This window comes from Cryptomeria japonica, chromosome 3, assembly GCF_030272615.1.
Source record: "Cryptomeria japonica chromosome 3, Sugi_1.0, whole genome shotgun sequence".
Lineage (NCBI taxonomy): Eukaryota > Viridiplantae > Streptophyta > Pinopsida > Cupressales > Cupressaceae > Cryptomeria > Cryptomeria japonica.
In genome coordinates this window covers 656,034,539-656,322,896 of record NC_081407.1, presented here as the reverse complement: position 1 = coordinate 656,322,896, position 288,358 = coordinate 656,034,539, and the positions used below count along the sequence as shown (strand labels likewise).

The window sequence follows — 288,358 nt, the reverse complement described above, 5'->3', positions numbered from 1 at the left end:
TACAGTGCAAATGTGGTGTGTGCTTTTGATTGATACTGTACAATTTATCAAAATTGGTTGAACAATCTGGTGCAATTGGTTTAATTGCCCTGGTCGAGTCAAAGCATGATAGTTGATGTCAGTTGTTTGCTCGAACAAGATAAAGTCTGAGTAAGTGAATCAAAGTGACCTGTTGGTGACTTAGACAATTGATGTAATTGCTTGATGAAGTCAAGGTATAGGAAGCAAAATACTCGTTGAGACTTAGACAATTGATGTAATTGTCCATTGTGATTGTGTTGGATTGATTGAGCAATTGATAGTGTGTGCGTGGGATGGATGGTTGTGGTGAATCATAGCAACCCCATTGAGACTAGGTCATTATGAGAAATGCATGTTATAGTCTAGGTTTGCCATAATCGATTACCTGTTGAGACCCGAAGATACTTGATCAGAGTATCTGTTGATAGTCTAGGTGTGCGTGAGTCGATGTGCCTGTGTAGACAGAGTAACTAGCTTGATTGGGTTGATGGGAATCAATGAAGGGATTATGATGATGACCTAGATGGGGAGGGTGAGGGGGGGATTCAATGTTTAGATAGAAGGTATGGAGGACCTAGGACTCATTCCAATGGAAGAAGATCGAAAAAAGAGAGTATGCATTTTCATTACTATGTATGAATGATATGCAGCTATTATGAATGTATGGATGGATGGAATGCAACGAAATGTAATATATACAGATGAGATGAAATGACGATCCATAGTGCTTTATTTTTATCATCGAGAAATGGTAGTATTAATCTTGGACGAGGCAATAGGAATCAAGTTTGGAGCATTGTACCTGTAATCAAACATCATAGATAAAGAATATGGACCCTCCATAATGGTTCATGCTCATATGGTCGAGGTATACACTGTAGTCAGCAAGCCATAGTGATCCATGACTGTATTTCGCATAAGATCACATAGCTTAGTGAACTTCCCACGTAGACACCATCAGAACTTCATTGGAATAATTCGCAAAAGCTAAACAAACAATGTTTAGGAACCATCCCGACTACTCTAATCACTTGTGGATATCCCTGAGTAGCATAGGAACCTGATATAAATGAATAAATAGCTAACAAACCGACCAAGTACTTGATAGCTTAAACAGAATTTTCTTGTCAAAGAAAAAATGTTATCTTGTCTTTGTTTTGGTAAGGAAGGATGCATCCTTGTTAAGATAGTTGTGTGTTTATGTTGATTGTTTGGTTGATTTGAAAAGTAATCGTTGTTGGAGTATCTCAAAATGTTTGTTTAATGTTGGTGTTGATGTGTATGTACATAGGATTTGTACGTGTTGTCATGTGTTTGGTTGATTGTTGATGTTTTATCATGTTTTTGGATTTTGTGAGTGTTTTTTAATGTTTTTGGTATTTTGTGAGACATTTTTGAATGAAGAACTCAATGAATCACCAGTAATATAGAATCCACTTCCATCAATAGGTTAAGGGTATTGCCCCCAGTTTAGACATGACTATAAAAAGGCAGGATACAAGACGCATGAAGTACTATCCTTGATTACAGATCAATAACAAGCCATGGTTTGACTGATGGATGAGTGGATGTAAAGAATGTGATCACAATAAGTCTGAAAGACAATGGAGCCATAGCCTTTATGAGTGGCGTTTGTTTGCCAGGTTTTCACCATCGTACTTACCCAAGGTGCCACCAGAGTGGTTGTTCACCATTTGGATGTATGATTTTTCTTTACTATTTTGATTTTTTTGTATTTTCTTGAGGACATTTATCTGAATGTTTTTGGTGTTTTTCTAGTATGCATTGGAGCCTGATGCTCTGTATAGATTATATATGAAACCGTTTGAGGTGCATGTTTTTTATTGGATCTGCTAGAGGTTCTCCTTTTGAAGTAGCCAACTAATATGCCCCGGACCCAAATACAACAGTGATAATATATGGACCCAGCCAATTTGATTCGAACTTGCCTTGGTGTTCTCTGTTTGGTTGGTTACAAGGATTCAAGATCACCTACCTCAAATGCATGAGGTCTAACCCAATGATTATAGCTTCTGCTCATTCGCTGTTGATATGCCTTGAGGTGGTTGTATGCAGCTTGTCACTTTTCATCAAGTAGCTCCAAGTCTTGAAGATGGGAGACTCGGTATGCTTCATCATCTATTAGATTATGTAAGGAAACCCGTAGAGATGGTATCTCAACCTCAATAGGAAGGATGGCTTCTGCACCATAGACCAGTGAGTAGGGAGTTGCGCCTGTAGGGGTTCGAATACTAGTTAGATATGCCCATAGTGCTAGATTCAATTGAACATGCCAATTATGGTCGACAATATTGATTGTCTTCTTAAGGATTCTCAATATGTTCTTGTTTGATGCTTCGGCCTGACCATTGCCTTGTGAGTAATAGGGAGTGAAAAAGCAGTGTTGGATGTGAAACTTCTCACAAAGTTCGCGGACATCCTGATTTTTGAAAGAAAGTCTATTATTAGTGATGATGGACATGGGTACACCATACCGACAGATGATGTAATTAAGGATGAATGAGGTGATCTTCTTGCCAGTGACTTGGGTAAGTGGAACAACTTCAATCCACTTTGTGAAGTATTCGGTGGCAGTAATAATGAATTTGTGGTCGTTGGATGAAAATGGATGGATTTTACCCACGAGGTCAACTCCCCATTGACAAAAGGGCCATGGTGTTGTGATTGGTTGCAATTCCTGTGCTGGTGCATGTATCAGGTCTCCATGAACTTGGCATTTCTTGCATTTTCGGACAAAATAGTAAGAGTCTTTTTCCATGGGCGGCCAATAGTTCAGCACGCATGATTTTCTTGGCTAGTGAAGGACCACTTGAGTGAGTCCCACAAATTCCTTCATGGACCTCTTCCAAGGCCTGTATTGTCTCATCTTGTTCCAGGCATCGAAGGAGAGTACCATCAAGACTGCGTCGGTATAGGGTTTCGGTAATGATGGTGTATCGAGCGGTTCGGAGAATGAAGGTTTTGCATTGGTTATTCGATTGGTTAGGAGGAAGTGTGTGATCGCGAAGGTAGGTGTAGAACTCACCGTACCATGGGGATTCAGAACCGACAAGGCAACATATCATCTCGGATTCAAGGATATCATAAGCGGGAATCCAAAGTTGTTCAACCAAGAACTCATAGCGTGTTGAATTCTGTGGAAGATCTAGGAGAGATGCAATGGTAGCCATAGCATCAGCAGCTCGATTCTGATCTCGGGGTATCTTCTCAAAGGTGAGAGTCGTAAATGATGCTTTTAAATTGTCCACCATTTGCTTGTACGACATGAGTTTATCATCCTTGGTCTGATATTCATATGTGACTTGTCGGATGACTAATTGGGAGTCGCCATATACTTGTAGCTCTTTTAACTTCCATTATATGGCTAGTCGGAGTCCTGTGATCAAGGCCTCATACTCAGTTATGTTGTTTATGCATGAAAAAGTTAACCTGTAAGACTTTGGGATGCTATCACCTTGAGGTGTGATAAACAGAATGCATGTCCCTGAGCCATGCCTATTATACGAACCATCGAAGTAGAGCTTCCACGGTTGTGCTACTCTGATCATGAATATCTCTTCATTTGGAAAATTGGAAACAAGAGGATGATCGCCTATGAGGGGTGCATCGGCCAACTGATCTGCAATAGCTTGGCCCTTGATAGCCTTACGGTCCACATACTCGATGTCAAACTCACTCAGAATCATCACCCATTTGGCCAAACGGCCTGTCAATGCTGCTTTGTTGAGTAAGTACTTTAGTGGATCAATCTTAGCAATGAGGTGTACTTTATGTGTTAATAGGTAGTGCCTTAGTTTAGTGGATGCCAAGATGACTGTTAGGCAAGCTCACTTAATAGGTGTGTAATTAAGTTCATAGCCGACCAGCGTGTGAGAAATGTAGTATACAACACACTCTTTCCCTTCTGCATTATGTTGTGCCAGTAGTACTCCTAATGTCGTATTTGTTGCTGAAACATAGAGCAATTAAGGTCTACTTGGATTTGGTGGGCTCAACAATGGTGTATTCATGAGATAATCTTTAAGCATCTAGAATGCTTCCTAGCATCTGGAATCCCATTGAAAGTGGATGTTTTTGTGTAACAAGTGTGTAAAGGGGTGACACTTGTCTGCTAGTTGTGCAATGAATCTTCGGATGAATTATAGTCGCCCTTGTAATGTATTTAGTTGACAGATGTTCTTTGGAGGTGGCATGTCTATGATTGCTTTGACCTTTGTTGGGTCGACCTCAATACCTTTGCTTGAGACAATGTATCCTAGAAGCTTTCCTGAGGTTACTCCAAAGACACATTTCTTTGGGTTGAGTCGAACATGATATTGTTCCAGCCTATCAAAGATTTTATCTAATATTTCCAGATGACCTTCTCTTGTCAATAATTTTGCCAATAAGTCATCGACATAATCTTCCATCATGGTATGCATCATATCATGAAAGATAGTGGCCATTGCTCTTTGATAAGTCGCCCTTGCATTCTTTAGACCAAAAGGCATTACATTCCAACAGTATGTTCCCCATGGACATGTGAAGGTCATCTTATGTTGATCCTTTGGTGCGATCTTTATCTGATTGTACCCTAAAAAGCCATCCATGAGAGAAAGCATGGAATGTCCTATTGTTAGATCTACGATCATGTCAATGTTTGGTAGGGGGAAGTCATCCTTAGGACATGCTTTGTTGAGATATCTGAAGTTAGTACAAATACAGATGCCCCCATTTGGTTTGCCAATAGGTACAATATTGGATATCCAATCTGCATAATCAATTGGTCTAATAAAACCAACATCCAAGAGTTTCTTAAATCCTTCTTTGACGAGTACCGCAATCTAAGGATGCATTTTGCGAAGTTTTTGTTTGACAGGCTTAGCTCCTTCTGCTACGATGAGGTGATGCATGACTAAATATGGATCGAGACTAGGCATGTCTGCATATGACCATGCAAAGTTGATCTGACGCTTCTGGAAGAATTCAACAAACTTAGGTTATTCCTCTGGAGTTAAAAGAGATGCCAGATGTATGTGGTGAGGAGTTTCAGGAGTCCCCACGTTGAATTCTTTTGTTTCCTCAATAAGGATTGTTGATCATTCCTGATTTGCACTAGAAGGGAGGATGTCAAACCTTTCATCCTCAGGTGCCTCAGAGAGGTTTTCACCATTGGATACGCTCTTTCTTTTTACTTTTTTGGGATCAAATAGTGCCACCATGTGGTCTTCACTGGAAGATCCATGTTTTATTGTTATATTTTTGCAACTGAAAGGTTTGGCATCTACCCCAAAGTATGTTGCACTATTAAGTTCAATGGTGAATCCAGCTTTGTGATCCCCACTCAGTATGTTATCTCGTAGTTTCAAAAAGTCAATGATCGCTTCATCATTTTGGAATTGGTCAAGGCATGGGGGATTTGGTTGGTTCCATTCGATGAGTTCAGGATGGATAATGAGCATTACCTCATCGATCAGATTAAGTTCATAAGATGTGTCAGTGAGGGTTAAGACGTTGTGGTGAAGGTAGTTGATGGTACTCTCCCTATCAGAATTGGGTGTAGGATGTGAAGTAGGGTTTGTGGAAGGTGTTTCCAGTTCAGGAACCCAAGAGGTTTTGATCTATGCTTCTCCGTAAACAGGGATTTCTTTGCGGGGTGGAGGTAGGGATGCGTCTTCCTCATCTAAAGTATTAAGCTGGACGGAATCAAACTCCCACTCATGTGAGTTAGTCTCTGAGTCTCTTTCCAATATCTGATTACCATACCAAACCGGGATGTCTTTTGAGTTGAACCATGTAGTTGTAATAGGCTTATGTTCTTCTGGAGATGGAATGGGTGGTGCAACAAGGAGGATTATTGGGATCAGTGAATCGGATACTGAAAGTATCGACAATGTTGAATCTGCTTCTTCTGGTGGAATTGTTAGTGTTGTTGATACTGCGGGGGGTTCAGATACTGCCAATGGTGTTGTGAATACGGTTGTTGTTGTTGATGGAGTTGTTGGTTTGATTGGTGGGATGATTGGTGTTGTGGATGGTATTGTTGGGAGTCTCTGCCTCATTGGGGCAGTTGGTATGGTGCTTGGTGTTGCTGATATAATCAAGGGTGACCTCTTTAGAGTATTAGGCCGATATAGAGGTTTGTTGGGTTTCCCTTTGAATCGGAGCTTAGGAAGAGTCTCCTTTTGAAAGCCTAATCCAGTGTTATCTTTAGGCTTTAATTCAGGCTATAGAGGCTCATGTTGTCCTTGCTTGCAAGGTCCCAAAGCACTCTGACCATCATAACCCATTCTTTGCATGATGGTAAGGCCTTTGCCATATTGATTTGTGGGAAGTTTAGCTTGTGGGATTTCCGTGGTGATAGGGTCTTTATAGATCCATTCTACTAAGTCTTCATCTCTGGTCTCTTATTTCTGACTCTTTCCAAGGATAAAAGGTGCCAAAGTCCATGTTGGCTTGACTAGTGGTGCTTGAAGTAGTCTTTGAGGCTTACCATGAGTTATAGGGGAAGTGGGTAGTTGCCCAACACAAAAGAGTTGGCTTAGATTGTACTCCCCAAGACCTTCCTCTGCCATTTTCATTTTTAGCTTCTCTTGCTTTGGTATAGTGGTGTTTGAACTGGAAAGAGAGTCTGGACTAACATAGGATGTAGATGGGATATCTTCTCTGTTGTTGAGAACGGTAATCTCTGGCTAATGGTTGATATTGTTACAATATGCAAATGGATTTGCATCACCCAGGATTGTAATTTCTACACCGTTATGTGGGAGCTTGATACACTGGTGATAGGTCGATGGAATAGCTTGCATAGCGTGTATCCAAGGTCTTCCTAACAACAAATTATATGATAGAGGAAGGTCCAGAACCTGACATATGATGTGCTTCACCACTGGGACTACGTGAATTGGTAACACAACCGATCCTTTTGAAGAATGCTCTGCATCATCATAGGCTTTTATTGTTATCTTTTTGTGAGGGTCAACTGATTCAACTGCATATCCCAGTGTTGTGACCAATTATAATGTACAGATATTTAGGCCTGATCCATTGTCGATCAAGACTCGCTTGATCCTATGCTAGTTGATAAATCCCTCAATATGGAGTGAGGCATTATGAGGTTGTTGGAAGGATGTATTGTCACTTTCCAAGAAAGTGAGACATGGGGATGACCTCTGATTACCAACCATAGTTTGAAATTGATCTGTATTTAGATTGGCAGGGACTGACGCCTCTTAGAGAGCTTGATCCAAGATTGTTTTATGAGATGGGGATAGATGTAGAAGCTCTAAGATGGATATATATAAGTGCGGGTGTTTTATCTAATTGTTCCACAAGGTTATACTGCTTTGGGATGGAGGTTGTACCTTGTGGAGCTGCCTTGATAGTGATCTTGCTATGACACGTAACAACATTGCAGGTAGGGCTTGGATTTTTTATGGTAATGGTTGCAATTTGTTCGTTGGTAACATATAGGTGATTCACGGTGTAATTATAGGCGGCTCGCGTATAGTCATTGGTATATGTGTTTCGTCCTGAAGTGGAAGGGCCCCTTTGATCTTGTGATGGAAGTGGATTTTTAAACATAAGATGATCATTATTCATGGTTTTTGGGTCATGTCTTTCAATTTCAATCTCCCCTCGGTCAATAAGATCCTGAACAAGATCTTTCAATCTATGACAATTACTTGTTTTATGCCCTTTCCCTTGATGGAATTCGCAATGTTCATTATGCCTCCACCATGGAGGTTTGACCTAAGGTTCGTAATTAGATGAATTGGGTAAGGTCACCAGATTTGACGAGACCAATTAACATAATATTGTTTCAAGAGGTTCCCCTAAGGGAGTGTATGTATGCTTTGGTTTATAATTTTGTTGTCTTTGCCTTGGTTCCTCTTGCGGTACATTGCATCCTTGATTTGGTTGGGGAGCAACCGTGTTGTTCTTAGGAGGGGGGTTTTGCCTCGCAAATCAAACCACAGGTTGTGTACTCTTGATAGTCCTTGCATCTACAACCCCATCATTGACGATGTTTTTGTTTTTATTCCAAAAGTTAGGTTTATCACTGTTGAAGCACGGGCGAGGGGCATCTTTTGGTTCATTGTATATTTTGATAAGCCCCTTTTTGATGAGGGCACATTCGCATTTTAAACCTTGTGTGATCATGTCATTAAAAGACTCTGTGCCTTTCATGTCTAAGTGGAATTCCATTTCTTCGTTCAAGTTGGAAATAATATTTCCACTAGCTCTCTTTCAAGTAGCTGAAGGGAACGTCTGCTAGACATTTTTCGCCATCGTTGCAGGAAAGTTGCAAATAGCTCCCCTGGTTTTTGCTTGGTGTTACACAGGTCTGCCATGGTGATATCGCACTCTATGTTACGGGAATAATGCACAATGAATTTTTGGACCAGTTCTTTGAACGTCCTAATGTCACCTGATAATCGAGAAAACCATTGTGTGGTTGTCCTTCCCAAACTCTGAGGAAAAAGGTGCATTAGATATGTGTCTTCATATGCCACTTCTAGACAAGCAGAGTGAAATTCACGAACATGATCTCAAGTGTCTCCTTTTCCCCTATACTTTTTGAACTTAGGTGTTTCAAACCCTCGTGGAAAAGGTGGCATATGTAGATTCCTATCAAAGGGATAGGGACAAATATCATTAAGTGAAAACTAGTTTGTTTTCACACCATTGTGGAGTTGTTGGGCGAGATTCTCAACTTGTTGCCTTAACATGTCAATGTCATTAGGAGGAGGACAAGGATTTCATTGATGAAAGTTATATCCGAAGTTATCATGACCTCTTCCACCCTCTTTACGACTTTGGTGTTCTGATGCTTGCCATAATTGTGCAGTGTCAAAATCAAAGGGTAATTTGGCTCCCTCTTGGGCAAGTCTTAAAAAGTGAGCATCAGCATTGTTCTTGAGGATCTCATCAAAAATTCAATTCAAGAGGGGGTTGTGTTGTGCCCTTTTGATTGCTTCAGGAGTGGGAGTACTAGAATTTTCATCATTTGCGTTTCCTCCAAGGGCTTCTTGGAACTCATTGAGATTTTCCTCTTCTTCCTCTTTGATTTCTTGTTGTCTAGTCCTCGATCTGGTTTGAGCCATTTTGTTTGAAAGTTTTTGTTGAAGTTTGATGAAAATGATATGAGTTGATGATGAAATGAGAGATAAATGTTTGGTGAAGTGTTTATCATATGGATCTCTAGCACTAAAGGTTTGATGTTACCAAAAGTCCTTCTAAGAATTGCTTGTTGTGTTTGTTGACAATGTTTTGAGATGATAAGGTATAGCGAGGTCTAAGATGTGTTACAAACCAAGCTACCTAGTTAATGAGAGGATGCACTCGTATACTAGTTTTAACCTGCATAGAAATGTCGCTTAAGATGAGTTTATCCTAGATGTAGAGACACTCTAAAAAATGATGTATTTTGTGTTTGATTCAAGAAATATCGGAAAATAACTTTTTAGGACAAGACCTTTTATGTTTTGAGAGTTGGAATGGATTGATTATGTATGAATGTGAGAATGGATGGAATGTTTAAACTTCAATAAAAACTCTGTGTTACATATGGAACAAATTCTTCCTCTTCTCTTTCGGGGTTGGTGGTTCTTCCCGAGCTATGTTATATGTGATGCAAATGTCTAGAAAGGAGGCAGGATTAATTTTGCCTCCCTTGTTTTTATGATAGCTCAAAGCTCTATATTGAGTAAAAGCTTTGTGGTTTAAAGACTCTTGATCAAACTCGTTAGATTTTCCTTGAAGATATAGACGCATGTGACGTAAGAAGACTCTATGTGAGACAAAGATTTGTCTATTGAGATAGAAAAATCTCCTTCTTTTGAAGAAATCCTTGGAGCTCAATGGTCTTTTCTTCAAATTGATGTGTTGATGAAGATTCTTCCTTCTCAAAATGTGAAGGATGGTCATATAGTTTGATACTTTGTTTTGATTTTTTCCAAATGTTTGGTTTTGAAATTTTTGTGTTGGATGAATACTTGTTTTTGAATTGGATTTTATTTTCTTTGACAAGAAAACAGAGCAAGCACACAAACACAATAATGTTGCCTCAAAAGGCACAAATAAGTGTGGGTCTAAATCAACCCAATCTTTGAACTTTTTGACCTTTCACAAAATGTTTTTGAGTATGTTTTTTCCAAAAAGCATGAAGTCGGCTCAATTTATCACTGGTCTTGACACAAAATGAAGACACTTCAAACACTCTTTATCCCTAAGGTCAAATGGCCAATTGCAATAATTTCAGCCCACATCTTGATATTTCTTCAACTTTGGTATTGCATACCTTATGAATCTCGTCGTGGCAAGTAAGGATGTGATATACTAAGTATTGCACGAGCATAACAAATAGATGATCCCTATGATGGGGGAGTCACCACTTTTATCAAGCCACAAGTAGCCTTTCAAAAAGCTCTATTTCTACTCAAGGAAATATGTATGGTGAGTATCTTGGGAGCAAAACCATCTATGCTCTTGCACTGAATTTATCACAAATATCCTTAATCAATAGAACGGGTGGGTTTTTACATAAAAAGGTGTTTAGTAATTTTTGGTGTTTTTGGACATAAGTTCATTCCGCAATGACTCACTTAAGAGCCTTGTAACTTGTGGTGGGGCCCATTTGTCTTTTCGGCAAGTTACACTGTATGAACAACTATACCCAAGGCTAAAGCTTTCGCTCACACCTGATTTCTATAGGGGCTCGAAGGATTTACCGCGTGAGGTCGTTCCCAAGAGAGATGTGTCTCTTGGTAGGCCTCTCTTAAAAATATAAACTTTGAGTGTTACTAACACTTTTCTCTTGCACCTAGGACCACGAAAGCCAAGGGAGAGGATAGTATGTGTTAGAAGTAGGACCACTCGACAAACTTTTTGCACAAGTGTGTCAATCACTGAAATCACTTGTTCTTTTTAACCAAGTTTATAGCAATGTGATCTAACTATATGGAGATGTTGCTCCAACAATCATGGTGTTATTTTTATCTTCAAAAGCAAAATGTTTGGTAAACTAGGAATTTAAAATCCTAGTCGAAACACGTTTGCTTTGAAGTAAATCGCTTTTGGAAACAAGAAAACTTTTGACAAGTTGAGTGTTCTTTTTACCTTTGCAAAAAAGGAATTGTTGATTGTGGATTTTAACTTTGATGCAAGAAGTAAAAGTTGTTTTGTCTTATTTTAAAACCCAAAATAAAAATGACTCCTAACTTGCAAAGAAAGCAAATTTGTTGGATTTGAATTTGTTGTTCTTTTTATTTTGCACCATGAGGTTCCTTTTAAGCCCAATTTGAAAAAGTGTGATTAATTTTTAGAACCCAAAATGAAGTGTGAAGTTAATGCTTTAAGCCCAAAAGAGAAAGTGAATTTATTTTATGCCAACTTTTAAAGGACAAAAGTTGGTAAAACATAATTTTACTTCCTAACTCTTAACTCCTAAAATCCTGTAATGGGGGTTAGTGAAATCCTGCACATGCACACAAACAGTTAGTGATGAAATGAGAAATTTTGGGGGCTTCCACAAGCCTAGAATTTTTTCTTTTTTGGTTACAATAAAAAAATTACAACTTTCTGTTACAATAGTGCCACTTTGTGTAAACACAGAAGCGCTATTTAACACGAAAACGCTTAATTTACTGACAGATGCGCTAAAATAATTACAAATGCGCTATACTGAGAACAAAAGTGCTAAAAAACTCTGTCGGACAAAATAAAATTCTATCAAACAGAGTGCGCGAATGCGCTAAAATAATAACAACGCCACTGTAACTACAATAGCACTGTTTTGGTGAACAAAAGCGCAAAATCAGGAAATTTTGCAAGCACTAAAACGTGTTCAAAACTGCTAAAGCGCAACCTATGTGGCAATTTAAACAAAAAAGTTAGTAGTTTGTGTAGAAATCTTTGTGTTTGATTCACGTCGAGTTCACCAAATGATGCTTTGCAAAAGAAGGATGTTAGATAAAACCTGTGGTAGGGCAACACACACACACAAGAAGAACAAGAGTTAGTGTTAATCAACCAAAGATTATTATAAATAGACATACCAAGAGAGACACTAAAAACACAATAGAGCATTTGACAATAAAAACAAATACAACAAGGCATCTCCAAATGCCTTCCACCATGCTTGTAACTCCTCCTCCCTTGTTCCTCTCCTCTCCAAGTTTCCAAATGAGTGTAGCTCTCAGCAGCTTTTTGCACTATGGATGTCTTATGGAGTTTCAAGATTAAAATGCTTTAAACTATATTATGCAAGTGTAAAAAAAACTAATTAGACATACTATGAAATGAACTAAGATTTATTTTAGTCCAAAATGACAATATATTAGTGATTTATGCTAAAATGCTCTTCTCTAAAATTGTCTATAAGTTAAATGCATAAAAGTTTACAAGATTTGGATTATGAAGAAATGAGCTCTATTTATAGGTAAAATAGAGCAATGGATGGTTGAGATTGAGTAATCTCAACAAGGGTCGGGATTGAAGGGTTTATGATCCATGTGAGGACTTTCAACCCAATCCCAGGATGAAAAATGTCAACAAGAGATGGGTTGAGAGGAGAGGGAATAAGCATTAAATGCTTGACATGACTTGAGGGTTAACTTGAGAGGTAAGGTTAATGTTGAGTTTGAAATAATAAAGCCATGATCCAATAGATAATGTCTTTATCCAATGGATAAACTCTTGTGCAAGAGTTAGTGAGGATAACCATGGTCAAAGCAATAAATGCTTGAGAAGACACATGGATCAAATGAGGGTTAAGTTAAAGGGAAAGTCTCTAACCATGGGGGCAAGTGGATTTAACCATAAATGGTTATGTAAGAGCCATTAATGGTCATGTAAGAGCCATTAGTGGTTTGGAAGACTTTTGGGGGTTGGCTTGTTCAACACATAAAGCATTAAATATTTTTCAAAGACTTTGGAGTCTTTGAGAAGTGACTTCAAGTTGCTTAGGAATGTGACAATATTTAGGAGATGGATTAGGTTAATTAGGAGTGATTAGAAAGTGGTTAGAAGGATCTAGAAGGAGATTTAGGGTTGCAAGTGGGTTTGGTGGGTGAGGGAAAATAGGATTTAAATTAAAATAAAATTAATTTATTTCCACTTGTGGTTGCAACTTGTATTTGTAGGAGAATGCACGTGGGGGGGATTTAAATGATTTAAATAAATGTTTTATTTATTTATTTAAAAGGCAAAAGGGAGTTAAATTAAATAAATAGGATTTTATTCATTTAACTGATTGTGAATTTGGTTTAATTAATTAATTAAAATAAATTGAATAATTTATTTAATCAATAGGAGACTGTTTGAAGATGAATTAATTAAATGTTAATTTAATTAATTGTTGGCTAGTGGGTTTATTAATCAAATAAATAGTAAATATTCATTTAATTAAATGGACAGTTTTATGTGACTACAAGAATTACTTGGGCTATTTTGGAAGATTTGAATATTGATTTAAGTTTATTATTTTATTTTATTTTGAAAAGGGGAAAAGTAAGTGAGTTCATAATGTGAAATTAGAAGTCATTTTTATACTTAGTCATTTTTATTGTATTTTTGTTTTTCAAAAAAGAGACTACACTTGGATTTTGATTTGCTTGTTGGGAGTGAATGGACAGGAAGAATTTTGTGGGTGATCTAGCTTGTTGGATTGCTCTTGGGGAGACCTTCTTACTGTCCAAAAGATTTATTCAACTATTATGTATCAAATTCTTCTTCACATTTCAAATTTGCTCCATTTAAGGTAGGAAAAATTGGATTTCTTTCCATTTATTTATACCCAATGGATTGATGCTTTTCATCATTTTTTATGTTTAAAAATTGCAAAATGACGCCCTAGATAATGTTATGCTACCAAGATTAGTTTGAATGCATGAAAGTGAAATTTTATTATGGATTTGGGATTTCGTTTATATTTGAACCAATGGATATTGATTAGATTTTGGATTTTTGAACTTTTATTTTTGAATCTTTTTAGAGGCCCTCTAATGGAGGTTATGATTTATGACTGGTTTTTGGGTATGTTTGTGTAAATACAAAAAGTGGAATATGGATGTTTTGACTTGATATTATGATGTGGGATAATGGACAATGTATACAAAATTTCATTATTGGGATCGCATTTGATTTGTATGATGATGTACTGGCCAATTAGGCATATGAGCAATATGGTGAATAGTGACATAATGAGGCTTTGCATTGTGTTAGATGATGAATTATTGGGAAAATGTGCCTTGAGATTAGAAATGGAAATTGATTAAGTTGAGCGGCTTCCTACAGTGGCAATAAAAGTATTGGTAAACAATTTGTTTTTTGAGTAAGTTTGATGATCATCACAAGAGCTAAAGTGGTAACAATGTATGAGATGTTAGGATTCCCAAAGATACTGAAAGGGGGGGGGGGGGTGTAAATTAGTATCTGACTGGTTAATGAATTTTTTGAACTTATTATATGAAAAGCATACCAAAACAATGTACCGGTAAACCAAAATTAATGCAGCAAATAAGAACAATAAGCACAACATGAAAGACACACCATAACACAATTTTTTAACAAGGAAACCGGTGTGGAAAAAGCCTCGGTGGTATTTGTGACCCACAATATTCGCTTATTGGCCAATAAGAGAATATTACTGTTACAATAGGGGCATGCACATGCAAGAAGGCCAAGTGCCTAGAGCTCATTGCTAAGTTACAAAAGAAGTCTCACTGACTTACAAAAATGGATTATACAAATCCAATGTCATGTACTGCTTCAGATCAACATCTACTATGCCAAGTTCAGTACCGGTTTAAGCTCTATAATAATCACAAACCCTTATCCAAAATTTGCCTTACAATTTGCACATTAGGTCTACAATAATCTAACCATCTCCTTTTTTTCTAAATGACCTACAAGAGCTCATACTTATATGAGTCTTATTACAATCCGCCATGTCGGCTTACAAAAAGATTTTATAATTAAATACAAAATATAATTAAGCAAAATTCATGTTGATCATGGTATCGGTAATCAATCTTTTCGGTGTCGGTGAACTGTATGCCGATGTAGAGTCTGCTAGTGTCGATGCCTGTCGATATCATATGATTGTAAGGTTTCCATCAATGACAATACCTTCAATCACCTACAATTTCTCATTGGAGTGTGCATTTGCCAACAATCTCCCCCTTTGGAATTGATGGCAACATTCATGGGAAAAATCCAAAAAAAGAATCTGCCAAAACTTGTCAAAATTGTGTTACCAAAATGTGTGCTCCCCCTGAGTTGATGATGTCTTTCTTTTGATCATTTTTCTCATCTCCACTACTCCCCCTTTGGCATCAATGACAAAGGTTGTCATTCGGTGGAGTGTGGTTCCTGCCTAGATCCTTGTAACCATTGGGTTACAATCTGATAGATGTCAGCCAATGCAAAATTTTGACTATCACTGAACTTCTCACTATCCTTTAATGCCGCTTCTATTCTTTGAATTGTACCAGTGAGTATGTGCATTTTCTCTTCTGGTGTCTTAAGTCCTGGAACCAGTGCCTCAGAAATTTATTTTCTCAAAGAAATGAGGTAATCCAATTTAGGGCCTAGTTTGCATTTTAAATCCTTTGCCTTAAACTTTATCTTTTCTTTATCTTTTTCTAACTTTTCAATTTTCTCCTCAAGAACTGCAATATTCTTTTCAACTTCCAAAAATGAATATGATGTTCCTATCAAGTTGTCAGCAATATTGTTGATTTCTTTTTTAGCTTTGTTGATCTCTGAATCTATGTCCTCTGTCAAAATATCAGTTTTGCAGGTATCTCTGTACAGTTTCTTGAAATCCAAAATTGTTTCTCCTAATGCCAGTAATAAGGTTTCCATTTGTTCCGTATTCTTCTTCACTGTTTCCTCAAAGAATTTTTCTTTTTCCTTATTCATTTTCTCTTTGAATGTATCTTCATTTATCTCGTCCAGTGTTATTAGGTTGCCGGTTATATACTTAGATAATGTGTCTAATTGGCTCAAAGAATCTTTATTATCTATGTTGCACTTTGGAGCTATCATCTTCAAAATTGGTAAAGTGTCATCTATAACCTTATAAGCTTGTGCATTACACTTTGTTATCTTCTTTATTGAATCCAATAGTACCTTTGTTACATTTATTGGCCTAAATTCAGTCATTGATGTGTCGGATGACTATCCAACTATTCTCACAATCTGTAGTCTATCGGTTGTAGTGATAGCTTTGCTTTCCTCTTTCTCTGGAGGATGTGTTTGAGTTTGTGTTTCCACTACCAAAGGCTTGGGCTTTTCAGATGAAGCCAGTGGTACAGTCTGAGTAGGTACCTGAAAAGGAGCCTGTTGCTCTACCTGTTTCTCTATGTTTTCCTCAACAAGAGCCTGTTGCTCTGATGGATTTTTTGTTTGTGCTTCAGATGATTTCACTGAAGTGTCCATTGCCGGTTTTTCTTTATTTACCTCAGTGCTATCTATTGTCAGTGACTCGGTTGGTTTTTCAGTTTCAGTAGTTGTCGGTGGCTCAGTAGATGCATCAGTATGCACACCTCTGGTCTCTGCCTTTTCAGTGTTTGGGGGATCATTTGATCCTTCAGTTTGTTGTTGTTCCCCAATTTTAATGTTTTCAATTCCAACATTTCTTGTCGGTGGCTCTGTTGCCACATCTGTCTTCACAATAGATTCCTTATTAACCACAATATTGACTTCCTGAGTGTCAATGTTCATTGTTTATAACACCTAAGAATCAGGATTCATATCCTCCTGTGGTGTATCCATACTCTCAGTTGTCGGTTGTGTGTCAACAGTTTCTACCGGTGGAGTATCAGAGAGAGGTGGGGGCAAGTTATCAGTTATCTTTAGGCTCGGAGGTTCACCTACCTTACCTTTCCCTTTGTCCATCTCATTTATCAGTTTTTTCTTTAGAGATTTCATTCATTCTGCCTGCCATTGGACTTACATGTCGATGACCACTAGAAAAGACTATCTTGTTTGCTTCACTGATCAGTTCATCAATTTCCTCAACTGATTTCACTGGATGAACAGCTAGCAATTTCTCAATCTTGATTTTCTTGTCTAGTTCCATAATGGCTAACCTTTTAGCATCAAACCACCTATATAGATCACTAGGCAAGTCATCTACAACCTCTATCAAAACTTTCTTATAAATGTCTAGGTGTAAGATGATACTATTTTCTGTGCTTTCTTTCTCCTCATTTGTAAAAGTGTCATACAACTTACTTACATTTGATAAATTTCCATCATCTGTTATTCCATTTTGTATACGGTGAAAATGGATAACAACAATATTGAAAGACTAAATGAATTCAACCACAAAACCCTAGCCTAACAACAACAAAGATCCACCATAACATATGAAGATTACCTAAGACAATGCAAATCAAATGAAATCACAAAGATTATACCATCACATGTCCAATAGGGTTTGAATCTCCATTCTTCCTATCTCCATTGATCTTGCTTGATATATTTGCTCTCAGATTTTATATGTGCACAAGAGCTCAACAAAGAACGGAAATGTGGTTGCAAGTAGGATCGCATATGAAAGATCAAATGCTAGAATGCTTGATTAGAATGTATATGTCCAAGGGTTTGATAATGAAGGAAGCATCTCCTTATATAGGAGACACTATAAGAAATGGAGGGATAAGATTGAGAGGTGTAAGAGATAAATGGTCAGCTATGATTAAAGGGTAGGTAAAAGAAATAATAAAATAATGTGAGGGTAGGTAGTGTAGGAATTAAGAGATGAATGACATGTGTCATAGGTAGAAAAGGCTAATGAATTAATTAAATAAATAAAGATTTATTTAGTTAATAGAAGAAGTGGGATCAATTAAATAAATAAAAGTATTTATTTAATTTAGGAAAAGGATAATTTAAATAAATAAATGTATTTATTTAAATGAGAAATAAGGCTAGAAGAGGAAAAACGAATTAATTAAATAAATAAAGATTTATTTAATTAATAGAAGAATTAGGCTAAAATAATTAAATAAATAAAGATATTAAAACTGGACAATTTTAGGTGTCTACATTTTGCCCCTCTTTGAGACAATGCAGCTTGTTGCGTTGTTTCAAAGAAGATAATATGAACTGATACAAAGTTGCCCCAAGATGGGAATGATATGCCCCCTTGAGGGATTGGATGAAAATGTTTGGAAAGATCGTAGACAGTCTCTCAATAAGAAAGAAAGGCTAGAATGGACTGATTGGATGGAGTGACAGAGTCACGGGATAATGAAGACGAACTCGGGAAACGAGGGCTAGGGCTAGGGCTAGGGTAGTCTATAAGAGAGACAATGAGAGGAATACATCCTCATTGTTATCCACACATCCAAGAGATCAAAGTGTAGAGAGAGAATAGAGCAGCAACAGTTAGCAGTGATGGCATTGGTGCATAGATTTGATCGCGTTTGTCAATTTCAAAGGCCAGCAGATGCAGGAGAGCCGGTAAGTACCGCAAAACCTCCTTGTACTTTGTCGCAATAAATGTTGTCATTAATGCATGTTAGGTGGCACATTTAATGCATTTTAGATTATGTCAAACAAGGTCAAAAAATGTTAAGGCGTGTCTATGTTGGTGCCAGGCGCATCTGGGTTAGCTAGGTGCGTCTGTGTTTGTGTCGGGCGCGTCTGTGAATGAAATAGTGTTTGTGTCAGATGCGAGCGCGTATGTGTATTTCAGGCGCGTCTGTGTAGAGCAGACACTTTTGTGCAATATGTAAGTGTGTTTATGTCAAATGTGAGTATTTGTGTCTTCTAGGCCAAATCGACAATTCTGCGATGAACATACGTTGTCGATTGGATAAGTTGCTGAGAGGATACACTCAAGCAGGTCCTCTAGGGAAGACCATAATAGCATATAGGGCTAGGATTGACAATTCTATGATAGAACATGCGTTGCCAATAAGGAAACTACTCAAGAGGATACACTCAAGCAAAGGCCCTAGGATAGGATAGATCGAGGCACTTTGTGATGAACAGTGAGTACCAAGACATAGTACTTTGTGATAAATAGGGAGTACTAATACAAGCAACACTTTGTGATGAACAGGGAGTACTAATATGAGCAGCACTTTGTGATGAACAAGGAGTGCAAATATGAGCAGCACTTTGTGATGAACAGGAAGTGCAAAACACCTAGTACTTTGTGATGAATAGGGAGTACCACTAGGATAAACAACAACACTTTGTGATGAACAGTGAATGTCACTAGGATAGAGTATCATAAGCACTAGGATAATAAGCAACATTTTGTGATGAACAGTGAATGCCATTTTAATTGACACAGTTGATTTGCTTGACTGCAGGAGTACCTACCTATGCTGGTGTCATGGGAGAGATTCCCATCGACTCATAGTTTACGACCGGAGCTGACATTTAAGGATAGAGCAACTATTGAGGTTATGGGCTTGCGACATATTTTATATGTGCCTGAGTTTTGGGTGAATATGGGATTGTTGACTGCTTTAGTTGAGAGATGGCACTCAGAGACTTGTAGTTTCCATTTGCTGATGGGTGAGATGACAGTCACCTTAGAGGATGTTTACAGGATTTCGAGGATACCGATCGATGGGGAGTTGATTCCCTGTGATTGAGATGGAGATAGGGATGCCTTGAGATGAGTGTTTCAGGATCCGGGATTGGAGATGAGAGTAGGACACATGGCATGGGAAACCATGACATAGACAAGATTGACACCACCATCAGTACTGGCAAGAGTGATCAGTGGGTTCCTATGTCCAAATAGGGTGACACAAGGGTTGGTTGTGGGATGGGGGAGGACTTTGGAGAGGGATACAGCTAGGCTCAGGAGACAGTTGAGGGACACTGAGTGGGAGAGGGATCAGGCTATCCAACGCTAAACAGAGGTTGAGACAGCACTAAGGGCAGGGAGGCAGGCGACAGAGGACACAGGAGCTGGATATGCTTATGTTCTGCAAGTCGAGGAGGAGATAGGCTACTGGAGAGACCTATACTATGGATTTGTGCCACCAGAGCTGCAGGCTAGGAGCTTTCGTAGACCATCGCGGACAACAACGATTACTGGAGGGAGGGACAAGAGACAGGCATCCAGCAGTGGGGTCATGGGTCCTCCACAAGCACCAAACAGAGGGGACAGGAGAGATGATCCTGGGGCGGGTCCTTCCAGGGCTCAGACTCCATCGAGGCCAGGCAGCTCCGAGGGAGGGAGTTCATCATAGCCTTAGAGGGCTCCCTGTGTATCAATTTTCTACCATTTTATATGATGACACCTTTGGGTGATTGTAGCCATATGATTTTGACATCATTGTATCATGACACTTATGATTTTGATATATATATGAGATGATCCTTGTGGCAGCTATATGCATATGTACCTATGTGATGAGATGTTTCATGATGTATGTTTCTATGTGATGCTTATGATATGGATGCAAATATGTACATAATGAAATGCAATATTTTTGTTCTTTTATGTTTTTATATGTTATGCATATGTGAATGTGAATGTATGCAATGGAGATGAATATGATAATGTAAATAACTATTTACATGATGAAAATGTAAATTGTGCTAACATGTGTTGTGTGCAGGATGTGATGCAATTGTGATATCTATATGTATGTATGAAATGCTTATATGTGGTAATGCAGGTGCAACTACATGAAATGCAAATATTTTTGGTGTGTCATTATACTCAGCCTTGTGATAGCAGGCTACATGGACTCAAGAAGGACGATGGAAGTCAATCAAGAAAGGGGGATGGAAGATAGAAGATATGAAAGTGAAAGAGCTTCTTGTGCCTTATTATCATTGAGCTTTATTATGGAAAAATAGGTTATGACAATCGAGGCATATGTTCGACCCAGAAAGTCGTTGTACCCATTTGCATGGAGATAACACAGTCACAAACAAGGAATGCCCCATTTCATAATAGACTCACAGTGTCCTCATATCCTTGGACAAGTCATAGCATTACTAAGAGACAATCTGTAGACAGCAAAGAAAATAGGTGACGATACCCCATCCTCGCCTTTCTAGTCAAAGACATCCTAGAGATAGAATCTCTAGTCAGAGACATCCCAGAAAAGCTAAAAGACATGTCACCAAAAGATAAAATCAAAAGAAAACCAAGACTTGACACCAACATCCACTGTAGTCCTCAAGTTTAGTGTCTCTTGTCACTTGTATAAGTCAATTTGATTGTGGTCACAATGTTCGCTTTCACAAAAGGATAGATAGCATTGAACCATAACGTTGTCTAAATCTGTTGAAAGATTTGACTTGTTGAAGTCCATTGATGTCATTTCGTCTCATCTAAAACTGACTAAATCCATGAAACCGATACTTTATTATGGAGAAGACAAAATTTTATTGTGGATTGACGATGAAAGTGTTTCTTTGTTGCGGATTGTGCACTGATAGACTGAAGAAAAGTGGAAGAAATTGTACTCCTCAAAATGTGTGATGCTCTTAGTTCCACACCCATCACTAGACGTAGGATTTGTCATAGCCATAGATAGGAGCTGATTTATTATGGATGGAGAGGGGTGGAAAGGAAGGTTTATTATGAATAGCGAATCAATCTTGGGTAGATCAATAACAAGCCATGATGGGAATGTGTAAAGTTTGTTATGAATGGATGGGTTGTGAGTGTGTGCAAAGTGAAAGGATGAAATGGAATCCTGAAGGAGGGAGGAGCAATGTCTCTACGCATGGAGCTGGTGACCCATTTTTCACCCTAGTACTTTCCCAGGGCGCCACCAAAGTGGTTTTCACCATTGAATGAAATGTTTTTTATTTTTCAATTTTTTTTTAATTTTTTTTGTGTCACAAGGCGCATGTTTGCTAGGTTTTCACCAAGTAACGATTTTTTATTTTTATGATTTTTTTTTGTATTTTTGAATTAGGATACTCTGAAGAGCTATGTGTAAAACCTACGAAGGTGCATGTTGTTGATAGGATCCTCCAAAGGTTCACCCTCTGTGGTTGAGAGCTGATATGCACCAGATCCATAGGTTGTTGTAATGATGTAAGGACCAAGCCAATTTGGTTCAAATTTGCCCTTCTTGTCTTTGTCTTGCTGATTTTTAGGATGTTCTCTGAGAATTAAGTCACCCACCTCGAATGTGTGAGGCTTTACGTTATGATTGTAGTTGCATTGTTCCTTGACTGAATGATGTGTAGCTCGAGTGATTGTCTTCCTTGATAAAGGAACTAAGGTAGAATTGCTAGCGCGTGGACTACGTAGGCCCATATGTGTGTCAGCTAAAGAAGTTTGGGCATCCCTGATAACAAAGTCCTTTGAGGAAGCTCCATTAAAGGTCCATGATGTATCGCCAAAAGAGGATGGATGTGTGGAACAAGTGGATGAGGAATGAAGGCTTATGATTGCGAAAAGAAGTGAAAGTAGGATAGCATGATGGAGACTTAGGATCAACAAGTATGTTTTTTGACTTAAAATTGTAGAACTTTTGCCCTCAATTATTTTGATATTAGGGGAGATCAACTCTTGTTCTTTTTCTTTCATAGGATTTTTATCCTTGACCTTGATTTTTGCAGAGTCCAATAGCTTTTGATTTTGATTTTGACTGAAGGACTTCTCTTTATTTTTGACTTTTAGATTTTTCTTTTTAAAGCTTGATTTTTGATCCCCAATGAATAAAGGCTTTTGTAATTCTTGTTTATCCAATTCTGGAAGAGTAGTGAAAAAGGAATGAGTGGATGAAATGGTGAGGCTATGTGAGTTCTCAAGAGGGCTGGCAATACGCTCAATAGATTCTTCACTGGAACCACTCTTAGGACCATTGATATCAAAAGATGCTTGCACCACTAGAGGAGATTTGCATTCAGACTTAGTAGCCACAACACTAGGTGCTTCGTACCCAATTCCTTGGCATTGCAAATTGTTTGTAGGTTACTCTTGTTGAGTAAATGTGTTAGGAGACAGTGGGAGTTGATCAACATGAAAGATATACTCACCACATCCCATGTCTTTAAACTTGAACTTTTCTTTGAGCTCTGCTTTCTTTGATGTAGAAGCTTTTAAGGATTTTGGATCAACATATGTTGATGAAGGAACAACTTCTCTATTGACTGGGATTGTTATTTCTTATCCAGGTCGCAGATTGTTGCAATATATGAATGGATTGGGGTCAGCTTTGACGGTCACTTCAACTCCATTGTGTGGGAACTCGATACATCGATGATATGTAGATGGGACTGCGCTCATCTCATGAATCCATGGGCTTCCCAAGAGTATGTTGTATGTGAGATCTATATCAAGGACTTGACAAACCACATCCTTGGTAACCGATCCAACTCTGAGAGTTAAGGTGATTGTGCCTTTGGATGAATGCTCTTCATCATCATATGCCTTGATGGTGATTGCATGTGTAGAATTCACAGCTTTATCAGAATATCCCAATTGTTTAATAGTGTTCAATGTACAAATGTTTAGACCTACTTCTCCATCTATCAAGAATCGTTTTATTCAATGTTTGTGTAGGAAGGCTTCAATGTGTAAAGGTGCATTATGTGGCTAACTTATGGAGGTGTCATCGTCTTCTGTGAATGTAAGGGAGTGTGGAATGGAAAGGTATCCCACCATGGCTTGAAACTAGTCCACATTCAGATCAGTGGGGACAACAGTGTCTCTCAAGATTTTGTCGAGAATAGCTTTATGTGCGGGGGATATACGTAAGAGCTCGAGGATGGAGATAAGCGCGGGTGTCTTCCCGAACTATTCTACAAGGTCATACTTAGGTTTGGTTGATGAGGAAGTAGTGTTTTTAGCTAGAACACCTTGCAAACTAAATTTACCTCGACAAGTTGTAACATTACATTCAGAGGTTGGTTCAGAAGAAGATCCAATTCCTTTCAGGACGATCTTGGATCTTTGGGTAGAATTCTCAAGTGTTTTGTCCTTGATGATAATGGTAGAGACATAATTGTCCATTGAAATGTGATTAACAGTTGAATCATAGTTATAAGATGCTATGTTATAGTTGGTTTGCTCATCTGCGACTTTAGATTTTCCCTTGTCATGTTTTGGGAATGGTTCCTTAAACATCTCATGTTCTTGATTGGATGAGTGTCCTTCAATCTCAATGTCAGCTCTATCAATGAGATCTTGTATGATGTTCTTCAATCGATGACAATTTCTTCTCTTATGACCTTTTCTCTTATGAAATTCACAATACTCATCATCATTCCACCAATTTGGTTTGACCTTTGGCTCATATGGAGGCAAATCTGGAATCATTATTATTTTGTTTGCCACTAGCTTTTCGAAAACTGACTCTAGTGGTTCTCCCAATGGGGTGTACTTCCTTCGTGATTTTGAATTTGTTTGAGTATTCACTTGATTTTTTGTAGAGGTTGATCTAGAAAAAATGGTTTTGGGTCGCACTGTATTGGCATCCACAACACCATCATTGACTATGTTCTTGTTTTTATTCCAAAATCTTGGCTTGTCTTTTCCTTTATAGTCCTCTTTGTTTTCTTTGAATATCTTCATGACTCCTTGTTCAATTAGGACCTTCTCTATTGCTAAGCCTTTTTCAATGAGGTCCTTGAAGGTGGACAAACAAGCTTTTCTTAAGTCATAACCAATGTCTTTGTTAACATTTTGAGTGAACATCTCTACCATTTGTTTTTGTGGAATTTCACAAGGGCATCTGCTGGCTAGATTTCTCCATCTTTGTAAAAATGATGAAAAAGATTCTCCATCCTTTTGTTTGGTGTTGCACAAAGTAGTGACTGATATGTCTATCTCTATGTTGTATGAGAAATGTTGGATAAATGCCTTAGCTAAATCACCCCATGACTTAATTCCAAGTGGTAGTTGGGAGAACCATTCCATAGCTTGATCACCTAAGCTCTGTGGGAATAATCTCATCAAATATGTCTCTTCTGCTGCTACCTCAATGCAAGCCATGAAAAACTATCTTATATGTGCCTTAGGATCCCCTTTTCCTCTGTACTTATCAAACTTAGGTGTCACAAAGTATGTAGGGAATGGAGGCATTGGAATGCTTTTGTCAAATGGATGAGGACATATCTCTCTCATTGTGTAAGTTGGCTTAGGTGTATTTATGTCCTCCATTTTCTTTTGTAAGTCCTTGATTTGTCGTTCCAAATTGTTCTTAGGTGGAGATCGACTTCTTGGGCCATGTCCCATGCCTAAACCACCGAGTGGAGGAGGGGCATGTTGCATATATGGATGATATTGATCATATGGAGGAGGCCTATAATGATGTTGCGTATAAGGACCACTTGGTATAGAGTCATGGTGAGGAATGGAATATCTTCTTTGTCCTTGTATACCATACTCTATAGGAATGTCATGAGTTTGTTCTAGTGTGTTGCCCCCGAATTTGACACGGGGTTTCCTTGTGTCCAAATTTTGAACATGCCTTTGGATATCCAATTGCTTAAATGGTGGTAGGTCTTTAGCATTGGTATGTTCTTGAGTGTATTTTTCTACATAAGACTTCCATAATGGTCTGCGGAGGTGAGTATCATATGCTTGACCATGTGTGTATGGGACCTCTAGTTTTTGAAACAAATATGATGGTGATTCAAGCACAAGATGTGGTCCTCTATTGCCTCCACTAGTAGGCCTCCTTTGATCAATGTTGAGGTGAGGTTGTTGCAAAGGTCAATTTTCCATTATTTGAGACATGTCAAAATCATGAGGGATCTTGGCTCCACTTTGTGCCATCACTTGTAAGAAATATTGTCTATCTCTCCTCATTATTTCCTCAACCAATCTATTGAAACGGGGTTCCATAATGGAGTCTTCCACTTCTACTAGATGTACTGAAATGTTGTCCATATTGTCATTTTGTGTATCATTGTTATTTGTGTTGTCCATGTTCTCAACATTTGGAATGTTTCTATAAGCATCCATGTCAGGTAATGTAGTATGATCAGAATTGAAAAAGATATCATTGTCATACTCATAGGAACTCATGTTTGCTGACTCTTGAGCCTCTTTAGCTTCTCTCCTAGATTTTTGGGAATGAGTTTCAACCATGAACTAGGTATTGACCAAGATGTGTGAGACTAGATGAAAATGGAAAGATATGAAAAACCAAGAGTTGGATGGAATGTAAATGAATCTGAAGTGTACTTGCAATGTCCAAAGTGTAAGACCAAGTATGTATGTAGTAGAGTAGGTGTGGCTTCCAAAGAGATGATAGTTTTTCTTGACGAGGTAAGTTGACCTTGACTCTAAGTAAGACCAAATGAGACCCAAAGGTGATAAACCTTGATGAGGGACCACTTAGCAAAAAGTTGTTGTATGTAATGTGTTGACAAAGCAAGATGAGGACAAGCAAGTGACCTTTTGACTCAAGTTTAGACAAATGTGAATGTAATGTAAGGTGTAAAGCAATGATGAACTTTGTGAGACCCAAAGAAAGGTTGAATTCTAGATGAAAACCTGAAGAGATAGCTTAGATAGCTCAAGAATTCTGAAACTGACTGCTTTTTTGTTGGGCTGTAAATTTTTCCAATTTGTGAAGTTGTTTTGTTGTGACCAAATCTGAAATTTTGACTGTATTTCCGTGACAAGAGGACACAATGTGGATGAAGACTCAATGTTTGCAAGTGTTTGGACTCAAAATGACTCAAAAGAAGTGTGTTGTTTGATGTAAAAAATGTATTGCATACACTTGAAGACACAAAAGACACAATGTTTTGATGTTTGGTCTTAAATGTTTGAATGTTCAAAAGAAGACAAACACAATTCTTATGGTTGGCCAGGACAATAGTTGTTGATCCCACATGAGGCTACGCTATTCAGAGTGGATACTTAGATGCTTGACCCTACTGGCTCCACCCTCGGCACTCACTTCTCGGGGCAACCAAGCATCAGTCCCCATGAAAACTCCCCGTGGCGAACTTTGTATCTCTACTAAGAACCGTATGTGTGTGGGCCGCTCCAGAGGTCCGACCTCTTGCCCCAACAACTAGAAGGATTTTGGCTTCTAAAACAAAAAGGTGCTAGTAAGGGCATCCCCTCGTGTGGCCATACATGCAACACTTTCAGCTCCGTAAATACAAAAGGCTCCTAGCCGGTAGGGGTTACGCCCTACAACTAATCAAATAAATTTGATCAAACGGGTTTATGGGGAGACATAGTGTCGGTATGAACTAATCAACACATGTTATGCATAGTTTTCACCATGAATATAGTTGTTTATAGTGGTTCAAAAGAGGTGGGTTTTCCTTACTACCACTTGGGTCGTTCTCTCCTCACTAGTAGTCCTAATGACCACATGGGGAGATAGGCCCTCTAAAGATGAAACAAAAAGAGCCTATTGCCCAAGACACAAAAGACACTGGTTCAATTTTAGTGCACCAATTGAAGTGTTTGCTAGTCTATGAAAACAAGACACATAATAAAGATAAAAAAACCCTTGCCAAGGTCCTACAACAAAGATCTATTGGTAGTTTGGATTGTTTCAAATGATCACCTTTTCCTACAAGCACACAAGTTAGGTAAATTTTAGATCCAAAAGACTTTGTGAACTAGGGGCCTTCGACAAAACGATTTTGCTTTCAAGACAAGCTGCACCAATTTTGTTAGCTAGATCTGAAGATGTTAGCTCAATATAAACCAGATCTGAAATTCAAATGATGAAAAATCGAATCAAAGAAACCAACATGCAAAAACTTAACACAAACGCTAGATAAATACGCAAACGTGGTTAGATTTGACACAGACACAGTTCCTGAACATAGACGCATTTGGAGGCATCACAGACACGAATAGGGAACACATACGCGTTTCCTAGAATTTGCAAAAAAAAAAATGATGTTGAAGGCGTAGACGCGATTCAAAATGTCACAAACGTGGCAAAAAATAAAAATATGCGATCCGAAGGTACACAGACGTGAAAATGTCAAAATGTTGTCAGAAGTGTCAGATCTGCAACTTCAAAAACGCAAAATCTACAACAAAAGATGTTAAATGCAAAAGGGACAAGAGTCCCACTGGGCGTGCCAAAATGTATACGGTGAAAATGGATAACAACAATATTGAAAGACTAAATGAATTCAACCACAAAACCCTAGCCTAACAACAACAAAGATCCACCATAACATATGAAGATTACCTACGACAATGCAAATCAAATGAAATCACAAATATTATACCATCACATGTCCAATAGGTTTTGAATCTCCATTCTTCCTATCTCCATTGATCTTGCTTGATATATTTGCTCTTAGATTTTATATGTGCGCAAGAGCTCAACAAAGAACAAAAATGTGGTTGCAAGTAGGATCGCATATGAAAGATCGAATGCTAGGATGCTTGATTAGAATGTATATGTCCAGGGGTTTGATAATGAAGGAAGCATCTCCTTATATAGAAGACACTATAAGAAATGGAGGGATAAGATTGAGAGGTGTAAGAGATAAATGGTCGACTATGATTAGAGGGTAGGTAAAAGAAATAATAAAATAATGAGAGGGTAGGTAGTGTAGGAATTAAGAGATGAATGACATGTGTCATGGGTAGAACATGCTAATGAATTAATTAAATAAATAAAGATTTATTTAGTTAATAGAAGAAGTGGGATCAATTAAATAAATAAAAGTATTTATTTAATTTAGGAAAAGGATAATTTAAATAAATAAATGTATTTATTTAAATGAGAAATAAGGCTAGAAGAGGATAAATGAATGAATTAAATAAATAAAGATTTATTTAATTAATAGAAGAATTAGGCTAAAATAATTAAATAAATAAAGATATTTATTTAATTAAACTGGACAATTTTAGGTGTCTACACATTCAATAGATTGTCAAGTGGAGGAATAACCTGTTTTTTCTTTTTCTTTCTAGGTGTCATCTTTTTAGCTGGGGGCCTTACTGCCTATTGTTTTTGTCTTGTCTTTCTAGGTGTAGGTGAGGGTGTCGGTGAGGGTTTTCTTTTCCTTTCTACCCTTTTGAATACAACTGATATCTCACTGTCAGAAGAAGTTGCAAGCGGTGAAAGATGTGCTTCCGGTTGAAGTCCTTCCAATTCACTTTCCTTAATACCAGTTTTCTTCAGTACATCTTTTATTGCTTTTGCCTGTCTCGTTACCTTCCTCACTATCTGTTTAGTTTTCTTAACTCTTTTCTTAGATTGAATGCCACTTTCAATTGTTTCAGCACTGCCAAATACTTTTTTTGTCAGTTCCTTAGGAGCTTCTAAGAGGGCTTTTGCATAAGTTTCAATTATGTTGTCATCAGTCTCATATCCCATCTCGGTAACCCAAATAGTTCTAGGGACAACTGCCTCTATCCAAATTTCATCTTTCTTGATCACAGACCATATCTCTTTTTGATACTTATCAACAATTTCTTGAGATAGCCTTATTCTTGTCTTCATTCTTGCTTTCAAGGTTTGAATATACTCATTTATGTTTTTCTCTCTGTCATCTCCCATGTTGTTTAGTATGTCTAACAGTTGCTTTCCTATCGGTATATCAAAACCAAAGTCTTTCCTACCAATGTCGAGTACTTCCTTGGTAATGTATAGCATTAAGCACACAAGCAAGTTACAAAATCTGAAGGTTCCCTTCTTATATCACCTTTGATTTTCTTCAAGTTGTCTATCAATTCATCTTTAAGCCATTCACATACATCAATTCTTGCATTGTCATTCACCATGTCATATGCACTTTTAATACATAAGTTGGATACTGAGTTTAATCTATTTGCATGTGTAGCCTTATAATCAAGAATCATAGTGACAAATCTAACATTGATGTCCTTCACATCATTGACTCTTAGGGATCTTTTGTCAAATGTTGCGTTGGTTAAGGTCATCACAATGTCATTAGAAACTTTCTTAGTTCTATCGGGCCTGCTACCGGTGGAAGGTAAGCCTGTTACTGCCCTAACTACCTCTTTAGTGATCTTATGGATGGAATCCAACCAAAAGAATTCACCATGGACTCTGCTCAGGACTATTCTTATCACATCTTTCGGAAAATCAGGGATACTAAGAGTGTCCACAAAACCTAGGATTTCCACTACCTTGTGCTCTGGTTTGATATTACCATTTGCATCACAAATTACAGTTCTATACATGTTCTTAATTTCATCATCTCCTAGTTCCTCGATATGATAATGTATATATATATTATAGGATCCTCTACATAAACTACTCCCTTAGGTATTTTTGAAAATGCTCCTAGGGTATCATCTTTCTTCACAATTTCGGGAATCAGTTTGAACACAGGCCTAGGGTAATTGATAAGTTCAATCACAGTAGGGTTTGCAATAAATCCAAGTGCCGATAAAGAAGCCATAGCTATAAATACCTTAATCTGCCTTTAGGATGAGTGCTTGAATGAACTGCTTCACTTTTCTCTAAGGATGCCTTCACTTGGATTTTCGACTCTTTGGAGATTTGAATGCTCAGTGAATGAAAAAGGAGCCAATTCACTTGCTTTATAATGTTATTTCTTTCAACTACCACATTTAATGCCTGTCGATTAAGTCAAAAACTTAACTCATCTGTCAGTAAGGAAGTAATTCAACTTCTCACCATCAACCGAGGGTAAATTAGCATGTTTTCAATTTGTTGCCATACCCCCAAGGAATTTTCTTTAGTTAGATGAAGAATCTCCTATCGGTGGAGAGATACTCTGTTCTGCTGGTGGAGGAGTATTCCCATCAACATTCTGATCTGACTTTCTAATCCATTGCTTTGAGAATTCTTGCTTTACCTCTTCAACTTTTTCTTTACCTTTCAAGCTGGGTCCTTTGTTGTTTGTTGGTGATTTCTTACTTCTACAAAATTTTGCAATATGTCCAATCTTATTGCATGCATAACAAGTCACGTTGTTGTTTTTTAATAACTTTCCCATATCCTATGCCAGTATGTATTTTGCATTGATTAGATAAGTGTCCAAATCTTCCACAAACATAACATCTTACATTCATTCTGTAATTTTCTGAATTATGACCAACTTTGTTGCATTTAGAACATTGACTGGTGGGTGTATTAGTGTTCTGATAATTTCTAGATCTACACTGATTTGCTCTATGACCATACTTGCTACAATTAAATCATTTCCCATTAAATTTGTAAGCATTAGGTTGTCTTACCAGTTTGCTGTGATCATGATTGTTTGCAGTACCGGAGCTTTCACCAACTTCAAAGCCAAGGCCATTAGTATCACCATTAGGTTTCTGATTCTTCAGCATGTCATCAAGTTCTTCATAACTTTTCTTAAATTTCTCTTTGTGTTGATTTGCAGCAGCTAGTTCATTCTCTAAGATTCCTTTCTGTCTCGTGAGTTCATCTATGTCATTTTGTGTATGCATCAAGTCTGTCTTCAACATATCATTTTCATGACTGAGTCTTGTGTTTTCATTTCCAGCATCATTCAATCTTCTAACCAAGTCATCTTTATTCTTCTTTCGATTTTCCGTTTCTTTACAAAATCTCATAACCATATCCTGCATCTCATTCTTCATTGTACTATTTTCTTGTCTCAATTTGTTTACCAGATCATTAAGGGTTTCCTTTTCATCATCATCATTTTGCATCTTTTCACAAAGTTCTCTTCTCTTGTTTCTTGCAATAGTGATATTCTCTTGAAGTCCTTGAATGATGTCCTGCGCAGCCTTCAGATCATCTTCAAGTTTGATATTCTTCACTTTTTCTGCATCATAGTCTGAAAGAGTTGTTTCCAATTGCTTTCTCAAGTTTTCCATCTCTACCGGTGTCAGAATCTTCCTCAAGTTGTTAGGCTTTTGAAAATAGAGGACCAGGCTATGATACCAATTGTTAGGATTCCCAAAGATACTGAGAGGGGGGGTGAATCAGTATCTGACCAGTTAATGAATTTTCTGAACTTATCATATGAAAAGCACACCAAAACAGTGTATCGATAAACCAAAATTAATGCAGCAAATAAGAACAATAAGCACAACATGAAAGACACACCATAACATAATATTTTAACGAGGAAACCCAGTGTGGGAAAAACCTCGGTGGGATTTGTGACCCACAATATTTGCTTACTGGCCAATAAGAGAATATTACTATTACAATAGGGGCCTGCACATGCAGGAAGGCCAAGTGCCTAAAGCTCGCTGCTCAGTTACAAAAGAAGTCTCACTGACTTACAAAAATGGATTATACAAATCCAATGTCATGTACTGCTTTAGATCAGCATCTGCTATGCTAGGTTCAATACCAGTTTAAGCTCTGCAATAATCATAAACCCTTATCCAAAATTTGCCTTACAATTCGCACATTAGGTCTACAATAATCTAACCATCTCCTTTTTCTAAATGATCTGCAAGATCTCATACTTATACGAGTCTTATTACAATTCGCCATGTCGGCTTACAAAAATATTTTACAATTAAATACAAAATATAATTAAGCAAAATTCATGTCGGCCATGGTGCCAGTAATCAATCTTTTCGGTGCCGGTGAACTGTATGCCGGTGTAGAGTCTGTTGGTGCCGATGCCTACCGGTATCATATGATTTTAAGGTTGCCATCAATGACAATACCTTCAATCACCTACAATTTCTCATTGGAGTGTGCATTTGCCAACATGAGAGTGTAACTAATTAAGGAAGTGGAAGAGTTAGTGAGATAGTGGAAGAGTTTGCAGATAGTAAATATTTTCATTCATTTTCCTCTTGGCCATGTCTTTCCATGCCCTTTCACCCTTCATGTGTGGCTATTTATAGGCAAAAAAAATTTATCCACCATTGTAAAAATACTCAAAGAACAGTTTGCATGCTCAAGAAATAGAATTGACGGAGGCATCGTGTTGAGAAAAGACTTGGTGCTTCGATTTTCTATAGTTTTTATGCAATATTCTTGGGAACTCCATTCTAATGTTATCATAGCTAACATCACATTGAGTCCCCGTAACCTGATGTGGTCATTTGTAAAGATTGATATTATTTATTTTATTTTGAGTTTCCTATATTCACAACTATTGCTAATTTTTGTAGAGATGAAGTTTTAACACTATTTCATGGTTTATTATTTTATCTTTTATTTTTATTATTGTTGTAGTTATCATACTGGCATTTTGAATCATGCAAAGTTTTTTAAATATGGAAATCCTCTGAATAGCAAATATTTTTATTAGTTGAAAAAATAGGGAAGCCTAACAACTCCTTCCCCTACTCCAAAGACAGTGGTAGCAAAGGCAATCCAATATTTGACAAGATTTGTGCATGATTTTTTTGGCTTACCATAAGCATCAACCCCTAAAATGGAAGCAATGTCAAACAACAAACCCAACACACCAACAACAACATCAGATAGGTATAAATATTCATAACTGTTGAGAGTATTTGATTTTCTCATTTTTTCTTTTACTCTAATGCATATATAAGCATCAAAATAATGAACCAATTTTGTCATCTCAATACAAGCATCTACAACTTACAAAGTAGGTGATTTTAATTCAAGTCAATAGTAATAAAAGGTATGCATTAACAGGTGAAATTTATGGTTTTATAAATTTTATTTTTTAAATGACCGAGTCTCCTTATTTGTATGAGAGGACTAATTGGTTTGATGTTGTGCCATCCCTTCGGGAACATGTGATGATACTCCCTACACTAGCACTCTAATACTTAGGTCATGGTAGTTTGAGTAGCATCCAAGAGATTTATTGTTGTTTGATCAATTCGGTTGTTTTATTGCATTATTGTGCCTTATGGAAAGTTTGGTGTTGTTCATTGACAATGCCTCCTTGTCTTTAGTGTTGCTATTTGAGGATGCTTCCTTCTAAGTTATGATGATTATTGTTGTTTGGGAACCATTCTTTCTTAATGTTGCTTTATGATTATGATGATGTATTTGTGTTAGCATCTCTCTATTTCACGTTGCATTATGATTCATGTTGCTTTGCATTGTTCATGTTGAGTGTTTACTCCATGTTGGCATTTGTGTATACCTCATCCCTTGTGCTTTCTTGATTGAGTGTTTTGGTAGTGTGACTATATTCGTGAGCATGGTGGGGTGGACCTAAGGGTTCCACATGGTCAGGTGGCATTGCAAAACACCATTAGGGATTGAAGGACTTGGCTTGGAGGATTGGTATTGAGAGTTGATCTTCTCTCCCTCTTCTCCTCATTTTCCTTCTTGTTTTTAATTTATTATAATTGTAAATTATGTAATAGACTCAAAAAAGTGTAATCATGTAATCCTATTATTGTACACTCCCTATGGAGATTGATGTAATTGAATGATATTGCGATTGATTATAGTAGCTTTATGTGTGCCTTTTTTGGTATTGGACACGATTAGATATGCTATCTTCTTTATGCTTATTGTGTTGTCTTGGATTGGTTCATAGGAACACCTTATTTGGTGCTTAAAATGAACCTAGATGGTGTCATGCGATGTGTTGAGGGTGTCTTAGTTCCCTCTCATTGTTGTCTTACAAATTTGAGTGAATCTGGTAAGGTTTTGACAAAGATTTGAGTGTCTTAGAGACTTTTTTGCATACCTTGTCTCCATATCTTGTTGTTTTATCTTGTTCTGAGTGCTTTCTACATATTTGGACATTAGCAACATGTCTAGGGTGTCCAGGGGAACAAATGGCCCAACTAAGAAGCTCTCTAGTCTAGATGAATGTGTGTCTCAAAGGACAACAACGTAGGTTACCAGTCCCAAAGGAAATCAACACAAAAATTGGACACTTGCATGCGAAGAGTACACTTGCATGAGTGGAGGACTAAGGCATGCTACACTAATATCCTCCAAGTGCACTAGTGTACAAATAGATAGTTCAAATATTTTGTTGGTGGTCCTATTAGGCTTACTTGTCTGACATTGTTTCTTGGTGTCTAAAGGGTCAATTTGACCAAGTCATAGGTGTGTTTTGTGGCTTGTAGTATTAGGTAAACCTATGGGGTGTCTTTGGAGTGTTAAGAGAAAGTTCTAGTGGTGTTGGTGGCATTTAGGTGTGAATAATTGTCGGCAACACCTAAGACCTAATAGAAGGTCATGTTGTCAAGTCAAGTCTTGTAACTTCATGGAGGATCTTGTATGGGTACAATCACCTTGTTGACATTGCCTTAGGTGTATGGAGGTCCTTCCCTAGGATTTATTGATGTTGAGTGCTTTAAGTTTTATGCTTGTGCAATGTCATATGTTGACATGATGTTGTGTTTCTTGAGGTTCGAGCTTTGAAACTTGTTTATGATGCACGGGTTACACTTAATTGTTTCAAAAAAAATATTTCCATGCATTCATATGTGTATTTAGCTTTTATCCTCAATGGTTCCTTAGTAGGGCATTACAATAAATACATATGTAAATGTATATATGTATATGTATACACATGCAAATACACATACATACATACATACAAAGAGATATGTGTGTGTGTGTGTGTGTGTGGACATAAATAGGTGTCTACTGTATGTATGTATGTATGTACATACCGTAGACACCTATTTCTGTCCACTCAATTAAATGAATTTTATATTTGTTTAATTATCATTCATCCAACTATAATTAAATTCGCATTTAATTAATCCTTTCTCCTTTTCCAACTATTAAATAAATTAATATTTAATTAATTCATCCTAACCCTCTTCTCCTATTAATAAAATAAATTATTCAATTTATTTAATTTAATTCACTTAATCATATTTTGATAATTAATTAAATAAATAGAGCATATTTGATTAATTAATCCCATCTCTCATATTTAAATCTCATCTCTCACATTTAAATAAATAAATATTTATTTAAATTCCTAAATCTCTCACCCACTTGCATCTTCTAGAAAATGCAAGTTGTAAGTTAACCCTCTTCCTAATCATTTCTAAAACCCCTATCATTAGCCTAATCACCCTTTAGTGGTTTGCACATTCCTAAACCAAAGGTTAACCCAAAACCCATCAACTCAAGCCTTTAATGGCTTCCTTTAAAGCCTTCAAGCCTTTAATGGTTTCCTTCTAGAGTCTTTTTAAGCTTTAATGGCTTCCTTCAAAGTCTTCAAGCCTTTAATGGTTTCATTCTAGAGTCTTATCAAGACTTTAATGGCTTCCTTTAAAGTCTTTAAGCCTTTAATGGTTTCCTTCTAGAGTATTCTTAAGCTTTTAATAGCTTCCTTCAAAGTCCTCTTAAGCCTTTAATGGTTTCCTCCAAGTCTTCAAGCATTTAATGCTTTGTCCACCTTCCTCTCAAGCCTTCACTTGTTGACACTTGTGAACACATGATTGGCTTGATGGAGAGCACATGGATTGAGGATCAACACTTCCTCAACTAATCCTAACTGTTATGCCCCGCATACTTTCCCCCTCCATTTCGTTCCTATAAATGTGGGTCCCCCTTTCTTATCTTATTTTCTTGGTGTTTTCCTTTCCTTTTGGTGTTCATTGTTTTGCCTCTCCGATGTTTTGGGTTTCCTAAACCTCAGAGTCCCTTTTGTTTTTTTCCTTTGTTTGCACTCTAGAACCTCAGGTACTTGAGATCCCGAAGTGCGTCTCGTCCCTTTGTTTCCTTTTGCTTTGGTTTGGCTTTGGGATTTTGAGTTTCCGAAAACCCGAAGTCTCTATTGTTTCTTTTTGCATGCTTCGAGATTCCGGGATCTCAAAATCCTAAAGTATCCCTTTGGTTTTCTTGGATTTCAAAACTTCGGGATTCTTGAGTCCTGAAATCTTATTGTTTGCCCTTGTATTTGCCTCGGGATTTCAGGTTCCCAATACCCTGAGGCTCCCCCTTTTTTTCTCATTGGAAAACCTCAAAATCAAGGGTTTTCAAAATCCTAGGCCTTCCCTTTCGTCTTTCTTTGAAGACCTAGAGCACTGGAATCCCGAGACTTCGGGTTCTCTTTGTTTTGTGGTTTTCCTCTAGATTTTCGAAACTCTAGAGTTTCGAGGTCACTTGTTCAGTGACCCTAGAACTCTGAGATCTTGGAACTACGAAGCATGTCTTGGTTTCCGTGCTAGGTCGGGAATATAAATAGGGCCCCAAGGGGCATTTGAGATCATTTGTGTGCTTCCATCTTTCAATCTCTTCTCTACTCTCGGTGATTCGGTTTCTCCTATGACGTGCTTTCCCTCTTCTCCTTCCTTTTCTCGGGTAAGTTCTCCTCTTCCTAGCCTTGTGTTTGTGTTTTTCTCTTCTTTGGTGTGCTTCATTTTTCATGTTTCCTAGCTTAGGGATTTTTCTCCAATAAGTCGAATCTTGTCATCAACAGTTAGAGTTTTCCAATCTTTTTGTTCTTTTCCTTCTCCCACTCCAGAATCCCAAAACCCTAAGATATCGGAGTCCCTTATTGGTTTATTTTTCCTCCAATCTGAAATCTTAGGTTCTCGAGATCCTAGAGTCTCTTCAAACGTTTCCTTCCCCTAACTTCGAAACCCTGGGTTCTTAGGATCCTTGAGTCCTTTGTCAGTTTGCCTCTCCCTTACTCTGAAAGCCTGAGTTCCCAGGATCCTAGAGTCCCTTCAAAGATTTCCCTCTTTCATTTTGAAACCCTGAGATCCCATAATTCTAGAGGCTATGCCTATCCCATGTTCGCCCAACTTCGAGACCCCGGATTCTCGGGGTCCTGAAGGTTGTTTTCAATTGTCTTGTCCACTTTGGGAATTTGGGATTTCGAGATCTCGAAATCATGCTTAAGGATTTATTTTGAATCTGAAACCCTAGGATCCAGAGATTCCAGAGTTCACTGTTATGAAAAGGATTTATAAGAGTATTAACTAAGTGCTAATTATACATATTCCTTTGTGCAGATTGAAGCAGTCTTATGGAAACATCAGCCACTCCTAGGAAGAAGACCAGAAGTGAAGTCAGTCTTAAGAAGAACCCAATCACAATGAAGTACCAATACCAAGGCTAGATATTGATCTCCAAATTTTAAAAGGAGATACAATGGGTTACCGCTACATAAATAGGGCATGTTGAACTAGATGTAATTACGTAGCAAATGGATCAAATAAACATCAAGGCAGCATACAGGAGGATCAAAAGGTTTGGGCTCGTGGAAGCCACAGTCTTTCCTCAAGCGGTGCAGTCCCCAGAACTAATATTATAAATAGCCCAACACTATGACAAGGATACCCGGAGATGCATGGACACAAAAGAGAATGTAGTGGTCGAGCCCTCACCCGACATGCTTGCCATGACCTTCAGTATTCCAGAATATGAGAAAGTACTTTAGATAATCAAAGAGGAAGCAATACAAATGTTCAATAAGAATATTACAAAAAACAATTGCCATATAAATGAGGTGTGTCTTGAAGAACCAAGGAAATTGGGATTAAAGGCCACATACAACATCCTCAGGGCTAACTTCGAAGATGCACCAATGGACCTAATCATTATGCTTAGCCAATCCTTTTGCAAAGAGGACTGTAGGCACTACTATTTATGGATATTCCACTACATTCACACTATTCTAATAGGGAAAGAATACTTTGATTGAGCACAAATTATATTTGATACTGTCCATGAGAAGATGTGTAATGTGTTGGCGATAAACAAGTTCTTCATGACCTCCTACATAATTTGGGTAGTTGCCAAGAGCGGCATCTACCCTAGGCTGAATACTAGTGGTAGATTTGGAGAAGCACCTAAGGAACAAAGGGCATGGGAATATTATACTCAACTACCTGTCCAATATGCCAAGTTTCATTTCAAAAGGATTGATGATACTTTCATATATGCGATCATATGCAGATTGACAAGCAATTTTGGGTATTAGATCTCTCTTGAGGCCATGAAAATGATATGAGAATGGGGAACATGGATCCTCCAGATTCAACGCTCCACCTTATCTGGTTAAGCGGATTCACAAGAAAACCCCTCCTTCTTCCCCAATACTGCAACAACTGCATCATTATTCTTGAATATGTGAAGCAGGTTGCGGGACTTCAATCCCTTATGAACCTCGGGCATAAGATTGGGGTCACTTTTCCAATTGCTCTGGAGTACTATAAGTGTCGTAACTTCTAGACAACCTAAACAACTATTAACGAGTTGCAGGATCTCAGCCTCAAAGAATTTGATTATGCCCAACAAAGGTATGACCCATTTGGAAAACTTAAGGCTATGATGTTGGTATCTTACGATGGTCATCTACCTGCATTAGAATATTTTTGGGCATGCATGCAAAATAGCTTTCAAGCTAGGAAAAGGGGGTTCTACAGGTTAACAGTTCCCCAAACCAAGGAATTCAAGATGGAAACAAATATTCCTAATGAGCTCAAGAATGATGAGGTGATACTTGACCCAACCTATGATGAAACCATGGTTGACAAAAGACCTCTCTCTCCAATTAGATGGTCAAAATAGGAGAAGGTGGATATCGACATTGTCACTGAAAAGGTATTTGAAAGGACAAGGCAATGGTTGAGTCTCAGGATCTGCCCCAGTGTGTCTAAGGACAAGAAGGAAGGGAAAGCTACAAGTAATCCCCAATAAAAGACCACCAAGGAGTATGTGAGAAGAATGAGATCTGAATCTAGAAAGAATACTCGAGTAGATCCATAGGTTACTATTCTTGCCATGGGCAAAGAAGAATTGATGAAACAATTGGATGCAAAGATGAAGGAGTCTCAACTCCTTAAAATAATAGTTGAGCATGAAATAACAACTGGGCTACTAGCAGTGCCATAAACTTCAATCGCTCTTATTGTACTGACAATCGGTATTGCTCCGGGCGAAGGCACGTCACAAGCACAAGATACCGAACAATGGGCTCCTCTCGCTCAAACACTGACATTGACCTCAGCTCCATCTCACAAGCAAGTGACGGTTTACAATATTGAGCCAAATTTAGATCAAGATGATGAGCCAATCTCTATGTTGGCTAGTAAAAGGAGGGAAAGCCTTATGCAAAGACATCCATCATCCACCTCTCAACATGAACATATTACCCAAACATTGGTTGAGGAACTTAATGACCTAACAACAGGGTTGCCACAAAACATATGAGACTCAAATAGAGACCATGGAAGTGGATGACCAGGACGAGCAAGATGAATGAATGGTTCTCACTCCACAGGACCATGAATTACTCCCCAAGTAGTTAGAAGGAGATGAAAAAAAATTGCAAGATGATGTAAATAAGGAAACCCTAGAACAAGGAGTGGGCGAAAAGCTAGAAGAATTTACGAAGCAACAACAACAACAAATCTATGAACAAGTGTTGCAAGCAAATTTGGCTCAACAAATTTCACAACCTCCACTATAGCGTGAGGAGCTCATACAACAAAACATGAGCACCAACAAGAAGAAGAAAATAAATAGCAAGAGGATGAGAAAGAACAAGAGAAACAATTAAAGATCCATGCAGTTCTTGCTCAAGTCACCACACAGGCCCAATAATTGGACTCTAGTATGCTGCAATGGCTAAATTTTAGTTTCCAGAAGAAGGAAAAGATTTTTCTCCCTAATATCACCTTACAAGAGGCATTTGGTGAGTCACCTAGGAGAACCAAAAGGGTTAAAACTCTTCATCATCTCTCAAGGAGTGACTCCAGAGATATTGTGGCTAACATTACTGTCGCAAAATATCAAATCTCTTAGGTTAACGTTGGTAAACAAACCAAATGGGGGGAGATAGTTTCCCTAGATGCAGCCACTACTTCCATCAAGATAAGGATAGAAAAGGAGTACAAGTCTAAGAAAGAAATCAAGGCTCAGCTGTAATAGTACAAACAGTTGCTCGTTGAAATGTCTAGACCATTGGATTCTAGAACTAGGGACACTCTATCTTCTACCTCGACACTCCCACAAGAAGAAGTCAAGTCATTATATGAAATGAGGATAGTAGCTACTAAGGTTATGATGTTCCTCCAAGACACTATGGATATTTATGAGGACACTCATCTCATTGAAAGGGGTATGATCCTATTTACCACCCAATGAAAGGCCCAATCTACTAATATCACAAAAGAAGTTAAAATGTTGAAGAAGATCAAAGATTTGGGTGAGGAGGTGATTAAGAGAGAGGATATATTAGGGGAGAAGATTTTGGTATTCTACAAGCCTCTATTGATGGTTTGGAATTCAAGTCAAACACTATACACCAATGTAGAGCTAGGGCATTGAAAAGACACCCACCTCTTTTAAGTTTCCTCGATGAATATGAGCAATATGTTGTAAAGGTCTTGGGTAAGCATGGATGAGAAGTTTTGCAAATCAAATCACTTAATCGGGAAGAAGTGCTTAAATAGTGGGATACATATATGTCTAAAAACTTTTCTCCCACTGTAGAGTTCAATATGGATACGATGGAAAGGTATATGTATCTCGTCCTCAAGTCATACCAAGCCACTCAACACAATAGACAACCTAGTCGACGACATGGATGAACTCAGGGAAAATCTAAGGGTTGCCAAATTTTGCATTGAATACTTCCAGGGTCCACCATAGGCTTCAATTGACTTTTACCTAAGCAACTACTAAAGCTACAAAGAAAACAAACAACAAATAGGCAATTGACTCATAGCGCACCCCTATTGCCATAGAGAGGAAAGGCATAGTCGTGGTAATTACTATAGTTTTAAATAAAGATTTCTAGTACACTTGTCATGCATAGTGCCACCACCAGGAAAGCACAACACACATGGAGACCTTGCATATTGTTGCATATGGAAGAAACTATTTGTTCATGGGTGTGTAGTGTTAACTAAGTGGAGTTCAAAAGCAGCAGATTGCATGTCGATTGCGACTCCCACCATTTTGTAACTAAGTTATAGGTATATTTTGTTCCTAGGAAATAGGGGCGTGGTACTATAAATGTAACTAATCAAGCCATTTCAAGGGTATGAAAATTGAAGGTTGGAGGCCCTAGTTTAGGATTTTATTTGCAATACTTTCATTCCAAACATTTTAAGTTTCAAACTCTGTAAAACTTACTAAGTATCAGTTCTCACTGGTACCATTATTATTTCACAAGTAATCAATGCAAGATGCTTTGTGGATTGCCTGTTCCATGACCTATGTTGAATGGAGTTAGTATTTTTGTGATTTAATATCTTCTTTCATCTTAGGTAGCACTATCATTCTGGCTTTTGTGGATTTCACATTTATGGTGTGTGAAGTTTAATCAACTCCTTTGCATGTAAGATCGTAGATCTTACATGTGGATGGAAGTTTCATTCACTATTGTCTAGTTCATCATAGATTATATCTAATTGTTTGAAATATTTATCTTTAATTTAACAAACTTGCATAATTATTTTTGTTTCTTCTTCACCCTTTATATCTTTTGCATTTTATTTCTGAGCGACTCTTGTAAGTGTCTTCTATAACTAGCAATACCACCTTGATTGAACAAGTCACCTTGAGTTACCTTTGCATCATTGTGACCCAACAAACAAGACCTTGGGGAGTAGGGATTTTGTAATCCTAGCTCTTTTTAGGAGAGGCTCTGCTTCGCAAAGCCTGCATGTTAGGTGGATATAAAAGGTGGGTATAAAAGGCCCATGAACACTAACCCTTCCTCAACCAAATCAATCTCAACCCTTCATTTTCCCATTTTCCCTATAAATAGATCTCATTCATTCATTGTTGAGGGTCACACACACAAGATTTATCCATGCATTGTTACTTTGTTTAGAATTTTTAAGGCTTTGTAGGAAGAATTTGTATTATGTTTTAGCTCTTCCATTAGTTGGAATTGTTATTTAACATTAATACTCTATTCACATCTTCAAGCATTCAACACTTCATATAATCAACCATCTCCCATCTTTCATTTGACATCTATTGTGCTAGTGCTCAAGATGAGGGCATACTTCACACAGAAACAAGATCTTGGAGAGGAGGAGGACAAGGAAGAGCCATGGTATAGGGAGCATCATGGGGAAGTAATTTTATTTTATTTATTTCCTAACTAGCTTCTTGTGTTAATCTCCCTTGGTAATGCTTTAGATGGATTTGTCTTCATGTTTTGCTTATGGTTGAAAGCTTGTTACTAACATGATTTTTTATTGGTTTATGCTAACCTCCATTTTCACCTATGTATGTATGTATGTGTTTATGAAATTATGTATGCATGCATGCATGTATGTATGTATGTATGTATGTATGTATGTATGTGTACACACACACATGTATGTATGTATGTATGTATACACACACACATACATACATACTGATAGCCCTGAAAATTGATTGTCTAGGGTTTATCAATTTATCAATTTATCCCAAACTTTGTAAAGAAAAACCCTAACCTTGTCATATCTCGTCATTTCTTTTTCCCACTTAAGGCCAAGGGTTGTTTACCATGGGCGGGACCATTTTATGTCCTAAGAGTTAAGTTGTGTTAGACCGGTTTTAGAAATGATTTTCCTAAGTTGCCGGAAAAATTTCCCTATAGTCGGTCTCATTTTAATATTTGTGCCCGCGCCCGCATTTTTCCTAAATCTAAAATTCCTAAGTATTTCGGTTGGTTGATAAAAGAAGAACAAATCTAATGGTTTGCATGTCCTCAAGGTTGAAAGTGCAGTGAAGATAAAGACCGCGACATCACGAGATGATGTCGCGTGTCTTCAATGGAAAAGGGTGAGATGACAATGTAACTTACCGAAACCTCGTGTTACCGGTTCTCAGGCGGTAAAGACTGGTTTACTGATAGTCCTATCAATTGGCACATGTTCAAAATGAATGGTGATGTTATGTTCTGAGATAAAAGATGCCCAACTTTTAATTGTGAAAAGGTTAACGGGCACTGTGTTGAAGCGGTAAAATGTGAACATATCTGATGGCCCTCGTATCCCCGAGATGGAAGTTGCAAGAAGGTTATGGACCGCGACATCATGAGATGATGTCACATGTCCTGAGCTGATCCGGAAGACCTACGGTGGGGCCGCTAACAACGTCGGGCTAAGAGATGATGTGCCACGATTTTATGGGTCCACAAGTACATATGGAAGGTCAATTGTCATATCGACCATTAGTGATCGTTAGATCTGCTAGGCTGGGTAGGATCTACGATTGTTATAAATTTAAAATCAAAAGGGATCATTAAAGGATATTGGTCGTAGCCCGCACGGGAAAGATAGGATGAACAGGATGCAGACTTGTCGACTCAGAGTGGATAGTGACAAGTTGGAAGATTTAGATACCAACTCATTTCAGAAGGATTATTTTCAAATTTTCTATTGAGTTGAAATTGATTCAATAGGGCAAGGACAATATCTCAGAGATGTGAAAGGATTGGGATAAGCTTAAGGTTTAGATATGATGGATCATGAGTTCTCTGAATAAATTCAAAGATTGCCTGTTGACAGAGATCCTGAAGCAGAAAATGTACACCCATGGAAGAATAAAATCAGGATAAAATTGTTCGCACAAGATGAACCTTGGTAGGAAAATATAGTGGATGTGATAGGCATGATTTCTAGTGTCCATAGCTGGCAGGTTGAATTGAAAGCACCAGAGTGATGATTTTTCATATGAGTAAGCACTACTAGATGAAGTGTTTTGACTATAAATATAGTAGGGTGGTGACTTAATTGGTAGGAGAAAATGAAGCCTTTCTATTTTCTGAGTGCAGTTTTTTCTTCTGCAAAGAAAATGGTGTTTGAGCAAGGTCGTAAATGGAGTTGCTATAAGCTCTGTGATACCGGATGGATGTTTTCTCTCTTGTGTGATTATGTTCATTGTCAGAGGGGTTGTGAAAGTGGGGAGGATTGCCAAAGGGGGCGTGAAAGCCTTTTCTTATGAAAAAAGGCCACGTATGGCACAACCTTTGCTTCTACTCTGTCACTGGATGGCAGGGGGTTTTGAGAGAGAGCCTGTAGAGGAATGAAAGAATAACATGTTTGGGTAGGGAATGGTAGATAATCATCCATGTGGTTGCATGGAAGTTGCGACCTCTCCCCAACATATTATGTTTCACATGTAGCTCCTCCTTCCACTTTATTCGATCCTGGGCATGAAGGCTTGAGGTCCTCTTCTATTTTGGAGGTGACTTTTCTTCTTGCCGGGACCTGGTTTCCTTTCTTAGAAGGGAAATGATCTGCAGGATAAAAGCGTAACATCTCACACTCCATTCGAAGGTGTCAGGGTGATAATGGCATGGCTCAAGCAGTTTTGCTTCTACCAATGTTCTAGTTAAGAATGTTGATTCACAGGTACCAACACATGGATATGAAAATATCTTTGTAACAAAATTGCATATGGCCTTTTAGGCCTAATTGTCGAGAATGAATTTTTTGTTGACATGTGTCTTTTGGCCAGAAGCTTGTTGCTCCCTTTCTTCTATAAAAAAGAAAATCTAGGCTAGAAGAAGGGTTCAGATTTTTGGGGAGTCTCTTGTAGGCTCAACTTTCTTGTTCCTTGGGTTTTTCCTTGTCTGTTTCCAGTAGTGAGTCTAGGTGAAGTGAACAAACTATAAAGTCTTTTACAGAGTGAATAAAGAAATGTTTTAGTGTCAAGCTTTGCACAGGTTCTTGAAGGAGTTATATGTAAATCTCATCCCGTGATAGAAATAGTATGTTTATTCAAATAAAATAGAATTCAGATTCTTTTCTCGCCATTGCATGATTTTATCAATTTTGAATAAAATCAACTAAGGGTTTGTTTTATTCAGTGCATTGTTGTGATGTATGTAGCTTCTTGTTTATGCTTCGGCCCAAGGGGTCAATTAAAATGTTTAAATAGAGTTGCAGAATGATAGGACTTGTGCAGGGATTTTTAGATAAGTAGTTTGGGTTGGGATTGTAAATAAGATATACTGTAAGGCAATATTATCTTAGATCTTATGCTATCAGATGAGATTCTATCACATTTTCAAGTTTACATTTCATATCTTTAGTTGCCTAATGGAGTAAGGCACTAATCACTGCGTGTAATCGGCTTTATTAACCAACCTTGTTTCAGTTTTACTGATGAATTGCTACAATATTTTAAATATCAGAATGTCATTGCTAAAGTCTTCATGTATTTTTTGAGTTGTGCCACCCATCTCATGCTCCACTTTAAGGTCGAGGATCACTGAAGGATTTTCCATCCTTGAGCATTCTCCCTTTTTGTCGAGCCCTCTTATGAGATAATTTGCTTTGTTTTTCAGTGAATTCCCGAGTGTGGTGCAAAGATCAGGAGATTTACTGAAGGGATTACCCTCTCGGGTTTTGCAGAGCCTGAAGTGTAGGAGGATTTTGTGTCCTTGTTGCAATTGATCCAAGCTTGAAGGACATTGATAGTTGGAAGTGGCTTTCCATAGGTATTTGGAGGAATTAGCTTGGTCTACCTTGTGGCAGTGCAAACCCATTTATTTTGGGCACCAACACATACATACATACATACATATGTGTCATTTTCAAATCTTTCTACTATTATGTACTATATATGAAAATATTCAACATGATTTATGTCTAATGGAGGCTTCCAATGTTTATAATGGATCCTACTTTAATGTTCTCAATGGTGGTAACTACTTGTTTGATGTGAAGGTGTGTTTCACATAGTCAAATTATGACCACACACACACACACGTACATGTATATATGTATGTATGTACGTACGCACGTACACACACGCACATCACAAAATAATGATCAAAAGTTTAATGAGTTTAAATAAGATCAATAAATTATAAATTTCAAATTTTATTTTAATGATTTCAAATAAATTAACTTGGCTCTAAAGTCAATTATATGTATATGTATATATGTGTGTATATATATGTATACCTACATACACACACATACATGCGCACACACACATGTGTGTGTGTGTGTATGTGTATGTGCATGTGCATGCGTGTGTGTGTGTGTGTGTGTGTGTGTGTGTGTGTGTGTGTGTGTGTGTGTGTGTGTGTGTGTGTGTGTGTGTGTGTGTGTGTGTGTGTGTGTGTGTGTGTGTGTGTGTGTGTGTGTCTATATATATATGGGAATTTCAGATATCACAAGATAAAAAATCTCCCCAAATTAAATATTATGCAAAAGATTACTTCATTTAAACACCATCACAAAATAACAAAAAAAATATTAATGAATTTTAACAAGATCAATGTAAATTTAAAATTCCATTTCAATGATTTCAAATAAATTAACTTTGCTTTAAAGTCAATTTTATATTAAAAAAATTAATAGATAAGACATAACACATAGAATTTTAGATAAAGCAAGATAAAAACTCTCCCCAAATTAAATATTATTAATACAGATCCCAAGTGCCATTGGAAAGATGCACATACAACATGAATATGAAGGTGGATGACTCTGAAATTCAAATAGAATGATTGTCAACCTCGGTCCCTCCATAATACAACAAAGAAAAACAAGAAATAATTTAAAAAGTCATTTATACTACAATGTTTCCCCTCCTCCCCAAATTAAATATTATTAATACAGATCCCAAGTGCCATTGGAAAGATGCACATACAACATGAATATGAAGGTGGATGACTCTGAAATTCAAATAGAACGATTGTCAACCTCAGTTCCTCCATAATACAACAAAGAAAAACAAGAAATAATTTAAAAAGTCATTTATACTACAATGTTTCCCCTTCCCTGGATGAAGTTGAACTTCAAGGATGTCCATTATATCCATATCCATTTCTCTGACCAGGCCTATCATTTTTGAAGGCACAACACCAATAGCTTGAGCAGGACAACTTTTAATTGCTATATTTTTTTCCTGGGTACCTAAATGATAGCCTAATTTTGTATACATAGAGAAAACACTTCAAAATAATGGGGACAACATACACAAAAGAGAGAGCACTTTGAAATAATTGGAAGCACATAGAGAAAAGAGACTAACAAATAAAAATAATAGGTATCTAAGGCTTACAAAAACATAGTTGAATATGGTTTCATAACAATAATACTTTTAAGCATATAAGGACTGAAGTAATCCTATGAAATAAGATGCTTATGGTACATAGATGCATATGAAAGGAAAAGGTCCATGATGGAGCCATTCTATTCTTCCCATGTATCATTTTTGGTAATTTGAAGAAAGAAAGAAAATTAATACCACACAATTCAATAGACATTTCAATTTTTAAATTTAAAAAACCAAAAATTTCACCTCTTCATGCATACCTTTATTACTACCGTTATGAATTAAAACCACCTACTTTGTAAGTTGCAAATGCTTGTACTGAGATGACAAAATTGGTTCATTTTTTTGATGTTTATATATGCATTACAATTAAAGCAAAAATGAGAGAATCAAATACTCTCCATAGTTATAAAGAATTGTACCAATCTGATGTTGTTGTTGGTGAGTTGGGCATGTGTTGTTTGACATTGCTTCCATTTTAGGGGCTAATGCTTATGGTAAGCCAAGAAAATTTTGCACAAATGTTGTCAAACATTGGATCACCTTTGCTACCACTACCTTTGGAGTAGGGGAAGGAGTTGTTAGGCTTCCCTATTTTTTTAACTAATCAAAATATTTGCTATTTAGAGGATTGCAATATTTAAAAACCTTTGCATGGCTCAAAATGCCTATACTAACTACAACAAAAATAAAAATAAAAATAAAAGTAAAAATAATAAACCATGAAATAGTGTTGAAACTTTAGCTCTGCACAAATCAGCAATAGATGTATATCTAGGAAACTAAAAACAAAAATAAATAATATCAATCTTCACAAATGATCACATGAGGTCACAGGGACTCAATGTGTTGTTAGCTATGAGAACATCAGAATGGAGTGCTGAAGCATCTTGCCTAAAAACTATAGAAAACCGAAGCATGCAGACTGTTCTTTGAGCATGGATATAATGGTGGAGAAAAAATGATTGCCTATGAATAAGCACGCATGAAAGGTAAAAGGGCACGAAGAGGCAGAGCAAAGAGGACAATGAATGGAAATATTTACTATCTTCAAACTCTTCCACTACCTCACTAACTCTTCCACTTCCATAATTTGTTACACTGTCATACATTGCTACCACCTTAGTTTTTGTGACGGTCATCAAATTTACTCAAAAATCAAATTGTTTACAAATACTTTTGCTGCCATTATAAAAAACCTCTTGACTCATTAATAATTGCTATATTATAATCCTAAACTACATAATATTAACAAATTTATTATGGACCACCCAAAAAAAAAATTTTAAAAATCAACAATAAGATACTAAAAATGATTGCTTTCTTGATAATTTAGGAGACTAATAGACTTACCAACCCATTACGGAAATTTAATTTGCCTAAATAATGATATTAATCACTGATGAAATTGACGCAAAATAAAGAAAAAAATGAAAAAAAGGAAAAATAAAAAGGTTTCGACACAAACCCAACCACAGGACCAGATCCCCCAACTTTAATTGCAAATGGTATTTCCTAACCCGTGGTTAATAATGGAATTTTAGAATGGATATAATTCTTACGTTTTTCTTCTGCTTTTCTTTTATCCTGGGCTCTCTGATTCAGCCTTTCTCTATCTAAATTGGACATGACCGGGGTTTCGAACCGCGGTCGATGATGGCAGCTCTCGAACCCAAATTTATGCTCTGCTAAAGTGTCTGGAAAATCAGTTATACGTAAGTGCTTGTAATATCTTTCAGTAATGGTCAATTCAGAGCAGTTTATTTTGAATTATGTTTTTAAAAAAAAATATTTTACAACTTTTGGGGTTATATATCGAAACTGCACAGAAAGATTGTTTTAAGCAGTTAAATGCAGTCTGATAGGTCGTACAGAACCAATTTCGTCAAAATAATGCTAAGAGTCATCTATTTCACATGAGTTGTAAACTATATGCGGGATGCGCCTAATAAATATGGGAAATTTTCGCTTTGGAAATAATTCTCTTGCACTGTCCCGAGCTTCTGAGTGCTCTGTCCGTATATTTTTAGCAATTTCATTGCTTTTTACGTAACTTCTTCAGTGGTGTAGATTTTCCAAAAGAGTTCGTTGTCTTTTTGGCATCAATTTTGGGAAAAAAGAGGATTGCTTGGATAATTTGAAAATTATATCATTCTAATTATACAAAGAAAGCGAAGTGGGGAAGAAGTTTCAAAGTTTCGCTTACATTTGATGCCTGTGAGGTTTATTCGACATTCCAGGCCTTCTATTTCTCTTAAAGAGAACGATTCTTTAAGAAGTTATCATCTATTTTACTCGCTGACAAGTTAGTCCGGTCTCTTGTGGTTCTTTTACAGCACGGACAGCAGGAAACTCGTGTTTAGGGACGGGGTCCTTTTTTCTTACATGTGGCTTACTATCTCCTGTGATTATGTTTACATGTCATATGCTTTTAGCCTTATTTATATTCTTCTATACACTATTTCAAAATGAGGTCCTCGATCATGACCTCATTGCTGTCTTTGTATCACATTTCTTGTAGTCACTATGGTTTTTAAGTAAATTCAATACTTGGCCCACTCCCGAATAGCTATTGAGAATGCATCGTGTAGCTCAGTATTGGTTGAGGGTTTTGGTTCCACCACATTTTGCCTGGGACTCGCACCCAGCCTTATGTTTGCCCCATAGTAAGCTGGCTACATTAACATGGGGAGCATACCTATGGGACCTGAGCTCAGGCCATCATCATAGCATTGGCTAAAATACCCTTAGTTACGCAACATGAGGTGAGGTCAGGAGCTCAAAATTGGAGGGATTCAGGTGCGTGTCCGTGTGCTAAGGAGAGGCTGATAAAACACCCGTGCATCCAAAAAAATGCCTTTGCCTTTTTGGCTGCTAGACGAAGGTCCACTGGACTAATTCAACCTCTTAATGATGGTGTTTGACGTTTTTATTTGATCACGATTGTTACAGCTGAAACTAAATTGCTTTGACTGAAACTTTGCATACAGTCCTATTTCTTTCTCAAATGAATTACAAATAGATTGATATGCCCTGGAATTAGGATGTGTGGAACTCAATTCTGGTTTGATCTGTTCCATTTATATGATGCAATTTTGTTTTCACACTGATTAGTTGGTAAGTTGGGAAGCTTTGATTTTTTGAGGGAAGTTGATAAAGGATCCGTTTCTGTAATGAGGAAAGTTATGTGGTTCAGTTCCCTTCTATGGCTAGAGAAGTTGGATCAAGCATTGAATCAGAATGGCTTTGTTCTAGACTTTTTCTCATATGACCATGACAGCTTAAGAATGCTATATGCCTGTGACCACTCAAAACAATATTTGGCTATTATTTTAATGCTTGTACTTTTTCAACCTATAAAGCCTTGCTTGGTATTCCCTGCTTTTTATTAACAATGTGTTCCTCACTTAATGTATTATGTTTATGACAACAGGTGGTTGAGCTTATTTTATTCTTTCAGTGCATTCAACAGTTGAGAACCATATTTATTTTGCTGCTGGTTAACTGAAGATATTATAGAGAAGACTGCACCCGATATTTTATTCAAGTTTTGTGCTTCAAGATTTGTAGTATCATGGATTTGGGCTTTGTACACAGTGGATGGCTTTTGCTAGTGAATGGTGATCCATGAACTACTGAGTTGCTTGAAATTATGGAAGTTGATGTGGAGGGAATGGAATCTACTTACCAAATTAAATTGAAATTATAGGTAACCAGTTTGATTTCGATGGAGTTTTCTTACCGAATCTTGACCAGTTTCATTTTCAATGTATTCACAGAGGCTTGCAAATTTGGTTTACTTCATGATTTTTTATCATACGATTCTGAGATGACAAAAATAAACTTTGAAAAATTAATTTTTTTGGCCAGGGGAGTGCAGCACCTTGCCAGATGTTAATGTACACTAATTGTTTGCGTGAGAGTCAAGATTGTCAGCAGACAAGGAATTAAAAGCAATGATCAAAATTATGTCCTGCGCAGGGAAAGATTAAGGATTCCATCATGCTGAGCAGATGTAGCTAATCTAGATTGAATTAATTTTATGACAGGTCCCATGACTTTTTTAATCCTGGAGGTTATTTTTCATTGTTCTGTGACTGTGATCAGATACTAGCACAAACAAGTAAGAAAATGGACCAGAAAACTCAGAAAAAATATCCACTCAGGTCAGCTGATTACAAGTTATACGAGGAGGTTGGTCAAGGTGTTAGCGCAACTGTATACCGTGCTCTTTGTATACCATTCAATCAGATTGTTGCTGTTAAAGTTTTAGATTTGGAGAAATGCAATAGCAATTTGGTATGTTATTTGCCAACCTCTTTTTTCATCTGAAGAATGTGGTATTCATATTGAAGCTCCTTAGTTGAAGATTGTGAAATATAAGCAGTTTTCATGTACATGTTGGGCATCTAATGCATGTTTTGGAACTATCTTTTGGAGGGAATGTTTATCTTTTGTTCAGTGATATATTATTTATGAAAACAAAATATGCATAGGACAATGCTAGAAGTACTTTTAATCCAGTTACCATCAAGTTATTGACTGTGGATATAGATGTCATCCATTGACAGTAATAATGAGCTGTTATTTTCAGTCATTGCAAGGTAAAGGTTAATGGTACTTGACGGTCCAATTTCTTTTATTTTGAAATACTTACAATACATTTGTTTAAGCATTTGCAATTCAAACCTTAAGGTTACATGAACTCTTTGGATGAAGGCTGGTTTGTATCTGTTCAATATCTATGAGACATAAGCATATATTTAGACTAATACAAACTAATGGGTTTTATTTTCAATACACTAATATAAATTAATTTGTTTTATCTTCAATAGGCTTATACAAACTGATGCAGAAGCATCCAGGGTGTAAGGGAAATCTTGTATCACATAAAAAAGTGTTTTCTTTTGATTTCTGTTTGGTTTGGCCAATATTCATGATGCTTATTTCCTTTTTAAGTCTTTGAGAACAATTTAGAACTTTCAGTTTTCAAAGACAGCTAAAATTAGAAGGGTTTCTATGTTTAGTAAGTTAGCATATGAGCACATAGGGACTTGAAATTTTCTCCAAAGCTCCAGAATGGTAAATTGCACATTGTGGGTGAGTATTGAGTCGAGATTAGTTCTAGATTTGAAAATATTAAGTATTTAAGTTTCCTAAAATCATGGAGGATTCTTTGATTTGAGTTTTTTAGGATTTTTGAAGTCATATAGCACTACAGTCACTTCAATATCAAAAACAAATGGAGTCAATTGGGTGTCTGGATTAAAAATTATGGTTCCTTGAAGTTGAGCTATTTTGGGAGGAGTAACAAATTTTAAAATTTTGCTTGAAAGTGCCTAAGGGCTATTTATGACCATTGTTTGAGCATTTTTTTTGGTAGTGGTTTGATGATGGGAAATGGTAACGCGTGAGAAAAGAGGGAAGGCAAAAAACAGAAGTAGATTTGAAGATACAGTAATGCAGAAGGCTCCAGAAACCAGAAAAAAAAGCTTTAATGTATTTCAGCCTGTTGAAGATTTTATCCTTGATTTTGTTGTCCATTTCTGCAATGTAATTTGTTTTTGGTTCAATAGAAGAACATTCACATTTTTTTGTTAGCAATCTGTGTTGTTGTGTCTTTTGGGGTTTACCCCTTCATCACAGACTGATGGGCTTTGTCTTTTTATGATATGCAAAATATATTTTTGTGAATTTGGTTAGTACTAAAGTTTGGAGAGATATACCAGTAAATATTGTTGATAAGGTAGCTGATTTGAAACCAATTGGAATATTTCTTCAAGTTGGATAGATTTTTTGATTGGTTGTTTGTTCCTGTTAGTGTGAATACGGTACTTTTTTTCTAACTAGCTCATATAGTTACCCACTTAGGTCCTTTTCACATCTTATTACTTAAGTCTACTTAGGGTCCACATGAGATATTTACCACATTTTGTCTCATTTCATAAAATTAAGACACTTGTCACAATCTTATGATTTTTATCTACTTTATGTCTCATATCATAAGATTAAGACACTTGTCATAATCTTATGATATCTTATCACTTCCCTTGGCCTATATAACCAAAGGGGTCTCCTTTGTATTCTCACTAGTCAAGCTCATTGTTAGCTTGCATTCTCTCGAGTAGAATACAGTTTATTCTTTCTCATTTCTGATTTCTCTATTTGCTTTCCTTCATTCATTTGCATTTTAGGTAGGCTATTATGCCAAATCTCACAGTTCCAAATGAGAGAAGGCTATTGTTCCTTGAGGAAGGTTCATACCTCCAAAGTAGTTGATCATTTTGGGGTCTCAAAGACTATTGCAAACCTGTAGAGGTATGTTTATTGGCCAAACATGCAAAATGATGTCTCTATGTTCATTGAAGGTGCAAATTGTATAGTGTGGGCAAGCTAAATGACTAGAAGTTGGGGTTGTACCACCCACTGTTAGTTCCCTCCTAAGTTGCTGGCCCTGGTACAGGGATGGGTATGACTTTGGGTGTGCTAGTACAAAATTATTTTTTCCTTGGGTATAGGTACAAGCTCATGAATATACACACACACACACATGGCTATATATATTAAAATTATAAAAACAGTAATAATCAAAATTACCTATTAGCAAAATATTAAATACCTCCTTATCTTCTAAAAAGAAATACTAATAAATTCATAATTCAGTGGTTTCTCAAATGTCAATACACATTGAAAATTACAATCAATATTCAATAATCTTCATATTGCTCTTCATCTAGAGCATCAATGTCAACATTTGGTTCAATTTCATTCGAACCAAAATCAACTACAATGGCACTTCCACCAGCCACGTCATATGTAGAAGCTGCCTAATACATAGAGATTTCAGCAAGTTGTGCAACAATAGCGTCGAAGTTGACACACTTAGGAGTTTGATTCCAATTCCTTCTCATCCCTTTGTTGTAATTAGGTTTCTTATGTGACAAGATATACAAGTTGGAGTGCATAAAGACCAAACCCTTAGCTAATTTTGCAACCAATTGACTGCACTTAACTAAGTGGATGGAGGCATATGTGCTCTAATTTCACTTACTTGAAGAAGAACTCACAACCTATAGAAATGTTCAATTTTGGGAAAAATAAGCTATATTTCGTAGGATCTTAGGACGAGGGGATGAGGGATGTGAGGATGGGTTGTAGGGATGGGGTGACCAAGGGTCTAGATTTGGGGATTGCAACTAGTGAGAGTTTGGGAATGATGGCTCTAATGAGGTTGAGGGGTGGTGCCCATCATGGGGGTTTAGGAGCCAAGCCCCTTGTGGTGTTGAGAGGTAGCACCCCTTGTAGGGTCCAAGAGTAGTGCCCTTGGTGTGTTACCTGTTATGATATAGAATAGGATCAAGGGGTAGAGCCTTGCCATCAAGCACAAAAACCATACCAAACATTCATGGTAGATGTCATTCTCACAATTTTATCATTTAAGGGCAAAATTAGGTATTTTGGCTTTTTTTGTTAATACAAATAAAAAAAATGATATTTTTAGCTTTTATTTTGGGCAAACCATGGATCTACTTGGGTTTTCCCTAGGCTTGGCCTTAAACTAGAACCATTAAGGTATGGGGTGTTTCTACTGAACCTTGTAGCATAGTTTCCTTCACATCCATGGAAGCATCTCAATGGGTTTCATGGGAGGATTACCTATGATAGAGAAATGTAATGATTATCTTTTTGTGCTGGTGAACTGGTTTAGTAAGATGTATGTTCTTATTCCTTCCATGAAGACTTTAGCAAATAAGATGCAGCTTAGTTGTTTTGTTCGCATGTATGGGTGCATTAAGCTTTTCCAGAATGTGTCGTTTCAGGTTGTGATTCAAGGTGCTTGGTTAAGTTTGGTGTGCCTTATGGGAAAACATAGGTACTTGATTGAAAAGATCAACCACATTCTATCCTCAAATTGATGGTCAAACTAAAGTAGTAAACCAAACACTTTGTAGCTGTTAAGACAACATAACTATAAATACAGATAATAGAACCTAAGAAAACTTAAGGGAACAAGAAGACAACAAATTATCCTGGGAAAACCCTCCACCTGAGGGTGAAAAACCCAGCCACACCAAAAATAGATTTTATTGAAAGCTCAAAATAAGTACATAACTCTCACACTTCGAAGACAATCATTTTAACAATGATCGACATTGTTCAAAATAGAATATGACTCTCAGAAAACTGCTTACAAAATACTTGGAAGAAGATGCTAATAGAGTGAATCTTCACACATCAATGTTCACTGCTGAACATAAATGACCATCTCAGAAAATAAGAGCAGATACAAAGTCACTGCAAAAGATCCTTCAAAGAATATCGATCATCTACTAAATGACCCACGACAAAGGAATAAATAACATATCTCAAGACCCGATAGAGCCAAGAAGAGGAAGGTGGAAAGTAAATCATAAAGACCGATGTCAGTTACACACCGACACACATTACAAACTGGCGAACTTAAGAGAGGGAAAAGAAACGGTTTTCTAGCTAATACAAAGGCGGTGACAACAACAAGGTCTTCGAAGTGCAATGATAGATGTAGAACAACATCGAAACATTTTCCAGCTTTCACAAACGGTGAAGTGAATCAAATATAGAGCTCAAAAAATCCATAAATACGACAGGCATGATATCTGCTGAAGTTACCATCTTTAACACTCCCTCTTAACAAAGAAGATATCATTAACAGATATTCAAGTCACGGAGTCTCCCAACATGACAAACAACAAAATTTAATCACGGATTCTCTGAACGTGATAGGCATCATGGATTCACTCAACCATGGCTACTCCCATAGGTGAAATAACACAAGCATCACGGAGTCACTCAATGTGATGTTGTCATGGAGTCTCTCAACATGACATCCACTATGGCTACCCCCATAAGTGGAAAGAGCCTCAAGGGCTTTCACCTCAAATTTCTCCATCACAGAGAAAAATGCATTACAAGAGATTTCACCTTGAACTTCTCTCTCACAGAGAAGAACTCATTAATCAACATATATATATATATATATAAAAAATCATTGAAGCTGAGATTCTCTCTCAGCAAGAGCAACATTCTCTAAAATACCAAGGTTATCTTGAAAATAACAAAACTTCACTCTAGGAAGTGGCTTGGTAAGAATGTCTGCTGTTTGCTCTTCTGTGCCAATGTATTTGAGCTCCACTGCTTTCCTTTGAACCATATATCTCAAGTAATGATATTTTATTTCCACATGCTTGGTTCTATCATGAAAAACAGGATTAACCGAAAGCTTCACACAACTTTGGTTATTACAATGAATCACTATAGGTTCCAAAGGCTGTCTAAACAATCCTGCAAGCAATTTACGAAGCCACACCGCTTCTCTAGCTGCTGTAGCAGCTGCAACATATTCAGCTTCTGCTGTACTTTGGGCCACACATGATTGCTTCCTGCTGCACTAGGAAATCATAGCTGGACCGAAGCTAAAACAACAACTGGAAGTGCTCTTCCTGTCAGGTACACATCCCGCCCAGTCTGAATTAGAAAAACCTTGCAATTTCAGACCTCCACAAGAAGTATATTTCAGACCATATCCCATTGTACCATGTACATATCTCAATATATGTTTAGCTGCAACAAAATGAATCTGTCTAGGCTCACTCATAAACTGACTGAGAGTGTTAATAGCATAACATATGTGAGGCCTTGTGTTGACTAAATACATCAAAGATCCAATCAATTGCCTATACATAGAAGGACAATTAAATCTAAACTAGCTGCAACATCATGTAACTTATTTAGATTTGCTTCCATGGGAGTTGTCATAGACTTGCAATCTAACATACCAAATCTTTTCAAAATGTCAATGGCATATTTCCCTTGACTCAAAATGATTTCATTTGGTCTTTGCCACAGTTCTAGACCAAGAAAATAATGCATCAAACCAAGATCTTTCATCTCAAATTCAGAAGATAACTCTAACTTACATCTAGCAATGAGATCATCCTCTCTAGTAAGAAATAAATCATCAACATATAGAACTAAAATTAAAGCTTTACCATCAATTACCTTGAAATAGATATTTGAATTTGCATCGTTTTGAGAAAACCCAAGCTCAACAAATAGCAATCAATTCTTTCATACCATGCATGAGAAGCTTGCTTAAGGCCATACAAGGCCTTTTTCAATCTGCATACATGTGATTCTTTCTTATGAATCACAAATCCATCTGGCTGCTCAATAAAAACTTCTTCTTCAATTACGCCATTCAAGAATGCTGTCTTTACATCCATCTGATGCAATTTCCACTATTTAACAGCTGCAATAGCAATAATGGTTCTGATAGAAGTATAATGTGCTACAGGTGCAAAAGTCTCTTCATAGTCTATGCCTTCCTTTTGTGAAAAACCTCTAGCTACAAATCGAGCCTTATATTTTTCTACACTCCCATCAGTTGCATGTTTAATTTTAAACAACCACTTAGAGGAAACAACATATTTACCTTTGGGCCTAGGAACAATATCCCACACATTGTTTTTGATAATGGATTGATACTCCTCCATCATGGCATCCTTCCACACTTGCTGATTTGAGGCTTCTTCAAAACTAGAAGGCTCGGATGCTAAAAGGTGACTCATCAAAGCTACATATCCCGCAAACTTATGAGCCCTTTTACTCTCTCTGAAGGTGCCACGAGGAGCTGCATATTTTTCAGCCTCTTCCATAGTGTTTCGAGCCCACAAAGGTCTTTTCTTATTAGCTGGAATATTATTGGGACTTGCAGAAGTATCTATAGAGTCAATTGGATCAACAGGATTAGCAAAGTCTTCTAAATTTGTATTCTCCCACTGAATCTTTGAAGGTGAATCCGGATCAGCCATATCTATATCTTGAGGAGGCTCAAAGTCTTCTCTATCAGATTCCATGTAAGGATTTCTTGCAAGCTACATGTTCATCAAAAGACACATCCTTGCTGATTTCAATTTGCTTTTGACCTGGAATGTAGATTCTATATGCTTTTGAAGATTCACTATAACCAACAAAGATGCCTTTCTTTCCTGAAGGTTCTAACTTAGTTCTTTTCTCTTTTGGAACATGAAAATAGACAGGACATCCACAAATCCTGAGGTGACTAATGTCAGGTTTAATACCTGAAAAAGCTTCTTTTGGTGTTATGTTTTCTAGAATTTGATGAGAACTACGGTTCTGAATGTACACTGCTGTCCTACAAGCCTCTGCCCATAAAAATGTTTGAAGATTTTGATCATGGATCATAGCCTTCGCTGCCTCAACAATTGTCCTGTTCTTTCTTTCAGCTACACCATTTTGTTGAGGATTATAAGGGACACAAAACTCCCTCTTAACCCTAGCTTCAACACAAAAGTTATGAAATAAACCAGGAACATATTCTCCCCCATTATTAGATCTTAGAATCTTTATCTTCTTGTTAGACAAATTTTCAACAAGTGCTTTAAACTCTTTAAATCTGGACAACACTTCATCAGATTATTTAGACTTAGGAAAATAAATCCAACACTTACGAGAAAAGTCATCAATGAAGGTAACATAATACCAAAAACCACTAAGGGAAGCAACTGACATAGGGCCACACAAATCAGAGTGAATTAACTCTAGGATATCCTTTGCTCTATTTTCTCTACAATGAAAAGTACTCTTAACATTCTTACCTAGAGCACGTCCCTTGCAGACACCTTCATTGTTTTGATTCAGCTTTGGAAGACCAACAACCATCTCCATTGAAGATAAAGTTCTGAAATTTAGATGACCAAATCTTTTATGCCACAACTCACTTGAGCTTGTAGAATCATGAGCTAAAGCTTGAATAGGACGAGCTGAAAGCTTGTAAAGACTGTCATGACGAACACCAATTTCACGTGCAGATTGAATGCTGGTATTCTTCTTCCATGCAAGAACTTTTCCATCAACAAAAGCAACATGATAGCCCTTGTCTTCTAATGCTGAAATAGAAATCAGATTCCGTTTAATATGAGGAACAAAAAGAATATCGCTCAGAAGAAGAGGAATACTAGAATTCAACTGAAAAGAAGTAGAACCAACACCCTTTACAGAATAACATGCATCATCTCCAATGATAACCTGAAGATGCGAATCTTTTTCCTTCAAGTTGGAGAGGTGTTCACGATAACAAGTGATATGGCGGGAAGCTCCACTATCAATCAGCCATGTATCATTGTCAGTAGGAATATTACTAGAGAGAGTAGAAATAAATAAGAACTCCTCTGAATTTTCACTAGACTCTCTATGAGGAGAAACATTTTCAACATTTGTTGCAGCAGCTTGAGGCTTGGGTCTTGAAGGACATTCTCTTGCAAAATGACCAAATTTGTCACATCTAAAGCATTGAACCCTAGAGAGATCCTTTCTTTTCTTAGATTCGGGAGCTGAATCAAAATTTCTATCTCTGTTCCTTTTGAAGTTTCCTTTCCTTCCTCTTCTTTTAGACGTATGGGCAGCAAGAACATGATCTTCTTCATGATGAGATTTACGTCCAATTCCTCTTGCCTCTAGTCTGCATTCCTCTTGATTGCAATCAACCCTCAAACAATCAAACTTGGGTAATTCATTTCTTCCACTAATACCTTGAATGAAAGATTCCCAAGATTGAGGAAGACCATTCATGGCCAACATAACAAGATCTTTATCCTCAATAGAATCACCAATAACATTGAGCTGATCCTTTAATTCAGTAATCTTCATAAAAAAAGAAACAATAGATTCACCTCTAGCCATTTTGATATGAAGGAGTTGATGTCTCAATGCTAGAGCTCTACTAGTACTGTTGAATTCATACAAGCTTTGAAGACATTCGAACATCTCTTTGGCTGAATTCAACTTGGATATAACAGGTACTAGATGATCCTTAACAAAATCAATTAGTATTTTTCTAGCTATGAGATTATTCTTCCTCCATTGAGCTTTTTCGGTGTCATCTGAAGGTTCATCTACAACAGACTTCACATAGTTAAGAATATCATTCTCTTCTAGCACAATAAGAATCCTGAATTTCCATGAAGTGTAATTGGCTGCACCATCCAGTCTGTCTTCAACTTTCACCATGATGAAAAACTTGAAATAAACAGACTACAACTCCAAACAAAGAGAATTTCAAAACTAAGCAATCTGATTCAGGATCTTATCTTTATACCTGCTCTGATACCATGTTAAAATTAGAACTAGAAAGCTATAAATACAAATAATAGAACCTAAGATAACTTAAGGGAACAAGAAGACAACAAATTATCTTGGGAAAACCCTCCACCTGAGAGTGAAAAACCCAGCCACACCAAAAACAGATTTTATTGAAAGCTCAAAATAAGTACATAACTCTCACACTTAGAAGACAATCATTTTAACAATGATTGATAATGTTCAAAATAGAATATGACTCTCAAAAAACTGCTTACAAAATACTTGGAAGAAGATGCTAATAGAGTGAATCTTCACACATCAATGTTCACTGCTGAACATAAATGACCATCTCAGAAAATCAATGTTCAGTGCTGAACATAAATGACCATCTCAGAAAATAAGAGCAGATACAAAGTCGCTGCAAAAGATCCTTCAAAGAATATCAATCATCTACTAAATGACCCACGGCAAAGGAATAAATAACATATCTCAAGCCCTGATAGAGCCAAGAAAAAGAAGGCGGAAAGTAAATCATAAAGACTGATGTCAGTTACACACCGACACACATTACAAACTGGCGAACTTAACAGAGGGAAAAGAAACGGTTTTCCAGCTAATACAAAGGCAGTGACAGCAACAAGGTCTTCGAAGTGCAGTGACAGATGTAGAACAACATCGAAACATTTTCCAGCTTTCACAAACGGTGAAGTGAATCAAATATAGAGCTTGAAAAATCCATAAATACGGCAGGCATGATATCTGCTGAAGTTACCATCTTTAACAGCTTAGTTGTTTTGTTCGCATGTATGGGTGCATTAAGCTTTTCCAGAATGTATCATTTCAGGTTGTGATTCAAGGTGCTTGGCTAAGATTGGTGTGCTTTATGGGAAAACATAGGTACTTGATTGAAAAGATCAACCACATTACTTGATTGAAAAGATCAACCACATTCTATCCTCAAATTGATGGTCAAACTAAAGTAGTAAACCAAGCACTTTGTAGCTGTTAAGACAACATAACTAGAGGCATCCTTACACTTAGGAAGGATTAGAATTTAGTATATATTCAACATTCTTACAACAAGGTGGTCCATATGTACAATAATTTGACAGCTTCAGACATGTTTTGAGAAATTGACACAAAAATGGAGAAACTGTGGATTTAGATTTCCCTAGGGCTAAGATTTTCATTGACAAGATTCAACAAATCCATCTTTGTGTTTAGGAGATGTTAAAGGATTCTCAAACCAAATTAAAGCAATGGCTAGGTTTGGCTGTGCTTGGGTAAAGAAAGGCTTCAAAGATAAGCAAGAAAACTTAAGCCCTTAAGATATGGCCTATTTTAGATTGTACAACAAGTGGGCATGAATGCTTCTTGTCTTGATTTTCGTCCATAAATGAATATCTACTTAGTGGTGAATGTGGAGTATCTTTGGTCATTTCAGCCCTTAGTGCTTGATGATGAGGAAGAAGTATAGTTGTATTTGGTGGAAGATCTTGTTTCGAACAATAAAGAAGAGTTAGGGGGTGATGAGGTGCTTCATAAAAAGAGAGAACTCAAAGAGAAATGTATTAACTTTGTACTCTTGAGCCAGTGAAAAATACATTGTGAAAGATACCAACTCTGAATACAACTATAATTAAAACTGAAATTGCCTAACTCAGATTCTTTGAAAGATTTAGAAAACAACTACTCAAATATAGGCCATATCTTATGCATTATAGAGTAATACGCAGTTTGCAACTTGATCTCAGATAAGAACAGTATGAATTTCAGATACAAATGAACTTTAGATCAATCTCAAAATGCATAAAATATGCAAACCTTAAAACGAACCTAACTGCTTGTATTTCACTGCTCCAAACTAGTTAGGAAATGCCTTGGAATGACGTCTATAATCCCAGACCAAACTAATTCCTTCTACGCACTGACTAACTGAGTGCAACAGAATAATGCTACTGTCAATACCAATCTCCCGCCAAACTGAAGCACCAAACGATTCCCTTACCTTTTTAATTCTCTCCTTTGCTGTGTCTGTGAGATAATGTGCCTTCATTTCTAGAACAAATCGCTCAATGCACAATGTCTTCTATGCAATGATTGAGCCAGAGATGATAACATAGCAGGGGCTACATCCCAACCAACAGACACTCAAGTTTCCATCTGAATCTCCTTTTTGCATTCATTTAATGCAAAAGCAGTACTAAACCTTCCATGATTCTTCCTTCACCAAACACATTTATATGCTAATCTAACCACAACAACTTAGCAAAGTTGGCCTCTAGGAATAATTGTCAAAAAGAAAGATAAGGTCGGCCCAAAAGATAAGCAGATAAGCAATGGCTAGGTTTGGCCGTGCTTGGGTAAATAGAGGCTCCAAAGATAAGCAAGGAAAATTTATCCCTTAAGATATGGCCCATTTTAGATTGTAGTACAAGTGGTCATGAATGCTTCTTGTCTTGATTTTCCTTCATAAATTAATATCTACTTAGTGGTGAATGTGGAGTATCTTTGGTTATTTCAGCCCTTAGTGCTTGATGATGAAGAAGAAGTATAGTTACATTTGGCAGAATATCTTGTTTCGAACAATCAGGAAGAGTTAGGGGGTGATGAGGTGCTTCATAAAAAGAGAGAACTCAAAGAGAAATGTATTAACTTTGTACTCTTGAGCTAGTGGAAAATACACTATGAAAGATACCAACTCTAAATACAACTATAATTAAAACAGAAATTGTCTAATGTAGATTCTTCGAAAGATGTAGATTTTTGACAACTCAGATATATGCCATATCTTATGCAATATAGAGTAATACTCGGTTTATAATTTGATCTCAGATAAGAATAATATGAATTTCAGATACCAATGAACTTTAGATCAATCTAAAATTGCATGCAATATTCTAAAATTAACCTGACTGCTTGTATCCTTGGATTTAACTGCTTCAAACTGCTTAGGAAATGCTTTGGAATGGCATCTATATTCTCAAACCAAACTGATCCCTTCTACGCACTGATTAACTGAGTGCAACATGCTGACGCGGCGACACCATTGTCAATACCAATATCCTGCCAAAGTGAAGCACTAAATGATTTCCTTATCTTTTTAATTCTCTGCTTTGCTGTGTTTGTGAGATAATGTGCCTTCAGTTATAGAATAGATCACTCATTGCACAATGTATTCTACACAATGATTGAGCTGAAAATGATAAGATAGCAGGGGCTACGTCCCACCAACAACAGACACTCAGGTTTCGGTCCATAATGTCCCCTTTTTAGCAGTCATCTGGTGATTTGTCGTTAGCCCTTTTTGCCATGGTCTCGAGGGCTAACCAGGACCTTACAGGGATCATTGATGGTTTTGGCCTAGGCAATTTCAGTTGCAGGTCAATCGGAGGTGATTTGACAGGTTTTCCAGAAACTTACTATTTATAGTAAGTTAGTTTGGCTCAGTGACGGCTAAATTTTGGAGCAGTTTTGGTTGACTTCATTTTGGTGCATTTAATTATTCTCCTGGATTGCAAATTAAATGGGGGCATTAATTATTTAGGCAAAAATCAAAAGTTTCTGAAGTTAAATTTTAATAATTAACTTAAGGGGTTATTTAATGCTGAAGCTAATGTTAAAAAAGAAAAATTAAAAGTACCCCTTCTTTGTGGAGACATAAAGGGATAATGATATTTTATTCTATCTTCCATTTATCCCACATTGATGGTGCCTTGGGATGTGTGCCAATTTGAAGTAATAAATATGAGCATTTAATGACGATTGACACATCTTGGAGATTGTGTATTCTTGGGAATTGTGTTTCTGGATTCTATTTTGGAAATTTACTTGGCATTTGGGGATGAAATCCCTCAAGTGTGACATTTCTCTTGCCTGTGAGAGACCAGGTTTGGGAAATTTCTTAAGCTAATGGCCATTACACACAGGGACAGTATGGTCACCTGTTGAAGTGACAAGTTCATTCTTTCTACTAATAACCCTCTCAGTTCGAACTTCCTAATCAGCAACAGCAAACGAACCATCATCACTGGGCGTTAGTAACCCTTTGGTTGGGCATGGTGTAGTTTTTTGGCTAGGCGATATCAATTTGTAGCTGGGCGTAACCTTCCAAGCTGGGCGTGAGTTTTACACCTAGCTGGATGTGAAGCATTAAAAAAGAATGGGCATGATTCTCCATTTGCTGGTCGTATTAATTCCTTGACAGGGTGTTTTGACTCATCATTGCTGGGCGTAACTATGTCTTCCAGTGTTGGGCATGTTCCTCATTGTTTGGGCGTAAAAATCATCTTTGGCTGGTCGTGGAAATTCCACATTTGATTGGGGCATTAACACTATTCTTGGCTGGGCACGAACTTAGAAATTGCTGGCGTGGTAAATATATGTGGCTGGGCGTAACTCTTGTTGCTGGGCGTCTAAGAACCTTCCCAAAAACTGGATGTGGTACTTACCTTGCTGGGCGTGGAAATCCAGTGGATTGGGCGTGAACTTCCAGTCAGGGCAGCTTATTACAACATGCTGACGCCATTATCAATACCAATATCTCGCCAGACTGAAGCACCAAATGATTTCCTTATCTTTTTAATTTTCTGCTTTGCTGTGTTTGTGAGATAATGTGCCTTCAGTTATAGAATAGATCAGCACAATGTCTTCTACGCAATGATTGAGCCGAAAATGATAAGATAGCAGGGGCTACGTCCCACCAACAATAGACACTTAGGTTTTGGTCTGAGTCTCCTTTTTGCATTCTTTTAATGTAGAAACAATATTAAACATTCCCTGATTCTTCCTTCACCAAACACATATTTATATGCTAATCTAACTGCCACAACTTAGCAAAGTTGGCCTCTAGGAATAATCGTCATAAAGAAAGATAAGGTTGGTCCAAAAGATAAATTATTTAATAATGTTATTTATTAATAAGGTCAGCCAAAAAGATAAATTATTTAATAATGCTATTTATTAATAAGTTTGTTTAATGTTTTATTTATTTATTTAATAAAATCTCAAATAAAGGACCTGGTCGACCCAGCCCTTAACTGGGGTCATCACAGTCCACCTGTCCCAAATTTTGCTTGTCCTCAATCAACTTCAAGTTTGATTCCGCACCTTCTCATCATCTGTGTCTTCATCTGAAATGACCTCGATATGATGTATTTGTGTTTTCCCAAACATCTATGGCCTGGTTGCCATGATTCTATGCATGTGAAACATAACCTTTTTCTTCACAGCTCATTTTTAGACATCTCCATCGTATTTGACTTAGGTGGTATTGTGTCCTGAGGAGGCTTCTTTGATAGCATAGGAATTGTTTGCTCTAGATGCCATTTATCTTTAGTTATTGAATCTTCAAAACTTAAAGCCCTATTGATAGCCTCTTGTAAGGTGCTTGGTTCAAATGCTCTTAGTAACCCTTTGAGGGGTTCAACCAAGCCTTCTATAAAGAAGACTATAAGCCTTTTCTCTGACACATCAAAAATCATTACTGCTAGCCTCTGAATTTTTGCTGCGTAGACTTCTATCTTAATCTCTTGCTTTAGCTGTGCCAATTCTCTTAAAATTTTTTTCTGGATCCTTCCTTTTGAACCTCTCCAACAATCTTTGGCTGAAACCAATGTAGTGATTGAATCATGCCCTTGGGTTACTAGGCCATGGTACACCATTCGTGAGCCACACCTTCAAGATGCAAGGTGGCAAATTTGAAGGCCTCTTCTATAAGCATAGGATTCAATGAGAAATATGTATCTAGTTTTTGCAACAAACCTCTTGCTGATAAGTTTCCAGATCCATCAATAATTGGGATAGTAATTTTTCCCAATCGGTGTTGGATATCCTTTCTTTCTATATACCATTTCCTCCCATGCTAGTTGCTTTTTTCATCTTATAATAGTCCTGAAAGTCAGATCTGCATGGATTACAGGGCGTAGGGCATAGTTAGCATCATGAAGTTTTGTCATGTCTCCCTCTAGATCAAGTTGTTCTTCCCCATCACCTTTAGCTATTTCTTTGTCAAGAAATTTACCCCTGAAGGTTATGATATTAATTGAACCTCTCCCACCATTAGCTGAAGATTTTTCTCCACTAGTTGAAACTTTTCTTCCACCCAAACTGCTGCCTTCAGCATCATTCTGAGTGGGCCTATCAACACTTAGTTGTTGTCTCATTCTCCTTAACAGTTGAACCATCTCCCTCATGGCATCCCTCACGCCGGTATTAATTTCTCTGATTTCTCTGATGAAGTCTTGGGAATTTGCCTCTTCCCTATCATCCATTGCCTTCTTTTCCCTTTGCTTGTATCTTTGGACCCTGTCACTCATCAATCCACAGGCTAGCAGAAAAGTGGCTCTGATACCATTGAAAGATACCAACTCTGAATACAACTATAATCAAAATTGAAATCGTCTAACTTAGATTCTTTGAAAGATTTAGAAAAACAACTTCATTTGATAGCAACTTAAATATAGGCCATATGTTATGAAATATAGAGTAATACTTAGTTTGCAACTTGATCTTAGATAAGAATAGTATGAATTTTAGATACAAATGAATTTACATCAATCTCAAAATGCATACAATATTCATATCTTAAAATGAACATGACTGCTTGTATCCTTGGATTTCACCGCTCCAAACTGGTTAGGAAATGCCTTGGAATGGCATCTATGTTCTTAGACCAAATTGATCCCTTCTACGCATTGACTAACTGAGTGCAATAGACTGATGTCACTGTCAATACCAATACCTACCAAACTGAAGCACCAAATGATTCCCTTAGTTTGTTGTGTCTGTGAGATAATGTTCCTTCAGCTGTAGAACAGATTGCTTAATGCACAATGCCTTCTACGCAACGATTGAGCCGGAAATGATAAGATAGTAGGGACTACGTCCCACCAACAACAGACACTCAGGGTTCCGTCCGAGTCTTCTTTTTGCATTCGTTTAATGCAGAAACAATATTAAACCTTTCATGATTCTTCCTTCACCAAACACAAATATATGCTAACCTAATTGCCACAACTTAGCAAAGTCGACCTCTAGGAATAACTGTTAAAAGGAAAGGTAAGGTTAGCCCAAAAGATAAATTATTTAGTAATGTGTTACCCCGAGTTTCCGGGATGGGGGGATGGGGAAACGGGTTTCCAGGACGGTTTTTTTTTCTGGAACAGGGGACGGCTATATATATATATATAATTTATATAACATTGTGTTAAAAAAATTAAAAAATTAATCGCTTACTCAGTTTTAGTCCAATCGGAGGTGTTTTGACAGGGTTTCCGGATACTTACTATTTATAGTAAGTCAAGTGTGGCTCAGTGACTAGAAATATTTGAAGCATTATCGGATGTCAGTATTTTGGTGCATTTAATTCTTCATTAGGTTTGCCAATTTAATGAGCCATTAATTAATTGGGCAATTAAATTAAAAAGTTCTTGAAGTTAAATTTAAATATTTAACTTTAGTGATTAATTAATGCTGGGACTACTGTTTAAAGGTAAAAATTAAAAGTTCCCTTTCATTGTGGAGACATAAAGGAATATTAATATTTTATTATAACATTCTTTTATCCCACATTTATGGTGCTTTGGTAATTGTGCCCAAATGGAGTTATAAATAAGAGCTTTAAATGCTGGCTGGGTATCTTGGAAATTGTGAATCTTGGAGTTTCTGTTTTCTCGAGATTATCTCTGAAGTTATTTCAGGCATTTGAGGACGTACACCCTCTTTTGCAACATTTTCTATGCCTATGAAAGACCAGGTCTGGGAGATTATAGAAACAAATTAGCCTTGGAGAGGATCGATGGAAGTGGTTGTTTACAGTAAACTGTGAATGCTCAGTTTGGAAAAGTTGCAGAATGTGTGAATGGGGCAGCCATTATAGTTCTAGCACTGAAGAATGTTATTACAAGTTGTTAATGTTTTTTGGAAGAGGATCGAATTATTATAGGGTTTAGCATTAGCATGACTCTCACTAGATAGCTCCCAGTCATCCTTATAGCTGCTGCTGATGTCTGCACTCAGGCCGCTTAGCAGTCACAACAGCGTGCTTCATAGGCATATATATTGAGGGGGAAATCAGACGACAGGAGTGCTGCAAGAGTTTGTGGTCTGTCAGTCGCCTAGCTGCCCACTGTGAGACTTACAACGCCTTGGTTGGGACGTGAGAAAAGTGGAATGAGTCGCGGATTGTAGCTGTTCAACAACATGGATGCTTAGCCAGTGGCTGGAAACTTAGTTTTTCAACTGCAAGGATATAGCAGGTTCTTGTGTTGATATTGTGTTGGGACTTATGTATTTTTGTTGAGCGGAATTTTTTTTTTTTTGATCAGTAATATTTGTGATTTTATTAAATAAAACTAAAACAATACATCTTCATCCAAAAAAAACCAGCAAACCACCCCAAAAACCACCCACAAAATCTCCAAACCACCCACCAACAAAAAGATTTTCTCAAACCAGTACCCTGCTCAAACCCTACCCCACTTCTATGAGTACAAAAATGTCCATATACATCATGCCATACTAAATTTGGCATATACTGTTCAAACAAATTCTAACTGAAAGCTAAGATTTTCAAAAAAACTATAGCAAAAAAAGAAATGGCACCAAGAGGTATCTTGGCCCACAGTATCTTCATCTCTCTTTCTTCACCTCATCTGCATTCGGTGCGCTTGAAACACCCCCCACCATGTTCACTCCACCAACTGCTCTAAAATCCAACGACTCATTTTGCTTGGCCAATTCCGTAGAGAGGCTCTTGGTTAACAGTCACTTCCTTCGCACCTCATCCACCACCCCGGCTTCCTCCCTCGCCTACCTGATAATTTCCTCTAGTTCCATAATTTGAATGTACATTTTCAAGCCTTCCCACCTTCTCCTCGCATCGTCACAAAATCTTGCTTTAACTTCTTCTTGGTGTCGGAGGAAAGGAATTCTCATATGCCTGCCTCGAAGCTCTACATGCTCCTCTGGGATGCCTTTCGAAACATTAAAACCCCATCCCGAGACCACCCACTCCAACAAAGATTCCATATTAAGTAGATAATCATTCGGCACTATCGCCGTCATCACATTTCTTACCTTCTCACAGGAATAGCCAAATTCAAGCTCCCATGCCATAATCAAGGAATAAATATCCACCCTTGTTTGGTATCTGTGGCCAATGACAACCACCTCCTCACCAAGAACCAGTTGAACAACCCACAAAAACAGGGGATCCCTTGCCAGAAACATGTTTTCTAACTGTTTTTTCAGGAACCGGACCCCAAAAAGCAGGCATGAGTTTAGAAGTTTTGAGTGTGAAATTGGCTTCCATATTGAACACCACACAAAACCGCCTAACTCTGCACAGAAACCGCTATCACCACCACCAAATTCGCTCATCTGCCACACTGAATGAGCGTAAATTCCCTTTTTAACTATTAATGAAGTTCTCTCAACATCCGCCGCCATTGCAGATGAATTCAACATTAATTGCCCGTAATACTCGAGCCAACAATTGAGCAGAATGTTTGAATAACTTGCAATGATATCATATATTAGAACAAAATACTTTGGAGTTTGAAGCTTAGCTGATTCAATGATAGCTGGGGAGACATTGCTTTAGAACTAGATTGAATGAACTTGTTGTTATTCATAATTATTGAAATAAATGCTTTTAAATCGTCGATGCTGTTCATTGTTACTGAACTTATACTATCGGTAGTTGTCCAATTGTTTGACAAATGTTGAAAAGCAAAAAACAAAAAAAACACCAAATGCACCAGGTTCAGCTAAACCATACTACATCACAGGAAGGGGAAAGAAAAAAACAGTCACCTTGATTCCTAGAATAGGATAGCCTATTACAGTCGTATTGTTTCCCAAATAAAAACTATATACCTCACATAACATAAGATGGGTTTAAACAGTTTCGCCCTAATTCCATTGTAATCACGTGAATTTCATTTTCCAACCCCAACACCAATTCCATGCCTTATTTCTTGACGAGGAAGATAAGAATAGTCACGCCAAAAGCCTTTAGTTTTTATTCTTCTAGAAATATCAGGTTTCTTTTGCATTTGATTGATTTATTAATAATTTGAATGAAATTGCCGATTTGTTTTGCCACTAGGGTGGTTCCCAACAAAACGTTTTCCCTCATTTAATGCTCGATAATGATTGTGTTTAAATCATTTATTTTTCTTTTATAATCCACCATTCGATATATGGCTTTATGCCATTGCCCTCGCAATAAAGTCTTAATAAATTAAAAAAAATAAGGCAAGCTTTCAAAGGAAGCTTTTGATTTATATAAATATAAGTATATTTATTCGGTGCTAATGATAATTCACATTAGACTTGCTCAAGGCTCATGGCTCCTGATAATGTATTTTATAAAAGACTATATTAAAGATTTGTCAAAATATTTAATGCCAATATTATACGACAAAATAATGTTTATATTTTTATACATATATATCATATGCATATTTCTCTATACAAGCACACAGTCATTATGTCCCGCTACATACATATACGTACTTATATACAAGAGTATACTAATATAAACATGTATAAATTATATTAAAACATGAGCGATAAAAATGATTAAATTTCATTATTAAAATAATAATAAATTAACTTGGAATACCATTCCACGACTAGAGTCACAAAATCCTAAACTCCTATTAAGACCAAATTAGGGTTACCTGACATGATAGGTTGATGAAAGACATGGTCAACATGAGACGACCTGACTCAACTTATGGTTAGGGTTTCCAGATGGCATGAGCTTTCTTTCATTACCTCCCAACCTGATGATACTTCCCCTCCCTTCTCGGAGGACGACAAACTTCTGCCACACACTTGGCCAATTCAAACGATTAGCCTGAAATTTTTCATAACTCTGACATTTCAAAAATATTATCAACAAAAGTAAACCTCTTAAATATCATCATTTTAACAGTTGTAAGTCATCATTTCATTGTACTGAGCACAAATACCATCTAGGGCATCATCACTCAATTATAACATGAACATCTAGGGCATCATCACTCAATTATAACATGAAACACCTAGGGCACGATTAACATCGTGTAATATAGCATAAAACAACTAGGGCACAAATGGGATGTAACATCCCTCTCTTCTTTTTGGTAGGGAGTCTTTGGATTCAATCTCAAAATAGAAACTTCTCTTAATTTGAGGGGGCTTTATCGATTCATTCCATTTTTTGGAGTCCTCTATAGCAAATTTTGATCCAACTTGGTTGGCAAGGTTTGAACATCCTTCCTCAAGAAGAGGAAGTTGCAAGTTCAATCCACTCTTCTCCTATGAGTTACAAACTATTTAATAAAGTTAGTTGAACTCATTGATTTCTTTGTTTACAATTGTGACTTCGGCATACACTTTGGTCTCATTTTTTCCTTGGTCTCCCAAATTTTTCTCCCAAATTGTTCCGATAGATTTCTAGCTCTGGCTGCCTTTGATAGTCTTCTTTGTTCTCTTTGTTCCACCAATATAGTTGATTGTTTAATTTTTTATTCCCCTCATCGATCATGTTGTCTTCTTGTCTTGCTGTTGTTTAAGCTCAATGGTATTAATCTCTTGGTGCATGACATCATTGTAAGATTTATTTTTTGGATGTTTCATGGTTTCTTTGGTATGAAAATCTTCCAAGATTTTGTAGTGCTTTGCTAGGAGGCTAGGCAAATTGTCCATCAATTGGTCAGCTTCTCTGGTCGTATACGACCATGTTAACACAAATTGTCTATAGGGGCACTTGTATCATATTAATAATTCTCTAAGGTGTGCTTATACCAAATGTTTAATAAATACGTAATATCTTTTTTGAGTTGAGCTTTGTTGTCTTTGAGTATCAACTATATATTGTACTGGTTGGCAAATTTACTCCTATACTTTTGTCTTCTTTTATTGTCATGAATAATTTATGCCTGACTTTTACTCTACAAGTCAAACCCGACTTCATGAAGGCAATGGTGCTAGATGTTATCTTTGTAACTACATTACCAAATAAAAGTACAAAATAAGAAAAACAGTTCATATCGAGAATGAATGCACAAGGATGTAACAATTGAGTCTAACTGTTCACAACTGTCTAGTAACTTACACTACCTTCAATGACAAATAAAATAACAAAGCTAAATCAACATAACAGTGCTAACATGATAACACTGTCTATGCTAAATTATTTGTCCTTGTATTGGTTCGGGTTTAGGGGTTTGGTTTGTGGGTTTGGTCAAATTTTTTTATGGGGGTTGGGTTCATTTTGTGCTCATCCATACAAAATCATATAAAAATTAGAAATATATACATAGTTGCAGCGGTGATTAAGTTCAAAATACCATACATAGCGTCATATATTATATAATAAACAAAAACACCATAAAAATAAAAAATATTACAATGTCAATCAGTCAATCTCAAATGTCATGATATATTATATGTTAAAAATTAAAAATTAATCAAATGTCAACAATCAACCATCACTGGTCAAGCATCATCATATGGGTCTTCAAAAATATCATCATCATCCATATTAGATGATTTAGGTGTCGGTAAATTAGAAGAACCACAAACAATGCCACTAGCATTGGCACTGGCACTAGCAAATACATAGTCAAATAAACCATATTATCAAAACATAATGATAGGCATTGTACGCTGCTACATCACCCCCCAGAAATTTTTTTTGTCATAGGAGAGGTTTGAAACCTATATAGAAATATAGTTTTTTCAGAATATAGATGATTCTAAAGATCCTTCAACTCTAGTGAATGTTTCAAACAAGGTAAACAAGTAAGCATCAAATAACATTAGGGAAGATTGTCCAATCTGATGATGATATTGTAGATGAAGTCTTGTAGGCAAACTGGAAGCATGGTTCACAAACACAGATTTGGAGAGTACTTGGCAAATTAAATGAGTTTGGTGGAGGGGTCTAGAGGTATCGGCCTTAGCTGGGTTGAGGGGCAGTGCTCCTTGCAAGGTTTGGGGGCAGCACCTCTTGCATGTTCCTTCTTGTGATGTATTATGGTGTCGATGGGTGGAGTCCCCACCACCAAGCCCAAAGGAAGATCTTAAAAACTGACAAACCTTCATGGCTCACATCATTTTGCATTCACAATAAGAGAAATGGCTTTGTTTTTGTCTTTAAGATGCACTGGAATCAACATTTTAGAGTTTTGGAGGCATTTTTGGTCAAAGTTGGAAGTCAAAATATGGTTAATTTTTTGAAATTCACTACTTGGGCGTGAAAACCCACCAGATATGTTGTGGGTTCATCTCAGACAGACCTGCAAGTTTGGGGTGTGACCCTGGACGACCCCTAAGTTGAACTGGTTTTGGACCCATATATGGGCTGAACTACACCTGAATTGTCAGGCCCCAAGGCCTGAACCGACAACATAGTGTTTATTTAATACAGCTATTTACTCCTTTTCTATTTAAAATTTTGCTTTAGAAACCACAAGGACTTTCAAATTGCTGTATGGTTGGTATGGGCAATAACAAAACAATTTCTTGGAGATTTTATTTACTTTCCCTTGGATACCTTGATGTGATTTTTTTGTTTTTTGTTTTTTGTTTTTTAATTATTGATTTTGGTGATAATAGATGTGTTAAATTATCTTTGTGGAACAATGTCAATGAAAATAAAATACTAGTGTGCCTACTAGTTCTTTTGGAGACAATAATTTTCTGTTGAAAGTAAGCATTCATTCAAATTCACTAGTTAACAGGCTTGTATATTTATTATTCTTTGATGTGCTAGTTTTTAGTAATAAATATGGTTTTTTCTATTTTTGCATCTATAAGTGATTTGTATTTATCATGAATGGTGAATTCAGTATGCAAAAAGAGATCTTATTGAAATTTTTGAGTAGGTTTTATTACTTCTCTAGTATAATTTATTTGTTTGTCATTTTTACCACAAGAATTATTGTATTGTTTCTTTCTTCCTTGTACAGGATGGAATTCGTCGTGAAGTGCAAACAATGAGCTTGATTGACCATCCAAATGTTTTGAGAGCACATTGTTCTTTTATAACAGATCACAGTCTTTGGGTTGTAATGCCATATATGTCTGGGGGTTCTTGTCTTCATATAATGAAATCAGCCTACCCAGATGGATTTGAAGAACCAGTCATTGCAACATTTTTGCGGGAAACTTTAAGGGCTCTAGATTATCTACATAGCCATGGACACATACATCGAGATGTTAAGGTGATGATTGCATGTCTATGACTGATGATATTTTTTGGTTAAATGATAATAAATGGTAAATTAATAACTGGCAAAAGCTAAATCAAGATATAGGACTATCTGGTAAATTTGTGAAGAGAAGAGATACCATAATGAGATCAAAGTAAGAATAAAAAAATCGATTATTCAACAATTAGAGCATCAGTAATCTGAACCAAGGTCACTTCTATTTGAAATATGTCTAAAGAAAACTCGTTTTGATTAAGAATCTTTTTATCACGTTAAGAAATCAAAACCATCTTAGGTTAGGAACTTAATAGTGATCTCTCCAAGAGTTTCCCAATTCTGCTGAACTTATAGAAAGTCTTATTCAAGTTGGTCTATCTTCTGGACATAATTTATAGGCATATTATATTTTAAAAGTTTCTATTGTCTTAATATTCTGTATGCAAAGACTTTAATGTTTGCTATCTGGCAAAATTTTAAATGCTTAGTGCATGTTTTCACCTCACAACCTATGAGTTCTTATGCAGAGATCCACAAGGGCCAGAAAACCTCTTCCGAGGAGTTTTATTGAAGAGTAGAGTAGATTATGTGGGACAATTAGTTTCTTTAAGGATGCTTTTTAGCAGTCTGTATGCATCCATGTATACATCCATTCATTTACGTATGACTAGTATGCATCCATGCAAGCACAAAGAGAGAAACACTATTTTAGTTAAGTGAATTGTACTATAAAGGTTTTCAAGAACATAATAAATTGTTATAAATAAGGAATGCAAAAAGTGTCATATATTGATCACTTCACTGTTCCTGTGCATGTTTGGGGAACGAGGCTGATCGACGCATGCTTTTGTTTTTGCCTTCATTAATAACAATCAATATTCTTCCATACTATGAAAAAGGAAAAAGAATTAAGAGTTGACATGAGTCAATATGCATGGGCACTGGTGAATCTGCATCTAGCATAACCATTCAGATTTTCCATTAAGGTGAAAATAAATATGTAATGGCTGAAACATACAGGATACATCCACAGTAGAAAACATAATTTTATGTACCTTAACTATAAAATAAAGATGTATGGTGCTTATCTTGATCCTATGTTGGTTTACAGTAGTTAAAATTAAAACAAAGCATGACTTATACAAAATAAGGTGTGTGTTGAACACTTAATGTAATCCATTTTTGTTAATGTGGAGATATCTTTTGATATGGCTAATTGGTTAATAACGTGTCAGGAATTTGGGTGCAGTTAAGTCTACAATCAACGAGTCTCAAAGAAAATATGATTAGTTTATGATATGAATGTTTCCCAAAATATAAGCCTTTAGTTCTATCATCCTTTTCTTCAGCCAGTGATCATTGTCTGTCCAGAACTTTCATTGCAGTCAGCATTATTGTTCTTCGATTTCCATAATTTATGCTGTGATATTCTCAAAACATAAGTTTTTGTTCTTTCCTAAGTCCTCGTGGCATTCTTGGCTCTCAATTATATCTTTGAGTTGGAGTGATTCGTTTACAATAATGTTCATATTCTGGTTCTCTGATTCACTAAAGCCGCTACATTTTTTTGACTCCATTCAGTTTCAGCAATTTTTCTTCAATCTCTCGTCTCCTTAGTTTTTTATGAATGCTTGTTGCTGTATTTGTTAGATTCTGCAAGAAGCAATAACTGAGCTAGGATCTGATGTCAGTTTTTATTCACACACAATTCCAATTGATAGATAATCAAAGATCAAAATAGTGGAATGGAGAGAGAATACTAAAAGAAAGAAAATGAGAATTGTAAGAGAATTTTGAAAACATTAATATTACACTCACTGAACTAATCCAGGTGAGGAGAGTGCTGTATATATAGCGAAATACGAGCATATACTTCCAAGAGGTGCATTAATTCCAACAACTCATAACAGGTGAGAGGTTTTACCTACTTGGTAGATCCCAAAACGTGGCATTACCTACTCAGATAGAGATAGAATAGTGGTTACAAGAGGTGACACAAAAATCTAAAAGAGGGTGTTTAACTCAACTACCCATGTGTGGGAGAGAGTGATAGATGTAGCTGATGGATTTTGGTACGTGCCCTCATATTAGCCATATCTGATATGACTTGAGCAAGATTAATGATATGTATAGGAAAAAATAAATATCCCCTAACATGAGAAAAATAAAAGACCTACATTAACAATCCCCTCTAAGTGTAGTTTAGGTGGGTGAAAAGATAGGTCCCGACAAATGAAGCCTGATGAGGTACCCATTTACAAAGTGATTCCCTTGCAATAGAAGAAGCCCCCACCCCCCATTAAAGGAACAATCCCCCCAAAATAGAGAGAGAAACCCCCTCCCCCTTCGAAAAAAAAAGTAGAAAGAGAGAAAATGAAGTGTTAAAAAGCACATCTTGGAGTAGACACCTTTTGTTGAAGTAAGCACCAAAGAGTATTAATCTGCAACACCAAATAACCTCTGCATGGCAACAGAGAAACAACAACAAAAGATGCTATTCCACCAAATCAAGAATACAATATGATATTGGATAGATACGTTACAATGCAGAGTAACAAATATTAAATTCCTAGGAATCAAAAAATAAATAATGATAAGATAAGATCTCATCTAGACAACTAAGACTTCTAGAAAGATTCCTAGGACCTAAGTAACTTTAATTTATGTGAATAAATCGGAAATCCCCTACTAGGTACAAAACCTTATTCACACCAACACCTCCCTAAGTGCAATTTAGGGAGGAACAAAAACCAATGTAAAGATGTAAGATGGGTGTTGACAACAAGGCTTGGTGAGGTACCCATGTACAAACAATCTTTCACAAATGGAGAAAAGGAGAAGAACCCTTTGGGAGCAAATTCCTCTCCAAAAGAGAGAAAATGAAGGACTAAGAAACCTCCAAAACAGTGTCCCAACCATAGGAACATGAAGAACATTATTGAAGCATGAAGAAGCTGTAGGCATCTGTCAAAAGATGACTAATATAGTGCTATAAATGAAGAAACTCTAAAAATTGGACGTTGATCAGGATAAAAAAGGCAACAATTTGTATGAGTGCCCCCAATGACACTACTTGAACAATGATTAGATGGCAAACAAAGGCAATAACATTTGCCAATTGAAAATACAAATGGCATATGAATTTGCAATGAGTGACCTCAACTATCACTACTCAACCAATGCAAGTTAAAAATATAGGTGCCAATAGTTAGAACATTGATTGACTGAGGATAAAAGATTGCCTCCACATAATAGGAATGCAAGAGTGTCTCATAATATGAACTTCATAACTCACTCCAAGTGAAACCAAGGAAAGCATTGGCACAAATAATATAATACGTCCCCCACCCCCCCATAATGCTGACTGGGGAGAGTCTTGATAGGTTCATTGAAACTATGTGTCACTAAGTAGTGCATGAAGGAGAAGATACAACATTTGAAGTGACCATGAGTGTATTTGCAATTGAAAAAGGGTGTGTAACAACAAGGCACACATGCATGAGGCAAGAATCACTAAGGTACATTGTTTTCGCGAAGGGACGCTCACTTGACAATGTTGTGATTGGCAAATAACAAAGACACTACACAATCCCCATGACACTATAATATAGTGCAAGCATGATAATATGGTACAACATATATGCAAAATCCCCCAAATACATTTACAAGTGTGTGACACTTTATCTTAGTGCGTCTACAAAATGTTTGGATACCATTACATTAAAAGCTCAAATTGATATTGAATGGCTCCACTCAGGTGTTAAGGTGTGTGTAAGCTAGATATCCTACAATCAACACAACCTCGAAGACCCACAACTACATGTGTCATGTGGGAGTCATTACTTTGCACATGGGGGATAGCCACCACTCTTTGCTGAGAATCGAACCTGAGACCATGGTTCTGGTACCATTATGCCGAAAGCTCCAACTGATAGTGAATTGCTCCGCCTAGGTGTTAAGGTGTGTGTAAGCTAGATGGCCTATAGTTAACGCAACCTCGGGGGACCCACAACTACACGTGTCATGTGGGTGTCATTACTTCCCACATGGGGGATAGCAAAACAGAAATGCTTACAAAAGATGCTTAAGGAGTACGAAAAGGACAATATGCTATATATTCATATGAAGCAGCCCAAATGAAGCCATCCCATGCAAATAGAAGGTTTCTAGGAGCGAAAACAACCAAGTAATTATCTAGAGTGTTAAAACAAAAATGTTTGTATTAATTATACTTGGGGAAAAATCTGGAAACAAGTACATGGATAGAATGACATTGCTCTGAAAGACCTTTCCAACGTCATAGATTCGTGAAAAACGGAGAATCTAGTCAATAGTTATGAGTTGAGGAGCCCAAAACAAACTTCTGACTTCAACAAGCTATAAAATGCACCGATAACACAATTTGAGAAAAATACTTGCACCATTAGATAGTGCTCGAAACTAGCCTTTTGATGACATCTTGTTTGCCAAAAACTGACACCATATGTATAAGTTATGGCCATTTTCCCAAAACTCCTAAGTTGAAAGAAATGAATTTTTTTTAGTAATTAGGGTCCAAGCCCTTGGGCACCCATACGACCATGGTGCGTTGCGAGGCAAAAAATATTGCCCACTCACTACTAGTGGAGCAATGTGTGGGTTGGGTGGACCAAGGTGGCACCATTGAAAGGGGTGGAGCAAACAGAGGTGTTTGGCTACTAAAGTGTGAGTGCTGAGTGCTCAGTGTGTATGGGCCTTAGTGCTAAGGCGGTAGGGTGCTTAGCCCAACACATAAGTGTTGGAATCAAGGAACACTGAGAGGGGGCGGGTGAATCAGTGTTATACCGGTAAATAAATTTTCAAACGTATTCTCAAACCATCGGAAGCAAATGCAAGAAAGTAAAATTCAGGAACACAAGATAATCAACCACAAAATCATAACACCAAGATTTTTACGTGGAAACCCGAAAAGGGAAAAACTATGGTGGGATTGGAACCCACAATATTCATATACTGTGATTAGGAGTACATAAATATTACAAAAGGGGAATGCACTTGCTGCCAAGCACACTGCCTAGAGCTCACTGCTCAAGTTACAATATGGAAGTCTCACTAACTTACAGATCATTTATAATGAGAACTACAATGATTGAACTCCAAAATAGCATCAAACAATGGCTGGATGAGTTTCGATTAAGTGCAAAAAATCCTATTGTAACACCTCTGCAACTCTGCTCTGTTCTACTTCTCAGTTAGCTACTGGATCAAGAATGCGCACGTGAAATTGCACCAAATAGGTTTCTCGATCATTACTTGCTCATATCATACCTCAAATAGATCTTCTACATCTGTCATATATATCCGCAATCACAAAATAAAACATTCATCAAGTTGGCCATCCATAATATGCAATGCGATGTGCAACCAAGTGTCGGCTTAGACTGGATCTCTAAAACATATTTGGATCAACCAAATGATGTCTAAATGATTTCTACATGTGGGCCCTATCATCCCATGCACGAATTTGACCACCGCAATCACCGCAAAGATTCCAGACCAAAAGTGCTCTGCTTATCCTAAAATACCGGTGACAGATTACGGGACCACTTTCTCTACCGGTTACCAAAATCCATAACTACTGGATAGAATTTCCGAGAAGAGTTGCCATCAATGACAACCCTAATCCATTATCCATGCAATGGTACCACCGGATGAGTGTCAATTGCCAACAATCTCCCCCTTTGGCATTGATGGCAACACTCATGAAAAATGACTAAGTGTCAACCAGTATACCGGATCAAAGTTTCTAAGGTTCCCACCCAGACCAAAAACTCAAAAACTTGTATCAACCAAAAACTTGTATCATTCTCTATACATTTTTCACTCTACTCTCCCCCTTTGACAGCAATGCCAAAGTTGGGGTGCTGCTCAAAAACTTATATACAAGGTTATATATCTGATATTATACATACTTGAAGATATTTGCAAAAATGGTCTTTAGAAATCCTAAGTGGGTATCCCATCTGTTACTACTTATCAAGTTGCCATTAGTTTTTATATTCAAAGTCATATTATATATTCTAGTCGGTTAGCACTACCGAATCATGCAGTCGGTATGCACAGTCTTGTCGGTTACAGAAGAAAGCAGTCACAGAACATAGTATACACCGAGCTGTTTACCGAGTATCTTTTTATGACTACCGAGCAGTAAAGTTAACACACCGAGTTGATATTCACCGAGTGAAACGTGTTGCCAAATACATTGAACCTGGACATGCATATGAAAACGTGTTACAAGAATCGAGGCACATCTAATCGTTATACATTGGAAATTGCACTAGAAGATTGTGTATGATTACAAGGACAATCTAACCAATGAAGTATTTTGTTTAGTTATTCATTCGAGAAATCTTGTTTGTAAGATCGAAGCAATGAATTGGATCACCGTTTTAAGAGACCTATTTATACAGCATGGATTAAAGAGCAAGGTGTGTGCATATATGTATGAAGGAAGACTGTTACAGAGACACAGAGGTCACCGAGAAGGTTTTCAGAGAACAGTCCAAGAACAGAGTAAATAGAAGGGTTTACCGAGTTACGATATGGGCTATCGAGGTATGCTATAAGCAAGGTAATCTTATTTTGAGCACACAGAATCTGCTATAACATTTCAGATGTAAAGTTGCAGATGTTTGCAATGATTTTATTGTAATATTGTGAAGTTGAAAGAGAAACCTTTAACAGGGTAAAAGACTCTAACCGAGTCTATAAACTGTAAAGCCTCTAACCAGGTGCAGCATTCAGAATAATGTTGTGAAATCCTTTAGCAAGGTAGATCTAACAGATCTTGTTACTCCTAACAAGGTAAGCTATCAGAAATAGCTAAATGTAGCTCTAACCGAGCAATCTTTATTATTGCAGTAGTGAAGTTGTGGGTGCCATCCCCACCGCAATTTTTCTCTCTAACCAAGAGTTTCTGCGTAACCAAAATATAAGTGTTATGGATTGAATCATGTATGATTGTTATCTGTTTGTTTTAACTTTATTTTATGTTACTGCACTATTCTGTTTATGCATAACAGTAAGGTTATTATTAAAGAAAAGTTTTGGAGTACTAATTCACCCCTCCCCTCTCAGTACATTAGCTTTCCATATTGGGCCTAACACCATCTATTCTTCAAGTTGTCCAAAACTGTAAGGAAAGCACTGAAAACATAAGCATATATCTCCACATCTTTCAATTTTGTCAAAACCGGTTGTGCCATTGTCTTCATGCAATCAACTTTGTTGCTCAGCATGGTGTCCATCTGGGGAGCAATAAGGTTCTGGAGCTCACCAACCGGCTTCAGTATCTTGTCATTTTCTAATTTAAGGCTCGAGATTTGATCAATTAGAGCCATCACTTGACCTTCTATGTTGCTGGTAAGGGCTGCATTGGAATCAAACGATTGAGATATACTATCAATTTGCCCTGGCAAACACTGATCTGCTTGTCTATATCTGATGTGAATTTGGCCAATATAAGGCATGACTTGTATATCTTTCCTCCTTCACTCAATGCCTCAGAGATTGTCTGCAGTCCTTTGTTCAATTTGACTCTGTCATCTTCAATCATCTTCCGAAATGTCTGCATACGCACTTTCTTGAATTTGTCTAATACTTTCTTGGTGGTTGCCTTTTTCAATGACTCAAAATTGGTATTGATATTGTTGATCAACTGTAACAGTCTGCCGAAGGGGTTAGAATTTGAGTCTAATTTCAGTTCTGGTACCACCTTTTGTAAAACATCTATAGTTATCTTAATCAGCTTTTTGTCCTCAGTCTCAGATTTGTCCAAGTCCTGACTAGCTTGAGCTTGGACCGTTGCAGCAACCATTAGCCTTTCAGCTGGAGACAACTGACCAATGTCAAGAGGTCTATCAAAATTAATGGAGTTTTGTGGAAGGATCCTTTTTCCTTTGTCCTTCAGTGTGTCAATTGCCATGATTATAGGGACATCGTCAGTTTTCTGCTTTCCCTTATTTACCTCTTCGCCCTTATCCTGTACCTCGTCCTTATCTGATTCCTCTTTACCTGCATCCTTTTCCAATTCTCGCTTAGTATGAACTTTTTCTTTATCCTTTTCTTTTTCTTCAATTTGTGCACCGGTGTCACCACTTGGTGCAGTATCATCTTTTGGTGTCTCCTTGGCCTCTTCAACTTTCCCTTCCACCATCTCCGGGTGGTCAACCGAAGGATTTTGACTGTCCTCTGCATCAAGGGTTGTATTGGCCTGATCTTCCGGAATAGAGGTATCTTCCTTCTGTGAGTCATTTCATAATTGGGGTTGATTTGCAACCGATTGTTCTTTAGAAACTTTTTCTATATTTCTTCAGTTTCTTTTTTAACTTCCTCAACCCTACCAACCATAAGCCTGTTTACTTTGTTTTTGCTTCGGAAATTCTTTCTTGTTGGGTAGCTCCATGAGCCTATCAACTTCTTGAGAGATGCAAGCATTGATATTGATCAATTCATGTTCTTTCATTTCCTTATCTAATGGGCTTGCAGTTAGCCTTCCAGCATCAAGAATGTTATATAGATCCTTTGGAATGCTATGTTCTAGCGCAATTAATGATTTGCTGAAGTTATGCAAATGCAACACAACAACTTCCTCGATTTCCCTTTGATCATTCTCATCAAAATTATCATGGTATGCACTAATATTCTTGAGATTGCCATAATTAACTATTTCATCAGTCAATTCTTTTGCAGTCAATGGGGGAATGATGGTGTATTTACCTTCCACCTTGCCGGATTCAAGACTTTCATCAAGCTCTGTCCTTAGCTTTCTTCCTTTTTTAGGTCTGCCGGTTAGAGAGGGTTTTGATTTTGTTTTCTTGCTTTGCTAGGCACCACTAGACTGTGGTTTCCTAATCACTCGGACAAATTCTCCTTTCTTCTTTGCTTTCTCTGCTTCCTCATCTGACTCTGTCTCAGATGCAACAAGAGATACAGTGACATAAGTTCTTTTTGGTTTCTTCTTTTGCTTCAGTGTTCCTTTGTCGGATGAGCTTTGAGCTGTTGATGACTTCACCGGAGTAGGGGAAGACTTAGTCTCCTTAGGCTTTTACTTGGAGGGAACCGGTTCAGTCTTAGGCTTCTTTGATTCCATCTCTCCTTCCATCAGAGCTTTCTTCTCCTTAGCTTTCTTGATAGCTTCTCTGGTAAAGTCCATCTGCTCAGCCACTACCTCTGCCATTTTTGTTACTTTTCTTTTCCTTTCGGGTTGAGTGAACTTCTTATGCAATTCCATATCTTTCTCTTTGAAAGTGGCAAATTTTGGTTCTTGAGAGTCAATTGGTTTGCTCAAAAGATGTTGAGCATAGCTTTCGAGAGTTTGAGCATCAACCTCATAGCCCATTGGCATTATCCATATTGTTCTTGGTTCTACTACCTCCATATGGCACTGGTCCTTGTCGACCATGAAACAAATAGTGTCTGCATTTTTGTCCAACACTTCTTTAGGAATCCTTTCCCTATTCTTCATTCTGCCTTGGAAAGTTTTGAAGAAACTCCACAGGGCACCTGTTTGATTTTCTTTATTTCCCAATCTTTGCAAACCTTGACTTTAAGTTGAAATAAATGCAACTGTAAAGCTCAACCGGATGTCCAGTTCAGCATAATCCATTCCACCAGATTCCAAGATCGGTATGATGAATTTCGGATAATCATCTCCTAGCATCTGCAATCAACCTTGATCGATCACAAATCTCTTTAGGGGTTTCTGCAAGATTTTGCATGAAAATGCCACCCCTTAAGGCCAAATGCCTTAGTTACTGGATGAAGATCCTGCATTGGATTCAGGTGCAGATCCACTGGCTGCCTTGGATTTATCTTTTCTAACCCACATCTTCTCATGTTTGTTCCTGATCTCTTCTACCTTTGCCTTTCCCTTTTCATCAGCTTTGTTCTTGTCTACCAGAGCATTCTTGTTCATATTCTTACTTCTGCAATATTTTGCAATGTGACCGGTTTTGTTGCATGCACGTCAAACAACATTTCTTTGCATAGGTTTGAAATTCATCTGATTTGGTCTCATCCTGCATTGGTTCGAGATATGTCAAAACATCCCACAAGCATAGCATCTTTTGTTCTGAAAATTATTCATTACTGCTCTGCACATGTTTGACTTGTGACCAAAATTATTGCATATGAAACACTGACCGGTAAAGGTAGGAACATTGTTCGCATTATTCATTCCATCATACATCTTACTTCTGCATTGATTTGCCATATGACCAAATTTATTGCAAGTAAAACATCTACCATTGAATTTATAGGTATTAGGCTGTCTTACCAGAGTATTTTTGCTCTTCTTATGATTAGGTTTTGCATTGCTTTGTCCAGAATCGGAGGATTCTCCTTTTTCATATCCAAGTCCTCGCATGTCTTTTCCATGTCTCTGACTATCCAGCATCTCATCAGGCCTTGCTAAGCTAGCATTGAATTTGTCTTTGTATTCATTTTGCAGTAGCAAGTTCATCTCTTAGGGCAAGAATCTGTCTTTCAAGTTCTTGTTCATCATTCATTGACTGTGTCAACTCAAGCTTCAACTGATCATTCTCATAAGTAAGCCCGAAGCATTCATCTGATCTGTCTTTCAATGATTGAGTCAAACTTTCTTCATTCTTCTTCCGGTCTTCAATCTCCTTAGTCAACTTCATCACAATGTATTGCATCTCATTCTTCAATACAACATTCTCTCTAGAAAGCTTATCACATTCGTTAGCTTTGTCCTGATTTTCCATGCTTTGTTTTTCTTTCTCCTTCAGCTTATCCATCAACTCTTTCCTTCTGTCTCTTGAAGTGTTGACTTGTTCTTTCAAATCATTAATGAAGTCTTTAAGGAACTTATTTCATTTCTTGCTGCATCAAGATCCTCAAGTGCCACACAAAGCTGTCTTTGCAAACTGGATTCCATTGATTCAATCTCCCGGACCTTCCTCGAGCGCTTAGGCTTCCTCATAGGAACTAGGCTCTGATACCAATTGTTGGAATTAAGGAACACTGAGGCGGGGGGGGTGAATTAGTGTTCTACCAGTAAATAAATTTTCAAACTTATTCTCAAACCACCGAAAGCAAATGCAAGAAAGTAAAATGCAGGAACACAAGATAATCAACCACAAAATCATAACACAAAGATTTTTACGTGGAAACTGGGAAAGGGAAAAACCATAGTGGTATTGGAACCCACAATATTCATATTCTGTGATTAGGAGTACATAAATATTACAAAAGGGGAGTGCACTAGCATTCAGGCACATTGCCTAGAGCTCACTGCTCAAGTTACAATATGGAAGTCTCACCGACTTACAGATCATTTATAATGAGAACTACAATGATTGAATTCCAAAATAGCATCAAACAATGCCTGGATGAGTTCTGGTTAAGTGCAAAAAGTTTGATTGTAACACCTCTGCAACTTTGCTCTGTTCTATTTCTCGGTCAGCTACTGGATCAAGAATGCGCATGTGAAACTGCACCAAATAGGTTTCTCGATCACTACTCGCTCATATCATACCTCAAAAAGATCTTCTACATCAATCATATATATCTGCAATCACAAAATAAAACATTCATCAAGTCGGCCATCCATAATATGCAATGTGACGTGTAACCGGGTGTCGGCCTAGACCGAATCTCTAAAACATGTGGATCAACCAAATGATGTCTAAATGATTTCTACATGTTGTCCGTATCATCCAATGCAAGAATTTGACCACCGCAATCACCACAAAGATTCCAGACCAAAAGTGCTCTGCTTATCTTGAAATATCGGTGACAGAATACCGGACCACTTCCTCTACCGGTTACCAAAATCCATAACTACCGGATAGAATTTCCAAGGAGAGTTGCCATCAATGACAACCTTAATCCATTATCCATGCAATGGTAGCCACCGGATGAGTGTCAGTTGCCAACATTAAGAATGTGGCCAACCACACTGCAAAATTTGTTGACAAAATCATTGATAGATCCGCACAGATCTGTAGGCCCATACAAGCCTGTAGACCACCAAGTGAATAATGATTTTTATTTGTTTTTTTTTTGATTTTTGACTTTTGATTAACAATAAAATCAAATAAAAATATTTGCCCACTAGTATAAACAATACATAAATTATTTTAATTTTTTTTTGATGAAAATGATTTTTTGTACATTGAGTACTTGGGGGGGCATACAAAGTGTTTGAGCAAATTATTTTGCCTAAAAATAACTTTGTATAAAATGGATGAATTTGCAGTCAAAATTCATCGCTTAGTCGTCCTGAACACAATGGGAAGGCCTATTTGTGCCAAAAAATACTCCTAGAAATTTTTCATTGGATTTGAGCTTCAAGCCCTTGTTTGCCAATATTGCAAATGGTGGCCAAATTGAGTGAAACAAAAGCTAAATCTGACTTCCTCGAGCCTCCTAAATGCAATGGGATAGCCTAAAATACTGCCACTAGCCAAAAGTGTTGCAATCACTAGATCTCACCAAAAGCATACATGCAATATAGGATGACAAATTTATTTAAACCCTTTTTGATTCTCAAGATTGTATTAAAATGCAAGAGATGAGCATAATGGGTGTTCACAAGATCAAAACAAAAACTCAAATCATAATAAAAAAACTTGATGGTTAAAACTTTCTACAAAGGATGGGGCTTGCTAGATTCAAAGATTTTATAGCATGTTGAAGTAAGAACCTTGAATCATTAATTTGCAACACCAAATTATCTCCATATAACAAGAGAGAAGCAACAACAAAAGATGCTATTCCACCAAATCAAGAATGCAATATGATGTGCAAATATGATATTGGATGGATATGTTACAATGCTAGAGGTACTTTCCTTATATAGGCAAGGTAGGGGCATGCGATTAGACAAGATCATGACATGTGTCTTAATCTTATGACACAAGACAGCTAAAATAACAAATATTAAATGCCTAGGACTCAAAAAATAAATAATGATAAGATAAGATCTCATCTAGACAACTAAGGCTTCGAGAAAGATTCCTAGGACCTAAGTAAACTTAAGTCGTGTGAGTAAGTCTCTTACTAGGAACTAGCTAGGTACAAAACCTTATTCACATCAACACCCACCTTAAGTGCAACTTAGGGAGGAACAAAAACCAATGTAAATATGCAAGATGAGTCTTGGCAACAAGGCTTGGTGAGGTACACATGTCCTGGCAATAAGGCTTGGTGAGTTATTGTTGTGATGTATTCACACATCGCCCCATTGCAAGTGGGGACCCTTGCTTTTTGCCTTCTGGGGTTTGTTTTCTAGGTCTTTTAGGGTTTTTGTCTGTAAGCCTTTGCATGATGAGTGCTGTCAAGGGAATTGCTGGATAACAGGCTCTGCTGGAGTTAGGGTGAGTCAGTGGATGCTCCATGTTAGGGTTTCTTTCAAGGTCTTCCTTTGGCTTAGCTTTGCTGAATTGTGTCTTGTTTGAGTTCAAGTGAGTCAGTGAGTCAGTGTCATCTCTCAGACCCAGGCCAAATTCCTCCATTTGATCCTCGATTTTGGCCTTAGGCTTTGAGAATGAAGATTTTTGAGCTGAGTGAGAGGCAAGTTGGCCTGGAGATGATGGGAGAAGTCTTGAAAAGTTATATCCAAGGCAAGGAAAGGAGGCTAGAGGTGTGAAATGAGCTTAAACTAGGAATTTCGCTCCTGACCCTTCCAAAGGGTCCAGAGCGAAATCCTCAATAAACACCTTTTTTCTTCCTTGTTTGCACTACGAACCTAGTTCCTTGGACATAGTGGGGATAGATTGATGTACTCTTGCCAAGAGAAGTGAATGAAGGCACTAAGAGGTGAGGATTTTGTCTAAGAACATGACTTTCGCTCCTGACCCTTCCAAAGGGTCCAGAGCGAAAATACTTATAAACCTCATTTTCTCCCTTGTTTAGACCAACATTCTAGTTTTGAAGTGATGGAATGTGAAAATGTGAAGGATTTTGGCCTAGTACATGATTTTCGCTCCTAACCCTTCCAAAGGGTCCAGATTGAAAATCCTTGTAAACCTCATTTTCTTCCTTGGTTTGGTTAACTTTTGGTTTCTAAGGCATGATAGGGGATGGATTGAGGTGTTCTTGCCTTGAAAGGTGGTTGGACGCATGAAAAAATGAAAATTTTTTGCCTAAAGGATGAATTTCGCTCCTGACCCTTCCAAGGGGTCCAGAGCGAAATCCTTATTTTAACCCTCTATTTTGCCTTGAGCACTAGAAGGACCTTGTTTTGAGCTTATTTGGTGGTGGATTGCCTTGATTATGGTGAAAGGAGGTTGGATAAATCAAGTTTGAAGGAGAATTGAGACAATGGAATGTGAAATCAACCTAAATTGGAAATTTCGCTCCTGACCCTTCCAAAGGGTCCAGAGTGAAATTCCTAGATGGCACCCATTTCTTCCTTGTTTAGACTAGGATCTTAGTTTCTAAGGCATATTGTGAAAGTTTGGACATGTTCTTGCCTAAGGAAGGGATTGAAAGCATTGAAATGTGAGGGTTTTTGTCTAAGAATGAAATTTCGCCCCTGATCCTTTCAAAGGGTCGACAGCGAAATTCTTTATGAACCTTATTTTTTTACCTTGTTTGGGCTTAAAACCTTGTTCCTTGGTCTTGGAAGTGAATTGGAGTTGAAAGAATGAAGGAATATGCTAAAAACAAGAATTTCGCTCCTGACCCTTCCAAAGGGTCTAGAGCAAAATTCCTAAAATCCACCTTTTCCTTTCATTTTGTGTCAAGCTAAGCATGGATAAAGATGAATAGAGCTTAGAAAGACCCCTAGGCATGCCTTGGAGTTGATTTTTTGCCATCAACAATGATGATTTTGAGCTAGGACATGAATTTCGCTCCTGACCCTTCCAGAGGGTCCAGGGCAAAATCCAAATGGGTCCTGTCCTTGGCCATGGTCTTGAGCGAATTTCTCCTTCCAGGCCTTCTTGGGGGTCAAACAAGTGTTGTCTTCATGAGGAAGGAGTCAAAAGGTGAGAATCATGGCATAGCAAGGGAAGAAGGAGATGGAATTGTGTCCTAATCTTGAATTCGCTCTTGACCCTTCCAGAGGGTCCAAAGCAAAATTCCCCAAAACCACCCTTTTTTTCTCAATTTTATGCTAAGTCAAGTGTGGGCCAGGATGGGGTAAGATTGGAGAAGTCCTTGAGCAAAACTTTGAGTTGCTAGTGATCCGTGAACATGAAGGAATTGAGCCAAATCAAGAATTTCGCTCTTGACTCTTCCAAAGGGTTCAGAGCGAAATTCCTAGGATCACCTATTTTCCTTGCAAATCAAGTTTTTGGTTTTTATGGCCTAGATAGGAGTGAGGCGATGTATCCTTGGTCTTGGAGGTGGAATGGAGTTGAGAGAATGAGAAAATAAGCTCAAATCATGAATTTCGCTCCTGACCCTTCCAAAGGGTCTAGAGCGAAATTCCTAAAATCCACCTATTCCTTTCATATTTGTGCCAAGCTAGGCCTAGACCAAGGTGATAGAAGCCCTTGGGATTGCCCTTGAATGGATTGTTGTCTCCAAAAATGATGATTTTGGGCTAGAGGAAGAAATTCGCTCTTGACCCTTCCAAAGGGTCCAGGTCGAAATCCATTATAGGTCCTGTCCCTGGCCATGATTTCTAGCGAAATTCTCTTTTCTGGTCATTTTGAAGTCAAACAAAATGTTGCAAACATGGGAGAAGGATCCAAGGATAAGAGTCCAAGTATAGAAAGTGAAAAAGATAGACCTTGGTGAAGGAAAACAAGCAAATCATGAATTTCACTCCTGACCCTTCCAAAGGGTCCAGGGCGAAATTCACCAAATGTCCTTTTTCTTCCAAATTTGTGCTAGACCAAGACAGTGATCAAGGTAGATTGGGCTCAAAGATTGCCACAAGCATGTCGTAGAAGGGGTTGTGAATGAAAGAAGTGATTGTTTTGTCCATGATCAAGAAATTCGCTCCTGACCCTTCCAAAGGGTCCAAGGCAAAATCTTTTGAAACTCCTATTTTTCACCTTGTTTGGGCCAGGCGAAGAGCTAGTTGTGAGATAATGTTGAAAAGAGGTCTAAATTGGGCAAAATAGCAAATTTCGCTCCAGACCCTTCCAAAGGGTCCAGGGCAAAATTCTTATAGGCCCTGTCCCTGGGAAGGATTTTGAGCGAACTTTATTTTAAAGTCTTCTTGTTGATGATTTAAGGTGGAAAATGCTTTGTTGAAATAAACATGTCATGTACTTAATCACCTTTTGGTTTATTTTGCAGATGGAGAAAACCAGGCATCATCAAGGACGACCTCTTCCAGTCCAGCATCATCAAGGACGACCACTTCCAGTCTATCATCGTCAAGCACGTTCCTCAGGCAAAAGGGAAGACTCAAGGTGTTCAAGGAATTGCCAGCTACCTCCAAAACCTTCACTTTGCCACACTAAGGAACCACAAGGTGACAATGAAAGGCGTTGCCAGCATTTCAAGGAAAGGTACACCACCCATCCATCACGTCAAAGATAGAGGAGAATCAAATAAGGTCAGTGCAAGGGTTCGTTGAAGAAGCATATAGTCTCAGAGGAGTTAATCAAAGTTAGCTTCTCAACCTCATCAAATTGAACATCAACCAAGTTACAAGTGTCAAACAAGGTGGCATCCCAGTCATCATTCCTCTAGTCGGATTGGTCCACCTCAGCGTGTCCAAATTCAATGTATCTGACTCATCGGGGACGACACAAACTTCGATGTACCTACCCCTGCTTCTTATTGGTCCTCACTCTTGTAATGTAATTTTCTAATTGGCTAAGGAAGTTTGTTGTAACAAACCCTAATTAGGGTTTCTATCTTGTAATCCTAGCCATTGATTCTAAGTCAATCAAAGTCGTCTATTTGTAAAGGGTTTCTCTATATAAACCCTGGCTCATCATTTGTAAAGGTGAATAGTTGGTTAATAAAGAATAGATAATAGTGAATAGTTAGAGAGTAAGAAATAGTTAGAGTAGAATAGAAAGAGAAGGCAAAGATTGTTGCCAAGATGTTGTTGTAAAAGACTTGTAAACTTCATTGAAGAAATGGTGAATTCTATGGGTCGATTCAACAATTTGCATGGTCTCTATACTTCTCAAATTTGATTTCATGTTATTAGATGAGTAGAAGAAATGTGTGTGATCGATGGTGAAATTTGTATATCCATACTACTAGCAGTTTGTTGATTGCAGACTTGCCTTGTGTAGTCAACTGGAATTATTCAGCTTAAGCTTAACTTCAATTGTCGCTTCTTCATTGATATGCATCAGCCTGATGGTGTCCATGCTTGTGGCGGTGATCTGAACATCATAAAGCTTTCCTCAGAAGACCGCACTAACCTTGTGGAGATGCTCCTGGGATGTCAAAGCAAGACTTAGTTAGAATTTCATCAAAGGTCATTCATTGCTCCTACATTCTTAGTGTTAGAATTAGATCCTTCCGTTGCCCTTATCCTTTTTTTCTTTTTTCAAAATCTAGGACCAGTAAAATCTCACGTTCCAGCAATATTCAAAGCAACCCAGATGGTCAGGCAATCAAATGTAAGTCCCCTTGTGATTCCAGCAAAATCACATCGTACCGCAAAGAGCTTATCCACATGTAGAGAACCTACATACAAGAACCTTGGAGTTGCCTCGATTGATCCTTCGGCGAGATCTTCAACAGTTAGGAACTTTGTTCAAGAGAGGATAAGGTACCTTTAGGTATTTTATTTTGTGTTCGCATGTGTACAAAAAACACATCAACAAGTACCCATGGACAACTAAGACTTCTAGAAAGATTCCTAGGACTTAAGTGAACTTAAGTCATGTGAATAAGTCAACTACTAGGAACTAGCTATGTACAAGACCTGCACTATGCACAAAACCTTATTCACACCAACACCTTTCGCAGCCCCAACCAAGCTTGTAGATGAAGGAACTTGCTTTTTGTGAAGGGTTTGGTGAAGATGTCTACATTCTGCTCCGATGTAGGACAATAGTTAAGATCAATAATGTTTTTTTGTATTAGCTCGTGAATGTAGTGCATATGTATCTCAATGTGTTTTGTCTTGTGGTGATGAACTGAATTTCTTGAGATTTGTATTGCATTTTGATTATCACAAAAGATGATTGTAGGCTTTTTGAATGGAATGTCAAACTCAATGATAATATTCTGAGGCCATATAGCCTCAATGGTGGCATTAATTGCCCCTTGATACTTAGCCTATGTAGATGAAAGAGCAATTGTAGATTGCTTCTTGCTCAACCAACAAATTGGATCAGAACCAAGTGAGAAGCAATACCTTGAAGTAGACTTATGATCCTAAGAATTGAGTGCCCACTCTAAATGTACCACCAAGTCAATATCCACACCCACCTTTTGAATCCCATAATTGCGAATACCCTGAATGTAGTGGAGGATCTGCTTAGCTGCCTTCCAATGCAACTCATGTGGCTCTTGCATGAAATGAGAGACCATGCCCACAACATATGAAATGTTCGATCTCATATGAGTCAAGTAGATGAGAATTCCAACAAATTATCGATATAAAGTGCCATCAACCAAGGGTGAAGTACAAAAGGGACTTGATGCAAGCTCACGATCAGCCATGTGAAATTTGGAGAGCATATTGAGAGCATACTTAGGTTGTGTAATCAAGATGCTTGAAAATGATCGAGTGATCTCAATCCCTAAGAAGTAATGCAAAAGACCCAAGTTTGATGTTGGAAATCTATCATGTAAAGCATTTTTCACTGCCATGATGGTGGATGAGTGACTTCTTGTGATCAACTAGTCATCAACAAAGAGAACCAAAAATGTGAGTGTCATCTTGTTGCATAATGTATATGTTTGGATTAGAATGTCATCGAGTGACCCAATTCTTAGAAGGAAGGAGTCCATATTGGCATACCAAACTTGAAAGGCCTAATTGAGGTGATTTTCAAATACGACAAACAAGGGAAGGATCCTGTACAAACCCTTGTGATTGCGCCATGTAGGTTTCCTTCTAAAGGTTATCGTGAAAAAAGGCACTCTTCACATCCATCTAATGAACTTCCCAATGCTAAGCTGCAACTATAACAAGGACAAGTCAAATGGAATTTATTTTGGCAACTAGTGCAAAAGTCTCAAAGCAGTCAATCCTTGGAACTTGGGAGAATCCTTTCGTGACCAAGTGGGCCTTATGTTGTCAAACGACCCATCTGCTGCAAATTTTTTTGTTTGATAGATCCACTTGCAGTGAACAAGTTTTCTTTCCTTAGGAAGAGGGACAAGATCCCTTGTGTGATTCCTAAGGAATTGAACTCTTCCTACATACAAACATCCCACTCGGGCTTTGTTGAAGCTTCTCAAAAAGATTGTGGATCAAAAGCTAAGGCGACAAAGAGATGTGGAGCTTGGTGAAATTGTGATCTTGTTCTTCAAGTATTTGATGGATCACCAACTCAATCACCTGTTGACTACATTATTTGACGAGCCCAAAGAGGTGTTGAGGTTGGAGAGTCTGGAGATGAGTCATTAACCTCTGAATGATGACTATAAGAGGAATGTGAATCCTCATCATCACTATTGCCATCTGAAGAAAATATAAACACTTATATTGAGAGGTGGGAAGGGGGGGGTGAATCAGTATAAGAACAATATTTTCAATTTATGATTTTAGCAATCTTAAGCAATAATTAAAGTATCCACACAAATAAGATCTAGCAATTAGAACAAAAGATGCACAAATGATTTTATGTGGAAACCCTTGCGGGAGAAAACCACGACAAAGCATTGCTTTTATAGAGAACTTCTTACAACTTTGTAGGCAACAACCCATAGGAGACACCAATCCCCTTTTGATAGTTCGTAGGCACCAATTCATTGGAGGCACCAATCCCCACCACAGAGCATCAACGCTGCAAGAGGCACCAATCTCTCGAAAACGAGGCTCCAACCTCCAATAGAATATGGTAAATTCTTTGAGTTTCGTTATCAACCTCTGCTATATATATGTGCTCAAAGTCAATTAGATCCGCCTCAAATGTCTTCACACAAAACTGCTCAAATATACCTTGAAGACAACTTGATGAATTCTTCCACAAGTCTGCAATAATTCGCCAAAATCATATGCTCATGAATCTGAATTATTCTTTCACACAAATCTGCATCAAGTTTTTCAATAATTGTTCATGAATCTGTAATATGCTCTTCACAGAATTTGCGTAGTATCACCTTGAATATCTTTACTAACACGTGTTCATAAATCTGCTCAAGTATATGATGAATAATTGCTGCAATAAACCTTTCTTTCTGTCTTTCATACACAAGCAGGTCTGCTTTAAAAATCAGAATGATTTTGCAATGAGTTGGTGGTTAATGGAGTGCCAAAAGACTCCTTTAAATACCTCTCACATACCCCTTTTCCCAACAGTCATATCTCTTCCAAAACACCTCTTTATCAAGAGGCATATCCTCCTAATGCAGGTTGACCAGCATAGGCAGAAATATATTTATTTAATTTAGTACCTTGTCTTCTGAAAATAAACCTCCTCAAATCTGCACTTATTTATCTTCTCAAATCTGCCCTTATTTATCTTCCGAATCTGCACTTCTGTACTTACAAATCTGCACTTATCTTTTTCTCAGATCTGCACCTTTTATCTCTCAAATCTGCACATATATTTCTCAAATCTTCTCCTATGTAGTTTCATATTTGCTCTTATATACCTTCAAAAATCTGCTCACAATCCCTTTACAATATCTTCATAGATCATACATATCACATAAATTTTTCTTCAAATCTGCTCTTGAACTTCACAAACATTCATCATTTATATCTGCACTTATCTTTCATTTATAAGCAGCAGAATTCATCTTAGAATTTTCTCATACTCTTCAAAAATTTCTGCTTATATGGTCTGCTCTAGATCTGCTATAAATGTATTCAATGAAATGCTGGGTTCAAATAATCTTCAAGGGTCTTCTATTTATACCCCTCAATATGCATCCTTTCATCAAAATATATGCCTAGCCAAGGTGGCTGGCCAAGGTAGGCATAAATATATTTTTATTGATTTTATTTCATTGCCCAAAGTGGGCACTAGACTCGAGGAGGTCGGCCATCCTTCAATGTATACAATTTAATTTAAATTTGAATTTCATTCTTGGCACCAAAGCATATGGGAAAGCCCATATTTAATTCCGTTTTTGACAAGGTCAGCCAGCATAAGTTTAATTTATTTATGCCAAGAATAGGTTGGCCCAGAGGAGTAATATTTAATTTAAATTCATCACCTCTATATCTGCATATTATCTAGTCTTAAATTTGCATATATTTCATATTCTAAATCTGCTTGAGTCTGCAATAAAGTCTGCTCCAAACTAATGCAATTTATGATCCAAATTCTACCTTAATTTTTGCTCCAAATCTGCTATTTGTCTGCAATAATGATTGCTCCAAGATTGCCTTATATCTCTGTTCAAATGCTGATATGAATCACTTCAATAGACTGATATATATTGCCTTTATATGCTGGTATGATTCGCTTCTATAACTTCTCTAAGTCTTCTATAAAGTTTCCTCAAAAGTTTGCTGTAAATCTCCTTAAATCTGCTCATAAACTTCCTATATGTCTGCTCATAAATTCTGATGTAATTCTGCTCTAAAATCTTTTGTCCATAACTTTTGTTTGACATCAAAAACAATTCACCCTTTGACATCAATGACAAATTCTAACAATCTTTACTAAGCACTTTGACATCAAAGACAAACCTTCAATAATCTCGTTCTCCCCTCATGACATCTTGACATCAATGACAAACAATTTCAACACCATCTGAAGTGGAGGAATAAACTCTGCGTTAAGATCATGGGGATTAAAATCCTTTGAAGAACTCTGATCATGATGCAATGTTTCCAATTTGATAGTGGATAGAGAAGTGGTAGGAGAAGAATTGGAAGGACCCTCCTCAAAATGGACATTTCTCTCAGTAAACAGCTCATGAGTAGTGGGATGGAAAAGCCTGTAGCCTTCGACATCTTCTAGGTATCCAACAAATGTTCAAAGCTTTCTTTGGGGATCCATTTCCTTGCGTTTCTTTGTTGGAACGTGGGCCCATGCAAGAGAACCAAACACTCTAAAATGCTTAGCTGTGGGTTTACGACCAATCCAAGTTTGAAAATGTGTTATCCCATTCACAACATTGTGCGGAACTCGGTTTTGGATGTAACACACAGTTAATGGCCTTTTCCCAGTATTGAGGTGCCAAAGGTTTGGAGTATATCATACAATTTGCCATCTCCTTCGAGGACCTATTCTTGTGTTCAGTGTGACCATTTTGTTGAGGACTATATGGAACTATGTGTTACATGTTAATATGTTATGAAGCACAAAACTATTCAAACTGATGGCTGACTTATTTACTCCCATTATCTGTACGCAGAATCTTGATGGACTCCATTGATTGTTTCTCTACAAAACATTTGAAAGCTTGATGACTTATGTTTGTGAAAGTAAACCCAAGTGTATCTGAAAAAGTCATCAATAAATGTCAAGACATATCTAGCCCTGCTGAAAGAGGGCTGTGGAAATTGTCTTGCCAAGTCACTGGGTACCAACTCCAATAGCTATGTGGCCCTTCATTTATCATATTTCTCCTTAGGATGCTTATTAAGAATGCATCCTTGGCAAACTCGATCAGAAAATCAAATAGAAGGCAACCTTGTAACCATGTCTTGTTGACTGAGTTGCTGCAAGTAACGTTAATTCAAGTGGCCAAACCGCTGATGCCACAAACAACTCAGCTCATTTGCATGAGTGAGCAATGCTATCGAAGGAGAGTTAAGAAAAAAGTCAGAAAATTTACATGGTCTGGATTGATGATGTGCTTTTCGAACTGCAATTGTAGACCCATTATGCATTTTATTGATTACCACTGTATCTGGTGTGAAATCAACTTGCTTGACAGAGCCAGTTTGAGTGATCTGATTAATAGATAGGAGATTAGTTGACAAAGATGAACACAAAGGACTTCCTCAAATGTTCCTTTTCCCACGTCAACAAACTCTCTCCCATGCACTTCTATAGGAGTGTCATCACCCATTTGTATGGTAGGCATAGAAAATGGCTCTAAGGAGGTAAAATCATCTTGTGATCAAGCCATGTGAAGAGAAGCACCTGAGTCAATGATCCATTCGTTAGGTTGTGAAACAACAGCAATTAGGGCCTTTCACTTCTGTTTCCCCTTTTATTTGTGTCCTCAGAAGACCCTTTTGATGGACCTTGTTTAATTGAGTTAGGCACCTTGATATTGTTCTTTTCAAGAAGATGTGTTAGGTGATCAATTTGCTTCTTTAAACACTTGTGTTCATCATGGCCAGGCCTCTTACAATAGGAACACTTGACCTTCCTTCTTAGTTTATTCACCTTTTGACAAAGAGGTTTGATTAGCTGCATACGAAGAAATAGGTTTCTGGTCTTTCTTCTTTTCTCCCTAGTTATTTTATTTTTTATCCTGTTTGCTAGACCCTTTCTATTTGTTTGTGCCCTGATTTACAGCTGAGTCATGTAGCTTAGAGGATTTAATTGTACCCATTAGAACTAGTTAATCTTGCTCCCTAGTGAGTTATACAAGAAATTCATCTAGAGAAGGCATTTTATAGGTGGAACCTAGGACATATTTTGTAGCATAGAATGTAGAAACAAATACAGATTAGCTAGGACCAAGCTTACAAAGAAAACTTAAGATTAACCGTTTATCAACCTTCTTAATTCCACACTATCCTGATTGCAATCTAATGGCTTTCAATTTTGTGAAGAAGTCCTATATAGTGTCAAAATTGCTAGGACTTAATTGTAATATGGACCATACTTTTTTTTTTTTTTGAGTATCACTGGAAACAATATAATGCTACAATCAATTAGAAACTAACAGACTAACTGATGAAACAAATTTATTAACCAATCTGCTGATAACAAAGATTTTCCAGAGGCACATATGAAAAATATGATCAAATAGAACAAATTGCTCCAATACCCATACACACAAAACACTAAGTTTCACTGATTCATTGAATTCATAAACAACAATGCATCTTCAGATATGATGCAGATTAATGGCAGCAAGTTTAGTGGCTGTTCTAAGCCCACTATGTACAAAACAACTGAGATATATGAAGTGTAGCATAAAGCCAACACCAAGAAGTATTCATAACTTTAAACAATACATTTTTTAACATACCCAGAAGCTGCTTTTTTCCACAGATCTGAAATTAGTTCAGGAACAGTAAATTTGAGTCTTGAAAATAGGTCACAGCTCCCCCAAATCTTTTTCTACTCAGAAACCCTAGCCAATTGCTTGCCCAACCTAGGAGACTCCAAACCAGCAGAAATCTTCTCGAAGCCCTAGGCGTTTGGCTTCCCAAGTCCAATGCCCCTCTCCAAAACTGTATGGCCAGCTATGGGGAAAGTACGACCAGCAATATAAGGTGAAAAATCTAATTTAAGGGCTTCCAAATCTGCTGTTCTATCCCTGTCAAATTTGCCCAACAGTTTTTGTTGTTAAGCTTGGCATACAAACTGAAATTTCTTATCAATAAAGCTCCTACGTAGTTCTTGAATGAAACCATTTGCAAATTAGTCAGGAAAGATCTTTCATTTCTGCAGCTGATGTCCTCTCTCAGGATTTTCGTCCTCACAAAGCCCTTGGATAAACAAAGTTCAAACCTGCAACAACCAGTTATTAAATTTCAAGCACGAGCTGCAAAAATGAGCTCCAAAGCTATTTAATTTCTCTTTCAAAACCCCACGCTCACTTTATTTTTAATTTCTTTATGTCTTCCTTTGTGGATAGCACCCTTTAAAGTACACTATTAATTTAACTTTATAATATTTCCTTATGCCCCCTTGGTGTCCACCTTATAAAGTTACCTTGAATATTTTAAATTACACTAAGTTAAATATTTAATTTAACTTTATAACTTTAGTCACTTGAAATAACCCCTGATTTTAAATAATTGCCCATCAACATTAAATGAATAAACCAACTATGTCGGGGTGTAACCGATGCAGAGTGACAATGTCGGTGCCAAAACAGTGACTTACTAAAAATATCCATAACTGACAAAATGTTGGAGAATACACCCCAAAATGTGTCATCGTGAATCTTCTTAAGGTCGGAGCTCAAAACAACACTTGGAAAGGCCATAGAGGTTGAACCACATGTTTCCAAGACCCTAAGAATTTTCCTAATCAACCACATCAGCCTATGAGAACCCCAAGGAGTAGGCAAATGGTTACCAATTGTCTACAGCTTAGGAAGGGGGCATTACATTAACTCTATGAGTTCATTCTCCAATCTATGACCTCTTAACTCATCCTACTTAACAAAAAGGTTTTCCATTGTGGTCCACATTGCATTTGGTGTAGAGGTAGATTCAATGTGAAAAAGTGAGTCTAGAGACACAAACATACATAGAGTACCATATGCTTTATCACATTTATCAAACCATTTAATCTTTTTTGCATCATCCTTAGGTTTTGTTTCAAATCCCATTGTAACCCTGTGATATTTATTCCTTTTGAGATAATTTATCATCTTTGATTGCTGTTCAAATTAGATATATGCTGTTAAAATAGGAATTGTTGATGAATCTGTGAGTGCAGGAAAGTAGATTTGAGTGCAAAATAAGAAAGTACGAAAAAGAGATACAAGACATTCCCATGTTTCACTAGTTTTTGAAATGACCCCCTCCCAAAAATTGCAATGTTGGCTCTTTATAATCAGTGCGTTTACAATGCATAAATAAGATCTTTTCGACTCGTAGGTCCCAAAATGGCGAAAATGTTGAAATTACAATTCAAGTACAATTTGAGATCTAATTGAGAGCATTAATGTAGAGTACACAAAAAAATATGAATCTTGGAAAAAATGAAACCCAAAATGGAGTCCGTATGGACAAGTTATGGCTCTCGTCGAGTTTCAAAATGAGAATTGTGCAACAAGTTTTGAAAGACTATTCAATTTTTGAAAAATTGGATTGTCAAGTCCAAAAACCAATCTTGCTATTGTGTAGAGCCCAATATTCTACCTTGAATAAAACAAATTGCTCCAAAAAAGGCCTCCATATGGTTGCGAAAGGGCCTCTAAAAGTTCCTTTGCAAAATTGTAAAGCTCAATGGAGAGGGAGTGTAAGAATCTAACAAGGGTTCTCAACTCTGAGAATGGAGGTTTAGTTGAAACTGTTGCGTTTTATGTTTTGTATTTTGCAATTTCTAATAACAAGGCTAGTTTTGAACAAATAGCATACAAAAAAAGCAACATTGGAAAGAGCTGGAAATGAATTGAACTTCATAAAATTAGGATTTCAAACCCTCATTACATCCAATTTGCAGAAATAGCTTCAAATAAGAAATCAGACAAGACCAGGAAGATTTATGGTCAAATACCTCAGATTAATGAAAACCCCTTATTTGTCCTTGCTGCTGTACAGCAGTAAATAAATGACAGCAGAATTATTTAATAGTCCCAACTACCAGAAATGGTGAGTTTAGCATTTCAAACTGGAGTAACCAGCTAGGCCTCCCCTTAGGATTTATTTCAGATTATTTTGGAAGCCTCCCTCAACAAAATCGTACCCTTTCTAGGAAGAAAGGTACGGCAGATCTGCAGGCCATGCATGCACCAAAAACCCAGCTGTAAACACACCCCTTTCTGCCTCTGCTTTGACTCAGCTGTAAACACACCCCTTTCTGCCTCTGCTTTGACTCTGTGGCTGCAATAAATCCTTTGCATAAAATGAATGAGACCATGTATAATCCGCCCAATCTTGGTTTCTGGATAAAACCAACTGAAAGCAAAATCAACTGATATTTCACAGCCTCTAATGCTGTTGCTTAGAAATCCACTGTTTCCCTGTACTGATACTTTCAGATCATCTGCAGGAAGAAACCCTTGCTGAAACCCTCAAGCCAAAGCCTCCTTAGAGCAAACTCAAAAATCAAATCTTCACATAATGAAAAGAAGACCTAAAAACTTCTTTTATCTCTTCCCTTTAGGGTTCGGTGCTAATTCCAAGAAAAGTATGATTTGGCATTAACTGATGTTTTAACTTTTAATATTTATTTATGACTATTGAAACTTCAAAATAAATCTCTTTTCAGTTTAATATAAAAGTGGCCCCATCCGATGAGAAATAGACCCTCACTTAAGTTATGACTTAAAGTGACTTTAAAATAATAAAACATTAAAGTTTGCCATTTAATATTTAATTAAAGTAATTAAATATTAATATCTCTCCAAGTATCCATCAGAATTGCTTGCCATCAGAACTGGAGACTGCCAAGCCATACTCTGTCACTGCCCAACCCACTGGCTAAAAATAGCAGGATTGCTAAAAATAGAAAGTGTCTCAAAGGGAGTCCTAGAGACCTCAAATGAAAGCCAGTCTTGTAGTGCTCACTTTGAAGATGAAGAATCAATCTCCGGGAGACCCTCTAACCAACCTCATCAGCCTAGGAGGGTCAGTGATAGGCTAATCTACTTAGCTGATAGATGTGTTGATGTGTTTTTTATGCACATGCGAACATAGAATAAAATACCGAAGTATCTTATCCTCTCTTGAACAAAGTTCCCGACTGCTGAACATCTCACTGAAGGATCAGTCGGAGTAATTCCAAGGTTCTGTTATGTAGGATCTCTACGTGTGGATAAGCTCTCTGTGGTATGATGTGATTTTGCTGGAATCACAAGGGGACTTACACTTGACGACCTAAACGTCGGATTTGCTGGAATCACAGGTCCTATTAACTAACTGGAAGACAAACAAATGACAAAAGATGGAGGGTTCAGGAAGTCTACTCTACTACCTAGAATACGAGAAGATGGATGAATGACTAGGTGGAGTCCTACTGGGTTGGGTCTCACCATCAGGCTTGAACAATTCGACACCAGTTCAATGCGATCTTTTAAGGGGTGCTTCCAATACGTTCAAATCGTACACCATCAGACACTGATCACCATTCAAGATAATGCATGAACAATAGACGTGTAACGACTTAAGATTAAGCTCATTTTATTCCAGTTGACCACGCAAGGCGCACTTACCATCAGCAAGAGGCTAGTGGTTTGGATTAGATGGATTCCACACAGGTGCATTAAACAATTTTCTTCATTCAATCTAATCATCTACCATCTAGAATTGAAGATTCAACAATAAACCATGCATATTGCAAGAAACGACACACTTCACCATAACTTCAATGAAAATGGAGTTTATTTACAATCAATGGCAACAATTTCTTGCCCTGTCCTCCTATTCTACTCTAGCTGCTATTCTATTTGCTATTAATCATTAGCTATTCTAACCTCTATGAACTAACTATTCACCTTCTAACTATTAATTACTAACTATTATTCGCCTTTACAAACGAGGAGCCAGGGCTTATATAGTGCCCTCAATACAATTCGATGGCTCAGATCAACTTGAGATCAATGGCCGAGATTTTACAATGAAAACCCTAATTAGGGTTTGTTACAACAAACTCAATTTTGGCCAATGAAATAATTGCATTATTTAGATACGTCTTCTTTGGAATATTTGACCAATGGATAAACAGGGTAGGTACATTGAAGTTTGTGCCATCTCCAATGAGTCGAGCACATTGAATCTGGACATGCTAAGGTGGACCAATCCGATTGGAGGAGTGATGACTGGGACGCCACCTTATCTGACACCTGTAACTTGGTTGATGTTCAATTTGATGATGCTGAGAAGGTAACTTTAATTAACTCTTCTGAAACTATCTGCTTCTCCAACGGACCCTTGCTCTGACCTCCTTTGTCTTTGATGTGCAGGATGGATGGTGTACCTTTCCTTGAAATGCTGGACTGGAAGAGGTCGTCCTTGATGATGTTGGACCGGAGAAGGTCGTCTTTGATGATGCTGGACCGGAGAAGGCCGTCTTTGATGATGCTGGACTGGAGAAGGCCGTCCTTGATGATGCTGGACCGGAGAAGGCTGTCCTTGCCTTGGCCCGGTCTTCTTTTAACTGCAAGACAAACTGAAAGATGATTAAGGACACATAATAAATTCATTTCAACATAGCACTTTCTACCTTAAATCATCAACAAGAAGATGTTAAAATGAAGCTTGCTCAATATTCTTTCTAGGGACAGGCCCTATAAGGATTTCGCCCTAGACCCTCTGGAAGGGTCAGGAGCGAAATTTGCATTCTTGGCTCAAATGTTCTCACTTTGCAACTGTACTTGCTTAGATACATGCCCAAGGACGCCCTCATTCTCAACCAACACAAATCTTGATGCAAATTTGGGGCAAAAGAGAGGTTTTTAAGAATTTCGCTCTGGACCCTTTGGAAGGGTCAGGAGCGAAATTCACTTTTTAGGACAAAATCTATCATGTTTCCTCTCCAAAATACCTTCCAAGGCGAGCACACACTAGTTTTCCTTCCTCTAGAGCCCAGGGATCCACGCCTTGACCTCTATCATGAGCAATTTGAGTGAAATTGGGAATTTCGCTCTGGACCCTCTAGAAGGGTCAGGAGCGAAATTCACCTTTTAGGTCACAACTCTTCATTTTCTTCACTTCAATTCATCTTGCAGGGCAAAGTAACATCATTTCAACCTCAACTACGCCTTAGGACTCCTAGTCTTGACTTGACACAAGAAGGAAATAGGTAGATGAAGAATTTCGCTCTGGACCCTTTGGAAGGGTCAGGAGCGAAATTCACCTTTTAGCTCAAAATTCACACTTTTGAAGGTCAAACATCTTTCCAAGGCATTCCAAATAGCTTTTCTCACCCTAGTCTAGGCCTGACTTAGCACAAAATTTGGAGGATAAGATGGTTTTTAGGATTTTCGCTCCTGACCCTTTGGAAGGGTCAAGAGCGAAAATCTTATTTTAGGCTTATTTCCTCATCTTTTCAACTCCAATCCACCTCCAAGATCAAGGACACATCGCCTCACTCCTATCTAGGCCATAAAAACCAAAAACTTGACTTGATTTGCAAGGAAAAAAGGGTGATCCTTGGAATTTCGCTTTGGACCCTTTGGAAGGGTCAGGAGCGAAATTCTCATTTTGGCTTCAAAATTTGCATTCTTGGTGACTAAAATCCACTCTAAGGCAATCCAAATGACTTCTCTCACCCTTGTCTAGGTTTGACTTTGCTCAAATTTTGGAAGAAAAGATGGTTTTAAAGATTTTCGCTCTGGACTCTTTGGAAGGGTCAGGAGCGAAAATCACTTTTTAGGCTCAATTGTTCATTTTTTAAACTTCAATTTTCTCCTGGAGGCAAATATAGATCATTTTCCATCAAAGGAGCAAGGTTTCAAGCCCAAACAAGGTAGCAAATGAGGTTTGTAAGGAATTTCGCTCTAGACCCTTTGGAAGGGTCAGGAGCGAAATTCTCTTTTGGGCTAAAATCTTGATCTTCCAAATCATCCCACTCCCTCTCAAGGCAAGACCATACTAATTCCTCCTCCATCATGCCAACGCCTAGCCAAAACAAGGAAGAAAACAAGAGATAAGGATTTTTGCTCTAGACCCTTTGGAAGGGTCAGGAGTGAAAATCATGTTTTGAGCTTGATTCTTGACTTTTCCAACTCCAATCCTCTTTGAGAGGCAAACATAGATCTTTTCTCTTGCATCTCCACCAAGATCCTGACTTTGGCTAGAGGGAAAATGAGTGCTTTCAAGAATTTCGCTCTGGACCCTTTGGAAGGATCAGGAGCGAAATTCACTTTTTAGGCTAGAATCCTTCATTTTTTTCACCTCCAATCCTCTCTAGAAGGTAGCTAACATCATTCTTCACCCAAGGGACAAGGTTTGTGGTCTAAGCAAGGTCAAAAAAATAGGTGTGTAAGGAATTTCGCTCTGGACCCTTCGGAAGGGAGCGAAAATTATCCTTGGGCTCAAATCCTGACTTCATTTTCACATTTCCTCATTCAAACAAGCGTTTTTACCTTCATTCAAGCCTAGGAATGCATTAGTTCTAGGTTTTGGTCAAAGTAGAATGTCTTATGGAGAAATTCGCTCTGGACCCTTTGGAAGGGTCAGGAGAAAAGGGTCTTGAGCGAAATTTGACATTTTGGTCTCTCCGTCAGGATAAGTCTTATACTTTTAAGTTATATTCCATATATACTGTCAGGATGTTTGAGAGTGGTTTTGGACCTCCAGGAGTTAGATTGCAAAATCTAGTTTTTGGAGGATTCTTCAGTTTTCCAGACTTAGTCAAATTTCAGGATCAGGACATTCCAGACTTAGCCAAATTTCAGGGCATTTGAAGATCAGGATGACATTCCAGGCTTCATCACTCACCAACTTGACCTAACTCGGACCTTCAAAGAGGATATTCACTCACCAAGCTTCATTGACCTCCTCGAACTCAAACAAGACACAATTAGCAACGAGAGCAAAACCAAGCCCTAAGGAAGACTATCAAAGAAACCCTAATTCTGGGGCCCCAAAGACTCAACCTAGTTCAAGCAAAGCCTGCTATCTAGGTGATCCCCCTGGCAACACTCGAAAAGCAAAGGCTAACAGACAAAACTCTAAAACCTAGAAAGCAAAACCCCACAAAGCGAAAAAAGCAGGGGTCCCCATTTGCAATGGGGCGATGTGTGAATACTTCACAACAAGATGTCAACTAGAAGGGGACATCACAGTCCGCCCCTCTTGAAATTGCTTGACCTCGAGCAATCTCAACTCCGGATGTTGTAAAATCTCCTCGCTCTCCCAAGTAGCATCCTCTATCGGCAAATCCTTCCATTTCGCCAAGTACTCTGTGATAGTACGTCTCTTGAAATTTCTCTCCCTAAACTCAATGATAGCCTCAGGTGCAAGTATCAACTTCCCCTCATCATCTAGGGGTGGTAAAACTGTAGAAGGAACAATACGGTGTCCCAACGCCTTTTTGAGATGTGACACGTGAAATACATTGTGTACTTTGCTATCTGCCGGTAAATCCAACTCATAAGCCACCTCACCTATACGCCTGGTCACTCTGAAAGGACCATAAAATCGTGGTTTGAGCTTCTCTGCTCCACTCTTCCTGAGAGTAGACTGCCGATATGGCTGCAACATCAAATACACCATGTCTCCTACATTAAATGACCTCTCTGTCCTCTTCTAATCAACATATTGCTTTTGCTGATTCTGTGCCTTGGCTATATTCTCCTTAAGAGCCTTTACAATATCCTGGCTCTCTTGTAGCATGTCTCCCGCACTAGGCACCCTATTGTCACTCAACAATAAGTCAATGAAACTAGGAGGCTCATACCTGTACAGTGCTGTAAATGGTGTCATCTGAATGGACATGTGGTGAGTGGTATTGTAACAATACTCACAGAGGTAAATCCACTTCACCCACGCCTTTTGCTGCCCTGAAATGTAGTTCCTGAGGTATCCCTCCACCCATTTATTAACTATCTCAGGTTGACCATCAGTTTGAGGGTGGTGAGGGTGGTAACTGGTGCTCGGTGTAAGCTTGGTCCCACAGAGTCTGAAAAGCTCCTGCCAAAAATGGCTCATAAACTGAGTATCCCTATCACTGACAATAGTCCGAGGCAAGCCATGTAATCTGAATACCTCTCCGAAGAACAACTCTGCTACCTGAATAGCTGAATAAGTGGTGGTGATCGGATAGAAGTGGGCATACTTCATCAAACGATCCACAACCACAAATATACAATCATGTCCCCGTACTCTCGGCAACCCTGTGATGAAATCCATAGATAGACATTCCCACTTCCTGTCAGGAATTGGAAGTGGCTGAAGTAAACCAACAGGGTATGTATGCTCCTGTTTATTCTGCCGACAAACAGGGCACTCTCTAACATACTGTAAAACATTTGCTTTGAGCCCTTTCCAAGTGAAGCGCTCACGAACCCGTCTGTAGGTTTTGAAAAACTCGGGATGTCTTGCCATCGGTTCATCATGAAAAAACCGTAGTACCCTACTCCTCAACTCTGATCCTTGGATCAAGTACACTCTGCCCTTGTAAATGATCAAGTCATTTACAACTGTATACCTGCTGTCCACTACTGATCCCTTTATCAAACGTGCAGTCCAACTATCTTTGGCATACTCTGCCAATATAATATGCTGCCAATCCTCCGCTATCTGGACCATAGAACTCAGGTGGGGACGACGTGATAAGGCATTTGCAACTACATTCTGTGTGCCTTTGATATAGGAAATATCAAAGTTATAAGCCTGAAGTTTGCTGACCCACTTTTGTTGCCTGTCATTTAAGTCACGCTGGCTAAGGAAATGTCTCAAACTATTGTGGTCAGTCTTAATGCAAAACTTGCTGCCCACTAAGTACTGTCTAAACTTGGCCAGTGCATGTATTATGGCCAACATTTCCTTATCATAAATGCTGTAACTCCTCTTAGGTCCATGGAATTTCCTGCTCTCATATGCAATAGGGTGCTTGTCCTGCATAAGCATCGCACCAATGCCCTCACTAGAGGCATCACACTGTAACTCAAATGACTTCGAGAAGTCAGGTGTAGCAAGTACTGGACATGAAGTCATGAGCTTCATGAACCTATCAAAACACTCCTGGGCTTCAGGAGTCCATAAGAAGGCACCCTTCTTCATCAAGTCTGTCAAAGGTGCTGCATGGTGTGAATAACTGTTAACAAAACGGCGATAGAAACCACATAGGCCCAAAAAACTACGCAACTGAGTAAGGTTTACAAGAGTAGGCCAATCTACAATAGCACAGATCTTCTTTGGATCCATCCGCACTCCCTCTACACTGATAATATGGCCTAAGTACAATAACTCAGTCATTCCAAGGTCACATTTGGATTCCTTGGCATACAAGGACTCCCTATCCAGAATGCTCGAAACTGTATCTAAGTGACTGAGGTGCTCCTCCCAAGTGCGACTGTAAATTAGTATATCATCAAAGAACACCAATACTGATTTCCTCAATTGATGTCGGAAGACTTTGTTCATTGTGGACTGGAAAGTAGCAGGTGCATTGGTTAGCCCAAATGGCATAACCACAAACTCAAAATGTCCATAATGACAACGAAAAGTAGTCTTCTCGATATCCTGCTCGCGGACACTAATCTGGTGATAGCCTGATCTCAAATCAATCTTTGAGAAATAACAGGCACCATGTAACTCATCTATGAGCTCATCAATACACGAAATGGGATATCTGTTTTTGATCGTCCTCTTATTAAGGACCCTGTAATCAATACACATCCGCAATGTGCCATCCTTCTTCTTCACCAAAACAACTGAAGAAGCAAAGGGGGACTTACTAGGCCGAATATGTCCCATAACCAAAAGCTCCTGTATGGTCTTCTCTATTTCATCTTTCAGGTGCTTCGGATGTCTGTATGGAGTAATCATCACTGGCTTCGCACTCTCCTCTAGCTCAATGATGTGCTCAAAACCCCTATCTGGTGGCCTCCCTGGTGGTATGTCACTAAAAACCATATTATGTTTGGTTCTCAATATTTGAATGTCAAGGTGATATTCAACTTTCTGAGCATCTTGCTGCATAGGCATAATCATACACTCTGCTGCCCACTCATTCGGATCTTGGCGTACAAGCCTCTCCATCTGCCCGAGTGTAATCATCCTAAAGTTGCTGTCCTTAATAGCTTTTAGCACATGTGTCTTCCTATCAACAGTGAAAGACATCTCCATCTCCTGTAAGTCAAGTGTAAACTTGCCTAGCTCATGCAACCACCTCATACCAAGGACCAAAATTTGTATCTCCCATCTGAACCACATAGAAATCAGTTTTGAACTCATAATTGTTTACATGTAGTGAGAGTTGTGTAATCATCCTGTTACACTTTAAAGCAGTGTTCCATGGAAATGCGTTTCCCCCTCCCAGGCCCAAGTCCCCCCGTCCCCGAAGCCCACCCCGTGTCCCCCCATCTCCCCATGCCCACCATCCGTGGAACACTGCTTTAAAGTGTAACCATCTGCTACCCTCACACGGATGCCCTCAAACTCCTTTGTTTGGATTCCTCTCTTCTCAACTAACCTGGCATCAATAAAGTTATGTGTGGCTCTAGTATCTAGTAGGGTAATAACTTTCTGACTAGCAAGTACTCCTCTCATTCTGAATGACCCTTCTTGCTGAATACTAGTGAGAAGTGCCTCCTTAAGGTGTTCATCACCTTCTGCATACATCTTGTCAAGTCTCTATGGACCCTGTGTGTCATTTTCAGCCTCTAAATCATCATAACCAGCAGGCTGACCTTCTTGATCAGATTGTGAATCTTCATAATATGCCCACATTACTCTGTTTGCCTTGCCCTTAGGCCTCAAAGGACAGTCATGGTTTGCATCATATGGACCTTTGCAATAAAAACATAGTTTTTTCTTCCTCAAATCGTTAAGTGTCTCACGATCTAAGGGGGGAGTTGCTGTCTTCCCTTTATAATCGTTTCTAAAGTCTGATTTGTCTCTCCCTTTGCTGTAATTTTTATTATCTCGAAAGGATGTTGATCCTTTAGACCCAAATTTATTCTGTGTGGCTATCATATCCATACTTCGTGCCTTTTTGATAGCAAGTAGAAGGGTTTCAGGATCAAATGCTTTGAACCAGCCTCTCAAAGGCTCTATGAGTCCCTCTATAAACAAGACTACTAACTGCTGATTTGACATGTTATTCACAATGCATGATAACTTCAAGAACTCTGAAACATACACTTCCACGTTCCTAGTTTGTTTCAGTTGTGCCAACTCACGAAAATAAGACTCTGGGTCTCTCTTATCAAACCTCTCCACCAACAAATCAGCAAACTCCTGATAAGTTGTAATCTCATCATGTTGGAGTGTGATGTGTCCATTATGCCACCACTCATGTGCAGTACCGTCCAAATGTAAGGTTGCAAACTTAATTGCATCCCTTTCAGTCATGGGTCTCTGTGTGAAGTATGTATCCAGTTTATGGATCCGGGACCTAGCTGTAACTGCACCACTGCCATCGTAATAAGGTAGAGTGAGCTGGCTTGTGGCAAACTCAAGATCTCTATGTTGGAGACGAGGCCTCCTCTCTTGCCTGTTTCTCTCTACCTCCCGTTTTTGCCTCATGAACTGCTCAAAATTCAGATTCTGCCTAACATCAGTTGGAAGAAGACTCCACTCATCATGTACAGTCATGACATTATCAACAAAGACAGGCTCTGCCTCAGCTCTAGCAACACCCTCAGGTTCCTCTACTAAGAAATTAGGCCTGGAGGGCCCGTCAATTATGCGCGTAGCTGCCCTGTGAGGTATAGGAATATTGGCTACACTCCTATTATCCTTTGGTTCCTGATTGTTTCGGTTTGGAGGATTCATACGCTCCATCATGGTGGTGAGTGCCTGTAAAGCTTGAGCAACCCATTGCTGCCCCGTAGCCATAGTCCTAAAAAATTCTCGTCTCCTCATCCTCAGCTCTGTGGCCTCTGGGTGGGCTTCCTGTATGCCTATCACCCATAGTGTTTGACTGCCTATTAAGACTCTGTTCTCCTTCAAGGAGGGCTCTGCTGCGTGTGTAATACCTGTGTGAACCCGCTTCTTGTGACTGCATGTAACTTCTAAACCCTTAGGATGGCAGGATTTAGCTCTGATACCACTGTAAGAACCTAACAAGGGTTCTCAACTCTGACAATGGAGGTTTGGTTGAAACTGTTGCGTTTTATGTTTTGTATTTTGCAATTTCTAATAACAAGGCTAGTTTTGAACAAATAGCATACAAAAAAAGCAACATTGGAAAGAGTTGGAAATGAATTGAACTTCATAAAATTAGGATTTCAAACCCTCATTACATCCAATTTGCAGAAATAGCTTCAAATAAGAAATCAGACAAGACCAGGAAGATTTATGGTCAAATACCTCAGATTAATGAAAACCCCTTATTTGTCCTTGCTGCCGTACAGCAGTAAATAAATGACAGCAGAATTATTTAATAGTCGCAACTACTAGAAATGGTGAGTTTAGCATTTCAAACTGGAGTAACCAGCTAGGCGTCCCCTTAGGATTTATTTCAAATATTTTTGGAAGCCTCCCTCAACAAAATCGTACCCTTTCTAGGAAGAAAGGTACGACAGATTTGCAGGCCATGCATGCACCCAAAACCCAGCTGTAAACACACCCCTTTCTGCCTCTGCTCTGACTCTGTGGCTGCAGTAAATCCTTTGCATAAAATGAATGAGACCCTGTATAATCTGCCCAATCTTGATTTCTGGATAAAACCAACTGAAAACAAAATCAACTGATATTTCACAACCTCTAATGTTGTTGCACAAAAATCCACCGTTTCCTTGTACCGATACTCTTAGATCATCTGCAAGAAGAAACCCCTGCTGAAACCCTCAAGCCAAAGCCTCCTCAGAGCAAACTCAAAAATCAAATCTTCACATAATGAAAAGAAGACCTAAAAACTTCTTTTATGTCTTCCCTTTAGGGTTTGGCGCTAATTCCAAGAAAAGTATGATTTGGCATTAAATGATGTTTTAACTTTTAATATTTATTTTTGACTATCGAAATTTCAAAAATAAATCTCTTTTCAATTTAATATAAAAGTGGCCCCATCCGATGAGAAATAGATCCTCACTTAAGTTATGACTTAAAGTGACTTTAAAATAATAAAACATTAAAGTTTGCCATTTAATTTTTAATTAAAGTAATTAAATATTAATATCTCTCTAAGTATGCATCAGAATTGCCTGCCGTCAGAATTGGAGACTGCCAAGCCATACACTGCCACTGCCCAACCCACTGGCTAAAAATAGCAGGACTGCTAAAAATAGAAAGTGTCTCAAAGGGAGTCCTGGAGACCTCAAATGAAAGCCAGTCCTGTAATGCTCACTTCGAAGATGAAGAATCAATCTCCGAGAGACACTCTAACTAACCTCATCAGCCTAGGAGGGTCAGTGATAGGCTAATCTACTCAGTTGACAGATGTCAACTAGAAGGGGACATCACAGGGAGGCAAATATTAAAAGGTTTGTGCTGACGACAACATGATGCATTGATGACATCAACAACATATTCCAAGATTCTATTGGTATATTCTCCTCGCTTGATCTACCCTCAATTATTGTTCATTTTCCCAAAAGTACTTCTCTACGTTCAAAATCACCCTTTTCAAACTAGAAATCGACTGTTTTTGCACAAAATTGCCATTGCAGAAAATGGAGAGAATATTCATAGAAATATTTGTTGGGCATATGCTCTGAACATTCCTCTGTGGAATATTCTAGTAGGATGGATTATGCTGGCACTATTAGTAGCATCTGTTGGATTGTTGCTCTTGGTGGTGTGCCTACATAGGATGCAAATTAATTTTTTAATGGCAATCCGTACTGTATGAAAGACCATATGACCTAGGAGGAATTTCTTTTGCGTTAGAAGTTACTTTCTCCAATTTCAACTTTTGAATAGTTGATTTTTAGGTTTTTGGGCCTTCTAAGTATGATGGCAAGGTTTGTTTCGGCCTTAAGTGCTTCGATTTGATAGCTACCTTCTGGAATCATGCTTCACACCCTCCTTTGCAATTTGGTCTTCGAATTTTTGAATTCGGTGAAACAAAAGCCAATGTTGACTTTCTCAAGCCTCTGGACTCTATGGAAAAGCTGAAAATGCCTTCAGGATTACCAAAAAGCTGCAATCACCTAGATCTCACAAGAATACAAATATGCAAAATAGAGTACACAAATGCTTTTTTTCCTCTAAATTAGATTCTCCATATCATCTGAGGATTCAAGAGAAGAGCATATTGGATTTTTGAGAAATACACTAGCTTTGCATCAGTCTCAAATCTGTCAAAATTAGATAATAAAATGAACTATATTAAACAAATCCACTCCGATATCACGTTAGATTTTGTAAGAAGCAAGAACTCAGCTAGGATCTGATGTGGATCGTAGATCACACACAACTCCAATTGATAGATGATTGATCATCAATATAGTGGAATGGAGAGAGAATATTGAAAGAGAGAAAATAGAATTTTGAGAATACTCACGTTACTCTCACTGGACTAGTCACCGAACAAATCTAGGCGAGAGAAGAGTGTTGTATATACGGCAAAATATGAGCATATACATCCAAGAGGTGCATTAACTCCAATACCCATAAAAGGTTGGAGATTTTACCTACTTTGTTGATGTCAAAACACGTGGCATAACATATTCGGATAGAGACAAAATAGTGGTTATGAGAGGTGGCACAAAATCTGAAAAAGGGTATGTAACTCAACGTGTGTGGAAGAGAGTGACACATGTAGCTAATGGATTTCACCATGTGTCCTCATATTAACCATGTCTAATATGACCTAAGCAAACTTAATAATACGCGTAGGAAAAAATAAAAATCCCCAAACATAAGGAAAATAAAATACCTACACTAACATCATTTGGTTCCATTAGTTAATCTTTAGCTCAATTCATTAATTGCGAATTGTAAATGCTTGTTGTCTTCGTCATTGTAAGTTACTTTCAGTCATTTCATCACCAAGTCTCTTAATGTTCAATTTGTTGGCCAATGGACATGAATCATTAATTTTATCGTTGAATTCAAAATAATTTAAAAAAACAGAAAATATTTTTGTTTGCTTGGCGAAAGTACTCTCATAAATTTAAATGTATTTTATGTTTTAATCAGAATTTCATACTGAGCTTTTCCAAAATTTCCTTACTCTGAGAATTATGGATGCAGTTTATTAAATGGGGAAAGGACAGACAGAAAGAACGAAATTATATTAACTACCACAAGTGAGGAAAATAGGTGTAATGGACTGCCTTATTTGCTACAATTTCTTCAAACAGTTGTTATACGCTCTGCTTGTGTTCTGATTTTTTCCTTTTCAATGTAAGGGTAGTGGTTTTGCTGAAACCTGGTGCGTTTGTAGTTTATAGTTTGGAGCATACATAACATTCCAACATATATATATGTTTCATAGTCACATACAAAATAGTTTGGAAGACCAATATAGCCAATAAATATTCAAACTACAAATATTTTCCAGTGGAAACTCAAGGTACAAATTTCAAAATGTTGAAATACACAGCTTCTTAAGGAACACTATCCCAAACATAAGCAACTAATGAACCTGGAATGACTTGATGATGCTCAGTGGCAGATCACCCTTTGACAGCCAAATACCACGATTTTCCTTCAGCAATCTGCCACACTGTTGCTTCAACTACGACCTGTTAATACAATGCGGCTGCTCATATATGGCGCCCAACTCACCATTAATATTCCAGCAAAGATAATGAGTTTGTATTCCTTCCAAATGCCAGCCTGTGACACTTCTAGCAGTTCCTATGGCTTATTCCATGGACCATGACCTGCTCTCTCAATGACTTCGGCTGCTAGCTAGATATCAACCCCCATGTCTCCAACAGGTTAAACAAGCTGAGAACACCAATAATGCATAGAGGAATCCTTTGTGTTCAAAATCGCGCTGACTGGGAATGCATAACTTCAGCGCTGAGGATGGAGGTCACTTTCACGAACTAGGGACTGTGATCTCTATCTGTGGCTGTTATAACTGGCCATTCAAAACTTAAATCGAACCTTCCCTGTTGGTCATTAACCAGTCCACAACAACAAGCTTTAACGCTGGTACTCAAAATACCTGTGTGCTGTGACTTCTGTCAAGCTGAGCCTACACCATCAAACTGTAATACTACGCTCATTGTTTCTAACAGTGCCAATTTGTCTTAAAATCTCCCAGACCTGGTCTTTCACAGGCGTGAGAAATGCTGCAAGAGAGGGTGTACGTCCTCCATTGCTTGAGAATCTCCAGATTTCTTCAGAAACTCAAACTTCCAGAAATCACAATTCCCAAGATGAACAAATCTGCATTAAATGCTCTTATTTATCACTTCATTTGGGCACACTTCCCAATACACCACAAATGTGGGATAAATGAATGATATAATAAAATATTATTATCCCCTTATGTCTCCACAAAGAAAGAGCACTTTTAATTTTTCCCCTTTAACATTAGTCTCAGCATAAAATAATCACTAAAGTTAAATATTTAAATTTAACTTTAAGAACATTTAATTTATTGCCCAATTAATTAATGGCCCATTAAATTAACAATCTAGATGAAGAATTAAATGCACCAAAATATTGACAACCAAAATTGCTTCAAAAATTACCAGACACTGAGCCATAACTGACTTACTATAAATAGTAAGTATCTGGAAAACCCGCCAAAACACCTCCAATTGGCCTAAAACTGAAATTGCCTAGGCCAAATCCTTCACCGATCCCTGTAAAGTCCTGGTTAGCCCCCAGGACCATGGGAAGATGGGCTAAGGACAAATCACCTCACGGCTGCTAAAAAGGGGACATTACAATAGGTTAATGGGACTCAGAAATACAACTAGAGTTGGTAGCAAGAGGAAGCCAAAAAGTGGCATCAAATAAGCTAAAATCTAAAAGATAACTAAATGCAAAACAGAGTCGTCCTCATGAACAAAAGAGTGGTAAACAGAAGTACATATATCAAATAAATGAAGCCAAGAATAAGGCAGTATATGTAGGAATCGTGCCTACATGGTTTTTCAAGTATGATCATGAATCAAGAAAAAAATGTTCAGAATATGTGAAAAAATAACTGACCTCTGAAACATATCACTTATAAGCTGCCATAGAGAAACCTGAAATCCAACAGTAATACAATATTGTCCTGTTTTCTTCTTGTAGAAATCCAGTCAAATGAAATTTCACTAAGAAGCATCATTGACGGTACTGTGTAGGATTCAACATAATACATTTTAAATGTGCAGCTGCTATACAAATCTGGTTTTCAATAGAGATATAATTTGGAACAGGTCACTTACCAGCAACTGTTATCCAATGGGCTATAGATAATGATGAGTTTCATGCTTTATTGTGGCAATTGAAAATGTGTCTAAATATTTACTACAACTAAATAACAACTTTAATAAAGGAATGCAGTGAATATTAAATTTAGATCTAAAGCAGTGGTCCCATGGAGGTTGTTCACAGTAATATTCTGAGTGGGTGCTTCTGAGCAAAAGTTTGAGCTCCTTAGAGGAAAATTGTCCCATGAAACACACATTTTAAGCTCTGTACTGTGGTTTTGAAGGATTCTGCATTCAAAACCACCCATAGATAACTTAAGAAAACAAATCCACCACATATTGGCAGATCTCTCCATGGAACAGTGTCTTAATGTACCTCCAGATAATATTAACTGAATTATAAAGTATGCAAATTTAAATTTTCTTAATATTTGAAGACCATGCACCTAAAATGTATTCTCTAATGAACACTTGCAAATACACCTGAGGATGGAGAAAACATCAGTTATTATTGAACTGGGGCTGGTGAATGGAGAAAACATCAGTTATGAACAGAAATTCTGTGATTAAAATGCTGGCAGACTAAAAGGGCCATGATGGGACTGAAATGGATTGTTCTGGTGAGGTTGCAACTCAGCCTTTATAATTTGCTTATTTCAACATATTGTCTAAATTCAACCTGCTTCCAGTAAGTAACACGGGTGACCTTTCATAACAAATACAAACAAAATATATGTCATGGTTATGCAAGGATTTGGATACCATGGTTATGGATTTCTTGTCCTACACTAGGGCTCTTACCTCTAAACTTTCCATAACTGCTGTAATCTTGCTTTGATAAGTCTAATCATCATACAATCTTCTGGTTTATGAAAACCTTCATGGGGCAATCTATATGATCCCAAAGTGCTCACTTGTCTATACAAGGTTTTCTGTCAGTTTTTCCATGATCTCCAATAATTGTTTTCATTTGGCAATTTGTGGGTAAAATTTACTGATCATGTTATCATTCTTAAATAATTTTGTTAAACTTCATCTGTTGACTTGTTTTGAACATGCTTATGTGTTCACTTTACCACTAGTGAAGTAAGAGATAATGATATACGTTAAATTAACAAAGCTGTTACTCTCTCTCTCACAGCCACATACTTCTATACACATGCACACATAAACACACACACACAAAGTGGCAATGAAATGGTATAGCTGTATTACACAAGCTTTCTCTTTTGATTTCACAGGCTGGCAACATCTTAGTTGATGTGGACGGTGCAGTTAAACTTGCAGACTTTGGGGTCTCTGCTTGCATGTTTGACTCTGGTGATAGGCAACGCTCGAGGAACACTTTCGTGGGGACTCCATGCTGGTTCTTGTTTCTTTCTGTTAACTTTGTTATGGTTTGATACTTCCTGTTCTTAGAAACAGTAGTAATAAATAGTGTTAGGTGAAAAGCGTCTGTTTATACTTTATAGTGAACATTTTTGTCTTACATGTGTGAAATAAGAGAAACACACTCTATTATTTCTTTTTGATGTACAGGATGGCACCTGAAGTCATGGAACAAATTCATGGATATGATTTCAAGTGAGCTCCTAGTGCTTAGATTTTGTACTGTAGCAATTCTCATGAACCCTTTTAAGTGTTTGAAAGATAATGTTTGTACATGGCATTCCACTTCAGGCTACCTATAAACATGTGATATTATTCATGTCAGGTTACATATATTTGCTGCATTAGTCAACAGTAAATTATATTTCTCAAATATTGCCATTTATTGTATGAGCAACCTTATATCCTTACAAATCCTTTGCATGAAGTCCTTCCAAATTAGGAACTCTAGATTTATAGAGCACAGCTGGACATCTTCATCTTAAATTCTTAATCACCAAGTTTTAATTATTAGAACCTTGAGCTATATGTCTTATTAGAAATTTAGGGTATGTGTGATCAATGTTGGTGTTATTGCTTTTGGATATCTTTCTTAATTTCTATTTGGTTTGTTAGAGGCCAGCTTTATAGGTGCCAAATTTTGCAGATATTGGCTTTGTGTTAATCTACCTTTGATAACTGATTTGAGAAAGTATAAGTGGGTTTTCCCTTGTATGTTCATCATTCTTCAATATCTCCAAAATGTCCAAAAAACTTCCAAGTACTGAAGTTGTAGGGGCCATTTCCTTAAGCCCTGTGACTTCTCAGAGTTTCAGATTTTCAGGGTTACTCATCTCAGTGTGCCAACCCATCCATCTCTTTCCCTTCGTCTATCGGGTTATTGGGTTTCATCCTTGCAACATAACCTTCAACCCAATCTTGAAAATCCAATCTAAAACCATACAAATTTTGTTTGATAATAAAATCTATCGGCCTATTGGAGACATCCTTCCATCCATCCCAAGTCTAAAGACTTGAGTTAGGCCTTAGAAAATGTTTTATTGGTGCCTTGTCGGACCTGGTCATCAACTGGTATATATTCTATTGCATCTTTTACCCTGATCCCCAATCCTTTGCTTTTTAGGCTTTTCCTTTCCTTTTTGTTAGGCCTTTGTACTTTCCCATCCTTGACTATCATTTCCTTCAACGTTCAAACACTTGCTGTCTTGATCCTCCACCAGCTAAAGTATTGTCTGTTTTGGAGTTCTGAACTTTGTTCACCATGCATACCTTTGAGTCCAACTCTAATACCCTTGATGTTGATGTCATCACGACATCATCATCCTTTTGGGAGTTACATGCTGAGCCATCATGATGTCATCTTTTTGCATTCCAAAAATTGCTGTCAGGTTGGAGGATTAGACTATCCATTTTCCTAGAACCTTTTTCCATGCTCCCTCGTACCTCGACTCCCACTTCAATATTTTTCATTATCTTCTAGAGTCAAAGTTTTGGCCAGTTTATTCTTGGTACTAATTTCTGGTCACCCTGAAAGCTCGAAACTCGACCGATTTCTTCATGTATGTAATAACCGCCCTCAAATTATTTTATTTGAAAATATGGGTTAGCTTTCAATAGAAATGAAATGCTTATCAACTTCCTTTCCACTTTGTGATCACCCATAGCCGAAAAATGGCAAGATGAGAGCATATAGTGTTTTAGATTACAAAGTATTGAAAAAAAACTGCTGAAAGAAAGGCATCAGGCGGCGAGCTGGCCAAACCACTTATTCAGTGGGATGCTTGCAATATAGGAAAGTAAAATTCCGCTTGTTTAGTAGGAATTACAATGGCACATCCTCTTTCGTGGGAAAGCTTAGGGGCACTGAAACATTCACCCCTGATTTTTTTTGGGAGTTTGTTCTGTAGAGTTGTTTGAGAGAATAAGACAAAGATGCAGAAAGTGTTTGTTTTCTTGATTTATTCACCAAGTTTGATTTGTTCATTGAAATTTTTGCATTGAAAGAGAGTAGAGCATTAAACCACAAATATTGCCATTACAAATCAATTGAGCGTTAAGCATATAACTGAAATCAGATTTGTATTACAATTTTCAGACCCGAAAATAACCTCCAATCATGAATAGAATACTCAGAAAATGATCAGCACTAAATGTCGTGCCCCCGCCAGACTTGGGTTAGCAGCCTTTAAACTAATACAAATCACAGACTTTATAAATAAGTAAATTTAGGCAATAAGATTTAATAAAGGCAGCTGACTAGCATAAAATATAAAACATTTCCCGAGTGGCAAATTCCAAGGGTGGCTGACCAAGGTTCAAATAGTCATTCAATATAAGGGGCTGACCTTATAACTAAGTCTAGGCAAAATAATAAAATAAACTATAATAATTGTAAAATGAAAGGGGCTGATCCAGTTACAAAGGACATGAGTAATTAACATTGCTGGTCGGCAACTTCCTCTGAGTAATATTAATTCTCTAGCAGAGGCAATTAATGATTAACAAAAGGCAGCAACCTTTATTATCCTTAACAAAGGGCAGCGGGTGCAACTGAAAAGGCAGCGGTTGCAAAAGAAAGAGGGGTATCTCTTCAACAACCAACGGATGTGACCCTTTCCACCTTGACGGGTATTTAAGGAGAAGAAGCCTCATTTGAAGAAGGCATAATTTGATTGAGTCTGATTCTGAATATAATACAAAGGAAATACAACAGTCATAATATTTATTAAAGTGATTAATATGCAGCATGATTGCATTTATTATTTGTTTGCTATAAATCTGTTGGTGTTGGTGTTGGAAATAAGCCACCCGGACCGACGATGGACTGGTCCAAGAGGGGCCAGTAGCTCAGTGGTAGAGCACTCCAGCAGCGTATGGAAGGTCCTAGGTTTGAGTCCTAGCTGGTCCATGTCTCAACATGGTATCAGAGCCAGGTCCAGGCTAGGAGCCCCATGCACACGAGAGGTGTGGCTTAAGGGGGGCTGTTGGTGTTGGAAATAAGCCACACCCGGACCGACGATAGACTGGTCCAAGAGGGGCCAGTAGCTCAGTGGTAGAGCACTCCAGCAGCGTATGGAAGGTCCTAGGTTCGAGTCCTAGCTGGCCCATGTCTCAACACATAGATCCTTAATATTAATGCATAATGTTAATTAATTACGATTTTCTCTAAATTAAATTGCAATTATGTAATTCCATTGTAGAATACCTTTTGTAAATAAATTGTATTGTTGGACAATGATGATTTACTTACCAATTTGTCAAGCCTTCAAACTTCACCAAATCCACTCCAGCGAAACAAGATACCAATCAGCAATGATAGGCGACTGGAATAGATGATTTGAGGCCTCCAAAAGATGCAGATTTTGAACCCAAATGAAAATCATGTGCCAAGGGAAAATGTATGGCCCTCCTAGTATGTATGGGTGACTTGCCTATAAAATTCAAAACTTCACCAAAATATTCAAATGAACTATCAAAATGTGTTGCCCAGCTATGAGGAAGACAATGAACAAGTACCCAGATCTCTCTCATCCAGAGTTATGAGCAGAACTATGGTTTCCAGTATCTCTGAAAAAAAGACCAACATACTGAAAAACACCAAATCACCACAAAACTTGAACAGCTCTCTAAGAAAGATCACACCACACCAAAAAACTCAATACCCATATCAGAAAACCTCATAAACCTTCGTCATTTTCAAATCCATATCTCCAACACAAGCCAAAATCACTGTTAAATCAAAGCCTACCACAACAAACAACTAGGGTGGATGTCATACCAATGAAACTAGCAACACTAGAGAGGGTTTCTATCCTCAACTAGCAAAAGAATCTCAGAGCTCATTCCAATAGCATCTCCATAAGTTGTCAAATTCAGTATATCCAAATCAGAGCTCAAAACTCATATTTATTAGAAGAGGGAAGAATTAGGCCAACACATTTCGAATTTGAATTCATTTCCCTCTCATTTCGCCTTTTAAAACAATATAATATTACCTTTCCTTGGTGTTCCTTTTTTGAGCTGACAAAAGTAAACTTAAATTACTAAAGTCCTCTTCTCTTCCTTGGTTTCACCTTATGAGGTCAAAACTTGTTTTTCAAAAAACACTTTAGTTGGCCTCCTTCCCTAGGTGTAGCAATAGTGGGACATATCATGAACACTTTAAGTCACTTAAGTCATAACATAAGTCACTTTATAAAAAGTAGTTAAGTGAAATAAATAAAGTATTATCCTCCAACCTTAGAACTTACCAAAGCATTGAATTCAAATACTTCACTCTAAACTGAGAGGAGATAGAGATTGAGACCAAGTGCCCAAAATGGAAGTTACGAAAAATAGCCATATGCAAAAAATAGAAACTTTGCTGGAACACATTGAAATCACATGCTAGAGCTCTCCAGGACATTGGGACTCTTAACCAACTCCACTTAGCCTACAGGAACCCGGGAATAGGCTAATGAACACCCAAACTAACTAGGTGCAAGAAGGGGACAGTACAGTGACATCCACTTTTCAGTGATAAAACATATTGAAACTAAAAGTAAATAACAAGCTCCTTCCACTTGTCTAGTGGTGGGCGATTACCAAACCACTTGTTCAGTGGGCTAAGTAGTGGCTTCAATTAAAAATTTAAAAGCAACTTTCTAGCGGTACAACCATCTAATATACAATGTAATGCTTAGAAAAATAAACACGTCATGGTATAACCTTCTGAAGGGGTACAAGATTAGTCCTTATGCATCAAAACTCTGAAAATATGCTGACACAATAGTTGTGACGGGACAAAGCTGAGCTGGATGACTTCGAGGTTCTAGGATTAAAGATTTGGCCAATATTCAGTTTTGTACCTTTTCAATTCGGGAACGTAGAACTTTTGAAAGGCGTTGAGGTTGTATGCCAAAGGGCTGAAAGTAACAAGCCAAGTATAAATGAGATGCAACTAAGCACACCAGATTGTCTAAAATGAAGATCTGAAACAAAATTCTTCCAATTCTGTTTTGTGACAGGAAGTGACAGGAACTGTCACAGACTGTGAAATAAGAGTAGCAAGTTCCTTTATAAAATCAGAATTTAGTTCACATGTTATGCTTCAAATAAATACACCAACATCAACAGAATATCTATAGCTAATGAATATCAGTAAACCAAATTTCAACCAACCTTAAACAATTACACTTGCGAAAAGGAAATGCTATAGAAAGTTAAATCACACATTACCACACTGAGCTAATCTGAAAGAATCACTGGGTTACACAAGAAGTGGGCCCTGCCTCCTTGGTCACCTGGTGATGAAATATAAATTTTGATCTACACCAAGCTAAGCATACATGCACATAATGTCTCCCAAATGTTTTTCAAAGCAAAATAGAAGTTCATTCATATATTAAGCATGACGATTATCAAGTCTTTACACACACATATATATACTATTCAGTATACCGAAGTTGGTATGATTTTGGATTTGTTTTGGCCAATGGCCAACAATCCAAATCTGACAAAAATAGTTTATAGGGTGTTGGCCACAATTACATAACAATCTAAAAGTATTTCTAAATGAAATGACTCATTAAATGTTATACTTTTAACAACTCCATTCTCCATCGATTCTCCACCATCCATGTGCTCAGCAGCTGCGATTTTAGTCATGAAACGATTAGCATGCTTACAGATTTTGGTTCCTTTAAATAGTTTTAATCTTCTTCTACGATTTATTTAATCTCTCTATTTCCTATTACAAATAGTGACAGGAGGATCAGAGAATTGAGTGTAAATAGGCAAATAGAGAGTAAAAACAGTAGGGCTTCCCCATCCTCATTAAATTGCTGATATGAAATGCTAATGCTATCAAGTTTGCTATAACACCGTAGATGGTTAGCTAATTAATACTCAAATCCCGCAATATGCAAATCAACCATTATACCTTGAAGCATATGTGCTGGTGTGACCATGGCAAATCTGGAAATCACAGTATAAACTGCTGTATATGATGTAACAGGTCTGTATAACTGAAATAATTGTTGCAGGTCAATATAGCCACAGAAAATCACCAAAACACCCTCCAGACCCACAAGGAACACCTCCCAACGCTGACCAATACACACTCAGTGCCACCAAACAGCATTAAAGAGTCAAGAAAATGTGGGGGATTCATGCCAAACATCTCACGTCAGGCCTATAGTTGGTATGACTTGTACCTGGGCTGTACTATCTAGGTTGAAAACTCACCAAATCTCCTTTCAAAACTCCATGGCCAGAAAGAGAAATGATTCCAATGTGAGTGGCTGGTGCAAACAAGTAATACCTTCAGACTAAGCGGCCAAAGGTGAGCTAAACAAATTCCCATGTGTAGGTTCACCAGGTGGCTATGTGCTGGCATGGCCTATCTAGGGACAACTCCATAAATCGCCTAAGAACTTTGCAAAGATCTCAAAATTGTTTTCACACAAACTGAACAATCAATAAACACAAAAAAACATCAAAAACCTCCATAGCTGGAAGCCACAATGGAAATCTCAATCCATAATAATGACGATTCCTAAAATGAAACAACACTAGTCTAGCTAGGGATTATCTTCGAAATCCAAATTAGAACTCTAAAGAGGGTTTTCCTCCTTTGAATATTATGGAAGAAATCATAGGTTCAATCTGATAGCATAACAATTTCAATTGCAACAAATGCAGAAATGACCCCACTTAACCTCTTTTTATAGCTTTTGTAGGGAAAATAATCAAATTGAAATTATATTATAATTCATTTATCCCTTGAAAGATATTTTTGGATTATAAAATGACTTTCATGTGCAAACCTTCTTCCTTTTCCCTAGGTGTCCACATTTTTTTGGGGGACATAAAACAACTTTATTAAAATATAACACTTAAAACAAATATTTTATCATAACATTAGAAACTTAAGTGCATATTTTAAATATTTCACTCTAGTTGTGGAAAGCACTGTCGTAGCATTGGAATACAAATCTGACTACACCGTGATATATCTGAGGCAGTGGGAAGGTGGTTGAAGTCAACTCAAAGACTTACCAAAAATAGATGTGCACTCCAAGAAGTTTGGAGAACACCACACGAGTTTGAAAACACTTCTGAAATTGTCATTGCTATCCATACTGCTAACTAGTCTCACTACCATAAATAGAAATCTTGAAATATTGAACTTGTGTTAGCCCATGGGAACTCGAAAATAGGCTAATTGTGACCAAATTGACTAGGCTTGAGAAGGGGACATTACAATGTATCCTTTTGGAGTTAGACTTTTGACAAGCCCTTATCTTGGTACCAATCATAAGGTCTTTGTAACACCTCGATCTTGACATCCTGAATGTCTTACTCTTCATTGGGGTTCCCCTTGTAGACTTCCTCCATTCTACATTCCTTCTTGGTTTGAATTCTTAGTCAATTTCGATCCTTGACATTCTAATCATAGGTATATGGCAAGAGTTCTTCCCCTTGCAGACTTCCTCCATTCTATATTCCTTCTTGGTATGAATTCTTAGTCAACTTGAATCCCTGACATTCTAATCATAGGTATATGGCAAGAGTTCCTGCCTGACATTCGAAGTCTAACATTCTTGCCCAGTTTTTGCTTGTTTCTTTGCAATTCACTCGAACGGCTTGGAAAGCCGTGTGGTTGTTGGAAAAGGACCTGACAAGCCATAAAGGTACTCATAGTTGCCAACGATGACTTTTTCATTCCTCGAGGAGGATTAAGCACGGTTTTGGCACATACTTAAGCAATTTCAATGATAGCTTGCTAGGAGTAGTTAGGGTTTTTATTTATCGGCCAAAAAGGCCCTTTACCTACTAGAACACCCAAAACTGCTTGTCTTCACCCAAGACTCAAAGATTCAATGTTAAATGATGCCATGGCCATGCCAAATTTATTGTAGCATATTAAATCATGCAGGGAGCAGATCCTTACACTATCTTGAGTGGTTTTTGCTGTAGGTTTCATTGATTTTCCGATCATTTCACATGTGGATTGGGATGTGACCGGTGAGAAACTTAATGACAGATTTTCATGGCATGATTTTGGTGGTGGCTGGCATGTTCATCAACCTCATAGATTACATTTGTAAGAAGCAGGATGCAGCACAGGATTTCCACCCCATGGATTTCTTCTGCATGCTCTATCAACTGTGTTTTTCATGCCCTAATTCTAGATCTATAAAGGGCATTTGTTATACATTGTAAAGGGTTGGGTTTTTTGCATCTATTTGGGAAAAGCTCATTTGGGTCGAGCTGCATTTAATGTATAACCTCTGCTTATGACTGTAACTCAGATTTTTGAGTTTGCTAGTCATTTAGAATGACATTTTAATGGAAGACACTACTTCATTCTTGCTTGGCATTCTATCTCCACATATCTTTTAGAGTTTTAGGAGATTCAAGTAAAAAATGCACATTGGCTGTATTTATTATAAGATCTCTGTTAGTTTGCATCCACAGGTTTTAGTAGAACCCTTCATTGGAAGCATGTGTATGCTATGTGAAAACCTTTCAAACTGGTTAGGTAGAGATTGCGCTATTTGGGATAAAGGGCATTTGAGAGTGAGCTCTACAAGACAGAGCCAGTAAATCAAACCCTTACATAAGTATCCATTTAGGGTAGATTTGGTGTTGTAGGAGTAGGCACTGGTCTCATGGTAGAAGGCTGACCATCCACACCGTTATAAATCAAGAAAAATCATTTTAAACCTTTTTCTTTATTTTAGTAATATTTGTTCTACCATTATTCACAACCCATTGTTGTAAACTTTTGGTATAACTACTGTGAGTCTTTGACTGTTAAATTCTTGGGGTACTGTGAATAGTGTAACTTGACTAGGTTGATGGTGTTGTAAGCAATTGCCATTGGATATATTTGAAGGGATTTCTTACCATATTTATCTTCATTTGCATCATTAACTTAGCTTTAAAGGAAGAGATCTGTGAATTAAATGTAGCAATCCTTAACACAGAACAACCACCACAGTTAAAACAGAGTCATATTTTGTGAGGATTTCATTTTAAGCTCTATTTGTTTTATCCTTTATAAGATCTTTGGGATCATCCTCTTGAGCTTGGCATGGCTCAAAGTGCATAAGAGGTCTATTGTTCGTTGCCCTTTTTTCAACCCCTGAACTAAGGATAGGTATTTTCCTGTTTGTCAAAGTTGGTCACCTTATCCGTGTTAAAGTAGGAAACCTTAGGGTTAGGGGTTAGTGCAGAAAAGAACACCAATATGGCCTTTATCTTTTTCTTCCTTAGCATGGTTTCCTTCACTTCATGATAATTTTTGGATCTCTCCTATCCCTTGAGATTTACTTGCCACTCCTGTTGTCACTTTGCACATTGTATTTTTTGCATTCCCTTTGCCCAATTTAAATTTCAAATTAAATTTAGTATTTCACTGTATTCAACTTTGACATTCCTGGACTCTGTGAATAAATTTTTTGGCAGAGCTGATATATGGTCCTTTGGGATAACTGCGCTAGAACTTGCCCATGGTCATGCTCCATTTTCCAAATATCCCCCCATGAAGGTAAAATATTTCTTCTTTCTAAAAACTAGTCTGTCAGATTTAACTGTAAGGACTCATTTCTGTAATTGTTTTCTTTCTATGTTTTTTAATTTGGGTAGGGTCTGTGATGCAGGTTTTGCTTATGACCTTGCAGAATGCACCACCAGGTTTTGACTATGAAAGGGACAAGAAATTTTCAAAGGTGTGTTGAATCATATGTTCTTTCCTATATATTAAAAGCGTTCTGTATCTTATCTTATTTTCTAGTGTAACCTGTTGGTTTACTGTTATATTAGTCTTTCAAGGAAATGGTGGCTATGTGCTTAGTAAAGGATCCTACAAAGCGACCTTCAGCAGCAAAGCTTATGAAACATCGCTTCTTCAAGCATGCCCGTTCAAATGACTATATAGAACGAACAGTGCTGGATGGTTTGCCTCCACTTGGTGAACGTCTTAAGAACTTGAAGGTTAGAGGTCATAAGTAGTCTTCATATGCATTTATTTGTCCTTAATGGCCTTGGCAGTTCAGTAGTATAAGTAATCTTGATTCCTTTTGGTGTAGCTGAGAGAAATGAATAAAGTGGCACAAAATAAAGTTGCGTTTGAAGAGAAAGAAGAGAGATCACAGGTCTGTTTTCTGTTTGTCATTCTATATCATCTTTTTTCAACTTTAGTAATGATTTTGAGTCCTGAAAAAGACAAATTTTATTCTTTATAAGCTTTATTTTGGTACCAAAGACAGTTTACAATAAATTTGTAAAGCACTTTTTTATTGGGTTACTATTTGAGCTTTTGGTAGGAACTTTATTACCTCTCATTATTATTTTCTACATTTGTGAAGATTTGCAGGTAGTGGCACAAACAGTTTTGTCTAATTCACTAGGCATTTTTCAGGATTAGTATGCCAAAGGCATCTGAATCCATCACATCAGTATTTATGCTCTATGTAGCTACTTCTGGTTTGGGTTTGTGGGTTCAGTTTGCAGATCCAACAATTTTTTTGGGGGGTTGGGTTTGTTCATACAAAAGACATAAAAAAATTAAAAAATCATGAAATAATCATACTTAAACCTAAAAATGGAAGTTAGATTCAGATAACACATAATATAAATATAATAATTAAAACAATCATAAATAATTTAATAAATTTCAGAATATTAACATCTATATAAATTTCAAAATAGGAAAATTAAAATATTATATAGTCTAGGGACTGCTTCATATATTGATCAAAATGGCAATTACATAGTTTAGGCTTCTGCCCTTTACTTCTTCCGAAATCAGCAAATGCTTAGTCCCAGAATCTTTAATTCTGCTTGTTAACTGAAACATATTTAACTATACACCTATGGTAGCCAGGATGAGACAAAAAATGGCTTATCTATTTGCTTAAAAACATCCATTACTTACAACATGGTTTAATTTTTGTTTTCCAATAACATCCTATATTTAACCCGATTGCTCTTGATCCTGATTAATCAACTTGAACTGCCATTTCATTCCAAAGGTGGCCTTCAAATTTGTGATTTTCTTCAAAAACGAGCACCCCTTGGTCACTTTGTGATGATGCTGCATCAAAGTGCTTGCCCTTAATTCGACAGAAAGGGGATCCATACGACCACTGCACCTTCATCTAGCACTTTGTGAATATCCTTTGGAAGTAGAACACACCAAACCTGGGCCTTGCCACTTGTAGGACCTCTTCCAAGTCACCCGAAAAATTCTTCTTGACCAGTGTGATAGTGAGAGAATGATCCATGTCTCTTGACTCCCCAAAATCCAAAAGGGAGGCCACAAACTGAGATGAAATATCAGTATTGAACTGGTTACAGTTAGTTATTTTCTACCATGAAATCATCGCCCAAAACCCACTTAATCGGCATCAAAAGGAGTCTGTGGTATGTTTTGGACACCATTTTCAACCTGTGGTCCAAAATGCCATCGAAAAAAGCCATTTGCCTTTGCGGACACAGCAAGAGAATGGGGATGTGTTGATGTGTTTTTTAGGCACATGCAAACACAGAATAAAATACCCAAAAGTATCTTATCCTCTCTTGAACAAAGTTTCTCAAATGCTGAAGATTAGCATGAGGATCACTTGAGACAACTCCAAGGTTTATAAATGTCAGGTCTTGACGTGTGGATAAGCATGAGTGGTCGTTGTGATTGCTGTTTCATCAAGGGGCCTTTCGCATGACGAGACTTTATGAAGTGCTTTGCGGATGATATGCAATGAAGTTCTTTCCTACTACTACAAGATGTTTATTGAAAAAAAAAAAGACAAAAGATGAGGGTTGAGAGGTTTTAAGCTATCCTAGGAATGAATGGATGAAGGAAGATTTGAGTGAAACTCTACTAGTTTTAGTATTGCCATACAAGAACAACTCCACCAAAACTAGTGCAATCTTCTAAGGGCATTTGAAGATTTTCAAATGGCTACTAAGCATGAACACCATCACTTGAATGCATACCCATGATTAAGCAACAATTGAACTTAAGCGCTTTTAATGATTCGAGTTGACCACACAAGGCACACTTACAATCAGCAAGAGGCTAGTGGTATGGATTACGAGCTTCACAATAAATCAAGTACAACATTCCATCATTCAATCTAAATACTTGAACTAATATCAAAGATTGACTTGAGAGGATGAAAAACCATGGAAGAAGCTTTAAAGATTAAATAGAAACACCATAACTTCAACGTTTTATTAATCCAAAAGCAAAGTAACAACAATTGTTCAAATCCTTCTCTTATCACTCTTGAACTCTAATGTCTAATATCTCTAATCTCTCTATTATTTCTAACTGATCTATTCTCAATTACAAATGAAATGAGTGGAGTTTATATATCACTCCCAAATACAATGAAGGCCCAAGATCAAATGAAGATAAAGGGCCAAGATTTTGCCACCTAAACCCTAATTACGGTTTGATACAAATGAAACCCTATCTAGATAAACATTATCATGAAATCAACCAATGAGAAAATAACATGTGCTGGCACAAAAATCGAGGAAGCATCCTCCAATGAGAAAATGAATTGCCAAGTAGGATCATAACAAACTGTCTTCTAAAATCTTGTTTCCTTTCTCCCTTTCCCTTTTGGCATATTCAATGAATCTGGTCCCTATGCCCTCTATCTCAATCATCGAAACTTCTGGTAGAGACTTTAACTGTTCCTCCATGTGCATGACTTCATTGAAGGCTTTGACGATAGCATTCTCCCATTCAGGTTCGAGCTCTTGTGTCTTGCTGGCTAATACTACGAGTTTAAGCATATCATCCAATTGTCTTTTGGTGACCATTCCATTAGTCCCATGAAAGATAACTCTTACTCTCTCCTCCAATTCTCTGGCTTCTATAATCATCCCAAGATCGATCTTCCTCTCCTCAACAATTTATGCTACTTCCACTATCTTATCATGAATACGATGCATATAATCTTGAACTTGACTGCACTCGTTTCCAATATCTTAAAAAATGATCTTCTTTGTACGAAGTAGACTACTGCATTGTAGAAAGCTGGGCGTAGATCCTTGTCTTCTTATTTTTTCTCTTGATAAGACTTCCTTGGGTGTTTTCCTTATTACTTGCAATACTGGAATGATAACTTCTCTGGCATGAGCAAATTCTTCAAAGGCTTCTATGAGAACATGAGTTCTTCCTAGGACTTTTATGTTGTATCAAGTGTCTTCATTATATCCTTCATAAACTTGCTAACCTTGGTATATGAGTCTTCTATCCATGTGTCCATCAGTTGTGCTAAATTCCTCATCTTCTCCATATGTTCAACTGATTCCACAAGAAGCAAGGGTGTTGGTGTAGCTGCCGAACTCTGATGTCTCAATGGTTCTTGGAATTGTTGGAAGTAGTTTCCCCACGTGCTTATATCCTTTTCCAACCTTTTTTTCTTTTCTACTTCCAATCTAACCATATTATTAACTGCCTTTAATGAATCATTTGCATAACCTATGGCTTGCTTGGAGGTGAGTGGACCTGTTGATGTGTATTTTGTACACGACCAAACACAAAATAAAATACCCAGAGGTATCTTATCCTCTCTTGAGTAAAGTCTCCTAATGCTGAAGATATCGCAAAAAAGGATCAATCGGAAGGACTTCAAGGTTTTGCTTTGTAGGATCTCTACTCGCGGATAAGCACCAGTGGTCGTTGTGTTTGCTGTTTCTTCAAGGGGCCTTACGTATTTTCAAAGAAAGCTTGTCCATGCTACTATCTTTCCAAATGAGGAAACAGGATTCTCCTAATACTAATAGATTTTCAAAAAAGATCAAAAGATAAGGGTTTCAAGGAAGAGATACTTAAACTAATCCTAAGAATGACTTAATGAAGATTGGTCTTGATAAGATTCTACCAATTTCAGTATCGCCAAAGGATTACAACTTTACTAGAATTGGTGTGATCTTCTAAGGGGATTCAACGATTTTCAAATCACCAAGGAGATAGATACTATCAGGGAGATACATATCAACACTTCTAATGATAATTGAACTCTTAATCAATTTCAATGTTTCCAGTTGACCACACAAGGCGTTCTTACCATCAGTAAGGAGCTAGTGGTTTGGAATGTGAGTCTTATCAAAGATCAGGCACAACATTCGTCCTTCAAACTTAAAATCTAAATGATATTTCTACTACGAGTGATTCAAGAAGATAAACAACCATGAAGATAGCCACAAGGATTGCAATAAAACACCATAACTTCAATATTTTATTGATCTCATAGCCAAATAAACAACAATTGTTCAACTTCTCTCTTCACTACTCAATTTTTCTACAAACAATATTAAACTTATTTCTCGCCAACTTTCTAACTTTTCTAATCTTTCTAATCCCTTAAAATGAAATGAGTGAGGGCTTATATAGCATCCTCAAATACAATGAACGACCTGGATGAAAAGAAGATCGATGGCTGAGATTCTGACACCTAAACCCTAATTAGGGTTTCTTACAAAAAAGTCCCCATTTAGATAAACATGATCAATCCATAGCCAATAGGAATTGGCACAAATAACAAGGAGACATAGACCAATAGGAATTAAGTTGCCACATCATCTCATAACAACTTTTCATCTAGAACTTTGTTCCCCTTTCTATGCTCTTTTCTAGCATATTCAATGAACCTGGACGTGACTGCCTCAATCTCAGTAATGGGAATCTCAGGAAGATTCTTCATTCGTTCTTCCAAGTGAAGGACTTGATCAAAGGCAGTGAGAAGAGTTGTCTCCCATCCAAGCTCCACCTCTTTTGTTTTCTCTATCAGGAACATAGTAGCTGCATCTAATTTCGCTGCTCCTTGGTGACTGTGTTCTCCTCTTTGCAAAAGATGATCTTGATCTTGTCTTCCAATTCTTGGATGTCCACATCCATCTCGATCTCAATTCTTCTGCCAAGGATCGTACACAATACTTCAAATACTTTGTCTTGAATAGGTTGGATAGTTCTCTCAACTTGGCTGCACCTGGAACTGATATCTTCGAAAAGAACTTCTTTTATCTAGAGCAAAGTTGACCATTGCAGAAGACTATGGGCTTCTCCACTCGTTATCTTTTCTTGTGCTAGAATTTGTCTTGGTGTCCTTATCACTTGCGAGATGGGGATGACAACCTCTCTAGTGTGAGCAAATGCATCCACAGTTACCAATAGATTATGGATGATCTCAAGAACTTGGATAGCACGGTGGACCGTCTTCATCATCCTTGTTGCAAATTCCATGGCCACCTTGTAAGATTCATCAATCCAGGAATTCATGAGTTGGACCAAGCTCTTTACCCTTTCCGCCTCATTTATTGATTCAAGAGGAAGTGCTTGCAAAGGAGATATTGTTGGATCCTGTCATCTCAAAGGTTGATTAAGATGGCTAAAATAATTTCTCCAAGCATTGACCTCCTTTTCTAGTTTCTTATTCTTTTCCATTTCTTCTTTGAGTTTGTCATTAAGTGCTTTCAGTGAATCAGTTGCTTCTTCCATGGCTTGCACAGTGGTAAGTGGGCCAAGATCAAATGTTTCCAGATTGTATTCTTCTGCTAAAATCTCATCTTCATACTTGTCCACTACTGGTGTAGCTATCTGCACTTTCCTGGAGCCTGTCTCATCTCTAATTACCTTTGACATCTTTGTGGCCTTCTTCTTTTCTATTTCTTCATGAGAATTTCCTATGAGGCTTTCCAAGTCAAATAGTTGTTCTTCCTCTTCGACCACAACTACCCTTGTCAACCTCTCTTTTAGCCAATCTGGAATGATAGATCTCCTTTCCCTCACTTGTATTTCTTTAGGCAAAGGTCTATCTTCCCTGAAAGGAGATGTTGCTTCATCATCATTCTTTTCTTCTTGTTGATCATTAGCACCAACTTGGGGAGATTGACTTGATGAATGCTAAGGCATCTATCCTTTTCCTTGTTTATCATTCTGTACCATGGATTCCATAGACTCATCAATTTCATACACTATCTGCCTCTGATCTTCTCCTTGACTTGCTTCCTTTTCATGCCTAGAAGATGTGCTCGGTGGGCGATCAGGATTTATTTTCTGCTTCTTCTTGGAAGGCTCTCTCTTCTCAGGTCCTTCTTTCCTCTTGAACCTCTGGAATGAGAAGTATTCTCACTCACACTTGCCTCTCCTTCTTCTGGTCTTGTTTCCAAGTTGAATGTCATAGATACATTCTGCTCCTTCAACTTTTGATGTTGTAGGTCCAGCCATCTGTGAGTGCAAGATAAAACGGGAGCCATCAAAGCTCTTAAGTCTAAAACCTCGAGCTCATTCCAATCTACCTTCACTTCTTTATCTTCCTTCTCATAGGATGATTGGAGGTATCTACCACTGTCTTGGGCTTGATCGGCTACTCTATAAATTTTGCATTTCCTGATGAGATCCAAGGGTAACCTGGAATGCATCTTTCTTTTGACCTCTACATCATCCTGGACATTCATCCAAAAGTCTTCCACTTGAAACTCATGTTTGTACTTCTTCTCGACTGTCTCTTCTATATGACCATGAGGATCAAAATTCTCCCTTGAGGCAAAGGATGTGAATGAATATAGAGATAGTTCCTTCTCCGCATCTTCCGCGGCCTGAGTGTTAGGACACACTTCAACTGAGTTCCCTAGTAGGATGGGTACGGGAATTCCATTTCCATGCTTGTGTCTTGATGCCTTTGCATAAGCTGCCAACTGCCTAGTCACCTCAAGTAGTATTATCCTGTCTGTAGGATATCGCGGCAACATGTAGGGAGGTGAAGGACATCCATGAACTCTGATGTATGTGAATTTTGGAAACTGAATGAACCATGCACCATGCTTCTTCACGAGCTCCTGTGCATCCAGAGACAGTCGATTGTGAATCCCTCCTTGCAATGTCCTGGTGATATACATCGTGAAGGTGTCATTGACTAGCTTGTAGTCACTTCCTGGCGGATGATGCAGTTGAACATAAGAATCACAAACTCTCATTTCTCCGGGTCCTCTTCCAACACCTCCTTTGTGAGGTAGTCCTGCATACTCAAAACCTCTGATCAAGGCATATATAACATATGAACTCATGTGAAATGACTTGGTAGGCCTTAGTCTTCTCAATTGCACGTCCAGGTTGTTGCTAATGATTCTAGCCCAATTGAGCATTCCTTTTCCTTGGACGATCAGTTGTATGAAGACGAACATCCACTTGTTGAAGAAGAAAGCTTGAGAGGCACCCGTGACCCGATTGAGCAAGGTTATCAAGTCCTTGAATTCTTCTTGGAAGTCGATTCTGTGTGGTGTATTGGGAATCTTGTTCAGGCGAGGTCTGCTCTTGAGTAGCCAATTCTTGTTAATGAAGTTCAAGCAGGAATCAAGATCATCCTGATAGATAGACCTAGCTCCTTCTAGACTTTGGTAGATCATGTCTCTATGTTTCGGGAGATGAAAGGCTTCACTTATAGCTTCCTCCGAAAGATAGGCTAAGATAGTTCCATCCTCGGCTACAATCGTCCTTGAGTGTGAATCATAGTGCCGGGCACACTCGATCATCAACTCATGACACTTGATTGTGGGAGGGAAACCTGCAGCCTTGATGATGCCACTCTCAATTATCTTCTTTGCAACAGGTGACGGCTTGCCGATGTAGGGCGCTTCCCTAAACTTCTTCACATTGAAGTTTCCTAGATTGGTGTCTCCGATATTGCTCCACTTGGACACGATCCTGGTCTCCAATTCATCATTTTTCTGATCCTCCTTGATGAGAGCCTGTCGGGTAGTGGATCCTCCGGCCTTGTGGGTCGTCATTTGATACCTACACCAAAAGCTTAAAGTTAGGGTTTGAGCATAATACTTAAAGTATGGGATTTAAGTCTTTTCAAGGAATTAACTAAATATTAATTTGAAAATAATGTGATAAATCCTAGAATTATGAATTTTCAAATTAATATTAGTTGAGAATTGAAATCAGATTGTACAAGACTTCGATTTTCAAAGGATTGCTATGGAAAATCAAATTAAATCTTGAATAAACTTTCAAAAAAAAATCTGATTACACATACCTCTTCCTTGATTTTTAGCTATCAACCTTTGAAAAATGAATGAAGGAAAATGAGAATTTGCTGGACAAAGGTGTTTGATCTGAATTTCTGGTCCTCTCTTTTGATGGATTCAATCTTCAATCAGCCTTCAATCTGGAAATTGTCCTCCAATCAGCTTCTCAATCAGAAATTCGTCTTCAATTAACCTTCAAGATCTGGAAATTTGCCTTCAACTAGGAAGAAATTCGCCTTATAGGTCTGCTCTTCAAGTTCGCATGAGAGAAAGTGAATGAATGATTTAAAATTGTCAAAACACACCTCCCTTATATAGGGCGCTCACCTTGTTTTGCCTTAAGGCCGACTTGGTAAAGGCTTTAATAAAATAAAATAAAACACCTCCACAAGCATGGCCGACTTGTTTTGCAAAGGCAAAATAATGAATATTGAGCGCTCAAGCATAATTTTTAATTTTTTAAAATTAATTTCCAAGCTAAGGGTGGATTTTTCATTTATTTTAAGGCTTAAAAATTAATTAATCAAATTATAAGTGCCTTAATTTATGTGAATTTGCCTTAATCTCCCAAATGTGCTTTAATTGGCAAATTTAGTGAAAGGCTATAGGCCAGCTTAAGGAATGTTAAAGCTTGCTCAAGGCTTGAGGTATCTTAGGCATTAAAATGTTCAAAGTTTAGGTCTCTCCAAGGAGGCTTGCTCGAACTTTTATCTAGGCTTGTTTGCTTCATTATTCAACATCCTTACAACGTGGATTTGCCATCTCTCATGTTCTTGCCTTCATAATTTTGCAACTTGCCTTCAACTTAGCCTAAACAAGGTGAATAATAGGTGTTTTCAAGAAGTTCGCCCTGGTCCCTTTGGAAGGGTCAGGAGCGATTTTCTTGATTAGGCCTTGAATACCTCCTTTTCTTCACTCCAAAATCCTCTGGAAGGCGAGCTTACACTTGTTTTGGTCTAACAAAGCCTAGGATTTCAAATTTTAGCCTTTCACATGGGTAAATTAGGTGCAAATGGGAATTTCGCTCTAGACCCTTTGGAAGGGTCAGGAGCGAAATTCACTTTTTAGGTCAAAATTCACCTTTGCTTGATCATCAACCTTCTCCAAGGCAATCTCCAGGGTCCATTCTCCTTGACTACTGACTTGTCTTAACAATATTTTGAAGGAAACACTGCATTTTAGGAATTTCGCTCTGGACCCTTTGGAAGGGTCAGGAGCGAAATTCACCCTTCAGGCCAAATTTCCAATCTCCTTCACTTCAATTCATCTAAACTCCTTCAGTTTGAATCCACTTCTTAACTTGCCAGTATTGGTTTGATCCTTACAAGGTGAAAAAGGTCAATTTTGCTCAACAACCTAGCCAGGGGCAGGACCTATCCAGAATTTCGCTCTAGACCCTTTGGAAGGGTCAGGAGCGAATTTCTCATTTGAGCTCAAAATTCACATTTTGAAAGTCAAACATCTTTGCAAGGCACTCTAAATAGCTTCTTTCACTGTAGTCCAGGCCTGGTTTCACTCAAGTCTTGAAGGAAAAAGTGTTTTTTAGGGTTTTTCACTCTGGACCCTTTGGAAGGGTCAGGAGCGAATTTCTTTGCTTGTAGCTCATTTTTCATCATTTCAACTTCAATTCACCTCACAAGGCTAGGAAATAGTTCTCTTCTTTCATCCAATCCAAGTTTGATTTGATTCTGCAAGGCAAAATAGGTGATTTTAGGATTTTTGCTCTGGACCCTTTGGAAGGGTCAGGAGCGAAAATCTCGTTTTAGGGCTATTTCGCTATCCTTTCAACTTCAAATCACCTCCAAGACTTAGAACACCTTGCCTCACTCCTCTCTAGGGTATAAAAATCAAAATCTTGACTTGATTTGCAAAGTAAGTAGGTGCTCTTAAGAAGTTCGCTCTGGACCCTTTGGAAGGGTCAGGAGCGAAAATCTCACCAAAAATCATCATTTTTTCAACTTGAAACTTCTTTGCAAGGTAGAATTTCATCTTTCATTGCCCTAGGAACAAGGTTTCATGTCCAAGAAAGGTCAAAAAGTAGGCTTATAAGGAATTTCACTCTGGACCCTTTGGAAGGGTCAGGAGCGAAATTTCCTTTCTTGGCTAAAATCCTTCATTTTCATAACTTCCAAGCATCCCCAAGGATTCCAACATGTCAATTCTCTCCTTCAACATGCCTTGGTCATCAAGATTTGGCCAAACAAGGAAAGAAATGCCTCTTAGAGAGATTTTCGCTCTGGACCCTTTGGAAGGGTCAGGAGCAAAAATCTTGACTTGGGGCTAGATTCTTCATTTTTTAAATTCAAAACATCTTCAAGAGGCAAAGACAAGCTATCTCCCTTCCATTCAATTCATAAAAGACCAAGAACTTGACCTTCTTCAATGCAAAGATAAGAGTTTTTTAGGAATTTCGCTCTGGACCCTTTGGAAGGGTCAGGATCGAAATTTCCTTTTTGGTCCAAAATCCTTCATTTTCAATGCTTTCAAACATTTCAAAGGCAACAAGAATGTCCAACCTTCCTTCCAAGATACCCTGCAAATCAAAATTTAGTCAAACTTAGGAGGAAATGAGCTTCAAGAAGATTTTCGCTCTGGACCCTTTGGAAGGGTCAGGAGCGAAAATCTCATTCCAGACTAGATTGCTCACTTTTCAAACTTCAAACCACCTCATAAGGCAAAATTAGATCATTTTCCACATTAGGAACAAGGTTTCTAGTCCATTCAAGGCAACAAATAAGGTTTATGATGAATTTCGCTCTGGACCCTTTGGGAGGGTCAGGAGCGAAATTCTCCTTAAGACCAAAATCTTGTTCTTCAAAATCAATCAACTCTATCTCCAGGCAAAAACATATCAATTCATCCTCAAACATGCCTTAGAAACCAACACTTAGGCAAAATTGGGAAGGAAATGTGGGCTACAAAGTTTTTCGCTCTGGACCCTTTGGAAGGGTCAGGAGCGAAAATCAAGATTTGAGCTTGATTCTTGACCTTTTGAACTCCAATTCTCTTTGAGAGGCAAACAAAGACCCTTCTTCATGCATCCCCATCAAGATCCTGCCTTTAGCCAAGTAAAAATGAGAGCTTTCAAGAATTTCGCTCTGGACCCTTTGGAAGGGTCAGGAGCGAAATTCATCCTCTTGACTAAAATCTTTCATCTTACCCATCATCAATCACTTCCTAGGGCTAGAACATATCAATTTGTCTTTACTATGCCTAAGGAAGCTATAATCCTGGCCTTGACAAGTGAAAATTTGATGCTAAAGGGGATTTTCGCTCTAGACCCTTTGGAAGGGTTAGAAGCGAAAATCATATTCTTGGCTAGTTCCTCACCTTTGTTCATTTCATTTTCCTCCAAATTTGATCAAATCAACTTCCTTGCTTCACAATCAAGACAAATCTCCATCCAATTTGGTCTAGGCAAGGTCCAACGGGGTTTTCAGGGCCAAAGGGAGGCAAGAAAGGGAGATTTCGCTCTGGACCCTTTGGAAGGGTCAGAAGCGAAAATCTCATCCTAGATTGGCTTTCATCATTTCAAAGCCTAAAAACTCTTCTTCAAGGCAAAAAATGTATCAACTTTCTCAATTACGCCTCAAAAGTCAACAATCTTGATCATTTCCTTCCAAAACTCCTTAAATCATCATCCAGTGCCTTCATTCGTCAATTTTTGAAATCACCACCTTCATCCCTCTCTGACCACTGACTCTGCTCAATTGACTCAGACCTGGAAGAAAACAGGACTCTAACAAGAAAACCATCAAACTAGACCTATCCTGACCTGAGACCTATTCACCCTCTTCTTCAATCTCACCATCTTGATTCTCCTGAAAGGAAATACTTCATTAAGGCAAACTTAAGGTTCCAGGCAGACAACTAACGACCTCCCAAAACTAGGCTAGACTTAGCTTTAAAGAAACCCTAAAATGAGCTTTCAGAGATTAGCCCTAATCTAGCCAGCCCAGGCAACCACTCACTCACTCAAAACCTAGCAAGTAGAGAGAAAACCTAACTAAGGGAAAGCAAAAGCCAAAGAAAAAGAGGGGGTCCCCATTCTAATGGGGCGATGTGTGAAATGGTCACAACAGGACCCAAATCAATAGTCTCCATATCGTACTCATTTGCTGTGATTTCATCTTCATACTTGTCAACTTTTGGAGTAGCTATTTGTAACTTTCGAGAACCCGAATCATCTCTGATCACCTTAGACATCTTCGTAGCTTTCTTTTTCTCGGTGACCTCTTGAGTCCGACTTAGAAGGCTCTCTAAGTCATATGTTGGTTCTTCATCAACCACTATCACTTCTTTGGCTAGCCTTTCCTTAAGCCATTCAGGAATAGAGGATCTCCCTTCTTGAACCTGTGTTTCTTCAATCATCTGCTCATCTCTAGATGGTGAAGTAGTCTCATCATTGTCTTCTTCTTCATCTCCTTCGATCTCTTGAATGTGAGGAGTGAGATCTTCTTGTTCTTGTGATGATTTCTCTTTGCCTTTATCATTGTGAACAGTGGATTCTATTGATTCATTTGCTCCTTGACGCAATTCCTTATCTACCCTTTGTTCTTCATGCCCTTTATCTTGATTCAACTCTTCTTCATGCTTGGAGGAAGGATGACCGGAGCTTGATTTATGCGTCTTTCTTGATGACTCCTTTTCTCCACGATCATCTTTTCTTTTCGAACCATCTTGTGTGAGATGGTTGAGAAGCACTTCCACTCGCACTTGCTTCATCTTCATTGTCTTTCCTCGTTTCTGAGAGGAATGTCATTGTTATATTTTGTTCTTTCAGTTTCTAATGCTGAATGTCTATCCATGTGCGAGTGTATTCCGAGATTTGCTTCATCAACTCCTTTAAATCCGTGATCTCCAAGTCAACCCAATTGATCTTAATCTCCTTGCTCTCTTTGGCTGATTGAAGATATCTGCCGCTATCCTGCACTTGATCAGCAATATTAAACAACTTACGCTTCCTAATGAAATCGAGAGGTAGCCTTGAATACATCTTTTTCTTCACTTCCACATCATCTTGAATGTTCATCCAATAGTCTTCTAGCTGCCACTAGTGTCCATACTTCTTTCCCAAAATTCTTTTTACATTATCATATGAATCAAAGTGATCTAGGAGTGAATGGCTTGAGTGAATAGAGGGCTAACTCTCTTTCGGTGTTCTCAGTTGCTTGAAGAGAAGGACACTTTGATAGAGTTTTCAAGTGAAATAGGAAAAGAGACGTTGGTTCCGTGCTTATGCCTATATGCCTTGACATATGTCACCAATTGTCTCCCCACCTCAAGTAGTACTATCTCGTCTGTCGGGTAGTGTGGCAACATGTAGGGAGGGGAAGGACATCCTTGAACTCTGATATAAGTGAACTTTGGGAATAGGATGAACCATGCACCATACTGTTGAACCAATGCTTGTGGTTTTGGAGATAGTTTTTGTTGAAGTCCACCTCGAAGCGATCTCGTGATGTGCATAGTGAATGCAACATTCACTCTTCTATAGTGTTGTTTAGTCGGATGATGGAGCTGTGTATAACACTCATGCACTTTTATTTCTCCTGGTCCTCTTCCGACTATACCCCTATACATCAGTCCAGGATACTCGTAATTGCTTGCAAGGGAGTATATGACATAGGAGCTCATGTAGAATGTTCTAGTGGGCATCAACCTTCTTAACTGCAGGTTGATACTGTTGCTGATGAGCCTCGCCTAATTGATTGCATCCTTGCCATGAGTGACAGTCTATATGAAATAGAACATCTAGTCCTTGAAATATGAAGCCTCAGGTGCACCCACCACACGATAAAGTAGAGTGATGAAGTCTCTGAATTCATCTTTGAAGTCCACTCTATGTAATCTGTCGGGCCATCTGCGCTTACCACCTCTACTCTTCTTTAACCAAAACATGTCAATGATCCTTGAACAAGCTTCTGGATCATTGTCATAGGCGGACTTAGCTCCTTCTACACTTATGTAGATCATGTCCTTAGGCTTAGGTAGATGAAATGCTTCACTAATTGCTGTTTCCGAGAGATATGCAAATACTCTTCCATGCTTCGTCACTATTATTCTTGAGGGAGAATCATAGTGTTGAGCACATTCAACAATTAACTCACAGCATTGCGCCGCAGGAGGGAAGCCAGCTGCATTTATAATCCCGCTATCGACATCTTCTTCGCTGTAGCAGTAGGCTCACTTGTGTACAATGGGCTCTGGAACTTCTTGGTGTCGAACTTCCCGAGATTGCTGTCTCCTATTCTACTCCAATGGGACGTGATCTTGGTTTCGAATGCACCGCTCCTCGAGTCTTCCTTGATAAGTGCTTGACGGTTCATAGTTCCACTTGGTTTAGGTGCCGCCATCTTTCACCTATAAGAGATGTGTAAGTTAGGAGAAAGATACGCGAAATATTGATACAATGAAGCCTATTTGTTTAGTAGACAACCTACGATATTGGTCTAAATCAATCTTAAATCTAAATGAATCTGAAATTGAATGCCAAACAAGACTGATTTTTACACCTATCTGCACTTTCTTAATGAATTAAGGAGATCGGATTTACTAAATATGTCATTGTTTGCTCCTAATCAGACCTGCATCTAGTTTGCTATCAACCAAATACAATATTTACCTCTGATCCTTTTGAAATTTAACCTTAAATCTGATCAACAAGGTGACTTCTAGGATTGTAACTGGATAATTTCGCCTTGAAAAGGTGAATTCACTTGAATTTGTTGTGATACTAATGTAATTTGTTGTAACTATATCTCCTTCCTGAGCAAATTAGCTGTCTCCTGGTGAATTTCCAGCTCAATGATGAAATTCGATCCTCTTGTTTGCTGGATAATTTCGCTTTAGTGCTGGTTGAATTTGCTATCTTGCTGATGGATGTTGCTGTTGGAGGATGTAGTTCGCTACTTGAATTCACCCTTAATGCTGATTGAATTCGCTGATCTTAATTAAGTTCACTGTCTGCTTGAAATTCGCTAATTAGAGAGAGGGATTGTTTTGATTTGATGTTTGAATGGATGATTCTATCCTTCTTAAATAGGCGCTCAAGGCAAAAGGTTGTCTTTTCCTATGAAGGCTGACCTGATTTCACATAAATAAAATTACAAATTACCTTTTCAATGCCTCTTCAAGGTAGCCGACTTATCACTCATTTTATTCAAATTCGAGGGTTTTTTTTTTTTTGGTGCCAAAGTAATGTTTGAATAATCTTTAAAAGTGCATTGAAACACAAAGAATTTTGCTCTCAACAAGGTTCTCATGAAGTTCGCTCCTATTGGTGTTCACATGAAGTTCGCTCCATTACCTTTGCTCATGAAGTTTGCTCTTGGAGGCCAACACATGAAGTTCACTCTTGGAGGCAAGCACATGAAGTTCGTTCTCCAAGGCAAGCACATGAAGTGAATCTCAAACTAAAATAAACTTTTCTTCAATCACTTCATTGTTTCATCAATTCAATCCTTAGGTTTTTTCAAACCTTCATCCACAAAAACATGTCAAACTTACCTTATGAAGGCCTCAAATGATCATTCGCTCCTACTAAAGAGCACATGAAATGAACTTTGCTCCAAAGGAGTACTTGAGGTGATCTCAAATCAAAATCATGCTCACTATCTTCATTCAAATGCTCTAATTCACACTCAAACAAGGTTTCTAAGGGAAATTCGCTCCAAAAGTGATGGTCATGAAGTTCGCTCCTGAGGCTATGCACATGAAGTGAATTTCAAATCAAGACTCTAACTTGTCTTCTCTCACTTCACTCACTTAACTCTAATGCATCATAACATGTTCAACATGAGGTCTTAGGATGAATTTTCGCTCTGTGGGAGAGGCACATGAAGTCCACTCCAAATGCTGTGCACATGAAGTTCGCTCCAAATGTCTTGCACATGAAGTGGTTTTAAATTCAACACTTGCTTCACTCCATTCATTCAAACTTGTGAAAATAAGGTTCATGGAGCAACTTCGCTCTCAACTAAGGGCATTCAAAGTGAATTTTGCTCCTCAAGAGGAGCACTTTTTCGCCCTCAACCTCGAGCACTTGAAGTTGCCTGAAAACACACTTTTGGGTTGAATCTTAGCTTGTGCTTCTATATACTATAAGACCTCAAAACTTACCTCGAATATGACTTGTCCTTCGACCTAAAGCAACAAGAGTGAAATTCGCTCTGGGAGAGGGGCACTTGAAGTACCCCTAACTAGCAATCTCTCACACTCTTCGTTTGAACTCATGATAGACTTGACTCTCATGATATCTAGTCGTTACAAACTCACTCATTTCACCTGCGAGAGGGCGATGTGTGAAATGGTCACAACAGGATGACTATTGCAAAGAGGGCAACTAAGCTCGGCCTATCGTTGGGAATGCTCTCCCTCCTTCCCTTAGGCAGATTTATAGTCCTTGCTTGGAGGAATGTGTGGATTCAAGGCAGTATCCTTGGAATTATTTTGCTAACCTTTTAACTTGCTCAATTGAAAGGGTTAATGATTTTTTGTACTTCAAGATCTATTGTTACTGTTGGTACATTGTGTAATCTTTCCCATGTGGCGGTATGTTACCAACTTGCTGCCAACTGCCAACATGAGTTGGACCCCAATGTGCATCCCAAAGCCTTGCATAAATGGCCATGTGTCCATTTTGAGTCATGATTGCCATGCCCATTTTACTTCATGATTGCCTCATCACTACCTCCATTTGGATTAGATCTACTCTGCCAGCCGCTTGGTTGGCTAATGAGTCAACCTCCTTGTTGGCTTCATGGTAGATGTGATTTGTTGTGAATGCCTCAAGCCTTGAGATTGGATCCAAGGCCACATCGAGAAGAGATTTTAACTTCCACTCATGTAGTGTGCTTCTTCTAATGGCATTTATGACTAGCGTTGTGTCACCCTCACTTTCCAATTTGGAAATTAATAATTTCAAACACAAATTCAGTTCAAGGATTAGGGCTTGCAACTCAGCTTCATTGTTTGTGCCCCTTGGGAGTTTCCTTGATGCTCTGCAAATGACTTGTCCATTCCAATCTCTAATGATATATCCTACCCCCAACATACTAGGGTCACTTTGAGAAGATCCATCAAAATTCATTTTATGCCACCCAAATAGGGGGGCATCCACTTTGCTTTGCCATGGTTGGCTTGGAACTCAGCTCTACCAACCCCATTAACGGGGTAAATATAAAAGTACTTAAAAATAGATAAATCTAAAAAAATAAAAATTTAAAACTAGCTTAGATATAATTAATAATAGTATAAAAATTTATAAATTTTAATAAATATTTAAATTTAAAATCAAAACTTAAAACCCCCTAACAGCCATACAATGTCTATATTTAAAAGTTAAAACCTAAATGTCAAACCTAAAATTATTTGGAATCCATATAACCTAAAGTTTATCCTGCCATGGTAGAAAAACATTGAATTAACAGGGGGTGGCAATGAGAAATGACAATTGAGAATACATTTGTTGCCAAAGGAGATCTTGGCCAGAAGGATGTGGGCAGGCTTGTGGATAATCATGGCAGAAAATGCTTCCCACCCAACCAGGCACTGCTGCTGCAAGGGCTCACTGACTGCTCTTTTATGATGATCTTCACCTCAGGGTTTTTGTTAGCTCATATGAGGTTGAAAGACCCACCAAACCCACACTGACTATGACTACATGTGTGTCAATAATAGCCAAAGGTCTCAAATGATTAAAAAAAAAGAAGCAATTTTCAAAAAAGTTGTCAAAATCAAGCAGATTCATTTTGTGTTCTGCAAAATACTGAAAAAGGTTGGTTTGGATTTGCTTGGGACAAATCAAAAAGTAAAATCATGGCCCCTGTTCAAATCCCTGGCTGGATTGACCTGGATCCTAAATCAGATTTGAACTGGACCTGGATATGGAGCCTGCTCTGAGTGTAGAGAACATAGCAAAAGTCCCTGCACAGGAATAATTTTACCTACAAGAAACTTTTTCCATACAACACATGACTATAGTGCTGCATTTGACCATAAATGAATTCTGAGGATTCTTTAACATGTCATCTTGTGTTTTGACTATTCACTCTCCAAAATTATCAGGATCCAAAATAATATCTGGTGGATAGTAGATGTGCTATAACTTGCTAGAATTAAGATGGGCTATACACGGAAGCAAATATCACTCAAGGATTCACAAGTTGAAATGGCATTCAGAAATGAGAGATAAGAAAGGTGTAGAATTGCAATAAATTTTTATTAATCTCAAGGGCTTCTACATGGCAATATTTTAAAGAGATGAATGACTGTCTATCTTTCTCTCCTATTCCTATCTATGCATGAATATATGAAAAGACTGTGGTGCAAAGGGAAGAGAATGTCGTGGAACATCCATCAGTTATGGTTGGTTTGTGTGATAGTGCGAACATTGATCTTGACCCACATGGGATGACAGAAAATATATCACCAAAGAAACTAGTACCAGCACTTTCCTGCAACAATGGAATTGTGGGTGTGATATACAAGGTAGCACTGAGTATGCCCCATTTGAGTGGAATACTGGTATCATTGTTATAGTTACATAGAGTTCAGATTCGAGTTATTGTAGGCTGTAAAACTAGGTTTGCGGTGCCAGCAATAATTAATTTTGAGCCACCACTTCAATAGTCAAGTAATTGTAACCCAGAAAAGAAAGGTATAAATAAAATATTTTAGAAACGCATTTTGAAAAACTCAGGAAAAACTTGGGAAATGGCACAGCAAATGAGTTGGGTGATGATTACTTGCGATTAATTACAAGTTTATGGATTGTAATGCTACCATGGTTCTCACCTCATGAACATTGTGTGAAATCTACATTTTTTAACCAGCAACATTACTATATCGAATACATTTCAAACATGGAAACTGAGAACTTATCTGCAATTGCTGTAAGGTGAATCCATAGTTCATGTTTAGTCTAACTTTGGCTACTTTTCTTGAATGTTAACTGGGCCGCCTCTTAGAAAGCAAGTAATAGAGTGCAAATGGGTGTATCACTTAGAATACAAAATAGATGGACTTATTGACAAGCTTAATGTTAGGCTGCTGACCAAGAGCTAAAGGAAGTAACATATTTCAATTAATTTTTTTCCTTAACTACATAGGTGGTGAGAGCAAAATTGATCTTTGCTTTAGCGGCTCAATTTTGTTGGAAGCTCCATTAAATTTATATTTAAAAGTGCATATTTAAATGGAGATTTGAATTTGGAAGTGTATATGCAGCTACAATAAGGTTTCAAGTGAAAGGTAAAGAACATCTGCTTGTAGGCTATTAAAGGGTCCTACTTTAGGTCAAAGAAGGCTCCTAGTGCTTGGTAATAACTGAATTCGAAAGGTTTTATAAGAAACTAGCCAATTGTATTAATCAAAATATAGTCATCTTGGTGGTCTATGTACGACTTGGTTATTATAGCAGACAAAATCTAAGTCTTGTATTGTGCTTATGACATTACATGTCTTGTTCTTTTAATTATTGTTTGTGTGATATTTTGGTAGAGAAAAGGTTCATTTTATGTTAGGTGGGATTGCAATATATCATCTACCTCATAAAGAGTGGGTTGAAGATATTGGCAGTCCACTATACTCATTGCATAAAATAGGCTTAATATAAGATATGCCTTATTTATTTGTCACATTTTATGACAAAAAAAATTAGCAAGTTTTTAGGATGACTATGGAGTCATGGACTAGAGTAGCAGAAATCATTTGCAGGAATAAATCAGCAAACCGAAAGATAAATACTTTTTCAAAATGTGTGATTTGATTGGGAAAAAATTGGGTTAGGGCTTTTGAAAAAATAGAAAAAATACTGTTGAGGTTTAAAAAGAAAATAACGTGCAGAAAAATCACAATTTTTTGCAGATGTATTGCCAAAAATCTAGAACATATATTTTTTCATGGTTTAATCAGATAAACATCATGACTTATTGCTTGGAAATAACCAGAAAATTGTTTCATATGATTTGAAAGACTCACGACTTTGATAGCAAAAAAATTGGGAAATGGTTTGATTCCTGCCAATTTTCCCTCATTTTAACTATTAGTTATGAACTCTAGTATGGACATGACAGTTTTTTAGGGACTTACAAATATGATATGGTGTTTGTGTGATAGCTCCATGCAAAAGCATACATATATTTACTGAAACAAGACATTTTTTGTTTAGGAAAAGACTGATACCTGATATTGAAAATGTTGAAGTAGAAAGAAAGAGAAATAAATTATATTAATTTCCACAAGTGACCAAAACAAGTCAAGGAGACTAAGAGATACAACTAGAGACAATGACAAGAGGAATCAAAGAAATGTCTCCACAGAAGCTACAAAGTAAAAGATGACTAAAAGTAAAAGAAATACAGAAAATCATCGTGACGAACAAAACATGGGATTAACTTAGATTGGGAAACCCTATGCCCCTCAGAAGTGGAACTCTATGGTGTAAGGTACACAACCTTGAACTATATTACAAAATCAAATATATAACTTAATTTTTCCATTAGCAAGGAAATGAAATGATACACCTTCATTATATTTAAAAATGCCATATTACATCTCACATGTAAAAGTGTTTAATCCAGGTGTTAGCACATGAAATGAGATATATAAATAGTACAACTTAGGTTCTCATGCCATATAGCCACCACCTTACAAATAATGTTGTACAAATACAAGTAATAATATATGAAATATAATCGATGAAGTCTCCAACCACCACCAACCCACACAGTCATTCACAAATCCAAGAGATGAGAACATGGTTTAAGTGCTTTTCTGCCCACCACGAAGCTTATGCTTCCCTGGAATTCTTACTAACACGAAGAATACCCAACCAAGCACGAATTGCCTAGCAACCTAGAAACAATAGGCGGGAACTTCGGTGCAACCTGACATATCTATATGCATATCTAACATGAATATGCAATGTCCTACTATCAAGATATGGCAGAGAAACATATTAATATAATTTTGTTAGGCAACATTCATCTATTTCAATGAATACATGGCTTTGGCCAAAGCACTTGAAATATGTTGAAGAATTAAGATCATTAAGCACAGAAGTTTCCTAAAGATTCATGTGGCGATGGAGACACAAATCGATGGAGACACAAATCAAGTGGAATAGCATTAGTGGTTGAAGTGCATTCAGAATAATCAGTACCGAACAGTGAAGACATGAAGTGACAATATAAATTGAAGATCATATCAATGGTAGACAATTCATAAAATTACTACGTTACCCCAAGTTTCCGGGACGGCAATTTTTTTTGCCAAATTTGAGGATGGGGGGTGGACGGAAAAGGGGACGGCTATATAAAATATAGGGAAAATTAAAATATATAGGAAAATTCTAAATTTTCATATGAAAACATGCATCTATACATTATATTCATATGAAAACATGGATAAAGCATGTGTATGATACTATGAAAACATTTTAGAATGCAAACATCGAACATACAACATTATCAATAGACTCAATACTCAATATGCACTCATAATTCAGAATTTCAATTCATTCACATTGTCAATATGCATATCATAATAGATATTAAAGAAATAACATACAAAATGCCCAAAGGCTACACTGTTGCCATATTGTTTCATTGTCAATTGCGATATGGAAATCAAAATAGTACTAAGTAAATACTAAAAAGCAAAGTATAATATTTATTATTTAATATTTTATTATTTAATTTATTTTCTATGTATAAATTTTAAAATTTATAATATGAATTAATTTAAAATAAATATTTGATATGAATTAATAAATTTAATGTTGCCTTTTAATTTTTGATAGAGGGCCCATGTTAGAAAAATATAGATAGTTGTATTTTGATTTCATAACTATTCAAATTCAATAATAAAAAAATTGATAGTCGTTTTTTAAATTTTTTCAATATAGAGGGCCTATGTTAGAAAAATATAGATAGTCGTATTTTCAATAATTTTTGATAACTATTTTGAAAAATTTGAATTGATAGAGGGCCCATGTTAGAAAAATTAAATTTTTTTGAAAATATGACTTTTTTTTATTTTTTTAATATTTTTCCCTAGCCCTAGATGTGGGGGACGTCTAGCCGTCCCCAATCCGCGCCTAGCTGTCCCCGGGACGTACAGATGTCCCCCACAGCTAGGGAAGTCGCCCCCCCGTTTCGGGGACGTCCCCTCAAAATTCTGACAATTTGGGGGGAGGGGGGGGGGGGACGTCCCTTGGCCGTCCCCAAGTCCCCAAGTCCCCAAAACGTCCCCGGGACTGGGACGGGGGTTTTCAGATAGGGGACGCGTCCCCGGTTTCGTAGTAAAATTATGTAAATAGACATGGTCGTGTGTATTTGAATTATGACTCAGCTGCAATAACACTGGTTTTTGACGGAGTAGAGAATCATAACAGAGAAAGAGATATACAGGGATCTTCTGAGTTGTTTCTTGCAGCTTTCTGAAACAAAAACATTTGTACAATCTTGATTACTGATGTGATGATCAAGTCTAGGTTTTGTCAGACAGGGAACCTAGATTTCTCATTATAAACTGAGAGCTTCAGTGCAAGATAATTGCAGTAGTGCTAGAACATATATCTTGCTAATCCAATTCATTTACAAGGTTTAAGTACATGAAAGCATTTTGCGTATCCTATCTTCTGCTTTTCTTTGTGGGCTGGAAGGTACTCAAATTCATAGATAAGCTATACCTATAACATTATTTTGAGCAATGGTATATATTTTCAACTGCAAATCTATTTTGTTTAGAGTCTGGAAATGAAGGACGTGAAACCTTTTCAATGATCTTGTTAACCAATTTTTTTCTGGGCTTGAGCTTCTTATAGCCACAAAAATGATATAGTTTTGGCATTTTTATTTTTGACAATGTGCATTCAACTGCCTACTTGTCTCCTGGCGAGATTTTTGTTACTTATATTTTTAGAATGATTTCTTTGTCCTTGTTACCAATCACATTCCAAAATGTTAGTGCTTGCATGGAAGCAAATCCAAGTCATGGAGGCATGTCAAAACATATTATTATTAGTATAATATCTTCGTATTATCTTTCTATTTCAGTTTAATGGTCAATATTGTAAATTTTTTACATATTAGATTCTTTCTAATTCAGACGATTGTTTCTTAATAGACACATCGTGCCTTTATAAACTATAAATGAACGTTTTGTTCTTTCATTAATTTTATTAGTTTTTACCAAATACTCTTGTATTATGGTATCAGAGCACAAGCAAATTTTTTTTGAAAAATTTATAATCCTAAATTTTTATTTAGTGAAATTTTTTCGTAAAGAATTTTTTCGTACTGTTTTCAAAAACTCGACTAGGGTTTTCTGCTACCTGTCTGGAGCCTGTGTGTGTGTTTGTGGGTCAGATTCGCGTCCATTCTTTTTCGGCTACCAAAGCCCACGCGATTTGTTTGTTATCTCTGACCTAGGTTCGTGGTTGGCTTCACGCGAATCTCCATCTTTGTTTTTGTGTTCCCGTGTGTTCATGACTCCTATGGATCACACACGATTTAACTCGCATGTGTTTTCTTTTTTTCACAGGCATTTCTGCAACCCATGACTGCATGCAGCGGGTTTCTCCTCGCCTTCTTTATGTGCAATGAGTCCTTCGCGTTATGTTCGCATCGGTTTCTTCTGCATTTTCAAAACCCAACGACCTTCAACTTTGTTTTTCCGTTTTTTTTTTTGCGCACGCGATTTCTCTTTGGCTCCCAATCTGAAAAATCGCGACTCCAATATCACACGCTTGTCTTTTGCAACAACTCGGGATTTGACACGATTTATTTCGCGATCTCGTGTTTTCTTGTTCTGCAACTGTTTCTAGGCGCATTTTTTTCTGACGACGTTTTTGCATGACCTATGATTTTTTTGGCGACAAGGGTTTTTCTGCATATTCTTCCATGTTTGTAGCCACCTAGGGTTTATTTTGAACCCTCAGTAATTTCTTAGCGGCCAGGGTTTTTTCAGAAAATAATTCTCAAAAATTTGTTACTTGGGTTTTTTCGAAATCTTTTCTGGGTATTTGTTAGAATTTTCCGAGTGCTCAGAAATCCATACTTGAGGATACGTGCTGGAAATTTTCTTCATTCCACCTCGAAATCAGTGCTAGTTTTATGCTTCCGTTTTCTTGCATGTGTTGCGTATACGCGATTTCATGCATCGTTGCCTCGATATTTGTGCCATTATTTGGTCAATCTGCTTTGACCTCCATTTTCAGTAATGGCACCTCATAAATATTCTTCTTGAGGGGGGTCAGAAATTCAACGACAAAAACTACAATACCTGGAAATAGCGGATGGTCACCATTTATGATTATCGTGTTATTGATAAGTTGGTTCTTGGCAAAGTCCAACGCCCTTTTGCAGCTAGTCCTGATCAAACCAAGTTCGATGAGCAAAATCTTGAAGCTGTCATGCTCATCAAGCTCTCAGTGAACGATGATCAGCTTCCTCACATACCTTCTAGCAAAACAGCTGCCGAGATATGGGAGCATCTCAAGACGCTGCAAGAGATGTTTGATAAGAGCAGAGCCTTCTTTCTAAAAAATATGCTCTTCTCTTTTTTCATGGATGAGAGAAAATCCCTTTAGGATTATCTCAATGGGATGAAGGAAATCCGTGACCGGTTAGAAGCCATTGGCTGGAAAATGGAGGACATGGTCGTGATCACTTTGAAGAGCTTATCAAAGTCGTACGAGTTGTCGAAACTCTCAACATCACTTCAACTGGTGTTCATTTGAAGTTCGCTAATCTATGCACTAAACTTCTACAACAAGGTCGATGGAAGCAACAGTTCGGTAGCAATACCAGCTCCCTCCACAGAACAAGCATTTGCAGCCAAATCCTTTTTGAAGGATAAAGGCAAATTATAGTCTTCTTAGTCTTCTTAGCAGAAACCCTCTGCTCCGTCATCAGAAGGCTTGAAGAAGAAAAATGTTCAGTGCAATTACTGCCATAAGTATGGTCATATGAAACTTGAGTGTCGTAAACGCTTGGCTACACAGGCTAAGCAAAGTGGTTTGCAACCGAAAGCAAATGTAGCGCAGCACACTAAACATAGCGAGTCCGCCTTTTACGCCTTCATGGCTAAAAGACCTGTAGACCATGTCAAATCCTCTGCCTGGTATATAGATTCAAGTGCTTCACGGCACTTCACTCATTATCGGGATTGGTTCACTGATTTTCAGCCTTACTCAGATTCAGTTATTTTTGGAGGAAGGGAAGAGTACACCGTTGTCGGAAAGGGCGATGTGCAGTTTCAGTCTGGAGGGAGGAAATTGATTTTCCCCAATGTGTATTGTGTTCTAGGAATGGAACTCAACCTTCTCTCAGTTAGTCAGATTTGAGACATTCCCCTTGGCTCGAGATGACCTTCAGTTCACATCAGTGCAGTATCATTGATCAAGAGACTCAAACAACTATTGTTGTGGGTCTTGAGGATCATGGTCTATTTAGACTAGTTGATTATGGTGATTCTCAAGAGCTTGCCATGGCAGCCAAGCACTCCTCTGTTAGTACACTTTGGCATCAGCGTTATGGGCACTTCAATTTGTACTATCTTGCTTAGCTTGTTCGGGAAGATCTTATCATTGGATTGCCATAAATTCAAACCCAGAACCTCGGAGTTTGCGGAGCATGTCAAGCTAGCAAGCAGCATCGGACTCCGTTTTCGGATGGTGACTCCTGGAGAGCCTCTAAGGTACTACAACTTGTCCATGCTAATATCTGTGGACCTATGGCTACTCCTGTTACTGAGTCCAGGTATTTTCTTCTTTTTGTTGATGAATATAGTAGAAAAATGTGGGTGTATTTTCTTCATCAGAAATCAGAGGTGTTTGTTGTGTTTCAAAAGTTCAAAGCATTAGTTTAAAAAGAGTCTGGCAATCATATTATTACTCTTCGGTCTGACATTGGGGGAGAATTCTGTTATTCAGCTTTCTCCTATTTTTGTGAACAACATGGCATCAAGCGCCAACTCACTACACATTACACCCCTCAGCAAAATAGTGTCATTGAGCAGAGAAACTACACGATTATTGAAATGACGCGATCTATGCTTGAGCACAAGAGTGTACTGAAGAAATTTTGGGCTGAAGCAGTTAACACTACAGTGTATCTTCTGATTCGGTCTGCTACTGTGGTTGTGAAGAAGAAAACTCAGGAAGAGGCCTTGTCAGGTCACAAGCCCAAAATCAGTCATTGGAAAGTTTTTGGCTCCACTGCTTTTGTTTGGATCCCCGATGCTAAGCGCACCAAGTTGGATGCCAAGAGCTAGAAATTCATGCTCACCGGCTATAGTGATAATCACAAAGCTTATCGACTGGTTGACATCGAGATATATCGTATCATCTTCAGTTGTGACGTGGTTTTTGATGAGGAATGAGGGCCATTTCAGCTCTCTCCTCCACTTATGGATTTAGAGGATCAGCCTTTGAAGGCTTTAGACTTGGGTGTCCGTCTTCTATTAGGTCCACCTAATGGGAGGGTTCTAGCTGTTTCAACTCCTGCACCTTCACCGATTCTTTCTCCTGCAGGATCCCCTAGACGCGTAGCTGCTCCACCTAACTTTCCCTAGGATTCCTCTGATCTTTTGTTTGATGAACCCGATCCTGTTGCACCCCGTACATCTAATGTTGGCACTTCTACTCTCCAACCTAAATGGTGGGCTAAGACAATTGCCGATCTTCATGATGATGAGCTCATCAAGGGTAGAATTGCTTGGAAGAAGAGTAAACGGCTTGATTATGTCAATTTTGCTCTCATGGCCAACATTCACAGTGTGTATGAACCACAACATACTCAGAGGCGAAAGGGATACTTGAGTGGGAACAAGCTATGGCAACTGAACACCAGAGCTTGCTAAAAAATAACAGTTGGGTTCTATCAGATCTTCCTTCAAGGAAGAAGCCCATTGGATGCAAATGGGTTTTTAAGGTCAAATACAAGTCTGATTGTACTTTGGATAAGTACAAGGCTCATCTCGTTGCAAAAGGCTTCTCTTAACATGAAGGAATTGATTATGTGGAGACCTTTGCTTCGACAACTTAGATGATCACCATAGTCCTAGCCATGGCAGCTCAGTGTGGTTGGAAGGTCCATCAAATGGACGTCAAGAGTGCCTTCTTGAATGGTGAGTTACAGGAAGAGGTTTACATGACGCAACCTCCTGGATTCGAGGTTGCCGGAAAAGAACACCAGGTACTCAAACTGGTGAAAGCACTCTACGGCCTGAAACAGGCTCCTCGGGCATGGTACATGAAAATTGATAAGTACCTCACAGATCAGGGTTTCCAGAGGAGTCCTTCTGACTCAAATCTGTATGTAAAGACTACTAGCAGTGATATCATCATTTTGGTTATCTATGTTGATGATCTAATCATTGTTGGCAGCTTGGCATCTTTGATTCAGGGAATCAAGCAAAATTTATTCAAGTGTTTTGACATGACCGACCTTGGGCTTTTGCATTACTACCTAAGTGTTGAGGTTTGGCAGCAGTCTCATGGCATCTTCATCTCTTAGTCCAAATATGTTAGGGCTCTGCTAGACAAGTTCCGAATGTAGGACTGCAAACCGACATCTACACCTATGGAGAAAGGCCTGAAGTTGTTGGCCAAATTTGGTTCTCCAGTTGAGAATGAATCGGATTTCAGGCAACTAGTGGGCAGTTTAATCTCTCTCACCTCCACTAGACTTGATCTAAGTTATGCAGTGAGTTACATATCCCGCTTCATGACAACTCCTACATCAGATCATTGGGCTGCAGCGAGGCGGATCCTGCGCTATGTCAAGGGCACTTCAGACTTTGGTATCCTTTATGGACGGACCAAAGATCCCAAACTCATCAGTTTCACAGATTCGGATTGGGCAGGCTATGTTGATGATAGAAAGTCCACATCTGGATATGTCTTCAGTTTGGGTACAGGTGGTCACTTGGACCAGTAAGAAGCAGCAGGCCGTAGCTCTTTCCTTGACCGAAGCTGAATATCGAGGAACAATCAAAGCAGCTTGTGAGGCAGTTTGGCTTCAAAGGATGCTTTTGGACATCCAATTGCCTCAAGATGGTCCTACACCCCTCTTCTGTGATAATCAAGGGGTGCTGAAACTTGCTAGAAATCCAGTCTTCCATGAGCGGACCGAGCATGTTGAGCTTCATTGTCACTTTATCTGCAAGCTGGTTGAAGATGGATCCGTGAATTTGCAGTATGTTCCTACTGAGGACCAGACTACAAATATCCTCACCAAGTCCCTACATCCAGATAAGTTTGTTAGGTTCAGGGGGCAACTTGGTGTAGTAGACAGATTGACCATTAAGGGAGGGTATTAGTATAATATCTTCGTATTATCTTTCTATTTCAGTTTAATGGTCAATATTGTAAATTTTGTACATATTAGATTCTTTCTAATTCAGATGATTGTTTCTTAATAGAAACATTGTGCCTTTGTAAACTATAAATGAACGTTTTGTTGATTCATTAATTTTATCAGTTTTTACCAAATACTCTTGTATTAATTGTGCTTCTAAGTGCCCAATAAGATCTTAAATCATAACGAATAATTTCAAACGTAACAAAATGCAGCTAGCAATTCATCAAAATGTCAAAAGAAATTTCTCAATTGCAAGCAGATGAAATTTTTTGCAAAGTTCTTTAGATCTGTATAAGAAAAATCAGGATACCTCCCTGGCACTTAAGGTGTATGAAAATATTGAGGGTTTTATATATTGTAAAATGCAGAGGGCCCATGCTGCAACTGTCCAAGGAATAGAGTGTATGTCCACTAAAGTGTGTCTAGCATATCAAATATTATCGTTATCATTTCATGCAATCTTTACAATTCCATCATTTTGTGACTCATTTACTCTGGCTTTTGAATCTAGGGATTTCTACCTGTTGTGACAAGAAACTGGTTGATAGAAATAGCAATGTGAACTTTGAAACTATTTACCTGGTTCCCGTTTCAATAGAAGAAAATATGTAAGATAATGCTCACAAGGTCTTGCAATACCCCTTATCCTTCATGAATTTTCATCCTCAATAAAATAAAAAACAAGCGATGATAATGCTTATAAACCTTCGCTATGCCTTGTGCTTTGGAGCACATGCATTTTCTGCTTTTGAAGAAAAATACATGTATTTGTGGATGTTTTCTTGTTCTCATCTATGTCTAAGTATATGCTTTGTGCTTGACATGATTTACAAATTGGATGCTTTCAAACTTAAAAATTGCAGAAGTGAGTTATCTTTCTCTGTCTATAATTTTATATTACTGATTGTTCAAGGAGATAAGCTCTTGTTTATGATATGTTTCTATATAATTTGTGTGCTTTAAAAATATTCTTCTCTCCATGAAACTTAATACCTAAAAAATCTAAGACGTTCTGTTTGTGCTTTCTATTGTAACTTGGTAGATGAAATTAGAAATTAAAGTCTCTTTCTAACATGCCAAAGTAAATATCTTGTTTAGAGTCAATACATCCGTGGGATCAGTGAGTGGAATTTCAATTTAGAGGATTTGAAGGCACAGGCTGCTTTGGTATGTTTTAAAGAAACTTTTGCATCCTTATATTTGCATGCATTCACAAATTCAGTCAGAGTCATTCTTGACTAAGTAGAAATTTCTTTTGTTTTTCATGCATCATGATATTGTGCCTGGTATAACACACTTTCTTTTCTGTTCTGTCAGATTCAAGATGATGATGAAGTTCCTTCTTCAAAGAAACATCCAATAGATTCAAAACCCACAGGAGAAAATTTGAAATCAATGGGAGTGGTGCCAAGCTCTGACTCTCCGTGGACCATTCATTCTCGTAAAATGGAGTCAATTGGTAAGGTAAGTACATTATGACATTATGTATGAAGATGGACTACAAGTGTCGGGGTAGATACTAAATCAGTATTTAATCATTTGCCTTCCATATATTGAGAATTTGCATTTTTCACCCTGTGGATGAAAGTATAAATGCTTCCCAGGTAACCTGATAAATGGAGATTTGGCAGGATGGAGATCATGATATATGTGTTCGGCCAGCCCCTCTCTCTTCACCTTTATTACCTCAGACAGTAAATTTTCTCAAGTATGTATTCTGTATTGGCAACTTTTACTAGAGCCTGTGTATTTTTGTTTCATGTTTCATCTGTAGATTGCTTGCTTTCTTCTTGTTTCCATGAAAGCTAAAGAAACCTATCATGGATTCAACTTCTGCCAAAGAATTTAAGAAACTTTCTTTCTCAATCGTATATTATCTGCGTTTCTTATGGATTCACATTTTTTTGGGGAATCTATGAGATAATCAAATTATAGCAACCATTATTCTCTTCTGTCAATTAGGGAGTTGAATTCATTTGTCTCTAATTTTTGGGGCAAATAAATTTCTTGTGAGTTCAATAGTTGTCATTTCCTTTTTTATCAGTTATAATATTCATTTTGAATTGTCCTTGGAATTGTATGGCTTTACTTTAGAAGTTTAGGCATACTAGTTTTGAATCATACTGCTATTGTGATTTAGGCAGTTGATTTGCATTAAAGTAAGATAGACACGATATTTAATAATATCAATTAGCATAGAACTGATTCCTTTTAATTTAAATCTGGGGATCTACTCCTTTTGTTTGCAGGGAGTCCTTTGATGTTATTGATGATGGGACCAATGCATGTAGCCCGACTGGGAAGGAGTCTACGATGCCTCGACATTCAAGATTGGAGACTTTGCAGACACAGCAGGACTATTTTGACAGTTCCAAGGTTAGAAGGAAGAATTCTGATAAAGATTGCAAGCTTAGTGAGGATGTTTTTCATGCTCCTGTACATGGTCATAGAGTCTTAAGTGGGCCACTTGTTCCAGAACATGTGCTTGCATCTTGCAGTGTGGGACCAGGAGATGGAGACAGGTTAAACTTCTTTTTTTGTTTTTGTTTTTGTCAGAATGCAAAACATAGTAATGATAATCACATAATTAACAGGATAACTTTAGTGAACCCTTTCTACCAAATTTAGCTGTTTTAGTTCATTGTTCTGTTAGAACTAGAGAATATGCAATTTCTAAACAAGTAGTTGTCAAATAATTGATATCTTTTGGCTAATAAGCCATGCCTGGGGGCTATCTCTTCATGTCCAGAGTTGGTTGATCTGCTTATTCACACTTTCCCCTAATTGCTGAGTGAGCTAGCCCAGTGGTGTTCGAACCTGGGTCATTATCTTGACAATCATTCCTAGCTTTCTGCTAGACCATGGCACACAAGAACCTTAAGTACCTTTACAAAAACGCAACAAGCTTAGTTTTCTTTCTAGCTCTTTTACATAAGAGGCCATCAATGCATTTCATTGTGTGGTGAAGTTTTCACTTTTCAGTAGTAATTGCAGTTTAACTGTAAAACTTACCTGTATTAGAAGGAATAATGTAATGTCCCTTAATGGGACCTTCTAAGATTGTGTCCTAGAATCACAAATTTAATATATAGTGATTACAATAGAGGGACACTATAGTTATAGGAAAGCATTTATTAAACTATCATTATGACATTATTATATTATATTTCATTAACAACATTGTATTATGTTATCTGTATCATGTAATAACATTATTGTACTATATAATTTATTTTATATTACAGTTTTATATTCTATTACCAGCACTATGTTATATTGACATCATTATATTATATTATATTATATTATAGTATTATGTTATGTAACTTCCTTGTCATATTAATATTATTGAATTGTGTCATACCATATTAGTTTTACTTTATGTTAACAGCATCATACTATATTATGTTAATAGTATTATATTCTCAGATTCATACCCCAATGTGATTCCCAGACAATATAATAACAGAGGCCTTTGTGTTTTCTTATTTCCTTATCCATTATTTCTCCTCTTAAATCTATCGTAAACTAAATCACTGACTTCTCACAATTCCGTCATAAATTCTTTATATAAATCTGAAACAAGTTCTTTACCTAGTCTACACTTCATTCCTTATTTACTGATTTCTGGTGCATTAGTATTACGTATCCTCCCCACCCCCTTTTTTTAATTCCAATTCCTTTCTACAACTATATATCATCATATTAAAGAGAGACCCCCTTTCTAACGAGTGATGTCCTACCTCATCACCTAAACTATTTAAACTTCATTACTTAATCGTACCATTCCATTACTAATTCATTGCTCACATGGCCTCTTCGTAATATCGTGCCACTTCATGAAGGTAATCATTCTTTCCTTAATCGTTGTTGTGTTTATTATTAATAAGACAATGGTAATTTCTGTTTATGCCACTTCTCATAAATCGCACCTATTGGGAATCATTCTTACCTTTTACTAATTACTTCACGAAGCCTTTAATCCACAACGTTGTCTTTGATTTCTTCAATATAATTGATTCTGAAATTTAAAATAATCACCGAGGTATGTATATTATATTATAGCATTATATTTATTAATTAAATTATATTCTAAATACTAATACTATCAACAAGATAAAAGCAACTTATTAAACTGGTAATAGACAACAATCATCGATTAATATGTAAATTTAATATTAATGAATATTTAATATTAATAAATAGTTAAATAATTTTAATATTGATGTATATGTAATATTAATAAGAATATTATGAATATTTGATATTAATGAATATTTAATGTTAATATGTAATTTGAATGTGTATAATTTATCATATAAATTGTGTTTATAATATAATATTAATTAATTTTTTTATTTGAATATTTCAAGAATATTATTAGTAACAAATATTAATAATAATATTTAATAAATAAATAAATTTCAAATAATCATTCGTTGTTAATTATTATATTAATTAATAATAATAATTACTTCATTTAGGATATATATAACGATAAAGGAGGGGACATGACAAATAATTTTTAATAACACTTAATCTCCATGCTGGATTCTATTTGCAGAAGACAAAAGATATGTAAGTGCTTAACTAGGTTTCCTATTTTCTGCATGAACAAATCTATTGATTTTTAATGGTTTTCTCTTCCTGTTCATCTTGATCTGAAGCTTATCTTCTTTGTTTGCAAGCATCTCTTGGATGGTCTGCATATGTTCTCCCAACTATGTACAAACATGGATCTACAAGGTGTGCGCCCTTGGTCTCCTTGTGCTGTGCAGCACAACGCTCGGGTTTGTGACATGGCTTAACCGCCTCCTGTGGATTCTATAAGTCTAGTGGTTGTATCGAGCATTAACAGGTCGATCTTTTGGTACAATGGCAATCACACTAGTAACAAGTGGTATCAGAGCTTGGTCACAGGTTCAAACCCCTCGCTTGCGCTGGGGGGGATTGTTGCAAGGTGTGCGCCCTTGGTCTCCTTGTGTTGTGCAGCGCAACGCTTGGGTTTGTGACATAGCTTAACTGCCTCATGTGGATTCTATAAGTCTAGTGGTTATATCGAGCATTAACAAGTCGATCTTTTGGTGCAACGGCATTCACACTTGTAACAGGATCATGAAGACAAAATTGTTTTAGCCTGGGGTTTCCACATAGGCTTTGAAGTCTTGTATATGTTACTCACAAGACACGATCGTTGAAGTGTCTATGCACCACCAATTCATTGTAATATATTGCTTATAAATCACAGCATTCATTACCTGACACTTTAAGCTGTGTACATTAGAACTTCCTCACATTATTAGTTACAAATGTAGGATGTTAATATAATTTACACAACATATAGATAGCATAGGCATGCTTGCTAGTTATAGTTACATATATTTTAAGTTCAAACCTAAGCAACTCACTAAAGAATGTAAAGACCGCATTCTGTACATCCATTCAACTGCACTTAAACCCACTGCTTTGCTCATTTGGCTTAGATTCTCTTCAATTTTTCCCAAAGACACATGCATGTGTTGCAGCTGAAGTTGAGCCCATTTTGCATGTGAAACTAATGTTGTTGGAGTGCTTGTAGCTCTCAACATTTTCTCCACCTCCTCCTAATGGGTTGCTTGCATCTGTCAACTTCTTCCCCAATCTTTTTGTTAAAGTACTTGAACATTTCACACTTCTTCACCAATCTTCTTGTTGGAATGCTTGCATTGGTAAACTTATTCACTCATGTCTTGTTTTCCTGATATAGTAAATAACTAGTTTGAAGTCCGTTTTGTTTATTTTTGGTTATTTTTTCATTTTCTTTGTCAGCAATGCATATCACAAATCAGTGTGCTCCCTCAACTGGTATTGTTTTTCTCCTTTCTTCTATCATGGTGAGGCTATCTGCTTGGGAAGTCTTTCTAAATTCTTGTTTACTTCCTCGATTCTCTTGGTTGGAGCATTATGTTGAAGTATGTAGCGTCGACAAAGATCTTCCTGTTCGTATGCTCAGAATATGTGTGTTCGTGCTAGCGTATCCTTTCATACTTTTACGATGTGATGACTAAGCCTAAATGATCTGGCATTTTCTTATTATCTGCCAATATCTCTTACTCTTCATGTATCATGTTTATCTTGAAGGCTTCCGTTACTCCTATTTCATCTTCTTTGCTTCGTTGGCTTCCGTTTCAAATTCGAGATTCTTCTATCGTTTATATGAATGCTCTTGGCTGTTCGTGTAGTGCCTATGTGGCTGTCGGTGGCATATATGTGTCTATATGGTTGTCGGTGACCTTTCCTCTGCCAGTGTGGAGTCTTTCCCTTTGCTATTCGATATATTATATATATCGTATTTCTATGTTCGTGCAGCTTCTCTTTTTCAGCAGTTTGTTTTATGTATATAGGGTTATCATACTGTTTGAGCAAGTTAATTGCTATTATACATGAGTGTAGATCATTGAGATTGAGCACGTACCGAGTTGTATATTTCAGACTTCTCATTACTTGAAGTGTATTGTTCGATTCCCTTGAAGTTATGTATGTTTTCTATTGAATGGGAATCATATGTGTTTCGGGACTTATTGATGATAATCTGAGAATTATCAATACTTGTAATTACTTATGAGATAGAAATAAAGATCATATTTGTGTGGGCTGGGTTTTTCACCCTCAAGTGGAGGGTTTTCCCAAGATAAGTCTTTTGTGTCCTTGTTATTCTTAAATTTTGTGATTTCTTTTATATATTCTGGTTCAAATTTAACATGGTATCAGAGTGGGTCTAGAAGATCAATCCAGAACCAGAATCTTGTTTAAAGTACCTTATTTCTTTAAGTTGTTTTTCTAAGTCATTCATTATGGTGAATGGATTGAAAGTAGAAGATAGACTAGATGGTTCGTCAAATTTCTCTTCTTGGAAATTTAGAATTCTGATTACTCTAGAAGAGAATGATCTCCTTGACTATGTCTCGAAAGATGTAGAAGAACCTTCTGTTGATGCAGAGAAAGTTCAATGGAGAAAGAATAGGACCATGGCTAAGAAAATTCTGATTGATTTTGTTAAGGATCATCTGGTTCCTATCATCTCTAAGTCGGATTCAGCTAAGGAAATGTTTCAAACCCTAAAGGATCTTTATGAATTCAACAACACTAGCAGAGCTCTAGCCCTCAAGCGTCAACTGTTGCATGTGAAAATGGCTAGAGGAGAATCTGTTGCTTCTTATTTCATGAAAATTTCAGAGTTAAAAAGATCAGCTTCGTGCAATTGGAGATACTTTTTCTGATAAAGACTTGGTGATGCTAGCTATGAATGGACTTCCCAACTCTTGGGAATCCTTCATTCAAGAAATTAGTGGAAGAGATGAACTTCCTAAGTTTGATAGATTGAGAGCAGATTGCATTTAGGAAGAATGCAGACAAGAAGCTAGAGGCAATGGTCACAAATCTCATCATGAAGATGATCATGTGCTAGCTGCTCACACATCTAAGGTGCAAGGAAAGAAGGTAACTTCAAAAGATTTAGAGATAAGAATTTTGAGTCTGCCCCTGATGCCAAGAAAAAGATGAAGGACCTTTCTAGAATTCAGCGCTTCAGATGTGACAAATTTGGTCACTTTGCCAAAGATTGTGTATCAAGGTCAAAGCCTCAAGCAGCTGCTGCAAATGTTGAGACTCCTTCTCCTCAAAGAGAGTCAAGTGAAAATTCTGAGGGATTCTTGTTTATTTCTGCTCTTTCTAGTAATGTTCTTACTAACAGTGATACGTGGTTGATAGATAGTGGAGTATCTCGTCATATCACTGGTTATCGTGAGCATCTTTCAAACTTGAAAAAAAAAGACTCATCTTTAAGTTATCATTGGTGATGATGCTTGCTATTCTGTGAAGGGTGCGGGTTCTACTTCTTTTTAGTTGGACTCTGGTATTCCTCTTCATTTAAGTGATGTAGTGTTTGTTCCTGGTATTAAGAAGAATCTAATTTCTATTTCTGCATTAGAAGACAAAGGTTATCATGTTGCTTTTGCTGATGGAAAAGTTCTTGCATGGAAGAAGAACTCAATTATTCAATCAGCTCGTGTTATTGGTGTTTGTCATGATAGTCTTTACAAACTTTCAGCTCATCTCATTCAAGTCTTAGCTCACGACTCTTCAAGTTCAAGTGAGTTGTGGCATAAAAGATTTGGTCATTTAAATTTCAGAACTTTGTCTTCAGTGGAGAAGTTTGTCATTGGTCTTCCGAAGCTGAACCAAAATCATGAAGGTGTTTGCAAGGGGTGTGCTTTAGGTAAGAACATTAAGAGTACCTTTCATAGTAGTGAAAGTAGGGCAAAGAATATTCTAGAATTAATTCATTCTGATTTATGTGGACCTATGTCAGTTGCTTCACTTAGTGGTTTTTGGTATTATGTCACCTTCATTGATGATTTTTCACGTAAGTGTTGGATTTACTTTCTTAAGTCTAAAGAGTCTGATGAAGTGCTGTCCAGATTTAAAGAGTTTAAAGCTCTAGTTGAAAATTTATCTAACAAGAAAATAAAAGTTCTTAGATCTGATAATGGAGGAGAATATGTTTTTGGTGTTTTTCATAACTTTTGTGTTGAAGTTGGGATTAAGAGGGAGTTCTGTGTCCCTTATAATCCTCAACAAAACGGTGTGGTTGAAAGAAAGAATAGGACAATTGTGGAGGCAACGAAGGCTATGATTCATGACCAAAGTCTTCAAACATTTCTTTGGGCCGAGGCTTGCAGGACAACAGTTCACATTCAAAATCGTAGTCCTTATCAGATTCTAGACAACTTGACTCTAGAAGAAGCTTTTGCAGGTGTCAAACCAGATGTTATTTTAGAATCTTTGGATGCCTTGTTTATATTCATGTTCCAAAAGAGAAAAGAACTAAATTAGAATGTTCAGGCAAAAATCTACATTCCAGGTCAAAAACAGATTGAAATCAGCAGGGATGTTTCTTTTGATGAAGATGTAGCTTGCAAGAAATCCAAAGAGTCTAACTTGGAATCTGATGAAGATTTTGAGCATTCTCAAGATATAGATATAGCTGATTTGAATCCATCTTCAGAGATTCAGAGGGAGAATACATATTTAGAAGATTCTGCTGACCCAGCTGATCCAGCTGATCCTATTGATCCAGTTGACTCTATAGTTACAACATTAGGTCTCGGTAATAGTTCAGCTAATAAGAAAAGACCTATGTGGGCTAGGCACACTATGGAAGAGGCTGAAAAATATGCAGCCCCTTGTGGTACTTTCAGAGAAAGTAAGAGGCCTCATAAGTTTGTTGGTTATGTATCCTTGATGAGTCACATTATTGCATCCAAGCCTTCCAGTGTTGAAGAGGCTTTAAATCAGCAAGTGTGGAAGGATGCCATGATGGAGGAATATCAATCTATTATGAAAAACGATGTATGGGACATTGTTCCAAGGCCTAAAAACAAATCAATGGTTTCTTCTAAGTGGCTGTTCAAAATCAAACATGCAGTTGATGGGAGTATAGAAAAGTACAAGGCCAGATTTGTAGCCAGAGGTTTTCAACAAAAGGAAGGCATAGATTATGAAGAAACCTTTGCACGTGTAGCACGTTACACTTCTATTAGGACCATCATAGCTGTTGCAGCTGTTAAGGGTTGGAATCTTCATCAAATGGATGTGAAAACAACCTTTCTTGAATGGTATAATTGAAGAGGAGGTTTGCATTGAGCAGCTAGAGGGCTTTGTTATTCATGATAGAAACTCACATATATGCAGGCTGAAAAAGGCCTTATATGGCCTTAAACAAGCCCCTCGTGCTTGGTATGAGAGGATAGATCACTATCTTTTGAGCTTGGGCTTCCTAAAGAATGACGCTGATCCAAATTTATACTTAAAGTAGTTAGCTTCAGAATTTGAAATGAAAGATCTTGGTTTGTTGCATTATTTCCTTGGACTTGAGGTATGGCAAAGTTCAAATGGAATTATATTGAGTCAAGGTAAATATGCTATTGATATTCTGAAGAGGTTTGGTATGTTAGAATGTAAATCTATGGTGACTCCTATGGAAGCAAATCTGAAAAAGTTACATGAGGTTGCAGCTACTTCAGATTTAGTAGATCCTACTATGTACCTGCAATTAATTGGTTCTTTAATGTATTTGGTTAACACAAGGCCTGATATATGTTATGCTGTTAACACTTTAAATCAATTCATGTGTGAACCAAGATAGATTCACCTTGTGGCAGCCAAACACATACTGAGATATGTTCATGGTATAGTGGGATGTGGTTTAAAATATTCCTCATGTGTAGAGCTGAACTTACAGGGGTTCTCTGATTCAGATTGGGCAGGTTGTGTGCCTGATAGGAAGAGAACTTCAGGATGTTTTTTCAGCCTAGGTTTAGCCATGATTTCCTAGTGCAGCAAGAAACAATCTTATGTTGCTCAGAGTATAACTGAAGCAGAATATGTTGCAGCTTGTGTGGCTGCAAGAGAAGCTGTGTGGCTTCGCAAATTGCTTGCAGGTTGTTTGGGAAGCCCTTGGAGCCTACAGTGATTCTTTGTGATAACCAAAGTTGTGTGAAGCTTTCGGTTAATCTAGTTTTTCATGATAGAACCAAACATGTGGAAATAAAATATCATTACTTGAGAGATATGGTTCAAAGGAAAGTAGTTAAACTCAAGTACATTTGCACAGAAGAGCAAACAACAGACATTCTCAGTAAGCCGCTTCTCAGCAAGCCGCTTCTGAGAGTGAAGTTTTGTTACTTCCGAAATAAGCCTGGCATTGTGGAGAATGAAGCTCTTGCCGAGAGAGAGTCTCAACTTCATTAATTCTTTGCTTATTGTTAATGAGTTATTCTCTGTGAGAAAAGTTCGAGGAGAAATCCCTTGTTAATGAGTTCTTCTCTACGAGAGAAGTTCGAGGTGAAATCCCTTGTTAACGAGTTCTTCTCTGAGAGAGAATTTCAAGGTGAAATCCCTTCTTCCACCCTCTGGGAGTAGCTATGGTGGATCCACCCTTTGGGAGTAGCCATGGTGGAAGTCATGTGTGTGACTCCATGACTTTGTTTTTTGTTTTTTCTGATTCACCCTCTAGGAGTAGCTATAGTGAATATTGTTATGCTGAGAGAACATTTTTATTTGAGAAAATCTGTGATGAGATTTTTTTTTGTTGATATTCTTTTGGTTGTAGCTATGTGTACTTGTCATGTGATGACATTTTGAAGATCTCTCTCTGTTTACCCTGTGGGTTGTGTTATTAATATTGCATATCAATAGTCAGATGATAACCATAGGATAGAATAGTAACCAGAAACTCAAAGCAATGCTTTCATTAATGCCAAAATGTCTAGTACAATAATCATTCTTTGCATCAGTGTATCCAACAACAAGTACAAGAGCATATATAAAGACATGGTCGAGGGTTGCGGTTACCACCCGTGGGGAACCGTCATGCAACAGACAACTACCCTCGACGACACTAACATACTTAACCAACGTAGCTTAACAAGTAGTACAAAGCCCATTTTACGACCAACATCATCCCCCCCCCCCAAGAAAAGTCGTCTCCGGACGACAAGGACAAAAATCCGGGACTAACACAACAAAATGGGGATGAAGTACACTGTATACAATAAGAAATCACTGAGAAGAATGGGCTGAGGGGGCGTCCCTGAAGGAGGTAGTTGCACCGCCGATGAAGAAGATGCAGGAACTGCTGACGCTAGTCGAGCCCGAAACTCATACACCTGCTGCGTCCTCACCGGAAAACCCTTTTCTACTACCATCCGATGCTCAAGTGCGGATTTCACCATTATTGCTTCCGCAAGGAGTTCTTTTTTTTCCTTGACATCATAGTCGTCCCGTGCCTAAACCAAAGTTGTCTGCAAAACACGCTTTTCAGTCTCAGCCTCCACCAACTGCTACTCAAATGATACTATCTCCCTAGCCAATTTGTCCTTGATAGGCACCCGCGCTGCCCTCTCGGCATCCAACTACTAGGTACGCTGAGCTAAGTCTCACGCTACTATTGCCTCCAACCTGGTGGTCAGCTCCTCCCGAGCCCCTCTGTGCATCCACCAAAGCAACCTCACGTCCAGTCGAGACATACTCCGAGTACCTCAAAGCATACCATTCATGCCTGGAAGTAGCCACAACCCTCTAGCACAAAGGCTAGGAGACGCCTCAAATCCTCCATCACACTCCCCAAAGGTTGATAACTGAACTGAATAACTCCCTGGTGCCGTACGACTTCGTGTTCTTGCAATGCCTTCCCTTAAACTCTGTTTGTTTGCAACCTCCAAATCCGTCTCCCTCTACGGTTATGTCTTCCACGCCAATGCTTAGCTTCAGGCTTTTTTCTCACAGTACGGAACAACGCCAACACTTACTGTGACTTCTCTGATGCCCTTCGCCCAACACAAAAGTGTATTGTAGCTCAAAAATAAATTGGGGGTCTGGGGGGTAGTGCCACCAGCGGGGTTGAGGGCAGCGCCCTCGCAGGGTCTGGGGCAGCGCCCCAACGGGGTCGAGGGTAGCGCCAATTTACAACCTCCAGAACCACACAGAAGTGCATGGCGCACATCATTTTTGTGATATTTTAAGATGCCAAAAACCTTCAGTCTAATTTTTTCAGCGTCCTGGCTCCAGATTCCATCGAATGATTTTTCAATCTGGTCGTCGTTTTTTTGTTTTTTAAAATTAAATGCATGCTTGTTTGAATGTTGGCGCATTTTTCTTTTCACGTGCCATCACCACCGTTTATCCCTGTCGTGTCGTGGTATTTTTCCTTTCGCCCTTTTTTAAACCGCCGTCGTCATTGCTGTGCTCCTTCAGGCCTACGGTGGTATTCCACCACCAGTGACCTTCGTCGACGGTGGTTCCCCCGCATGGTGGTTCCACCGTACGGTGGTCCCACCACCACTTCCAAAAAAAAATATATATATATATATTTTTTAATTTAATTTCCTAATCTAATTGTCTAGTGAGTCTTTGGCTCGGGTCTCGTGCCTTTGGGATCGCCCTCTCATACTTCTCGGTTTGTCGTGCCTCTCGAGTCTCCCGCTTTGGTCCCGTGCCTCTCGAGTCGCTCGCCCGGCCTCTCGGGTCCCCTTCTATCCTCTCGGGTCTCCTTCCGGCCTCTCGAGTGTCCCTCCGGCCTCTCGGGTCCCCTGCGCACTTCTCGTGGTAGGGTTTCAATTTGGACCCGTTGATGGCAAGTTTATTTTCAATGGCCATCCGAAGACCTGGAGCCATAAATTATACAGGGACCACGGCGTCCTTCCCGTACATAAGAAGAAGAAGAAGAATAAAGATTTTGAAGGCTGCGGCCTTCCACACAAGGTTCCAATCGTTGCTGACACGAATGATCTTGGGATTATCTACGTCACCGAGGTTTGTCTCCTTCAATTTTACCTATTGATACTTGATGGGTTCTTACTTCGGGAACTGGTGTGCGGTGGTGTTACTCACATGGGCGTCTCTCTTCCAATATTCTTTGTATTCCGGTAGGTACGCCTCCTCTATTACTTGCTTTGGTTCCTCTACTTCGAGCTTGTAGCTCTGGAACATTTCGTAATCCTCCATCTGCTAGTGGAAGAGCCCGTTCAATGACCCTGTCTCATTCTCGTAGCACTCTCCTAGTTTGAGAATCCCTTCGTCGTTGGGCTCCATGCAGCCCCGTCCTTCGTCCCTCCGGTCGCCTTCTCCTTCACCCTCTGATTCCGAAGATGATGCCAGTTCCTCACTAACCAACTACGTCACAAGGTCTATGATAAACTTCCTTCCTCCATTCTCCATAGACAGAGTGTTCTTCTTCCAGTTGTGGGTGGCCTTGGTTGCCACCAGCCACCCTCTCCCTAAGATCGCATCATACCCTTTTTTCTTTAGTGGGATTACCATGAAGTCTAGTATGAAGGGTTGTGCCCCGATGGTAACTTGCTAGCCCATCAGTGTCCCGATGGGTTTGATTCTATGTTGATCTGCTCTCAGCAGATTGAATGTAGATGGCCACAGCGTCGACTTCCTCAGCTTCCACCAGGTTTCTTCTGGAAGAACATTCACTCTCGATCCACCATCGACAATGGTATCGATTAGAATGGTGCAAAAGATAACCCATCTCCACAATGGCCAAGTTCCTTCCAGTGTTAACTGCCAGCAACTTGGGGTCTATTACAAACCCCCCAGGGACATCCGTGCGGTGGTTGGTATTGGTGCGTGGTTGGGAGAGATTATTCAGCAACGTCGTTCGTAATTGAGGCATCGTCTAGAGGAGATCGTGTACCTTCACAGGCACCTCTTGTTTTAAAATTTGATTTAGTATAGCCTCCTCCGCCTCCGGTTAGTTGGAAGTACCCGCTGTACCCTTCGCCTTCGCCCTCTCTTGTATCTCTTTCTTAATTTCTTCCCGTGCTTCCCGTACCTCCCGTACCCTTTGCTTCTCTGTCTCCAGGTCTGGGCACGTTGCTTGTCTGGCTTGGGCGCGGGTTACGGCCAACACTTCCTCTTCTTTGGTTTCCTCGATATTGAGCAAGTTGATGCCGAATTTCAGGCAGGTGGCGTCTTTGCGGTCTCCCGGTCTGCATCATTTGCACAAATATTGTGTGGTCTCTCCCTTTGGGCAGTCTCGGTCAAAGTGCCCCCACTGGCTGCACGCTCTGCATTGTATCATCGGTCGACCTTTGGAGTCGTATTGGATCCGGCTCCTTGTATTGTTATTGTTGTTTCGTCCTCCCCACCGGTTATCTCGGTAGCCCCCCAATGTTGCATTGTTGTTCACTGAGGAGTTGCCAGTACCGCTCGATGTAGTTGGTTGTTCCTGTGTAAGTAATACTTGTTGGTTTCGTGTTTTCATGTTGTAGGGACATTCCTTGGTGGGATGCCCCATCAACTGGCATATATCACAATAGGCCTTCTTTGGGCAGGAGCCTTTCGTGTGGTCGTCCGTCGTACATTTCGTGCACCAAAGCTCCCCTTCGTCGGTCTTGCTTGGACCTCCCTTCATAACCTTCAGCTCTTTGGTCATCCTCAGCATGTCCTTCTGCAGGGCTTGCACCTTTTTGCCGGACTTGCCATCGCTATTGCTTCCCTCAGAAGAGTCATCATCCTCAGACGAGCTATCCTTCTTCTTTTTCTTCTTGGATGTCTTGGTCTCGATCTCGAGATCCATCGCTCTATTATATGCATCTTCTTACGAGGTTGGTGGAACAATTTTCATCTTCTTCCAGAGGGAATGTTTCAGTCCCTCCACGAACCATCTCTTTTTCAACCCATCTGTTGGTTGACTCTCCATTTTCCCCAACAGTTCCTTGAGCCGCCGACTATAGGCTTGGACCATCTTGTTCTTGTTCTGCTTTGTGCCATAGATTTCGGCTACTATTTCATTGTCGTCTCTGAGGAGGCGAAACTCTATCTTGAACTCCTTCAGGTTGGGCCATGTGCCGACTTTGGCCTTATCCGTATCGGAGTACCAGTCGATGGCCAGTCCCCTTAAGATTGTTGGAAATTGTGTTACCCATTCGTCCTGTTCGGTAACACCGTTCCCTGACCATATGGTTTTTCACAAGTGCGGCAATGGCAAACGAGATCTTCCGTTGAACTTCGGCAGCTTCTGTTTACTGGCCATTGATGGGGGTTGTGTCGCCTGTCCCTGCACCTGCACCACTCCCAACCGCGCCGGTGGTGTTTGTTGTTTGAGTGACTGGGGGTATGGTGGTTTGTATCTGCGTGCTTGGTGTGATGGGTCCCAAGAGGGGGTCGTGCTTGCCGTGTGCCTGTGCCTCCTCCGCACCTATGGTCGTACGGTTGCCCTCCCCTCCGTTCTCACCCTCGTCGTCTGTTTGCTCCCTTCAGTGGTCCTCCGTGTGCAATGTAAGGGGTAAATTCCTGAACTGATCCTGGGTCTCTTCGACCAAATTTCTTCGTAGCCTTGTTTCCTCCAAAAATTCTTCGTAGCTTCTCACCCTACGGTGTTCTGGCGACACGTAGAAATCTCCTTCGGCTTCTGCTCTTGCACATAATGTAGGAGTGTTCTTTATTCTGCCCCTGAGGCTCAAGGTTCAAGTTTCTCGTCGTTGCTTGCCATTACGCTCCTCTTCCCAGCGATGGTTGTTTACTTCGTACTCCCGGAGGACCTATTGGCGTTGCTCCTGATGCTGGGTTTCATCCCTTCGATGCTGGTGGGCAAGGGTTGCTTGGGCTAGGAGACGCGGGAGTTGGTGCAACAATCTATTTGCCGTCGGACTGACATTGAGAGCGTCCCAGACTACACCCTCGGGTACCTCTTCCTGTGTAGCTCCCCTCGTACGAAAGTCTCTATAGCCGCCTGGAACCGGATCACGAAATCGCCTGTCAATGCGTTCTCCTCTTCGTAAAGTTCTCTCAGTCGGCTATCATCCCCCTCGATGCTATTGCCAATGGGCTGGCCCATTATCCTCCGTAGGCCATTCACGCTCCGTGGCTACCCAGATTTAGACAGCAACGATGCCAGATGTTTGCCCCGTGGGTTGTGTTATTAATATTGCATATCAATAGTCAGATGATGGCCATAGGATAGAATAGTTACCAGAAACTCAGGGCAATGCTTTCATTAATGCCAAAATGTCTAGTACAATAATCATTCTCTGCATGAATGTATCCAACAACAAGTACAAGAGCATATATAAAGACATGGTCGAGGGTTGCGGTTACCACCTGTGGGGAACCGTCGTGCAATGGACAACTACCCTCGACGACACTAACATACTTAACCAACATAGCTTAACAAGTAGTACAAAGCCCATTTTACGACCAACACTCTCTTGCTAAGAGGGAGTGTTGAAGTATGTAGCGTTGACAGAAATCTTCCTGTTTGTATGCTCAGAATATGTGTGTTCGTGCTGGCGTATCCTTTCATACTTTTATGATGTGATGACTAAGCCTAAATGATCTGGCATTTTCTTATTATCTGCCGATATCTCTTACTCTTCATGTATCACGTTGATTTTGAAGGCTTCCGTTACTCCTATTTCATCTTCTTTTCTTCTTTGGCTTTCGTTTCAAATTCGAGATGCTTCTATCATTTATATGAATGCTCCTGGCTGTTCGTGTAATGCCTATGTGGTTGTCGGTGGCATATATGTGTCTATATGGTTGTCGGTGACCTTTCCTCTGCCAGCATGGAGTCTTTCCCTTTGCTATTCGATATATTATATATATCTCATTTCTATGTTAGTGCAGCTTCTTTTTTTCAGCAGTTTGTTTTATGTATGCAGGGTTATCGCTCTGTTTGAGCAAGTTAATTGCTATTATACATGAGTGTAGATCATTGAGATTGAGCACGTACTGAGTTGTATATTTCAGACTTTGTCATTATTTGAAGTGTATTGTTCGATTCCCTTGAAGTTATGTATGTTTTCTATTGAATGGGAATCATATGTGTGTCAGGACTTATTGATTATAATCTGAGAATTATCAATACTTGTAATTACTTCTGAGATAGAAATAAAGATCATATTTGTGTGGGCTGGGTTTTTCACCATTAGGTGGAGGGTTTTCCGAGGATAAGTCTTTTGTGTCCTTGTTATTCTTAAATTTTGTGATTTCTTTTATATATTCTGGTTCAAATTTAACAAATTAGCTTCTTCAATTTCTTTCAGTCAATGTTTTCTTGCATTTCTATTGCCATTCTTGTACATGGAGACAATTATTGGTACAGCGAATATATACCTGAGGACTTTTGATGTTTAGATATGATTGGCAGTCAGAAGTACTTAACTGTACACAAAATTCAGGTCCAAAACAAAGCAAGTAGTATACCTTAGAAAATGAAGACTCAATAACAAGATTGACTAATTCTGAGCTAAAACTCAGCATGGGTTTGTTAGGAACTTATTAATAGGTTTTAAGCAAGCTTCACCCAGGCAAAGTAAAAACACAGGAGAAAACAAAGATGTGAAGGTATTTATAGTTGCCCAAGCAATCTCCATAAGGAATAGTGAACGAATGTTAAATGAGGCATATACCCCAAGTATATACAGATGACATTATAAACATAGGTTGAACTAGTCACCTTCATTTCCCAATAATAGCAATAGATTAAAGAGGAGATCTATTGGAGTCCTCACCCATGAAAATGAACAAAATATATGAACGAACAAAAAAGACAATATTGTTAGAATTGACTAACTGAATAAGAAAGGCTGACAATAATCCAACAAATAACAAAGTGCCCAAAGGCAAAGCTCACAAAGGGGAATAACTAATCCACATAGCTGACAGCAACCCAAAAGGGAAAGCAAAGACTCTACCAAGTAAAACACACCATACAGAAGATGGGAAAGGATTAACCAACGATATCAGTATTTTGAATTTTCCAATCTTAATTTTATTTAAGATTTCAAGACTGTTTGGGACCAACTTCTCTTTCTCGCTAGGGATTTCCAATGAGAAATGATAGTTCATTCCCTCTCTTCTAAAGCTTCCTTACAAGGCAAAGATGGCAAACAAGTAGGAAGAGGGGAGAAGGATCCAACCTCTGAAGAAAGGCCACCAACCAATGGTATACCACATAACAAAAGCTACACTAGGCAAGGCAGGAGATGGAGTACTATCCAAAAGAGAAGAAGCAACCACCTTAGGAGAAAAGGGTCCCGTAGTTGATGCATGTGCTGAAGTCCACACCTCAGCCGAAGCTTGACAAGAAACAAGATCAGGAGAACCAATGGACTTATAATTAGAAGTTGCACTAGTAGGAGACAACAATTGCTGAACACCTAAAACAAAATATTGGTGGCACTTAGCATCCTACTATGAAGAAGTTGGACCAAGGACTTTGCTCTTTATCTTAGAGCAACCAACAACGAAATGACCAAGGCCAAAACAACTATGACATCGAAAGGCTGAACTCTCCAAATCAATCTATTGGATCCAAATGCAATCATGAACTTGGGGTTAGATTTCTGCTAGTGAGCCCTTCAATAAAGATGGGGTGAGAAAGAACATTAGTCTTTGTAGAGAGAGAAGCTTCCAAAGTATTTCCAGTTACCTTCAAACTAGAATGAGTCTAGAACTGAAGCTAGAGGTTTAGGAAGTCTAACACAAATATCAATCACATAAAAAGAATAAGAACAAGGATTGAAAGAAACATACCATTGCTTCATTAATATAGCAGCCTTACCCAAAAACTACGGTTGCATTTCCATAATAGATGTTCTGTTTGTTGATGTGTTTTTTAGGCACATGCGAACACTGAATAAAATACCATAGGTATCTTATCCTCTCTTGAACAAAATCTCTCGGATGCTGAAGATTAGCTTAAGGATCATTCGAGTAGACTCCAAGGTTCATGTATGTAGGATCACTACGTGTGGATAAGCTTGGTTGGTTGTTATGATTGCTGTTTCATCAAGGGGCATTTATGGTTCGAAAAGATTTCATAAAGTGATTGGCAGATAGTATGCAATGAAGTTTCTTCCTAAGACTACTAAATGATTATAAAAAAAATGGCAAAAGATGAGGGTTTAGAGAAATTTTAAGCTATTCTAAAATGAATGGATGAGTAAATGACACAAGTGAAGCTCAACTAGTTATAGCATCACCATACATGAACAAGTCTACTAGAACTAGTGCAATCTTCTAAGGATGTTTAGAGATTTTCAAATCACTACTAATCATAGACACCATTAGTTGAATGCATATCAATGATTGAGCAATAATCGAACTTAAACAATTTCAAGAGTTCCAGTTGACCACACAAGGCTCGCTTACAATCAGCAAGAAAGCTAGTGGTATGGATAACGAGCTTCACAATATATCAAGTGCAACATTCCATTATATAATCTAATGATTAACTTATCATCAAAAGATTGGCTTGAGAAGATAAAAGAACCATGCAATAAGCTTCAAGGATTGAGTAAAAACACCATAACTTCAATGTTTTTATTGATCCAATAGCCAAACAACAACAATTCTTCAAGTCTTTCTCTTGCCACTATTCTAGCACTATTACTCTCTCTTCTATTCTCTTCTACTCTATTGCTATTTCTATCATCATTAACATTATTAACCATTACAAATGAAATGGGTGGAGCTTATATAAGATTCCCTAATACAATGAAGGGCTGTGATCGAATGAAGATCAAGGGCCAATATTTTGTCACCTAAAACCCTAATTAGGGTTTGACACAAATGAAAACCCTATTTAGATAATCATCATTATGAAACAAGCAATGAGAAAATAGCATGTGTCAACACGGAAATTGAGGAAGCATCCTCCAATAGGAAAATGGAACGCCAAGTGGGATCATAACAAACTTTCTTCTAGAACTTTGTTCCCTTTTTCCTTTTCTTTTTTGGCATATTCAATGAATCTGGACGTCATACTCTCAACTTCAGAAATTGGAATCTCAAGTAGATTCTTCATTCGTTCTTCTAGGTGGATCACTTCATCAAAGGCTGCAAGAAGTGTTATCTCCCGTCCATGCTCAAGTTCTTATGTCTTATCAATAAGGAACATAGTGGTATGCATCTGATCCAACTGTTTTTCTGTGATTAATCCACCTTCTCCCTGAAAGATGACTTTTATTCTACCCTCCAATTCTTGAATGTCCACATCTGTTTCAATTTCTGCCCTATTGTCAAGAATAACACACATGACCTCAATTATTTGTCATGAATAGGATGGACGGTATCTTCAACTTGACTACATTTGTTACTAACGTCTTCAAAAAGGATTATCTTCATTTGAAGCAAAGTCAACCATTGTAACAGATTAGGAGTTGATTCCTTTCTAATTATCCCCTCTTGTGCCAGTATTTGTCTAGATGCTTTCCTTATTGCTTGCAATATTGGAATGGTGACGTCCTAGTATGAGTGAAGGCATCAACTGTCACCATGAGGTTATGAACTATCTCAAGAACACGAATGGCTCTACCAAGTATTTTCATCATATTTCTTACAAACTCATTAGCCATCGTGAAGGATTTGTTGACCCATGCCTCTAGAAGTTGTGTTGAGTTTGCTATCTTCTCCATATGATTTACCGATTCATGAGGAAGCATTAGTGGAGGTATGTCTTTTGGGTCATGCTGCCTTAGTGGTTCCTTGAATTGATGGAAATAACTCCTCCATGCATTTAACTCCTTTTCTAACCTTTTGTTCTTCTCTATTTTGGCCTTAAGCTTCTCATTGACTGCCTTACTGAATCAGTTGCTTCCTCCATGGCTTGACCAGAAGTCAGTGGACCTAAGTCAAATGTCTCCAAATCATATTCATCCACCCTAATCTCATCCTCCTATTTATCTACTACCGGAGTGGCGATCTATATCTTCCTGGAGCTTGTATCATCTCTTATTACTTTGGACATCTTTGAAGCTTTCTTCTTCTCAATGTCTTCTTGAGGTCCATTTAGAAGACTCGCCAAATCAAACACTTGTTCTTCTTCTTCCACTATTACTTCCTTGGCAAGTCTTTCCTTTAGCCAGTTGGGGATAGAAGATCTTCCTTCTTTTACTTGCACTTCCTCGGGCAATGGCTCATTTTTGGGAGGGGAAGTTGCTTCATTATTATCTCCTTGTTCCTCATCATCATAAATCTAGATATGAAGGGCTGGATTTGATGATTCTTGTGGCATCTTTCCTTTATTTTGTCTATCATTCTTGTCATTTTGTATTGTAGACTCCATTGATTCATATACTTCATGGATCATGTTCTCATCTATCCTTTGATCCTTGCCTTGATTTATTTCTCTCTCATGCCTAGAAGAAACACTAGGAGGCTGATCAGAATTTGTCTTTTGCCTCTTCTTTGATGTCTCCTTCTTTACTCGTTCACTCTTCCTCTTTGATCCTTTAGAATGAGAAGTACTCTCATTCTTCCTCTTTGACCCTTTAGATTTTTGATGTTGAATATCTACCCATCTACGTGTACAAGTTAAGACTTATTCATCAATTCCCTCAAATCCGTGACTTCCTTACCATCCCAATTAATCTTTACTTTTTTATCTTCCATCTCATAGGTAGATTGGATATATCTACCACTATCTTGTGCTTGGTCGGCCACTCTATAGACTTTGCATTTCCTGATGAGATCAAGAGGCAGCCAGGATTGCATCTTCTTCTTTATCTCGAAGTCATCTTGTGCGTTCATCCAAAAGTCTTCTACTTGAAACACATGTTTATGCTTTCTTCCAGCCATTTCTTCTACATTACCATAGGGATCAAAGTTATCTCTAGAAGCAAATGGTGTAAACAAATAAAGAGATAACTTTGGCTCTGCATTTTCAGCTGCTTGAAGGGAAGGACAAACTTCTATTGAATTCCCAAGTGAAATGGAATTAGTGATGACACCTCCGTGTTTGTACCTCAATGACTTGGTACATGATAACAATTGTCTTGCCACCTCAAGAAGTACTATCCTGTCTGTGGGATAACGTGGCAACATATAAGGAGGAGAAGGACATACTTGGACCCTTATGTATGTGAATTTGGGGAATTGAATGAACCATGCACCATATTGTTTGATAAGTGCTTGTGCCTCCGGGGACAATCTCTGATGGATTCCACATTGTAGGATCCTAGTGATGTGCATTGTGAAAGTATCATTGACCAATCTATAGTGCTGCTTAGGTGGATGATGCAATATTTCATAGGAATCGCAAACCCTTCTCTCCGGGCCTCCTTCCAACTCTGCCTCTATGTGGTAGTCCTGCATATTCATAATTCCTTGTTAGGGAATATATGACATATGAGCTCATGTAGAATGACTTGGAGGGAACTAACCTTCTCAATTGTACAACTAGGCTATTACTAATGATTCTTGCCTAGTTGATCATTCCTTTCCCTTGGATGATTATTTGTATGAAGAAGAACATCCATTTATCAAAACAAAAGGCTTGAGGAGCACCTATAACTCGACCAAGCGAGGTGATCAAATCCTTGAATTCCTCTTGGAAGTCAATTCGGTGTGGCCCATTAGGTATCTTGTTCAGGCGAGGTCTACTCTTTTGCAACCAATCCCTATTGATGACTGCTAGACATGCATCAGGATAACTTTCATAAATTGACTTAGCTCCTTCCAAGCTTCTATAGATCATGTCTCTTTGTTCTGGTAAGTGGAAAGCTTCACTTATAGCTGTTTCTGATAGGTAAGCAAGAATGGTTCCATCCTCGGCCACAATTGTCCTTGAGTGTGAATCATAGTGTTTGGCGCACTCAATCATTAGTTCATGACATCTAACTGCAGGAGGGAAGCCGGCTGCCTTGATGATGCCGCTTTCTATTATCCTCTTGGCTATCGGTGATGGTTTGCCAATGTATGGTGCCTCACGAAACTTCTTCACATTGAAATTTCCAAGGTTTGTATCTCCGATGTTGCTCCACCGGGATGTAATCTTGGTCTCCAAGTCATCATTCTTCTGATCTTCTTTGATGAGAGCCTGTTGGGAGGTAGATCCGCTTGCCTTGGGTGCTGCCATCATTCACCTATGAGAGATGTTCAAGTTAGGGTCTTGATAAGGTTACGAAAATTATAGACTTTAGGCTAGCAAAACCTTAGAATAAAGATGAAATAAACCAGTCCTACACTCTAATGATTCTAATCAAATGCTCAATAAGACTGATCTAACTCTATACATGCACCCTAACTTGGATGAATTGTGATTTTCTGCCTCTAATCAGACCTGATTTTTTTATCTTAAATGCAAACCCTACCTCTAATTTTGATGATTTCCTTTCAATTAAATGACTAACACTACTTAATGAAATCGCTGTTTGGAATGCAATTCTGATGTCTAAGGCAAATCAGGGCTGTCCAATGTGAATTCGCTGTATGGTAGGCTTCTAGCTGAATAAAATCACTTCAACCTGATCTTCAAATGATAAATTCGCCTTTTCTAAAAGACCAGACCTGCATTCAATGATGAAGTTCGCCCTTTATAATTGCTGGTGCTTGATGAAGTTCCCTGTTCAATTGGAGAAATTCGCTGACCTGCTGACAAAATTCGCTTTTGGAGAAGAATTGTGTTTTGAATTGATGTTAAAATGTTCCTTTTGACTTCTCTTATATATGCGATTTAGGGTAAAGGTGTGTCTCTTGGGGTAATAGGCCGACTTAGTTTGAAAAAATAGAATAATAAATTATCCCTTCTATGCTAGCTGACTTAATACATTAGAGTTCTTTTGTTAGCAATTCGAATTTTGAATTGATCTTGGCGCCAAAATAATGCTTTTGATGAATTTCGCTTTGGGTCCTTTGCAAGGTACACACATGATTTGCTCTAGGACCTTAGGAAAGCACCAGGTCAAAAAATAAAAAAATAAAAAAAAAAATTCGCTCTATGTCCTTATCAAGGACAAGGTCAAGGTAAATAGTTCGCTCCATGTCCTTAGCAAGGACAGGACCTAAAATGAAAATCGCTCTTGAACCTTAGTAAGGTACCATCTTGAAATAAATTCGCTCTAGGTCCTTTGGAAGGATAGGGTCAAGTTAAAAGTTCACTTCATGTCCTTAGCAAGGACAAGACACTTTGATAAGGATTTTGCTCTACGTCCTTAGCAAGGACAAGACCTAAAAGTAGAATTCGTTTTGTGTTCTTTCCAAGGACATGACTTGTATAAAAAATTCGCTCTATGTCCTTCCTAAGGTATGTGACCTTGATAAGAATTTCACTCCAAGACCTTGGTAAGGATATGATGAAATTCGCTCTTTGTCCTTTGCAAGGACAAGATCTAAAATGCAATTCACTCTTTGTCCTTCAGAAGGTACACACATGATTCTAGACAAAGCTCACTCTAAGACTTATCCAAGGTACACATATTCAAGTTCGCTTAAAATTTCGCTCTGGTTCCTTTGGAAGGACATGACTCAAAATTTGCTCTAGGACCTTTCTAAGGACAAGACTTGATAAGAAAAAATTCACTCTTTGTGGTGGCCAAGGTACGTTGTCTTAAGATGAAAAATTGGCTCCAAGTTTGAGGCAAGGTACATGATTTGGAGAAATTCGCTCCATGTCCTCTCCAAGGACATTCGCTCTAGGACTGCTCCAAGGATAGAGTTCGCTCTGGACCCTTAGGAAGGACATGAAACGAGTTCTCTCTAGGTCCTTAACAAGGTACGCAACTTGGAGTTGACCCTTTATCTGACTTCTTCAATTGTCTTTCACTTAGTTGATTTTAGCCTTAGGTTTTTAAATCTTTCCTCATGAAAGCATCATCAATTCGACCCTTAAGAACACCTATGGAGAAAATTCGCTCTGGGACCTTTGGAAGGACAAGGAACAAGTTCACTCTGGAACCTCAACAAGTTACAGGGTCAAGGTAGGAAACTTGCTCTAGGTCCTTAGCAAGGATAGGGTCTTAACAAAAAAAATTGCTCTCAAGTTGGGACAAGGTACACAACTTCATGACCAACTCTTCACTTAACTATCTCACTTGAGTCTACTTGGTTTGTTTGATCCTAAGTCCTTCATCATCGAATCATTCTTGCAACGCTTTGATGACCTACCCTACTCCATTCACTAGAAAAGAGCATTATTGAGACTACTCCTAGAGAAGGCAAAACCTTAAAAAAAAGGGGGGTCCCCATCTTGATGGGGCGATGTGTGATGTGGTCAGAACACTATCCAAAGGTAATTAACAATAAATGACAAAAAGCTTTATGCACTGTGGTAATAGTCAATCCCCTTTAACAAGAAAGCCTTCCAATCCTTTGAGATCCACCCATGGAGATCAGCCAAACATGGCCACCATTGATTGAATTTGCAAATCAATCCCATCTCAATAAATTGGGCTTCTTCAACCAAAACATCCACCCCCAAGAAGAACAAGGGGATTTCTTTGAAGTTTAAACAAGAAATATGTCCTGGGGAGAACGCCGAGTTCCACCAATAACATCAACAATGCACACCTCAGAGGAAACCATATTTGGCTTGCTCCAAGAGAGATGGGTGCCGCAACAAACAGTCACACATAGGCTCATACTAGTCTATTCGGTGACTCAACACCTTGAACAAATATTGCCACCACTATCTGGATAAGGAGTCAGTAAACCCCATATGAGGTTGACAACCAACAATACTAACCTTAGACTTATTGGAAGCGCACTAGTTCACCACTAAAAGTGCAATTGACCCAAATAACTTGTGTCTTGATCTACATAATCTCTCTTTGAATTGTAAAGCAGTGGTAGTTGGTGTGAAATGTAATTATACGGGTAGTTTGCTACAAGCTATCGAGACTCAATAAGGAATAACAGTAGCTGCATTATAATATTATGAAGTAACTAACAATTATTCAATACTACAGTTAAAATAGGCAAAGGAATATAATGAAACTAATGATCAGCAATAAAAAGTAAATATAAATTATCACTAACAATCATGCATGCTTTTATCACTGTAATAACCTTCTCAGGAAATATTTAAAGTTAACCAAACTTGCTAATTTTCTGACTTTTGCTTTGCAGGCATTTTGTCAAATAGTTTGCATTCCCCATTGTTTTAGCACATTTTCATGAATAACTATCACAGAATGAAATTTATCTACTACAAATGCTGGGAACAACTTTTAATCACAATAATTACTAATTGTTGCACATGCCAGTTAATTAATGACAAATATATTCATTGCTGCTATAAACTAAAATTCTCAGAAACTCCAAACAGAAATTATTTACACCTGAATGGCTACAAACATTTCATTCTTTTTATTGCTGACCTCATAAAGACCTGATTGGCAGTCCAAATCAGCAGTCAACACTGTTTTTGACCACCCTTGAAGTACCGCACACTTCATACAAAATTTTCTGCCTTGAAACTGGTATAGATTCCTTGAGAAATAGTATGGCAGCCTAGGAAGAGGTTCAACTACTCCTAAAATTTTGTAGCTAGTTTGTTTAGGCCTTTCCAAGGCTGCACTTAAAATTTTTTATCACTGCTTTCTTTGAAGACAATGATGTGGTACGGCTGGGGGTTTTCAACAACAAATAAATATGTTGTATGATTTTACATCATTTTACCATTGCATGCACATTATTGCACATTATGATCTTTCACCATTTGCACACACTAAAGTGAATTCCAGGTAAAATATATATTCTTGCACATACAACATGTAATAAATTTATATTCGCCTGCGACTTTTATATATTTATTACTTTTAAATTTGCACATCCTGCAAAGATATTTCATTACCAACAATCTCTTGTTTTCCTGAACCTTCAGCACAATTATGAACCCTGGCTAGATCCACCTTTGAATCTTTTTTGGACAAACTACAACCCTAAATGTGGCTAGGGAGGAATCTTGCACCATCAAACCAATCTTACCTTAGGTTTTTGTCTAAGGTGGTCGAGATGAACAATGTTCAACCTCACAGAGAGAATGGAGTTTCATAAAATATTCCAAAATAAATTATTCTTCTCCAAATTCCCTTATATAAGCATCTTTGGAACTTTCTGTAAATTATAATTTTAAATTCCTTTCTATTAATAAACCTTCATCTCCAAATAAGTGACTTTATTTTATTATTTACTCTTCCGTATTTTAGTCACTGAATATTCACCTTAATAATTAATTAATATAAGTTGTCTTTTAATTCACCTTTTGACAACTTAAATATTAATTATTTAGTATTGTAATTATTTTCTGCACATTCGTCCAAAGTTGCAATAGATAACAAAAATAGTCCAAAAGTGAATTTTGATTGTGCCAACAGACTCTGAAGTTCATTGGACAACCAACTCAATGAAAATTGATAATTTCCAAAAAGATATAATACTTCTCCAAGAAGTGTGGAAAGCACTTAGAATTTCAAAACTGCTTCCAAAAAGAACCAATGGCTTCAGCTTGATCTCCCATACACAATGCCACTATTAGAAATCCATTTTGAAATGGCTGGCACACTCCAAGAAAGTTGGAGCTTCCAAAGATGTTGGAAGGGCTATAAAAAGGGACATTACTGTCATCCCTCTCTGAGGTTGCTTGTCCTCAAACAATCACAACTCAATCAATATTTGATCCCATAAAAACCAAATGAAATTCCAGGATCCCAAATCAATCTAGGAGGTTTGTGAGTCCGCTTGATTAATGTGCCATGCTGCATCACAATTGCAAGTGAAACCTCCTTCACTCTTCTTGCTAAAAGAAAATCAATCTTTTGCTAGAATTCAACAAACTCTTTGAAAATCTGCTTGGCTTTACCATGCTTCTTGGATATAAGGATATGAGTTATCAATCAATGATCTTGGTGTTGCCATGACCCTCCTCAAATTGCAATATATCTTGTGATGGGAGGCTAGTGTGCCAAAGTTCTCAAGTCACAATTAGTAATCATGGGACTTTCAAAAAACTTGCTAGACTTGGTGAGTCCTGAGGCAAATAGGAATGAGTGAATCCTAGAGACCTGAACTTGGAAAAAATTGAACCTTTTGGTCACATCCCCTAGCTATTCAACAAAAACATAACCTTCTTCAAATGGGACCTCCTTCAACAGATAGGTGACCTCGAAAAGCAATTTTTTTGCATATTTGCAACTTATGTGTTTGTAACTCCCTTCATAACTGGTTACTTGCGCCTATAGAAAAGATTGGAAGACTAACCGCAATGCTATTCCTTCTACCTACAAGTGGAAATAATGCCCTTTCACAAAGTACTTCCACTAGTTATAGCTCATCATAATGCTTCTCCCATGTAGGTGGTCCCGTGTGTCTAATGTTCCCATTCATGGCTCAATGTCTTTGTTTACCACTCTTATTTATGTGCAATTAGGTACCACCTTCATTCTCTTCCTATATTTGGGTAAGATATCTTTGAGAATCTAGTTATGTAGGCCATCAATGGGTTTTATCTCCATTTTCTTTACAACATTGCTTTAGTTTTAGGTTATCATTTCTAACACTTCATTTTTCTTTTATGAAAGGATATTTTTCGTCAATGATCTTAGTTTTTTCCCTAAAAAATATAATTTCCAAATTTTGTTTGATTTGACGACGTGTCTTGAAACAATCAAGCCAAGTAGCCTGTTATGTGTTTCAGTCATTGATGTCCATTGTATGCTTTTGAGTGTCATTTCTTGTAGTTCTTGAGTAATCTGTTTGGCCATGTGTTAAGCTCAATTTTGGTCAGCTGCTCTATCGAACTATCAATATGTGGCTGATTTGGAGCTTTTTAGTTAAAGTCAAAGACAAATCAACTGTCAGCATGATCTGCGAAATTTATTCAGTATCATATATGAGTTAGTGGAATACGAGGAGACAAGTGTGTGTGGTTAGAGCTGGAAGCTGTTACGCAGAGCTGGAAGTTACGTTATTTTTCTGATGCCGCTGTGAGTATCTTCTCAGTGATGTGTTTTCTTTTTTGAGTATCTTCCATCGTCAGCTTTTGGTTTGGCTTGTTCTGGAGATGCATATCATTTTTTTTGTATCGTTTTTTCATCCAAGTCTCCAGCTGCCAATGGTGAATGTGTGCATTAGTTTTGAAGCTGATTTGTTTTATATATAAATTCGATATACCTAGAAATGTTCAGAGCCGTTTTTCTTTTAGCAGCGGTTTTTGTTCTCATCCATACTGTGCTTGCAGAGATGAAAAAGGTGTTACGTTGCAGCTCTGGAGTGAATTGTAACTAAGGTTTTTTTTAAGAAATGAGGTTATATTCTTTGTGGGCCATTTTTTTTGGTGGAGGCATGTCCACATTTTTACTTCTTTTTCATCGGATGTTTTTCAGTGTATCTGGAGTTGGTAAATCTTTGATGGTGGGATAAGTTTTTTAGTGGACTGTGTATGAATTTTTCAAGTGCGGTGTTTAAAAATTGAATGTGCGTACTGATGGTGAGATATGGATTCGAAAGTGTGATTGATGGACTGACACATTTGCAGGCTAACTCGACTTGGTTTAAAATCTGGAAGATGAATTAGAATTGTACGACTTTCTAAAGAAGCTGTGTTTGTATTACCTTCAGTTATGCAGGGTGTATGAAAACACTTGCAGAAACAGAATGAGGTGAATTTAGCTGAGATATTCATCAGTCACATATGTTGGTTCAGTCTAAATTGTCTGTAAAGTATTTGACACAAAGATTGTATTTGTTCATTCTTATGTGTTCTATCAGGATTTGTTCAAAACAGTGTTCCACGGGCGTTCGGGACGGGGGGACGGGGGGACGAGGGGGACGCGTCTCCGGGACGGGGGGACCAAGGGCCTAAATTTGGGGACGGCAGGGGGACGGCGGGGGGGACGGCGGCAGGGGGGTGGCGGGGTGGTGGTGCTCATATATATACATATAGTACTTGAAAAACTAGTTTTGAAAAGATGTATAACAGTATAACAGTATAAGAATTAGATTCAAATGAAACTATAGGAAATACCAAGATTACTTAGATTAGTGATACGTAACTAATTGCTAATTGCTAAAACTAAAAGTAAATAAAATTTGACAAATGAAATTGTCAAATTGGAGATTTCTCATTTCTATCATATGAATATCGAAAAAGGAAAACGAAAAATATGAATATCTGATGCCATTGCAAAGTCTATAATAATAAAGATGATTACATGATTCATCATTACAATGAGTAGCCAAATACAAATACGTGTAGCAATAGCATTACAAAAGAGATGAGTCAAATACAAAATGACAAAACTGAAAAGTGAAAACTCAAACTGTAGCTAATGGAGGCCTCTAATCATCTGCAAACTCCTCCTCACTGGAACTGTTGGACTCCTGAGGATCAAGGTCCCTCAAGCTCACACCAACTAGCCCTGCATCTGAAGTGGTAGGATCATCCTCATCAATCTGTGAAGGCTCCTCTGGCTCTACATCCCATCGTGCCGCTGGACTCTCCTTGTACATAAGTGTCTTGCGGTCAATGAGACGCAAAGCACTGTGTACAGCCACAAGCTTCTCTGCTCTCTTAGAGGTAAGTTTGTTCCTCTTAAGAGAGTGGATGAAGCTATATGTATTCCAGTTCCTCTCAGCAGCTGAAGAACTGGAAACCTGGGATAGCAGACGGATGGCTAGAGTGGTGGTCAAAGATTTCGGGCCATGACATTTCCACCACAAAAGTGGGTCCTCCTGTGCCATAATGTCTATATCCATCTTTGCCGCATCTGAATAACCTCTAAGAGTGGCAAATCTTCCCCACTCAGTGCGCATTGTGCCGGCATCTCTGGAATCAAACATCTTCTCTATGCACCTAAAGAAACCCGCCTTCACCTCATCATCCTCAATCGGTGTCATTCTACCCGGTCTAGCCTTGTACCACTTAGGATTCAAGGCAAAGGCAGCCATATGCAAAGGAGTGTTCAACTTGTCCCATCTACTCTGAATGATAGGCCGGATTTTCTCATTGTAGAATGCTAGAGAGGGGTCCTTCACTCGCACAGCAGCCCTCATCTGGCCAAGCATAGAGTCAATGCACTCATACACCTCTCCAAGGTTAGGTGCATCCCCATCCCCATATCTGATCACCTGGAATACTGGAGAAATGATGGAGACAATGTATTTCGTATCAGTCCAAAACACATCACTCTTCACTATCTCCTTCACCCTTCTCCCCTGCTCTGTCTTGGCCTCAGCCCACCTATTCCACTCATTAGTCATAACCATGAGTTGCAATGCCTCTTGCAACTCAATCATTCTCTCCAAGAGAATGAAATAGGATGCATATCTAGTCTCAACTGGTTTCAAGAACTCCTTCTTCGCGAAGGTCCTGAAGAGTGCATGTGAAATGTGGTGGTTGCAGATAAACATCTGCACATCTCTCGCATCGGTGACCACTCCTCTAATCCAGTCAATCTTCCCCATGTCCTTGAGTGCATTGTTCATGGCATGCACACAACATGGGGTCCACCAAATGTGTCTATAGGCTGCCTCAACGAGTCTCCCTGCTGCTTTACACACATAGGCTGCATCTGTCACTACTTGGACCACATTTTGTGGCCCAACCTCCTCAATAGCCTCCCTGAGGACCTGAAACTGGAAATCAGCATCTTTACGATGCCCTGTACAATCAACTGCTCTAAGGAAGTATGGGCCCTCTGCACATGTGACCATGACGTTGATGAGTGGACGATGGCTAATGTTCGTCCACCCATCCATAACTATGCTGCACCCCGATGCCACCCAACATGCCTTCATCTTCTCCATCAAAATATTGATCTTGGAATAGCTTTTATCCAAGATCGAGGTCCTCATTTTCGTCTCCCCTGGTGGCACATAAGATGGTCCTCCCTTGGCCACCATATCTATCATCTTCCTATAATAAGGAGACCGTGAAACATGAAATGGAATGCCATTGGCAAAGAAGAAATTGCCAATGGATTCATCTATCTCATCTCTCAGCTGCACATTAAACATATCAGCAATGGGGTTGCTCTGTGGTGTATGCAACTTACGTTTCCCAGCCCTGGCAGCAGTAGAAGTGGAAGTAGATGGAGATCCAAACATCATTCCTCCCGCTTGCGAAGCATGATAAGTATGTGGCACTGGCACATTCTGGCTGTCGTGAAGTGATGCCCTAGCAGACAAAGTAGTAGGCATTGAAATATTTGTGTCATCTGGAACCCTCCAAAGCCTGTTAAACTCAATTCTGTAATGTATATTTTTGGGTTCCTCCAAAAACTTACAATGTTTCACGCCTTTTCCTCTCCAAAATAGAAAGTGTGCATTCACCCTGCTAATGCTACCGAACCATTCTCTGTCACAAATATTGCACTTCCACTTCCTTGTTCCCCCACTTGAATGTGATGCAGTGCCTTGTACTGATATTTGTGAAGCAAACTGTTTTAGAGGAGACTTAGGATCAAAATGACCCCTAGCATATGGTGCCAACAACTCTGAAGGGCACCCTGTACTAGCTGCTGCACTTGCCATAGAACTAGATTGGGCTCCAGGATCAGCCCCATGGTCACCCCCCTCATTTTCAGGTTCAAATTTTGAATCATTCTCACTATGAGAATGGATTTCCATGTTATCTTCACTCGTGCCTTGGGAGCTCATTGTGAAATTTTCAAATTGACACTGCATTTCACAAAATAAAAATAAAAATAAAAATAAAATCAGCCTTGTTTAACAATATATTTTTAAATTTTTTTCCTATTCATCTCAAAATGAGATTTGATGTTGAATCTTGAGGGCAAAATGATGAATCATTTTGCCCTCAAGATTCAACATCAAATCTCATTTTGAGTCTTGAGATGAATAGGGAAAAAAAATTAGAAAAACCAAAAATGACATAGAACAATGAAAATCAGAAAGTAAAACAAAAAAAAAACAAGAAGAAGTTGAAAAACCCTACCTTGTGCTTGAAAAATCTCTCCAAAATGTAGAAGAATCTTCTTCTTCCTCTTCTTCTTGCTTCTTCTAGCTCCTATCACGCTTGTAGTCACTTTTCTCACCCCTTCAATCAATCTTCTTCAAGCTGTTCCTCCTCTTCAAGCTGCTGGAAAAAAAATCAGTTTTGCATAATGAGAGTGAAATCCAAAATAAACATGCTTTTGTGTTGTTTTGGGGGGTAGGGTGGGGCCCACGTCCAATTAGGGTTACCCCTTAACCCCCCCAAAAAAGCACATGTCATAAAAAACTTAAAAAAAAAAGCAAAAATGCCTTTTAATCGCGTGGGAACGCGGGAGACGGCGTCTCCCCGTCCCTCGAGAGACGCCTGGACGTCTCTTGAGGGACAGGGAGATGCCTAGGCGTCTCCCACGGAGACGCCCAGGCGTCTCCCACAGAGACGCCCAGACGTCCCCCAGGAGACGCCCAGACGTCTCCGCGTCGGGGACGTCTCCACGTCCCGACGGAGTTTGGGTGGCGGTGGTGGGACGGCGGGGGGCGTCGCGTCCCCGTCCCCGCGTCCCCGAGGCGCCCAAAAAGGGGGGGGGACGCGCCCAAAAAGGGGGGGGACGCGTCCCCGTGGTTCACTGGTTCAAAACTGTGTAAGTCTTAAATTTGCATGAAATCTTTTTCAGTCATAACCTTTGTGCGGATCAAATGGTAATGTAATGAGCATTCTGTTAAATACAGTTGAGTAAAACAGTGAGCCTACATTGTTGGTCTTTTCTTAAATCTGAAGTTTGTCGTGCTTGAGCCGGTGCTCAGCAAAGTTTTGTATCCTTGTAATGAGTTGGTGCTCATAAAGTGAGTTGGAGCTCACTTCTATAAAAGGTGTTCGTGCCCATTTCTGATTATGATAAGATTGCTAAGTACCGTTGTTTTTTACCCAGTTGGGTTTTCCACGAGATAATTCCCGTGTGCTTTCTGTCTTTTAGATTTCAACTCTTTTATTGAGTATTTGTTTTGTAAAAGGGATTGAAATACTGATTCAACTCCCCCCACCCCCCTTCGTATTTCTATTTTGTTTTTCAATTGTATCAGAGCCGGTCATCTTCTGTCAAAGCTTAAAACCCTGAAGATTTGATCCTGATAGTCTAATATGAATCCCTTAGAAGGTCTAGCTACTAATAGAGCTCCCTTGTTTGACGGTGCAAACTATGAATTCTAGAGTGTTCGTATGAAAACATATATCATGTCTCTAGGTTTTGATGTCTGGATGAGTATTGTTAATGGGTACACTCCACCCTCTCAACCACCTACAGATCCTGATGGGAAAAAGGCCTTTGAAAACAATGCCAAGGCCATGAATGCAATTTTATGTGGATTGTCTAAGTCAAAGTTTGTCAAGGTCATGCATTGTGAGTTAGCCCAAGCTATATGGGAAAAAATGCAGAATGCTTATGAAGGGGACGAGAAGGTAAAAAATGTGAAACTACAAACACATAGAATGCTGTTTGAAGGTCTTAAAATGTGAGAGGATGAGAACATAGCAGCATTTTTCTTAAGAGTAGATGAAGTAGTAAATTCCTTGAAAGGCTTGGGAGAGAAACTGGATGATAAAGTTGTGGTTCCCAAAATCTAAAAATCGCTGCCCTTAAGGTTTGATGCCAAAGTTTCAGTGATTGAAGAGATGACTGAACTTGATAACCTTACAGTTGATAAATTGCATGGAATCCTGATAGCTTATGAAATGAGGACGAATGCTGAAGCATCTACAAAAAGAGAAACTGCTTTCAAAGTATCAAAGAAGGGTAAAGAGAAAAGTCCTGAATCAAGTGACAGTTCAGATGAAGAAAGTGATGGTGAAGAAGTTCATTTTGCAAGAAAATCTAAGAATAGTTCCAATAAGTTTAAAGGCAAGTTGTCTTTTACTTGTTTTAACTGTGGACAGAAAGGTCATTTTGCTTCAAAAATGTCCTTATGAGGAGGACAACTGTTATGAAAATGATCACAAAAACAGCAAGAAGAAATTCTTGAAGAAAGGCTAAAAGTTTCGTTTCTCCAAGAGAAGCCTCTATTCGAAAGAGGAAAGCAGCTCATCAGAATCTAGTGAGGGAGAATCTCTAAATAATGAAGTTCTTTTTATGGCTATTGAAGAAACTTTGCCTGAAAATGAAGAGGAAGTTAAAGTAGATTTAGAACAAGAACTTATTTCTGCTCTCAATGAAATTAAGAAGCTTAGAAAGAAGAAACAAAGTCTAAAAATGTTGCTACAAGAGGAAGGTGACAAAGTTTCTAAAAAAGTGATTGCATTAGAGGCTGCTGGAAAACAAATTGAAGACCTTAAAGTGCAGATTGAAGAAGCCAAAAAGATTGAAGAAGATCTCAGAAAACAACTCAAGGACAAAGAGGTTGTTTGTGAAAAACTTGAAAATGAAGCTGCCTTTTTAAGAAAGTTAGAAAAATCCTCACAATAGTTTAGTAATGAGAACAGTTTCCAAAAGGGTACCATGACTTTGGATGGCCTGCTAAGTTCTCAAAAGCAGTCTCTTTACAAGAGTCCTTAGCCATGATGAAGGTCAATGTTCTAAATCCTTTGAAGGTGAACAACAGAAGCCTAATGCTGATTTAATTCGTAAAATCAGAAATGGTAATTTTAATAAGTTTTCTAATAGTGGACATGCTCACATGAATAGATATAACAATGCTTATTTTCATGGTCACTTTTTTTCTTGCAACTGTTTTGGTCACAAGGCTGTAAATTGCAGAATATTTTCGATAAAAAATTTCAGTTTTGTGAATCAAATTCCTTTTGCTCCTTTGAGGAATTATAACTTTGTTTTTTACAAGTGTAATAATCTTGGTCATTCTGCAAAGTTTTGTAAAAATGTTTTGACAGATTCATCCAAAATGGATGGATGCTAAAGGGAAAGCAATGGAGAAAGTCAAAGTTTGGAGAAAAAAGGAGAAGCCAAGTTCAGAAATCTCTATAGTTGTGTAGACTACTTTCTTAGCTCAAAATGAGAAAGACATTTGGTATGTTGACAGTGTTTGTTCCAGGCATATGACTGGTGACAAGAACAAATTTCAATCTCTTAGAAATATGAACAGAGGAAGAGTTAGATTTGGAGTTAACTCTTTAGCAAGGGTTGCAGGTATTGGTACTCTTGTCTTAAATGATGGAAAAACAAAGGTTGAAAATGTCTTCTATGTTAAAGGTTTGAGGCACAATTTGTTGAGTTTCAGTCAGTTATGTGATCAAGGATATGATCTTGTTTTTAATTCAAACAATTGTGTTATTAGTAAAAGTGGGAAGCATATTGCAAATGCAACTAGAGCAGCAAATAATTTATATATTTTTGATGTTTCTAATGATGAAAAGTGTTGTTTGAGTCAGCTAGATAAAACATGGTTGTGGCACAGAAGACTTGGGCATATGAGTTTTGATAATCTAGTTCAAATCAACAAGAAAGAAGCTGTTAGAGACATGCCAAAGCTTGAAAAACCAACAGATATTGTTTGCAAAGATTGTCAGATGGGTAAGCAAACTAGAACCAATTTTAAATCCAAGGACTTATCCAGCACTAAACCACTGAGTTAGTCCATACTGACTTATGTGGACCAACTAGGGCAGCAAGTTTACAAGTTGAAAAATATTTTATCCTGTTAATAGATGATTTTCTCGCATGACTTGGGTTAGCTTTTTGAAAGAGAAATATGAAGTTTCAGAAAAATTTAAAGCTTTTAAGGTTTTAGTTGAGAATGAAAAGGATTTGAAAATAAGTGTTTATGTTTTGACAATGGTGGTGAATTCACATCTAACGGGTTTGTGAGCTTCTATGAGAAAAATGGAATTAAGAGACAAGTTTCAGCACCTAGAACACCTCAACAAAATGGTGTTTTCGAGAGAAAGAACGGAACAATCAAGAAATGGCCCGAAGCATGTTGATTGAGGCCAAGGTTAGTGATGCTTTTTGGAGAGAAGCTGTTCATACAGCTATGTATATTCAGAACAGAGGTATGTTGAGAGCTAAATACAACTAAACTGCCTATGAGCTTTGGAAAGGTAAATCATTTACAGTTAAGTATTTTAAAATTTTTGGTAGCCCCTGTTATATCAAAAGAGATGATGATAATTTAGATAAGTTTGATCCTAGATTAGATGAAGGCATCTTTTTGGGTTATTCTTCTAAAAGTAAGGCTTACAGATGCTTCAATAAAAGGCTGCATAAAATAGTTGAAAGCGTTAATGTTCAGGTTCATGAACTTACTAACACTTGTGGTGAGAATGGAAATGGAAGAAGTGATGCTTAAAAAGAGGAATCAAAGGGTGCTATTCAACCTTCATCATCACATACACTAGCTGGGACCGCAAGTAGCAATTCTCAAAGTAGTCCTAAAAATGCTTAACTAGGAGCAGCAAATACCATTTCTTCTTCTAGTATGCAAAATGGGACAGCAGGTACACATTCTGAAAATGAATCAAACAGTGATCATGGTAAGACTTCTTTCAAGACTCCTTCTAAGTTTGTGCAAAGAAATCATCTTGCTGATCAGATTTTACGTGAAAATAGAACTAGAGCTACTACCTCTAAATAGAACTAGAGCTACTAGAAGGAATGTTAAATATTTTGAAGATGAAGATGTTTCATTACTTTCCATGTTTGAACCTAAGTGTTTTGAAGAAGAAGCTGAAGATAAGCACTGGATAGCTGCTATGAAAGAAGAGCTTGAGCAGATTCAAAAGAGTGACACATGGGAGCTTATGCCAAGACCCAAAGATAAGAATGTCATAGGCACGAAATGGGTCTACAAAAACAAACTGAATGAGGAAGGTCATATGGTAAGAAATAAAATACGTTTGGTGTGTAAAGGGTATGCACAGGTAGAAGGTGTAGATTATGATGAGACCTTTGCTCCTGTAGCGCGTCTTGAAGCTTTTAGACTTTTTCTTGCTTTTGCTTCATATAAAGGGTTTAAAGTGTTTCAAATGGACGTCAAATCTACTTTTCTTAATGGACATTTTAGTGAGGAAGTTTATATTGAACAACCTGATGGTTTTGTTTTGACTGACAAATTTGATTATGTATGTAAGCTGAAAAATGTATCATATGGCCTTAAAAAAGCTCTACGAGCTTGGTATGATAGATTGGATAAGTACTTGCAGCAACAAGGCTTCAGAAAAGGAGTAGCAAACAACAACCTCTATGTGAAGGAAGAAGGTAAAAACATTTTAGTTGTTGTTTATGTAGATGATCTAATTTTTGGTAGTGATTGTGTAGACATGTGCAAAGACTTTGCTGCAAACATGAAATAGGAGTTCGAAATGTCTATGTTGAGCGAGTTGTTCTACTTTTTGGGACTTCAAATTCAGCAGTTATTAGAAGGTATTTTTAGCTATCAAACAAAGTATATTAGAGAGATGTTAAAAAGATTCAGAATGGAAGATAGTAATACTGTAAGTACCCCTATGGTAACAAGATGTAAACTGAGTGTTGATGATGAATCTCCTAATGTTAGTCAAACATGTTACAGGTCAATGGTAGGCAGTTTATTATATGTTACAACTACTAGACCTGACATTATGCAGGCAGTTGGTTATGTTGCAAGGTTTCAAGCTACACCTAAAGACATTCATGTGCAAGCAGTGAAGAGAATCTTTAAATATCTCAAGGGCACAATGGATTTTGGTTTATGGTATCCTAAATATCAAGATTTTACACTAATAACCTACATTGATGCAGATTGGGGAGGTTCAGTAGATGATAGAAAGAGCATGAGCGGTGGTGCTTTCTTTGTTGGTGGCTATCTTGTTTCTTAGCTTAGCAAAAAACAGGCTTCTATTTCATTATTCACAACTGAAGCAGAGTATATTATTGTTGTATCTTGTTGTACACATGTAATTTGGATGAAACACACGTTGCAGGACTTAGAGATTGAGTATGTTGTTCCTATTTCTATTTTTTGTGACTATATGAGTGCCATTAGTATTTCGAAAAATCCACTTTTGCACTCTTGTACTAAACATATTCCCATAAAATATCATTTTTTGCAGGAACAAGTTACTAATCAGATTGTTAAGCTTGAATGTGTGCCCTCTACAGAACAGGTTGTTGATATATTCGCTAAACCTCTGTCAAAAGAAATGTTTGAATTTCTAAGGCCAAAGTTGGGAGTGATTTCACTTACACAGTAAATTTTCAGGTTTGTCTCGGGGGAAGTTTTTGCTGATACATTTCTTGCCCAACTTCAAGCATTTAAGTCATTGATGTCAAAGGGGGAGTAATAAGATAGGGGGAGAAATTGTTTTTGTTTGGTTGCCATCAATGAAGAAACGGGGGGAGATTGTTATGCGTTTCTCTCATTGATGTCCATTGTATGCTTTTGAGTGTCATTTCTTTTAGTTCTTCAGTAAGCTGTTTGGCCATGTGTTAAGCTCAGTTTTGGTTAGCTGCTCTATCGAACTATCAATATGTGGCTGATTTGGAGGTTTTTAGTTAAATTCAAAGAACAATCAACTATCAACATGATTTGCAAAATTTATTCAGTATCATATATGAGTTAGTGGAATACGAGGAGACAAGTGTGTGTGGTCAGAGCTAGAAGCTGTTACGCAGAGCTAGAAGTTACGTTTTTTTTTTTGATGTAGCAGTGAGTATCTTCTCAGTGATGCATTTTCTTTCTTGAGTATCTTCCATTGTTAGCTTTTGTTTTCGCTTGTTCTGGAGATGCATATCGTTTTTTCATCTAAGTATCTAGTTGTCAATGGTGAATTGGTGCGTTGGTTTTGAAGCTGATTTGTTTTATTTATAAATTCGATATACCTGGAAATGTTCGAAGCCGTTTTTCTTTTAGCAGCGGTTTTTGTTTTCATCCATACTGTGCTTGTAGAGATGAAAAAGGTGTTACGTTGCAGCTCTGCAGTGAATTGTAACTGAAGTATTTTTTCAAGAAATAAGGTTACATTCTTTGTGGGCCGTTTTTTTTGGTGGAGGCGTGTCCACATTTTTACTTCTTTTTCATCAGAAGTTTTTCGATGTATCTGGAGTTGGTAAACTTTTCGATGTTGGGATAAGTTTTTTAGCGGATTGTGTATGAATTTTTAAGTGCGGTGTTTAAAAATTGAATGTGTGTACTGATGGTGAGATATGGATTTGAAAGTGTGATTGATGGATTGATACATTTGCAGGGTAACTCGACTTGGTTTAAAATCTAGAAGATGAATTAGAATTGTATGACTTTCTAAAGAAGTTGTGTTCGTATTACCTTCAGTTATACAGGGTATATGAAAACTATTGCAGAAACAAAATGAGGTGAATTTAGCTAAGATATTCATCAATCACATATGTTGGCTCAGTCTATATCGTCTATAAAAACCTCCGAGTACAGAAGATTTAATGTTGAGTATTTGACACAAAGATTGTATGTGTTCATTCTTATGTGTCCTATCAAGATTTGTTCAAAACTGTGTACGTCTTAAATTTGCATGAAATCTTTTTCAATCATAATCTTTGTGCCAATCAAATGGTAATGTAATGAGCATTTTGTTAAGGGTTTTACATACAGTTGAGTAAAATAGTGAGCCTACATTGTTGGTCTTTCTTAAATCTGAAGTTTGTCATGCTTGAGTCGGTGCTTAGCAAAGTTTTGTATCCTTGTAATGAGTTGGTGCTCATAAAGTGAGTTGGAGCTCACTTTTGTAAAAGGGGTTGGTCCCCATTTTTTATTATGATAAGATTGTTATGTATCGTGGTTTTTTACCCAGTTTGGTTTTCCACGAGATAATTCCTGTGTTCTAGATCTCAACTCTTTTATTGAGTATTTGTTATGTAAAAGGGGTTGAAATACTGATTCACCCCCCACCCCCCCCTCTCAGTATTTCTATTTTGTTTTTCATAGCCATCCATAGTCCACACTATTTCATGGCATTGTAGTGACTAGATGGATTCTCGTTTCTCATTCGACTAATTGTGGGAAGCTTCTTTCCATCTCTATTAGTGCCATTGCTTCTTTTTTGTTCACTCTTTATATAATATTCACCTCATTGTCATTGTCCTCACTTTCTTTCTTTGTGCTAGCCAATTCGTTATCACCACCTATTGAAACATCGTTCTTTTGGCTTCCTTGCATACTTTGTCTTTCTTTTATCTTGTGAGTTGGTATGTTACTTAGCTTTGATCCCACATGTCTTTAATTGCACCTTCAGATAGAAAGAGGTTCTCTTTCTCTTTGCTTTACATGAATGATTTAGGAAGATTTAGTCAGAGATCAACATATCTATCAAATTTCGAAGAATTGTGCTAGTGAAACCGTCATTAGTGATTCGTGTGTTCTCTTTTACAATTTACAGTTAGTATCTTTATCTTTCTTTAATTATTCTTTCCTCTCTTTGTTTCAAGTCGCCCGAAATGTTAAGGTCCTTGTGTGTTGGTTTTTCTTCTCCACCATTAAGGCATCCACGAGTTAGGAAGATAACTTGTGCCCTCAACAATGTTGCCAGTAATATTTCCTTCCCATTTTCAATTTTAGTGGAACATTGGGTAGTGAAGGGAGAACAAAAGTATAATAATGATGTGTTTGCATAAGATATTTTCAGTCACATCAAATGAGGGATGCAATCAGATCTTTTGAAAGGTAATGGCATATAATGTGAATAATACAATTATATGTGGTGACTGAAATATTAATGATATTTTGATATTTATTGAACGGAGTAGGGCCTATATATACATTTGGAAGTTTCATACACAAGATTGATAGGACATAACTATTGGAAGCAACTTCTCACCAATTAAATATCATTATAATTACATTGCATATCACATCACTTGCTCAACACATGTTAGTTCTTACATGAATACATTGAGTTTTCTATATTAGAGTCTTGTTACATGAATACTTCATCTCATTATAGTTTCATCATGTAGCTTAATTTTTATAGACACACATCATTATTCTGATGTATAAAATTTATTTCCTATGTGACAAATTATGAAATACGAAGATTCTATTATAGGGCTAACATTTTGAATGTGTTGTACTGATAGGGAATTTTTTTTTATGACACAAATTTTGTGTTTTCTTGAAAGCCAAAGGTTGTGTTTCAAACTTCACCCCTATGGGTCTATGTGTTTTGTCATTTTTTTCTACAATTTTGCAAGAACAATGAAATCCTTAAATACATCTGTAAAAACGAAAAGTGGAGTTCAATCATGAAGATATTGTGATCAGATGGATACCCACATAGAGTCTTGCACCTAAGAAAGATGAAATTGAGATTGAGGTGGGTGGACCTCTAGTGGGGAAGGCATTTGATCTCGAGGGAAAGCCCACAAAGGAAATTGAAGGATTTTGTTGGAAGAATGGAGCTTCAATTAGTGATCTTTTTATAAAAACCAAAGGAAAGATGATATGCTTATGCTTGTATAAAGGAATCAATAGGACATGCCATACAGTTTCTAGCTGAAGATATCCTAGTATTTTATCCACATTGTCATCCCCAAAGTGATTACTATGGGATACTAGGATTAATTTTATCAGACCGATTAGACGGATTCTTGCTTTGCATGGTGATGTAGTAATTCCATTTACATATGTAGACATCTTGAGTGGACTATTATCACATGGTCTTTGAATGTCTTCATCATCTATTATTGAGGTAGTTTGTGCAAAAGACTATATGAGCTCTATTATGGATAATGTGATTGTGTTGAATGTGAAGGATGGAGAAAAATGTGGGACAAAGACATGCGTAATAGGATAGATGTGCACTTCTTTTTGTCATGGTCCAGATGCCATAGAATAACCTAGGTGTGCATTTGATTTTATAAACATAAGAAAATCATGGCCCTTCATTGGCATGCATAGCAAACATAGTTGTGCACAATGGAATGAAGACATGTGCCTATAGAAGAGTTGATTTAGAGATTAAAGAAAAGTCAAAATACATGCCCAATGTATAGGTGTGTGCTTGTATAAGGATTTGTTTTGGAAATTCAAAACAGATTTAACACTCTTTATTAGGTGTGTGTTGGGTTTGTGTATGGGAGAATGGTGGTCACTCAACTTTAATATTACCAATCTTTGTTATTGTAAGTAAACAGGTGCCACTTAAAAAATCTTCATCCTTAAAATAAAATTGATGATTGTCATAAGAGTTGCTTTTTCTTTTTAAAATAAAACTCCATAAATAGGAAGGCAGCACCAATATTGGCTTTTGTCTTTTTGTGAAAAAACAGATAGTAGCTATTCTAGGAGAATGTAGAGCTGCATTTTGAAGTGGTGCTGCCCTTTAAATAAAGTGTGCTTCATCCTTTCAATAGTAATAACATGATATACATTAGTACTAAACAACAATCTTATCATCAATTGGAGTTCTACATCTGTCAAAGGTGTAAATTAACAAGATCATCAAGGCAAATGACTTAGAAACATTAGTTTTAATTCATGGATTGTAAAGATTAACGAAGGCAATGGTGATTGTTCCATTTCAAAAGCAACAAAGTGGATTTTTAGAAAGCTTTGTTAGAATGAAGGAAAGCATTTTCAAATTAGAATCATCTAGAGGCGCTCTTCTAAGAAATCTATTTTTATAATGCTAAAAATAGTCTCGCTATTTTTAGTTGTCACCATTTTTTAATAGAAGAGCATATTCTTGAATAAAGCTATATTTAAATAGAATCAACTATATATAGCTTTTCTATTTTTAGAATTAACTAGTTATAGCACGGAGTTAGATATATTGTTAGATTGTCTTTCTAATCATGCAAGAGATGTAAGCATTAAGGGATAAATTGTAATGATTTGACTTATTTGTTGAAAGAGCATTTTAGTCTTTTACACTAGTCAAGTGAAAAAAGTATAAAATCCTTTGCCTTGTGTTGAAAGAGCATTTTAGTCTTCTACACTAGGCAAACCAAAAAGATACATATTTAATGTTAATTCAACATGAATGTCAACCCCACCAAAAATCAATGCACAGATTGTAAATTATATGTACATGTTGTCCAATTTGAACTTAGATTTTTATTTATAGGGAGCTTCCTCTTCTAATTTGGAAAGCAATTTATCATACATCTATTCCATTTTTTGTCTCACCTAAAAATGTGAATTAGAAGGCTAACAAAATGTTCAGTGAAACTTGGAAAACTGTCACACCCAATGCAAGATAAAGTCAATTTTGAAGTGCATCAATGGCTTATATCACATTATAACTACTGGAATCAAATTACAGCACTCAAGCAGCTCTTGGGAGGACCTTGGGTTGGAGTCAAAACCAAAAAAATTATTATGTTAAAGATTGGCTTCAACGTTTAATCTCACAAATATTTATTGTCCAAATAGTTCATGACTAAAATCTCTCTCTTACCGACCATCTAATGCTTTTGACATCCAATGGCAAATCATATTTTCTTTTCTTGAAATTTTTTGTTAGGCCATGTTTCAACAATGAGCCTTTGAATGCAGATAGAACATATAAATAGGCCGCTCTAAAGCTTTTAAGGCCATTGTTATTGAGTCTGCATGATCAAAAATTGGGATGTAGATAAAGAATCCTACGGTTTATATGCTGGGTGATATCTTTTTTTCAATCCAAGTTTGAAAAATTGTGACGATTGAATCCATATTTCTACAAACATGTTTAATAATGTAATGAAGCTTGCTTGATGAGCTTTTTCATGTATAATTTTTAACTCTTCTTCTTTGACTCAACCAGTCTTCTTGTTGATAACATACCTCTGGAAATTTGTCAGGGAGAAACACCAAAGACAACTCCAGCAGAGAAATTGTAGTGGGCCATTAGTGGCCCGCAGTGCAACAAATATCGATAGATCTTATGACTCTCTAAAGCCATTAGGTATTTTCTCTCATCTTTTATTTTTAGTAGCATCTTCCTATCCAATATTCCTATTTGTATTTTCTCTCAAGGTCTGCAAATTATTTGACATGAAATTCTTTTGTATTATTCAAAAGATGAGTCAATGGGGCCATCTGTACAGCAAAAGGGGCGCTTCAAAGTTACATCAGAAGATGTGGATCTGGAGGTGTGTTTCGTCACTGTATTGGGGTTTCTATTGTCAATTTCATAAATTTAATCAGATGAGTTAATTTGCAGCTGATTTATAACACCATTTAGATATAACTTGTCATTATTATTGTTCAAATATGATATTTTATTTGAATGAAATGCCTTATACATTCTATAATTATTAGTGAATAATAGAAAGGTACTAGGGTAGCTCTTATTTTAAAACATGAGTGGTATATCTTCAAAGCTATGTCTGGCATAAATTGAACATGATGGAAGATGAGTTGGAATGTAATAGAAGAGGAATTTATGGCTATGTTTTTTTATTGACAGAAATCCAAATTGCTAGAATTTAGATCTGTTAAATTTGGAAGCAACCTACAATAAAAGAGAAATAAATGGTATTTCCCAATCAAGCAACACATACATTAAACAATAATCTACAGTGAGAAATAAATGGAAGGTGAAATGATTCATCTTCCAACAGTTATTAGAAGATTGCTACTGAGTAAAATATTTTATTTGAAATAGTAATGAAAGCTCAAACTTTCTGATTTTATATTTCACTTTGGTTTTTAGCATCTCAGTTGCCATGATTCACTTTTTTATTTCTTTCTCTTAAATCATGCTGGAACTTCCTTCCAACCACAACTAGAGGGACAATGGTGATTTGTGCAATCCTATTAGTGCCCAAGTTTTTCACCCCTTGCCGATAAATTGTAAAATAAGGTCCAAACCTATATTCATACCCCATGGAATTATGTCCAAGACTTTCACTAAGATAATCAACCAAGGATCAAATTACTTTCTTGACTATGCAAAGTTTATTTTAAGAACCTGACTCTTACCAAGCATAACACAACTCTCAATCAACTGACTCCTATAACTACCTGGAAGTCGACAAACAAACCACACATTATCAAATACAACCAAATTAACAAAATATAATAAAGACATTAGATGCTAACTAGATCATCCCGCAAACAAAAGTCGCCTTCCAAATGACAAAGGAAACAAGTAATCATCAAATAACATTAGAGAAGGTTTTCCCAACTTGTGATGGTATAGAGGAAGAACTTTTCTGTTGACACTTCCTACTGGCAGTTAGAATAGCTTGATCATAATGTAATCATTCCACAACTAGCGAGCTTTTCATGTTGAAAAATGGATGAAGTTCAATGGTGATTGTTTTAGCTAGAAAGAGAAAGTAAAACTGACATAGGAAAATTAATTTTTAGATTATGGAAGTCCATTTGGAGCTTTAGTAGAAGAATGAAGGCTAGTGTAGGTAGAAGGTAGTTGCAAGTGGCCATACCAATATTGAATTATAGCTGACGACCAAACAAACAAGGAACCATTTGACTGCACATTGAATTTTAAAAATGCTTCACCCAATGGATCATTGAACCTAGACCTTACTATAGGAACTTCAAGATTTTGTTTAGCATCTTGATATGCTATGAATGTTCTTTAATTCAATTCACCAACCCAAAGGAATGAGTCAATTTTTTCTCGTAAGGTCCCTTCCAAGAATTTTAAAACAAACTTGCTAATTTTCTGATATTTGGTTTGCAGACATTTCCTCAAATAGTTTGCATGAAATCAAATATAGAGTATTCTGGAATGCAGACACTTAGTACTTCTGCAAATAACATTCTAAATCATAATTTCACTATAAAGTCATGGCTTGACAGAGGGTTCCATAAGGGCATTTTGTCAAACAATTGTGCACATAGAGAATTCTGATTTTTCATTTTTACTGATTTTAACACCTGCATCTTCTTATGAAAGTTATTGACCAATTTCCAAGCATCCATTTCACAAATCACAAATTCAAATCATATTATGAAAGGAGTTTTTCCTGTATCGTTGAATGCTAGATATATAATATTATAAGTTTATAACTTTTACTGCTGATGCAAACCCAGAAATATATATTTATTTATAAAAATCAAATGCATATGCTGAAGCTCAAAACTGACCTCACAAACACATATGAATCACTGCTGACCTCAGCTGGAAGGAACCATGTTGACCAAATAGCACGCTTTAACACTTTAGGCTTCCCTTGTTAGTTGTACAACATTTCCTTAGGATGGTATGATAGCCTTTGGAAGTGATACAAGTGCCTCATAAAGGCTGCGACTCCTTTTGTAGAAAGATGTGCTGACTATGTTCACCCCTCAATATGCTGTATTGACCCTTTTGGTAATCATAATGAGTTGTGACCTATATTTTAAAGGCTTTTTAAGCCTTAAAATAATGCATTGCCCTCCTTTGGATAAATATCCAAGGTATATATACAGCCCCACCAAGTACCTTAAAAGGTGCGGTTGGGTATACTACTGAGCACAAAAATATAAATGTTTATTTATTTTTATTTTTTTTGCACAGCACAAAAATATAAATTTTTATTCATTTATTTTTGTTCTGCACGCAGTGCATAAAAAATTTGATCTTTCTCACACTCCCACACACGACACTAATTAATTTTTTCTTGCAAACTTTTACAAATTTGTACCTGTAAACTTATTAAACCCTAAAAGCCTGTATAGATAAATAGATTTGCTCCAAACCCTTATTTTGCAAACATTCAGTCCAAATGTGAATTTTGGGTGAACCCGCCTCAGAATTCTTTATGCACACACTATGGCTTTGAATGAATCACGTTGTATTGGCTAGAGAGGAACCTTTCACCGCCAAAACCAACCTTCGCCTAAGGGGTTTTGTCCTACGACTGTGGAAGTTTGCTAAATTCCACTACTAGGGTTTCAAGAAAATATCAAATGCTCATAATGATCAAATGAATCTCCTCATCCTCCTTAAGGATTTGGAAGGCTCTCTTACAGTTGTGTGTCAACTTGAACTTCTTCCCTTTTTATTGAATAGAAGTGATGGGTATGCTAGTTGTGAGAAATCCTGCATAAACTTGCAGTAGTAGTCTACGAATCCCATAAAACACCACTTTTGCTACATTAGAGGACACTGGCCACTCTACAATAGCTTTAGTCTTTGAGTGATTTAGTAAGACTCCATCTCTAGAAATAGCATGACCTAGATGTTGCACCTCAAATGGTAAGAAATTACATTTTACAAAATAGTCAATTCTTTCTTAAGCATTGCAAAGCCTGCCAAAGGTGCTTTTTGTGCTCCTGTCCTATCCACATAAAAATCAAAGTGTCATTTAGGAGGGCAAGCACAAACTGATTCAAGAAGGTATGGAACATTCTGTTTATGGGACACATGAACACTACAAGGGCATTTGTATGACAAAATAGTAACATTGTGAATTCATAATGTCCATAGTTAGTTCAAAATGTAGTGTTATGAATATCAACGTTAGCTACTCTCACGTCATGGCATGCCACCTTAAGATCTATTTTTGAGTACACATTTGCTTCTTTCATCTAATCAAATAGGTTATCAATCCTCAACAAGGGATTTTACCTTTCTCTTTTCAAAGATCACCAATGCACCCCAAAGGGACATACTAGGATGAATGAGTCCCTTCTTGAGGAGCTCCTACAACTAAAGTTTGATCTTACAATTCTTGGGAGTAGTCATCCTATAAGGAGCTGTAGAGATAGGTTTTGTGCTAACTACCAACTCAATTTGAAAATCAATCTCATGTTAAGGAGGCTAACAAGGCAACCCATTAGGAAAATATTTGAATACTTTCAAAGGGGAGAATGATTGTTAAATAAGGTTTTACCCTAATCAATCTCTTATCAATCACTAACTATGATTGAAAAAATTTAACATACTTGACACACGCCACTTATGCTGCATAGCTGCAATCATGCAAAGTGAAATTGGTTTTTTAACTCTTGTAATTACTTTAGTACCAAGTTTATTACAACAATGAAGGAGCTTGTCCTGATTGGTGGCTCGCTGGCTGTCTGATTGCCCACATAGGAGCACAGCAGATCCATAGACCTGCAGACCGATACACGTATGTCCTCAGTGGACGTTGAATGATGCTGCCCAGTGGATGCAAAAATCGGAGTGATAAGGAGGCTGTTCAGAGCTGCGTGGTTGGAGAGATAAGGGGTCGCGGTTGGTGGAGAGATAAGGGTGCTCAGGACAGAGAAAGGAGACATGTGGAGTGATAAGGAGCAGGAGATATAAGGAGTTCATGGAGTGATAAGGTGAGGGAGGTATAAGGTGAATTAAGGAGAGATAAAGGTGGACTAGCGGAGTGATAAGGATGATTGGAGTGATAAGGTGAGATAATTTCAGAGATCAAAATTGTGGAGGTGTTAATACCTCATTATTCAAGATACTATACTTGGGGATGGGGTCCCCCGATGTGGCCTCATCAGTTCATAGCTCCAGTCAAAAGCGATTACTGACCAAAAAAAAACCAACTCTCCTACATCAAGGACATTATTTACAAAGCGAGTTAATTATGAGCCTTTCCCTGTGGCCAACTTAGCTTCCCACTTATCATCCTGCCTACAAGCCACTAACTTGCATTGATCCACTATTAAATGAGCAATAATAGAGTCAAATGCTCCAAAGTCAAATAGCACTGAAACAACAACACAAATCATAACTATAGTTACTTTTAATGATTGTGGCATGATGGTTTGTTTGACAGTTACCCACCACTATATACATCCTGGCTTCTACCAAGGTTGCCCATTGTCTTCCCTACACCCACCCTATATACCTTCTAAGCAATGGTTGCCAAAACATTTTGTTCATGAGATTCATGAACATTGCAGGGGCATTTGTAAGACCAACTAGTACCATTGTGAACTCATAATGTCTATAGAAAGTTTAAAATGTAGTATCATAACTATCAATCGCATCTATACTTTGGTCATGGTACCACACCTTAAGATGTCTTTTTAGAAGACACATTGTAGGTTTTGAATCCTCAACAATGGATAATGGTTCTCTACCATTACCTTTGTCATCTGTCTATGATTTATTCATAAGTGATTTATTCGTTTCCTTTTCAAAGATGACCAGTGCACCACATGTATACACACTAGGATGAACAAGTCCCTTCTTGAGAGGCTCCTCCAACTAATGTTTGAGTCCGCAATGTTTGGGAGTGGTCTTCTTGTAGGGAGCCATAGAGATAGGCTCTGCCCTAATTACCAAGTCAATGTGAAAATCGATCTCACACTAAGGAGGCAAACAAAGAAACTCACTAGGAAAATATTTGGATTTGCATTTGATTCCCTAACGATCCTATTGATGAGTAACTTATCATCTTAGAGATAGTTGATATATTGCAGTAGCTAAAAGAAATGATTCTCACATTGGGTGATGGTGCCACCCCTTTGATGTGCCGTGAAACTTGTCAATAGGACATTAACAAAAGTGCTTTGAGAGCTAGAAAGCTTAGAATCCCTTTGAAAATACTTGCCCAGTTGGGAACCCTATAACATACCTATGCTTTTGTTCCTCTTGCTGCCAAGTGGTAATCGAACCTTTGAGAAGATGTATAGCAACTTGTGCCTAAGGTTGCTCTCATACACCGAAAACCCAAAGCGCCTATTAGGACTAATCAAATAGGCCTTGGCCTCCAATCTATTGATGGATCCTATAAATGTCAATGGCTGAAGTCTTAAGAGGTTTCATGTATGGTCCCTATCCTAATGACATGGAGGAAGAACATCTCTGTGATCAAGCGGTTGACCTTAAACCAGAAGTCATCTCTGAACTAACTGAGCTTCATTCTCAAGCTGTTGATCCACATTTTTTACCATGGAGGTCTCTTAGCGTGTTCCCTATGACTCACTTTTCCTGCCATCTCCTAAAAATGTTGCGATTTCTGATTGTGTGACACCTTGGGTCTGTGGATAGCTTGTTCTATATCATGCCAACCAATTGTTGAAATAGCATAAAAAATCTGATGCCCCAAAAGTACAAGGTCATCATGCTGCTCTTCCCTAAGATGGGACTTCATCTCTCAAGAGTGAACCATGGTTCCAACATCAATACATCTTGTCAACCAATCAGCAGAAATAAGGACATGTGGGAATAAGTCCATAATAACTCATTCAGAGCTCTTCATAGAGCCGCTGGGCTCTGATACCATATGTAGTAACCCACGTGAGCACCATTCAACAAAAACCTCAAAAACGGATCAGCATTTAAAAAAAAAAACAATCATTAATAAGCAGGATTTATTGCATTCTTCTCATAGTATTGGGTAAGTTAATGATAATTGAATTATCTTATTGTGCAATAATTAATTTAAGATATTCATAAGGATATAATCTTATACAGTACCCAAAAATTTCCAGTTCCTATGGTTGATGTGGAAGTTCTGACATTTTCCATCAGCATTGCTGCAAAACAATCTTCTGTCAGCAATACCTTGGGACAACTTTCTATCAGCAATACTATAGGATAACTTTCCATCAGCCATGGGACAACTTTCTGTCAACAATACTGCAGGACAACTTGCCATCAGCATAGCTGTAGGACAATATTCTTCAACAGCTGAGGGATAGATATCCATTAGCAACTAAGGAACAGTTCTCTTATCTAATGTTTTAGGATTATTTTATCATAAACTTTCATGAAGAACAAAAAAAATACGTTCTCAATTTTCATGTGCTCTTTCAAATCGTAGTTAAGTTAAACATATTTAAAAAACTCTTGAAAAATACTATCCTCCTTTCTTTATTCAGTATAACCATAAAAAATTCAAAACAGACCTGACAACCCATAATCAGAAGTCTTATCACATAAAATTCACCATAATTTTTCAGTAGTTTTTCATCATTAAATTCAGCATATTTACAACTCACAGCTGTCTCACTCATATATGCAGCAAATTTGTAACTTAAAGTTCAGCTAACTTCATCACAATGTACAACAGTGTTTTCAACATGATACCCAAGGCATATTCTGCTGTAACAATATAATTCCCAAATAGAAGTTCAGCCTATCTCATAAGTACAAGTTCCCCTTTTAATAACATTTACATACAAAATGCAAGACTTAGATATTCCACAAGGAATATAGTAACAGTCATACACAAATGGCTCCAATAGCTGAAAACTGCCATCCAAGATATAATACAGTGCTTTTGCATGCACATGGCACTTTGTGTAGCTACTACAATCAGTACTGTAGCAATTGTTGCTGCAACAGAACCACTTAAAGTTGTAGCCATACGTGATTACATTTGATCTTTCCCATATAGAGTTCCATCAAAGTAAACACCACCAGTTTCTCATATAAAAATAGCAGAGGTTATAAATAGCTCAGGCTGAAATTAGACAATCTTGATAGTTGGCTTCTAGACTGATTTTGATGAAGCTCATCCATTTTAATCATGGCATATCTTATGAAGACATTTTGAAATCTTAGGCTATTCTTGGTGCCTTGATTTTGATTTCACTTTCATCTATTGATTTTACATCAAACCATAGCTGGAATCCATAACCTTAGATATTATTAAATGCTAACATCTATCCTTCATCATCTCTGCAAACTTGGCAACACCAAACTTCTTCGGCGATCTCCTTTGATGAAGATTTAAATTATATACTTCAAAACACCAATCTTTTTTTGTTCTTGGGATGACTGAAACATGCTATATTCACTTATAAACCCTTGAACAGCATGTCTTGATATTATATTGCAAGTTTTTGTACTTAAATTTGAGTTTTTGTCCCTCCTTCATTGATTGACCTCTGTTCCTCGCCTACAAAGACATGGATGGGGGACTACAAAAACAATATGGGTTATGATGACAAATTTTAAAATATGACTCTTGACTTGATGAGAAGGCAAGGATTTAGCTTGAAATTTGGCACGTTACAAATTTTTTTATATTGACACAACATGGAGTAACACAATTCTTTTCACCCTTCAAAGGCACTCAGAAATCTGCCAAAAATTTCTGTTTCATGGTGACTTTCAGATTCATAAACATTCTTATATGATTTCTAATTTCTCATGATTTGAACTCTTCCTACTCAGCTCCCAGAGCATTACTGGCCTGCTTCCAACTTGGAAGAGGCACAGTTAGGGAAAAACACAATTATGCACTAAGACACTGATCACAACACCATATAGATTTCATGATCCATAAACTTGACACATAGGAATAAATGCATTTATTACAACCCCTCTTGAAGGTTGTTTTTTTAGAAGTTAAAAAGTTTTCAACCATTTAAGCCTACTTGTCAATGCTTCAAGGAGGAAATCAAATTTTCGGGGCAAGATTGCAGCTCATGCAGATGCTGCCAAAGTTCCAAAGACAATCATAAATTTTGGGCAAAGCTACAGCTCTTTTGCCTCTCCTGCAGCTACTGTCAAACCCTCTTTAGCACCTCATTCTTTTGCATTGTGCTTGTAAAAGGATGCACTCCTCAAATCCAGATTCCTACAGCACACCATACCCAAGAAATGCCTCACATTCAGACACATGGTGCCAAAATGTCTCACGCTGCTGTGCTGAACCTTGGAACTAACAAATCCTCTTTTTCTTGTTTTTGTCCACTCAGATTTTTCCAGCATTGTTCTGCAGATAAAATCGCTCAAAACCCTTTCTAGATCTGCACATATGGGTGGGCAACTATACCCAGATGAGATCTTTTTGTCCATCATTTTCCTGCAAATACAAATGCAAAAACCTCTTTTGAATTAAATTAAAACCTGGTTTTTTAACCTTTTAAATATGCACCAAATTAGATCACTCATCCTCATAAATTTTCCTCTCCCAAATAATTATTTTGCCCTGACAAAACATTTATTCCTACATGTGGTGATTTAAAATATGGAGGGATTAGGCTTGATTAATACTGCTGCCCGCTTTTGCCAATTCATGTGCACTATTTTGTTTTTTCAATACTATATGGCCTTTGGTTTTCCTTTATTTTTTTTGCTAAGTTACTGGTACAGGCACACGAACTTGATTTGTGGGTTCGGGCAAAAAAATTTTTGCTCTTTGGGTTCATGGATTGGGTTCATCCATATATATATATACACACAAAAAAAATAAAATAAAATAAATTCAAATAAATATACAGATTTATAAAACTAAATACATTTGATAGTATTATACTTCATCATTGAGCAATGCCAAATGCCAATTGATAGTTCATAATTGAATTGGAAGATGGAAGAATTCAGAATGGCAGAAGAAAAACAGCAAAGGGCAATTGGAATGCCTGGGGCGAACCTGAACCTGGTAACATAGCTTTTTTGTTTTGAAGAATTTTTATTTTCCGTACTTTATTATTTCTCTCTTCTTTTCTTAGGGTTTCTCTTTCCCTTTATTTATTATCCCCCTCCTATCTCCTCTTTGTTTAACCTTCTTTTTAAAATACTTGAGCATCGTCTAAGACTCATATGCTCAACTTTAAATGTTTAACAGTTAACTTTACACTTAGATGGGGTATATATGAAAACAAGCTTACATGGGTTTTCTCATGTGCACCGCATTCCAAAAGCCATAATATGAAACTTCCAACAACACTTAACACAGATAACATCAACATTTTAAAATGTTAACATTTACAGCTTCATATGAACATAGTCAGCTAACTTGAAGCAAGAGACAACATTCTAATCACCTGTGGTTAGGCCTTATTAGTGTTCATTTGCATGGGGTTTAAGCAAAGTTAACAACCTATCTTTAATGGTTAAAGAGGACTAGGTGGTGAAGCACATAGGTTATTCCTCTCAATTGCAGTATAACTAACTACAGACTCAAGCACACATCAAACACATGTATGATAATATTAATATATAGCTGAAGCATCATATAACATCACATTATAAAATACAGCATGTGTAAACAAATAATAACCTAAAATACAAGAAATTAAATCAGATATAAGATTTTCTAAGCGTTCAGTTTCCATTGCAGCCAAATACATGAATATTCAACACTACATTGCAAAGAGTAATAATATTCTAATTATCTGAAATAAAAATATAAAGTGCAGATGTTTTAAAAAATAAACATTGAAATGAAAAGTTTTCATTAGAACATGCAGATGGTACTACAAAATGGACCTTAAACAAAGCCTTTGTATTTTCTCTAGATCAAAATTATGTTTTGGTGAAAATGAAGACATTTTGCTGAGCAAATCCAAGATGAAACAAATCCTGAGAAAGAAATTGCTTTTATGATACTGACATATGCCATGACTTGGAGTTTTAATTTAATCCTATGATTAAATCCCATTTACTTTTATTTTCTATCACATACGTTCAATTTGTTTGTGATTTGTTTGCAACTCTTTTACAACTTCTTGCCATATTCTTTGAGTCTAAGAGCAAGAACAAGTGATTCAGTTGTTCTCATTTTCCACATGTTGCTTTCGCAAGGTCATTTTGGTCCATTGATGTTATAGCTCACCATTGTCACAGCCATATTAGGTTAATGGTAGACAATCCAACTATATAGTGCCAGTCAGCCAAAGCACATAGCATCACTGAACATACAGATGCATATATGTTAAGATGTGCAATCTCTTTGCATTTAGGACATTACGATAAGCTCAATTCCAATGTTGGAAGGAATCATCCATAATGCATGTAGAGATATTACAAGGACCTTGCTTACCAATATAAATGTTTATGTTATGTGGGTGACAACAGACAAGTAATGCATATTGCATTTCTTGTTAGCAAAAGATAAAACAGTTTTTACTTGTTTTTAATATGTATTTTTCCTTGAGGCTTGGGATTGGTTACAAACCAGAGGATCATATATGTGTATCTTTAGTGTACATAAGTAGTATATATTTCTAATCTGTCTGCAGTGGCAACAGGGGTGTATCTTTGATGAGACATGATTGTTGGTTGCAATATAAGTTTTGATATATGCATTATATAGGAATGTCTCCTTATTACGTTTTCAATGATTAGGCCGGCTCTAAGTTTTTCAGTTTCTTTTTCTGGAGATATACAGGCCTTTTCTCAATCAACTCCAAATCCTCCATCTTTTGTACCATTGAGTGATGCTAGAAGTGTGCCAACTTCTTCAATCCTTCCATCATTGCAAAGTATTATAGAACATAATAGCATACAAAAGGTGAGTCTGTTCTTATATAATTTTATGTTTTCAGCATGATAATGTATGGTTTGTTGATTAGGTTAATCATCATGCTCTCAGTTATTTTAAATTGTGTTCACGTTACAGGAAAAAATTATCAATTTGATAAGAGATGTGCAATGGGGAGAAACTCCAGGTTTGAGTTCTGCCTCATATTTTCTTTTCTTTTCTCCACAAAGCATTAGAGAGTACTTATGAACTGTTTTGGTTTTGTCATTTAAAGACTTATATCCTCTGTTTTGTTTTATGACAGCTCAACAATATCAAAACTTTGAATTACAATCCTCCAAATGGGGTACTACTGCAAACTTTATGGTGCGTGGTATATATGAGATAGATTTCTATAATGCTTCCTCAATGTAGCTGATTTCTTTCATCACATCCTCGTTCTTGATGTTAAGAGGGCAGCTTATGCTGTGGTTGCTGATGTACTAAGTGATTAGTATTCCACTGTCATGGTTATATTTTTTATGTTCCAAACCATGCAAATTGTTTCTTATGTCCTAGTGTAGGCTAAATTATCATAGAGATGTCTTACTTTTGTCATCATAATTTTCTTGCTAGATCTAATATAATGTTTGACATGGTCTTAGACTATTAATCTTAAGTGATGTATGTTAATGATGTAATGACATCATATAGATATGTCTCAAAGCTATAACTTACCTGTAGCTTCTCCGTTCATTAATAAATACAAGCACACACACATTGAAGTGTGTGTCATCCAGTTCTCTCAAACTCTGTGAATTCATTGTTCTAATATTTAGCATAAAAGTGATGAAGCCTTAGGAACAATATATTGATTCAAAGTGAGAAAGCTTGAGAAAGGGTACATTGATTCATGTAAGGAAGCCCTTGGAGACGGTATGCTAAATTAGAGCGGGGAAGCTCTAGTAGAAGGTACATCAATCCAATCCATTTAGGAGAAAAATTGGCTGAAAGAGTGACTATATGAGGGACTGCAAATTTCTGTCCAAGGAGAGAAATTGTTGCTCAAACCAAAAAGGGCACAAATAAAAAATCTGTGGAATTAGAAATTGTATGGATGAACAATAATAGTGTAGTGTAGATGAAAAGTGAACAGTATGGACAAACAATGGTTAGGTACATTCTATGGATGAATAGTGCATATGAACATGAACAAGAGAGATAGTGGATTGTAGATGAGTAACTTGGTTGGCTAGAACCCAAAACAAAAACCAATATGATTGGAATGAGATGGCTGCCATCATGGGTGGCAAGGGGAGTGCAAGATTATTGTCAAATGAGGACAAAGATGACATTGAGGATGAAATGGATGGGTAGGTTGACATAATGGTATTTAATCAAAATGCTAATACTATCAGTAACAACAATAATTCTAATAGGGGGATGTCCCCGCAGCGCAACTGCAGTTGCGAAGCCTTGTGGATAGGGCGATCCTTGGTTCGAGTCCCTGCTTTCCCGTGCTCCTGGCTGGTGATGCGACGTGCGTACGGTCTGCGGTCAGAGGTGCTGGTCAAAGGGGTGTTGATGCCCGATAAAGTATGCAGACACGGTGGAGGTTGGTTTGAGGTGTTAAGGCCTCGACTTTGGTCACAGCCAGTCGAGCAATACGGTGGAGCAGCTGACAGAGAACCAACATGGAGAGATAAGGTGGTGTTGCGATTGATGGTGTGATAAAGAGTTCTTTCTCGTGGGCAACAATGTGGAGAGGTAAGCCGCAAGAGTCAAAAACTAGGAGGTGTTAATACCTCGGCAATGTAACCACAGGGATGGGATCCCCCAATGTGATCCCACTGGTTCAAAGCTCCAGTCAAAAGCGTAAGAGACCCATTTACTGATCGAAAAAAAAAAAATTCGAATAGTTATAATATATAGGGAGCCTTAGAAGGGTTTTATAGAAATTTGAAGGAAGTGTTCAGAAGAGCAGCATGCAAAACCAGTAGTATGCTCTATAGGTATATTTTTTTCCCCTTCATTTCTAAATGCCTTCCTTTCTTGGGCCCCAATGATGGTAGATGGCTCATTAACCACACATAATGGAGATGAGATAAGATAAGATAAAATTATTAATGTCCAACAAGTGACCACAAACGGGTCAAAGGGACTAGAGGTTACAAACGAGGAGGGTTGTCACCAGCTGGGACACCAAACAGTGCCCACAAAGAACAAAACAACAACAGCCGAGGCCAACAAGCCAACCAAGCAAACCCTCAGAAGCCGGAGTAGTGGAGAAAAACCTCAAGACCGAGGGGAAAGCTGTAGGATGATGCCGCTAGGTAATCCGAGTCTGACTGGAGGGGGACCGATTAAGGAATCTAGAGATAGTATGATAGTAATTGTTTGCTGAACCAAGGAGTAGTTGGGGATGATCCTTATATTCTGGTTGCACATGATGAGAACTCCAATTTATTATTGTAAAATCTTGCAACCATGGTAGTAGAATGATATAAATTTTTGGTGGAGTTGTCTCGCTTTTTTTTTATCCAAGAACTTTACATCCTTTTGGGTGATGATTTTAACATGGAAGAAGCCTAATTGAATCTTGAGGCAAGTTTTGCAATTGGTGTTGAGATTGTGTTCACTACTATTTGTAGTAACAATCAAAAGTTATTCTAGTGCCTTACTCATGGGTGTGATATGGTGGTTATAGATTAGACTTTAAGAATGCTAAATCCTACTCAAGCAATTGGTCAAACTAACTACGGAGAGTTACCTCCAAATGATCAACACTTTGTGGCACCACACTTTGTAGATGGATAGTTGAAGCAAGGACTTGGTACACTTTTCAATAAAATTATTGCGAAAGTAATCCATAAAAGGATGAAATGACCCAAACTGATTTTTTTTTCTGTTTTTGCAATTTCAGAATGGACAATGCATGCAATCTTAACACCTTTTGATCACCAAGATCTCGATGTGAGAAAGTTGAGCATGTGGTGAAAGGGTTTTAACTTTAGATTGATTATTATAAAAAAAGCTTGTTGGCTACAAACCGCACAACTCAATATAACAACTGATACAAAAATGTAGAAATAGCGTAATACTTTCTAGCAATAAGTCTTCTAGGGACCAAAATAAATACAAATACTATATTTTCCACCAAGTTTCCTGATGGGGGGATGGGGGACGGGTTTTGGGGATGGGGGGACCTATTAAAATAATATTATATCTATTCTATAATGGTCATCTTCTATTCTTAGTGGTCATCTTAGTTGTCGACTTATTTTTCTATTTAGATTTTTAGTCGACTTATTTAGTTTGTTTAGTCTTTTAAGTGTAACTATTGCTTCTTTTATAAGAACGCATAGTTTGCTTTTTAGTTTTAAGCCTTTTTAAGCTTTAGTTTAACGGTTCGTTTTTTTTAGAACGCTGTTTTGTAATTCCTTTACATACGCTTGTATATTTGTTATTAAATCATCCGATTATTTTGAGCAATCAATTTTTCATGGTATCATAGTGGGTCGATTGGGTTTTATAGAGTTTGGCGGCCTCTTTGGATTTTTTTTCCAGATTTTTTTAAATCGATTTTTTAATAAAAAAAATCGTTAGTGAAAATTTTGAGGGTTTTTGGCAGATTTTTTTAGGGTTTTGAAAATTTGTGGATTTTTTTTAGGGTTTCATTTCAGCAGACCTGTTCCTGTGGAGTTTCGTGGGTTTTTTGCCTGCAAGTTTTTGGGTCTGCAAATCGTGATGAAGTTGTGCCCTGGTTCGCTTTTTTTGTTGCATGCGATTTTTCGGTGCAGCGTCTGATTTTCCTACTCCATTTGTATCTTTCATGGTCGCACCTTCTGTTTTTGTTTTTGAGCATGTGTCGGATTTTCTTTGGGCAGCGTTTTTGCGCCTTTGCCTGCGTTCTTAGCGGCGCGAAAGACTGGTTTTTTTGTTCGCTGAAATTACTCTGCAACTTGATTCTGAATTAAAGAAGGGTTTTGTTTTCTGTGGATTTTCGTGGGCTGTAGCGGCGCGATTTTTTTATGAGCGCCTCACTGTTTTTTCCTTGAAACCCACGGATTTGTTTTTCGCACGACGATTTTTTAGGCCACGATTTTTATTTTTTTCCCGAGGCGCAACGGATTCAATGATATTTGATCTTCATTTGTTTTTTTTTTGCAACATCTTTGTGTGTTCGCCGCGATTTTTCCAACGACGTGTTTTTTAACGCGTTTTTTTCTGACGAGCAACGTGACCTCTTACTACACGATTTTATGTTCGTGTCCTGGTGCTGCTTGTGGATGTAGTTTGGGCTAGAATGGCTTTCTGGGTTTTTTATAATTTTTCTCTCTAAAAAACAATATTTTGGAAGGTTTTATATTTTTTCCCAAAAAAAATAAAAAAATAATTTTGAGTTTTAATAATTTTTTCCTTAAAAATTATTTTCGGGTTTTATAATTTGTCCCTTAAAAAAAAATTATTTTAAGGTTTTCCTATTCTGGGTTTTATAATTTTTTTTCCCTTAAAAAATAATTTTTAGGTTTTCATGATTTTTTCCTCAAAAATTGTTTGTTGGTTTTTACAATTTTTTACTCAAAAATCATCTGTAATATGCGAAGTTCACGTGGGATTTTGTGATTCGCGAAGTTCTCAGGGTCTGACGGTTTTTTCCACAAAAATCGTGCTTTGTTGCAGTCAGTTTTGGGTTGCACTGCTAGGGCGAACATCTACAATTGTGGTATCTTGCAGTCTGTTTAGGAGTTGTTGGAGCAAACAGTGCTCAATACTCTTTTGCAAAAGGGTTTGACGATTTTTCCTCAAAATCATTGTTTCAGGCTTCAATAATTCGTGTGTGCTAGATCTCTAATTCAGGTGTTAGGATAACATCAGCTTGGATAGCTTTTGGTATTCTTGGTCATTTGCATTCTGCAAATCTTGGGAGGGTCTGCATAGCAACAAAGTGTTCTTTGCATTTGTGATCAAAAGACCTACAGTGTCTTTTGTAGGGTATTGAGTACGATGACCATTAGGGAGGGTATTAAAATAATATTATACTTATTCTATAATGGTCATCTTCTATTCTTAGCTGTCGACTTATTTAGCTATTTAGCTTTTTAGTCGACTTCGTTAGTCTGTTTAGTCTTTTAAGTGTAACTATTGCTTCTTTTATAAGAATGCGTAGTTTGCTTTTTAGTTTTAATCTTTTCAGCTTTATTTAGCATTTTAAGCTTTTTTAAGCTTTAGTTTAATGGTTCTTTCTTTTTAGAACACTGTTTTATAATTCCTTTATATACGCTTGTATATTTGTTATTAATTCATCTGATTATTTTGAGCAATCAATTTTTGAGGACCAAGGGCCTAAGTTTGGGGATGGCAGGGGGACGACAACAAGGGGGCAGCATTGATATACATATAATGCTTGAAAAAATAGTTATAAAAAGATCTATAAGAATTACAATTTTGAATTTTCAAATGAAACTTTGGCAAATTAGTATAATAGCAAATACTAAATACTAAAGTACTTGAATACTACTAAAAGTTGAAGTGAACATTAAATATCAACAATTTAACATTGAAGTTTGAAGAATGAGTATGTCAAATTCGAGATTTATATTATATTCAAGATTTCGTAATGATGATTACAATGATGTCAAGACTCAAAATAAAAAAATGTGGTGAAAGGAGGCCTCTAATCATCCCCAAACTCATCATTGGAATGACTGGACTCCACATGGTCAAGCTCCACCAAACTAATGCCAACCAGCCCTGCCTTTGTAACTGTAGCATCCTCATCAATGTTGTGATGTTTTCACACATCGCCCCATTGCAAATGGGGACCCCCACTTTTTCGCTTTCTAGGTTAGTCGCCTTAGCTTAGCCATTGGTAGTTGTCAAGTCTTTGCTATTAGCCTTTTATTTGTAGTTGCTCAAGAGCTGATCAAGTTTCTCCCTTTAGGATGAAGTGAGGTACAACACTTCCTTTGCCCTCCAAAGCTTCCGACTTGCCTTTCCCAGCACTACCAGTGGATGCCCAAGCCTGATCGCTTCCCTCCCATCTCCTTTCACTACCTCTCCATCATTCATCCCTCTCCACCTCACCTTCCTAACATTTCGTCCCTACACCCTTCCTTCCATCTCACACCATCACCTACTTTTATTCCATCCTTTATACCTCCCAACTTTCATTTACCATACCTTCTAACCCACCTACCTTCCTACTTGTTGTGACCATTTCACACATCGCCCCATCAAAATGGGGACCCGCTTTTTCTTGCTCAATTCCCAGTCTCTTAGTCTAATGTCTCCCTCTCGCAGGTGAAATGAGTGAGTTTGTAGCGTCTAGATATCATGAGAAGTCAAAGTCCATCGTGAGTTCAATCGAAGAGTGTGAGAGACTGCTAGTTAGGGATACTTTAAGTTCCCCTCTCTCAGAGAAAATTTCACTCTTATTCCCTCAAGGTGAAGGAGAAGTCATAATCAAAGTGAGTTTTGAGGTCTTATAGTATATAGAAGCATAAGCTAAGGTTCAACTCAAAGTACATTTTTAGGCAACTTCAAGTGTTCGAGGTTTAGGGCGAAAACTTCAAGAGCTCCTCTTCAGGAGCAAAATTCACTTCAAATGCCCTTAGTTGAGGGCGAAGTTGTTCCATGAACCTTGTTTCGGCAAGCTTGAATGGGTGGAATGAAGCAAGGTGAGGGAGCAGACACTTAGTGTTGAGTTTCAATCCACTTCATGTGCATGAACCTTGAAGTGAATTTGCTCCATTTTCACAAGATGGGATGCAAAATTGCTTATAGATCATTCCCTTGAGCTGATTTGACGTCTTCACATGCTTAGAAAAGAACAATTTTGAATTTGGGATGATGAAGGGCAAGTTAGAGGGTTACTTCATGTGCACCCATCTTGGAGCGAACTTCATGTGCAAGGCATTTGGAGCGAACTTCATGTGCCTCTCCCTTAGAGCGAAATTCATCCTAAGACTTCATGTTGAACATGGTATGATGCATTAGAATTAAGTGAGTGAGTGAAGAAAAGTTTATTTTTTATTTGAAATTAACTTCATGTGCTTGCCTTCAAGAGCGAACTCCATGTGCTGGCCTTCAAGAGCGAATTTCAAGTGCAAAGGTTATGGAGCGAACTCTACTTCATGTGCTCCTAATTGAGGGCGAATTTGCAAGATTGCTTACAAGACCACTACCTTGAGCCGATTTGATGTTTTGAAAGAGTGATGATGATGAAAGGTGAGATGTAAGATTAACTTCATGTGCATGAGAAATGGAGTGAACTTCATGTGCCTTGGTTTGGAACCGAACTTCGTGAGCATGCTAATTGGAGCGAACTTCATGAGCATGGATTTAAGAGTGAACTTCATGTGAACATCAATAGGAGCGAACTTCATAAGAACCTTGTTGAATGCACTTTCAAAGATTAATCAAACACTACTTTGGCGCCAAAAACAAAATTTGAATTTGAATGAGAAGATGTAAGTCGGCCAGCATTAAAAAGATAATAACAAATTTTCTTTGCTAAATCAGGTTGGCCTTCATAGGAGAAGACACAACCTTTTGCCTCGAGCACCTATTTAAGAAGGATAAAATCATTCATTTAAACATCAAATCAAAATAATTCCTCTCTCTAAGCAGCGAATATCATCACCAAGTAGCGAATTTCATCAGCAAGCAGTAAAGTTCATTGAGATCAGCAAATTTCATCATCAGCATAAGCGAATTTCAACATTGAGCTTGTAGATTCAAGGGCGAACTTCATCCTCCAACAGCAACATCAATCAAAGAATGAAAGCGAATTCAAGCATGAAGGTGCAGATCTACTGATTTAGGAGGCGAATTACATCATTGAGCAGAGAAATTCCCTAGGAGACAGCAAATTTGCCCAGGAAGGAGATATAATTATAGCAAACTTCATTAGCATCACAACAAATTCAAGTGAATTCACCTTTCACAAGGCGAAATTATCCAGTTACAGCACTAGCAGTCACCTTGTTGATCAGATTTAAGGTTAAATATCAAGAGGATCAGAGATAAGTGTTGTGTTTTGAATGATAGAGGGTCAGGTACAGGTCTGATTGAAGTCAGATATTGATCTTTTTATTACTGCTAATTCATCTAAAAGTTTAAATGGGTGGAAAAATTAGTCTTATTAAGCATTTAATTTCAGATTCATTTGGATTTAAGATTGATTTAGAGCAATATTGTAGGTTATTTACTATCATTCTCATAAGCAAATAAGCTTCACTACATTAATATCTTGCATATCTTTCACCATTCTCCTAACTTACACATCTCTTATAGGTGAGAGATGGCAGCACCTAAACCTAGTGGAACTGTGAACCGTCAAGCACTCATCAAGGAAGAATCGAGGAGCACTGCATTAGAAACCAAGATCACGTCTCATAGGAGCAGAATAGGAGACACCAATCTTGGGAAATTCAACACCAAGAAGATTCGAAGCCCGTTGTACACAAGCGAGCCTACTGCTACAGCAAAGAAGATGATCGATAGAGGAATTATAAGTGCAGCTGGCTTCCCTCCTGCGGTGCAATGCTATGAGTTAATTGTTGAATTTGCTCAACACTATGATTCTCCCTCAAGAAGGATAGTGGCGAAGGATGGAAGAGTACTTGCATATCTCTCGGAGACAACAATTAGTGAAGCATTTCATCTACCTGAGCCTAAGGACATGATCTACGTAAGTGTGGAAGGAGCTAAGTCAACCTAGGACAATGATCCAGAAGCTTGTTCAAGGATCGTCTACAAGTTTTGGTTATTAAAGAGTAGAGGTGGTAAGAGCAGATGGCCCAAAAGATTACATAGAGTGGACTTCAAAAATGAATTCCGAGACTTCATCGTGTGGTGGGTGCACTTGAGGCTTCATATTTTGAGGACTGGATGTTTTACTTCATAGAGACCAGTGTTCCACAGGGATGCGTCCCCCCCCTTTTTGGGCGCGTACCCCCGTCAGAAACGTCTCGGGGACGGGGCGACGGGGATGCGACGTCTCCCGTCGTCTCGCCACTGCTGGGACGTGGAGACATCTCCGTGTCTCTGCGTCTCCCAGGGAGACGTGGAGACGTCTGGGCGTCTCCTCGTCTCTTGAGAGACGCCCAGGCGTCTCTCGCGTTCCCACGTCAAAAGCACCCGGAAAAAGCAATTTTTAAAAAACATGTGCCTTTTGGGGGGGTTAAGGGGTAACCCTAATTGGACGTGGGCCCCACCCTACCCCCCAAAACAACACAAAAGCATGTTTCTTTTAGATTTCACTCTCATTTTGGAAAACTGATTTTTTTTCCAGCAAGCTGAATAGGAGGAAAAACTTGAAGAAGAGTGATTGAAGGGGTGAGAAAAGTGATTGTAAGCATGATAGGAGCTGCTAGAAGCAAGAAGAGGAGGAAGAAGAAGATTCTTCTACATTTTGGAGAGCTTTTTCAAGCACAAGGTAGGGTTTTTCAACTTTTTCTTGTTTTTTTTTGTTTTATTTTCTGATTTTCATTGTTCTATGTCATTTTTGGATTATTTTTCCCTATTCATCTCATTAAAAATATAATATATATTGTTAAACTAGGCTGATTTTACTTTTATTTTTATTTTTATTTTGTGAAATGCAGTGTCAATTTCACAATGAGCTCCCAAGGCATGAGTGAAGATGACATGGAAATCCATTCTCATAGTGAGAATGATTCAGAATATGAACCTGAAAATGAGGGGGGTGACTATGGGGCTGATCCTGGAGCCCAATCTAGTTCTATGGCGAGTGCACCAGCTAGTATAGGTTGCCCTTCAGAGTTGTTGGCACCATATGCTAGGGGTCATTTTGATCCTAAGTCTCCTCTAAAACAGTTTGCTTCACGAATATCAGTACAAGGCACATCACATTCAAGTGGGGGAACAAGGAAGTGGAAGTGCAATATTTGTAACACATAATGGTTCGGTAGCATGAGTAGGGTGAATGCACACTTTCTCTTTTGGAGAGGAAAAGGCATGAAACATTGTAAGTTTTTGGAGGAAGCCAAAAATATACAGTACAGAATTGAGTTTAACAAGCTTTGAGGGGTTCCAGATGACACAAATATTTCAATGCCTACTACTTTGTCTGCTAGGGCAGCACTTCAGGGCAACCAAAATGTGCCACATACTTCTCATGCTTCGCAAACGAGGAGTGATGTTTGGATCTCCATCCACTTCCACTTCTACTGCCGCTAGGGCTGGGAAACGTAGGTTGCAGACACCACAGAGCAACCCCATTGCTGATATGTTTAATGTGCAGCTTAGAGATGAGATAGATGAATCCATTGGCAAGTTCTTCTTTGCCAATGGTATTCCATTTTATGTTACACGGTCTCCTTATTATAGGGAGATGATGGCTATGGTGGCCAAGGGAGGACCATCTTATGTGCCACTAGGGGAGACGAAAATGAGGACCTCGATGTTGGATAAATGCTATTCCAAGATCAATATTTTGATGGAGAAGATGAAGGCATGTTGGGTGGCATTGGGGTGCAGCATAGTTATGGATGGGTGGACGAACATTAGCCATCGTCCACTCATCAACGTCATGGTCACATGTGCAAAGGGCCCATACTTCCTTAGAGCAGTTGATTGTACAGGGCATCGTAAAAATGTTGGTTTCCAGTTTCAGGTCCTCAGGGAGGCTATTGAGGAGGTTGGGCCACAAAATGTGGTCCAAGTAGTGACAGATGCAGCCCATGTGTGTAGAGCAGCAGGGAGACTCGTTGAGGCAGCCTATAGACACATTTGGTGAACCCCATGTTGTGTGCATGCCATGAACAATGCACTCAAGGACATGGGGAAGATAGACTGGATTAGAGGAGTGGTCACCGATGCGAGAGATGTGCAGATGTTTATCTGCAACCACCACACTTCACATGCACTCTTCAGGACCTTGGCGAAGAAGTTCTTGAAACCAGTTGAGACTAGATATGCATCCTATTTCATTCTCTTGGAGAGAATGATTGAGTTGCAAGAGGCATTGCAACTCATGGTTATGACTAATGAGTGGAATAGGTGGGCTGAGGCCAAGAAAGAGCAAGGGAGAAGGGTGAAGGAGATAGTGAAGAGTGATGTGTTTTGGACTGATGTGAAATACATTGTCTCCATCATTTCTCCAGTATTCCAAGTGATCAGATATGGGATGGGGATGCACCTAACCTTGGAGAGGTGTATGAGTGCATTGACTCTATGCTTGACCAGATGAGGGTTGTTGTGCAAGTGAAGGACCCCTCTTTAGCATTCTACAATGAGCAAATCCAGCCTATCATTCAGCATAGATGGGACAAGTTGAACACTCCTTTGCATATGGTTGCCTTTGCCTTGAATCCTAAGTGGTACAAGGCTAGACCGCGTAGACTGGCACCGATTCAGGATGATGAGGTGAAGGTGGGTTTCTTTAGGTGCATAGAGAAGATGTTTGATTCCAGAGATGTCGGCACAATGCGCACTGAGTGGGGAAGATTTGCCACTCTTAGAGGCTATTCAGATGCGGCAAAGATGGATATAGACACTATGGCACAGGAGGACCCACTTTTATGGTGGAATTGTCATGGCCCGAAATCTTTGACCACCACTCTAGCCATCCGTCTACTATCCCAGGTTTCCAGTTCTTCGGCTGCTGAGAGGAATTGATCTACATATAGCTTCATCCACTCTCTTAAGAGGAACAAACTTACCTCTAAGAGAGTAGAGAAGCTTGTGGTTGTACACAGTGCTTTGCGTCTCATGGACTGCAAGACACTTGTGTACAAGGAGAGTCCAGCGGCACGATGGGATGTAGAGCCAAAGGAGCCTTCACAGATTGATGAGGATGATCCTACCACTTCAGATGCAGGGCTAGTTGGTGTGAGCTTGAGGGACCTTGATCTTCAGGAGTCCAGCGGTAATAGTGAGGAGTTCGCAGATGATTAGAGACCTCCATTAGCTACATTTTGAGTTTTGTCATTTTGTCTTTGACTCTAGTCTCTTTTGTAATGCTATTGCTACACATATTTCGGTATTTGTATTTGGCTACTCATTGTAATGATGAATCATGTAATCATCTTTATCATTATAGACTTTGCAATGGCATCAAATATTCGTATTTTTGTTTTCATTTTTCGATATTCATATGATAGAAATGAGAAATCTCCAATTTGACAATTTCATTTGTCAAATTTTATTTAGCATTTAGCAATTAGTATTACTAATCTAAGTAATCTTGGTATTTCCTATAGTTTCATTTGAAATCTAATTCTTATACTGTTATACTGTTATACATCTTTTCAAAACTAGTTTTTCAAGTACTATATGTATATGCATAAGTATATGAGCACCACCACCCCGCCACCCCCCCGCCGCCGTCCCCAATGCCCGTGGAACACTGATAGAGACAATCACTCGTGGCAAGAACGCTATCAATTGTGCGAGGCTCATCAGCAATAGTATCACTCTGCAATTAAGAAGGCTGATGCGCACTAGAACATTCTACATGAGCTCCTATGTCATATACTCTCGCAAGAAATTACGAGTATCCTGGACCGATGTATAGGGGTATAGTCGGAAGAGGACCGGGAGAAATAAAAGTGCATGAGTGTTATACACAGCTTCATCATCCGACTAAACAACACTATAGGAGAGTGAATGATGCATTCACTATGCACATCACGAGGTCGCTTCGAGGTGGACTTCAGCAAAGACTCTCTCCAAAAGCACAAGCATTGGTTTAACAGTATGGTGCATGGTTCATCCAATTCCCAAAGTTCACTTATATCAGAGTTCAAGGATGTCCTTCTCCCCCCTACATGTTGCCACGCTACCCAACAGATAGAATAGTGCTACTTGAGGTGGTGAGACAATTGGTGGCATACGTCAAGGCATATAGGCATAAGCACAGAACTAGTGTCTCTTTTCCTATTTCACTTGAAGATTCTATTGAAGCATGTCCTCTTCAAGCAACTGAGAAGGCTGAGAGAGAGTTAGCCCTCTATTCACGCAAGCCATTCACTCCTAGAGATCATTTTGATCCATATGACAATGTAAAAGGAATTTTGAGAAAGAAGTATGGACACGAGTGGCAGTTAGAAGACTACTGGATGAACATTCAAGATGTTGAAGTGAAGAAAAAGATGTATTCTAGACTACCTCTCGATTTCATCAGGAAGTGTAAGTTGTTTAATGTTGCTGATCAAGTACAGGATAGCAGCAACTATCTCCAATCAGCCTATGCCAAAGAGAACAAGGAGATCAAGATCAATTGGATTGACTTGGAGGTCACGGATTTGAAGGAGCTAATGAAACAAGTCTTGGAATACACTTGCATATAGATAGACATCTAGCATCAGAAATTGAAAGAGCAAAATATAACAATGACATTCCATTGAGAAGCAAGGAAAGATAATGAAGATGATGCAAGTGCTAGTGGAAGTGCTTCTCAACCATCTCACTCAAGAGGTTCGAAGAGAAAAGATGATCATGGAGAAAAGGAGTCATCAAGGAAGAAGCATAAATCGAGTTCTAGTCATCCTTCTTCCAGGCATGAAGAAGAGTTGAATCAGGATGAAAGGCATGAAGAACAAAGGGTAGATAAGGAATTGAGTAAAGGAGCAAATGAATCAATGGAATCCACGGTTCATAATGATAAAGGCAAAGAGAAATCATCACAAGAGCAAGAAGATCTCACTCCTCACATTCAAGAGATCGATGGGGATGAAGAAGAAGACAATGATGAGACCGCTTCACCACCTAGAGATGAGCAGATGCTTGAAGAAATACAGGTTCAAGAAGGGAGATCCTCAATTCCTGAATGGCTTAAGGAAAGGCGAGCCCGAGAAGTGATAGTGGTTGATGAAGAACCAACATATGGCTTAGAGAGCCTTCTAAGTCGGACTTCAGAAGTCACCGAGAAAAAGAAAGCTACAAAGATGTCTAAGGTGATTAGAGATGATTCGGGTTCTCAAAAGTTACAAATAGCTACTCCAATGGTTGACAAGTATGAAGATGAAATCACAGCAGATGAGTATGATATGGAGACTATTGATTTGGGTCCACTCACCTCCGAGCAAGCCATAGGTGATGCAAATGATTTTTTAAAGGCAGTTAATGATATGCTTAGAGTAGAAGTAGAGAAGAATAAAAGGTTAGAGAAGGAGATAAGTGTGTGGAGAAACTACTTCCAACAATTCCAAGAACCTTTGAGATAGCAGAGTCCAACAGCTACACCACCACCCTTGCTTCTTGCGGAATCAATCGATCATATGGAGAAGATGAGGAATTCAGCACAGCTGATGGACACATGGATAGAAGACTCTTATACCAAGGTTAGCAAGTTTATGAAGGGTATAATGAAGACACTTGACACAGTCATTAAAGTCCTTGGAAGAACTCATGTCCTCATAGAAGCCTTTGAAGCATTTGCTCATGCCAGAGATGTTATCATTCCAATCTTGCAAGTAATAAGGAAAACACCCAGGGAAGTCTTATCAAGAGGTAATATAAGAAGAGAAGGATCTACGCGTAGCTTTCTACAATGGAGTAGTCTACTTTGCACAAAGAAGATCATTCTTGAAGTTATTGGAAACGGGTGAAGTCAAATTCAAGATGATATGCATCGTATTCATGATAAGATAGAAGTAGCACAGATCGTCTTGGAGAGGAAGTTTGATCTTGGGATGATTATAGAAATTAGAGAATTGGAGAGAGTAAGAGTTATCTTTCATGGGACTGATGGAATGATCACCAAAAGGCAATTGGATGATATGCTTAAACTCGTAGTATTAGCCAGCAAGACACAAGAGCTCAAACCTGAATGGGAGAATGCTATCGTCAAAGCCTTCGATGAAGTCATGCACATGGAGGAATAGTTGAAGTCTCTACTAGAAGTTCCGATGACTGAGATAGAGGGCATAACGACTAGATTCATTGAATATGCCAAAAGCGAAAGAGAGAAAGGAAACAAGACTCTAGAAGATAGTTTGTTATGATCCTACTTGGCAATTCATTTTCTCATTGGAGGATGCTTCCTTGATTTCTGTGCTAGCACATGTTATTTTCTCATTGGTTGATTTCATGATAATGTTTATCTAAATAGGGTTTCATTTGTATCAAACCCTAATTAGTGTTTAGTTGGCAAAATCTTGGCTCTTGATCTTCATTTGATCTTGGCCCTTCATTGTATTTGGGAGTGATATATAAACTCCACTCGTTTTATTTGTAATAAAGAATAGATCAGTTAGAAGTAATAGAGAAGCTAGAGAGATTAGAGATATTAGACATTAGAGTTCAAAAGTGATTAGAGGACTTGAAGAATTGTTGTTATTTTGCTTTTGGATTAATAAAGCATTGAAGTTATGGTGTTTCTATTCAATCCTTGAAGCTTCTTGCATGGTTTTTCATCCTCTCAAGTCAATCTTCGATATTAGTTTAAGTGTTTAGATTGAATGAAGGAATGTTGTACTTGATTCGCTGTGAAGCTCGTAATCCATACCACTAGCATCTTGCTGATTGTAAGTGTGCCTTGTGTGGTTAACTGGAGTCATTAAAATCACTCAAGTTCAATTGTTCCTTAATCATGGATATGCATTCAAGTGATGGTGTCTATACTTAGTAGCGATTTGAAAATCTTCAAAGTTCCGTAGAAGATTGCACTAGTTTTGGTGGAGTTATTCTTGTATGGCAATGCTAAGACTAGTAGAGTTTCACTAAAATTGTCCTTCATCCATTCATTCCTAGGATAGCTTAGAACCTCTCAACCCTCATCTTTTGTAATTTTTTTAATAAACATCTCGTAGTAGGAAATAACTTCATTGCATATCATCCGCAAAGTACTTCATAAGTCTCTCCATGCAAAAGGCCCCTTGATGAAACAACAATCACAACGACCACACGTCATGACCCGACATCACAGATTCTTGGAGTTATCTCAAGTGATCCTTGTGCAAATCTTCAGCATTTGAGAAACTTTGTTCAAGAGAGGATAAAATACTTTGGGTATTTTATTCTGTGTTTGCATGTGCATAAAAAACACATCAATAGTACCCTCCATCTACTTTTCACCTCCATCTCCTCACCCGCACCTTCTACTTCCTACCTTTCACTCTCATCACCTTCCATTTCCTAACCTCCCTTCCCTAAACCTCTCCTTCCATACACCCTACCTTACTCTAATCTTCATCCCTACACCCTACCTTTCTTCTACCTCTCATACCCTCCATTCCCTACATTTTCTAACCTATATCTCACCCCCCCAACCCTTATCCTATCCTAACCCACCTTCCTTCCCTTAGCCTAAACCCTATCCCATGCTACCCTTCCACTACCCCTTATACCTCCCACCCCACTTCACTCCCCAGCATATCTTAACTCCCTTCGTTACCCCTTATACCCCCCACATCCTCCATCTACCTTACCCCACGTTATATCCTACCCTTCCCTACATCCCCCACATGCATATCCCTTATTTCTCACATTCCCCAACATCCTCCACTTCTCTTCTTTACGTGGCACTTTTCCTTACCACTCTTCACTTCACCTCACATTCTTCTCCCTCTCTACCACATCATTGCTTGGGCCCCACCAAACTCTAAGATGGAAGAAAAGTTTTTAAGGCATTTCAAAGAAAAAAGGAGCATCTGCCTCACCATTTCTTTTAACCCCTAATATCCCCAGCACATGCCATGATCAAACAAAGGCAAGGTGTGGCACTAAGGGAATAAGGAAGCTGGCCTTTGAGTAAAGATGTGTCACTTAAATGAGGATAGAGTGAAAAATGGTGGCCCTTAACGTCCAGCGCCCATATAAAGAAAGTGTTTCACATCATTTTAATATCATTCAATAAGCAATTCTGATCAGACATTAAGGAAGCGGTTTTAGTGATAAAGATCAGTGATTTTGGCAATAGGATTTTGGTCGTCACATTGATCAAACGCTTCATCAAGGTGCTGTTTTGACTTGAAAGGTCTAAGGTTTAATTTAAAGACATTGTTATCCAGTCTTTTGAAGGCAAAAGGGGCAGATCTTTAAGGAATTCCATTACATTATCAGACATGTAGCAACAACAGCAGCAAGTTTGGCCAAGATCAGACATTAATAAGAATTTCCAAGTTCTGATTTGATATTAAGTATCAACAATTTAAGCAGACCTGATTCTGATTTTAAGATCAGATCTAACATTGGCAAATTTTTCAGATATATCCTGTCTATAATTCGATCAGTATCATCATGTCCAGCCTTAGAAATCCATTTCTGTATTTGAATGGGTAGTAGGAAGCTTGATTTTTGCAGAAAATTGTTTTCAATCCCAATTTATTGATGCAAAATATCTTTTTTTTTCTTTTTAGGTTTGATAGAAGGATGGAAAGTTAGGAAGGGGAGGATAAGTCATTCATTTCAAACATCAAACAGTATAATTCAGTGTAGATTGAGAGACAAATCCAGCAATCAAGATCAAAGATCAGAACAAAACAAATGAGATCATCAAGGCCGATTTCTCTAGGATTGACAAAGTGATCAAAATCTGATCAAGCACAATTGCTTGTGCAAATGAAGAGTAAAATCCCAATCAACCTAATAAGTTCATAAGAAGGGTCGATTTTAAAAAGGCTATGTTTTCCTTGTGAATTAAAAGATAGATCTTCAAACTGAAGTTGATCAAATCTAGAGGGTGAAACCATCAAGTTTGAAGGATTAATCAAGGTGAAGAGCTTTTAAACTTAGGATGATAGGAAGTCCCCTACAGATGAACTTAGGTTGGCAGGAAGTGAACAAGTATTATGAGGTCGCCTGCACGCCAACTTAGGTTGGTTGGAATTGAAATTTGCTTATTCGATTTCAACTCTCAATGATGAGAAAGAAGAACACATCAACTTAAATTGATAGGAAGTGAAATTTGTCTAAGTCAAGTTCCACCCTTAAAGATGAGAAAGTGAAATTTGTCTAAGTCAAGTTCAACCCTTAAAGATGAGAAAGAAAGTACAGATCAACTTAAGTTGATAAGAAGAGGTGCACACCAACTTAAGTTGATAGGAAGTCGATCTTCCTAAGAAGATGAAAAGAGGTGCACATCAACTTAAGTTGATAGGAAGTCAATCTTCCTAAGAAGATGAAAAGGTGCGAATCAACCTAAGTTCATGAGAAGGGCAAGCAAAGAAGGTACAAGTTAACTTCTAACCTTAGAAGAAAAAAATTTGCCCCATAATACAAGTCAAGATATAAGGTAGACGTTGCAACTTCCAAATCAATGAAGAGACACATACATCGAACCTCATTTCATTAGCAGTGAAAATGGCGAAGTTTAAAGGAGTGAGATTCACAAGAACCTAAGTTGAAACCAACCTGATTGGAAATCAAACATGAAGCGAAGTAGGTTGGATGAAGTGAATTTGAAGAGGTCAAAATTAAGAAGATGGAAAGATGAAAGCTAGATGTTGGGAGAGATGAATTTCAAAACACAAACGATTCGCAAGAATACATATATCGAACTTGGTATCAAAGAGGCAAGAAGCTGGAAAAATGAAAGCTGGAAGATGAAAGTTCGCTGAGTGCTACAAGGGAAGCGATTTAAGTCGATGAAAAATAAAATGGTTTATGAACTTGCTAAGTCGGCTGGAAAAAATAAACACAATGACCCTTGGCATATTTTCAAAAGGCAATAAAATGTTCTTTTTTAAAACCAAGTTGGCCATCCTAGTTAAGCCTTGAAAATGTGCGACTATTGAGAGTTAAAGCATTGTTCATTCATTCAAATTCACAATCAGATTCACATTCGCAACCTGCAGGAGTAGAGGTTAGAATACAATCAAATTTGCTTCAAGTTTTGATAGGTGAAGTTGAAAGCAAGGTCAAAATCGCTTCAAGAAATATTATCGACTTTGCCTAAGGTAAAAAGAAGAACCCACCAACCTCAATCAATCAAAGTTGTTTTGGATCTTCATCGAGAGGAAGACTCAGGTAATACAGCTGGAGAGAAAGATCTTCAAACATCAACTCGTGGGAAAGAAGAATCAAAAGGCTGGTCAAAGACCAAAGCCTAAATTGTCTCACATTGTGAGTGCTGATTAAAGACACATCTATCTCAGAGATTGAATTGTAAAGCCTCATCAATTTTTCCAGGAGTTAAGAAAGAGAGATATATCTCAGATTTTCTTAGTAATAATCAGACTTCTAGGTTCACAAAATTTGGGTTTTGAAATGCAAATTGAATGAACTATCATGTTATTTTCCAAGATTTAACATAAGTGATTCTAAGTTTTGATTTTGTAAATCTGAAAGCATTTGTATTCACAAGAAGAAATCAGAACTTAGGAATATTTTTTGAAATTAAGTTTTAAATCATCCTTCAAATGTTCTAACTTCTAGCTTCGTACAGTTTCTTGTCAGAGAAGATACCACTACGAATCAAGGCAACTTGGAGAAGGCTGAAAGCTTGAAAGTGTAGAGATAGAGAGTATTACAACATCAACACCTTTAAGTCAAGTCAACAAGGAGATCCACACATTGAGATCTAGCTCAACGTTCCAAGGGAAGCACATGCTTCACATTTCAACATCAAGGTCATCAACATGATAGAAGATACCTCAAAGATGCATGACGAAGGATATACATCACATGGATTCCAAAGGATCAAAGTCTACTTTTCAAGATCAAAGAAGGTTAAGGAAGGAAATACTTCATGATTCAAAGGTTGAGATTGTGAATGCATCACAAGGAGGAAAATTTCCAAGTTAGAGTAAAGAAGAGTGAACGTGATCAAGGAATGTAGATAGTTTCAGAAGAGGTTGATGTGGCGTCCTATTCACATTCAAGCCAATCAATCTACTTCCACATCAACAAGTCCAAGTTCAATGAACTTGATTCATCTCATGGTGGAGCAAGTGGCACATGGTGCCTCATCAAATACTATTTTATGTATCTAACCTATTCTCTCATTGGTTAGAAATCAAGATGGACATGCGTCCAATTTATTGTAATGATCTTATTGACCAAAAGGAAGTTTGTAGTAACAAACCCTAATTAGGGTTTTATTGTAAAATCTCGGCCACTGATTTCAAATTGGTCTGAGCCTGTGATGTCCCCCATGTGATGCCCTCTCTAATAGAATTTAACAATAAATAATAATATAATTAAATATATATATATATATACATAACCAAATAAATAAATAGAATGAACTAAATCTTAATAAATAATAAGCAAGATTTAATATATTAATTTCATATTTATCATATAATAATATAAGTAATATCAATAAATTATTAATAATAAATATAATTTTTGATATAAATAAAATCCCTAAAATAAAGATTACCAATTTAACTACGGAGAGAATAGCTGTCATCTATCGACTGAGAATAGCAATCTAAATAAATCAGATTATATATATTATAATTAGTGGAAATATGAATCGTATTCAAGTGCTAGACTTGAGGCCCATTAATCTTCCGCTGTTGTGTGGGTATTTCGTCCTGAGTATATGGACGCAAATAGAATTTTTTGGGTAGTATTCAATGTTACTGACGTTAATGTTGGTAATCGCCAAAACAATCCTTCCTGTTGAAAGGCACATTGACCTCTGCCACATCGATAAGGGAACATCACATGGCAATTAATTATCATCCATATGAATGAACCTCTTTAGTCAGATCTATGATATCTCATATCCAATCCATCTACAGTTCCACTATGAATGATGAAGTCGATAACGTTAATATCATCGAACTATTAATTATTGATCTCCATACTATATCGATATAAGAACGACATCAAGCATGATTAAGGAAGCAAATCAATTCATTAAGGATCACAATAATCAGTAATATATTGAAGAGATGCGATTATGACATAACCAATGAATGTGTCTCTATACTCCAAGAGACAACCAATCGGTTGATTAAACATATATATTTGCATCCATTATGTCACTTAGGGAAGAACAGAATCAGATCGATCAATAACAGATATTTCGCATATATTCGAAGAGATAACTGGTAACAGCCCATGACTGTCTCACCTCCAGAACAATAGACAGTTATATTTAAATACTAGCAGACCAGTAGTAATACTCGCTACTCACTTGAAGTTATAATTGCTGTGATAAATGTCAAGTCGTTAATCTCAGAAACTCCAACCAAGTCAGATATCATAGTGGTATATCTATAAGATTAATATCCATCTAGACTTATGGATTATATCTATTATATTACAGTACTCCATTTAGATGACACTGTAGATCTAAAACAACAGTCATTCTATTTCTGAACCCTGTCTGGCAATATAAATCTTAGAAAATTGCTAACACCAAGTACCAAAATAAGAAGCCGCTGGCAATTTAAGAATTTAGGCACAAAAAAATCTTTGGGACCCTAATAGGGGACATTACAGAGCCTTAGAATTGTAAGGAGCTCTCTATATAAGGCTCAATTTTCTCATTTGTAAAGGGTTAATAGCAGGTTAATAGTTAATAGTGTTCTACAATAGTTAGTAGTTCAAGAATAGTTTAGTAGCAGATAGCAGCTAGAGTAGAATAGGAAGAGAAGGCAGAAATTGTAGCCAAAGTTGTAAATAAACTTCCTTTTCATTGAAGTTATGGTGGAATGTGTTGTTTCTTATACAATAGCATGGTTTCTTGTTGGAACTTCACGTTAGCTAATGATAATTAGATGAATGAAAGAACTTTGTGCATGATCAATGGTAAAAGTCGTATATCCATACCACTAGCAATTTGCTCATTGTAAGTTTGCCTTGTGTGGTCAATTGGAATCCTTAAATGAGCTTAACTTCAATTGCTATTCACACTTTGATATGCATTGCTTTGATGGTATCCTTGTTGTTAATAGTAATTTGAACATCATTTTGCTTTCCTTAGAAGATTGCACTAAGCTTTGTAGAGTTGTTGCTTTGCATGTCAAAGCAAGGCTTAGTTGAGTTTCACCAAAAATTGTCCATCATTCCTACATTCTTAGGATTAGAATAGACTCCTCGAACCCTATCTGTTTTGCCATTTCATTTTCCAAGCAAGTAGTTAGAATCTCATTTCCAGCAACATCAAACCTTCAACATTCAAGTATTCAATGCAAGTCCCTTTGGATTACTAGCAATCACATCAACCAATCGAGCTATCCACATGTCATGACCTGACTATAGAAACCTTGGAGTCGTCTTTGTTGATCATTCAATTTAGCATCCAAGAAGATTTTGATCAAGAGAGGATATAATACTTTTGGTATTTTATTCTATGTTTGATTGTGCATAAAAAACACAGACACATCAGCACTGTTGCAACTTGGAAGTGCTAAGCGGCTGTATTAATGATTTCACTGGGTTCAGAAATGTTAGCCTTTGTTAATTTTTTGGATCAATTCCATGTCTAGCTTCCAAGTGTTGGCTATCATTAGCAACTTCAAATTGGTAATTGACTAATATGTGGCTTAAGTTTCTATATAGGCCACAAAACTACTGCAGTGTTTTATCCCAGACATGTGGTCTAGCATTGAAAAGTCAATAACTATGATACCTATGGTATGAGGTTAAAAAAAAATAGGTAAGGGACAATAGATGTGAGAAATCTAGTGCTAATTTTTACTCTGTGTCTTAATCCCTTATAAACATGAACTGTAGCTACATATTCCCTTCACCTTTTAAATTTTTAATCTATGTGACAACTTTTCAGGACAATTTCAGGGCCCTTTGGAGCAGAATTTGGGCCAGAAAGATGGCCGATCTTTGTTAGAATATTTAATATAACTGTCATAACTGTAAGTCAGGTGCTTTATAAAATGCATTTACAAACAAGAAAACATGCCAATGTGAAAAAATTAACATTGTGTTCTGTAAATAGTAATAGGGAAGGATGTATTAATTACTTTGTAACAGTGAAACCCGGGGACGCGTTGCCGGCAAAATTCTAGCCATTTTGGAAACAGAGACTTGTCTGGGGACGAGGTGACGGCAGGGGATGTTTCCTTGCACTTTCCAAAACCAAAAAAATTCGCGGAAATATTTCCTGTTGGGGGGGATGGCAGAGGAAAATGGGGGGATGGCCAGCCATCTTGGGGACAGACAGGGACGTCTCAGACGTTCCCTGAGCGTCCCAGGGACGGCTGTCCGTCCCCCCCAATCTGCACTTAAAAACTTGCCCAGCTGCCTAATTCTAAAAAACTCAGCTCAACTTGGCTGAAAATTGGCTCAATTTGACATTTTTAATCTGGCTTTACTGACTGGCACCTGAATCTTATTCTTTGACTTGCTGAACTGTTAATAGTTTCTCGGTTTATTTTTCTGGAGTGGGGAATATAGTCAAGCATAGCTGATTTCTTTTTAGAAGAGATGGAATTTTTTTCAATACAAGGTCAAATCTCTTCTTTTGATTCAAAGTTGGCTCCCCCTAATGGTTTGTTTGATCAATATTGCAAAAAACAACCAAGACTCTTTCACTTAAGATATTCTGCTGAAACTTGTCTAATAGGTCTAATGAATTACGAGTTTGATCATTTTGTTTAGAAGAAAGGTGGTTCTTCCTTGCTTCTAATCAGAAGGTTCATGATTTTAAGTTTTCAAACACACGTCGAGATCTTTATCGTTCCACTACAGACTATCCATTTTGAATTGAATTTCATGTATAGGTCCCAGGGAAACTGATTTGCTTGGAAGACTCAGAAGAGCCATGTACACATGAAAAATACAGACAAAACTAACTTTGTTGATTGGTATATCATTTTGTTTAAACTTGCAGCCTTTGGGCATTTTGATATTCATATAATAACATGCATATTGACAGTGATTCCAGATTCAATGAATTAAATTTTCAACTCAATTGCTATGTATAATGTATATGATGAATGATTTAAATCGTAGATTTATCAATGCTACATTGTTATCATATGAATATATTTGGGATTTCCCTATATATTTTAAATTTTCCCTATTTTTTATATAGCTGTCCCATTTGCCATCCCCTCTGTCTCCAATAATGGCCAAAAAGAAATCTGTCCTGGAAACTCAGGGTAACATAGCTTTGTAATCAAAAATTAGTTGACATTTGGTTATTTCTCTCACTTTAAGTATTCATCCATTTCATTTCTTAATGAAAAAGGTACAGCAAACTTTTCTCTCTCCGTTTTCAGAGTTTTCTCCTTTCTTTGTTTGCTTTTGGTTCTCTCTCTTGGAATCAGTGATCAGATCTGCAGGTATAAAGATTTTTAGGAAGACAAGGAGAGATGTAGAAAAGGAATTGTATGGTCAAATTCTGAAGGATTAGTCATGTAAATTCAGTTAATATCAAAATCGCAAGAATTATAACAATGAAGAAATCATCATAAATTTCACAGCATATTTTTTGTGGGTTTGGGAATTCTGATATTTTGAGTGCGGCATTGCTGGACAACAGATTTGCATTAGATTTTATGGAATTTTATGGACTGTACAGCTAGAATTTCAAAAATCTGATTTAATTTGTTTTTACATTTTTGAGCAGTTTCTTTCTGTACAGGACATTATTCTATCTCTGCATAAGTTGGTGATTTTTTTATTCCATCTTTCTTTGCCTTTCTTCTCAACCTTAATGGCTGGCTAGGGGTAGAACTGCATAGAGTTTGTTTTATAGTTCCAATTTACTTTGAAGTGCTGAAATTTGAGGTACAGTTGAAAAGTTATTGAACTTTCAAGTTTACCATTCAGAATTGCCTCTTAACAACTCGTTTCAATTGTCTCCAACACACCCATAACCACTTGAATCAGAAGGGCTGGGAAAGACAAACTTTCACATCAGGGTTACAAACTATAGTAAAAAATATCAGACTTGGGGATAACTCATCAGACTCAAAAAAATTCAAAAACTTGGACTTGGCAAAAACTCGAGGGGAAAAAACCCGACAAATTTTCCGAACATTTAAAAAGTCATAAATTTGTAAAAATATTCTTCAAGACATGCATCTGCAATGGAACCTACAACACGAGAAGTAAAGAAATGTTTTGGTGGCTGTTTGGGGATTTGCCTTCAGGTTGAATTCCTGTGTTAGTATTTTTACCTCTACAGCAGCTTAGTTTTTTGATGATATTTGAAAATAAATATGACAAATGAATAGCTAAGCAGAATACTAAAAAGTTAGACTGACAATGCAAATAATCCTAGATGCTAAGATGCTACCAAGTCTCAGGATACAATAAAGAAAGCAATGAGACAATAGAAGAGATTGGAGCAAGTATCACCTCCAAAACTTAAAGCAGCCAAGAGGGACAACGTTGGTTTGTTGAAGTGGCTACCACATCTCCGCAAATGCAACAAGCACAATGAGAATCCTCACATACAGAGAATGCAAATAAAAAGAGCTTTACAACAATCGAGATGTTCACGGTTGGCCAATGAAGAGCTTGAGAATAGTTTTTTTTTTGAAGTGATAGAATTGAGAGAATGAATGTTTGAAAGAGGTCAAAGAGAGGAACCAAGGGTGGATAGATGTTCCGATCTAGTTGAGACAGATATCTTCCAAGTGCAAACTGTGGCAGGGAAAAGAAATGCTTGGAAATGGTCACAAAATCATGAATTGTCACAGGATGCTGGTGTGTCATGCGGACATCCATGTGTAATGCTCCTGTCCAGACAATTTGGACCAAACAAAGGCTTAGAAATTAGAGAAAAAAAAAAGGACAAGGAAAAATACAATCAAAAGGTGCTAACACTTTGGCATCAAAATAATGCCAGCTAACATGCTAGAGTGGGCACAAGATACAACATGAAATTGCAAGAGTATGCAATTTTTGACATTACAATACTCAATTTACAAGAGTATCCTTAGGTTTGCTGCCACCTCTCCCACTTGCAGATGCCATTTTGTTTTCAGAAAAATGGAAATAAACCCTAGCAAAAGGGGAAAAATAGAATAAATTAAAACAAAACCTTATAAAGTACTACAAACTAAGTCAAAATAAAAAATAAAATAGTAAACTGATTCCTAGCACTAGAAATTAGAATGAAGGCATCAAGAAAAACAAAACTGAAAAAAAGTATTACATGTCAAATGCAGCTAAATCAGAGTTGATAAACTCAGCAGTCTTATCCAATACTACTTCCAAAATGCTTGCAAACAGGTGCAATGATCTGATGCTAGTTCTTGTAAAAGCAAATTTGAAAAACCGTGCAAAATGAGGTGTTTTTGGGAGTGGACAACTTTATGCAGCACTGGCTGAGTTTTTCTGCTGATTTTGGTTTTTGGCCAATAACTTGCGTGCAAGTTTTTATGTAAGTTGCCAGCCCTAATTGATACATGAATACTCACAAGTTGAGTGAGTGTTTCAACTATGATATGACTGCTTCAGCATCCTCATGTTCTTCACATCTTCACATACACCTTGTATGGAAGAGTATGGCAGATTGTGGAGGGATATTCATAGTCATTCCCCCTCACAAGTGGAAATATCAACATACAGCTTGGCATCATAACCTTCACACAGACAGCCTGCCCGCCCATTAATGGTAATCAACAAATCTCACATTAGGTATTTTTGACAATAGCATACAAGTCCAATACGTCCTTGCTATTGCACTCTGGATGGCATAATACAAAGCTGTAGGATATATAATCAATTCATGTATTGAGTTTAGATTTACATTAATACAATATAATTAAATTGTAGATATTATCTTCTCTATTAGTATTGTGCATTTTATTACAATATTTTGCTCTCCATTCATCAACGATTCATCAATTACAATTATGCTTACTGTTTCCCTTAGGCATGTCTAATTTCGGGCATTTTAACGTGTTGTCCAAGTTTATCCTTGGACCCTAGACTACCTCGTTATGATCAGAAGTTTGAAAGCTTTTGTTGATTGCAAAACAATTTTTTGTCTAGTAATGGGCTGATTTGATTTTAACTCTGATATTTAGGTTTTATGGTGGGATTTGATATCAGTTTTCTTTATGTTTTTCAGTTCAATTCCAATGTGGATTAACCTTAACATTTTTGAGTGTTTATACTCATAAAATAGAAGGCTTGCTTGGTACATCTGGTTCAGTATACATTTATCCATGCATAATGTTAGGCAATTGCAGCATTCTTCAGTATCTTTCCATTTATTTTCTACATCTGCCAGTCATGATGTTGGCGTATCCTAGTTTGAGTCCATTAAACAAGTTCATGAATTAATTTTCTTTGCACATATCCTCTATTATAGGTTTTTGTTTTTATATTATTTTTCATTTTGTGTAACTCATTCTTTATAGCTTTAATCCTCTGCAGACATTTCCAATGTAGTTTCTATTTGGCTAACCTATACGAGATTTTGAAGACTTGCAACATGTTGAAAATCATAATTAACCTACATTCAAAACTTCTTATTTCTGAAGATTTCTATTCGTCCGATACACAGCATGCAAAAGACCATGTTTTAAGCTGCTAATATTTGAAACAGGGGGGAACATCTTCAGATCGAGAGCATGAACTTCTACAGCAGATAGCTGAGTTGGAACACAGGTAGATCAAGAAATGCCAAGATGCAGAGAAAATTTTAAATGTTAATGTTTAAGATCTTGACAAATATGAACATGTTTATTGTTTTTTTCAGGGTTGTGAATCTCAGTGATGAGTTGAAAAGATTGAAGATCAGAAATATTAAGGTTGAATTTCTCTTGGATGCACATCACAGCGTTAGCAAATAGTTGTTTTAAAGCTCACTTGAACTATTCTTTCATTAATGCAGTTTAGTGAATTTCATCTTGTATGCATACAACAAATTTTCAATGAGTTCTGTTTTGCAGCTTGAGCAGCAATTGAGTGCTGCATTAAGGAAGAGAAAGGATGGAAGGAAAGGAGAGGAGACTTCTCATGACCTGTTTTAAATAAGTTAGATATACTTTCCCTCTCCGTTGGCCATTTGTTGTTGGGGCTTCAATCCTAAGGATATGAAGTAAGATTTTGAAACCCTACTTCAGACAGGTATAGCTAGTTGTTCATGTTTTGTAGTCAATTGATGAATATGTTTATAATTACGTAAGAGTGAGTGGGTGTGGTTATAATTTATTGTATCAAGCCCTTCTGTCCTATTTGATCACTCATGAGCATTGGTGTAATCTGTGTATGTGTGCACGCACATTTATGCTTGTCCATGTAATTTAGTTGATGCATTGAAATTATAGAGCAGAGAAGGTGATCACAAGTTTGTAAAGAGATAATTTTTGAGAATGTCTCCTCAAAATTGGCATGATTTGCCTCCAATTTGAATGTGTATATGCGATTTAGTTTCTCCTCCGCCAAAAACTTTGGAAAGAATTAAGTGGCTCCCTCTCGGATGAAGTTGTATATTGTTTATTTTCAGTCCTCATTTCAATTTAGAATAAAAAATATAAATCCAGGTTAGCTCCAAGCCACTCCCATCCAGCTATTAATGTTTTATTGCAAAGTATGGTGATTAGTTAGTTTTTGTAATTATTAATTGGTTTATATGGAGTTGGGTTAAGCATTTCAGGCCTACCAAGTCTACTTAATATCTTCTTTTCTTCATGGGAAATCAATCTACTGTCAGGCTTTTGTTTAAATGTGATGCACTATGCTTTCAATTTTGTTACTTACTGGAACTCAAAATTCCCCATTGCTGAACAAGTCTAAAATATTTGATGCAAGAGCACTATTTGCATATCAATTTAATCTTACGAGTTCAGGTATTTTTAAGGACCTTTGATGGCAACATCATGTTGGAGAACACTTTGCTATATTTTGAAAAAAATGATATGTTTTTATCATCTCATGATGAACAATCTTGGGGACACCTTGCCGAAGACTTGAAACTTGTGAACACCATAACTTGGTCACATGGACTTGTAGTTGACTATTATTATTTATATTTTGCCTAATTTATTCAGAGAAATGCTAAGGTGTCAAGAACATTCCTATAGATTTTGGCTTTTTCTCTTTCATATCATGTTGGAGTCAAACTTGGCCTGACACTATTGTCCTATAAATTTGTCATATACTCCTAGAATTGAACATCACTTTTTCTTTATTTCTCATAGTTAGGGGAATGTAATGGTGCCATTAGAGGTGGATGGTTTTAGTCCCATAATGGTAAGACCATGTTTAATGATGTGTGGTTTCATAATAGGAACGCTTGTGGTTTCATGAGAGTGACACTCTGTGGAAGCCAATGTTGTGGTTTCTAGATGGCTACAACCAAAGATAAAAGACTTGCTAAAATTCACTTAGAATTGGTGAATCTTGAAGCGGGAAGGATGAAATAAGTCCCAAAGACATGGAACCCAAGTACTTGGCAAGTTTGGTCAAACTCGTTGAATTTGATTGTTGGCGGGATAGAGGGTTGTGAGACACCACAAATATCATTGGGTCATTTCTAGACCTATATATCCAATTAATACCCTTTTGGAAATGAATTGTAGATGGATTAATGTATCGAATTGGAAAAAGACGGCATATATGTTTAAAAGGTTGTACAAGCATAAATATTCATATGTAGAAAATGATATCAATCAAGAAAAAGTTAAATGTTTGAGTAGAATTAGAGCATGCAGGTGGGTACTACTGAAAAGAAGCAAAGAATATGATTATATGGTGATAGACTACAATGGAAACTTGTCACAAAAACAAAGAGGGTTGCTACTAAGCAAGAACCATGGAAAGAAGCTAATGATAAATGATACAAACGGTTACAAAGTCTTTCCTTGAGGACAAGACAATGTTTTAGGCCTAGGGAGAATGTTGGCAGGATATAGGGTTGTGAGGCACCACAAATGTCATTTGAGTCATTTCTAGACTCATATATCCATTACATACCCCTTAAATAGCCTTAAAATACATAGATAATATGCCTAAATAATATAAAAGCGTAAAATATTATAAAATTAAGAACAAATTTGTGGGAATAAGATGAGTAAGAGTTCTAGATGTGATGGAAAAGCATTAAGAGACTATATAAAGAGGGAAAAGTGAGGTAAGTGTGTGGAATAGAGGAAACGTGTGGAATAACATGAAGTAAATATATTTGAGAATAAGAAAATGTGATATATATATATTTATATTGATAAAGCGTGATTAATGAATTATAATATGTGTATGTATGTATGCAATATATTATCTGAGTTATTCTTTTTTATTGACGCACACCAAGGTTTACTGCATATAATAGAATATTAAATTGTAAACTTTAGTAAAGGTTTTTCTATCAAAATTCATGAACTATGGTATAAAGACCTAGTCAATTTTAGTTAGCTTAAAAAAAATCATAAACCAAACACTCATAAAATAACTTCTAATACACACAAAACACATTTATTTCATTTGCAAGTACAAGGAAGAGAGAAAATTAGCATTTGAGTTAAAATAATAAGCCACTATGCACAAGAAAACACATCTTCAACTTTGCTTCAACTTAATTGGGCTACTCCAAATCAATAGTGTGCTCTTCCAAGGCTCCTTTAGATGCACTAAGCGGTACAACAAAGTTGTCCTTTAGGTGCACTAAGAGGTACAACAAAGCTATTCAACTTGTATTCAAGTTGTCTACTAGTTTTTACTTTAATTTTCAAATTTTAATTTTTTACCTTTTTTTTTCCATTTTAAATTCATGGAACAAGCCATAGTTGTTTTTACTCTGTCAAATAAACCTTGGTTGTTTTGAAAAAAAATATCTATTTTTTAAAAATCTTACTTATTCTAAAAAGTTTGAATGGTAATTTGTTTAATTACTTTTGTTTTAGATATTAAAACAACAAAAACTAGGTGTTGGCCCAAGATATAAAGCCCGGCAACAAAAACCAAAACACTAGCAACAACATATTAATCGTTGAATACTCGTAATTATAAGTGCTAACAGCTAGAAAGTTAACAGTATAGCCATTTGAGAGCTTCGGAATAACAATCATAAAAACACGATCAAACTTACAATAATTACAAAAAGTATTAAAGGTCCCAACCAAAAAAGGCAAAAAGCAGAGAGAATAAAACAGGGGCGTAGCCCTAACGATTCTTGTTCATTTTGCAACAAGCTTGTTGAAAGACATTTGTCTGTTCCTCAGTCGGGTACTTATAAAGTTCCCTGTGACTTTCCTTATCTTCGTCTGTATGACCTGCCAAATTCTGTTGCAACAGACAGAGCGTGGTGGCAACTGTGCATTACTTTGAGCCTGAATCTTGAGACAGAGACCATTTTTCTTTCAATGTTGTTCATCCTCTCCTTAGTCTAAGCGAGTTCAGCTTCCAACTCCAAACATTTAGAATAGGTCCCTCCCAGAGCTTTGTGACAGCTCCCTTCCGGAGATTTGATCGCATCATCCTGCTCATCAAGCATTCTTGGACAATTTCTTCAATATCCTTGTCCTCATCCACTTCAAAGCTCGTATTGTCAATTATTCTTTTCCTGCCCTTTGGACGTTGCTTCAAGGTGAGCCTGTTGGAGCGTCGTGGGGTGCTGGTATCATCCACCAAGTCTTCCTTTGAATCCACTTCTTGCAAAACAACTTTGACTTTCTTGGTTTTGGAAAGCTCCAAGTTAGCAAGAGAGGGGTTTTTCTTTCTTTTAGCCACGAAATCAGAGGCTTTGTTGGTCAGGGGTGGAGGTTGACTTTGTTGTTAGCAGAGGTAAGGTCTCTTAATCCCTTTCTTCTGGTTAGGCCTCGATAGTTCCATAACATTTAAAGAAGGTGCAGGTGAAATAGCAGCACCCTGGACAGTGATAGGGTGAGGTGGGCAGAGAGCAAGGTGGAAGTGATAAAAACGAAAAATGAGGCCTTGGTGAATATGAATGGGCTTTTTACCTTGAGATGTGGCATTATCGACCACTTCCAAAACAACATTTTCAAGGGAGTGAAGGGGGAAAAAAGGGAAAGAAATCCTAGAATTATTGTGGAAATGGTTAAGCAGAGGGAAATGATACCAGTAGAAAACTTTAAACCTTCCCTCTAGAGTGAAGTATTTCATTATCATCAAACATATCGTATCCCATGAGTCCGATAGCTCCTTGTTGAAGCCGCCATGAAGCTTGACTGGGTTCTCATCATCCCTGAAGAACTTGTTGAGCCTCTTAGTATCTGTAATCCTACTAGATTTCTTCCATTTTCTCCCTGTCGTTGAAAGCCCAGTTGCCTTAGCGATGAAATCCTGATTAATTTTGAAATAAAAGGAACTGGATTAAAAGGATTCCATCATGCTCGTTCATTGATTTGATGAACTGGGCAATCCCCCCCTCCTTACAGATGTGCCAAATTGCTTCCTTGGACATGAAATCTTCGTGGCAATCCCCCCCTCTTTACAGACGTGCCAAATTGCTTGCTTGTTCTCACTCTATCATCCCCCATACCGATGCCTTCAATAGCAATTAACTTCACAATGTTAGGAAAATTATTGCATGCACTATTCATATGGGAAAGAATTTTACCTTTAACAGGGTTTGTAAAAGATGCATGGTTGGCGAGGCCATATTGACTATGTAAGTCATTTAATATCTCGTCGCTTATAGCCACACTCCACACGTGTCATAAGGTTACTCCCTTTTTTAAAATGAGGGCGGTTAACTGGGTGCGATCAAGCCAAATCTTATCACCGTTGGAATGGCCAATTAACTTTTTACCAGTGCCCCTGTGGTGATGCCATCCTATTTTTAACTTGAGCTCATGAATAGAAGGGTTATCGTGATTCGTAGGGCCTAGAAACTTCTTGTTGTGGTTTATTGTCACGTCAGTCTCCCATCTGTCCTCTATTAAATTTAGTCGTAAATTTTGAATTCTTTGCCACCTCATCCATTCTTGGTCTTTTATCTGCTTGCCTAGTCAACGGATTTAAAAAATTTACTGCCTTCTTCAAACTCAGATATCGAGTTGACACCCAAGAGCTCACATTGTCAGTGTGAAGGCCGAGAAGCAGGAGATAGAGAGAGAGCAAGAGACAACGGTTGTCTGGCTGCATCATACTTGGGAAGCAATGTTACTCTCCTCTAGTAGGAGTGTTCGCATTCGCTTAGGAAGGGATTCTTGGTTCCTCCAAACTCTAATACCATCTAGATGGAGGCCAAGAGCCATCGTAGAGTCAACACATCTATTCCCCTCTTTATAAATATGAGTGACAGTAACATTGTTCAAGCTAAGGAGAAGCTTGCTAATATCATTTATGATATCCGTCAATTTCCAACCCACTTTAGATAATCCCTTGGTAGCATCTATGACCAGTTTAGAATTGTCGTCAATGGCCAAGGAATGAATATTCAAGGGGAGGGTGATTTTGATCCCCCAATAAAGGGTCATGCATTATGCATGATTGTTTGTGCAACCATTAAGGTTTCTTGAGAAGGCTGCAATTAGTTGCCCTTCAACATCTCTAATCAGACCTCCTCTAGCAGCCATTTCCTGCTTCACTGCCCCATCGAAGTTTAGCTTGCACCAATTATGAGCAGGGGGGGACTATTTGGTATTCTTTATGGCCAAAAAATTGGAGTTGTCAATGATGGTGACATCTTTAGATAAGCCCCAAGTGATAGCCATTCTCTCATCATACTTAGTTGGGGGTTGACTGGACATTTACTGGTGATGATTGAAAGGTTCTCAAGAAGAGATTTGCACATGGTGTGGAAGACAACATCAACAAAGTTCTCAGAATCCTCGAAAATTCGGTTGTTTCTCTCCTTCCATAGACTCCAGCAGAGATGTAGGGGTATTTGTTTCCAGAGTTGTTGAATTAATAGGTTGAAGGAGGGGCATCTCCATTCATCAATGAAATGTTGAAGTGCTCCATTTCGAACCCATGAGAATTCAAGCATCTCAAGGACTCTAGACCACTACTGGACAACAAACTTTGTAATAGGCTAGCCTATTGGTTACAAATTTTCTTTGACAAACTTGTTGAAATTCCATCAAATAGATAGACAATTGATTTTAAAGGATTGAGTTTTTTTTTTCCTTTCTTGGATTAAACTAAGGTTTACTTGCTACCTGGTGCGTTTTTGGTTTTTTACATTGATGCATATAGAACAACAAACAAACTACACACACACACACATGACCACATGTCTAAAATTCATCTACAACACTGGTGTAAGTATTAAATGCTACAACCCAATACAAGAACTATATGAACCTGGATTCAACAACACTAAGAAGAGCTCACTATCCAGTCGTTGTGAAGAGTGAATGTGTAGATTGCTACCTCACTGGTTTCTTCTTACAGAACCTATGTTTATTCTTCCCCTCCTACGTCACAGCTAGAGTGGGTTTTATGGTACCTGTTGGGCGTACTCTTCTTCTTAATATCTCTGCGACTTCTATCAAACCACGAACTATCGGCAATATGTCTCAGGGGTTGCGCACTAGTTGTCTGGACTGAAAACATGGTGTGTGCTTAAGTTGAGACAATCCTTTATTTTGTGAGTCGTCTTGAAGAACCTGTGCCCCACTTAACAAAAACGTGGTTGGGAGGAACTTTTCCAAAGATTGTGAACTGCATTTGAACCACACAAACACCCTTTCCAACTCATATTTTTAGTGATAAGCCTCTGCACTATTTATTAGAACTCTTGTCACTATGAACTTCAATTCTTTCTCCAGCAAGCAAACTTAATTAGTTTGAACTGCCCCTTCAATATCCTTCTTTCCCTTTATTGTAATCTTTAGCCACTGTTAAATCCTTGTGAATCTACCTAACTGGGCTTCAACCCTATAAATCACCATTATATTCAATCTCTACCACATATTTTTAAGATTTCCTAGGCTTGGTGTTGCATAGGTGTAGGAAATGTTGCCAATGAGGGATTTCGTTCCCAAAAGCCAAAATATCCAGAATTGAATTCCAGAAAACACAAATTCCAAGAATACTAATTTCCAAGATTTCCCAAATCTTCATTAAATGCCCTATTATGACTTCAGTTGGGCACACTTCCCAAAACACCTCAAATGTGGGATAAAAGAAAGTTACAATAAAATATTATTATCCCTTATGTCTCCAAAAAAGAAGGGGAACTTTAAATTTTTTTCGATTAACAATAGTCCTAGCATTAAATAAATGACTAAAGTTAAATATTTAAATTTAACTTTAAGAACTTTTGATTTTTTGCCCAAATAATTAGTGGCTCATTAAATTTTCAATCCAAGTGAAGAATTAAATGCACCAAAATATTGTCAACCAAAATTGCTCCAAAATTTACCAATCACTAAGCCCAAACTAACTTACTATAAATAGTAAGTTTCTAGAAAGCCTGTCAAAACACCTCTGATTGGCTTGCAATTGAAATTGTCTAAGCCAAATCCATCAACGATCCTTGTAAGGTCCTGGTTAGCCCTCGAGACCATGGCAAAAAGGGCTAACAACAAATCGCTAAATGACTGCTAAAAAGGGGACATTAGAGTCTGCCCCCCTTGAAATTGATTGTCCTCAAGCAATCTTAACTCTGGATGCTACAAAACATGCTCGCCCTCCCAAATAGCATCCTCTACCGACAGGTTCTTCCATTTCACCAAATACTCCCTGATAACCGGTCTCCATAAAGTATGCTCCCTAGTATCAAGAATGGCCTCAGGAACCAATATAAGTTTACCCTCGTCATCCAAAGGAGGTAACTCTGTTGAAGGTACCACATTATGACCCAACGCCTTTTTGAGGTGAGATTCGTGAAACACATTATGCACCTTACTGTCTGCTGACAATTCAAGCTTATAAGCCACCTCTCCAACTCTTCTGATAACTTTGAAAGGCCCATAACAGCATGGCTTCAATTTCTATGCACCACTCCTTTTGAGAGTGGATTGTCAGTTTGGCTGCAACATAAGGTAAACCATGTCACCGACCTCAAAAAATCGCTCGAATTTGTGCTGGTCTGCATACTGTTTTTGTTGATTCTGAGCTTTTTGTATATTCTTTTTCAAGGACCTCATTATATCCCGACTCTCCTATAAGAGATCCTTAGCCTTAAGCACCCGACTATCACCAAACAACAAATCCAAAAATCTCGGAGCCTCGTAGCCATAGAGGGCCATAAAAGGTGATATTTGGATAGACTTATGATAAGTGGTGTTATAAAAGTACTCACCTAAATGCAACCACTTCACCCATGCCTTTTGTTGCCCTGCAATATAATTATGGAGGTATCCTTCCACCCACTTATTTACAATCTCCAACTGCCCATCTGTATGCGGGTTATAGCTAGTGCTCGGTGTAAGCTCTGTTCCACACAACTTGAAGAGCTCCTGCCAAAAATTACTCATGAACCTGTTGTCCCTGTCACTAACATTGCTTTGTGGCAATCCGTGCAACCTAAATACCTCTTTGAAAAACATCTTTGCTATATGTACCGCTATATAGGTGGATGAAATAGAAAAGAAATGAGCAAACTTTGTCAACCGATCCACCACAACATATATGTAATCCCCGCCTTGGACCTTAGGTAGGCCCATAATAAATTCCATCGACACATTGTCACACTTCCTCTCGGGAATAGGTAGGGGTTGCAATAATCAACCTGGGAAAGAGTGCTCATGCTTATTCTACTGACACACTGGGCACTCCCTCACATACTGTAAAACTTTTGACTTGAGCCCTTTCCAAGTAAAGTGCTCTCTCGCCTACCTGTAAATTTTAAAATACCTTAGATGGCCTTCTAACAGTGAGTCATGGAAAACTCTCAAGATCTTTTGCTTCATAGCAGATCCTGACACTAATAAGATCCTCTCCTTGTAAATGATCAAGTCATTTACCACTATGTACCTGTCATCCTGGATAGTGCCATCAATAATCCCAGTAGCCCACTTATCCTTTGCATACTCTGCAGAAATCAACCCCTCCCCAGCCATCCTCTAACACTCCCAAAGCACACAAGTGAGGTCTCCTGGATAAAGCATCAGTAACTATGTTTTTCTTGTCATTGACAAAAACTATGTCAAAATCATAAGCCTGCAGTTTTTTGACCCACTTCTGCTGCCTATCATTTAGATCCTTCTGTCGAATGAAATGTCTCAAACTCTTATGATTTGTCTTGACTGTAAACTTGTTGCCAACCAAGTACTGCCTGAATTCAGCCAAGGCCTGCATTATCGCTAACATTTTTTGTCATAAATATTGTAACTCCTCTCAATACCCCTCAACTTCCTGCTCTCAAATGCAATGGGGTGCTTGTCCTGCATCAAAACCGCACCTATGCCTTCACTTGAAGCATCACAATGTAACTCAAAAGGTCTGTTGAAATCAAGAGTAGCCAAAACTAGACAAGTGCTCATCAACTCCTTAAACGTGTCAAAACACTGCTGAGCTCTGTTTGACCACCCAAAAACATCCTTCCGAGTCAAATTTGTAAAAGGAGCAGCAAACTGAGAAAAATCCCTCATAAAGTGGCGGTAGAATCCACACAAACCAAAGAATCCCTTCAACTAAGAAATATTCTCTAGTGGCGGCCAATCCATAATAGCCCTCGTCTTCTTTGGATACACACGAACACCCTCCACACTGATGATGTGCCCCAAATACAACAACTGTCATCCCAAAAGTACATTTAGACATTTTTTGCGTACAGGGATTCACGCTCTAGTATGCTCAACACAATATCTATGTGTTTCAAATGCTCCTCCCAAGTCTTACTGTAAATCGTTATGTCATCAAAAAATATCAGCACGAATCTCCTCAACTGATCTCTAAATATCTTGTTCATACAGGACTAGAAGGTAGCTGCTACATTAGTCAAGCCAAATGGCATGACTAAGAACTCGAAGTGTCCATAATGACACCTGAAAGCTGCCTTCTCCACATCATCCTCCCTGACCCAAATCTAATGGTAGCCGGATCTCAAGTCTATCTTGGAGAAGTAACAAGTTTCATGCAACTCATCTATGAGTTCATTAATACGGGGAATCGGATATCTGTTTTTAATTGTTTTCTTGTTCAACTCCCTGTAGTCAATACACATCCTGAAAGTTTTGTCCTTCTTTTTAACCAACACAACTGAAGAAGCAAACAAACTCTTACTAGGCCTGATGTGCCCCATCTCGAGAAGCTCTCTAATAGCCTTCTCGATCTCATTCTTATACCTTTTCGGATGCCTGTAGAGTGTAGTAATAACAGGTTTAGCCCCCTCCTCTAATTCTATAACATGCTCAATTCCCCTGTCAGGAGGTCTACCTGGAGGCATATCACCAAACACTTTGGAGTGTTTGGTCAACAATGACTAAACTTGTGGAGGATACTCCTACTTTTGATGTCATGTCACCTCTGGCATCACTAAAATCTCAGCAGCCCACTGCACCTGGTCATGATGGATCAACCGCTTGATCTGCCTAAGTGACACCACTATAAGTCTACCGTCTGATAATCCATGAAGTACCACTTTCCTGCCCTAATGCTCAAATCTCATTTCCACCTCCAAATTAAATATAAACTCTACATCAACCAATTCAACTACATAGAAATTATCAGCCAATTCATAATCACCAATCCTCATATGCAAATTAGTAATTTTCTGTGTACATGGGATTTTGTGCCCACTAGCCACCATAACTTTGAATCCTCATCCTCCTATGTCTGCAATCCTCGTTTCACCAAGACCTGAGCATCAATGAAATTATGTGTAGTGCTAGTGTCAATCAATGATATCACTTGTTGCCCCTGTATCACACCACACACCTTAAAGGTAATTAATTTTTGGGTACCTAGCAATCGTGCTAAGACCTTGTCATCACTACTATCCCCCCTAGCTGTTGATTTACCATAGCTGTCCCCAGAAGTAGATGAATGTTTTAAACTCTCAAAGGTTGTCTCCTCAGCTGAAAAGTACTCAATCTGCTTGAGCTTAGCCTTAAGAGGATATTTATGAGAAGGGTCCCATGGCTCCCTATCGTGAAAACACAATTTCTTCCTCCTAACTTCATTCAACTGGTCACTATCCAATTTCTTGGTACCCTCACGTGGCTAATGCACATCCTTTTGGAATGTTTTCTTATCTTTATCCTTCTTGAAATGAGAGTCCTTAGACTAGAATTTACTCTTGTAGGATGATGGTGCCAAGTCCTTAGCCTTTTTAATGGCCTGTTGTAATGTCAAAGGATCATGTCCCTTGACCCAACCATGTAATGGATCTAAAAGACCATCCATGAATAAAACAAGCAGCCTCCTCTTTGAGATATCAGTCACTAACACTGCAATCCTATGGAATTCTGCAATATATGCATCTACTGATCCCTACTGTCTAAGTTGTGCTAACTCCTTGAAATGGAACTCAGGATCTGTGGTGTCAAATTTCTCAATCAATTGTTCTGTGAACTCAACATAGGAAGTAATCTATCCATGTCCCATAGTCAACATATCGTGGTGCCACCACTCATGTGCAACTCCATCAAGGCTTATAGCAGCATATTTAATAGCTTCTTCTTCAAGCATAGTATTCAGCTATAGGTATCCACCTTCTAGACCCAAGCTTATGTTGTAGTTTTTTCATAAGCATCAAAATAAGGTAGAGACAACTTCCCTACTTTCTTCCTTAACTCATAGTTTTGACTCATGTCTCATGCATGAGGCATGTGTCTCATCCTCACGTCAATGTAGTCCCGTAGAGTTATAGCTGCTTGAAAATCATGTCCTCCACTCTCCCACTCTCTCTGAAACTGATCCTATAAACCTACGATCTGTGGCTCAACAGCTGACTGAACTGGAACTCTAGGTGGAAAAGTGGGTATACGAGGTCTAGAACTCGTTGTCCTGAAGGGTTGTGTTGCATGACCAAAATTATCTGCCATATGTCCTCCTCCATTTCCATTGTGTCCACCATTGTTGCCTCCATTTTGTCCATTATTACCCCCTTGTTGGTTATTATTACCCCCTTGTTGGTTGTTTCTAGCATTACCACCACCTAAGTTATTCACATTAAGTCCCATCTGATGAGCTATCATCTATGTCAACAAGTCCAACCATTGATTTTGCCCGTTGTGCCCTTTGTTCTGCTAACTATTGCCCTTGTACCGGTGTGTCTAATAACTGTACAAAGCTCTCCTCACCTGGGTCTCTTCTCTCACCCATATTTCTAGCTGGAAACGGATCAACTATTTCTTCAATTACAGATGGTTCTTCTAGCCCTACTCCGGTCTAATTATTGAGGTTAGTGATGGACCTATTTCTCCTCAAATAATATTGATGATGCATGAGATTTTAACCCTTCGGGTTGGCAGAATATTCTGCTCTGATACCACTGTAATAGGCTGGCTTATTGGTTACAAATTTTCCTTGACAAACTTGTTGGAATTCCGTCAAACAGATAGGCAGTTGATTTTAAAGGACTGAGTTTTTTTTTTTTCTTTCTTGGATTAAACTAAGGTTTAGTTGGTACCTGGTGCATTTTTGGTTTTTTACATTGATGCATACAGAACAACAAACAAACTACACACACAAATATATATATAGCAGCGAATTCATAGTTTATTGTCAATTTCATTTGCAACTTTAACTACTTTTGTGCTATTGAAGATTTCAACATCCAATTAATACACTAACACATGACCACATGTCTTAAATTCATCTACAACAATGCTATAAGTATTAAATGCTACAACCCAATACAAGAATGTTATGAACCTGGCTTCAGCAGCACTAAGAAGAGATCACTATCCAGTCGCTGTGAAGAATGAATGTGTAGATTGCTACCTCACTGGTTTCTTCTGACAAAGCCCACATCTATTCCTCCCTTCCTACGCCACTACCAGAGTGGGTCGTATGGTACCTGTTGGGCGTACTCTTCTCCCTAATATCTTTGCGACTTCTATCAAACCACAAAATGTCGACAATATGTCTCAGGGGTTGCGCACTAGCTGTCTGGACTGAAAACGTGGTGTGTGTTTAGGCCGTGACAGTCTTTTAGGTTGTGAGTTGTCTTGAAGAACCTGTGCCCCACTTAACAATGACATGACTGGGAGTGAACTTTCCCAAAGAATGTGAACTGCATTTGAACCACACAAACACCCTTTCCAACTCATATTTCCTGTGATAAGCCTCGGCGCTAAGTATGAGAACTCCTGTCACTATGAACTTTGATTCTTTCTTCAGGAAACAAACTTAATCAGATCGAAATGCCCCTTCAATATACTTCTTTCCCTCCATTGGAAATGTTGCCAATGAGGGATTTCGTCCCCAAAAGCCAAAATATCCAGAACTGAATTCTAGAAAACACAAATGCCAAGAATACCAATTTCCAAGATATCCCAAATCTTCATTAAATGCCCTATTTATGACTTCAGTTGGGCACACTTCCCAAAAACACCTCAAATGTGGGATAAAAGAAAGTTACAATAAAATATTATTATCCCTCGTGTCTCCAAAAAAGAAGGGGAACTTTTAATTTTTTTCGATTAACAATAATCCTAGCATTAAATAAATGCCTAAAGTTAAATATTTAAATTTAACTTTAGGAACTTTTGTTTTTTTGCCCAAATAATTAGTGGCCCATTAAATTTGCAAACTAGGTGGAGCATTAAATACACCAAAATATTGTCAACCAAAATTGCTCCAAAATTTACCAGTCACTGAACCCAAATTGACTTACTATAAATAATAAGTTTATGGAAAACTTGTCAAAACACCTCCGATTGGCCTGCAATTGGAATTGCCTAGGCCAAATCCATCAACGATCCCTATAAAGTCCTAGTTAGCCCTCAGGACCATGGCAAAAAGGGCTAACAACAAATCGCCAGATGACTGCAAAAAAGGGGACATTACAAACTTACAATTTAGCATGAGGTGCAAGATAGATTCTTCGTCCTCTTTGCAAAGAGGACATTGGTTAGGTAATTGGAATCTTCTTTTAATGAGATCGTCCCAAGTAAGGATCTTACCATGCAAGGTCATCCACCAAAAGAAGTTAATTTTAGGTAACAGGTGAGGACTCCATATCTTCTACCATGGCCCACAAGGTAGGTTGTTTCTCAGCAGTGCCTTGTAAGCCGATTTAACCAAGAAGTCACCTTTGTTCTCCTTTTTCCAGAAGAGATTGTCTTGTCTAGGGAAGAGAGGAATCCTAATTCTACTCATTTCATTATGAAGCTCAAGAGCTTTTTGCGTTAATAATGGGTGATTTGTGCAATAGAGCCCAATGATTCTCCATTTGCGATGAGGAGAGATGTAATCCTTCACCAGGGTGCCAAAGTGATGCTTGCAAAGGGATTGCGGTTCTCTTAGGCTTAGATTCGAATTTAAGGGGCCTTCCCCCATCCAATCATCCTCCCAAAATCTTATGATATTCCCATCACCAACTCGCCATTGGAGGTTCTCCATGATGACACCTTTACATTTTAGAATCTTGATCCAGACTTTAGAGCCAGAGGCTAGATCCCTCATCGAAAGAACTGAAGGAAAGTCTAGGGAATTGAGATACTTAGCTCTCATGATGCAACTCCAGTCAGCTTCACCAAGAGAAAGCCACCATCCTAATTTGGCAATTAGGGCCTAGTTGAGTGTAGTGATTTTTCTAATGCCTAGGCCCCCCTGGTCTTTCAACAAACAAACAGTGTCCTAGTTGACAAGAGCCATTCGTTTTTTAATCTTCCACACTTGTCCATAGGAAGGTTTTTTGTATTCTCTCAAGTTTCTCTGCCATGTATCTAGTGATTTTAAAGAGAGATAAGAAGTAGACCCGGATACCTTGTAAAGAGGCCACAAGAAGTTGGAGCTTCCCTGCATTGCTAAGTAGCTTCCCTTTCCACCCAGCCATTTTTTTTGCAATCTTTCAAGGACGGAATTCCAAAAGTTCGGAGTCACCTTCTTGACAGAGGTAAGTGCTAGGAAGGATTGCACTTTGATAGCCCATGATTCGAGTGATCTTGTTTTGGAGATGAAGAGTAGTATTAAAGAAATAGATACTTCTCTTTTGATAGTTGATGTGTTGACCCGAAGCAACAGCATATTTTGAAAGACAAGATTTCCACTCTCTGGCTTCAACAATCGAGGCCCTTCTGAATAGAATCTTATCATCCACAAATTGTTGTAGGACGGGGGAGGGGAGGGTAGAGGTAACCTTAATACCAAGAATTTTATTAGTGTGGATTAATTTTGTGAAGTTGTTACTCCAAGTTCTCCGCAAGAAAAATAAAAAGGTAGGGGGAGAAGGGGTCTCCTTGCCTGATACCTTTACGAGCTCCAAAGAATCCTCTGGGAATACCATTGACCAAGACAAAGAATTTTACCATTTCAATGCGTTGCCTTATAATATTGATGAATTTATCCAAGAAGCCTATGCAGGTTAACAACTTGTAGAGAAATCTCCAACATAACCTATCATAAGCTTTGGAGATATCCAATTTGAGTGTCATACCCAGCATCTTACATTTATCCATGGAGTGGATAACTTCATGAGTTGTAACAACAACATCAATGATTTGCCTACCTAGAACAAAGCCTTTCTAGTTATTACTAATAATCCCCTTAAGGAAAGGTTTAATTCTATTAACCAAGATTTTAGAGAAAATCTTATAGAGGGTGTTGCAAAGGCTTATAGGCCTAAAGTCCCCAATAGTTTGTGGGTCATGGACTTTAGGAATGAGATCAATGTAAGTATTATTTAGTTTCTTAAGGAGTTTTACCTGTGTGGAAGAAGTCCTTGGCATCTTTTATAATATCATCAACAATAATGTCCCAAATTCCTGGAAGGCGGCTGGGGGAAAGCCATCTAGTCCAAGGGCTTTATAAGCCCCCATGGAAAACATAGCATCATGAACTTCTTCCTCTAAGACAAAGGCCAAAATTTGACCATTATCTTTTGAGCTAATAGTTAATGGGATGTAGTTTAACAATTGATCTTCAAGAGAGGGGGACAAGAGTCTTTTAATGGTGTTCCTTTTCTTGTGTATGTAGGCTAATTTATGAAAGAAAGCTAAGTTCCTATCTCCCTCCTTAAGCCACTGGACTCTCGACCTTTGTTTCCAATAGATTTCATCCTTATTTTGAATCTCCTTCCATCTGTTTCTCCAATATTCATCTTCAACATGTAGAGAAGGGGAGGTATCTTCCTTGACCATAGCATTCTAGAGAGCTTCTAGTTTATGAGTGAAATCGTTTTTAGTAGTGAAGATATCACCAAAGGTTAGTCGGTTCCAACCTTTCACATTTTCCTTGATAATATCCAGTTTCTGGGCAACACAGTACATGGCAGTGCATTGTACAGGGGCACTCCACCATTCTTTGATACAATCTCTAAACCCAAGGTGTGTGTTCCACATGATCACATAGTGGAAAGGAATAGGGCCAGTGTGTTGTCGATCCGACCAATGAAAAAGGATTAGGTTATGATTGGAAATTGTGCAAGGGAGTGCCTTTAGAAATTGCAATGTATTTCATATTTATAAATGACCTTAGTTAGAAATGACTCTTGTTGAAACATGTCATCCCATAGACAAAGGGGGGTTGATTTACATACGTTGTAGATGTTGTCATTGTGTTGTCATTGATGTCAACCGGTATAGGAGATGTATGTGAAGCACTATCATTGATGCATACCGAATGTGATGTCTTTGATGTCACGTAGTATTGCAGGTCACCGGTAAGGGAGAGAATGTCATTCAGTACAATGACCATTAGAGTCACCGGTACACAAGTTAGTGGTTGACTCGTGGAAGATATGGACAGGAGACCGGTATGATATAACAATCGGTAAATGATGACATTTATAAGAGAACAAGATGTTGGTCGGTTGATTGTGATGAAGAGGGAGAATGTTATCTAAATCATATCAACACCGGAGGAGAAGGATGTACAAGTCATCGGTATGTTGTGTGGATGTCAAATAGGAGGGCTCCCACTGGATAGAGATGCAGTCACCATTTGAAGAGATGACTGACAGTGAATGTGCCCCAACCGGATCACGTGTGCTTGTTTGAAGATATGTTGCTCAAACAGGGAAGCCACATTGGTGCATTGTAGGATGCAGATGACAAGGATCCACTCCCACCAATAAGTGGAGCTTATCTCCTATTATGCATGGAATGCATCATAGTCCATCGAGATAAGAGAGAAGAGTAGAAGGAAGGTAATTGAAGGCTCACACCGAATGAATAGGTGAAACACTAAGTTGCCTTGAGTGCAAGAAATCAGAGATGTGCACTCGATCATATAGAGTTGGCATGTTGTGCCACCAGGACAGAAAAGGAAGAGTAAAGAAGTGATGGGTTTGTCACTCTGACAAACCGGTTGAGATATGGTTCAGGCTGATGATGAAGAAGGCAAGGCTGAGCAGTTGCAGATAGAGTGTGGAACCGGTATGCAGATGCCTCAGATGGAAACAGTTGAAGGTTGATGACATGGTGTCATCAAGTGTGCCTATCGGTAAGTATGAGAACCAGTGAGAGAGCAAAGAGGCTAAGTGATGTGCTCCTTTCTGATGAAGATGAGCATGTGGTGGATTGATATGTTTGGCAACCGGCAAAGGTGCTCCACCGAAAGAGATGCCAAGTGCAAGGTGATGGCAGCCCAGTTAGGGTATAACCGGTAGGGTTAGTGAGCCGGTAGATGAACCCAGTAATGGAGTTGGTCGGTGATCCCATCCAGACCGACATAACCAACCTAGCAAAGGTGGATGCCGACAAAGGGTGCATGTAGAGTTGAAGTGGCATGCATGCACAGGTCAACATGTTGAGTTGGTAAAGTGTCAGCCGACGAGGTAGAAGGTGACAGGTCGACATTTATGTCGACAGCGTGATTCACGGGATGCGTAGCAGAGGTTTGCCGCTCGAGGTCAGATGGACAACAGAGATCCAGCACAGACTATTTGACCAAATCAAGGTAGGTGAAGGAAACCGTGAAACCATTCTTGGAGATCGACCAAGAGATCCGTCGACAAGTTAAAAGTAGATTGCTAGACATGGAAGGCGTGTTCTGGAAGGCACGACAATGGTGGGATTGATTGATGAGTTACAGTTCATCAATCAAGGAGATCAGATGCGATAAGATCTAATTGGATTTAGTTTGCCTTGAGGTCGAAGAAGAAACCATAACCCCCTGAAGTTTGAATTGGTTTTTGGCGAGAAAACTAGTTTATAAATATGCTAGCCAAAATCGATGAAGGTTGCCGTTGAATGAGAGTGTGTTGCTACATGTGGGAGGAGAACTCAGTAAAGTGCGAAAAAGACAATCTGAGAAGAGACTGAATGTGAGAAAGAGAGAACAAGGTTGAAGAGTTCAACCGGCAACAGTGAGGCAACCGACATTCAGCCATTGAGTCTGACAAAGGAGTAAACCGGTGGTGACCATACCGGCAGAGAAGAGTTGCAGAAGATTGCAGAGAAGGCAAGCATAGAACCGACAGAGTGTAGTACCGGTGGAGAGCAACAGTGTAGCAAAGAGAAGAGAGAACCAATAGAGAGCAGAACCGGCAAAGTAGAAGAAGATATTGAACCGGTGAAGGTGCAGCAGAGAGGAAGTTGCATCAGGAGATTGTGTTGCAGCTAAGAGGTGAGTAGAGAACCGGCAGAGAATTGGAGAGAGGAGAATCGGTAGAGAGATTTGCAGAAGAGTTACAAAACTCATTTGTAACAAGACTATTACTCTTGTATTTGAATATACTCATAGTAGACCACTGAGTTGGAGCTCGGTGCAGGGGTTGCAGCTCCTTGGGTTGGTGCCCTAAATTAGGGATTGGTGCTTCTTGGGTTGGTGCCCTAAATATTGTAATCAGAGTTTCACTGTGAAGTTGGATTGGAGCATTTGACTCCAGCAGCATTTCTCACCGAGGTTTTTCCCATCTTGGGTTTTCCTCGTATATGCTGGTGTTATGTGATGTCCCTTTCATGTGTGATTGCATTTGTGATAGTCTCCCATCTAACCGGTAAGTCTGCTTTCTATTAGATCTGATAATCGGTATACACACATAGGATAGATAAAGGGAAAAGTTTGTAAACCACTGACTCACCCCCCCTCTCAGTGGCACATTATGTCTAACAGTAGACAATAATTAGTAGGGTAGACATTAATCAATAGAAATGTCACCTTACATAAATTTTATATCAAAATATTAAATGTGCAAAACTACACCTATTGATGTTGTGCCCAAGGTATTTAGTCAATTAGAGGTAGTTAACTAGCAAAAGGAATTAAATAAATGCAAGGAAAAGAAGCAGTAGCCACTCATGGAGACTTTTTTTTATCCATCCATTTTATCGATATTCAATGTTCAATATTTGACTACTATTGGTATTGGTAGGAGTAATGACAACAATTGTAGCATTGGGCTTAGAGTTAGTGAATCTAGATTGGATTAATATATTGTACATACACAACTTCAGAGTTTGAGAGCAAAAATTGTGATAGAAACAAACATGATGTGGTGGAGAGTGGAATCAATGATTTTGGTTTCATTATTATTATTTATTCATATAGTCAAGTGATTAATTATATTTTTGTTAAATATGTATTGTTTGATTTTTTTGTCTTTTGAGTTTTTCTTTATATATATATAGGTAAGTGTTGCCAAGGGAGCAGCTCCCATTTTTATTAAATCTCAATAAAAGAATTAAAATGAAAGAGGGAAAGAAGAATCCTTCAAAAGAATGAACCAAATAATAGAACGATTTGCTCAAACTTGCTCCAAAGCCATCCACCTAGAGAAAAGACCGACATGATATGCCATGACCAAGAAACAAGAGAAACACCCAGTTTGTAGAGACCAATATCCTGTCAACTCCAACCATCGACTATGCAAACACCTTTGAGATGCTTCTAAAGGAGTCCAACTTCCTCATGCCACGACTTCATGGCTAGGTTTGTCTTGCAATATGTCCTCTATGCTATTGTATTTTGAATTTTCAAATTTAGGGGTTTGTAGAATTTAATATCTAAATCTTTGACGCTTTTTTTAAGCCTTTATATTGGCAAAATATGGTAGATGTCACTATTAAATCTAAGGTAAGATTTAAACCTATTAAAGATGGGAAGTTAAAGGGCTCTTGTTTAACTTAAAGGTCATTGATAGTATTGAGATATGATTTAATATTTGTTTTTTTCTCTAAGTGATTGTATTTCTTGAAATCCATTGGTTTAATCATTAAAATTCCAAACTTTTATTTTAGTGATGAACATTTGATTTTGAATTTCATTTTTTTTTCAAGTACTACATTTTTCTTACAATCCATTGATACTTTAGAAGGGACAAAATGTTGATTTTATTTGTAAGGTTTTATAGGAAGTGTTTGTTGAATCGGGTGAGAAGTATGCAGTGTAGATAATTATAGACAATGTAGCAAATTATATTATTGCATGTAAAATTTGTATAGATATGCATCCTTTCCCATTTTGGAATCCATGTTTGCTCATTGCTTAACTTTTTATTAGAAAATTTTGATAAAATGTTATGGATTAGAGCATGTTAGAGGATAGTAAAAATATTCGTAAATAAATATACAATTATGTTTGGATCCTTAATTAAATAAGGAAACATATAGACAAAAAGGAGTTGACTTATCGTAGAATAATCTATTTTGCAATAGATTTTATCATAATTTAATCTTTGTTTCAGTCAAAGGCCACCTTGAGGTGCATGTTTCTAAACAATGAATGGACATCTTTATATGCTAAGAGTAATGCAAGGGCTAACATAGTTGATTGTGATTTTAATGAGCATGGTTTCTAGCATTTGACCAAAGAGATTATAGATGTAAGTTCACATTTTTGTTGACTTTATTAATTTATCAATTGTAATAGTTATATATTTTTTTAACTCTATGATCCCTTCTTTTGTAGCTCACAAAACCTTTTGTTGTCTTCCTTTGAGTTGACGAGAAGAAACATACAATAGATTGTATACATGAGGGCATGAATAAGACTAAGAAGGCAACTAGATCCATCTATAATGATGTTGATAAATATTGTTCCATACAAGACATCATTGATCAATGATGGCAATATCAACATCATATACCTTTATATGCAACTATTTATTTATTGAATTCAACATTTTAATTTTATCTAGATTTCAAGGTAGACGAAGAGGTTGCAAATGGGCTCTACATAATCATTGAGTGGATGGAGCACGAGTATGAGTCATCTAAGTCTCATAATTATGACGACGACACAAATAATTTGTCTACTTTTACAACTGTGAGCCCACACCAATCACGGTTGGAAATAAGAGATCATATCTTGAGGCACATGATGTTTATAAAATGTTATCATAGCAAAGAATTTTTGTAGATAAGTCAAATTCAAACATGTCATGCAAAACATGCAACTAATAGTAGTTGGATCATCTTAACTCAATGGAAACAACTTTGCAATGGGTGGACAATAAATCTAGTCAACTCTCTCAAATGATATTCCCTCTAGTAATAAACTCAAAGCTTAAGAGGGTAAGATTCCAAGGAAAGCAATGAGTGCAATTCACAATCATCTCTAACTAGGGGTAGTGGGTTGTAATTAAGTTTTAGAACTTAGAGAAATCAAACTTTCACTTGTTGACAAGTTTTTAATAAATTGTTTGATATATGATTTTTCTAATAGTTCATTGAAGTAAATTAGGACATAGGTATAGCTATATGTGTATGTGTATGTATACATGTATATGTATATCTAGATTTTCTCCTTCCAGAGATAGACTAGCTATGTAGTTTCAATAAATCTTGTTAAGAAATCTACTTTTTGGGATACTTGCAAAAATTGTTACATATATAAAATTTAAAGTCCAATAAAATTCAAAGAGGGCATCTTGTAAGTGGGATTAACTCTATGGTATTCTATTCTAAACATTTTTTTATTAGATATAGTTAAATTATCTATTTGATTATACTCAAAAGTCCAAATCTATTTTAACCTAATTTTATCAATCAAATGGCAATAAAACCTATTTTATTAATTGTAATTTAAGATGGTTGACTAGTGCCCCCTTGTAAGTAACATCATATTGCAAACTACGAAGGGAGAACATGGATTTTTTTCTCAACTTGTTGAGAGATATATAAACCTAGTAAAATTTTGTTGTCATTTTTTATCCTTGAATGAGTTGTTATTCTAAAGGCACTTAGAGGATCTTGCAAGGGTATTCAATAAAAATTATCATGACATTACCATGAATTGGTTTTGCCCCATGGTCTTTATCACATCCTATGGTGATGCTAACAAGGTTATTTGAATTAATTTGAGAAATTAGAGAACAATGCCTAGTGAAGGTGTAGTGGTATTGTAATTATGCAACAAATAATATGTGGAATATGAAATAGCTCTTATTTAAAATAGAGCTCATATAAGCCGACAAACTTTGTGGAAGACATGCATGCCTTTTATTTTGACCCATTAATTAAAAATGATTGATATACATTTTGCAACTAAATGAACCAAAATGTTAGTGAGACATCTAAATTATGGATCCCCTTCAAAATTGAAGGATCACTACATTTAAGTCCTTAATGGAAGTTGAAATTGATAGCTAGACAAAGGACATGCTAGCTACAAAATTAAACAAAAAAATTTAAATGTTTATTTTTGGTACCACGACTTGGTGGGTTCCTAACATATAGTTTGATGGGCAAAAATCACATATATATGTTAGGAATAAGTGTTGTACACCTTGCATAATATGGGTTATCCTTTTTCGTGTCGTAAAGGCTCTACTACTCGGTGGAAGGATGCTAATAAAGATCACTTAACTATTCATGTTCTTAATTCTTTGTCGAATGACTCCCCTAAGGGCGGTGATGGGTTTTTGACTTCTAGTGTAGCCTTGATGTGTCCCTCAAACCATTTTGAGGGACCTCCTACCATGACCTCATAGCCTGATTTACCCTTAGCTTTGAACCATCTCCTAACAACTCATATGGTGGATGGCCATCTTTCTCATTGATTTATGGCTCTCTTCTCATGTGCTAACAAGATCTCCATGGGGGAATTCCCTTGCTTACCCTTGTTCTAAGAATTTGGGTTTTAATGTCTTCTGGACTATTATCAGAAGGAAGAAAGGTCTTCCTATATCGATTCCCCAAACTCATTTTTGAGTTTTAGGTGAGAGGCCAACCCATTCTAGACCTAGTATTGTCTAAGTGGGACCTGCAGGTCCCAACTCTCTCTTTCTCATTGCTATTTTGCAACTTGGTTGTTATTGTTCCCCTCTTCTAGTTGTGTTGTTTCTCTACTATTTTTGGCTAGCTTGGGCCTTTATTTTTGACTTGCCTCATGGCATCGCTTCATATAGTGTGGAGACCTTAGTTTCTTGCTTTTCTTTTTTCTTTGGTCTTTTTGTACAAGAGTTTGGGCCCTTTAAAAATACTTGCTAACCTTAATCAAATCAATGGTTTTTTTAATTATGTAAAATAATTATTTATTTTTTGGTGCATCTTAGGTGATGTGTTTAGCCACATTAAAATTTATTTGGGTCCACCTGTAAAGTTGCATGTAACAGTGGGTTAGATATTGTAGCGTCCTAAAATTGCGACACTTGCAATTCCGACTGCATTTCGGTCTTCACGATGGCGACGCAACACGCAACATGAATGGAGACCCCGAAACTTGTCCACGACACCAAAAACTGCATTTTCTTGCACCCTGACCTGAACCTCCTTTGCACCCTGCTGTCCCGAGAGGTGGGACCAGAGCACCCAGCGCCCTGGTCCCTGGCCCTATTTTGGGCCCGGTCTCCTTTGGGACTTCGGGTCTTTTTGTTTGCAAATTGGAAAATAACATTTCCTGGTCGGCCTAAGGTCGGGAAAATCAGTCTATCAGCCCTAATTGACAAGTATATAAACTACATTTTCCTCTCCCATTTGAGGAGAAGAAGGACATATGTATACAAGCGTGGAAACGATACTCAAGCATTCAAGCATTCAAGCATTACTTCAAGCAATTGATCATTCTAAGTCTCCATTCAAGGCTAAGTGTTGCATTCAAGACAAGGATTCAACAATTGAAGAGGAGATCACTTACTACATGCTACATACTACATACAACATACAACAAACAACAACATCTATACCTTCGCACATAAGGATACAAACATCCTTACAACAAGGTATTAGTACTTGTTTTACATTACAGACATTTACATTTACAGCAATTTCTCATTTCTTGGTTAATTCCAAAACCGGGGTTTGACCTAAAGGCAAACCCCTAATCCCTAACCCCCCAATCGTCTTCGTTTTTCTGTGTGTAGGTTGTAGGTACGCGGCTGAAATTGAAGATCTGGAATCCTTGTGCAGAGACGAACAGATCCCCCTTCGTTTCGCGGATTTTTCGGAGGACCGTGTGCACGCCAGGTGCCATCGTCCCGTCAACTTTCGCTCAAATTTGCAGGACAGCGCCATATCGACATTTTACTGCTAATTCCAGGTCCGCAGCTTCATCCTATATCCCTATTTCAGTTTATAAGAGAATCTTTCTCACTTTCTATACATTCCTAGCTTAATTCTTCTATCAACATTCTTTACAAAAGAGGGTAGCCTTGCTGTCTTAACCCTTGAAATGCATTTAGCATCCAATCTTGCCTTGTGTGGGATTGGATCTTGTGGGTTTCAACCCCTCTTTTGAATGTAAAGTCTCCCAAGTGAAAACCGTCAACCCTAGCAACCTCCCTTCTCTCTCCTTGGAGTTGGAAGAGAGGAGAGCAACTAGGGTTCCATCGATTTTCCGCTTTACATTTTGGTGAACCCGACGTGAACATCCTTTCTGATTATTCATGGTTAGATCTGAAAATCGGATTCCTTGATTACATTTCCGTGTTTGATCTTTTGCAAAATTTTACAGGTTGATTGCATAAAAACCCTAAAATTTTCTTTTTAGTAATTAAGCTTGCGAAATGTTTAATTGTTAATGCTTGTTTCAGATCTACCCTTCTATTGCAAATTATCAATTCATATCTGTGCTTTAATTTTGAAAATTAAGTGGCTAAGTGTCAAAACCCTAATTTTTGAAACCCTCTTGATTTAACCTTTGTCCGGCAATTTCACTGATCAAAACATCTCCAAATCAGCTGTAACTTTGGATTCCGCAATAAAATCATAATATCTTTCATCCCTGAAAATTTGGAAAAAAGTTGCGAGGACCGTGTGCACTCCGAGCGCCATCATCCCCGACATTTTTTCTGAAATTTCGGGAGCTAGATCTTACTGTATTTTTTTGCTAAAATCCAGAATTTTGGCTGATTTTATCAATTCTAACACTTCCAAAATTACAGTCAAAGTTGGTCTTGTGATTGCTTGGATTAAGGCTCCTAATCATTCAAAAATTGTTGAAATTGAAATTCATGTCTAAATTGTGTTTCTTACTGTCCTAAATCTGAAAAGTGTGTTAGCATTCATTTGAAATTTCAGTGCTTTATTCAAATTCTTGCAATTTGTGACTTTTGAAATTAAGTGCTTAATTACAACAACTTTGATTTCCACTTTCAAAATTGAATTTTGCGTGAAATTGAGTCAATTTTTAAATTTTAAAACTTGTATTGATTTTGAATTTCCCTCTAAAATCATAAAATTCAAAATTTCAGTTTCCCTCTCTTTTTCAAAATTCAAATTTTGCATTTTTCGACAATCTTGGTAGGGTTCAATTTTGAGATTGCAACTTTAATTTGATCTATCTACAGATCGTAAAATCACTCAATTTTTTCAGATTAGCTTTAAAATCATCATAACTTTCATCCCTGCAAATTTCGAAAAAAGTTGCAAGGACCGTGTGCACTCCGAGCGCCACGGTCCCTGACATTTTTTTTGAAATTTCGGGAGATTGTCGTGATTGCATTTAACAGCTTAAATCTAGAAGATTGGCTGATTTTACAGAAATTTGCTACCTCTAAATTCAAAATTTTCTCTCCCTCTCTAGTGCATGAGTTTTACAACAATAAGCCCTACTTACACTATTCCCGTTAGACGAAGCCGTAGAATTAAGTCTTTCCGAGGTTTAATTACCGAGGAGATGGAACCTAATTTGAATAGCCTTTTTAACGAGGACATGGGTAATTCCTCTAATCCTCCTAATGATGAAGAAGCTCTCCATGAGGTTTCTGTAGAACAACTTGCGAAATTGGATAACCAATTTGACGATTTTCGACAATGGATGTCTCAAGAATACCCCGATAGTCAAGCTCTTCCTTTAATTGAGGGTCTAAAACATATGCTTCAAAGTGATAAGAATGGAATTGATATTTTGCGTGGTATTGCACACATTGTGGGTTCGAATGTGATGCCTATGAAGAGTTGTGCCGAAACTTTAGGTTATACACAACCTCCCACTCAAGTCAATCATTCTATTCCTTTGACAACTTCTATTGCTAGCATACCTACCTTTACATCAAACATAATGGTTGCTTCTATACAAGACATTCCCCCTATGATTACTAGTCATGGGGGCAATCCTTCCTCTTCAATTAACCCTCTTCCTTCATTTAATCCGACTTCTTCATTCATTTCTTCAATGAGTGTTCCTATTACATCTTCGCAAATGAACATGACGAAAGGGGGCAATTCATTTAACCATTCCATTCCTCCTTGTAGTGTTCCTCCTGTCCAATCATCTCCTATGACTAACTATCATAGTGTCCCGCCACCTTACTCTTTACCTTCTTTCAATAACATAACACCTCCATCTCAATCTAACACATCTAATATGAATTCTTCGACTGAAGCGACCATTAACAATCTTGCACAAACTGTCTCTTCTTTACAGCAACAAATTGCCTCTATGAATCAATCTAAGTTTAGTGTGCCCACATTTGATGTTGCGAGCCCGCTTTCTCTTGACATTGTTAGAGCTATTCCCCCTAAACATGTTGAAATCCCGCATTTGGAGCTTTATAATGGTAAAGGAGATCCTCTAACACATGTTAAGACTTTTCAAACCATATGTACTGATTTTGCTTATGACCAAAGGTTGCTTGCGAAACTGTTTACTAGAACATTAAGAGACAAAGCCCTACAATGGTATTGCTCGTTGCCTTCTTATTCTATTACTTCTTTCGAACAACTTGCAAATGCTTTCATTCAACAATTTCAAAACAATATAAGTCCTAAAGTTACTTTGATTGATTTAATGCATTGTAAACAAGGTGTTAAAGAAAAAGTGACTGATTTCATTGGTAGATATAAGCATTTATATGCTCAAATTTCTTTTCCAGTGCCTGACAATGATATTCAAAGAATCTTTATTTCTAATTTACAAAAAGATATTCGAAACAAACTTCTGTTTTCTGAGTTTACTTCTTTCCAACAGTTGTGTGCAACTCTTCACAATTATCAACTGACTGTGAGTCAAATGGAACAATCACATCCTATGGCTCCGAGTGATAAGGGTGATAGCAGTCAACAACCATTTGGAAAGTTTAAACCAAACAGAGATTCCATCAAATTCAATGAAAACATCATCAACAACAATGTGAATGCAGCATCAGGTGTGCCTCCTATTTCTAAATTTTTCAAGAAAGAAAGAAAGTATACTCCTTTGAATGAATCATTGCATAGTATTATGAATAAGTTATTGGAACAAAATGTGCTTACTCTTCCTCCTATAAGGCAAATAGATCCTGCAAAGATTACTTCACCTTATTTTGATAACAAATCTTTTTGTCAATTTCATCGTCAACCTGGGCATGATACTGAAAAATGTTTTTCTTTAAAGGGTAAAATTCAAGATTTGATTGATAATAATACTATCTCTGTTTCTGGAGTGAATGATAAAGGCAACACATCTGTAGCTCCTCCTAACCAAAATCTTCAGATTTTTACTGATCCATTACCTTCCCATACCTCTAATGCGATTGAGACTAATGATTCCTCTCTCTCATCTGATGGTCTTGTGTCTGTGACTCCGAATGTGATTAACTTTGTAGAGCAGCAAGAAAACCCTAAAGAACCTTCCATCACATTTGATTCTAGTGAAACTATCAGGGCACCTGATGGTCCTTTATACATAGTTGCAAAAGTTAAGAATACACGTTGCCGTGGAGTGCTTATTGATCCTTCGTTCATGGTTAATGTTATTACCGAAGAATTTCTTTTTACTTTGCAATTGAATCAAGTGATCTATGACAAAACAGATGTGAGTGTGAAATTATTTGATGCATTTTCTTCTCCTGCAATTGGTTCTATTACATTACCCATTGAGGTCCATAACAAATCCCTTGATGTGAGCTTTGCTATTATTCCTTCGTCCGAACAATTTCGTGTGAAGCTTGGCTATCCTTGGCTATCTTCCATGAAAGCTATTGCTTCTCCTATTCATAAATGTTTGAAATTTCCCCATAATGGTGAAGTTGTTATTGTCAATCATAGTCTCTTTAAACCTGCTGAAAGAACTTCTAGCGTTCCTATTGATTATTTTTGGCCTAAACAATTCCAATCTCTTCCTCCGTGAAGTGATCATCTTTTCAAATCTTATCAAAAGTGGAAAACAGATATGATCCTATCTCTAAGTGAACCTAGAACACCTAAACTTGACATTCCTATCATTCTTGAGAAGGAAGTTCTTCCTTTGAAAGATAAAACTAATGTCTTTCCTCAAGAAGATTCCCAACCCATCCCTATGTATGTGACTATGTCTATACCTAATAAACCTTCTAAAAGTAGACCTATACCTCCTCGTCATGATGGACTTGGTCTTCTTCCTAAACCAAAAATTCCTCCTTTATATGGAGCAGTTCCTCCTCCTTCCTTCTATAGAGAGAAGAGACCTTCTTCTTCTCCTATTATCCAGCCTAAGAGACCACAACCTAAACACCCAAGTGATAAGGATGAGAACATTCCTCCTCCTCAATCTTCTCCACTTCCTACTAAGACTAGACGAAATCGTTCTGCACGTGAACGCCGATGAAAGCGTCGTCTTAGGGCTCAAACAACTGCTTCTCAAACTTTGCAATCTCCAAAAACACCTTCAACAAGCATTATTCCATTTTCTCCAAAATCTCCTAAACATAAGATACATGATGATCTTGATCCTGTGCGAGTTAAAAATCCTATTTTTATAAATCTTGATGATGATATAGATGAAAATGTTATTCATGATGAACATGTTACTCCTCTTGCTTCTGATAGTGAATATGAACTTGTTGATATTGATAACCATCTATCTAACGAATTTTCTAAAGCACTTATCCTAGCTCCTAGACAAGAACAACGTGGCTTGGAACATGAACATGGCCCTTGTTTGGATCTTGTGACAGCTCCATCTGCTGTGTTAGATGTTCCTCCTCTAGCGTGTTCCCTACCTTCCCGAAACATTGATCAGCAAGATCGGGGGGTAGATGACGTGCTAGACTAGTTACATTAGCATAGCAGATTCTCTCCTCCTCTCTATTGTTACTTCTTCTATGTGTTATTTTCATTCTTCTATTTGTTGTCCTTAGTGTTGTCTACTTGAGGACGATGCAAAGCATTGAGATCTCTTTTGGTCTCTCTCATGTTGACTCAAAAGACACATGTGTTCCCTTCTTCTAGGTGACCTTCCTTGATTGGGGAATGAAGAACAATTATGCATACATACATATGATATATATACATGAATTATCATACAGCATACTGACCCCGAGGAAAGCGAAGTCACCTCGTGCTTTGTGTTTTGTATCTATTATCCTTGGGTTTATCTCACACTTGGGGGCTAAATCCTTGTGATAACGTGCTCCTTTCCTTTCTCATTTCTTATGTGTATCACTACATTAAAACAATCACCCCCGTTGAGGCGTGTGCGATCGCTTTAACGTAGGGGGGCATACACCCTGTCTATCCCTTCAGGATACTTGAAAATTTCTTGGTGAACTTAGCTTTGCCTTGAAAATTTTCGGTATTTTTCTTGCATGACTCATAGTGAGGGAACCTTACTACTGACAGTCATGGTTCTCCCTCGTGATCTTCCCTTTTACTTTGTCAATCGAAGTCGTAAGATCTTTAGTCCACTGGGGGCTTGGTGTGTCTTGCCTCTTTGACGTGGTGAAAGTCTTTCAATGTTGTTTCCTTGTACTTTACCGGAAGTATGAGCATACATACTCCCACTAAAGTGGGGGCTAAATGTAGCGTCCTAAAATTGCGACACTTGCAATTCCGACTGCATTTCGGTCTTCACGATGGCGACGCAACACGCAACATGAATGGAGACCCCGAAACTTGTCCACGACACTAAAAACTGCATTTTCTTGCACCCTGGCCTGAACCTCCTTTGCACCCTGTTGTCCCGGGAGGTGGGACCAGAGCGCCCAGTGCCCTGGTCCCTGGCCCTATTTTGGGCCCGGTCTCCTTTGGGACTTCAGGTCTTTTTGTTTGCAAATTGGAAAATAACATTTCCTGGTCGGCCTAAGGTCGGGAAAATCAGTCTATCAGCCCTAATTGACAAGTATATAAACTACATTTTCCTCTCCCATTTGAGGAGAAGAAGGACATATGTGTACAAGCGTGGAAACGATACTCAAGCATTCAAGCATTCAAGCATTCCTTCAAGCAATTGATCATTCTAAGTCTCCATTCAAGGCTAAGTGTTGCATTCAAGACAAGGATTCAACAATTGAAGAGGAGATCACTTACTACATGCTACATACTACATACAACATACAACAAACAACAACATCTATACCTTCGCACATAAGGATACAAACATCCTTACAACAAGGTATTAGTACTTGTTTTACATTACAGACATTTACATTTACAGCAATTTCTCATTTCTTGGTTAATTCCAAAACCGGGGTTTGACCTAAAGGCAAACCCCTAATCCCTAACCCCCCAATCGTCTTCGCTTTTTTGTGTGTAGGTTGCAGGTACGCGGCTGAAATTGAAGATCTGGAATCCTTGTGCAGAGACGAACAGATCCCCCTTCGTTTCGCGGATTTTTCGGAGAACCGTGTGCATGTTGGGCGCCATCGTCCCGTCAACTTTCGCTCAAATTTGCAGGACAGCACCGTATCGACATTTTACTGCTAATTCCAGGTCCGCAGCTTCATCCTATATCCCTATTTCAGTTTATAAGCGAATCTTTCTCACTTTCTATACATTCCTAGCTTAATTCTTCTATCAACATTCTTTACAAAAGAGGGTAGCCTTGCTGTCTTAATTCTTGAAACGCATTTAGCATCCAATCTTGCCTTGTGTGGGATTGGATCTTGTGGGTTTCAACCCCTCTTTTGAATGTAAAGTCTCCCAAGTGAAAACCATCAACCCTAGCAACCTCCCTTCTCTCTCCTTGGAGTTGGAAGAGGGGAGAGCAACTAGGGTTCGATCGATTTTCCGCTTTACAGATATTGTATGAGTGGGTTGCACCTGAGAAATATTTAATCTTTGGGAAACATTATGAAAATTAAATGTGGGGTAAATGGGTTTGTATACTTGTTGTTTTGAGGGACATGCTTTTACCTTATTACTTGGTTGTATTTGTGTGAGCTTGACTCTAATTAAAGAAAGCATGTGTTTAGTGGTTGAGATTGGCTAATTAGAGCATTAGGCTTGGTTGCCATTGTTTTGAGCTTTCATTTGAAGAGTGCATACGTAAAGTTGGCATGGGATGTGTGGATATATGCATGGACACATGGAGGATGCATTGGAGGAGCTTGATGTTTCAAAAGTATTTGTGGACTCTATAAGTGTTTTGTAATGTTTTCATTATTGAATAATGCATTGAGTGTGGATGTTTACGGAAATTTGATTTTTCCCTCTTAATGGTTTTCCTAGGGTATATCTTATGTTATCTTGTGGTAAGCTTGTATGTATGTTTTTCTCTCATGGGGTTGTGTAGAAAATGGTTTGATTAACTTGTATGTTTTTTCTAACACTTTTTGGAGGCACTGGAAAGATCTTCAAAATACCCATGTTGTAAAGGATTTTCAAAATGCAAATTATGAAGATGTAGAAAATATCAAAAAATGAGTTTTTGAATATTTTCTAGGTTTAGCCATGTTTATGCTACCCAAACACTTTAGGATCTATGTGGGGTTAGTTGGGCTTCCTTGATAGGGATTGGACTCCACTGCACCTTTGGATAAGAATATTAGTAACTTGATCTTTGTCAAGTGGAACGATAGTGTTGGATTACAATTTTTGTTGTAAATGTGTAAAAGAATTTCATGAGTGTTCAAAAATGGTGGGAAAAATGGATATAACAACTTTGTATTAAGAACTAGATGTAGTCCTAGGAAAGGGGGCATATTCAGATAAAAATAATTTAAACTTATTTGTTTGATGATGGTGTATGAATCATATCAAAGTGATGATGTTTTGTATGTGGCCCTTTTTGTTGTTCTATTTGTAGATGAGACCGTGCTTTGTTTCCAACTTGAAATAGATGAGGTGTATGATGCCAATCATGCATTTTAGTATACTTCTAGTTGGTGTGTTGTTATATCTCATGAACATGTTGGATATGAAAAAAAAAATCAATTAATTTGGATGGATTATCTACCTCTTCCTCAATATGCAATGATGGCTCATTGAACACCATAGGAAAGATTACATTAATGGAAGTAATGGGTACCCAAGACAAATTGAATTTATTGTCCCCTTTTAATCTATGCAATTCATGGTTTTAGCTATGTTATACATAGGGTATACTCTCATCTCATGTGTGGGGGTTCCTTGAATGATTCATTTGTGGAATGTGAATGAACATGCAATTTGCTACCTTATTTTTGCCCATGTATCTACAAGTGAAACACAATAAACTTTGTCAACTTGGTGTCCAACATGACCCATATTGATTACCAAAATTTTTTGAGGAACCTTATATCCCTATTGAAGATGAGATACTTTGTTGCAAAACAAAATGGACCTGAACATTCTCAAAGAAAATATTGGTTGTTTCTTCTATACAAACCCCTTTCTTGCAAGCTACTATGATGACCATTTTTGAAAAGTTGCCTATCACCACATACACATAGTTATGTCCATATTTGGGGCTTGACACAAAATCCATGAAAATTGAGTGCTAATTCTTACCCAGAATAGGAAGAGGTGTGTATAATCCTCGCTTTTTATTTGCAAGCTTTGTAATGGCTCAAGATGTATAAGATGACATCATTGCACATTTTTTGGTCATTAGAAATTCTTACATAGTGCAACAATGTCCTTCTTCATTCCAAAGTGTCTTTCAACAAGATTGTAGTATGCTTTTCATATCATCTTTTTTTCTTCCTTGGTAGGAACACAAGTGTCTCGTGTGATAGAATTCTATCTTACAAGAATATATTAGAGATTTTCTTACCTTTTTGAATTTGATAAATTTTAGCAAAATCAAGATCAATGCCAATCCAACCTATTTTTGGTACCTACAAGAGTCTATCACTACTATTAGCGTAATGATTAAAGGTCAACTTTTGTAACTTTCTTATTAGTTTGACCTTGTTACAAATGTTGATATGAAATTATTACAAGGAGGTGGACCACCTTTAATGCCTGCCATTTTATAACTTTCCTTATGTCTACAATATTCTCCTCCTTGAAAATAGTGTTTCCACTTGTTGTGAGCTTAAACAATAGTGTACACCTCCTAGTCATATGGAGGAAATTGCATCTAATACTAAAAACATTCTTACTATGGTAGGTAACTAGATGCTTGTGATGCATAAACACTACAAATGCATATTCAAAGGTATTTGTCTTAATTTCAAAAGACTTGTAATTTTGGAAGAGCCAATATTGGTGTATTGCGAAGGGGTGGAAGCATATGCAATTAATCCAGTTAGATTGCTCATGCACACAATTTGATGGTTGTCAATGGAGAAGGCCACACTCAAAACATCCTTGGAATGCCCCATGAAGCGTCAAGTAGTGAGGCTAGTGTTGAGATCTTAGAGCTGTATATCACTATCCCATGACCCCCAACATTGCAAATTGTCCATCCAATGAGATCGCCATGTCCTACATGATGTGACAGTGGCCCGCGAGGTGTCTTACATGTTGTATCTTTGGTCAGCTAACATAGTAAAATGGACTTATTGTGTGAGGTGGACCTGATCATGTCCAAGCTATAGATGGGCATTGTGATTATCATCACCTAGTTTGAGTGTTCCTCCATTGTGTCATGCAGTACCATGATTTCTCGCTTTATTTTTCGATTGCCTCTCCCTCTATGGTGTATTCAACTAATAAAAGATGCTTCATTGTAGAGGATTAGGGTTTTGTAGGACTTCGATAGGGTTTTTCTTTCGATGATATTTGTTTTGAATCCAAGTTCACCTATTTCTGATCAAACTCGATGTTCGTAGGTAATTTAAAAATTAGGGTTTGGTGTTTGTTTGTATGTTTGTTTGTTTTTTGTTTTTTTACCCTTTTAATACAAGAGGTCACTTTTGTTTCTTTTTTTCTAGATTGAAAACGTCCAAATAAAAATACAAACACCAAACCTTATTTTTTATTATCTACAAATATAAAGTGTGATTGGAAATGGGTGAACTTGGGATCCAAAACTAATATCATTGAAAGAAAAACCCTATCTAGGTTGAGGGATTTACTTGTCCCAACCCTAATCCTTTACAATAGAGTGTTCTTCATTAGTTTAATATATCATAGAGGAAGAGGTGAAGGGGAAAACATAAATAGTAGCTTTAGAAAGAAGTGTTTTTGGTAAAGTGAGGAATCATGGTGGAAGCAATTGTCTTGCATAGTGTTGATAAACAAGGTGAAGAAAGGATGCAATATTAACTTTCTTATGTGATTACGAATTTGAAAAGATTATTAGATTTGAAATTAAATCTGAAACGAACACATGATTGCGCCATTCAACATAAATATAAAATCAACCATACTAAAAGAGACACCAAATTTACATGGAGAAACCCTTTTGGGAAAAAACTCCACCAAATAAGGGCAAGTATGTTATTAATCTGAAAAAGAGAGACTACAACAATAGTACACTTCACTTCACTTATCCAAATGATCATAGAACTACTTGGAAACCTCAAAGAAACTATGATAAAACAACTATACCTTGGCCAATCTATAGCCAAATGGGAGAGGAAAAACCATTATTATTTTTCCAAAATAAGGGGCCAAAACCACTTGCCAAAAACCCATGCCTTGAAGAATGAATAGCCAAGAGACACAATAAAATATGCTTTAGACATTCTATTGTTCAGATCCCCAAATTGACACCTTTTCTCCTCACAAACTTGGGCTACTTATGTTTGACCCTCCAGGTCTCAATATGGACATGGGAAAAAGTGTATTTTGTCCATTTTAATTTATCTTTATCACCTCTTCATGTTCACCTCTTGAAAATGCAATTACAAATAGCTATAAGGTGTGTAATGTCACCAAAATGTATTGGTGGGTGAAAAATGTGTGAATGGGAGATCAAGAGGAAAACTACCTTTTCTCTCCAAGGAGAGATGAGAGTTTCACTACGAATTTCCTTTCAAACACCTTTCACCTATTACATTGGAAGAGGAGAGGAAAATTCACTACATTCAACCTCCAGAGAAGATAAAATTCTAAATGAAATGGGAATGATAAGTTAATCCCCTCTTCCTATTTGAAATGGAAAGGAATTGATTGAATTATGTAGTGCAAAAGTGACAAAGAACTGATTATAACTTGAGATCGGAGTATGGGATGAAGTTGTGCCCCTGGATCTAGCAGTAATATGTCGAGATGAAGTTGCCCTGTGAATTTGAGGAAAAGTTGCCTGGACTGTGGCGAGAATGTACACGGTCCTCCGAAAAATTTGTGAAACGAAAAGGGTTTTTCTACCTCTGCAAATGGAGCCTGAATCCGAAGTTACAGTTACGCACCTGCAACCTACACACAGAAAAGACAGGAAAATGGGTTGGGGTCGGGGGTTTGCCTTCAAGTCAAACCCGAGTTTTGGAATTAACCAAGTAATGAAAGAAAGTACTTGCAAGTGAATGTAAATGAAAGACTGAATTGTAAATCACCTCAAAGGGAGGTTGTGATAGCAATGTTGATAGAAATGCTTGTGTGTAATTGAATGTTGGAATCAATCTCCTCTTCAATGGTTGAATCCTTGACTTGAATGCAACACCTATCCTTGAAGGGAAACTTGAGATGCTCAATGCTTGAAAGGGATGCTTGAATGCTTGAATGCTCTTGAATGCTTGATCGCAAATTTTCACCTATTGAACTTATCCAACTTGACCAACTTACCCAAATGAGAGGGAAAATGCAACTTAAATACTTGTCAATTAGGGTTAATGAAACTAATTTTTGTCACAGGCTAACATCGCACAACCTACAATGCATGCTTAGGAAAGGTCCTACCCCAAAATAGGGCAGGGACAGGAGCACCATGCCCTTGTCCTGGGAGGACAAGGGCGCCATGCCCCTATCCTGCCCCTTTCTCCAGGGCAGAGTGCAGACAGGGTGGTGTGGAGGCCAAGGGAGAAGCAGATTCTGAGGGTTGAGCAATCTTTGGTCTTCGATCAGGCTAGGGGATTCGATCTCACGTGCGTGAGGACCCTAATGCGGTCAAAAATTTCCAGGGTCGCAATTTATGACACTACACTTAGCCCCCACTTTAACAGGAGTATGAGTGTACACCAATACTGTAGGTAAAGTACAAGGAAATAAGATTGAAAGACTTTTACCATGTTAAGGAGGCAAGATGCGCCAAACCCCCAATGGACTTATGATCTTACGACTTCGACTGAAAAGTAAAAGGGAAGATTGAGAAGGGGAGAACCATGACTGCAAGTAGCAAATTTCCCCTCACTATGAGTCATGAAAGCAAGGATACCAAAGATTACAAAGAAAAACAAAGTTCACTAAATAATTCTAAGTATCAAGAATGAAAATATGAGCGGAGTGTATGCCCCCACGTTAAAGTGATCGCACACGCCTTATCGAGAGTGATTTCTTTAAGGTAGGATACACCCAAGAGAGAGAGAGAAGAGAGGGAGCACATTATCACAAGGATTTAGCCCCCAATCGAGGAATAAACCCAAGGATAATGAACAGAAAATACGAAGTAGTTTCACTTTCCTCAGGGTCAGTATGTTGCATGACAACGCATGTATATCATATATGTATGTGCATATAATAATCGCCATTCCCTAAAGGACACTACCTTGGAAGAAAGGGAAGAGAGGATGTCTTTTGAATCAACATGAAAGAGACCAAGAAAAGATCTCAATGCTTTGTATCGTCCCCAAATAGACATGAAGGGAACAATAGAAGAACAGGGATACACATAGAAGAATGGTCACAAAAGAGCAAGAAAGAAGAGAGAGAGAGAGAGAGAGACAGAGAAGATCCACAGTGCTAATATTGCTAATCTAGCACAACATCCACCTCCCGATCTTGTTGATCACTATTTCGGGAAGGCGAGAAACATGTCAGAGGAGCGACATCAAGCACAACAGATGGAGCTATCACAAGATCCAAACAAGGACTATGCTCATGTTGTAAGTCACTTTGTTCGATTTGAGGAGCTAGGATTAGGGTTTGTGAAAACTCGGTTGATAAATGCTTGTCCACATCAACATATTCATACTCACCATCAAAAGCATTAGGAGTTACATTACCATCGTGAATAACATTTTCACCCATTTCTTCATCAAAGTTTAGAGAAAGAGGAGCAAGAACACAAATAGGAGTAAAACCATCACATGTTTTGTGCAACTTATGATTTGGAGATGTAGGTTGAACATCTTGCTTAGGAGAAAAGGGAATCATGTCAACTGTCGGAGTCTGGGGAGACTGAGTATTTTGAGGGATAGCTTCACGAGCTCAAACATGGCGTCTTTGTCAACATTCTCTCGCACAACGATTTCATCGAGTCTTAGTGGAAGGCTGAGAAGGAGGAGGAACACTTGGAAAAGTAGGAATGTTTCTCTCCTTGATAGTTGAAGGTTTAGGTTGAACAAGAGGAGAAGCAGGCCTCTTCTCTCGATAAGAGGAAGGAGGTGGAACTGCACCATACGAAAGAGGAATATTAGGTGTAGAAAGGAGACCAGGTCCATCATGAGGAGGAGGTACATGTCTAACCGTAGGAGGAATATTATCATTCTTCTTAGGAGAAGGTATAGTCACATCCATAGGAATAGGTCGACGATCTTCCTTAGGAGGGAGATTAGTTCTATTCGTGAGGGGAAGAACCTCATCTTGAAGAATAATAGGAATGTCAAGTGTTGGGGATCTAGGTTGACTTAAGGATAAGATCGTATCTTTCTTCCATTTTTTATAAAATTGAAAAAGAGCATTGATCCTTGATGGAAGAGATTGAAATTGTTTAGGCCAAAAGAAATCAACAGGAACACTAGGAATTTGTTCAGATGGACGAAATAAGATATGGTTCACGGTTATGATTTCTCCATTGTGAGGAAATTTCAGACACTTGTGGATTGGAGAAGCAATAGCCTTCATGTAATATAGCCAAGGATATCCCAATTCACATAGAATTGCTCACAAGAGGGTATGGTAACAAAGTCAACATCCATGGATTTAGTATGAACTTCAACAGGAAGGGTGATAGAGCCAATGGTAGGACAAGAGAATTCATCAAATAACTTCACCACTGCATTAGAAGCATCATATATTGGTTTATGCAATCGTAAAGTGAAAAGATACTCCTCAGTGATGACATTAACCATGCAAGAGGGATCAATAAGGGCACCACCGCAAGGGATATCCTTAACCTTCGCAACTATGTATAAAGGGCCATCGGGTGCTCTAATGGTCTCACTAGGGTCAAATGTAATACAAGGATCCTTAGGTGTATCTTGTTTTTCTACTATATTTACCAAGTTCGGAGCCATAGAGGTGAATTCCTCATAACAGAAAGAATTAGGCACAATCTCAATAACGTTAGAGGTATGATAAGGCAAGGGATCAGTGAAAATCTTAAGATTTTGATTAGGAGGAGCTACTGATTTACTCTCTTTATCATTCACACCTGCTACAAATATAGTATTGTTATCAATTAAATCTTGAATCTTATTTTTCAATGCGAAACATTTCTCATTATCATGACCAGGCTGACGATGAAATTGACAAAATGAATTGTTATCAAAATAAGGGGATGCTAAGTTTAGAAGGATCGACTGGTTTTATAGGAGGAAGTTTGATAACATTTCTTTGCAACAAGTGAGACATAATACTATGTAAAGATTCATTCAAAGAAGTAAATTGTCTTTCTCTTTGGAAAAATTTAGAAATAGAAGGCACACTTGTTGTAGCATTCGCATTGTTGTTGTTGATTGTATCATTGAACTTGATGCATCTTTTGGTTGGTTTGAACTTTGCAAACAGTTTTTGAACACTCTCCCCCTTATCACCCAGAGCCATAGGAGTGGATTGCTCCATTTGACTCACAACCAGTTGATAATTGTTGAGTGTTGCACACAACTACGGAAAGGAAGTAAACTCAGACAAAAAAAGCTTTTCCCTGATAACTTTTTGTAAATTAGAAATGAAAATTCTTTGAATATCATTATCAGGTACATGAAAAGAAATTTGAGCACACAAATGCTTATATCTACCAATGAAATCAATCACTTTTTCTTTAACACTTTGTTTACAATGCATTAAATCAGTCAAAGTGATTTTAGGACCAATATTGTTTTGAAATTGTTGGATGAAAGCATTTGCCAGTTGTTGAAAGGGAGTGATAGAATAAGAAGGCAAAGAGAAATACCATTGTAAAGCCTTATCTTTTAGTGTTCTTGTAAACAATTTTGCAAGCAATCTTTGATCATAAGCAAAATCGGTACACAAGGTTTAAAATGTTTTGACATGCGTAAGAGGATCACCTTTTCCATTATAGAGTTCTAATTGAGGGACCTCAACATGTTTAGGTGGCACGACTTTAACAATATCAAGAGAAAGTGGGCTCGCAACATCAAAGGTGGGCACACTAAACTTGGATTGACTCATAGAAGCAATTTGTTGTTGTAAGGAAGACACGGTTTGAGCAAGATTGTTAATGGTTGCTTCGGTAGAAGAATTGATGTTAAACATAGTTGATTGAGAAGGTGGTGTGATGTTATTGAAAGAAGGCATGGACAAAGAATAAGGTGGTGGGACATTATGATAAGTAGGCATAGGTGATGATTGGGTAGGAAAAGGGACACTTAAAGGAGGAACAAAGTTGTTGAAGAAATTGCCCCCTTGTGTCACATTGATTGGTTGAGGAATAATAGGAACATTTATGGAAGACATAGGTAAAGATGCAGGATTAAATGAAGAAGGGGGATTGCCCCCATGACCAATGGTTGTAGGAATGACTTTTTGAGTTGATGTAGCCATGATATTGGAGGTAAAAGTAGGAATACTAGTCATAAGAGTAGTCAAAGGAATTGAAGGATTGACTTGTGTTGAAGGTTGTGAATAACCTAGGGTTTCAGCACAATTTTTGATAGGTATGACATTAGAATCAACAATATGTGCAATGCCACACAATATATCAATTTTATTCTTATCACTTTGAATCATGCACTTAAGGCTTTCAATTAATGGAAGAGCTTCACTATTAGGGTATTCTTGGGACATCCAGTGTTGAAAGTTATCAAATTGATTATCCAATTTTGAAAGTTGATCTGTACAAACTCTAGTCAAAGCTTCTTCATTTTCATCATGGGATTCATCAATTGGATAGGTAGGGACATGATTAGGATGGGAAGCATTAGCATTATCCTCATTAAAGAAGTCGCCTAAATTAGGCTCCATCTCCTCGGTAATTAAACCTTGGGAGCCCTTAATTCTAATGCTTCGTCTCACGGGGATAGTGTAGGTAGGACTAATAGTGGTGAAACTCATTCACTAGAGGGAAAAATTGAATTTTGATTTTTAAATTTTGAATTATAGGAACAAAGCCTACAAACTTGAGTAATGCAAAATGTAAGAAAATAATGATTACACAATTTGAACTTTGTTGGAGGAAGAGGATGACACATTTTCCAAAAATGAAAGGAAATTGGAATTTTAAAATTAGGGCCAAGGGAATACCACTTAACTTTAAAATCATATTTTTTTTAAAATCGGGGCAAACTATAATTAACCTCTTAATTTTAAAAATTTCTTGAAATTTGAAATGTTGAATTTTGGAGGTATTTTCGATTCTAGAAGGATCAAAAATCGACAAAATCAACCAATCTTCTAGATTTAGGCTAGTAAATACAGTTATAATAGTCTCCCGAAATTTTGGGAAAAAATCTGAGGACCGTGGTGGGAATGCACATGGTCTGACCAACTTTTTTTGAAATTTTTAGGGATGAGTATTACGATGATTTCAAAGCTAACCCCAAAAAATTGGCTAATTTTAAAATTTCTAGATGGGCGAAATTAAGGTTGAAATGTAAATTAGGACCCTATTAGGGTTTTGAAGAAAAAGAGAAATTGAATTGCAAATTTGAAAAAGGTCAAACCTAATGGATAGGGACACCTTGAAAAATGTTTAGAAATCTGAATTTGAATGAAATTGATTGAAATTCACACAAAATCCAATTAAATTTGAAAATTAGGGTTTTATGACCTAACCACTTAATTTTGAAATTTGAATTTTCGGAAAAAGGAGGGAAATTAAAAATTTGAATTGTAGAAATGAAAACAAGTCTGAGAACAATCAGAAATTTGAAAATTAAATGAAAATCCAATTTTCACACAAGTTCAAGATGATTTTTGAAAATTTGGGTTTTAACAAGTAACCTCTTAATTTTATAAATTTGAATTGCAATTTGAACAAGACAATGAGGAAATTGAATTTGACAAACAAAACAATTTCCAGATCGAAGATAACCACAAGCAATTTTTACAAATCACAAGTTTAATTTTAATTTTAAAAACTAGGCATTTAATGATTTAACCACTAAGTTTGCAGAAAATTTAAACTTGCAAATGAAAAATATGCAATTTTGTTCAAAGGAAAGCATGCAAGACATCGGGTTCACCAAAATTTAATGTCACCAAAATGTATTGGTAGGTGAAAAATGTGCGAATGAGAGATCAAGAGGAAAACTACCCTTTCCCTCCAAGGAGAGATGAGAGTTTCATTACGAATTTCCCTTCAAACACTTTTCACCTATTACATTGGAAGAGGAGAGGAAAATTTACTAGATTCAACCTCCAAAGAAGAAGATATAATTCTGAATGAAATGGGAATGATAAGTTAATCCCCTCTTCCTATTTGAAATGGAAAGGAATTGATTGAATTATGTAGTGCAAAAGTGACAAAGAACTGATTATAACTTGAGATCGGAGTATGGGATGAAGCGGTGCACTTGGATCTGGCAGTAATGTGTCGAGACGAAGCCGCCCTGTCAATTTGAGAAAAAGTTGCCTAGACCATGGTGGGAATGTACACGGTCCTCCGAAAAATCCGCGAAACGAAAAGGGTTTTTCCGCCTCTGCAAATGGAGCTCAAATCTGAAAGTACAGTTGTGCACCTACAACCTACATGCAGAAAAGAGAGTAAATGGGTTGGGATTGGGGGTTTGCCTTCAAGTCAAACCCCAGTTTTGGAATTAACCAAGTAATGAAAGAAAGTACTTCCAAGTGAATGTAAATGAAAGACTGAATTGTAAATCACCTCAAGGGAGGTTGTGATAGAAATGTTGATAGAAATGCTTGTGTGGAATTGAATGTTGGAATCAATCTCCTCTTCAATGGTTGAATCCTTGACTTGAATGCAACACCTAGCCTTGAAGGGAAACTTGAGATGCTCAATGCTTGAAAGGGATGCTTGAATGCTTGATCGCAAATTTTCACCTTATTGAACTTATCCAACTTGACCAACTTACCCAAATGAGAGGGAAAATGCAACTTAAATACTTGTCAATTAGGGTTAATGAAACTGATTTTCGTCATAGGCTGACATTGAGGAAGTTTTCCTGCTCATTGCACAACCTACAATGCATGCTTAGGAAAGGTCCTGCCTTAAAATAGGGCAGGGATAGGGGCATCACATCCCTGTCCTGTCCTGTCCCTTTCTCGAGGGCAGAGTGTAGACAAGGTGGTGTGAAGGCCAAGGGAGAAGCAGATTTTGAGGGTTGAGTAGTCTCTAGTCTCCGATCAGGCTAGGGGATTCGATCTCGTGTGCGTGAGGACCTTAATACGGTCAAAAATTGCTAGGATCTCAATTTCATGACACTACAAGGTGCAAATATTTAACATCTTTCTCACATATGGGAACAGTTTCTAAGGAACATCGAGATATATGAATGGCTTAGGATTGTTGTTGGGAAATAAACGATTTCAATACCAAATCTTGTGAAAATCAATCTCTATCCAAAAAATTAATCAAAGGATGAGATACAAGACTCGAATAGCTACATCATGAAATTCTAAAACTCATATACAAATTTGAAAATTAAGTTACCTTAATGTGGAAAAACATGATTAGATTGATCTTCTTAATAATGACAAAAATCAATCTATATATAATGCTTAATTAACCTATTCTATGTGAAAGTATAACTACAACAAATAATAATTTAAAATCAACATATCATACCAACAATAAGGCATAAACCAACAACATAAGATCATCACATAACACATGGTTTGCATGGAGAAACCTTTGAGGAAATAAAATCCACTGAGAGAGGTCAAGCTTGTATTATCAACAATAAATGTGCTTACAATAAAATCACTTTCATTCTCCTATTTGCCTCCAACATAGGAGCACCTATGTACATGTGAACAACCTCCTTATGCCTCCCACTTGTCCTTGTTCCTATAGATAAAATTCTACATACAATTATTTGACCCAATGCTACATCCAAAAGGTTGAATTTATACAATGGAAAGAGCTCCAAAACCACCAAGAAATATGTCTAAAGAAGTCTTCTCATTTCCTACTACCACAAAGCTTGGAATACCTCCACAAAACTAAAAGCAATACTGGTTTTGGCTCCAAGACCTTCTCTCTGAATTGGGCACCCATTCTTGCAAGATAAACATTACATTAAATGCAATAAATAATGGAATAAAAAGAGACACTTATTTCCTCTTCCAAGAAACTGCCTGGAGAAGCCCAAATGTCACTCATTTATCCACTTTCTTAGTCATTAAATATCATATTCTAGACGTCCATAAGTGGAAAAAACAATATTAAATATTTGTGTTCACGACCCATTTTATCGTTGTTGGTGGAACCTATCACCCCTTATGAATGTATTACAAATAATAGTGAGAATTAAATATTACAAATTATTTTCCTTATACATCATAAGTGCCTTAGGACACTTTCTAAGAATGTTAAAACCATGTCATAGGATTTACAAGGTAGATGACACCTTAATCCGAACATTCTCCCACTTGACATCATACATTATAAATACACCCATAGCAATCATAAATAAGGAAAACCATCCCTTTGCCATATATGTACCATATAAATCTTCATCATGTTCTCATGCTCCAATGAGACACATGCAAAAGCAACCATGATAACCACCATCAAGCAAAAATATCATCACGTCCTCCAACATGCCACATATGGAAGAAATAGGAGCATCCCAAGGTGAACCATATCAACTGTCATTGAAACCTGTATCGATCTTTACATGAACATAAGTGTTAGATTCAAGAAATAAATAAGGATTTGAGTAACTACCATACTCATACCACCTAAAATTACAACCATAACAAACTATAATTCATCCAAGCTAATCATACCTCAAACCATGGTATACCAACACAGATAAAAATTCATTCCATCAACAAATCAACTCTAAATCTACAATCAAGTCTCTGTATATCAAACCTTCTATCTCAAAGCCACATACCAATGCACAAATGACCACAAACAAGGCCAACTAACAAATTCTACATCAATGCTGAAACAATCTCATGGATATAGACAATCCACATTTGATTCATCCCGCTACAATTGAATAGGTGATTAGAACACACAACTTCTTAACTTGTGGATACAAATCCAATGAAACATGCAAACTCATCATCACATTAGTAATAAAAAAACCAAGATATCATAGAGGATAACTAGATATATATCCAAAAAGTTTCTTTGCATGAGTAATGTCAAATTTGAAAAATAGATCAAAGCATACCAAGTTTCTCTATAGTACTTCACATAGAGGATGTGGCTAACTTCTCTATTGCATATCATCAAAGAAATATACACTGATCTGCAAATCCTGCAACCAAATATGGTGCAATACCTCTCTCACCACCAAACTTTGTAGCTATCCCAAGTTCTTCACACTCAACCATGTGAATACCAACATCCAGTCTGAAGAACAAGACCAAAGAGAGAGCCCACAAATTAAACCTTATCCTTGTTCCACACTATTATGTACCAAGTTGTGTTATGTAAGATCTCTTTCACCATTCCTAAATTGAAATGATATCAACATTTAACATTTAAATCAAATGAAAGATGGTAGCAATAGATGTAAACCTCTCACACTGAAGGTAGATCAAACAAACCATCCATTCTCGTAACAAAGGCAATATTGTTACGTACCAATCTTTTTCTTTCGTAGTTATGACATAATATTATATGGGAAAACTAGTTTAGACCTTTGATGGTATCATGTGTTGATGTACGTGTGATGTTATGGATGATAGATGTATTTGATTTTGATGTATATGTTAGATTATATGTTGGTATAATGCACATGTATTGTTTTGTATATTTGTTTATGGAGTAGCGCTACTATTGTGCAATTGAGTGTGAATGGATGCAAGTACAATGTCGAAGGCGAAAACATGGGCAAGGTCGGGTGTTTAGCCAATTGGCATCTATGAATATGAAGGAATCTTGCACACACCACGTAGTTTATTCATTCTTGCATTGCATATTGATGGCCAAGCATGACCGTGAGTATATACCTTGAGTTTGATTGAAAATTGGAAAAATAGTTGGTGTTTATGCATTTGAATATGTTAGTTTGGTTTTGAAAAATGAATACTATGAAAAGATTAAAAAGAATATTAGTCATATTGTTTGATAAGGAAATTGCTTTAGAATAATGAAAGTTATTATTATGTTATTTATTAATAGAAAATTAAATGGATAGTTGTAATAAATTGAATATTTGAATTTAAAATATGTTATTTCATTATTGTTTATAAATTAAATAAATAAAATATTAATGTTTATTTAAATATAGATTTCTCATTAAAGCATTTTATTTAATAGAATTTAGACAAATAATATTTTTTAATATATAGTATAATATATAAACTGTACATACAATCTGATACTATTTGCAGCTAACTCCCCACTACATAATACAAAAAAATAGATAGTTAACTGTCACAACATCCAACTGGGAGAATATCTAATTTGTCCTATACAGAATAAGTTTTATACAGTCATAGTATCATCTTCAAAAAAGACAAGCTCAAGATAAATAGCCAAAAGAAGTCAATTGTTAATCCAGGATGTCCAGCCTAAGGGGCCTTCCATCCAAATGGTGGTCTTTCCTTCTTGGAAAATCATTGGGATAGCGGCAAAGTTGTTTTGTTGATTCAGCCTTTTGTGATCATATACCTCCCTGATTGTTGTGTTGAGAGTTGAAGAAAGAGGAGTTTGAGCCCTGTTAGACTGGGTCCAAGCGCAGTTGTAGGAAAGTTCTGAGATGTACACCAAAATTGACCCCTTATCTAGCAATCTATCGAACTTCTCTTCCAAGATCTTGATACAAAACATGACATACGATACAACATGGTAATGGATGAGTCTTGTGAGGGACTCAGTCAACTCCTTGCCTCTGCCCTGATACTTTTCCTCATGTTAGCAAACAGATTTGTCTCTTTTCTGAAATCTTAATAAAAGCAAAATATGACTCGGATTCACCCTTTTGTGAAAAGAAAGAAATTACCAACAGTTGGATGAATTAATTGAAATTCAACCTCTGCATTAGAAGGCAGCTCCTCATATGATTTGCAATGAATTCATTACATATGCTGACACTTTTTACTAGAAAGCGTTAAAAGGCTTTAACATTCATCCATCAATACAAATGAATGTCTTCAAACTGAAAATAGAGAAAATCTTTTGAACATCTAGTGAGAGTTCACAGACTTTGATTCACAAGCATGCTCACTGTATAAATCCAAAGCATAGAAAAAATACAGTAGTATCGATGTCTAATCGATTCTCTCTAATGCCTCACAGGACAAGGGGGATTAGCACAAATCAATCCACAATGGATCTGCTAACAAGTAATGACGACATGAATTGAAGAAAACACAGAAATAACTGATCAAAAAATGCTATCATGCTCATACAAAACTTCCCAGGAAATATTACTAATCTTCAAATACACAGATTCAAAGACAACACCATAACTTTTCTTTGATTTCCAGCCATTCCAATTTACAACAATTCACAAAACAAAATGAATATTAACTATTGTGCGAAAAATCACAATTATTTGGACCTTTCTAAAGTCTCAGAAATCTCATCTTATAGCCACGACCTGGCCAACGGTTATACGGGAAACACGGAAAGCCATCAGCTTCCGCCCCGCAAAATCAGAGAAACCAACATTTAAAACTACTTCTGCAACTAACAAGTTAAATGAAAAATAATTCTACACTTTTTATATCAGGTCATCCGCATAGCCCCAGAACTTGGCTTCTGATCCCCGATAACTGGCTTGCAAAGTTCACGCCTTCCAT

The 288,358-nt window shown here is 37.7% G+C and overlaps 1 protein-coding gene across 2 annotated transcripts; it reads left to right on the top strand.

Annotated features, from left to right (window-relative positions):
• The first annotated feature begins 49,358 nt into the window (after nt 1-49,358).
• On the top strand, nt 49,359-241,306 carry LOC131033809 (serine/threonine-protein kinase BLUS1). Of its 2 annotated transcripts, XM_057965094.2 has the most exons (22): nt 49,359-49,513; nt 51,232-51,507; nt 51,669-52,097; nt 74,906-75,160; nt 118,192-118,316; nt 118,490-118,534; nt 127,793-127,874; nt 127,987-128,055; nt 128,150-128,320; nt 128,416-128,481; nt 157,849-157,917; nt 158,068-158,214; nt 158,382-158,458; nt 159,000-159,272; nt 201,705-201,808; nt 201,925-201,995; nt 212,877-212,999; nt 213,108-213,156; nt 213,274-213,335; nt 240,346-240,407; nt 240,499-240,550; nt 240,692-241,306. In XM_057965094.2, exons 3-22 carry the CDS (start codon nt 51,930-51,932, stop codon nt 240,770-240,772), a joined length of 2,151 nt encoding a protein of 716 aa, XP_057821077.2. In that variant the 5' UTR covers nt 49,359-49,513; nt 51,232-51,507; nt 51,669-51,929; the 3' UTR covers nt 240,773-241,306. The 2 variants fall into 2 exon arrangements, with proteins under 2 accessions (XP_057821077.2, XP_057821078.2); XM_057965095.2 differs by lacking the exons at nt 213,108-213,156; nt 213,274-213,335; nt 240,346-240,407; nt 240,499-240,550; nt 240,692-241,306 and having other exon boundaries at nt 212,869-213,000.
• The last annotated feature ends 47,052 nt before the right edge of the window (nt 241,307-288,358 follow it).

Coding starts and splice junctions, on each gene's coding strand:
- LOC131033809 (XM_057965094.2), top strand. CDS start 51,930: ATGGACCAGAAAACTCAGAAAAAATATCCACTCAGGTCAGCTGATTAC. Junction 52,098..74,905: donor AGAAATGCAATAGCAATTTG/GTATGTTATTTG, acceptor TTCCTTGTACAG/GATGGAATTCGTCGTGAAGT. Junction 128,321..128,415: donor AACGTCTTAAGAACTTGAAG/GTTAGAGGTCAT, acceptor CTTTTGGTGTAG/CTGAGAGAAATGAATAAAGT.